The sequence below is a fragment of the Salvelinus namaycush genome, chromosome 25 (assembly GCF_016432855.1).
Source record: "Salvelinus namaycush isolate Seneca chromosome 25, SaNama_1.0, whole genome shotgun sequence".
NCBI lineage: Eukaryota > Metazoa > Chordata > Actinopteri > Salmoniformes > Salmonidae > Salvelinus > Salvelinus namaycush.
Genome location: NC_052331.1, coordinates 41,231,929 through 41,440,700, shown reverse-complemented (window position 1 = coordinate 41,440,700; position 208,772 = coordinate 41,231,929). Strand labels below are relative to the sequence as shown.

Genomic DNA, 208,772 nt, shown 5'->3' with positions numbered 1-208,772 from the left:
TGTTTGTTTTTTTTTTTGGTGTCAACAGTAGCATGTGGTGGTGGTGGTGGTGTTCAACAGTTGCATGTGGTGGTGGTGTCAACAGGTAGCATGTGGTGGTGGTGGTGTCAACAAGTAGCATGTGGTGGTGGTGGTGTCAACAGTGCATGTGGTGGTGGTGGGTGTCAACAGTAGCATGTGGTGGTGGTGTCAACAGTAGCATGTGGGGGTGGTGGTGTCAACAGTAGCATGTGGTTGGTGGTGGTGTCAACAGTAGCATGTGTGGTGGTGGTGTCAACAGTACTAGCATGTGGTGGTGGTGGTGTCAACAGTAGCATGTGGTGGTGGTGTAACAGTAGCATGTGGTGGTGGTGGTGTCAACAGTGCATGTGGTGGTGGTGGGTGCAACAGTAGCATGTGGTGTGGTGGTGTTGGTGTTCAACAGTAGCATGTGGTGGTGGTGGTGGTGTCAAAGTAGCATGTGGTGGTGGTTGGTGGTGTCAACAGTAGCATGTGGTGTGGTGGTGGTGTGTCAACAGTAGCATGTGGTGGTGGTGTGGTGTCAACAGTAGCATGTGTGGTGGTGGTGTCAACAGTAGCATGTGGTGGTGGTGGTGTCAACAGTAGATGTGGTGGTGGGGTCAACAGTAGCAGTGTGGTGGTGGTGTCAACAGTAGCAGTGGTGGTGGTGGTGTCAAACAGTAGCATGTGTGGTGGTGGTGTCAACAGTAGCATGTGGTGGTGGTGTCAACAGTAGCAGGTGTGGTGGTGTGTCAACAGTAGCAGTGGTGTGGTGGTGTCAACAGTAGCATGGGTGGTGGTGTCAACAGTAGCATGTGGTGGTGGTGGTGTCAACAGTAGCATGTGGTGGTGGTGTCAACAGTAGCATGTGGTGGTGGTGGTGTCAACAGTAGCATGTGGTGGTGGTGGTGTCAACAGTAGCATGTGGTGGTGGTGGTGTCAACAGTAGCATGTGGTGGTGGTGGTGTCAACAGTAGCATGTGGTGGTGGTGGTGTCAACAGTAGCATGTGGTGGTTTGGTGTCAACAGTAGCATGTGGGGTGGTGGTGTCAACAGTAGCATGTGTGGTGGTGGTGTCAACAGTAGCATGTGGTGGTGGTGGTGTCAACAGTAGCATGTGGTGGTGGTGGTGTCAACAGTAGCATGTGGTGGTGGTGGTGTCAACAGTAGCATGTGGTGGTGGTGTGTCAACAGTAGCATGTGGTGGTGGTGGTGTCAACAGTAGCATGTGGTGGTGGTGGTGTCAACAGTAGCATGTGGTGGTGGTGGTGTCAACAGTAGCATGTGGTGGTGGTGGTGTCAACAGTAGCATGGGGTGGTGGTTGGTGTCAACAGTAGCATGTGTGGGTTGGGTGTCAACAGTAGCATGTGGTGGTGGTGTCAACAGTAGCATGTGGTGGTGGTGTGTCAACAGTAGCATGTGGTGGTGGTGTGTCAACAGTAGCATGTGGTGGTGGTGGTGTCAACAGTAGCATGTGGTGGTGGTGTGTCAACAGTAGCATGGGTGTTGGTGGTGGTCAACAGTAGCATGTGGTGGGGTGGTGTCAACAGTAGCATGGGGTGGTGGTGGTGTCAACGTAGCATGTGGTGGTGGTGTCAACAGTAGCATGTGGTGGTGTGTCAACAGTAGCATGTGGTGGTGGTGTCAACAGTAGCATGTGGTGGTGGGTCAACAGTAGCATGTGGTGGTGGTGTCAACAGTAGCATGTGGTGGTGGTGTCAACAGTAGCATGTGGTGGTGGTGTCAACAGTAGCATGTGGTGGTGTGTCAACAGTAGCATGTGTGGTGGTGTCACAACAGTAGCATGTGGTGGTTGGTGTCAACAGTAGCATGTGGTGGTGGTTTGTCAACAGTAGCATGTGGTGGTGGTGTCAACAGTAGCATGTGGTGGTGGTGTCAACAGTAGCTGTGGTGGGTGTGTCAACAGTAGCATGTGGGTGGTGGTGTCAACAGTAGCATGTGGTGGTGGGTGTAACAGTAGCATGTGGTGGTGGTGTCAACAGTAGCATGTGGTGGTGGTGTCAACAGTAGCATGTGGTGGTGTGTCAACAGTAGCATGTGGTGGTGTGTCAACAGTAGCATGTGGTGGTGTGTCAACAGTAGCATGTGGTGGTGGTGTCAACAGTAGCATGTGGTGGTGGTGGTGTCAACAGTAGCATGTGGTGGTGGTGTCAACAGTAGCATGTGGTGGTGGTGTCAACAGTAGCATGTGGTGGTGGTGTCAACAGTAGCATGTGGTGGTGGTGTCAACAGTAGCATGTGGTGGTGGTGTCAACAGTAGCATGTGGTGGTGGTGTCAACAGTAGCATGGTGGTGGTGTGGTGTCAACAGTAGCTGTGGTGGTGGTTGTCACAGTAGCATGTGTGTTGGTGTCAACAGTAGCATGTGGTGGTGGTGTCAACAGTAGCATGTGGTGGTGGTGTCACAGTAGCATGTGGTGGTGGTGGTGTCAACAGTAGCATGTGTGGTGGTGGGTGTCAACAGTAGCATGTGTGGTGGTGGTGGTGTCAACAGTAGCATGTGGTGGTGGTGGTGTGTCAACAGTAGCATGTGGGTGGTGGGTGGGGTGTGTCAACAGTAGCATGTGGTGTGGTGGTGGTGTGTCAACAGTAGCATGTGGTGGTGGTGTGTCAACAGTAGCATGTGGTGGTGGTGTCAACAGTAGCATGTGGTGGTGGTGTGTCAACAGTAGCATGTGGTGGTGGTGTGTCAACAGTAGCATTGTGGTGGTGGTGGTGTCAACAGTAGCATGTGGTGGTGGTGGTGTCAACAGTAGCAGTGTGGGTGGTGTAACAGTAGATGTGGTGGTGGTGTCAACAGTAGCATGTGGTGGTGGTGTGTCAACAGTAGCATGTGGTGGTGGTGGTGTCAACAGTAGCATGTGGTGGTGGTGGTGTGTCAACAGTAGCATGTGGGTGGTGGTGGTGTCAACAGTAGCATGTGGTGGTGGTGTGTCAACAGTAGCATGTGGTGGTGGTGTGTCAACAGTAGCATGTGGTGGTGGTGGTGTCAACAGTAGCATGTGGTGGTGGTGTCAACAGTAGCATGTGGTGGTGGTGTCAACAGTAGCATTGTGTGTGTGTGTCAAGTAGCATGTGGTGGTGGTGCAACAGTAGCATGTGGTGGTGGTGGTGGTGTGTCAACAGTAGCATGTGGTGGTGGTGGGTGTCAACAGTAGCATGTGGTGGTGGTGTGTCAACAGTAGCATGTGGTGGTGGTGGTGTGTCAACAGTAGCATGTGGTGGTGGTGGTGTGTCAACAGTAGCACGTGGTGGTGGTGGTGTGTCAACAGTAGCACGTGGTGGTGGTGGTGTGTCAACAGTAGCATGTGGTGGTGGTGGTGGTGTCAACAGTAGCATGTGGTGGTGGTGTGTCAACAGTAGCATGTGGTGGTGGTGGTGGTGTCAACAGTAGCATGTGGTGGTGGTGGTGGTGTGTCAACAGTAGCATGTGGTGGTGGTGTCAACAGTAGCATGTGGTGGTGGTGGTGGTGGTGTGTCAACAGTAGCATGTGGTGGTGGTGGTGTGTCAACAGTAGCATGTGGTGGTGGTGGTGGTGTGTCAACAGTAGCATGTGGTGGTGGTGGTGGTGTCAACAGTAGCATGTGGTGGTGGTGGTGGTGTCAACAGTAGCATGTGGTGGTGGTGGTGGTGTCAACAGTAGCATGTGGTGGTGGTGGTGGTGTCAACAGTAGCATGTGGTGGTGGTGGTGGTGGTCAACAGTAGCATGTGGTGGTGGTGTGTCAACAGTAGCATGTGGTGGTGGTGTCAACAGTAGCATGTGGTGGTGGTGTCAACAGTAGCATGGGGTGGTGGTGTCAACAGTAGCATGGGGTGGTGGTGTCAACAGTAGCATGGGGTGGTGGTGTCAACAGTAGCATGTGGTGGTGGTGGTGTGTCAACAGTAGCATGTGGTGGTGGTGGTGTCAACAGTAGCATGTGGTGGTGGTGTCAACAGTAGCATGTGGTGGTGGTGTGTCAACAGTAGCATGTGGTGGTGGTGTGTCAACAGTAGCATGTGGTGGTGGTGTGTCAACAGTAGCATGTGGTGGTGGTGTGTCAACAGTAGCATGTGGTGGTGGTGGTGTGTCAACAGTAGCATGTGGTGGTGTGTCAACAGTAGACTGTGGTGGTGGTGGTACAAGCATGTGGTGTGTGGTGTCAACAGTAGCTGTGGTGGTGGTGTCGTCAACAGTAGCATGTGGTGGTGGTGGTGTGTCAACAGTAGCATGTGGTTGGTGGTGTGTCAACAGTAGCAGTGTGGTGGTGGTGGGTGGTGTGTCAACAGTAGCAGTGTGTGGTGGTGGTGTGTCAACAGTAGCATGTGGGGGTGGTGGTGGTGTGTCAACAGTAGCATGTGGTGGTGGTGGTGGTGTGTAACAGTAGCATGGTGGGTGTGGTGGTGTGGTCAACAGTAGCATGTGGTGGTGTGTCAACAGTAGCATGTGGTGGTGGTGGTGGTGTGTCAACAGTAGCATGTGGTGGTGGTGTGGTGTGTCAACGTAGCATGTGTGTGGTGTGGTGTGTCAACAGTAGCATGTGGTGGTGGTGGTGGTGTCAACAGTAGCATGTGGTGGTGGTGTCAACAGTAGCATGTGGTGGTGGTGGTGGTGTCAACAGTAGCATGTGGTGGTGGTGGTGGTGGTGGTGTGACAACAGTAGCATGTGGTGGTGGTGTCAACAGTAGCATGTGGTGGTGGTGTCAACAGTAGCATGTGGTGGTGGTGTCAACAGTAGCATGTGGTGGTGGTGTCAACAGTAGCATGTGGTGGTGGTGGTGTGTCAACAGTAGCATGTGGTGGTGGTGGTGTCAACAGTAGCATGTGGTGGTGGTGGTGGTGTCAACAGTAGCATGTGGTGGTGGTGGTGGTGTGTCAACAGTAGCATGTGGTGGTGGTGGTGGTGTCAACAGTAGCATGTGGTGGTGGTGGTGTGTCAACAGTAGCATGTGGTGGTGTGTCAACAGTAGCATGTGGTGGTGGTGGTGTGTCAACAGTAGCATGTGGTGGTGGTGGTGTGTCAACAGTAGCATGTGGTGGTGGTGGTGTGTCAACAGTAGCATGTGGTGGTGGTGGTGTGTCAACAGTAGCATGGGGTGGTGGTGTCAACAGTAGCATGTGGTGGTGGTGGTGTGTCAACAGTAGCATGGGGTGGTGGTGTCAACAGTAGCATGTGGTGGTGGTGTCAACAGTAGCATGTGGTGGTGGTGGTGGTGTCAACAGTAGCATGTGGTGGTGGTGGTGGTGTCAACAGTAGCATGTGGTGGTGGTGGTGGTGTGTCAACAGTAGCATGTGGTGGTGGTGGTGGTGTGTCAACAGTAGCATGTGGTGGTGGTGGTGGTGTCAACAGTAGCATGTGGTGGTGGTGGTGTCAACAGTAGCATGTGGTGGTGGTGGTGTCAACAGTAGCATGTGGTGGGTGGTGGTGGTGGTGTCAACAGTAGCATGTGGTGGTGGTGTCAACAGTAGCATGTGGTGGTGGTGGTGGTGTGTCAACAGTAGCATGTGGTGGTGTAACAGTAGCATGTGGTGGTGGTGGTGTCAACAGTAGCATGTGGTGGTGGTAACAGTAGCATGTGGTGGTGGTGTCAACAGTAGCATGTGGTGGTGGTGGTGTCAACAGTAGCATGTGGTGGTGGTGAGTCAACAGTAGCATGTGGTGGTGGTGGTGGTGTGTCAACAGTAGCATGTGGTGGTGGTGGTGGTGTGTCAACAGTAGCATGTGGTGGTGGTGTCAACAGTAGCATGTGGTGGTGGTGGTGTGTCAACAGTAGCATGTGGTGGTGGTGGTGGTGTCAACAGTAGCATGTGGTGGTGGTGTCAACAGTAGCATGTGGTGGTGGTTTTTACTCAAACTAAGGAAGGCAGTTGAGGTAGGGTAGATGAGGGGTAGGTGAGGTTACTTTAGGGTAGATGAGGGTAGGGCGACATACCCTGATCTGAGGTGGTGATGATGGGTAGGTGAGGTTACTTTAGGGTAGATGAGGGTAGGGCGACATACCCTGATCTGAGGTGGTGATGATGGGTAGGTGAGGTTACTTTAGGGTAGATGAGGGTAGGGCGACATACCCTGATCTGAGGGCGGTGATGATGCAGTCGGCACAGAAGCGGTGCAGACATTCCTTGGTTGTCATGGTGTTCTTCAGCATGTCCAGACAGATGGGACACATCAGCTCACTGTGGAGGCTCCTGGGAGACACAGCGATCTCCAGCCCATCTGTGATGGCCTCCTACAGGGGACAAACAGACGGGACACATCAGCTCACTGTGCAGGCTCCTGGGAGACACAGCGATCTCCAGCCCATCTGTGATGGCCTCCTACAGGGGACAAACAGACGGGACACATCAGCTCACTGTGCAGGCTCCTGGGAGACACAGCGATCTCCAGCCCATCTGTGATGGCCTCCTACAGGGGACAAACAGACGGGACACATCAGCTCACTGTGCAGGCTCCTGGGAGACACAGCTATCTCATCACCTACAGGGAACAAACAGACATCCAGCTACAGTATGGAGCATAAATACCTTGTGTTTCTGTCATAGTGGTGGTTAACCAGGCTACAGTACTGGAGCATAAATACCTTCTGTTTCTGTCATAGTGTGGTTTAACCAGGCTACAGTACTGGAGCATGAATACCTTGTGTTTCTGTCATAGTGGGGTTTAACCAGGCTACAGTACTGGAGCATGAATACCTTGTGTTTCTGTCATAGTGGCGTTTAACCAGGCTACAGTACTGGAGCATGAATACCTTGTGTTTCTGTCATAGTGGGGTTTAACCAGGCTACAGTACTGGAGCATGAATACCTTCTGTTTCTGTCATAGTGGGGTTTAACCAGGCTACAGTAATGGAGAATGAATACCTTGTGTTTCTGTCATAGTGGGGTTCAACCAGGCTACGGTACTGGAGCATGAATACCTTCTGTTTCTGTCATAGTGTGGTTTAACCAGGCTACAGTACTGGAGCATGAATACCTTGTGTTTCTGTCATAGTGGGGTTTAACCAGGCTACAGTACTGGAGCATGTATACCTTGTGTTTCTGTCATAGTGTGGTTTAACCAGGCTACAGTACTGGAGAATGAATACCTTGTGTTTCTGTCATAGTGTGGTTTAACCAGGCTACAGTACTGGAGAATGAATACCTTGTGTTTCTGTCATAGTGTGGTTTAACCAGGCTACAGTACTGGAGAATGAATACCTTGTGTTTCTGTCATAGTGTGGTTTAACCAGGCTACAGTACTGGAGAATGAATACCTTGTGTTTCTGTCATAGTGTGGTTTAACCAGGCTACAGTACTGGAGCATGAATACCTTGTGTTTCTGTCATAGTGGGGTTTAACCAGGCTACAGTACTGGAGCATGAATATCTTGTGTTTCTGTCATAGTGGGGTTTAACCAGGCTACAGTACTGGAGCATGAATACCTTGTGTTTCTGTCATAGTGGGGTTTAACCAGGCTACAGTACTGGAGCATAAATACCTTCTGTTTCTGTCATAGTGGGGTTTAACCAGGCTACAGTACTGGAGAATGAATACCTTGTGTTTCTGTCATAGTGTGGTTTAACCAGGCTACAGTACTGGAGAATGAATACCTTGTGTTTCTGTCATAGTGTGGTTTAACCAGGCTACAGTACTGGAGAATGAATACCTTGTGTTTCTGTCATAGTGGGGTTTAACCAGGCTACAGTACTGGAGAATGAATACCTTGTGTTTCTGTCATAGTGGGGTTTAACCAGGCTACAGTACTGGAGAATGAATACCTTCTGTTTCTGTCATAGTGTGGTTTAACCAGGCTACAGTACTGGAGCATGAATACCTTGTGTTTCTGTCATAGTGTGGTTTAACCAGGCTACAGTACTGGAGAATGAATACCTTGTGTTTCTGTCATAGTGTGGTTTAACCAGGCTACAGTACTGGAGCATGAATACCTTGTGTTTCTGTCATAGTGGGGTTTAACCAGGCTACAGTACTGGAGCATGAATACCTTGTGTTTCTGTCATAGTGGGGTTTAACCAGGCTACAGTACTGGAGCATGAATACCTTGTGTTTCTGTCATAGTGGCGTTTAACCAGGCTACAGTACTGGAGAATGAATACCTTGTGTTTCTGTCATAGTGGGGTTTAACCAGGCTACAGTACTGGAGAATGAATACCTTGTGTTTCTGTCATAGTGGGGTTTAACCAGGCTACAGTAATGGAGCATGAATACCTTGTGTTTCTGTCATAGTGGGGTTTAACCAGGCTACAGTACTGGAGCATGAATACCTTGTGTTTCTGTCATAGTGGGGTTTAACCAGGCTACAGTACTGGAGAATGAATACCTTCTGTTTCTGTCATAGTGTGGTTTAACCAGGCTACGGTACTGGAGCATGAATACCTCATGTTTCTGTCATAGTGTGGTTTAACCAGGCTACGGTACTGGAGCATGAATACCTCATGTTTCTGTCATAGTGTGGTTTAACCAGGCTACAGTACTGGAGCATGAATACCTCGTGTTTCTGTCATAGTGGGGTTTAACCAGGCTACAGTACTGGAGCATAAATACCTTCTGTTTCTGTCATAGTGTGGTTTAACCAGGCTACAGTACTGGAGCATGAATACCTCATGTTTCTGTCATAGTGTGGTTTAACCAGGCTACAGTACTGGAGCATGAATACCTTGTGTTTCTGTCATAGTGGGGTTTAACCAGGCTACAGTACTGGAGCATGAATACCTCATGTTTCTGTCATAGTGGGGTTTAACCAGGCTACAGTACTGGAGCATAAATACCTTCTGTTTCTGTCATAGTGTGGTTTAACCAGGCTACAGTACTGGAGCATAAATACCTTGTGTTTCTGTCATAGTGTGGTTTAACCAGGCTACAGTAATGGAGAATGAATACCTTGTGTTTCTGTCATAGTGGGGTTCAACCAGGCTACGGTACTGGAGCATGAATACCTTCTGTTTCTGTCATAGTGTGGTTTAACCAGGCTACAGTACTGGAGCATGAATACCTTGTGTTTCTGTCATAGTGGGGTTTAACCAGGCTACAGTACTGGAGCATGAATACCTTGTGTTTCTGTCATAGTGTGGTTTAACCAGGCTACAGTACTGGAGAATGAATACCTTGTGTTTCTGTCATAGTGTGGTTTAACCAGGCTACAGTACTGGAGAATGAATACCTTGTGTTTCTGTCATAGTGTGGTTTAACCAGGCTACAGTACTGGAGAATGAATACCTTGTGTTTCTGTCATAGTGTGGTTTAACCAGGCTACAGTACTGGAGAATGAATACCTTGTGTTTCTGTCATAGTGTGGTTTAACCAGGCTACAGTACTGGAGCATGAATACCTTGTGTTTCTGTCATAGTGGGGTTTAACCAGGCTACAGTACTGGAGCATGAATACCTTGTGTTTCTGTCATAGTGGGGTTTAACCAGGCTACAGTACTGGAGCATGAATACCTTGTGTTTCTGTCATAGTGGCGTTTAACCAGGCTACAGTACTGGAGAATGAATACCTTGTGTTTCTGTCATAGTGGGGTTTAACCAGGCTACAGTACTGGAGAATGAATACCTTCTGTTTCTGTCATAGTGGGGTTTAACCAGGCTACAGTACTGGAGCATGAATACCTCATGTTTCTGTCATAGTGTGGTTTAACCAGGCTACAGTACTGGAGAATGAATACCTCATGTTTCTGTCATAGTGTGGTTTAACCAGGCTACAGTACTGGAGAATGAATACCTTGTGTTTCTGTCATAGTGTGGTTTAACCAGGCTACAGTACTGGAGCATGAATACCTCATGTTTCTGTCATAGTGGGGTTTAACCAGGCTACAGTACTGGAGCATGAATACCTTCTGTTTCTGTCATAGTGGGGTTTAACCAGGCTACAGTACTGGAGAATGAATACCTTGTGTTTCTGTCATAGTGGGGTTTAACCAGGCTACAGTACTGGAGAATGAATACCTTGTGTTTCTGTCATAGTGGCGTTTAACCAGGCTACAGTACTGGAGAATGAATACCTTGTGTTTCTGTCATAGTGGGGTTTAACCAGGCTACAGTACTGGAGCATGAATACCTCATGTTTCTGTCATTGTGGGGTTTAACCAGGCTACAGTACTGGAGAATGAATACCTTGTGTTTCTGTCATAGTGGGGTTTAACCAGGCTACAGTACTGGAGAATGAATACCTTCTGTTTCTGTCATAGTGTGGTTTAACCAGGCTACAGTACTGGAGCATGAATACCTTGTGTTTCTGTCATAGTGTGGTTTAACCAGGCTACAGTACTGGAGAATGAATACCTTGTGTTTCTGTCATAGTGGGGTTTAACCAGGCTACAGTACTGGAGCATGAATACCTTGTGTTTCTGTCATAGTGGGGTTTAACCAGGCTACAGTACTGGAGCATGAATACCTTGTGTTTCTGTCATAGTGGGGTTTAACCAGGCTACAGTACTGGAGCATGAATACCTTGTGTTTCTGTCATAGTGGGGTTTAACCAGGCTACAGTACTGGAGCATGAATACCTTGTGTTTCTGTCATAGTGGCGTTTAACCAGGCTACAGTACTGGAGAATGAATACCTTGTGTTTCTGTCATAGTGGGGTTTAACCAGGCTACAGTACTGGAGAATGAATACCTTGTGTTTCTGTCATAGTGGGGTTTAACCAGGCTACAGTAATGGAGCATGAATACCTTGTGTTTCTGTCCTAGTGGGGTTTAACCAGGCTACAGTACTGGAGCATGAATACCTTGTGTTTCTGTCATAGTGGGGTTTAACCAGGCTACGGTACTGGAGAATGAATACCTTCTGTTTCTGTCATAGTGTGGTTTAACCAGGCTACGGTACTGGAGCATGAATACCTCATGTTTCTGTCATAGTGTGGTTTAACCAGGCTACGGTACTGGAGCATGAATACCTCATGTTTCTGTCATAGTGTGGTTTAACCAGGCTACAGTACTGGAGCATGAATACCTTGTGTTTCTGTCATAGTGGGGTTTAACCAGGCTACAGTACTGGAGCATAAATACCTTCTGTTTCTGTCATAGTGTGGTTTAACCAGGCTACAGTACTGGAGCATGAATACCTCATGTTTCTGTCATAGTGTGGTTTAACCAGGCTACAGTACTGGAGCATGAATACCTTGTGTTTCTGTCATAGTGGGGTTTAACCAGGCTACAGTACTGGAGCATGAATACCTCATGTTTCTGTCATAGTGGGGTTTAACCAGGCTACAGTACTGGAGCATAAATACCTTCTGTTTCTGTCATAGTGTGGTTTAACCAGGCTACAGTACTGGAGCATAAATACCTTGTGTTTCTGTCATAGTGTGGTTTAACCAGGCTACAGTACTGGAGCATAAATACCTTCTGTTTCTGTCATAGTGTGGTTTAACCAGGCTACAGTACTGGAGCATGAATACCTTGTGTTTCTGTCATAGTGGGGTTTAACCAGGCTACAGTACTGGAGCATGAATACCTTGTGTTTCTGTCATAGTGGCGTTTAACCAGGCTACAGTACTGGAGAATGAATACCTTGTGTTTCTGTCATAGTGGGGTTTAACCAGGCTACAGTACTGGAGCATGAATACCTTGTGTTTCTGTCATAGTGGGGTTTAACCAGGCTACAGTACTGGAGCATGAATACCTTGTGTTTCTGTCATAGTGGGGTTTAACCAGGCTACAGTACTGGAGCATGAATACCTTGTGTTTCTGTCATAGTGGCGTTTAACCAGGCTACAGTACTGGAGAATGAATACCTTGTGTTTCTGTCATAGTGGGGTTTAACCAGGCTACAGTACTGGAGAATGAATACCTTCTGTTTCTGTCATAGTGGGGTTTAACCAGGCTACAGTACTGGAGCATGAATACCTCATGTTTCTGTCATAGTGTGGTTTAACCAGGCTACAGTACTGGAGAATGAATACCTTGTGTTTCTGTCATAGTGTGGTTTAACCAGGCTACAGTACTGGAGCATGAATACCTCATGTTTCTGTCATAGTGGGGTTTAACCAGGCTACAGTACTGGAGCATGAATACCTTGTGTTTCTGTCATAGTGGGGTTCAACCAGGCTACAGTACTGGAGAATGAATACCTTGTGTTTCTGTCATAGTGGGGTTTAACCAGGCTACAGTACTGGAGAATGAATACCTTGTGTTTCTGTCATAGTGGCGTTTAACCAGGCTACAGTACTGGAGCATGAATACCTTGTGTTTCTGTCATAGTGGGGTTTAACCAGGCTACAGTACTGGAGAATGAATACCTTGTGTTTCTGTCATAGTGTGGTTTAACCAGGCTACAGTACTGGAGAATGAATACCTTGTGTTTCTGTCATAGTGGCGTTTAACCAGGCTACAGTACTGGAGAATGAATACCTTGTGTTTCTGTCATAGTGGGGTTTAACCAGGCTACAGTACTGGAGCATGAATACCTCATGTTTCTGTCATAGTGGGGTTTAACCAGGCTACAGTACTGGAGAATGAATACCTTGTGTTTCTGTCATAGTGTGGTTTAACCAGGCTACAGTACTGGAGAATGAATACCTTCTGTTTCTGTCATAGTGGGGTTTAACCAGGCTACAGTACTGGAGAATGAATACCTTCTGTTTCTGTCATAGTGGGGTTCAACCAGGCTACAGTACTGGAGCATGAATACCTCATGTTTCTGTCATAGTGTGGTTTAACCAGGCTACAGTACTGGAGAATGAATACCTCATGTTTCTGTCATAGTGTGGTTTAACCAGGCTACAGTACTGGAGAATGAATACCTTGTGTTTCTGTCATAGTGTGGTTTAACCAGGCTACAGTACTGGAGCATGAATACCTCATGTTTCTGTCATAGTGGGGTTTAACCAGGCTACAGTACTGGAGCATGAATACCTTCTGTTTCTGTCATAGTGGGGTTTAACCAGGCTACAGTACTGGAGAATGAATACCTTGTGTTTCTGTCATAGTGGGGTTTAACCAGGCTACAGTACTGGAGAATGAATACCTTGTGTTTCTGTCATAGTGGCGTTTAACCAGGCTACAGTACTGGAGAATGAATACCTTGTGTTTCTGTCATAGTGGGGTTTAACCAGGCTACAGTACTGGAGCATGAATACCTCATGTTTCTGTCATTGTGGGGTTTAACCAGGCTACAGTACTGGAGAATGAATACCTTGTGTTTCTGTCATAGTGGGGTTTAACCAGGCTACAGTACTGGAGAATGAATACCTTCTGTTTCTGTCATAGTGTGGTTTAACCAGGCTACAGTACTGGAGCATGAATACCTTGTGTTTCTGTCATAGTGTGGTTTAACCAGGCTACAGTACTGGAGAATGAATACCTTGTGTTTCTGTCATAGTGGGGTTTAACCAGGCTACAGTACTGGAGCATGAATACCTTGTGTTTCTGTCATAGTGGGGTTTAACCAGGCTACAGTACTGGAGCATGAATACCTTGTGTTTCTGTCATAGTGGGGTTTAACCAGGCTACAGTACTGGAGCATGAATACCTTGTGTTTCTGTCATAGTGGGGTTTAACCAGGCTACAGTACTGGAGCATGAATACCTTGTGTTTCTGTCATAGTGGCGTTTAACCAGGCTACAGTACTGGAGAATGAATACCTTGTGTTTCTGTCATAGTGGGGTTTAACCAGGCTACAGTACTGGAGAATGAATACCTTGTGTTTCTGTCATAGTGGGGTTTAACCAGGCTACAGTAATGGAGCATGAATACCTTGTGTTTCTGTCCTAGTGGGGTTTAACCAGGCTACAGTACTGGAGCATGAATACCTTGTGTTTCTGTCATAGTGGGGTTTAACCAGGCTACGGTACTGGAGAATGAATACCTTCTGTTTCTGTCATAGTGTGGTTTAACCAGGCTACGGTACTGGAGCATGAATACCTCATGTTTCTGTCATAGTGTGGTTTAACCAGGCTACGGTACTGGAGCATGAATACCTCATGTTTCTGTCATAGTGTGGTTTAACCAGGCTACGGTACTGGAGCATGAATACCTTCTGTTTCTGTCATAGTGTGGTTTAACCAGGCTACAGTACTGGAGCATGAATACCTTGTGTTTCTGTCATAGTGGGGTTTAACCAGGCTACAGTACTGGAGCATGAATACCTTGTGTTTCTGTCATAGTGGCGTTTAACCAGGCTACAGTACTGGAGAATGAATACCTTGTGTTTCTGTCATAGTGGGGTTTAACCAGGCTACAGTACTGGAGCATGAATACCTTGTGTTTCTGTCATAGTGGGGTTTAACCAGGCTACAGTACTGGAGCATGAATACCTTGTGTTTCTGTCATAGTGGGGTTTAACCAGGCTACAGTACTGGAGCATGAATACCTTGTGTTTCTGTCATAGTGGCGTTTAACCAGGCTACAGTACTGGAGAATGAATACCTTGTGTTTCTGTCATAGTGGGGTTTAACCAGGCTACAGTACTGGAGAATGAATACCTTCTGTTTCTGTCATAGTGGGGTTTAACCAGGCTACAGTACTGGAGCATGAATACCTCATGTTTCTGTCATAGTGTGGTTTAACCAGGCTACAGTACTGGAGAATGAATACCTTGTGTTTCTGTCATAGTGTGGTTTAACCAGGCTACAGTACTGGAGCATGAATACCTCATGTTTCTGTCATAGTGGGGTTTAACCAGGCTACAGTACTGGAGCATGAATACCTTCTGTTTCTGTCATAGTGGGGTTCAACCAGGCTACAGTACTGGAGAATGAATACCTTGTGTTTCTGTCATAGTGGGGTTTAACCAGGCTACAGTACTGGAGAATGAATACCTTGTGTTTCTGTCATAGTGGCGTTTAACCAGGCTACAGTACTGGAGCATGAATACCTTGTGTTTCTGTCATAGTGGGGTTTAACCAGGCTACAGTACTGGAGAATGAATACCTTGTGTTTCTGTCATAGTGTGGTTTAACCAGGCTACAGTACTGGAGAATGAATACCTTGTGTTTCTGTCATAGTGGCGTTTAACCAGGCTACAGTACTGGAGAATGAATACCTTGTGTTTCTGTCATAGTGGGGTTTAACCAGGCTACAGTACTGGAGCATGAATACCTCATGTTTCTGTCATAGTGGGGTTTAACCAGGCTACAGTACTGGAGAATGAATACCTTGTGTTTCTGTCATAGTGTGGTTTAACCAGGCTACAGTACTGGAGAATGAATACCTTCTGTTTCTGTCATAGTGGGGTTCAACCAGGCTACAGTACTGGAGAATGAATACCTTCTGTTTCTGTCATAGTGGGGTTCAACCAGGCTACAGTACTGGAGAATGAATACCTTCTGTTTCTGTCATAGTGGGGTTCAACCAGGCTACAGTACTGGAGCATGAATACCTCATGTTTCTGTCATAGTGTGGTTTAACCAGGCTACGGTACTGGAGCATAATATGAATACCTCATGTTTCTCTGTCCTCTCCTCTCCCTTGCTGCCTGGACTTTGTCCTCTCACACACAGAGCCTCAGTCTCCTCCATTTCCTCACAACGTCTCACCCTGTTCTTCCTTCCATCTCAGTCACTAACTCATGCCACTTTCCCCATCCAGCCCTCTCTCCATCACCGCACGTCTCTCTTCTCCCACCAATTATTTTGATGGCCGGACTAGGACCAAAAATCAGCACTGGGAATTTCTGGTTCACACATTGACATTTTAGTATTTTAGCAGAGCATGCAATTCATACTGGTCCCCCGTGGGAATCGAACCCACAACCCTGGCGTTTTTAAGCCACATGCTCTACCCACTGAGCCACAGGGGAAGACCATGGAGTCTTTCAGCGCAGAAATCATAATTACATGTCTTAACTGGCCCATGGGCCTCTCTATTTTAAACACACTACAAAATATTGTCCTATAAGACCAGCCTCTGTACTAAAGATGGATTTGCCCAAACTGCCTCCTGGCCAGTCAGTTTCAGCTCTGCATGCCGAGATACTTCTCCTCTCTTGGCCCTCCTCATCCCTCTGCCTGTCTCTCTCCCTCCAGGGGGGTCAAACAGCTCTGATGCTAGCAGTGAGACATGGCCGGGGCCTGATGGTGCGTCTGCTGCTGCGCTGCGGGGCCGACACCAACATCCAGGACTGCCAAGGGGCCACGGCCCTCGTGTGCGCCTGCGAGAGGGGCCACACACACATCGCCCGGCTGCTGTTGCAAGCGGCCGAGTGTGACACTAGCGTCACTGACAGGGTGAGTGCTGGATGGATACACTACAGAACACACACACACAATCCCTCACCCCCTGAAAGCCTCAGGTTTCACCACGAGACCAACGGTAACTTCAGGAGACGACAATATATCTAACAACCTGCTCCTACGCCACCTAGTGAACAAGACTACAAACTACACTCTTGGGGGGGAATTATCAACCATCTCAAGACAATTATATTGCCATTAGAAGACTCAATGTTAACAGGATGTCAGTCCTCTTTTCTCACTAGAATTAGCGACTTTACTGAAAGAGCAGCTTAGGCCATTGGAAGCATTCGAAAGCCCAAATACCTCAGGTTGAGTCCCAAATAGCACCCTATTCTATATGGTCCCTACTCAAAAGAAGTGGACTAAACGAGGAATAGGGTGCAGTTTAGGATGCGCACTTGACTCATTGAGCTGAGAGTGACAGCATGGCTGTTCTATAATAGAGCTAGCACTCAGCTCTCTGTGGATTAATGAAGCCTATTGTTGAGGCAAACCTCACCGGGCTTTGACAAGCTAATCACTAATCCGCTAAATCTGTAGGGAAAGAAGGCAAAAATAAAAGGGAAATCCTCCACGCTGTCCAATTCTCCCCATAGACTGGTAGAGAATAAGAGCGAAGCTCTCTCAGTTTAGGGCCTCCTGCTTTGAATTGACTCCAGCCTATCCTCAGTGTTCATTCAATCAATTCTTATTCACTTGGCGAATGTGCACTATACCGTTTTCTCTCACGTTTTTAAAAATATTACTATCGTTTAGCATGGTTGCATACTTAAGTATAGTGTGTGCCAAACCTCTCCTGCAGTACTCCCACCCATTTCAGTACCATGACACCTGATTCATCAAGCCCTTCAGTAGTTGAATCAGGTGTGCTAGTTCAGGAATATACCAATGTGGAATAGCTAGGGTTACTCAAGGAGAGGTTTAGGAAATACTGACTTAGCATACCCACAATGATTTATAGTGCATACCTCAAGTATTGATCTTCTCTTCTTTCTTTCTCGTCCCCCTCTTTTCGTCTCCACCTCCTCCAGCGTGGTCGCACGGCCCTGTCTGTAGCGCAGCAGGGGTCCCACGTTGACATCACAGCCCTTCTACAGGCCCACCAAACACACGCTGAGACGTCTGTCTGAGACCCCTTACCCTGTCCCCGTGGATGGACTCAAAGACATAGATGTCGCAGTACAAGGAATGTCCATGTCCAAATGGTACCCTGTTCCCTGCTGTATATAGAGCCCTTCTTCCTACTGTATATAGAGCCCTTCTTCCTACTGTATATAGAGCCCTTCTTTATACCACAGCTTAGGTCAATTATCTCCTTCTTTCACTGTTTCCTTCTGTCTCTATGTCTCTCTTTCTCCTTCTGTCTCTCTCTTCTCCTGTGTCTCTCTTCTTCTTCTGTCTCTCTCTCTTCTCCTTCCTCTCTTTCTCTGTCTGTCTCTTTCTCTTTTCCTTCTGTCTCTCTTTCTCATTCTTTGTGTCGGTCACCTATTGGCTCAGTATTGACTGAGCTCAGCTGGTCGCGTTAGTCGCTGACTACTAGGCTCTGGCCAAAAGTAGTGGACTATACAGTAGGGAATAGGGTTCTATTTCAGACAGGGAGGAAGATCTCTCACCTCCGCCTGTCTGATTCGGCCTCTTTTCCTCTCTCCCTCTTGGGCCTCTAAGGATCAGGTTGTGAGGTCAATGACATTGGACTGAGCTCTTCACTTCCTGTTCCTGGACAGGAAAAAAATGTTCTTTAAATACTGTGTGTGTCAGTGTTATTATGACAGCCGTGCAAAGCTGTCTACTTTACAAGTAGGTCGTCATTGTAAATAAGAATTTGTTCTTAACTGACTTGCCTAGTTAAATAAAGGTTAAATAAAAAAGAAATCAAATAAACATTTGGGGGAAGATGTTCTATCAGTGTGTTAAATGTTTTTTTTTTGTCTTCACATTGTAATGTGTGACTTTGATATCTGTTATTTTGACTCTGCTTTATACTAGCTGTACTATGTGCAGCGGGAAGGAGAGCTGGGTCATCAGACTCATTGAAATATCAAAGAAAAACAATGTAGTTGGTCTTGAGGTCGGCACCGCTACCCTCGGGGCATTTCAGCTAGAGAGAATCATTACAGTAAATATACAGTGCATTTACATTGAACTGTTTCCTACTATCAGCTATATGTTGCATGTTAATCTCAATACTGTATGAAGTAAAATAATGAGCTATACTGTTAAAAATGGATTTCATTATGATCAATATCCATTGTAGACGAACCCGACAGTTGATTTAACTACTTATTTCCATGCATTATTCTTAAAACAAAGCAAGACTGTTGACCTATAACTGTTTTAATAAACTGTTTTCCAATGATTTTGTATTGGATGTGTGGTAAACACATTACAACTCATTGTACTCTGTAATGACAGAAATGGACAGCAGATGGCGCTACTTTTCCATACTGTTATGAATGCACTACTGACTGAATGTCTTGAGATTTTATTCAGAGACGTACATACATTTGAAGTCGGAAGTTTACATACACCTTAACCAAATACATTTAAACTCAGTTTTTCACAATTTCTGACATTTAATCCTAGTAACAATTCCATGTCATACATACACTCAATTAGTATTTGGTAGCATTACCTTTAAATTGTTTAACTTGGGTCAAACATTTCAGGTAGCCTTCCACAAGCTTCCCACAATAAGTTGGTTGAATTTTGGCCCATTCCTCCTGACAGAGCTGGTGTAACTGAGTCATGTTTGTAGGCCTCCTTGCTCGCACACACCTTTTCAGTTCTGCCCACAAATTTTCTATAGGATTGAGGTCAGGGCTTTGTGATGGCCACTCCAATACCTTGACTTTGTTGTCCTTAAGCCATTTTGCCACAACTTTGGAAGTATGCTTGGGGTCATTGTTCATTTGGAAGACCCATTTGCGACCAAGCTTTAACTTCCTGACTTATGTCTTGAGATGTTGCTTCAATGTATCCACATAATTTTCCTACCTCATGATGCCATCTATTTTGTTTAGTGCACCAGTCCCTCCTGCAGCAAAGCACCCCCACAACATGATGCTGCCACGCCCGTGCTTCAAGGTTGGGATGGTGTTCTTTGGCTTGCAAGCCTCCCCCTTTTTCCTCCAAACATAACAATGGTCATTATGGCCAAACAGTTCTATTTTTGTTTCATCAGACCAGAGGACATTTCTTCAAAAAGTACGATTTTTGTCCCCATGTGCAGTTGCAAACCGTAGGTTTTGGAGGAGTGGCTTCTTCCTTGCTGAGCGGCCTTTCAGGTTATGTCGATATAGGACTCGTTTTACTGTGGATATAGATACTTTTGTACCTGTTTCCTCCAGCATCTTCACAAGGTCCTTTGCTGTTGTTCTGGGATTGATTTGCACTTTTCGCACCAAAGTACGTTCATCTCTAGGAGACAGAACGCGTCTCCTTCCTGAGCGGTATGACGGCTACGTGGTCCCATGGTGTTTATACTTGAGTACTATTGTTTGTACAGATGAACGCGGTATCTTCAGGCGTTTGGAAATTGCTCCCAAAGATGAACCAGACTTGTGGAGTTCTACAATTTTTTTCTGAGGTCTTGGCTGATTTCTTTTGAGTTTCCCATGATGTCAAGCAAAGAGGCAATGAGTTTGAAGGTAGGTCTTGAAATACATCCACAGGTACACCTCCAATTGACTCAAATTATGTAATTTGCCTGTCAGAAGCTTCTAAAGCCATGACATAATTTTCTGGAATTTTCCAAGCTGTTTAAAGGCACAGTGAACTTAGTGTATGTAAACTTCTGACTGGAATTGTGATACAGTGAATTATAAGTGAAATAATCTGTCTGTAAACAATTGTTGGAAAAATTACTTGTGTCATGCACAAAGTAGATGTCCTAACCAACTTGCCAAAACTATAGTTTGTTAACAAGACATTTGTGGAGTGGTTGAAAAACAAGTTTTAATGACTCCAACTTAAGTGAATGTAAACTTCCGACTTCAACTGTATGAATGGGATTAGCAATAAAATAATTTTGTAACGTGACACATCAATCCGAAATTTCTTATTTCTCCAGTGAGTGCTACTCATTGATGTTAGTAGAGGTAGTAGTAGCAGTAGCATCAGTAGTAGTAGTAGTAGTAGTAGCAGGAGTAGTAGTAGTAGTAGTAGTAACAGTAGTAGCAGTAGCAGTAGTAGTAACAGTAGCAGTAGTAGTAGTAACAGCAGTAGTAGCAGTAGTAGTAGTAGTAACAGTAGTAGCAGTAGTAGTAGTAGTAGTAGCAGTAGCAGCAGTAGTAGTAGCAGTAGTAACAGTAGTAGTAGTAGTAGTAGTAGCAGTAGTAGTAGTAACAATAGTAGTAGTAACATTAGTAGCAGTAGTAGTAGTAGTAGTAACAGTAGTAGTAACAGTAGTAGCAGTAGCAGTAGTAGTAGTAACAGTAGTAGTAGTAGTAGTAGTAACAGTAGTAGTAGTAGTAGTAGTAACAGTAGTAGTAGTAACAGTAGTAGTAGTAACAGTAGTAGTAGTAACAGTAGTAGCAGTAGTAGTAGTAGTAGTAGTAACAGTAGTAGTAGTAGTAGTAACAGTAGTAGTAGTAGTAGTAACAGTAGTAGCAGTAGTAGTGCATCTGGATAAGGTGAGTCCGCCCCCTTAAAATGCTAAATGCATTTAGAAGTTACAAAAGCTCCAATCCATTACTAGTGCTATAATAATCACAAAAGCATTCAAAGTAATCCACCTTGAGCTTACAAATCGAGATGCAATGGCCTGTCAGCCATAATAGATCACATTAATTATTACCGGACCAGTAGGACTTATTCTCTATCCTAGTGGGCGTATGTGAGGCTTGGCTGTATGGAGAGAAGGAGTGTGAGGCTTGGCTGTATGGAGAGAAGGAGTGTGTGAAGCTTGGCTGTATGGAGAGACGGCGTGTGAGGCTTGGCTGTATGGAGAGAAGGAGTGTGAGGCTTGGCTGTATGGAGAGACAGAGTGTGAGGCTTGGCTGTATGGAGAGAAGGAGTGTGAGGCTTGGCTGTATGGAGAGACAGAGTGTGAGGCTTGGCTGTATGGAGAGACGGCGTGTGAGGCTTGGCTGTATGGAGAGAAGGAGTGTGAGGCTTGGCTGTATGGAGAGATGGAGTGTGAGGCTTGGCTGTATGGAGAGATGGAGTGTGAGGCTTGGCTGTATGGAGAGATGGAGTGTGAGGCTTGGCTGTATGGAGAGGAGGAGTGTGAGGCTTGGCTGTATGGAGAGATGGAGTGTGAGGCATGGCTGTATGGAGAGAAGGAGTGTGTGAAGCTTGGCTGTATGGAGAGAGTGTGTGTGTGTGTGTGTGTGTGTGTGTGTGTGTGTGTGTGTGTGTGTGTGTGTGTGTGTGTGTGTGTGTGTGTGTGTGTGTGTGTGTGTGTGTGTGTGTGTGTGTGTGTGTGTGTCAAGGTTATTATAGTAAATGAAAACTGAAACTAAAATAAAAACTCAAATTGTTTGAAAATATAAAACTATACAGAAACTATTCTCTTTGACTGCAAAACAAAATAAAATAAAAAACATCAAATTGTTTTGTTTGAGATTTTTTCTTCTAAACTTCTAAAATCGAATGGGTTTTCAAGTTCATTATTTTTTTAATGGGGTTTTCGAGCTTCTGAATCTGGCGGGTAAATGTTGCCAGTAGATGGCAATGTTTCATAAAGGTCTAGCTTGTGCATTACTATCTCTAGCTAACAGGGAAGAAATCAGAGGGCCAGCACAGAGCGTGACTCGAACAGCTTGTGAAGTTGCTGGAGCCGTTCGCGATCCACACTGACCAACTTCAAACTGACTGCCAGTCGCGGTCTGATGTGGTGTTGTGCCTTCTCAATCTTGAGGCACACTTGCAGTCAACTACTGCTGCAAAACATTTGGCGCAGGTCCTCCTGAAGTCACTGTGTGAGCTCTTCTCATGCATACTGAATCCTCTGGCAGCCAACCCCTACAGCAGCTTGCCTGATGGACCCAAGTGTGTCTCTGCCACTTCGCTCAACAGAGATGGAGCCACTGATGAGGCAAGTAGAGTCTCTTGTACCTCAGCAAATCACAGCGTACAGCAGTAACACCCCAGGAAGATGCCAGCAGGATGAATCCAACAAACATCTCGACCACAGTGCTTCAGAAATATAGCTTCCTCGCATTGAAGATTGTGTCTGAGGTCACTGACCAGCAGGAAGGTCAACCTGACATTAAGTTCCATATTCACCGAGTCATCTCTCCAGGTCTGGCAGGCAAGGATGGCTGTTTATCTAAAGCTGCACCCTGTGGTACTGATCTGGTTTCTGCCTCCCAAGCGTATAAGAGAATATTCTGTCTGTGGACAGCTGCCATCAGGCTGAGAAACTGAACCTCCCTGGAACGTTGTCTTCTTGAAGACAAACCAGAAAACCGTATTTGGCTGAACAGAAACACACTGCTGGCTGTGAACTGATAGATTTGTTGTACTGCTTACGGTTCTGTATATATTTGTTTTTATTGTCCCTATTTGAACAGGTTAGTCAGTGATACGTGTTTAATATTACATTAACATAACATGTCAAATGTGCCATGACTTCAATTTTGTCATTTTTCCCCCCCTCTCTTTCTGTCAGATAAAGGTAGGTGACTCTTCTTACATCTACTACTAAATGTAAAAGAGCGTTGGTGTAAACATTGGCAAGAGATTCCTTTCATCAGACTAGGCACATCCTTTAAATCCAAGTCACATTTGGATTGATTATAATTTAAAGCTAACCAAATATATGTCCTGGCCATGGAGTTGTATAGAGTCCTCTAGTGGCCCAAAGCCTGTGTTAGCACGAGCAGCGCAATTGAGGCCTTTAGCCATTTTGATTCAGTCAACTTCATTGGCTGATCCCTCCTGATGACCCTGTTGGAGGGATCAGCCAAGGAATTTTCCTCGTGAAGAAGAAAATGGACTAATTCATGATGGAGATGGCCTCAGTGGTGCTGCCCATGCTCTCACAGATGCCATCATGACAGAGATACAGAGATGTTATGTCTATCCAAGTCTATGGTCCTGGCCCATCACATTATGTATTACTGCCCCACAGTGGCAAGCAGTGGTATTTGGTATTTTATTAGGATCCCCATTTGCTGTTGCAAAAGCAGCAGCTACTTATCCTGGGGTCCACACAAAACATGAAACATGACATAATACAGAACATTTATAGACAAGAACAGCTCAAGGAAAGAACTACATCACTTTCATTGTTATAAAGGCACACGTAGCCTACATATCAATACATACACACAAACTATCTAGGTCAAATAGTGGAGAGGTGTTGTGCCACGAGATGTTGTTTTATCTGTTTTTTGACTATGCAAACAATTTGGGATTTTCAACACATTCATGTTTCTTATAAAAAGAAGAAGTGATGCAGTCAGTCTCTCGTCAACTTTTAGACAAGAGAGACTTGCATGTATTTGTATCAGCCCTCTGATTACAAAGAAGAGCTAGACGTGCCGCTCTGTTCTGGGCCAGCTGCAGCTTAACTAGGTCTTTCCTTGCAGCACTCGACCACATGACTGGACAATAATCAAGATAAGACAAAACTAGAGCCTGCAGGACTAGCTTTGTGGAGTGTGGTGTCAAAAAAGCAGAGAATCTCCTTATTAGGGACATCACAAAAAAACGAGCTATATCCCATAAATGGCTCTTAGTCTCCCACGCATAGGCTACTTTCTGTCCCCAACACTACAACTGAATCATGTAAAAACGTCAAACTAAATATGTCTTTATCAAACTTAAACTAAATAAAAATGTATGAATCAAGTCTGAAAATGAACTGAAACTAAACTGAATTTCAAATCAAAATCCCCAAATGAATAGAAATAAAAAACAATATTAAAATACCAAAACTATAATAACCTTGGTGTGTGTATGTGAATCTGTGTGTAAATGTCTGTGTGTGTGTGTGTATGTGTGTGTGTTTGTGGATGGCTTTATCTCCACCACAGCAGAGTCCCACGCTTACCCAGGGGATCCCCAAGGACGCCTGCTGCTGTCTGTCACACTGACCCCTCGGCTGCTGTCACATCCCCATCACACTGACCCATCGCCTGCAGTCACATCCCCATCACACTGACCCCTCAGCTGCAGTCACATCCCCATCACACTGACCCCTCGGCTGCTGTCACATCCCCATCACACTGACCCCAAGCCTGCAGTCACATCCCCGTCACACTGACCCCTCGGCTGCAGTCACATCCCCGTCACACTGACCCCTCGGCTGCAGTCACATCCCCATCACACTGAAAATAATCACTGTGCAAATATTGTACAATCCAGGTGTGCAAAGCTCTTAGAGACTTAACCAGAAAGCTGTAATCGCTGCCAAAGATGATTCTAACATGTATTGACTCAGGGGTGTGAATACTTATGTCACTTATGTATTTCATTTTCAATACATTTGCAAACATTTCTAAAAACATGTTTTCACTTTGTCATTATGGGGTGGTTTAAAAAAAATCTATTTTAAATTCAGGCTGTAACACAACAAAATGTGGAATAAGTTCAATAATATTTTCTGTATAAAAAGGCATTGTATAGAATGATTCATTTATATTCACACAGTATATGGTCTATATGACACATCACTAACACACTATGATCAAATCCCTTCTGCTACTGTCTAGTAAACCCAGCTGTGTACTATACAGGGTGTCTGAACCCAAATGGCACTCTGTTCCCTATTTAGTGCACTACTTTTGACCAGAGAGCCCTATGGGTGCCAGTTGACTCCCCCTATCCTCCCTGTCCTGTTTCACGGGGCTCTGATTAAAGATGTCCATCTGGGCTCTAGTCTGGGGGAGCAACATCTGTGACACATTCCCATCTGCCCAAAGCTCAACTGGGCTTCCTATGCCTAGTGCATCATTTACTGTGGGAACAATACAGGAACTATGCAGACGAATGGCGATTTTACTTTCTGCAGTTAAAATGCTTTGCCTCATAAGTTAGCAACCTTGTGGAATGAGATACAGCGGATGAGGATTCTGTGACTTGGTTTCCTCACGACCATTTTACTTTGTGTGGTTAAAGGTGCCACACATAGAAGTTCTCTGAATTTCACCCCCTATATGTGGAAGCTAGGTGAACAACAGCACTAGGCTGCATTCAAAACAAATCTCCTCCCTCCCCCGCATCCCATTTCCCCTAACATGGTGGAGACTCGCGCTTGAGCCTTTTATTTTCACTTTTGGTCCACCAGCTTCAAACAGCTGAAAAATACATATTTTTTGGGCTGTTAAAAATATATTTCACACCGATTTAGATGGTACAATGATTCACTACGTTATTCAGTGTTTGTTTCCTCACATAAACTCGAATTAAACGAACAGTGTCGAATTTTTGCAACCAGGAAATGACAGCATGATGTTTACAGTGGCAGGTAACCTAGTGGTTAGAGTGTTGGACTAGTAACTGAAAAGTTGTAAGATCAAATCCCCGAGCTGACAAGGTAAAAATCTGGTGTTCTGCCCCTGAACAAGGTACCCACTGTTCCTAAGCTGTCATTGAAAATAAGAATTTGTTCTTAACTGACTTGCCTTGTTAAATAAAGGTAAAAATATATAAAAATAAACATTGGCTGCTTGACCTGATTTCCACTAGATCACAAAGTCAAAACAGCTGTGGAACAAATCAATAGGCAAATGTCACAGCCGTATAAGTAATTCTGTGAAATACTATCATTACTGAATATATTTTATGGACATTTTCTGAAATTACAACGCAAAAGTCCAATGTGTACTGTAGGTTTGGGTGGTTTCTCAGCTAGCATGACAGTCTGTTTGGCTAGTCTTCTTGAGCAGATGGTCAGGAGGCTGGAACATATTTACAAATAATTTGTAGACTGCAAATTGACCTCAAGAAGCCCAAACCGATATATTGTTTGACGAAACCATAATAATTTTAAACCTTGCTTACATTTGTATACAATCACGTGTCTCTCCATTATGGATGGGAAAACTTGGGGGGTCAAATAAAACCACCCACAAGCCGCCAGTTGGGGAAGCCTGGTCTAAGATTTGGCTGGTCTCTCAGCTAGCATGACAGTCTGTTTGGCTGGTCTCTCAGCTAGCATGACAGTCTGTTTGGCTGGTCTCTCAGCTAGCATGACAGTCTGTTTGGCTGGTCTCTCAGCTAGCATGACAGTCTGTTTGGCTGGTCTCTCAGCTAGCATGACAGTCTGTTTGGCTGGTCTCTCAGCTAGCATGATAGTCTGTTTGGCTGGTCTCTCAGCTAGCATGACAGTCTGTTTGGCTGGTCTCTCAGCTAGCATGACAGTCTGTTTGGCTGGTCTCTCAGCCAGCATGACAGTCTGTTTGGCTGGTCTCTCAGCCAGCATGACAGTCTGTTTGGCTGGTCTCTCAGCTAGCATGACAGTCTGTTTGGCTGGTCTCTCAGCTAGCATGACAGTCTGTTTGGCTGGTCTCTCAGCTAGCATGACAGTGTTTGGCTGGTCTCTCAGCTAGCATGACAGTCTGTTTGGCTGGTCTCTCAGCTAGCATGACAGTCTGTTTGGCTGGTCTCTCAGCCAGCATGACAGTCTGTTTGGCTGGTCTCTCAGCCAGCATGACAGTCTGTTTGGCTGGTCTCTCAGCTAGCATGACAGTCTGTTTGGCTGGTCTCTCAGCTAGCATGACAGTCTGTTTGGCTGGTCTCTCAGCTAGCATGACAGTCTGTTTGGCTGGTCTCTCAGCTAGCATGACAGTCTGTTTGGATGGTCTCTCAGCTAGCATGACAGTCTGTTTGGCTGGTCTCTCAGCTAGCATGACAGTCTGTTTGGCTGGTCTCTCAGCTAGCATGACAGTCTGTTTGGCTGTTCTCTCAGCTAGCATGACAGTCTGTTTGGCTGGTCTCTCAGCTAGCATGACAGTCTGTTTGGCTGGTCTCTCAGCTAGCATGACAGTCTGTTTGGCTGGTCTCTCAGCTAGCATGACAGTCTGTTTGGCTGGTCTCTCAGCTAGCATGACAGTCTGTTTGGCTGGTCTCTCAGCTAGCATGACAGTCTGTTTGGCTGGTCTCTCAGCCAGCATGACAGTCTGTTTGGCTAGTCTCTCAGCTAGCATGACAGTCTGTTTGGCTGGTCTCTCAGCTAGCATGACAGTCTGTTTGGCTGGTCTCTCAGCTAGCATGACAGTCTGTTTGGCTGGTCTCTCAGCTAGCATGACAGTCTGTTTGGCTGGTCTCTCAGCCAGCATGACAGTCTGTTTGGCTGGTCTCTCAGCCAGCATGACAGTCTGTTTGGCTGGTCTCTCAGCCAGCATGACAGTCTGTTTGGCTGGTCTCTCAGCTAGCATGACAGTCTGTTTGGCTGGTCTCTCAGCTAGCATGACAGTCTGTTTGGCTGGTCTCTCAGCTAGCATGACAGTCTGTTTGGCTGGTCTCTCAGCTAACATGACAGTCTGTTTGGCTGGTCTCTCAGCCAGCATGACAGTCTGTTTGGCTGGTCTCTCAGCCAGCATGACAGTCTGTTTGGCTGGTCTCTCAGCCAGCATGACAGTCTGTTTGGCTGGTCTCTCAGCTAGCATGACAGTCTGTTTGGCTGGTCTCTCAGCTAGCATGACAGTCTGTTTGGCTGGTCTCTCAGCTAGCATGACAGTCTGTTTGGCTGGTCTCTCAGCTAGCATGACAGTCTGTTTGGCTGGTCTCTCAGCTAGCATGACAGTCTGTTTGGCTGGTCTCTCAGCTAGCATGACAGTCTGTTTGGCTGGTCTCTCAGCTAGCATGACAGTCTGTTTGGCTGGTCTCTCAGCTAGCATGACAGTCTGTTTGGCTGGTCTCTCAGCCAGCATGACAGTCTGTTTGGCTGGTCTCTCAGCTAGCATGACAGTCTGTTTGGCTGGTCTCTCAGCTAGCATGACAGTCTGTTTGGCTGGTCTCTCAGCTAGTATGACAGTCTGTTTGGCTGGTCTCTCAGCTAGCATGACAGTCTGTTTGGCTGGTCTCTCAGCTAGCATGACGGTCTGTTTGGCTGGTCTCTCAGCTAGCATGACAGTCTGTTTGGCTGGTCTCTCAGCTAGCATGACAGTCTGTTTGGCTGGTCTCTCAGCTAGCATGACAGTCTGTTTGGCTGGTCTCTCAGCTAGCATGACAGTCTGTTTGGCTGGTCTCTCAGCTAGCATGACAGTCTGTTTGGCTGGTCTCTCAGCTAGCATGACAGTCTGTTTGGCTGAAAAAGAGGATTCAAATAATAAGAGAAACAGTCGGAAGAAAAGACACAAGGAAGAGATGTTCAATAAAATTGTATATATCAATATATAGAGATATTTAAGAACAACTTCAGAAAGTAATAAAAAGGTGACAGACCGTTTTGGCAATTTGAGTACAGCTGTTTTTTTCCGGTACATAAGAACCCATCTCCTCCCACAGCAAAACAGTTTTTCAAAAAAGACCTAAAGAAGAAAAAAGGCACTAGAAAACAATAATTCATTTTCTAAACACTGGGGATGAAAGACAATGAGATGATATGGAGAATATTGAGGAAGAACCACCTTGTATGACTTGAACTAATAAATCAAATAAAAAATTGGAAAAAGAAAAGGATATCAGATGAAGCAAGACCAAGCGACAACACAAAACACTTTGGTGGTTAATTCATATTTCGTACCATCAGGCAATACAGTGTTCTTTTATACAAATAAATTAATTTACCGTCATCAATTATTTTTTCTTATCTAAAATCTTATGTACATATTTTTCTTTTACACAATTGTATAATACTTTATCAAACTTTTTTTTGCAATATGAGAATGTATTTACAAATCATGATTTTCAAACCCCCCAGCTACTCCGGTCCCAAATACACAAACTCACGTGCACTCACTCTGACAAACGTGCACAACGCACGCACGCACACACACACACACCTTATGTTCTCCCCATGCAATACACACAACACATTCTGAGAGGGCTGGGCAACAGAGCCTACAAAACGTTTTCAATATGGCTGTGGGATGAACATAAACAAACACACACCCTCCATCTCGCTCTTTCCCATTCCATCCTGTCGGTCTCCGTGAACAAAAATACAACAATGGAAGGGACTCTGAAATGTCTATTTACCCCACACAGCGGAGCACTAGTGTGACAGACAGCACAAAAGGAGAGGGGGACAAAATGACAGGGGGACAAAAGGACAGGGGGACAAAAGAGAGGGGGACAAAAGAGAGGGGGACAAAAGGACAGGGGGACAAAAGGACAGGGGGACAAAAGGACAGGGGGACAAAAGGACAGGGGGACAAAAGAGAGGGGGACAAAAGAGAGGGGGACAAAAGAGAGGGGGACAAAAGAGAGGGGGACAAAAGGACAGGGGGACAAAAGAGAGGGGGACAAAAGGACAGGGGGACAAAAGGACAGGGGGACAAAAGAGAGGGGGACAAAGGGACAGGGGGACAAAAGAGAGGGGGACAAAAGAGAGGGGGACAAAAGGACAGGGGGACAAAAGAGAGGGGGACAAAAGGACAGGGGGACAAAAGAGAGGGGGACAAAAGAGAGGGGGACAAAAGGACAGGGGGACAAAAGAGAGGGGGACAAAAGGACAGGGGGACAAAAGAGAGGGGGACAAAAGAGAGGGGGACAAAAGAGAGGGGGACAAAAGAGAGGGGGACAAAAGGACAGGGGGACAAAAGAGAGGGGGACAAAAGGACAGGGGGATAAAAGAGAGGGGGACAAAAGGACAGGGGGATAAAGGAGGGCCGTGTTTACTGACAGGAGGATCCAACCTGACTGAACCACATTACTGTTGAAAATTGCATACCAAATGGCACCCTATTTCCTTTATAGTGCACTACTTTAGACCAGAGCCCTATGGGATCCCCTACGGACACTGGTCAAAAGTAGTGCACTATTAAGGGAATAGGGTGCCATTTGTGACGAAGTCTAAATCTGCCACGTGGCCTCGGCCACGTGGCCTCGGCCACCAAATCACCTGACAGGAGCCTTTTGTCAGCAATCAACCTACTACTGAGTTCCTCCTGCATGATAGACCTCCTGTATGATAGACCTCCTAATGAGATCCTCTTGTATGATATACCTCCTACTGAGTTCCTCCTGTATGACAGACCTCCTACTGAGTTCCTCCTGCATGATAGACCTCCTGTATGATAGACCTCCTAATGAGATCCTCTTGTATGATATACCTCCTACTGAGTTCCTCCTGTATGACAGACCTCCTACTGAGTTCCTCCTGTATGACAGACCTCCTACTAAGATCCTCCTGTATGATAGACCTCCTACTGAGATCCTCCTGTATGAAAGACCTTCTACTGAGGTCCTCCTGTATGAAAGCTCACAATGACATCTGCTCAAAGGACGAGGACAGAGGCATTGTGGAGTGCTTGTGAAGGGTGAGTGAATATGCATGCCTGTGTGTGATCTATCAAGGGTGAGTGACTGTGTGTGTGTGAGTTTACTGACAAAGAGAGCAGATGGGAGAATAAAATCATCAAAAACAGATGACACATTTACCAACCACATACCCTATGGCCATGGAAAACAGCTAAAAAGGAGAGAAGAATAATAGCTAACAATTAGCCTGGTAGCCACTAGCCATTTCTGGTTTAGCCTAGATACACATTAGCCTGCTACCCAGAAAGCTAGCTATTTCTGCTTTAGCCTTGCTAAACAGCCTGTTAGCCAGAAAGCTAGCTATTTCTACTTTAGCCTTGATAAACAGCCTGCTAGCCAGAACGCTAGCTATTTCTGCTTTAGCCTTGATAAACTGCCTGCTAGCCAGAACGCTAGCTATTTCTGCTTTAGCCTTGATAAACAGCCTGCTAGCCAGAAAGCTAGCTATTTCTGCTTTAGCCTTGATAACCAGCATGCTAGCCAGAAAGCTAGCTATTTCGGTTTTAGCCAACTCTGTTGTCATTATCATGCCTAACACAGATACCCTTGGCCATTAGCTGCTAGTTAGACGTATTTTCACTGGGCCTATAAATCCAGGCCACCCTTAATAATTACAAAGGCTTCTCTCGCTAAGCCTTCAGTTTTTCTTGGATCCCACTAAAATCTCTCCTTGACCCTCCTATGCCCTGCTTGCCTTCTGATAGCCTTTGTGGTTCAATAAAGAAAACATCAAAGAGGTTTCTGCCACGGGCTCAACTGTACTTCACAGGATATCAACAAGGATGCTTTGAAAAAAAAGTACACACAGAGGCTTACACACACGTAAATGCACACACAAATGCTGGGACAGACAAGCAAACTCACACTCACACACAAGCCCACACACAGCAACCTCTCTCTTAAACCTTTCAGTCCACTCCAAGACAAATGCCCTGACCAGAATAACTAAACCCTATGACATCTTTAGTAATAATGAGGTGAGCAATAAAACATGTTGAATTAATATCTTAAAACCGTACAGATTGTCCCATCTACTAAGGTGCTGCCGTGGTTTAAACCTCCTCCTAAAAAGTCTCTCCAGAAAATGAGGTTCCACCAGGGAAATAAAATGGAGAGCCTACATTTAAAACGTCAAGGACTAAAATAATATTTTGGAACTCCTCTCGCCCTTAAACGTGAGACATATAACACAGAACACTGCTTAGGTTGATCAAAAGTGGATGAATAACATACAGAATTGGAGTTGACTCCTTTTCAAGTCCCGTGAGGAAATGTATCTAAATTCAATTGATACGTAGAGAATTCATGAACTTGAATTCTTATCAATTTTCTAAATTGACAGGAATTCAAATGGAACCCACTCAAACTCTGACATCACATTTAAAAAACGTAGAAAGTGTAAAACTGTCGATCCTGTGTAATGAACTGGCACATCATGGACTTGAATGGCTGGATGTGATGATATCATAACATCATATGTCCATCCATTCAACAGTCAGTCAGCTTGAGTGACCCGTAACCTCAGTGCTGTGTGTGCGTGTGCCTGAGCGGCGGCCATCTTGAAAATTAACCTCCTGAGCGGCCATCTTGTCTTGTCTCCATACTCATTTCGCCGTAGTAGACAGCATAGGCTGCTCCGTGTACCAATGAGTTCCCGGATCGGGCATACTGCCACCCAGTGGCAGCGCAATGAACTGTGGGCATGTATTTCCGCCCCCGCCGACTACGCCACACCCCACTCCGGCCGGGTACGGGTGGTGCCCGTGGTGGCCGCCCATGATGCCATCCGTCCGGCCGATGTGAATCTCATCCTCCTCGCCCTCGCCCGTGGTCTTGCGGTAGACAGGGTTGTCGAAATTCATGCTCTTGGTGGCGTTCTGGCGATAGTTCCGCCAAACCAGGTAGACGCCGGTGCAGAGCAGGCCGAAGATCACTGTGGCAACAATAGGAACTGCATGCGTTTAACACACAGTGGCAGGGGAAGGATAGGGGGGACACAGGGAAGATGGGGGAGATGGGGGAGCATTAATGTCATCGGAGCATGAACATGGTGAGAGTTGAAAGGCACAGAGATGAAGTAGAGCAACTTAAGGCATGCGGGGGGACAGAGTGGAGAGGGGGACGCAGAAGGAACTGGCCTTATGTTGGAGATTTCTTTGCTAGGCTGGTGGATCAATTGCCATTAATATCATCAAGGTATAATCTCATTACTTTGAAAAACAATTATCTAGGCAACATTATGGTTGTCTTAGAACTTCTGGAGGCAACTAGGCTATGCGTAACCATGACACCAAGTCCTGCCAGATGGGTAATTTCTGAGAGATCTTCGCAAAAACTGGGCTTGAGTCAGTATTCATGAAAAACTGTGGCTATTATGGACTGGACTTTTGGTCAGTGAAGTAGAATTTGGCACAGAGGAACCTTAACTGTCCAGCAAGCTCATAAAATGGAGGGTTTACTAGAATCTTTAAGGGTTGTATCTTTAACTAATGCATTTAAAAGTACCGAGAGACAAGAGTGTCTAGAAGACATCCTATCTTACAAGTAGGTAGAAGCTAACATTACCTTCACTAGCTACTGCAACATTATATTTCAATTGAGTATTACTACAGGTTAGCTTTAACTGCAGATTCATTACACTTTAATATTAGCTGGATTCCAAAAGGACTTGCAGATTATCTTCAGAGTAAAAGGTGACACCATTTCATCATCTAAGCGTTCATTGTAATTGATTTACATTTTAGTACAGAGTGACTTACTGACTTTCCCTGAGTAAAAACTCATATCAACATCACAATACCATTACTTAGGCTTGAGGACATTATTACATGATATGGGTAAGTCCTGTCCTGTCTAAGTCACCTTATAAAGATTAGGGAGTGGGGCCAGGTGAAGGGGGTCAGCCCAAACATTGCTGGGTTCTTTCTGCTTATTGGCTAATTCTCTGCTAATCTAATTCACCTTGGTGAGTCTTCTGCTGTCCCTGTGACCACCAGTGACCACCAGTGTCCCTGTGACCATCTGTGACCACCAGTGTCCCTGTGACCACCAGTGTGTCCATTACTCTGTAATAAGAAGGGTAGGAGAGACTAGCATTGCCCATATGCCCTATGACCTCAGTACCCTACATGTAAAGCCTCGGCTTCACATGAATTATGATAAAATGCTCCAGAAAAGGACTTAATTACAGGGTCACGTTCATTAGGGCACGCAACGCAATCATTTGCAGCGTAAAACAAAAATAACATTTCTTATTGGACAAATCTAGTTAGCCCCCAGGTGTTTCAGTCAGTTTTCATCCATTTAGACTACCTCCATCTCTATGCGTTTTCTGACTACCTGCAATAATATATGCAACCAAACCCACGGCCACCTGAAGGTCTATGGTTGCTTTGATTGGAACGTACCCAACACAGACAATAAATGGATGGATATGCAGTGGCAGAATGTCAAGACACACACCATGGCTTCTCTGAGCAGCCATGGCTCTAGGCATGATCTCTCTGGTCCAAACTGAACTAGGATCAGTGGATAGGAGTGTAGGGCCATGTCTCTAGGCATGGTCCCTCTCGTCCAAACTGAACCAGGATCAGTAGATAGGAGATAAATATAGCAGGTGGGACAGGAGAAGCAGCCTCCGTGGAGTACAGAGAGAGGACATGTACTTACCTATGGGGATCACTACTCCCAGAACTGCCACTGTCAGGTTCTCACCCAGGAGGAAATGCTCACTTCCAGCTATAGAGGAGAGAAAGAGGGGGGAAGGAGGAAAGAGAGAGAGAGGAGAGAAACAGAGAGAGAGAGAAGGAGAGAGAGAGGAGGGTGAAAGAAAAGGAGAAAGAAAAGGAGAGAGAGAAAGACAGAGAGGGAGTGTCAGAGAAGTAAATAGAGAGGGGAATTAAAAGTGAGACAGAGAGAGAGTGATAGTGACAGAAAGAGAAAATCAAATATTACACAAGTGCCATTTCTCACTTCTCCCTTCATGACCCCTGGTAGGGCTGTATTAACTTTCATGAGCCCTGGGACAGGGCTGTATTACCCCTTAGGATCCCTGGGACAGGGCTGTATTACCCCTTAGGATCCCTGGGACAGGGCTGTATTACCCCTTAGGATCCCTGGGACAGGGCTGTATTACCCTTCATGACCCCTGGTACAGGGCTGTATGACCCTTCATGACCCCTGGTACAGTTCTGTATGACCCTTCATGACCCCTGGTACAGATCTGTATTACCCTTCATGACCCCTGGTAGGGCTGTATTACCCTTCATGACCCCTGGTAAAGTTCTGTATTACCCTTCATGACCCCTGGTAGGGCTGTATTACCCTTCATGACCCCTGGTACAGGGCTGTATTACCCTTCATGACCCCTGGTACAGTTCTGTATGACCCTTCATGACCCCTGGTACAGATCTGTATTACCCTTCATGACCCCTGGTACAGTTCTGTATGACCCTTCATGACCCCTGGTACAGATCTGTATTACCCTTCATGACCCCTGGTAGGGCTGTATTACCCTTCATGACCCCTGGTACAGATCTGTATTACCCTTCATGACCCCTGGTAGGGCTGTATTACCCTTCATGACCCCTGGTACAGATCTGTATTACCCTTCATGACCCCTGGTAGGGCTGTATTACCCTTCATGACCCCTGGTAAAGTTCTGTATTACCCTTCATGACCCCTGGGACAGGGCTGTATTACCCCTCATGACCCTGGTACAGGGCTGTATTAACCTTAATGACCCCTGGTACAGTTCTGTATGACCCTTCATGACCCCTGGTACAGATCTGTATTACCCTTCATGACCCCTGGGACAGGGCTGTATTACCCCTCATGACCCATGATACAGGGCTGTATTACCCCTCATGACCCCTGATACAAGGCATACAATGACATTGTAGACAATTCTGTGCTTCCAACTTGTGGGGAAGGCCCTTTCCTGTTTTGGCATGACAATGTCCCGGTGCACAAATCGAGGTCCATACAGAAATGGTTTGTAGAGATCGGTGTGGAAGAACTTGACTGGCCCGCACAGAGCCCTGACCCCATCGAACACCTTTGTGATGAATTGGAACGCTGACTGCGAGCCAGGCCTAATCGCCCAACATCAGTGCCCGAACCTCACTAATGAGCCTCTCGCAGCAATGTTCCAACATCTTGTGGAAAGCCTTAACAGAAAATTGGACACTGTTATAGCAGCAAAAGGGGAGGACCAACTCCATATTAATGCCCATGATTTTGGAATGAGATGTTCGACGAGCACATACCTTTGGTTGGACGTGTCCACATACTTTTGGTTGGACGTGTCCACATACTTTTGGTTGGACGTGTCCACATACTTTTGGTTGGACGTGTCCACATACTTTTGGTCATGTAGTCTATATACCCACTTCTAGCCTCACACACAATAATGACATTTTATATGATCATGCCTGCTTGGTGAAATGTTGTTTCTATTTCTCTAAATTATTGAAAATTACACATCCACGCTAATTGCTGAATAAGGGGAATACATGAATAATTGAAGCCTTTTTATGGTGTGCTGTTAAATCTATTTTACTATGTAGCTAACTGCCACTTATTTATGTCTGTTAAACAGAGTACAAACATACTGCACAGATACAAACACCCACACACTCACAGTGGTGGGAGAGGTTGCTGTCCTCCTTGACGACGAAGCCTACTGTGGTGGAGGTGACCATGATTTTGTTGGCAGCAGTGGGATCCAAACCCCGGCCTTCCTTCTCCTCCACCCCAGATTTTGAGCTAGGGGGAGGCTCTGGGGTGCTGGAGGGGGCTGGAATGAGGTGGGGCACCCCGGCGTCTGCCTGGGACGACCCAGAAGTGCGAGGGGAGTCCTTGTCGTTGGCGGTCGTGGTGATGGCCACAGGCGGTGATGTGGTAGTAGTCTCATTTGCTAGAGGAAGAAGGAAAGTCAATATTAGTTATAGTCTATACATTTATTTGGACAGTGAAGCTAAAACTTTTAATTTGGCTCAACACGGCAGCATTTTGGATTTGAGATCAAATGTTTCATATGATGCAACAACACAGAATGTCACCTTTCATTTGAGGGTATTTTCATACATATCTGTTTTACCGTTTACAAATGAAAGCACTTTATGTATCTAGTCCCCACATTTAAAGAAGTCATAAGTATTTGGACAAATTCACTTATAGAGTGAGCTCCAAAAGTATTGGGACAGTGACACATTTTATTGTTGTTTTGGCTCTGTCCTCCAGCACTTTGGATTTGAAATGATACAATGACTATGAGGTTAAAGTGTCAGCTTTAATTTGAGGGTATTTTCATCAACTGTCAGCACTTTATGTATTTAGTCCCCGCATCTGGAAGTGTCATAAGTATTTGGACAAATTCACTTATAGTGTATTAAAGTAGTCAAAAGTTTAGTATTTGGTCCCATATTCCTAGCACACAATGACTCTACAAACTTGTTAGATGCATTTGCAGTTTTGGTTGTGTTTCATATTATAGAAATGAATGGTAAATAATGTATTGTGTCATTTTGGAGTCACTTTTATTGTAAATAAGAATATAATATATTTCTAAACACTTTTTTACATTAATGTGGATGCTACCATGGTTACAGATAATCCTGAATGAATCGTGAATAATGATGAGTGAGAAAGTTACAGAGGGTCAAATATCATGCTAGCCTCTCACCGTTACCAATAACAGGGGGGTACGATATTTATGCCTCTGTAACTTTCTCACTTATCATTATTCACGATTAGACTAGAACACAATTAGACTAGACTAGAACACAATTTGACCAGAACAATATTAGACTAGAACAATATTAGACTAGACCAATATTAGACTAGACCAATATTACACTAGAACACAATTAGACTAGAACACAATTAGACTAGAACACAATTAGACTAGACTAGAACACAATTAGACTAGACTAGAACACAATTAGACTAGAACACAATTAGACTAGACTAGAACACAATTAGACGAGACTAGAACACAATTAGACTAGAACACGATTAGACAAGAACACAATTAGACAAGAACAAAATTAGACAAGAACACAATTAGACTAGAACACAATTAGACTAGAACACAATTAGACTAGAACACAATTAGACAAGAACACGATTAGACTAGAACACAATTAGACTAGAACACAATTAGACTAGAACACGATTAGACTAGAACACGATTAGACTAGAACACAATTAGACTAGAACACAATTAGACTAGACTAGAACACAATTAGACGAGACTAGAACACAATTAGACTAGAACACGATTAGACAAGAACACAATTAGACAAGAACACAATTAGACAAGAACACAGTTAGACAAGAACACAATTAGACAAGAACACAGTTAGACTAGAACACAATTAGACTAGAACACAATTGGACTAGAACACAATTGGACTAGAACACGATTAGACTAGAACACAATTGGACTAGAACACAATTGGACTTTAAGGTGATTATAATATAGTTTTACTATAGTTTTATCAAAACCTAAAATAAAGTCAAATCCCACACAGTAGTAGAGGCTGGGGTCACATTAAATCAGAGGATGGGCTTTATGGTAACGGATAGAATGGAATGAAGGGAACGATATCAGTTGAGCCCCACACACACCCACACACACTCTCTCACCTGGCATGCAGGCACGCATTTCGGGGCCCAGGTCCTGTCCTGTGGGGCAGGCGCAGGTGTATTTGGGGGAGTGCTCTGTGATCTGGGGGGCTTTGAGACACAGGTACTCACAGCCACCGTTGTCCTCACTGCCCAGGTTACAGCTGTCTGGGCCTTCGTGAGGGAGATAGAGACAGAGACACAGTCAGAGACACAGTCAGAGACAGAGAGACAGAGACACAGTCAGACACAATCAGAGACAGAGACACAGTCAGAGATAAAGACATAGACACAGTCAGAGACAGAGACACAGTCAGAGACAGAGGCACAGTCAGAGACAGAGGCACAGTCAGAGACAGAGACACAGTCAGAGACAGAGGCACAGTCAGAGACAGAGACAAGAGACACAGTCAGAGACAGACACAGTCAGAGACACAGAGACAGAGACACAGTCAGAGACAGAGACACAATCAGAGATAAGAGACACAGTCAGAGACAGAGACCAGAGACACAGTCAGAGACAGAGGCACAGTCAGAGACAGAGACACAGTCAGAGACAGAGACACAGTCAGAGACAGAGGCACAGTCAGAGACAGAGACACAGTCAGAGACAGAGAGACAGAGACACAGTCAGACACAATCAGAGACAGAGACACAGTCAGAGATAAAGACAGACACAGTCAGAGACAGAGACACAGTCAGAGACAGAGGCACAGTCAGAGACAGAGACACAGTCAGAGACAGAGGCACAGTCAGAGACAGAGACAAGAGACACAGTCAGAGACAGACACAGTCAGAGACACAGAGACAGAGACACAGTCAGAGACAGAGACACAATCAGAGACAAGAGGCACAGTCAGAGACAGAGACAAGAGACGCAGTCAGAGACAGAGACACAATCAGAGATAAGAGACACAGTCTGAGACAGAGACCAGAGACACAGTCAGAGACAGAGACACAATCAGCGACAAGAGGCACAGTTAGAGACAGAGACCAGAGACACAGTTTAGAGACAGAGGCAGAAACACAGTCAGAGACATAGTCAGAGACAGAGACAGACACAATCAGAGACACAGTCAGAGACAGACACAGTCAGAGACAGAGACACATTCAGACACACAGTCAGAGACATAGACACAGTCAGAGACAGAGACACAGTCAGAGACAGAGGCACAGTCAGAGACAAGAGACACAGTCAGAGACAGAGACCAGAGACACAGTTTAGAGACAGAGACATACACAGTCAGAGACACAGTCAGAGACAGACACAGTCAGAGACAGAGACACAGTCAGACACACAGTCAGAGACAGAGACACAGTCAGAGACAGACACAGTCAGAGACAGAGACACAGTCAGACACACAGTCAGAGACAGAGACACAGTCAGAGACAGAGACACAGTCAGAGACACAGTCAGAGACACAGTCAGAGACAGAGACACAGTCAGAGACAGAGACACAGTCAGAGACACCTGGTTGCTGGCGGAGCGGGTGGAAGACCACTATGTCGTGAGGGTCTTTGAGGTGCTCGGCCACTGTGCTGATGTCCTGGCCAGTTAGCCTGTTAGCGCTGTACACCGCCTCTCTCTCCCGGTCTGTCCAGTAGATACGGTCCTGACAGGAGGAAAGAGATGAGGGAGGGAGGGAGGGATGGGAGGAGAGAGAGAGAGAGAAGCAACGAATACACAATCACTTTGTACATCAATAACATTGTGTGTAATTATCCGTAAAATAATGTAGCAGACAGACGGCACGTTGATTTATAAAAGGCTGAGCTAGCTAGTGGCACTTTGATTTATAAAAGGCTGAGCTAGCTAGTGGCACTTTGATTTATAAAAGGCTGAGCTAGCTAGTGGCACTTTGATTTATAAAAGGCTGAGCTAGCTAGTGGCACTTTGGGGAAATGTTGTTGTAAAAGGGGTTGTAAAAATACATTTGACAGACAGACAGAGAGACAGACAGACAGGCAAACAGACAGACAGACTGCCAGTCTGACTTCTCAAGCAGCGTCATGTGAATAAGCTATACGTTTACAGATCAGAAATATCTAGGTACTGTATCTGTCATTGCTACTGTAAGGGTGAGCATTCCATTCCACTGAGGTAAACGAACTCTGACCTCGACTTCACCCTGTTGTTGTTGTTGTTAATTTTCTGTTTCCGGGAACGTTCCCCTAACATTATCAGCCTTCAAAAGACATTCTGCGGAGGGGAGCTGACATCATTCCCGCTGTGTGGAAACCATGAACTTAATGCCCATAAGAGTGCGGCGGCGAGATGCGACATCCTGCGGTACGGATGTGTGTGTGTGTGTGTGTGTGTGGGTGTCAGGGTGACCAGAATGGCGCCGGACAACGAGACCGGGAAGATTTAAATTTACCGGCCATTTGAGAAATTTACCGGACCCATATGCATTGGGTACATAAACCCATTAGGGCGTCCAACCACGGTGCTCAGAATGACAGAAATCACTTTTAGATTGTGGTGATGCGTCTGAACAGAACATGCAACTCATGTAATGAAGCAGCCAATAAACCAAAATGCAATTCACGGGAAAACACCATTCTAAACAGATCACCTGGGAAAACACCATTCTAAACAGATCACCTGGGTTAAACACCATTCTAAACAGATCACCTGGGAAACACCATTCTAAACAGATCACATGGGAAAACACCATTCTAAACAGATTACCTGGGAAAACACCATTCTAAACAGAGTACCTAGGAAAACACCATTCTAAACAGAGTACCTAGGAAAACACCATTCTAAACAGATCACCTGGGAAAACACCATTCTAAACAGATCACCTGGGAAAACACCATTCTAAACAGATCACCTGGGAAGACACCATTCTAAACAGAGCACCTGGGAAACACCACTCTAAACAGATCACCTGGGAAACACCATTCTAAACAGATCACCTGGGAAAACACCATTCTAAACAGATCACCTGGGAAAACACCATTCTAAACAAAGCACCTGGGAAACACCACTCTAAACAGATCACCTGGGAAACACCATTTTAAACAGATCACCTGGAAAACACCATTCTAAACAGAGCACCTGGGAAAACACCATTCTAAACAAAACACCTGGGAAAACACCATTCTAAACAGATCACCTGGGAAACTCCATTCTAAACAGATCACCTGGGAAAACACCATTCTAAACAGATCACCTGATAGCAGTTTCATATGTGACAGAGATGAAAATGGGGAATTTAAAGATGCAACAACTAGGATGGGTTGCTAATATGATTAGGATTGTGCCTTTGGCTTCTGGACAACGAAAGACAGTTGCTAATAAGTCATGCTTTCTGGTGAAGTATTTTGAAGTATTAGATTTATTTCTATATAGACAGGAGTAATTTTGGCAAATGTATTTCCATGTACTTATTGGACCCAACACTGTTCCGTTTCTCTCCTATTCTATTGGTTTTCATATCTCCTTTTTTAAATAGGTGTGGATTGTTTCAAATCACCTTACCATGAAATGTTTACTTACAAGCCCTTAACCAACAATGCAGTTTTAAGAAATTAGATTTAAGAAAATATTTACTAAATAAAGTAAATAATAACACAAAAACCCCGACAATAAAATAACAATAATGAGACTTTATACAGGGGGTACCGATACCGAGCTAATGTGTGGGGGTACAGGTTAGTTGAGGTAATTTGTACATGTAGGTAGGGGTAAAGTTTGTTTTATTTATTTATAGGGAACACTGCACATTAATCAACATCAATATTACAATAATGCAACATCCATGTAAATGTGCCGGGGGTTAGCCAAAAGATAATTTGCACCCATAGTCCCAGGGCAGCTAAGGACCATTACACAGTCACAAAACACATACTCACTAAAACAATACAACATACAAATACATTACATCCAATAATATATCATTCTAACAACAACACTATCATCAACTGTCATCTTACATATGAACCACAGATAAGTCATGTGTACAGGTTTGGATAGAAGACTTGAGAACATGTTTTCAATTCAAATGTAAAAGTACAATAATCAGTGCATCTTCTCAAGTCCGTGGGCGTTGCATTCCAGGATACTGTAGCTCTAACAGAGAAGGCCGATTGGCGATTATACTGTGTCGAAAAGGGACAACAATCCCCTCTAGTTACTGCCCTAGTTGTCCTGGAGGTGCTTTCCTTAAGCATGATATGCTTAAATTTAAAAGTACAATAATAAAAAGTACAATAATAAATAAAAGTACATAAGGGTGGAGGGGCAAGACCATGCAGGATCTTAAAGACAAGCCTTGCATCTACTTACTGCTTTAAGCTATCCAGACTAAATAAATGATGTTTGTAAATGATTTGACAATGGTGGTAACTGTTTGGTTTGTTATCAAAAAGCTGAAGTGTTTGTTTGTAGAGTGATTCAATTGGTTTCAGAATAGTAGCTCCTGCTTGTGACCAACATGTGAGGCAATATCTCAGATGTGAGAAGATCATAGCATGCATATATAGTTTGGCGGACTCCACAGGAAGGAAAGGTCTTATAAACTTAAAGTTGGATAATCCAAACTTAACCGTGTTAACCACCTTCTTCACATGTTTCTTAAATGTCAAGTTGGAGTCCAAAATGACACCAAGATACCTGAAGTTAGACACAACTTTCAGATTCTCCCCATGAACAAGAACAGCTCGTTGGGAAGAATCAATTGATTTCTTAGAGAAGTACAGAAAAACAGTCTTGTGTATATTTAAATGCAGGCAAGAATTAGTCATCCATTTAGAAACATGTACCATAGCTTCAGTTAACTTATTAATAACCAATTGTCTATTTTTTGAGGGGACATACAGCACTGTATCGTCTGAATACATCTGCATGTTAACTTGTGGGAGATCATTTATATAGATGGTAAACAGAAGGGGGCCTAATATTGACCCTGTGGGACCCCAATGTTATAGTAAAGAGTCCGACTGAGTGTCCCCCAAAACGAACCCTTTGACTTCTGTTTGTCAGATAGGAATACATCCAACTAATAACTTCCATGGACACATTAAGGGAGGATAGTTTAGATAGGAGGACCTCATGATTCACAGTATCAAAGGCCTTTTTAAGATCCAAAAAGACTGTGCCAACTTCACCACCTATGTCCAGTTTAGATTTAATGCACTCCAGAAAATAGCAATTGGCTGTTTCGGTAGAATGGTTAGTTCTGAATCCAAATGGCATTTGATGTATGGAGTTGCCCTGAATGAGGTGATCAGTCAGATGATCAGCCACCCATCTTTCAGCTACTTTTGATAACACTGGAAGAATGCTCATTGGTCGGTAATTTTCCACCAGTGTTGGGTCACCAGATTTTAAAACATCACTGCAGCAGACTTCCAAGCATTGGGGAAGAACCCAGATTTGATGGACAGATTAACTATATGGACAATAGGGGCAATCAGAGAATATTTGTGTCTCTTCAGGAATACAGTGTCTAAGCCAAAACACATTGTTTGTTCTAGAGCTCCTGAAGAAGCTAATAATACTGTCCACTGCTGACGCTGAGATTTCAGTAATTCTGAATATTGGTTTATTATTGTCTATGGGAGTGAGAACTGTGGTCTTGGTTGAACATCTTTGAGCCAGTTCCCTGACAGAGTCAACAAAAAAATTGTTAAAAGGTGGTGGATATGAAATTGGAGTCTTGAATTAGAATCCCATTAACCTTTAATTCAGGATGTTTTTTGGCCTTTTCAGCTCATCTCCCTGTTAGTTTGTTGAGATTTTCCCAAATCACTTTGCCATTTCCTTTCGCTTCAGTGATCACTCTAAGAAAGAACTCTGCTTTTGCTTTTTTTTTTTTATATTCCTAACCACCCTATTTCTCAGTGCTGTAAATATACATCTGTCCTCATTCTTACCAGACTTCAGCGTTTTTTTCCCAAGGAAAAATCCCGTTCTCTCATCTGCCTCCAGAGGTCCTCGTTGAGACATGCTAGAGAGGTTTTCCGTCTTGGCTTATGTTGAAACTTCCTAGTAAAAGAGGTATCTACTTTGTCAATAGCTGACAGAAATGTTCTGTATCCAGACTCTGGGTCTTCATTGCTTAACAGATCAGACCCAGTCAATTTGACTTATAGCTGCATCGTAGTTACTCTGCTCACTTTTCTGGATTTTATTTCTCGTACTGTTGCACGTTAATATGGTTCTTAAATCTCTTTTTAGTGATCTTTCTAACCACCAATGTAACATTGTGGTCAGATACGCCAGTTAGTAAGTTACTGGACTTAATTATTCAATCAGGTCTGTTAGTAAACACCAGATCAATTTGAGTCTGGGATGACTGTGTTACTCTGGTTGGACCTTGTATTATTTGAGTCAGGTTGAAATAATATGTGATCTGAGTTTTTTTCTGCAAGTTTTGTTTCCCCAGTTTATATTGAAATCGCCCATGAAGATAATCTCCTTCTTATGATCACATTCTTTAAGCATGGCATTTAGATGGTCATAAAATGAGATATCAGATGTTGGTGGTCGATATAATCCAATAATAGCGAGAGACATATGAGGGGAGAGGAACACATTCAGCCCCATATATTCAATGTCATTGACATGTTTCCATATGATACGATTGCATTTAAAGTTATCTTTCATGTATATAAGCAATCCACCCCCTCTGCCCTCTCCCCTGTCCCTCTTGAATATGGAATATCCAGGTGTCACGCCCTGACCATAGAAGCCCTTGTTTCTCTATGGTGTAGTAGGTGACTAGGGGGTATTCTAGTTTATAATTTCTATGTTGTGTTCTAGTTTATATTTTCTATGTTGGTGTTTTGTATGATTCCCAATTAGAGGCAGCTGGTAATCGTTGTCTCTAATTGGGGATCATATTTAAGTAGATATTTTTCCCACCTGTGTTTGTGGGATATTATTTTGTGTTTGTGCATGTGCATCACGTAGTCACGTTCCGTAGTTCGTTTATTTGATTTCTTGTTTTGGCTTATATTTCACTTTTGGAATAAATATGTGGAACTCAATATCCGCTGCGCCTTGGTCCCGTTCTTACGACAACTGTGACAGAATACCCCACCAACCAAGGACCAAGCAGCGTGCAACGATGGGAAAAATAAGTTGGACCTGGGAAGAAATCATGGAAGGACAGGAGACCCTTCCTTGGCAGGAGTCGCAGAGGACGCAAGAAGGACGGCGACGACGCCGGGGACCGCGGCCACAGAATCCCCAATATTTTTTTTGGGGGGGGGGGGGGGGGGGGGGGGGACATGGAGCTGGCCGCTGAGCAGAGGGAAGAGCCAGAGAACATCTGGGAGGAGATAGAGAGGTGGTCGGGCGACCCAAGGAGAGTACCAGAGCCCGCCTGGGAGTCGATGGAACAGTGTGAGGAGGGATACCGGAGAATGGAGTTGGCGAGGAGTATGCGGCAACGCAGGCGTTTGGAGGAGCGTGTCATCAGTCCGGTGAAACCTGGGCCGGCTCCACGTATCTGGCCTCCAGTGCGCTTCCCCAGTCCGGTATGTCCTGTGTCTCCTCCTCGCGCTCTCCCTGAAGTGCGTGTCCCCAACCCAGTACGTCCTGAGCCTGCTTCCTGCACTCACCCTGAAGTGCCAGAAACGGTCAGGGAGGCATTGGGGAAGTTAGGAGAGAGAGAGATGAGAGAAATGTTGTGCAAGTGTGTTCTGCTCAACATCCGACCAGGGGATCCGGTCTGGTGCAACTTGGGCTGGCTCCACCCTTCTGGTCTCCAGTGCGCCTCCCCAGTCCGGTACGTCATGTGTCTCCTCCTCGCACTCGCCCTGAAGTGCGTGTCCCCAGTCCGATACGTCCTGTGCCTGCTCCTCGCACTCTCCCTGAAGAGCGTGTCACCAGTCCGGTGCAACCTGTGCCGGCTCCACGCACTAGGCTTCCTGTGCGCCTTCCCAGTCCGGTACGTCCTGTGCCTGCTCCTCGCACTCGCCCTGAAGTGCGTGTCACCAGTCCGGTGACACCTGTACCGGCTCCACGCACTAGGCCTCCAGTGCGCATCCCCAGTCCAGAGCTTCCGGAGACGGTTCACAGTCCAGAGCTTCCGGAGACGGTTCAAACTTGAACTGAGTTCTGGTCAGCCATGCGTGACTTCAAACTGAACGGATTATTCTCTTTGAACACAACATGTTTTCCTCTGACTGTTATTCCTCTGATCAGAAGCTTTGCCCTTGCTTCCTTACTGAGAATATATATATATATATATATATATATATATATATATACACGCTAGAGTGCACGTACTCTCTGTTCTGGCCTCAAGTGGTTTGGATGAATTTCCTGTATGAGACTGTGTTAGAGCTCCTCCTCCTTAACGGGGTTGGCTATGACCTTTGTCAGGATTTCTCTCTCCATGATAAAAATAGGTCAAACAGTCTCCTTTGGGGCATTTCCACCCACAACCTTGCTCCAGGTCTCATTTTCCATTTTCCTTGACATCAGTTTTTGCATCGCTGGAAATAGCCACAACTACAGCAGCCATTTTAATTGTAGTGTTAATGATTAAAGTAATTTGTTTAACATTGAAATATATCAACAAAACTATTCAGCGTTATACAGTGAGGATACTTCTTACTTAAGAATTGATCAATGGTTGATCCTCAAATAGATATTTGCTGGATTCAGTGTTCTCCAGCAACTGAAGCTTCCCAGCCGGACCGAATACCCAAACAAAAGGAGATGTCAAAACACAACAAAACAAAATATGGATATATCATTCCTGACCTTACAGGCTGTCGGTCAATAAATCCAAAAACGAATCAAACAAGCAAACAAGCCATCTGGTGACTATGGATAGATAATAAACAGCGAGTAGCAACTGTGTAAAAACAAATGGGGGGGGGGGGGTCAATGCTAATAGTCCAGGTGGTCATTTGATGAATTGTTCAGCAGTCTTATGGCTTGCGGGTAGAAGCTGTTAAGGATCCTTTTGGACCTAGACTTGACGCTCCGGTACCGCTTTCCGTGCGGTAGCAGAGAGAACAGTCTATGACTAGGGTGACTGGAGTCTATGACAAATTTTTGGGCCTTCCTCTGACACCGCCTAGTATAGAGGTCATGGATGACAGGAAGCTTGGCCCCAGTGATGTACTGGGCAGTACACACTACCTTCTGTAGCGCCTAGAATGGGCTTATAAAAGCACATGTTTTACTCCAGCAACAACCAGCTCTCCAGCAACAACCAGTAAAAATCCCGTCTCTGTATGCTGCGTGTTGTGTCGGATAACTAAGGTTCCAGGTTAACTTATTTCCACAAATTATGCAAATTAACATATAGACCGATAGGCATGATGGTGAAATGTATTTACATTGACTGGTATTTCCATCAATGGATAAAAAACATTATTTTGCAATGGAATTTTTTGGGGCCGGCAACAGTAATTTATCGGCCCCCACAAAAAAGCCTACAAAACAAAGCAGGCTAATGGAAACCCTGGTGCATGTGTACGTGTGTACGTGTATGTGTGCTGCAATACACTAAATTAAACTGTAATAAAAGTGGATTGGTTTTACGAAAGGCTAACAAATGTTTTCTTCTCAGAAAATGGACAATAAATTATGTATTATTAAACCACCATCCTGCAGTAGCTGTCTAACATTTGTATCAGCTTTCAATAAGAACATATTTTTCCTTTTAGCTACTACAATGCATTAGGAATTTTCACATATTAACTTTTAATAGTAGAGCTCTACTGTAGATGCTATTGTGACAACTGCAGATGCAAAAAGGATTTCCATATTTTTTTACTGAAATTGTAAAAAGCTCCTTTCAAATTTACCAGCAGTTATAGGAGTGGATAGTTGGGAGTGGAGAGTATGGAGTGGAGAGTAGGGAGCGGAGAGTAGAGAGCGGAGGGGAGAGGAGAGTAGGGAGTGGAGAGTAGGGAGCGGAGAGTACGGAGCGGAGAGTACGGAGCGGAGAGTACGGAGCGGAGAGTAGAGAGCGGAGAGTAGAGAGAGTACAGAGGGGAGTGGAGAGAATGGAGGGGAGAGGAGAGTAGGGAGCGGAGAGTACGGAGCGGAAAGTACGGAGCGGAGAGTAGGGAGCGGAGAGTAGGGAGCGGAGACTAAGGAGCGGAGAGTAGGGAGCGGAGAGTAGGGAGCGGAGAGTAGGGAGCGGAGAGTACGGAGGGGAGAGTACGGAGCGGAGAGTAGGGAGCGGAGAGTAGGGAGCGGAGAGTAGGGAGCGGAGAGTAGGGAGCGGAGAGTACAGAGCTGGGAGCGTTAGGAGCTGGGAGCGTTAGGAGCGGAGCGTTAGGAGCGGAGCGTTAGGAGTAACTTTAGGAATTTGAACAGTGGACTAAAACAATGTCATTACCACAGTGGATTGACCATGCAGAGCCTTTAAGGCAGCAGGGTAAATACCACAGTGGATTGACCATGCAGAGCCTTTAAGGCAGCAGGGTAAATACCACAGTGGATTGACCATGCAGAGCCTTTAAGGCAGCAGGGTAAATACCACAGTGCCTAAACTGGCTGTGAAATGAAACTGACACACACTTACATGCTGGCTAGACCGGACAACCATGTGCGTCTGCATGTTGATTTTGTACATTTTGTACCAGATGCGATCCAGACACGCAGGTTAAAATATCAAAATGAAAAATTCATGGACATTTAGCTAGCTAGCTTGCTGTTGATGGCTAATTTGTCCTGGGATATAAACATTGGTTGTTATTTTACCTGAAATGCACAAGGTCCTTTTTTTCTGGATCTTGTGTTCTCTATTCCGACATTTAATCCACAGATAAAAAGTGGAAACTAATAGTTTCTAATAATCTCTCGGCCACTGGACTGGAGTGTGGACCTCAGTTCATCTTTCAATCACCCACATGGGTATATGCTCCTGAAAACCAATGAGGAGATGGGAGAGGCAGGACTTGCAGTGCGTCAAGCATCAAAAATAGAACCAAGTCCTACTTTAGCGCCTGCCTAGGCAGACGCTCGTTGCCACGCTCGAGTGGTTTAGATGAAATGATTGAATAAATTGTATGTGTACATTTATTTTACAACGTACAAACTCCTTCAAGACCATTTGAAAAGCATTTCAGGTGAAGCTGGTTGAGAGTGTGCCAAGAGTGTGCCAAGTTGTCATCAAGGCAAAGGGTGGCTACTTTGAATAATCTAAAATCTAAAATATATTTTGATTTGTTTAACACTTTTTTTGGTTACTACATGATTCCATATGTGTTATTTCATAGTTTTTATGTCTTCACTATTATTCTACAATGTAGAAAATAGTAAAACAATTTAGAAAAACCCTTGAATGAGTAGGTGTGTCCAAACTTTTGACTGTTAGTGTACGCTTGCGCGCACGCACGCACGCACGCACGCACGCACACACACGCACACGCACACGCACACACACACACACACAGACTTACACTTCCTTCTGGCCCACCCCTACCCAGCCTCCAGCCTGTCTGTGTGTGCCATGTGACTAGGGCCAGCAGTAAAATGTTGTTATGGGTGTGTGCCAGTGTGTCAAAGCTGTGCCTGCACATCCATATGTGCCAGTGTTGTGGTCCTGCCTGCAGTGTGTGTGTGGCACTAAGAACAACAGAGATCTGGCCAGAGCTCAGCTCCTCTCCTGTTTCCTCAGTTTATTCCAAACAGTCTGTTATCCCAGAGGGGAACACAGCACAGCAGAAACACATTATTTCATTTTTGTATTTTAGCAGACACTCTTAGAGTGACTTACTTACAGGAGGAATGAGGTCAAATCCCCAGATTTTTCATCTTGTCGGGTCGGGGATTCGAACGAGCGACCTTTCAGTTACTGGCCCAACCTAACTCTCTTAATCGCTAGGCTAGCTGCTGCCCACAGACTCTCACACACACACACACACACACACACACACACACACACACACACACACACACACACACACACACACACACACACACACACACACACACACACACACACACACACACACACACACACACACACACAGCAGTGGGAGGTTAAACACAGACATTAACTTTTTGTCAATAGGGGGTGCTGTTAGCATTTTTTTTTTTTGACGTTGCCAAATTAAACTGCCTAGTACTCAATTCTTGCTCGTACAATATGCATATTATTGTTATTATTGGATAGAAAACACTCTCTAGTTTCTATAGCCGTTTGAATTATGTCTCTGAGTGGAACAGAACTCATTCTACAGCACTTTTCCTGACAGGGAGTGAGATTTCAGAAATCTTGGCCTCTGGTCCCAGGTCAGTTTTAATGTCCCTGTAAATGCTATGAGGATACAAACACTGCCCACGCCTTCCTCTAGATGTCAGTAAGAGGTGACAATTTGAATGGAGTCGATTGCGCAATCAGGGCCTGTATAAAAGAGCACAAGGCGGAAGTAGCTTTCTTTTCTTCCTGCGCCTGACGCACGATGGACGTCGGGACTGGCCTCCTTCCAAGCTTTGGTTTAGCCACTTATATATCGCCGGTCATGTTTTTACTCGTTATAGGTGTTAAAAACATCATAAGGTAGTTAATTTAAACCGTTTTATAGCAATTTATATCCGTTTAGTGCGATTTTGAGGCATTTCTTTGTGATGCACTTTGAAGCGCTGGGCACGTTTCCAGTACCGGTCGAACGTTAGTGGCCATTTCGACGGGACAAGAGGACATCTTTCGACCAAAAGACGATTAGACCCGAGAAAGGATACATTGCCCAAGATTCTGATGGAAGATCAGCTCATAGTAAGAACTATTTATGATGATAAATCGTTGTTCTGTTGAAAAATGTTAAACGCATAAGCGGCCATTTTTTTGGGGTAGCTTCGCTTTGGCGAACCCTGTATTGCACAGTAAGGATAATTTTAGAAATGTAATTCAGCGATTGCATTAAGAACTAATTTGTCTTTCGATTGCTGTCCACCCTATATTTTTTAGTAAAGTTTATGATTAGTTATGCATTAGACTCGATCACTGTCAAAGATGGCGGCCGACGTTTTCGGCCCAGGTTGGCTACTATTCTCATTGTATAACCACGTTTTTTTTGTGGCTAAATATGCACATTTTCGAACAAACTCTATATGTATGTTGTAATATGATGTTACAGGAGTGTCATCGGAAGAATTCTGAGAAGGTTAGTGAAAAAATTAATATATTTTGGCGATGATAACGATATCGCTCTCTTTGGCTTGAATCAATGCTCGGGTAACGTTTGCATATGTGGTATGCTAATATAACGATTTATTGTGTTTTCGCTGTAAAACACTTAGAAAATCTGAAATATTGTCTGAATTCACAACATCTGTGTCTTTCCATTGCTATGCGCTGTGTATTTTTAAGAAATGTTTTATGATGAGTAAATTGGTAATACACGTTGCTCTCTGTAGTAATTCTAGTCGCTTTGGTGAGATTTGTGATGGTGGCTGCAATGGCAAACTATGATTTATACCTGAAATATGCACATTTTTCTAACAAAACCTATGCTATACAATAAATATGTTATCAGACTATCATCTGATGAAGTTTTTTCTTGGTTAGTGGCTATTTATATCTTTATTTGGTCGAATTGGTGATAGCACCTGATGGAGTAAGAAACTGATGGAGTTAGAAAAGTGGTGTCTTTTGCTAACGTGGTTAGCTAATAGATTTACATATTTTGTCTTCCCTGTAAAACATTTTAAAAATCTGAAATGGTGGCTTTATTCACAAGATCTGTATCTTTCATTTGGTGTCTTGGACTTGTGATTTAATGATATTTAGATGCTACTATTTAATTGTGATTTGTTGATTTGTCAGCATAGGCAACAAACTAAAAAAACATTCTTGGCTCCCTTGTACAGTTTCTCATCCATGTAGATTTTACGTCTCCAATAATCACACAGAATCAAAACAAAAGGTTACAAAATCACAGGTAAAATTACATTACAAATAAAAGAATCACAGGAATAAAAAAAACAAGTCCACCCCCCCTCCTCCCTACATCTTCCCCCTCCCCCCTACATCTTCCCCCTCCCCCCTACATCTTCCCCCTCCCCCCTATGTGTCTCTCTCTAGGAGACTAAGGCAAGCGAGGATGTGCAGAGGCAGGGCTGTTACTGGACGAATCAGAGTTTCACAGGCCAGCTTGAGTTCAAGGGTGAAAGGCTGAATGCCGTGACTGGGGTTGGGATGAGGAGGGAACGTGAGGAGGGGGTGGGTGAGTGACTAGGGTGTGTTTAATGCAAGTACGGCTTGTGTGTGAGAACTGTAAGTGGCTTTGGATAAGCGCGTCAGCGGAATGACCATACGATCATTACTAATGTGTGGCAGGTGTAGAGGTACCAAGCGTTTAATTGTTTTTATCTAGTGGAAACTCAAGTGTAGGCTACAGAGAAAAGCTGTTTGGTTCTCAGACGACTCTCGATTAGGAAGAACTTTGCAGCATGTGTTTCTGATTTAATAAATATTGCCAATTTTAGCGATCCACTGATTAGCGATGCTAATCAGTGGGGGGGGGGGGGGGGGGGGGGGGGGGGTGCTCCCGGATCCGGGTTTCTGAGTCGCTAGAAGTTATTAAGCTCTGCATAATACTCCAATACCCAGCTAATGATAGCTCCGTCATTTGGCGTTAAACCATTAAACCCATATACGGGACACTCGTACCCGTATACGGGTTGAAAATGACAGATTTGGGCACTAATAAACCCCTATAATAAACCCCTATAATAAAATCCTATAATAAACCCCTATAATAAACTCCTATAATAAAATCCCATAATAAACCCCTATAATAAAATCCCATAATAAACCCCTATAATAAAATCCTATAATAAACCCCTATAACAAACCCCTATAATAAACTCCTATAATAAAATCCCTATAATAAACCCCTATAATAAACTCCTATAATAAACCCCTATAATAAACCCCTATAATAAACCCCTAATAAATCATGCCATACACAGTGTCAACGTTTATGATCACTATGTTCGATGTACAATTCCAATACCCTGGGTTGTTCTGAACAGAATGAGCCTATGTTAGTCTATTACAGTGGCGTTGCGTGGGTAAAACCACTGGGGAAGCCGAGACAGAAAATAATAAAAGCCTTATTACAGCCTATGTGTTGTGATAACTGTGTTGTTTACTCTACAACCTGTTGGTTCATATGCCTTGACACCGGGATATATTTGACACCGTGATATATTTGACACCGTGATATATATGACACTGTGATATATTTGACACCGTGATATATTTGACACCGTGATATATTTGACACCGTGATATATATGACACTGTGATATATTTGACACCGTGATATATTTGACACCGGGATATATTTGACACCGGGATATATTTGACACCGTGATATATTTGACACCGTGATATATTTGACACCGTGATATATTTGACACCGTGATATATTTGACACCGTGATATATATGACACCGTGATATATTTGACACTGTGATATATTTGACACTGTGATATATATGCCTAACGCTGAGACAATAAGAAGACACAGTTTGTTTCATCACAAAACCGGAGAGCAACATCTGTCCGGTGAAGTCCACAAAGCATATTGCATGTAACAAACAGTTATATGACCTACAGCATGGTGAAGCAAGCTAAAGTTTCAGAAATTTTTTTGGACCACATAGAGTTACCGCAGGAGCTCCCCTATTCCAGCACCATTTCAACTTCAATATTTAGCTTACGTAAGCTAAATATGATATGGCTGTCCATGGTTCTGATTTCTGTGTGTGTGTGTGTGTTTGTGTGTGTTGTGCACGTTTGTCAGAGTGAGTGCACGTGAGTTTGTGTATTTGTGTATTGGACTACATTGTTTCTGTTATCTTTTAGTTGTCCCTGTATTAGACTAAGCAGAGGTGATTTGATGATGTTGAAATGTTGAAGTTGAAATGGTGCTGGAATAGGGGAGCTCCTGCGGTAACTCTATGTGATCCAAAAAAATTCTGAAACTTTAGCTTGCTTCGTCATGCTGTAGGTCATATAACTGTTTGTTACATGCAATATGCTTTGTGGACTTCACCGGACAGAGGTTGCTCTTATTGTCTCAGCTTTTAGTTAGCTTACGTAAGCTAAATATGATATGGCTGTCCATGGTTCTGATTTCTGTGTGTGTGTGTGTGTGTGTGTGTGTGTGTGTGTGTGTGTGTGTGTGTGTTGTGCACGTTTGTCAGAGTGAGTGCACGTGAGTTTGTGTATTTGGGACCGGAGTAGCTGGGGGGTAGAAAAAAAGTAGAAAAACCACTCACCCTACAGGTAGAGAAATGGTTACCTGGTTAAAATGTTAACTAACTAACTTCCTTTCATGGGCAATGATGAGCAAGTGAGTTAACAGCCTACTACATCTAGTTACATATTGAACTTTCATCCTCTTAGTCCAGGGCCACAATGTGTATTAATTAATGGTTGAATCAGAATAGCCTTTATAATCACTGGCCAGTACGGAGAAGGAAGTAAAAACCACAAGTCCAAATCTCCATCTCCATCAAAGGGAAGCCAAATGCTCACTGGCTTCCTTTGCATTTAATGCTACGGGTGGAAACAATGTCATACTCTTTATGACCAGACAGCATCAGACAGATGGCCTACACATACAGAGACAGAGGGGCGCTGTTTTGCTCTCTCTGATGTTTTCTCCAGTGAGATACATTCAGCCTCTAGAGAATTGAAGGAAAATTATGAAACAAAGAGAGACAAAAACGAAATTATGTTTATCTTTTTTTTCTTCTCAATTTCTTGGCATCCATGTATACGCGCCACTGCAAAATGATGATCAATTTCCCTGAATTGCATTGTGAAAGCCTAACACTGTAATATCCTATTTTATAACTTAGCTAGTCACGTTAGTAATAGTACAGGCTTTCAAATGATATCCACCTGACCCAGAGTGTGATTTATAATGGACCGTTTTTGGATTGAGTAAACAACAACAGTAATTGTGTGATGGCGGGGATGCAGGGTTGTGCATCTTGACTTGCTGCATCACCGCTTAGTATGGAAACTGCTTGGCATCCGACCGCAAGGCACCACAGAGAGTAGTGTGTACGGCCCAGTACATTACTAGAGCCGAGCTTCCTGCCATCCAGGACTTCTATACCAGGCAGTGTTAGAGGAAGGTGCTAAAAATGGCCAAAGACTCCAGTCACCCAAGTCATAGACTGCTCTCTCTGCTACCGCACGGCAAGAGGTACCGATGCACCAAATCTGGAACCAATAGGACCCTGAACAGCTTCTACCCCCAAGCCATAAGACTGATAAATAGTTAGTTAAAAACACTCCAGGCCGGGCCTCCTGAGAGTCTTTAAAGCGTGCCCACAGATACCTAGCTCATCCCTCTGCTCGCTCAACCCTTCACTCACAAGATGCTCCCCTTAGAGCAGCAGAGACCGGCAAAACCACACACACACCTCGAACACGGCCAGTGCGTAGGGGTGTCCCAGTCTCTCTGAGGAGGACAGGTGTGTCCTGCGATGAGCCCCGTTCAAGTCCACACTGGAGATCAGGTGCAGCTTGGAGTCTACCCAGTAAAGACGCCTGTTGGCTACGTCTGATACACACACACACACACACACACACACACACACACACACACACACACACACACACACACACACACACACACACACACACACACACACACACACACACACACACACACACACACACACACACACACACACACAGGCATTAGATGATCACTTGGGCAGACAGGCATACAGTAAATAATGTATCTACTCTGCTCTGAAAACACTGCTCACTGAAATATTTAGTCAAACAATCAATTGGGGTTATATCAAGAAGTTGAAGTTGCAAACTCCTGGAGATGAGTTCACTATGTAACAAATGTAACTATATTCCCTATGTAACTATATTCACTATGTAACAAATGTAACTATGTAACTATATTCCCTATGTAACAAATGTAACTATGTAACTATATTCCCTTTGTAACAAATGTAACTATATTCCCTATGTAACTATATTCCCTATGTAACAAATGTAACTATATTCCTTATGTAACAAATGTAACTATGTAACTAAACTAGTGAGAAGGAAACTGTGGAAAAGCACTTCACAAATGGAATGTATCATCATCATCATCATCATCATCCTCATCATTAAAAGGTTTACAAGGCGCTCAGCTATAGACGAACATATAGTTTCAAGTCTGCTTGAAGAACCAATCTGTTATTGTTAAAAACAAAGGATTGACCAGGGTATATGCAAGGCGCTCAACTATAACGGGCAATTCCTGTGTGTGTGTGTGTGTGTGTGTGTGTGTGTGTGTGTGTGTGTGTGTGTGTGTGTGTGTGTGTGTGTGTGTGTGTGTGTGTGTGTGTGTGTGTGTGTGTGTGTGTGTGTATGGTGTGTGTATGGTGTGTGTATGGTGTGTGTATTCTTACCCAGGGTGATGCCGTTGGGCCACTCGATGTTGTCTGACACCAGGACTTGTCGGTCCACCCCGTTCATCCCTGCCTTCTCTATCTTGGCCCGGGTGCCCCAGTCAGTCCAGTACATGAACCTGAGGAGGAGAAGAACAGTTGTCCTCCTCTCCTCTGTATTGCAGTTTGGTAGAGCATGGCACTTCTAACGCCAGGGTAGTGGGGTTCGATTCCCGGGACCACCCATTCGTAAAATATACTCACGCATGAATAAGTCGCTTTGGATAAAAGCGTCTGCTAAATGGTATATAGTATTCTATTCTATTAGAAGGAAGACAGGAAAACCAATATGATACTACTGTATATATGTTGACGTGGATGAACATACTAGATAATACCAAACATGTGTACACATTTACATATGTGTCCAACTCTCATTCATCACAACTGATGTTGCTGACGTAATATCAAAACATAACACAAGTACGGTGTCTGGTTGAGGTCAATCTGTACCTGAAACACTCTGTAGCACACTGAACATTATATATATTACTGGTGGAAGTGCACCCCGAGGAGGAGCACTTGGTTTTCGACTTGTGGCGTTGTCTTTTCATCGTTGGCCCTTTGATTTCCGAGGTGTTTTGCACCAACACAACCAAAAACCAACCCCCCTTCCCCCCCACCCACACTTACCCATGCTGTGGATCCAGCGCTATGGCTCTGGGCTCGCTGAGCTCCGTGTCCACCAGGACCCTCCTCTTGAGGCCGTCGTAGGCCGAGGCCACCGAGACGGTCTTGTGGCCCGAGTCGGTCCAGTAGAGGTTGTGTTGGACCCAGTCCAGGGCCAGGCCCTCGGGGGAGAGGAGAGAGCCAGAGTCCACCAGGGTCACCTGCTGGGACGGGTCGCCCGCCTCTGGGATCAGAGCACTGGAGAGGAACATGTGAGCATGGTAATAGATAGGGGTGTCAAAGACACACAACGTCTGGCGCTAGCTACCTGGAAGGTCAGGCCCAGGATTCAACGCAGATAGACAACCTGTGCAATGAGATATACTTTTAAAAGGTGATTTATGCTTGAGCTCATCTCCGTAGCTTTTAAGTAAACGTCTGGAAAATTGCTTTTAAAAGAGAGTCACTTCTGGCTGGACATGGCTTTATGCTAGCTGCTCCTGTAGACTTCCGTCATTGCAACGTTATGACTTCAGAAACTACATTCAACTTCCTTCAAACTGCACGCCGAGACATACAAATGGTATCCATGAGTTCATCTGACTCTGTGCAAGTACAAAAAATTGCTTAGTTGCCAAAATGTCAAACTATCCCTTTAACGGAGTTCATTTCACGGTCAGTGTCTGTAGGTGAAACACTCTGTCCAGAATAGCAGCTGTCCACATAGGGAGCTGTCTTCCATCTAATGACCAGGGCGGTGAGGAGTGGTAGAGGACAGGGTGTCACTCACACTTCTGAATAGGGTGTCCTGTGAGACCTGTTCTCTCTTTTATAATGAGGACACTGTTCCAATTAGAACAGCCCACCGGGGGGTAAGAGACGCCAGGTAGAGGTAAGAGAGGTCTGACAGAAACCCTGAAGAAGACAGCTTGCTGTCGAAAGGTTGGCTAATTATTATCAAATGTACTGCTGTGGCGGCTATCTTCTTTTTCTTACAAAGAGAAAAGAGGTACCAGTACTGAATCATGTGACTTTATTAAATATATCCAAAAGTAGTAATACATAATAGTTCAAGTCAGGGTCAAGTAGGGTTGCAAAATTCCGTAAACTTTCACAAAGTTCCCAGGTTTTTCAGAAATTCCAGTAGGAGGATTCCCGGAATCACAAGGGAAAAATAACGTTACCTGTAGATGTTACGGTGGAAGCGGTCACACCAGAACAGACGGTTATTAGCCACATCTACGTCCAGCGCCACAGCATTCTTCTGGGTGGCAAGCACCTGGCGGTAGTCCCTCTTCACCGGGTCTACACGACGGATCTCCTGGCGGTTGGTGAACAGCAGGTAGGGAGACTTCCCTGGAAAAGGAAAGAGGAAAGGTCGACTTATTTCACCCATAATGCACTAACTGTAAGTCGCTCTGGATAACAGCATCTGCTAAATGACTCAAATGGAAATGGAAAATGTTCATTCAGCGGACAAGTAAACAATCTGACAGTTGGGATTCAAACAAATATTTACAGGACTGATGTGGCCTTGCATCTAATAAACATGTCCACAACGCATACATCTTTTAGTACACACTGAAAGCAATTTCAAAAAGGTGAGTCATATAGTGGTTTACAGCTTCAACACACCATACCTGAGAGAAATTGCATTTCAGAAACTCCTGTCCGCTACCATTGAATTTCAGCCTATGATTCTACATGTCATAATATGCAACTAAACTTAGCTGAACACAGTTCTCCCCTAAAACCATGAGGAAGACAGACATGATCTCTCACTAAAACATTCCAAACTGCTGAATAGTGTCAGTATCGATCAGTCTGTCCACGGGTTATTAACCTTCCGCACCTCATTATCTAACACAAGATATAGATCAGTAACAACAGCATTACACACACACACACACACACACACACACACACACACACACACTGAGCAGTATCTCACACACCCACATCCACTTAGCCCACAGAGCTCATTGACTCATAACACGGTCATGACTCAATACAGAGACACAAAGACAAACCGATACGGTCGTTCCCGCCGAGGCTAAACAACCTTGAACGAAGTGAAGCCAGCCAGATCATTGACTTTGAACGGGGAAGCGTTCAGTCAGAAGCTGTATCCCGGTATCTGGTGGTTCCCAGGGAGCTATAAGGATATGGATCCGTTCAACTGCTATTTCAACTGGAGCTCTAGAGTAGGGTGAAGCTGCTTTAAGTGCTGATCTAAGGTCAGTTTGTGTTTTTACTCCTAATGATTAAGTGATTAAATTAGGAAAGGAGAATCTGATCCCAGATCAGGGAAACTGATGTCTTTGTTTCTGTCTATATCGCAACTGAACGTTTCAGCCACTACGGATTTTAGCTTTAAGGTAAGGGAAGCTGATCCTAGATCTGTGCCTACAGCTATAATCTATCTGGAGCCTAGATAGGTGTCCTTCTGGAAGGTTTTCCCATCTCCACAGAGGACCTCTGGAGCTCTGTTAGAGTGACCACCGGGTTTTTGGTCACCTCCTTGACCAAGGCCCTTCTCCCCCGATAGCTCATTTTGGCCGGGCAGTCAGTTCTAGGAAGAGTCTTGGTTGTGCCAAACTTCTTCCATTTAAGAATGATGGAGGCCACTGTGTTCTTTGGGACATAAAATGCTGGAGATATTTTTTGGTACCCTTCCCCAGATCTGTGCCTCGACACAATCTTGTCTCGGAGCTCTACGGTCAATTCCTTCGACCTCATGGCTTGGTTTTTGCTCTGACATGCACTGTCAACTGTGGGATCTTATATAGACAGCCGTGTGACTTTGCAAATCATTTCATTTACAACAGGTGGACTCCAATCAAGTTGTAGAAACATCTCAAGGATGCTCAATGGAGCTCAATTTCGAGTCTCATATCAAAGGGTCCGAAAACTTACTGTATGTAAATAAGGTATTTCTGTTTTTTATTTGTAATACTTTTGCAAACATTTCTAAAAACCTGTTTATGCTTCGTCATTATGGGGTATAGTGTGTAGATTGATGAGAAAAAATATGATTGAATCCATTTTAGAATAAGGCTGTAACGTAACAAAATGTGGAAAAAGTCAAGAGGTCTGAATACTTTCTGAATGAACTGATATGATATGCAGGCGCAGACACGCACGCACACACACACGGAAACATCCTCAAAAACCTCTAAAGGAGTAGATACAGATACTGGTACATTATTTTCCATTAGACCATTTTTCTAACTAGCTTTAGCGACAAACTGATTCAGACTGTGAACATGTCATTCTAATTATGCTTCATACCCTCCAGGCTCAAAAGGTGTGTCACATCAGCTTAGCTCATTACAACTAATTATTTCGAAAAGCGAGACGTGAGTCCCTCTTCAAATATTTCCAGAATTAAAAAAAATGTAAACACTGCCAAGAGGGACATTTCTCAAATTCCCCGTCTTCTCCGAAAAATACGCCCCAAAAACTTGAAGAGAGAGAGGATTTTTTTGTCGTTGTTTACACCCTTAAGCAGAATGGTCCAAATTGGCAGGAGAGTGATAGTCACACTTTAGAGGCTCATTGACTAAAGAAACAGTGGTGTTTGTGTGTGTTCGTTGTGTGTGTGTGTCTGTCTTTGTGTGTGTGTGTCTGTCTTTGTGGCTTGTGAGAGGAGCTATTTGAGGACGGGCTCATTGTAATTGCTGGAATAGAATAAATGTGGTTTCCATATGTTTGACGTGTTTGATACCGTTCCACTAATCCATTCCAGTCATTACAATGAATCTGTCCTCCTATAGCTCCTCCCACCAGCCTCCACTGGTGTGTGTGTGTCTGTGTGTGTGTGTGTGTGTGTGTGTGTGTGTCTGTGTCTGTGTCTGTGTCTGTGTGTGTGTGTCTGTGTCTGTGTCTGTGTCTGTGTCTGTGTGTGTGTGTGTGTGTGTGTGTGTGTGTGTGTGTGTGTGTGTGTGTGTGTGTGTGTGTTGAGGAGAGAATCAGTAGTCAGACTGTTAGGTGTGTTAGATGCAGTACCAACAAAGACACATAACCACAGTCTTGGAGGAGGAACACGGAAGTACTCCTTTGTTTCCCTTTCTCCTTCCAACCAACCAACCAACCAACCAACCAACCAACCAACCAACCAACCAACCAACCAACCAACCACTCCCTCGCTCCCTCCCTCCCTCCCTCCCTCACCTTCTGCTTTACAGGTCTTGGTGACGGGGTCCATCTCATAGCCTTGGTAACATTCACACTTGAAGTCTCCCTTGTAGTTGATGCAGATCTGGCTGCAGGCGTTGGGGTTCTCACACTCATCAATGTCTGAGGAGGAAGGGATGGGGGGGGGGGGTTATCAATCACACTGGACTAATACCTCAGTGGGGGGGGGGGGGTTATCAATCACACTGGACTAATACCTCAGTGTGTGGGGGGGGAGGGGTTATCAATCACACTGGACTAATACCTCGGTGGGGGGGGGGGGGGGGGGGTTATCAATCACACTGGACTAATACCTCAGTGGGGGGGGGGGGGGGGGGGTTGTCAATCACACTGGACTAATACCTCAGTGGGGGGGGGGGGGGGGTTATCAATCACACTGGACTAATACCTCAGTGGGGGGGTTATCAATCACACTGGACTAATACCTCAGTGGGGGGGGGGTTATCAATCACACTGGACTAATACCTCAGTGGGGGGGGGGGGGGGGGGGTTATCAATCACACTGGACTAATACCTCAGTGGGGGGGAGGGTTATCAATCACACTGGACTAATACCTCAGTGGGGGGGGGGGGGGGGGTTATCAATCACACTGGACTAATACCTCAGTGGGGGGAGGGGGGGGGTTATCAATCACACTGGACTAATACCTCAGTGGGGGGGGGGGGGGTTATCAATCACACTGGACTAATACCTCAGTGGGGGGGGGGGGGGTTATCAATCACACTGGACTAATACCTCAGTGGGGGGAGGGGGGGGTTATCAATCACACTGGACTAATACCTCAGTGGGGGGAGGGGGGGGTTATCAATCACACTGGACTAATACCTCAGTGGGGGGGGGGTTATCAATCACACTGGACTAATACCTCAGTGGGGGGGGGGGGGGGTTATCAATCACACTGGACTAATACCTCAGTGGGGGGAGGGGGGGGTTATCAATCACACTGGACTAATACCTCGGGGGGGGGGGGTTATCAATCACACTGGACTAATACCTCAGTGGGGGGGGGTTATCAATCACACTGGACCAATACCTCAATGGGGGGGGGGGGGGGTTATCAATCACACTGGACTAATACCTCAGTGGGGGGGGGTTATCAATCACACATGACTAATACCTCAGTGGGGGGGGGGGGGGGGTTATCAATCACACTGGACTAATACCTCAGTGGGGGGGGGTATCAATCACACTGGACGAATACCTCAGTGGGGGGGGGGGGGGTTATCAATCACACTGGACTAATACCTCAGTGGGGGGGAGGGTTATCAATCACACTGGACTAATACCTCAGTGGGGGGGGGGGGGGGGGGGTTATCAATCACACTGGACTAATACCTCAGTGGGGGGAGGGGGGGGTTATCAATCACACTGGACTAATACCTCAGTGGGGGGGGGTTATCAATCACACTGGACTAATACCTCAGTGGGGGGGGGGGGGGGGGGGGGGTTATCAATCACACTGGACTAATACCTCAGTGGGGGGAGGGGGGGGGTTATCAATCACACTGGACTAATACCTCGGGGGGGGGGGGGGGGTTATCAATCACACTGGACTAATACCTCAGTGGGGGGGGGTTATCAATCACACTGGACCAATACCTCAATGGGGGGGGGGGGGGTTATCAATCACACTGGACTAATACCTCAGTGGGGGGGGTATCAATCACACTGGACGAATACCTCAGTGGGGGGGGGGGGGGGGTAATTTAGCAGTTGTTCTTAACCTAAATGTAATGAACCATTGGCGTATGTAAATGTACATCTGTGTGTGTGTGTGTGTGTGTGTGTGTGTGTGTGTGTGTGTGTGTGTGTGTGTGTGTGTGTGTGTGTGTGTGTGTCTGTGTGTGTGAGAGAGAGTGTGTAGTTGTGCATTAAATGTGGGGATAAAGAGATTTGTCACCTTGTACCAAGCAGGTTTCTCTTGGTAAAATAAAATATGTGGCTTAAAAGCTGCAATTCAATATGCTGTATTGCAGAAAGAAGAACATATGAAAGGTTCTGTGAGTCTTCCCGTTTCTCCTCACAGATAGCAGTCTGTACTTTGAAGAGAAATGGTCATCATAAAAGAGACATAACCTCAAGGACGGTCAGTGTGTATACTATACTACTTACTTTGTGTCTGTGTGTATACTGTACGTGTATACTGTACTACTTACTGTATGTGTGTGTGTGTGTGTGTGTGTATACTGTACTATATGTGTGTATATTGTACAATTTACTATGTGTGTGAGTCTGTGTGTATACTGTACTATATGTGTGTATACTGTACTATTTACTATGTCTGTGTGTGTGTGTGTGTGTGTGTGTGTGTGTGTGTGTGTGTGTGTATATACTGTACTATTTACTATGTGTGTATACTGTACTATTTACTGTGTGTGTGTGTGTGTACTGTACTACTTAATGTGTGTGTGTGTGTGTATACTGTACGTGTATACTGTACTACTTACTGAATGTGTGTGTGTGTGTGTATACTGTACTACTTACTGTGTGTGTGTGTATACTGTACAATTTACTATGTGTGTGTGTCTGTGTGTATACTGTACTATATGTGTGTATACTGTACTATTTTCTATGTGTGTGTGTGTGTGTGTGTGTGTGTGTGTGTGTGTGTGTGTGTGTGTGTGTATACTGTACTACTTACTGTGTGTGTGTATACTGTACTACTTACTGTATGCGTGTGTGTGTGTGTGTGTGTGTGTGTGTGTGTGTGTGTGTGTGTGTGTGTGTGTGTGCATGTGTACTATTCTACTTACTGTGTGTGTGTGTGTGTGTGTGTGTGTGTGTGTGTGTGTGTGTGTGTGTGTGTGTGTGTGTGTGTGTGTGTGTGTGTGTGTGTGTGTGTGTGTGTGTATACTGTACTACTTACTGTGTGTGTATACTGTACTACTTACTGTGTGTGTATACTGTACTACTTACTGTGTGTGTATACTGTACTACTTACTGTGTGTGTGTATACTGTACTACTTACTGTGTGTGTGTGTGTGTGTGTGTGTGTGTGTGTGTGTGTGTGTGTGTGTATACTGTACTACTTACTGTGTGTGTGTATACTGTACTACTTACTGTATGCGTGTGTGTGTGTGCATGTGTACTATTCTACTTACTGTGTGTGTGTGTGTGTATACTGTACTACTTACTGTGTGTGTGTGTGTGTATACTGTACTACTTACTGTGTGTGTGTGTACTGTACTACTTACTGTATGTGTGTGTGTGTATACTGTACTACTTACTGTGTGTGTGTGTGTGTGTGTGTATACTGTACTATATGTGTGTATACTGTACTATTTACTATGTGTGTGTGTGTGTGTGTGTGTGTGTGTGTGTGTGTGTGTGTGTGTGTGTGTGTACTGTACTACTTACTGTGTGTGTGTGTACTGTACTACTTACTGTGTGTGTGTATACTGTACTACTTACTGTGTGTGTGTGTACTGTACTACTTACTGTGTGTGTGTATACTGTACTACTTACTGTATGTGTGTATACTGTACTACTTACTGTATGCGTGTGTGTGTGTGCATGTGTACTATTCTACTTACTGTGTGTGTGTGTGTGTATACTGTACTACTTACTGTATGTGTGTGTGTGTATACTGTACTACTTACTGTGTGTGTGTGTACTGTACTACTTACTGTGTGTGTGTGTATACTGTACTACTTACTGTATGCGTGTGTGTGTGTGCATGTGTACTATTCTACTTACTGTATGCGTGTGTGTGTGTGCATGTGTACTATTCTACTTACTGTGTGTGTGTGTGTGTATACTGTACTACTTACTGTATGTGTGTGTGTGTATACTGTACTACTTACTGTGTGTGTGTGTACTGTACTACTTACTGTGTGTGTGTGTATTCTTACCACACTCCTTCTTGGGCTCATCAGAGCGGTCCTTGCAGTGCTTGACATTGTGTGTGTGTGCGTGTATGTATGTATGTATGTATGTGTGAGAGAGAGAGTATAGTGTACTACTTCTGTGTGTGTCTACACTGTACTGTGTGTGTGTCTAGCCTGTGTGTGTGTGTGTCTACACTGTACTGTGTGTGTGTCTAGCCTGTGTGTGTGTGTGTGTCTACACTGTACTGTGTGTGTGTGTGTGTCTACACTGTACTGTGTGTGTGTGTGTCTACACTGTACTGTGTGTGTGTGTCTAGCCTGTGTGTGTGTGTGTCTAGCCTGTGTGTGTGTGTGTGTGTGTGTGTGTCTACACTGTACTGTGTGTGTGTCTAGCCTGTGTGTGTGTGTGTGTGTGTCTACACTGTACTGTGTGTGTGTCTACACTGTACTGTGTGTGTGTCTACACTGTACTGTGTGTGTCTACACTGTACTGTGTGTGTGTGTCTACACTGTACTGTGTGTGTGTCTAGCCTGTACTGTGTGTGTGTCTAGCCTGTACTGTGTGTGTGTGTCTAGCCTGTGTGTGTTCTCAATATTCACCTCCACACGTCCTCTTGTCCAGTAGCTTGTACCCGGTGGGACACTGGCACTCGTAGCCTATTGGTCGATCCTGGCAGATGTGAGAACAGCCGCCGTTGTTGAGTGAGCACTCATTGAGCCCTGGGAGACAGAGAGGTCAGAGGTCAGAGATAGTGACTAGGAGAGGTCTTTTAGCAGCTGGGTCGTGCTCATTCGGCACGAAATGGAAGAAAACGGACTGAAACAAGGAGGGACTACCTAGACTTGTCCAATAAGAAATTCCCATTTTCAATTCTCAGAAGCAAAATGTTTCAAAACGTTTTCCGTTGCGTGTCCAAATGAACACGACCATAATATTAACTGACAGAGGGGCCCAATTCCATTTCTAATTTTCTGTTCAGTCCATCACCCCACTTGCTCAGTTCCATTCCATGGAATCCCCATCCAGTCCTGAGTGAGTCAACATTCAGAGGCTTCTCACCAGCTCTGATTCTCCGCAATACTAGGCTTTCTCCTCTCCTCTTCGCTATCACCCTATCAAATAACTGTCACTCTATTCCGCTCACATGTTTGTCACCGTTTTGAAGTGGGACTGAGCTAGTGAAGGAAGCGAGTGAATGAAAAAGGAGAAAGTGAATTTAGATTGAACACACTGAAGATATATTCCCACTTCCTTGAAATAATCAACAAACAGAGAATCAATGGAGGTTGAAAAATGCTTTCCACCAATCACGATAGATCAGTGAATAACAGCCTACTGCAAGGGCTGAAAGAAGGATACATCACAATCAGAATCGATTAGAGTATTCCAGTAAGCCAGTATTCACCTACAGTAGTCTGTGTGAGCGTGTGGGTGATCATTTTCACAGGGGATTTGGGAGGTGACCTCTAAATGATGGCTCTCTATACATGAGAACTGGTTTGAAAAGCTGTTACACTCAAGTACCCTCAAGGGGCTTTCCTGACACACACACACACTTTCTTCCCCCTTTTTCCTCTCTCTATCCCTCTTTTGTCCATCCCTCTCTCCCTCCACGCCCCATCCCTCTCTCCCTCCACGCCCCCTCTCCCTCCACGCCCCATCCCTCTCTCCCTCCACGCCCCCTCTCCTTCCACGCCCTATCCCCCTCTCCCTCCACGCCCCCTCTCCCTCTCCCTCCACGCCCCCTCTCCCTCTCCCTCCACGCCCCCTCTCCCTCTCCCTCCACGCCCCCTCTCCCTCTCCCTCCACGCCCCCTCTCCCTCCGCCACCCCATCCCCCTCTCCCTCCACGCCCCCTCTCCCTCCACGCCCCATCCCTCTCTCCCTCCACGCCCCCTCTCCTTCCACGCCCTATCCCCCTCTCCCTCCACGCCCCATCCCCCTCTCCCTCCACGCCCCATCCCCCTCTCCCTCCACGCCCCCTCTCCCTCTCCCTCGACGCCCCCTCTCCCTCTCCCTCCACGCCCCCTCTCCCTCCACGCCCCATCCCTCTCTCCCTCCACGCCCCATCCCCCTCTCCCTCCACGCCCCATCCCCCTCTCCCTCCACGCCCCCTCCCCCTCTCCCTCCACGCCCCATCCCCCTCTCCCTCCACGCCCCCTCTCCCTCCACGCCCCATCCCTCTCTCCCTCCACGCCCCATCCCTCTCTCCCTCCACGCCCCCTCTCCCTCCACGCCCCATCCCTCTCTCCCTCCACGCCCCATCCCTCTCTCCCTCCACGCCCCATCCCTCTCTCCCTCCACGCCCCCTCTCCCTCCACGCCCCATCCCTCTCTCCCTCCACGCCCCCTCTCCCTCCACGCCCCATCCCTCTCTCCCTCCACGCCCCATCCCTCTCTCCCTCCACGCCCCATCCCTCTCTCCCTCCACGCCCCATCCCTCTCTCCCTCCACGCCCCATCCCTCTCTCCCTCCACGCCCCATCCCTCTCTCCCTCCACGCCCCATCCCTCTCTCCCTCCACGCCCCATCCCTCTCTCCCTCCACGCCCCCTCTCCCTCCACGCCCCATCCCTCTCTCCCTCCGCCACCCCATCCCTCTCTCCCTCCGCCACCCCATCCCTCTCTCCCTCCACGCCCCATCCCTCTCTCCCTCCACGCCCCATCCCTCTCTCCCTCCACGCCCCATCCCCCTCTCCCTCCACGGCCCCTCTCCCTCCACGGCCCCTCTCCCTCCACGGCCCCTCTCCCTCCACGGCCCCTCTCCCTCTGTCTTTTCAACCTCCAATGCCTCGTCGCTCCTCACAAGCTCGTCCAGGGGATAGAAGCAGCAGAGCATCTGTCTGTTCAGATGACAACGCTGGCTGAATAATGATACCAAATTCCATCAATACTGGTGGTAATAGGCCTTCCTTTCTAACGGGAAAATATCAAATACATGGAAACAGACGCCTGAGTGAACCGAGAAATACACTCTGTTATTATTGCAGCGTGAGGTTGAGGGGAGTACATTCGGGTCAATTTGGGCCCATCATCATGTCTCTCTCTCTGTGTGTGTGTGTGTGTGTGTAACAGATAGGATGTGTTTCTGTGGTTTACAGAATGGTGTGGTTAACAGCACGTGTGTGTCATTGTGTGTATGTGTGGTTATGTGGTTTACAGCGTGTGTGTGTATAAATGTGTGTGGTTTATCCAATGTGTGTGTCTCTGTATGTATGTGTGTTGTGCAGGTGTGTGTATGTGCACTGAGCGTATAAAGGTGTACACATATACTGATGTAGGATCTTAATTTGATCACTCTGTTGCTGAGAATTTTAGCAGACACTCTTATCCAGAGCGCCTTACAGGAGCCATTAGGGTTATGTGCCTTGCTCATGGGTACACTGACAGATTTTTCACCTAGTCAGTTCAGGGATTTGAACTAGAAATCGTTTGGTTCTTGGCCAAAAGCTCTTAACCGCTAGACTACCTGCTGCCACTTTCATGTATCCTCATTTTGACCAGCTTATAGTCTAACCACCTATCAAGCAACACTATAGACTAAAAGTTCAAAACCTGCAGGATTATTTTTGCTGTGACAATACATGTCAAATTAAGATCCTACACCTGTACGTGTGTGTGTTTGCCAGTCTCTGCTGTTCTAAGGGGAACATCTTGTGAGTGAAGGGTTGAGCGAGCAGAGGGATGAGCTAGGTATCAAGGCTGATGATGAGAGGACCGAAGTCAGAGAGACAGAGAGAGAAAGAGCGAGAGAGAGAGAGAGAGAGAGGGAGGACCAGAGTCAGAGAGAGAGGGGGAGAGAGAGAGAGGACCGAAGTCAGAGAGACAGAGAGAGAGAGGGAGGGAGGGAGAGAGAGAATGAAAGAGAGAAACAGAGAAAGCGACGGAGAGAAAGAAAGAGAGCGGGAGAGCGAGAGGTAAAAAAGGACAGAGAAAGAGAGACAGGGAGAAAAGGGCGGAGAGGAGCTCTCTTTGCCCTTGATGTCTCTTATGCTCTCTCCTCCCTCCTTCACTCTACCCCTTCTACCTTCCCTCCCATCACCTTCCTCTCTCAATCTTCCTGTCTTCTCGCAGCATCGCATCATGTATTTTGGCCCACTCCCCTGCTAGCCTGTCTACAGGGTTTTGGAGGTGTGTAGTCTCCTCCCAGGCTGTACAGCATGTGTTCATGCAAATCTGATTGTGTGTGTGTGTCTTTCACAATGTGTGTGCACCCGCGTGGGTGAGTTTTACAGTATATGTTTATGTGTGGGGTGGCAGGTAGCCTAGTGGTTAGAGCGTTGGACTAGTAACCGAAAGGTTGCAAAATCAAATCCGCCGTTCTGCTCCTGAACAAGGCAGTTAACCCACTGTTCCTAGGCCGTCATTGAAAATAAGAATTTGTTCTTAACTGACTTGCCTAGTTAAATAAAGGTAAAATCAAAATATATAAATAAATGTAGCTGTGTACATCTGTGTGTGTGTTATTGTGCTATTTTTGCTCTCTCATACACACTCAGTCAGTCAGTCACTCACTCACTCACTCACTCACATACAGTGCCTTCAGAAAGACAACCATTTTCAAGTCTTGCCATCGATTTTCAAACCAATTTAAGTCAAAATGGTAACTATGCCACTCAGAAACATTCAATGTCATCTTGGTAAGCAACTCTACTGTAGATTTGTCCTTGTGTTTTAGATTAGTGTTCTGCTGAAAGGTGAATTTGTTTCCCAGTGTCTGGTGGAAAGCAGACTGAACCAGGTTTTCCTCTAGGATTTTGCCTGTAATTAGCTGTATTCCGTTTATTTTTATACTAAAAACCTCCCTAGTCTTTGCCGATGACAAGCATACCCATAACATGAGGCAGTCACCACCATGCTTGCAAATATGGAGTGGTACTCAGTGATGTGTTGTTCTGGATTTGCCCCAACATAACACTTTGTATTCAGGACAAAAAGATAATTTCTTTGCCACATTTCTTGCAGTTTTACTTTAGTGCCTTATTGCCAACAGGATGCATGTTTTTGAATATTTGTATTCTGTACAGGCTACCTTCTTTTCACTCTGTGAATTAGGTTAGTAATATTTATTTTATTTATTCTACCAATCGATGCCCTTCTTTGCAAGGCATTGACAAACCTCCCTGATCTTTATTTTTTTTATTTAACTAACCACGTCAGTTAAGAACAAATTCTTACTTACAAATTTCTGACGGCCTACCCCCGGACGACGTTGGGCCAATTGTGCGCCGCCCTATGGGACTCCCAATTACGGCCGGTTGTGATACAGCCTGGAATCAAACCAGGGACTGTAGTGACGCCTCTAGCACTGAAATGCAGTGCCTTAGACCGCCGCGCCACTCGGGAGCCCTGTAAATCTTTGTGGTTGAATCTGTGCTTGAAATTCATTATTCGATTGAGGGACCTTACAGACAATTGTATGTGTGGGGTACAGATGGGGTAGTCATAAATAAATAATGTTAATCACTATTACTGAACACGGAATGAGTCCGTGCAACTTCCTATGTGATTTGTTAATAAGGATCAACCCCTTTTTTGACATTTTCGCCTAAAATGACATACCCAAATCTAACTGCCTGTAGCTCAGGACTTGAAGCAAGGATATGCATATTCTTGATACCATTTGAAGGGAAACACTTTGAAGTTTGTGGAAATGTGACATTCATGTTGGAGAATATAACACATCAGATCTGGTAAAAGATAATACAAAGAAAAAAACATCATCGTTGAAATGCAAGAGAAAGGCCATAATGTATTATTCCAGCCCAGGCACAATTGAGATTTTGTCCACTAGATGGCAGCAGTGTATGTGCAAAATGTTAGACTGATCCAATGAACCATTGCATTTCTGTTCAAAATGTTGTGTCAAGACTGCCCAAATGTGCCTAATTGGTTTATTAATACTTTTTCAAGTTCATAACTGTGCACTCTCCTCAAACAATAGCCTGGTATTATTTCACTGTAATAGCTACTGTAAATTGGACAGTGCAGTTAGATTAACAAGAATTTAAGCTTTCTGCCCATATCAGATATGTCTATGTCCTGGGAAATGTTCTTGTTACTTACAACCTCATGCTAATCGCATTAGCCTACGTTAGCTCAACCGTCCTGCGGGTGGAACACCGATCTGTAGAGATCCTTAAGAAGTTTTAATAAGCACATTGTTACTCCTGAACTTATTTAGGCGTATTCAACAAAGGGGTTGAATATTGACACAAGACATTTCAGCTTTACATTTGTTAATAATGTATATATTTTTTTTAATCCACTTTGACATTATGGGGTATTGTGTGTAGAATCAGTGACAACATCAAAATGTCATCCATTTTAAATTCAGGCTGTACCATGACAACAGACAGACAGACAGACAGACAGACAGACAGACAGACAGACAGACAGACAGACAGACAGACAGACAGACAGACAGACAGACAGACAGACGTTTGTTTCTCTCCCCTTTGATGAGCACACAGAGGCTATTCTTCTCTTGATACTAATTTGACTCGTGCCCCTCGACACTTTGAAATGCAATGGAGATACCCCCTTTGTTATGGTGAGCACACACACATCTGCATAAGTGCTAGCTTGCAGACACACACACATCTGCATAAGTGCTAGCTTGCAGACACACACACACACATCTCTGCACACAGTGCCTTCAGAAAGTATTCATACCCCTTGATTTATTCCACATGTTGTTGTGTTACAGCCTGAATTCAACATGGATTCAATAGATATTTTTTCTCACTCATTTACACACATTACCCCATAATGACAAAGTAAAAACATGTTTTTAGAATTTTTAGCAAATGTATTTGAAATGAAATACAGAAATATCTAATTTACATAAGTATTCACACCCCTGAGTCAATACATGTTAGAATCATCTTTGGCAGGGATTACAGCTGTGAGTCTTTCTGGGTAAATCTCTAAGAGCTTTCCACACCTGGATTGTACATTATTTTCCCATTATTCTTAAAAAAATTATTCAAGTTCTGTCAAATTGGTTGTAGATTGCTAGACAACCGTTTTCAGCTCTTAGAGACATACGCCTGTATCTTGGTAGTGACTGGGTGTATTGATACACCATCCAAAGTGGAATTCATAGCGCCACCATGTTCAATAGGATATTCAATGTCTGCTTTTATTGAAAAACCTCCCTGGTCTTTGTGGTTGAATCTGTGTTTGAAATGCACTGCTTGACTGAGGGATCTTACAGATAATTGTATGCGTGGGGTACAGAGATGAGGTAGTCATTAAAAAAATCATTTTAAACACTATTATTGCACACACAGAGTGAGTCCATGCAACTTATGTGACTTGTTAAGCTATTTTTTTTCTCCTGACCTTATTTAGACTTGCCATAACAAAGGGTTAAACACTTATTTACTCAAGACATTTCAATTTTACATTTTAGTTCATTTGTAAAAAATTCAATAAACATAATTCCACTTTCACATTATGGGGTATTGTGTGTAGGAATGTGACCAAAAATCTAAATTATATCTACTTTAAATTCAGTCTGTAACACATCAAAATGTGGAAAAAGTCAAAGGGTTTTGAATACTTTCTGAAGGCACTGTAAATGCTCACTGGCAGACACCAAAAAACATTTATTTAATTGTACATTCACGTTTTATATAGTCATGTAGCAGACACTCTTTTCCAGAGCATTACAATCAGTGCATTCAATTAAGATATGTAAAACAACCACGTCATTGTTTCAGAATTTGTGCTAAACTGAATATAGTATAGTCAGAATAGCTATATTCAGTTTGGTATTGGTATAGTCAGAATAGCTATATTATGTGTACTCCGGTACAGCTGCACGCACACACGCACGCACACACGCACACACACGCACACCAGTTTTTCAATTCTATAATTTGTGCAAAACTATTTTCCTTTTCATGTCCCTAAAATGATGAATTCTCAAATGGCTCCTTCTCAGGCAAATACGTACATCCGCTATAAACAGCTTTTCCGCCTCCATTTTGTAAAGAAAGAGAATAAAGATTGTGATCTAATCAATAGGTTGGTACTGGTGGCTCTGACGGAGCGCTGACACTGGAGGTCACAGGTCACTCTGGTTCTCTACTACACAGGGGTGAGACCATTAAGAACCATGGAAAGAGGACATAATCCATTTGAAGAGGACCCTCTCAGTGTGTGTGTATGTGTGGGTGTGTGTGTGTGTGTGTGCTCTTTAGAAAGTGAGTGTTATCATGCAAGTGTGTGTGTGTGTGTGTGTGTGTGTGTGTGTGTGTGTGTGTGTGTGTGTGTGTGTGTGTGTGTGTGTGTGTGTGTGTACTATACTACTTACTGTGTGTGTGTGTGTGTGTGTGTGTGTGTGTGTGTGTGTGTGTGTGTGTGTGTGTGTGTGTGTGTGTGTGTGTGTGTGTGTGTGTGTGTGTGTGTGTGTGTGTTCTTACCACACTCCTTCTTGGGCTCATCAGAACGGTCCTTGCAGTCCTTGACGTTGTCACACACCTTGGCGCTGTCGATACACTCTCCGTTCTTACACAGGAACTTCAAGGGACCCTCACACTTAGTGGCTGTGGCAGGAAGACATGGGGAAAGACTTTTACTACAGACAGTTAGCCAGGCAGACATACACAGAGAAGCAGACAGACAGGTACAGGAAGGTACAGACAGACAGACAACCAGTCAGCTAGACATATAGCGCCAACGAGCCAATCAGGAAGTTGGCCAACCAGCCAGACAGACACAAAGACTGCCAAGCCAGTAAAACGGCTATATAGAGTCAGCCAGTCAGACATATAGAGCCAGCCAGCAAGACATAGAGAGTCAGCCAGCCAGCCAGACATATCAAGCCAGCCAGCCAGACATATAGAGCCAGCCAGTCAGGCATATAGAGCCAGCCAGCCAGACATAGAGAGTCAGCCAGCCAGACATATCGAGCCAGCCAGCCAGCCAGCCAGACATATCAAGCCAGCCAGTCAGACATATAGAGCCAGCCAGCCAGACATAGAGAGTCAGCCAGCCAGACATATCGAGCCAGCCAGCCAGTCATAGAGAGTCAGCCAGCCAGCCAGACATATCAAGCCAGCCAGCCAGACATATAGAGCCAGCCAGCCAGCCAGACATATAGAGCCAGCCAGCCAGACATATAGAGCCAGCCAGTCAGATCGAGCCAGCCAGCCAGACATAGAGAGTCAGCCAGCCAGCCAGACATATCAAGCCAGCCAGTCAGACATAGAGAGTCAGCCAGCCAGCCAGACATATCAAGCCAGCCAGCCAGACATAGAGAGTCAGCCAGCCAGCCAGACATATCAAGCCAGCCAGCCAGACATATAGAGCCAGCCAGTCAGACATATAGAGCCAGCCAGTCAGACATATAGAGCCAACCAGTCAGACATATAGAGCCAGCCAGTCAGACATATAGAGCCAGCCAGTCAGACATAGAGAGCCGGCCAGCCAGTCAGACATAGAGAGCCAGCTAGCAAGCCAACCAGCCATGCAGACAGCCAGACGGAGTGTCTGACATACTGTTGACACAGCTAGTAAGCCAGGCACACACACACACACACACACACACACACACACACACACACACACACACACACACACACACACACACACACACACACACACACACACACAGGGGTCTCCACATACCGTTGACACAGCCACCCTCGTCACTCTGGTCAGGACAGTCGTGGACCTTGTTACACTGCTTGGTACCGTGGATACAGGAGCCGTCACCACACTGGAACTCATCTGGCCTGCACGTCAGTAGGGCTGTAATACACACACACACGGATACAAACAGACACAAACACGGATACACACAGATACACACAGACACACACATGGATACACACAGACGCAAACACGGATACACACAGACGCAAACACGGATACACACAGACACACACATGGATACACACAGACGCACACAAACACAAGAAGGGGAGAGAGTTGGAAAAAAATTTGACTACAGGAAGAAGAGACCGTTAAACACTAAATAACTGAGGACTCAACTGAGGACTCAACTGAGGACTCAACTGAGCACTGAACTGAGGACTCAACTGAGCACTGAACTGAGGACTCAAGAAGCACACACACACACAGAGAGACAGACACACAGACAGACAGACAACCCCTCTACACACACTCAATCCTGCTAAAGCGGAACATTAGCTGTACCTAGCAGGAGAAGCAGTTAACCCGTGGGCTCTGTGATATATGATCTTCAGTATCCTGCCCCAAGATGGAGGCCGCTGCAGAGCCGTATTCCACTCCTAGTCGCCATTAATTCCCATGCCCAGACATGAAACTCCCTTCTAGAGCCCACTAAAAAGCAATATTATATAAAGCATGGGGGGGAGGATTTAGTGTTATCAGGAGATAGAGAACAGTGTGTGTAGCTGAGCCAAAAGTCAGATAGTCTTTTTCTTTTCCCCAGTTAGTGTGTAATCTTAATCTTTTCCCCAGTTAGTGTGTGTGTGTGTGTGCGCAAAGCTAAACTAGCTCGTAACTAAACTTATTCAAAAGCATGGGTCACATACAGGTAACTGATAGAATAATGGAAACTAAATGAGTAAACGAGGGATACAAAGTATAATGAAAGCAGGTTCTTCCACACAGGTGTGGTTCCTGAGAAAATTAAGCAATTAACATCCCATCATGCTTAGGGTCATGTATAAAAATGCTGGGCTGGCCATTATTTTGGTTACCATGGCTATGCCCCCATAGGATGACAACACCCCCATCCACAGAGCACGAGTGGTCACTGAATGGTTTGATCCACCACCATTAAAAAACAAACACCAAATGACGTATTTCCTGGTGGGAGAATGGTGTCGCATCCCTCCAATAGAGTTCCAGACACCTGTAGAATCTATACCAATAGAGTTCCAGACACCTGTAGAATCTATACCAATAGAGTTCCAGACACCTGTAGAATCTATACTAATAGAGTTCCAGACACCTGTAGAATCTATACCAATAGCGTTCCAGACACCTGTAGAATCTATACCAATAGAGTTCCAGACACCTGTAGAATCTATGCCAATAGAGTTCGAGACATCTGTAGAATCTATACCAATAGAGTTCCAGACACCTGTAGAATCTATACCAATAGAGTTCCAGACACCTGTAGAATCTATACCAATAGAGTTCCAGACACCTGTAGAATCTATACCAATAGAGTTCCAGACACCTGTAGAATCTATACCAATAGAGTTCCAGACACCTGTAGAATCTATACCAATAGAGTTCCAGACACCTGTAGAATCTATACCAATAGAGTTAAAGACACCTGTAGAATCTATACCAATAGAGTTCCAGACACCTGTAGAATCTATGCCAATAGAGTTCCAGACACCTGTAGAATCTATGCCAATAGAGTTCCAGAGACCTGTAGAATCTATACCAATAGAGTTCCAGACACCTGTAGAATCTATGCCAATAGAGTTCCAGACACCTGTAGAATCTATGCCAATAGAGTTCCAGACACCTGTAGAATCTATACCAATAGAGTTCCAGACACCTGTAGAATCTATACCAATAGAGTTCCAGACACCTGTAGAATCTATACCAATAGAGTTCCAGACACCTGTAGAATCTATACCAATAGAGTTCCAGACACCTGTAGAATCTATACCAATAGAGTTCCAGACACCTGTAGAATCTATACCAATAGAGTTCCAGACACCTGTAGAATCTATACCAATAGAGTTCCAGACACCTGTAGAATCTATGCCAATAGAGTTCCAGACACCTGTAGAATCTATACCAATAGAGTTCCAGACACCTGTAGAATCTATACCAATAGAGTTCCAGACACCTGTAGAATCTATACCAATAGAGTTCCAGACACCTGTAGAATCTATACCAATAGAGTTCCAGACACCTGTAGAATCTATACCAATAGAGTTCCAGACACCTGTAGAATCTATACCAATAGAGTTCCAGACACCTGTAGAATCTATACCAATAGAGTTAAAGACACCTGTAGAATCTATACCAATAGAGTTCCAGACACCTGTAGAATCTATGCCAATAGAGTTCCAGACACCTGTAGAATCTATGCCAATAGAGTTCCAGACACCTGTAGAATCTATGCCAATAGAGTTCCAGACACCTGTAGAATCTATACCAATAGAGTTCCAGACACCTGTAGAATCTATACCAATAGAGTTCCAGACACCTGTAGAATCTATACCAATAGAGTTCCAGACACCTGTAGAATCTATACCAATAGAGTTCCAGACACCTGTAGAATCTATACCAATAGAGTTCCAGACACCTGTAGAATCTATACCAATAGAGTTCCAGACACCTGTAGAATCTATACCAATAGAGTTCCAGACACCTGTAGAATCTATACCAATAGAGTTCCAGACACCTGTAGAATCTATACCAATAGAGTTCCAGACACCTGTAGAATCTATGCCAATAGAGTTCCAGACACCTGTAGAATCTATACCAATAGAGTTCCAGACACCTGTAAAATCTATACCAATAGAGTTCCAGACACCTGTAGAATCTAAACCAATAGAGTTCCAGACACCTGTAGAATCTATACCAATAGAGTTCCAGACACCTGTAGAATCTATACCAATAGAGTTCCAGACACCTGTAGAATCTATACCAATAGAGTTCCAGACACCTGTAGAATCTATACCAATAGAGTTCCAGACACCTGTAGAATCTATACCAATAGAGTTCCAGACACCTGTAGAATCTATACCAATAGAGTTCCAGACACCTGAGAAATCTATACCAATAGAGTTCCAGACACCTGTAGAATCTATACCAATAGAGTTCCAGACACCTGTAGAATCTATACCAATAGAGTTCCAGACACCTGTAGAATCTATACCAATAGAGTTCCAGACACCTGTAGAATCTATACCAATAGAGTTCCAGACACCTGTAGAATCTATGCCAATAGAGTTCCAGACACCTGTAGAATCTATACCAATAGAGTTCCAGACACCTGTAAAATCTATACCAATAGAGTTCCAGACACCTGTAGAATCTATACCAGGGTGCATTGCTATTTTATTAAGATCCAATAATAAAAGCTGTTCTGGCCCAACACCCCATTAAGAAGCTTTATGTTGGGGTTTTCTTGATTTTGTCAGTTACCTGTAAATAAAATATGTGTATGCTACCAGTCACTTTGGATAAAGCATCATGACCACCATGTGAGTGATTATAGTGTTATAGCTCGCTGTGGCAAACCTGAGACCTTGCTATTATTCAAGGGCTTTCAAACACTACAGGACATTAATGGGTTGCCTAGCAACCTATGGACACTCGCTCTTACTCCTTTGTGTATGGCTTAACCTACTCCCTGCGCTGCCTTTCAATTGGCTGAATAACATCTATCAGTGTTAATTGGCGTTTATGACACATTGGAGGGAGAGAGAGGAGGAAGGAGAAGAGAGAGCATAAAGGTAGGGCTTGATGACACCGCAGAGAGAGAGAGAGAGAGAGAGAGAGAGAGAGAGAGAGAGAGAGAGAGAGAGAGAGAGAGAGAGAGAGAGAGAGAGAGAGAGAGAGAGAGAGAGAGAGAGAGAGAGAGAGAGAGAGAGAGAGAGGAGAGTTAGGGTGAGGAAGATGACAGACACACACAAAACATACAGACACACGCAAACACACAGGCATTATGACACAAACACACACACAGAGCCTGGGGATCCCTACATCAGCTAATGGGAAAACTTGTTTTATCACGACTGCCCCCCATCTTCACAGAGTGTTTATCAGAAAAAACTAACTTTCTCCCTCTCTCTCCATCTCTCTGTTTCCCTCTCTTCCTCTCTTTATTTCTTTCTCTCTCTCCCTCTCTCTCTCTATATCTCCCTTTCCCTCTCTAGCTTTCTTTCGCCACTCAAGACAAACTGAGTTGTGTGGAGCCTGGTGAAATGAAAATGTGCTCTGTGACAAAATGGTGTGGCAACACAGATGGAAGATAAATGAAAGATATGGTAGTCTGGATAGTTGTTGTCATTCTCCATGTACAGAGGTGGAGCAGAACACAACTAGACTGCTAGAGAATATGGTTGTAATTTAGCTCATCAAATTTCTGTCCTGCTAAAGCTGCCCCGGTCAACTGTACAGTATATATCAGTGGAGGATGCTAAGGGGAGAACGGCTCACAATAATGGCTGGAATAGAGCAAATGGAATGGCATCAAACATATAGAAAACTTGTGTTTGTTGTATTTGATACCATTCCTCCCATTCCGCTCCAACCATTACCACGAGCCTTTCCTCCAAGCTCCTGTGACATACAGAGCATTTGGAAAGTATTCAGACCCCTTCCTTTTTTCCACGTTACAGCCTTATTCTAAAATGGATTCATTTAATTTTATTTCATTGTTTTTGCTTTGTCGTTATGGGGTATTGTGTGTGTAGAATGATGGGGGAAAAATACAATTGAATCCATTTTAGAATAAGGCTGTAACGTAACAAAATGTGGAAAAAGTCAAGGGGTCTGAATACTTTCTGAAAGAACTGTATGTGTATGTTATGTTCATGTATCTAAGACAAAAAAAACGTAACACTTACGACATTCTGCCTCGTCTGACTTATCCTTGCAGTCCGGATCGCCGTCACATTTCCACGGCAGCCTCACACACTCCCCGTTGGCGCACCGGAACTCCTCCATCGTACAGTTCACCCTGCGTCGTGGATGTGAACCTTCACGGCCGCAACGCTCCGGCCACTCGTCAGAGCCGTCGGGGCAGTCGGGGTCGCCGTCACAGCTCCACATGACGGGCACGCACTCCGAGGTGTTGCAGCGGAACTCGTGCAGGCTGCAGGTGTTCGTTGGCGAGTGGCGGTCGGAGCATTTGAGTTCGTCAGAGCCGTCGCCGCAGTCGTCATCACCGTCGCACACGTAGACAGGTGCCAGGCACTTGCGGTTGGCACACTGGAACTGGCTTTTCGGGCAGGCTTTGTTGCCTGGAGGGGTCAGTTAGAGTTACAACATCAACACACATTCAGGATCCTGCCGGTATCAGACAAACCAGCAAACGTGAACTTGACTTAAAAAAAGAGAAGTGGCGATGATACTGGTATCACATTTCCAGGGAGACAGAGAGGGAGACACAGAGAGAGACAGAGAGAGACAGAGAGAGACAGAGAGAGAGAGAGAGAGAGAAAGAGAGAGAGAGAGAGAGAGAGAGAGAGAGAGAGAGAGAAAGGTTGGGTGGTATTCATATTTTCATACCGTTCCTGCATCATATTGGGATATACGGTATTACCACACTTTTTTTTACGCACAACACTATTTAAGGAACAGGGATCTTCTTAACAAACCAAATGCATAGCTGGAGTCCTGAGCTGCATATCATTTATTTGACACGTCTTACATTTTTTATAGTTATACTTAACTTGTAATTTAAGCAGTGGCGTAGCACGCACCCAGCAAGATGGGGGCGCCCCCAACCCCCCCAAAGAAGTACCTACAGTGCATTTGGAAAGTATTCAGACCCCTTGACTTTTTCCACATTTTGTTACTTTACAGCTCATTCCAAAATGGATTTTTTTAAATTGCATCAATCTACACACAACACCCCAAAATGACAAAGCGAAAAATGATTTTTTGAAATGTGTGCTAATTTATTACAAATAAAAAACAGAAATACCTTATGTAAATAAGTATTCAGACCCTTTGTTATGAGACTCGAAATTGATCTCAGGTGCATCCTGTTTCCATATATCATCTTTGACATGTTTCTACATCTTGGTTTGAGTCCATCTGTGGTAAATTCAATTGATTGGACATGACATTGAAAGGCACACACCTGTCTATATAAGGTCCAACAGTTGACAGTGCATGTCAGAGCAAAAACCAAGCCATGAGGTCGAAGGAATTGTCCGTAGAGCTCCGAGACAGGATTGTGTCGAGGCACAGATCTGGCGAAGGGTACACAAAAATCTCTGCAGCATTGAAGGTCCCCAAGAACACAGTGGCCTCCATCATTCTTAAATGGAAGAAGTTTGGAACCACCAAGACGCTTCCTAGAGCTGGCCGCCCAGCCAAACTGAGCAATGGGTGGAGAAGGGCCTTGGTCAGGGAGGTGAACTAGAACCCGATGGTCACTCTGAAAGTGTTCCACAGTTCCTCTGTGGAGACCTTCCAGAAGGACAACCATCTCTGCAGCACTCTACCAATCAGGTGTTTTTGGTAGAGTGGCCAGACGGAAGCCACACCTCAGTAAAAGACACATGACAGCCCGCTTGGAGTTTGCCAAAAGGCACCTAAAGACTCTCAGACCATAAGAAACAAGATTCTCTGGTCTGATGAAAACAAGATTAAACTCTTTGGCCTGAATGCCAAGCGTCACATCTGGAGGAAACCTGACACCATCCCCACGGTGAAGCATGGTGGTGGCAGCATCATGCTGTGGGGAAGTTTTTCAGTGGCAGGGACTGGGAGACTAGTCAGGATCAAGGGAAAGATGAGCAGAGCAAAGCACATCCTTGATGAAAACCTGCTCCAGAGGGCTCAGAATCCTCAGACTGGGGGTGAAGGTTCACCTTCCAACAAGACAATGACCCTAAGCACACAGCCAAGACAACACAGGAGTGGCTTTGGGACAAGTCTCTGAATGTCCTTGAGTGGCCCCGCCAGAGTCCGGACTTGAACCCAATCGAACATCTCTGGAGAGACCTGAAAATAGCTGTAAAGCAACACTCCCCATCCAACCTGACAGAGCTTGAGAGGATTTGCAGAGAAGAATGGGAGAAACTCCCCAAATACAGGTGTGCCAAGGTTGTAGCGTCAAACCCAAGAAGACTTGAGGCTGTAATCACTGCCAAAGGTGCTTCAACAAAGTACTGAGTAAAGTGTCTGAATACTTATGAAAATGTGACATTGCAGGTAATTTTTTTATACATTTGCAACGTAACAAAATGTGGAAAAAGTAAAAGGGGTCTGAATACTTCCCCAGTGCACCGTATGACGTTAAAGTGCAGACCGCCAGCTTTAATTTGAGGGTATTTTTATCCGTATCGGGTGAACCGTTTAGAAATTACAGCCCTTTACGTACAGAGTACCCCCCCCCAGGGGAGCGAAAGTATTAAGACAAATTCACTTATGTGTATTAAAGTAGTCAAAAGGTAAGTATTTGTTCCCATATTCATAGCTCGCAATGACTACATCAAGCTTGTGACTCTACACATTTGTTGGATCGATTTGCTCTTTATTTTGGTTATGTTTCAGATTATTTTGTGAAATGAATGGTAAATAATGTACTGTGTCATTTTGGAGTCACTTTAATTGTAAATAAGAACTGAATATGTTTCTAAACACTTCTACATTACTGTGAATGCTACCTTGATTACAGATAATACTGAATGAATGGTGAATAATGATGATTGAGAAACACAGAGACCGATCGAGAGGATTGGTGCTGGTATCACACACTTAATAGAAAAAATGGTTCTTTTTCTACAGGGTTCCATTCTACAGAGGGTTCTACATGGAACCCAAATGGGTTCTACCTGGAACCAAAAAGGGTTCTTCAAAGGGTTATCTTACGGGGACAGCTGAAGAACTCTTTAAGATTCTAGATAGCACTGTTTTTTCTAAGAGTGCAGAGATGGTGAGACACAAAAGGGACCAATAGAGATTGAGAGGGATGGTGCTGGTATCATAAACAGACAGAGAGCGGGAGAGAGATGGATGGTGTGAGTATCCCAGAGATAGTGAGAGGGGGCCTCTCATCACAGAGACAGTGAGAGGGGGCCTCTCATCACAGAGACAATGAGAGTGGGCCTCTCATCACAGGGAGAGAGAGAGCGATAAAAGACCTCTCACAGCAGGCTCTGTCCTCCACTCAGTGGTAGATCTCTATCTCTCCATTCTCTCTCACACAGTCAAGAGAAATACAGCCATCCCATCGCTCCTACGGTCTTTGCCAGTGTCCCAAATGACACCTTATCCCCTACGTAGCGCAGTACTTAGTGTCCTAAATAGGGAATAGGGGGCCACTTAGGACACACATTCTATCTCAGCAGAAAACTCACACGGAGAGTGGAAATTTGATATTCTACAGACAGCAAGGAGTTTCCCCCTGCTGCCTCTGTCGGGCTCGCACTTATAGGGGGGGTTTATGTCTGGGCTATGTTCATTAGGGCACACCGTAGCAAAACACTGTGCAATGAAAAATGAGTCTTTCCTATTGCACAAGATCAGAAAATACCTCCCCCTGTTTCACTCCGGTTGGAGAATTTTCTTCAGTTTCGTGTCTAATGAACACAACCCTGGTTTCCTGTCTCAAACATTTTGTTCTGTGTGACGAATGACAGGGTAAAAAAGCACCGTATAAATAAAATGTCATTTGATTCGAAGGGAGACATTTAATTTTAGAGGCTCCTTTCCGCCCACAGTGTCAAAACAGATGAATTCTTGGTAACCCCACTGGGCATACACTGGTTGAATTAACGTCATTTCCATTTCATTTCAATGAACGTTGAACTGTACCCAGTGGGTGTGGCTTTGAAACAGCAATGACGGTGGGGGCACGGGCAGATTTAGGACATTGAGTCACCGTTGTTTTTATGTTAGTTTAATGTAACGTTATTTCAATGTAACTGGTACGTTGTATCAATGTCGAAACCGAATTGAATATGCAGAAAGTCACCAACCGACAGCATTAGTCTTGCATTAAGAGCATGCTTCAATGTTTAGTTAATCCCACATGCCTTTTGTTTAGTTAATCCCACATGCGTTACGTTTCGTTAATCCCTCATGCTTTACATTTAGTTAATCCCGCATGCGTTACGTTTCATTAATCCCGCATGCGTTACGTTTCATTAATCCCACATTCGTTATGTTTAGTTAATCCCTCATTCATTATGTCTAGTTAATCCCTCATTCATTATGTTTAGTTAATCCCTCAATCATTATGTTTAGTTAATCCCACATTCATTATGTTTAGTTAATCCCTCAATCATTACGTTTAGTTAATCCCGCATGCGTTACGTTTCATTAATCCCACATTCATTATGTTTAGTTAATCCCTCAATCACTACGTTTAGTTAATCCCTCATTCATTATGTTTAGTTAATCCCTCAATCATTACGTTTAGTTAATCCCGCATGCGTTGCGTTTCATTAATCCCACATTCGTTATGTTTAGTTAATCCCTCATTCATTATGTCTAGTTAATCCCTCATTCATTATGTCTAGTTAATCCCTCATTCATTATGTTTAGTTAATCCCTCAATCATTATGTTTAGTTAATCCCACATTCATTATGTTTAGTTAATCCCTCAATCATTACTTTTAGTTAATCCCGCATGCGTTATGTTTCATTAATCCCACATTCATTATGTTTAGTTAATCCCTCAATCACTACATTTAGTTAATCCCTCATTCATTATGTTTAGTTAATCCCTCAATCATTACGTTTAGTTAATCCCGCATGCGTTACGTTTCATTAATCCCACATTCATTATGTTTAGTTAATCCCTCAATCACTACGTTTAGTTAATCCCTCATTCATTATGTTTAGTTAATCCCTCAATCATTACGTTTAGTTAATCCCGCATGCGTTACGTTTCATTAATCCCACATTCATTATGTTTAGTTAATCCCTCATTCATTAGTTTTAGTTAATCCCTCATTCATTATGTTTAGTTAATCCCTCATTCATTATGTTTAGTTAATCCCTCATTCATTATGTTTAGTTAATCCCTCATTCATTATGCATTTAAAGACAACCTAAGTGATACTGGAAAGAGCTGTGTTCATTCTTTAATTCTTCAAAGAGTTCACCAAATTATTCCCTAATTATACCGGTTGTTACACACCTGCAAGAAGCAGACTCAGACATGCGGCTGCTATTCTTACTTCACAGTTATAGACTGAAAATCTTTACATTACTTGCTTTTTCAGTGTAGAATGTAGCACGCCATACCAGATCAGACCATACTAGACCATACCATACTAGACCATAACAGACCAGGCCATACTAGACCATAACAGACCAGGCCATACTAGATCAGACCATACTAGACCATAACAGACCAGATCAGACCATACTAGACCATAACAGATCAGACCATACTAGACCATAACAGACAAGACCAGACCATACTAGACCATAACAGACCAGACCATACTAGACCATAACAGACCAGACCATACTAGACCATAACAGACCAGACCAGACCAGATCAGACCATACTAGACCATAACAGACCAGATCAGACCATACTAGACCATAACAGACCAGACCAGACCATACTAGACCATAACAGACCAGACCAGACCATACTAGACCATAACAGACCAGACCAGACCATACTAGACCATAACAGACCAGACCATACTAGACCATAACAGACCAGACCATACTAGACCATAACAGACCAGACCAGACCATACTAGACCATAACAGACCAGACCAGACCATACTAGACCATAACAGACCAGACCAGATCAGACCATACTAGACCATAACAGACCAGACCATACCAGATCAGACCATACTAGACCATAACAGACCAGACCATAACAGACCATACTAGACCATAACAGACCAGACCAGACCATACTAGACCATAACAGACCAGACCAGATCAGACCATACCAGACCAGACCATACTAGAACATAACAGACCAGACCAGATCAGACCATACTAGACCATAACAGACCATACTAGACCAGACCATACTAGAACATAACAGACCAGACCAGATCAGACCATACTAGACCAGACCATACTAGAACATAACAGACCAGACCAGATCAGACCATACTAGACCATAACAGACCAGACCATACCAGATCAGACCATACTAGACCATAACAGACCAGACCATAACAGACCATACTAGACCATAACAGACCAGACCATACTAGACCATACTAGACCAGACCAGATCAGACCATACTAGACCATAACAGACCAGACCATACCAGATCAGACCATACTAGACCAGACCAGACCAGATCAGACCATACTAGACCAGACCAGATCAGACCATACTAGACCATAACAGACCATACCAGATCAGACCATACTAGACCATAACAGACCAGACCATAACAGACCATACTAGACCATAACAGACCAGACCAGATCAGACCATACCATACTAGAACATAACAGACCAGACCAGATCAGACCATACTAGACCAGACCAGATCAGACCATACTAGACCATAACAGACCAGACCAGATCAGACCATACTAGACCATAACAGACCAGACCATACTAGACCACAACAGACCAGACCATAATAGACCATAACAGACCAGACCAGATCAGACCATACTAGACCATAACAGACCAGACCAGACCAGATCAGACCATACTAGACCAGACCAGACCATACTAGACCATAACAGACCAGACCATAACAGACCAGACCATACTAGACCATAACAGACCAGACCATACTAGACCATAACAGACCAGATCAGATCAGACCATACTAGACCATAACAGACCACACCAGATCAGACCATACTAGACCATAACAGACCAGACCAGATCAGACCATAATAGTCCATAACAGACTAGACCAGTGGCTAAAGCAGAAAAGAGCAGCACAGATACAGTACAAAGTGCCTTCAGAAAGTATTCATACCCCTTGACTTATTCCACATTTGTTTTGTTACAGCCTGAATCCAAATTGGGTTAAATAGATGTTTCTACTCATGACAAAGTGAAAAGATGTTTTTAGAAATGTTTTCAAATGTATTGAAAATGAAATACAGACATTTATCATTTACATAAGTATTCACACCCCCTGAGACAATACTTTGTAGAATCACCTTTGGCAGTGATTACAGCTGTGAGTCTTTCTGGGTAAATCTCTCAGAGCTTTCCACACCTGGATTGTGCAACATTTGCCTATTATATATTTTTTTAATTCTTCAAGCTGTCAAATTGGTTGTTGATCATTGCTAGACAATCATTTTCAGGTCTTTCCATAGACTTTCAAGTAGATTGAAGTCCACTCTTGAACAGTCACTGTCTTCTTGGTAAGCAACTCCAGTGTATATTTGACCTTGTGTTTTAGGTTATTGTCCTTACCAAAAGGTGAATTTGTCTCCCAGTGTCTGGTGGAAAGCAGACTGGACCAGGTTTTCCGCTAGGATTCTGCCTGTGCTGAGCTCTAATCGTCACGTATCATCAAGCTGATGGGTGTGAATTAGCCTCTGGCAGAACGTGGAAACAGAGTATCATGATCATCCTGTGTATCATACTACTACACCCATATGTTCAATTCACCATGTGTTCCATTACACACACACCACACACACACACACACACACACACACACACACACACACACACACACACACACACACACACAGCTTAATGTATTCATTTTACTAAGGCCAGTGATGAGGATTATCACTTACTGTACCAGGCCTTCTACTGATGGAACCATTTGAGATTCAGCTGAGCTGCAGGGATAGTCTTCATCAATATTAAACCACAGCGTCCCATTTGATTCTGCCGTGTCTTATCAGTATGAACACGCACGCACGCACGCACGCACGCACGCACGCACGCACGCACGCACGCACGCACGCACGCACGCACGCACGCACACACACACACACACAGACACACAGACACAGACACAGAGTGTACGTTTCAGTGCAAACACGCACAACACGGCACGTGCAACCTGCCCCCAATAATCTACACTTCAATTATTAAGGAAACTCCATAAACATGCATATCACACATGAGCAGGTCCATTAGTAAAATACATGAGCATTTCCAGCTACATGGGTAGAGACTTTCATGTCAGTTGGGGCCTGTAGTAAAAGGATTTTACTAAAAGGGTTCCGAGAATCTTTAATTCCTCTTCTGGAGTTTGGCGGATGATGATCCAAGGGGAATGTGACATCATTCCCAGCCAATCAGAAGGGCGTGCCCGTGGTGTGACCCAGTTCTCTCTCTCTCCGATTGGACGAGAAGCCGCGGTGATGGGGGGTTTCCGCCGGCAACAACTACTGCCCCGAAGGTAAAGAGAGAGGGAAGACTGGTCGGTCACTCTGCTGCTCACTGTAGGGCTTCCACACATATACATATGTTCATACTGTACCCACAGTCCTGTTCATACACACAGTCCTGTTCACCTGTATGTCCCATCTGCCTCTGAGCCCATGCATTCCCCCTCACATCAATAAGTGTCACCAGGTTAAGGGACATTTGACTCTCACAGATATTATTCATAGATATCCAACCTCCCTGTTCCCAAAGGGCCATACAGTACAGTGATATATAACCTCCCTGTTCCCAAAGGGCCATACAGTACAGTGATATACAACCTCCCTGTTCCCCAAGGGCCATACAGTACAGTGATATACAACCTCCCTGTTCCCCAAGGGCCATACAGTACAGTGATATACAACCTCCCCAAGGGCCATTGAGGCCTCCATAGACCTTTCACTAGTAGAAGGTCACATTGAAGGCAGTTTAAAGTTTAGACAGGCTGGCCTTCTCCACTGGAGAATGACTCAACAGATAACCTTTTCTACTAATGCCATAGACACATTTACAGAACAAAGAGAATACTGGCCGATAACGGGGAGCAGGAAGCAGCACACTCATCCACAGGGGAGAGATGACAACGGAGGGAGAGATGACAACGGAGGGAGAGATGATAGAGAGAGGGAGAGATGACAACGGAGGGAGAGATGATAGAGAGAGGGAGAGATGACAACGGAGGGAGAGATGATAGAGAGAGGGAGAGATGACAATGGAGGGAGAGATGATAGAGAGAGGGAGAGATGACAATGGAGGGAGAGATGATAGAGAGAGGGAGAGATGACAACGGAGGGAGAGATGACAACGGAGGGAGAGATGATAGAGAGAGGAAGAGAGGAACTTTTTCTTCCATAGTGATGTCAGTATTATGACCACACGTACAACTAGGACTATGAAGGACGAAGGGCGAGATAGAGGAGAGAGAAAAAGAGGAGAGTTATGGTTCATGGTGTAGCCAGACAGTTATGAAGACTACACTTATCTAGCCAGGATTATCGGGGAGAAGGGATGCTGAAGTATGAATCACGCTATCGTCTGATCCCAGACCTGTATTGTATGTGCACTAGTCTAGCAAGCAAACTCCTTGTGACTAACATTGTCATGCCATACACTAAATTATAGATTGATAAATGTTTTGTTAGGGCAAATCAAGCCTGAAATGTTAAAGTGGAAATGACAAACCTTAGAAGCCTTTTTAAACCTCAAATTCACTACAAGTTTGCTTTTAATCCTGCATCAATAGTGTGATCAAATTAAGATCCTACATCTGTACATACAGTACATTTAGGGTTGCAACAATTCTGGTAATATTCCCAAAATTCCCTGGTTTTCTAGAAATACTGGTTAAGAAATTCCTGGTAAATGGATGGAATAAGCAGGAAATCCGGGAATCCTCCAAACATGAGTTCTGGAAAACCTGGGAATTTTAGGAAAGTTTTGCAACTGTAGTCAGAAGGGTTAAACTAACTCCTACAGTACAGTCAGAAGTGGTAAACTAACTCCTACAGTACAGTCAGAAGGGTTGGCTAAACTAACTCCTACAGTGCATTCAGAAGGGTTGGCTAAACTAACACCTACAGTGCAGTCAGAAGGGTTGGCTAAACTAACTCCTACACTACATTCAGAAGGGTTGGCTAAACTAACTCCTACAGTACAGTCAGAAGGGTTGGCTAAACTAACTCCTACACTGCAGTCAGAAGGGTTGTCTAAACTAACTCCTACACTGCAGTCAGAAGGGTTGTCTAAACTAACTCCTGCACTACATTCAGAAGGGTTGGCTAAACTAACTCCTCCAGTGCATTCAGAAGGGTTGGCTAAACAAACTCCTAGAGTACAGTCAGAAGGGTTAAACTAACTCCTAGAGTACAGTCAGAAGGGTTAAACTAACTCCTACAGTACAGTCAGAAGGGTTAAACTAACTCCTACACTGCAGTCAGAAGGGTTGTCTAAACTAACTCCTGCAGTACAGTCAGAAGGGTTGGCTAAACTAACTCCTACAGTGCATTCAGAAGGGTTGGCTAAACTAACTCCTACACTACATTCAGAAGGGTTAAACTAACTCCTACAGTACAGTGAGAAGGGTTAAACTAACTCCTACAGTACAGTCAGAAGGGTTAAACTAACTCCTACAGTGCATTCAGAAGGGTTAAACTAACTCCTACAGTACAGTCAGAAGGGTTAAACTAACTCCTAGAGTACAGTCAGAAGGGTTGACTAAACTAACTCCTACAGTACAGTCAGAGGGGCTAAACTAACTCCTACAGTGCATTCAGAAGGGTTGGCTAAACTAACTCCTACAGTGCAGTCAGAAGGGTTGTCTAAACTAACTCCTACACTACATTCAGAAGGGTTGGCTAAACTAACTCCTACAGTACAGTCAGAAGGGTTGGCTAAACTAACTCCTACACTGCAGTCAGAAGGGTTGTCTAAACTAACTCCTACACTGCAGTCAGAAGGGTTGTCTAAACTAACTCCTACACTACATTCAGAAGGGTTGGCTAAACTACCTCCTACAGTGCATTCAGAAGGGTTGGCTAAACTAACTCCTACACTACATTCAGAAGGGTTGGCTAAACTAACTCCTCCAGTGCATTCAGAAGGGTTGGCTAAACAAACTCCTAAAGCGCATTCAGTATGGTTGGCTAAACTAACTCCTAGAGTACAGTCAGAAGGGTTAAACTAACTCCTAGAGTACAGTCAGAAGGGTTAAACTAACTCCTAGAGTACAGTCAGAAGGGTTAAACTAACTCCTACAGTACAGTCAGAAGGGTTAAACTAACTCCTACAGTACAGTCAGAAGGGTTCAACTAACTCCTGCAGTACAGTCAGAAGGGTTGGCAAACTACCTCCTACAGTGCATTCAGAAGGGTTGGCTAAACTAACTCCTACACTACATTCAGAAGGGTTAAACTAACTCCTACAGTACAGTGAGAAGGGTTAAACTAACTCCTACAGTACAGTCAGAAGGGTTAAACTAACTCCTACAGTGCATTCAGAAGGGTTAAACTAACTCCTACAGTGCAGTCAGAAGGGTTAAACTAACTCCTACAGTGCAGTCAGAAGGGTTAAACTAACTCCTACAGTACAGTCAGAAGGGTTAAACTAACTCCTACAGTGCATTCAGAAGGGTTAAACTAACTCCTACAGTACAGTCAGAAGGGTTAAACTAACTCCTACAGTACAGTCAGAAGGGTTGACTAAACTAACTCCTACAGTGCAGTCAGAAGGGTTAAACTAACTCCTACAGTACAGTCAGAAGGGTTGACTAAACTAACTCCTACAGTACAGTCAGAAGGGTTAAACTAACTCTTACAGTGCATTCAGAAGGGTTAAACGAACTCCTACAGTACAGTCAGAAGGGTTAAACTAACTCCTACAGTACAGTCAGAAGGGTTGGCTAAAATAACTCTTCTGACTTCTTCTGCATTTTATTAAGTAACAGCCATTTTCTAAAATTGATTAAATTATAATTTTTCCTCTAACTACTACACACAATAACCCATAATGACAAAGCGAAAACAGATTTTTAGAAATGTGTGGTAATTTATTAAAAAGAAAAACAGAAATACCTTATTTACATACACTACCATTCAAAAGTTTGGAGTCACATAGAAATGTCATTGTTTTTGAAAGAAAAGATAATTTTTTGTTCATTAAAATAACATCAAATCGATCAGAAATACAGTGGACATTGTTAATGTTGTAAATTACTTGTATTGTAGCTGGAAACGGCAGATGTTTTATGGAATATCTACATAGGCGTACAGAGGCCCATTATCAGCAACCATCACTCCTGTGTTCCAATGGCACGTTGTGTTAGCTAATCTAAGTTTATCATTTTAAAAGGCTAATTGATCATTAGAAAACCCTTTTGCAATTATGTTAGCACAGCTGAAAACTGTTGTTCTGATTAAAGAAGCAATAAAACTGGCCTTATTTAGACTAGTTGAGTATCTGGAGCATCAGCATTTGTGGGTTCAATTACAGGATCAAAATGACCAGAAACAAAGACCTTTCTTCTGAAACTCGTCAGTCTATTCTTGTTCTGAGAAATGAAGGCTATTCCATGTGAGAAATTGCCAAGAAACTGAAGATCTCGTACAACGCTGTGTACTACTCCCTTCACAGAACAGAGCAAACTGGCTCTAACCAAAATAGAAAGAGGAGTGGGAGGCCCCTGTGCACAACTGAGCAAGGGGACAAGTACATTAGAGTGTCTAGTTTGAGAAACAGACGCCTCACAAGTCCTCAACTGGCAGCTTCATTAAATAGTACCCGCAAAACACCAGTCTCAACGTCAACCTCTGTCCAGTGTCTGTGTTCTTTTGCCCATTTTTATTATTTTTAATGGCCAGACAGATATGGCTTTTTCCTTGCAACAGTGCATGTCTGAGCAAAAACTAAGAAAATAGGTCAAAGGAATTGTTCATAGAGCTCTGTGACGGGATTTTGTTGAGGCACAGATCTGGGGAAGGGTACCAAAATATTTCTGCAGCATTGAAGGTCCCCAAGAAGACAGTGGCCTCCATCATTCTTAAATGGAAGAAGTTTGGAACCACCAAGACACTTCCTAGAGCTGGCCGCCTGGCCAAACTGAGCAATCGGGGGAGAAGGGCCTTGGTCAGGGAGGTGACCAAGAACCCGATGGTCACTCTGACAGAGCTCTAGAGTTCCTCTGTGGAGATGGGAGAACCTTCCAGAAGGACAACCATTCCTGCATTCCTGCAGGACTTTATGGTAGAGTGGCCAGACGGAAGCCACTCCTCAGTAAAAGGCACATGACAGCCCAGCCAAAAGGCAGCTAAAGGACTCTCAGACTATGAGAAACAAAATTCTCTGATCTGATGAAAGCAAGATTGAACTCTTTGGCCTGAATGCCAAGCATCACATCTGAAGGAAACCTGGCACCATTCCTATGGTGAAGCATGATGGCGGCAGCATCATGCTGTGGGGGTGTTTTTCAGCAGCAGGGACTAGAAGACTAGTCAGGATCGAGGGAAAGATGAACGGAGCAAAGTACAGAGAGAACCTTGATGAAAACCTGCTCCAGAGCACTCAGGACCTCAAACTGGGGTGAAGGTTCACCTTCCAACAGGCAAACGACCCTAAGCACACAGCCAAGACAACACAGGTGTGGCTTTGGGAAAAATCTCTGAATGTCCTTGAGTGGTCCAGCCAGAGCCCGGACTTCAACCCGATCGAACATCTCTGGAGAGACCTGAAAATAGAATAGCTCCCCACCCAACCTGACAGAGCTTGAAAGGATTGGCAGAGAAGAATGGGAGAAACTCCCAAAATACAGGTGTGCCAAGCTTGTAGCGTCATACCCAAGAAGACTTGTGGCTGTAATCGCTGCCAAAGGTGCTTCAACAAAGTGCTGAGGAAAGGGTCTGAATACTTATGTAAATGATAAATGTCCGTTTTATATTTGTAATACATTTGCAACATTTCTAAAAACCTGTTTTTGCTTTGTCAATATGGGGTATTGTGTATAGATTGATGACGAAAAAAATACAATTTAATAAATTTTAGAATAAGGCTGTAACGTAACCAAAAATGGAAAAAAGTCAAGGGTTCTGAATGTTTTCCGAATGCACTGTACATACAGATGTGGGACAATGGTAGAAGTAAACAGGACAGTTGAGATTAAAGAAAGCATAGTACCTAAAAGACAACCCAGCCATCATTCTCATCATTATCAGAATAAAAAGGAAAAGGCTCTCCTATAGGATAACATTGTTTGTTCTTCTGTTCTATACCAGACATACTGGGATCTTTTTAAACTGAACTGATCTTTTGTTCTAGGGGCTTCACCAGCAGGACATGGGAGCCTGCCGGTTCAATTTCACCAGCGGGACATGGGAGACTGCCGGTTCAATTTCACCAGCGGGACATGGGAGACTGCCGGTTCAATTTCACCAGCAGGACATGGGAGACTGCCGGTTCAATTTCACCAGCGGGACATGGGAGACTGCCGGTTCAATTTCACCAGCAGGACATGGGAGACTGCCGGTTCAATTTCACCAGCGGGACATGGGAGACTGCCGGTTCAATTTCACCAGCGGGACATGGGAGACTGCCGGTTCAATTTCAACAGCGGGACATGGGAGACTGCCGGTTCAATTTCAACAGCGGGACATGGGAGACTGCCGGTTCAATTTCAACAGCGGGACATATTGGACTCGTAAGTGTGTCTGGACACATCGTAGCTGGTTAAAATTGTATAACCTGCAGTGAACACACAAACAGATACATACAGACAGACACATGCATATGTGCCAGTTAAATTTCAATAAGGGAGCACAGTGGAGTCATACAGCATTTGGAACGATCTAACTAACTTAAAAAGTGCATCAAGTGTGTACACAAATGCAAACGAATACACATAGACACAGACACATGCATATTTGCCAGTTTGAGTTTACCATAGGAAGGAAGCACATTGGAGTCATACTACATCTGGCACTTTCTAAGCAACTTTAAAATGCAGAAAGTACACACAAATACATACACACACACATGTGAACACACACGCTCGCACTCACAGAAAACACACACTTGTAGGGAGGAGAAGTCCTTAACATTATTTTGTCCAGTACCCAGAGATCCCATGAGACAGGCATGCTCCTTCCTGCTGAGAAGACCTCAGAGCCTGTGTGTGTTATTCACAGAGAGAGAGAGAGCTAGGGAGAGAGAGGGAGGCAGAGAGAGAGAGAGGGAGGCAGAGAGAGAGAGATAGAGGCAGAGAGAGATAGAGAGGGAGGCAGAGAGGGAGGCAGAGATAGATAGAGAGGGAGAGGGAGGCAGAGAGAGAGAGAGGGAGGCAGAGAGAGAGAGAGGGAGGCAGAGAGAGAGAGGGAGGCAGAGAGAGAGAGGGAGGCAGAGAGAGAGAGGGAGGCAGAGAGAGAGGGAGGCAGAGAGAGAGAGAGAGGGAGGCAGAGAGAGAGAGAGGGAGGCAGAGAGAGAGAGGGAGGCATAGTGGGGAGAGAGAGGCAGAGAGAGGGGGAGAGGGAGGGAGAGAAATAACAAGAGAAAAAGAGAACGAGAGAGAACGAGAGAGAGAGGGGGATGGAGGCAGAGAGAGAGAGGGAGGCATAGAGAGAGAGGAGGGGCAGAGACAGCAAGAGAGAGAGAGAGAGAGAGAGAGAGAGAGAGAGAGAGAGGGAGAAAGAGAGAGGTGGAGGGAGGCAGAGAGAGAGACAACGAGAGAGAGGAGGCAGAGCGAGAGAGAGAGGCAGAGCGAGAGAGAGAGGCAGAGCGAGAGAGAGAGGCAGAGCGAGAGAGAGAGAGGCAGAGCGAGAGAGAGAGGCAGAGCGAGAGAGAGAGGCAGAGCGAGAGAGAGAGGCAGAGCGAGAGAGAGAGGCAGAGCGAGAGAGAGAGGCAGAGCGAGAGATTGGAGGCAGAGAGAGAGTGAGAGGCAGAGAGAACGAGAGAGAGAGAGAGCGCGAGAGAGAGACAGCGAGAGACAGTGCGAGAGAGAGAGGAGGCAGAGAGAGGGAGAGGGAGGCAGAGAGAGAATGAGGGGGCAGAGACAGCGACAGAGGGAGGCAGAGAAAGGGAGAGGCAGAGCGAGAGAGAGGCAGAGCGAGAGAGAGGGGGGGGTGGAGGCAGAGCGAGGGAGAGGGAGGAAGAGAGAGGGAGAGGAGGGGCTGAGACAGCAAGAGAGAGAAAGGCAGAGAGGGAGGCAGAGAGAGGAGGGGAGAAAGAGGGAGGCAGAGAGAGAGGCAGAGAGAGAGGCAGAGAGAGAGAATGAGAGAGAGAATGAGAGAGAGGAGGCAGAGAAAGAGGCAGAGCGAGAGAGAGAACGAGAAAGAGAACGAGAGAGAGAGGATGCAGAGAGAGAGGCAGCAAGAGAGGGAGAGGGAAAGAGAGGATGCAGAGAGAGAGGCAGAGAGAGAGAGAGAGAGAGAGAGAGAGAAAGAGAGAGAGAGAGATGCATAGTGGGGAGAGAGAGAGAGAGGTGGCAGTGTGCGAGAGAGAGAGAGAGATTGAGAGACAGATAACGAAAGAGAGAGAACAAGACAGAGAGAGATGCATAGTGGGGAGAGAGAGGCCGAGAGTGGGGGAGAGAGAGGGAGAGAGGCAGAGCGAGAGAATGAGAAAGAGGCAGAGAGAAAGAGGGAGGAAGGGAGGCAGAGAGAGAGGGGGAGAAAGAGGGAGGCAGAGAGAGGGGGTCAGAGAGAGAGGCAGAGAGTGCGAGAGAGAGAGAGAGGGGGGCAGAGAGAGAGAGAGAGAGAGGGAGGCAAAGAGAGAGGAAGGCAGAGAAAGATAGAGAGAGAAAGAGAGAGAGAGAGGCCGAGAGGGAAGGAGAGAGAGACAGAGACAGAGAGAGATGTGGAGGGCAGGATTCAATTAAATGAGTCATTTTACTTGTGGATGGCTCAATTAGCAAAACGCCTCGCCGCAATTTACTTGCTTAAGCTGCCTGAATGGAGTGGAGAGAGTTATGTTAGATCAGGGACAGTTTCCAAGAGGGAGCACAACAGTCTCTAGGGTCCAGGTTTCCGTTAGCTGGTAATAGCTTTTGGCCTTAATTTTATATATAAAATTGACACCAGCCAATTGTCCGGGATAAAAAAACGAAACATTGCGAAATAATGCTTTTTAGCCTATTTACAAATGGAAATACCAGTTAATGTAAAAACATTTGACCGGTCATGCTTATCGGTCTATGGGTTAATTTGCATACTTTTTGGGAATCACATTTGGCGCGTGTGATAAATAAGATACATAATGAATATACACACGCCAAATGCAAACAAACAGCAAACAGATACAGAGCCTTTAAGCGGGAAATTTGTCAGACAGAGCTTTTATAAACCCAATCATTGCGCAACAATTCTAAATGCACGCCTGTGTTAAAAATACTTTTTGGGCCACGATTAAAAAGAGCTACTAAACTCAGCAAAAAAAGAAACGTCCCTTTTTCAAGACCCTGTCTTTCAAAGATAATTCATAAAACTCCAAATAACTTCACATATCTTCATTGTAAAGGGTTTAAACACTGTTTCCCATGCTTGTTCAATGAGCCATAAACAATTAATGAACATACACCTGTGGAACGGTCATTAAGACACTAACAGCTTACAGACGGTAGGCAATTAAGGTCACAGTTATGAAAACGTAGGACACTAAAGAGGCCTTTCTACTGACTCTGAAAAACACCAAAAGAAAGATGCCCAGGGTCACTGCTCATCTGCGTGAACGTGCCTTAGGCATGCTGCAAGGAGGCATGAGGATTGCAGATGTGGCCAGGGCAATAAATTGCCATGTCCATACTGTGAGATGCCTAAGACAGCGCTACAGGGAGACAGGATGGACAGCTGATCGTCCTCGCAGTGGCAGACCACGTGTAACAACACCTGCACAGGATCGGTACATCCGAATATCACACCTGCGGGACAGGTACAGGATGGCAACAACAACTGCCCGAGTTGCACCAGGAATGCACAATCCCTCCATCAGTGCTTAGACTGTCCGCAATAGGCTGAGAGAGGATGGACTGGGGGCTTGTAGGTCTGTTGTAAGGCAGGTCCCCACCAGACATCACCGGCAACAACGTCACCTATGGGCACAAACCCACCGTCGCTGGACCAGACAGGACTGGCAAAAAGTGCTCTTCACCGATGAGTCGCGTTTTTGTCTCACCGGGGGTGATGGTCGGATTTGCGTTTATCGTCGAAGGAATGAGCGTTACACTGAGGCCTGTACTCTGGAGCGGGGTTGATTTGGAGGTGGAGGGTCCGTCATGGTCTGGGGCGGTGTGTCACGGCATCATCGGACTGCGCTTGTTGTCATTGCAGGCAATCTCAACGCTGTGCGTTACAGGGAAGACATCCTCCTCCCTCATGTGGTGCCCTTCCTGCAGGCTCATCCAGACATGACCCTCCAGCATGACAATGCCACCAGCCATACTGCTCGTTGTGTGCGTGATTTCCTGCAAGACATGAATGTCAGTGTTCTGCCATGGCCAGCGAAGAGCCCAGGTCTCAATCCCATTGAGCACGTCTGGGACCTGTTGGATCGGAGGGTGAGGGCTATGGCCATTCCCCCCAGAAATGTCCGGGAACTTGCAGGTGCCTTGGTGGAAGAGTGGGGTAACATCTCACAGCAAGAACTGGCAAATCTGGTGTAGTCCATGAGGAGGAGATTCACTGCAGTACTTAATGCAGCTGGTGGCCACACCAGATACTGACTGTTACTTTTGATTTTTGACCCACCCGCTTTGTTCAGGGAAACATTATTCCATTTCTGTTAGTCACATGTCTGTGGAACTTGTTCAGTTTATGTCTCAGTTGTTGAATCTTGTTATGTTCATAAAAATATTTACACATGTTAAGTTTGCTGAAAATAAACGCAGTTGACAGTGAGAGGACGTTTCTATTGTTGCTGAGTTTCTTTTTATATCTCAACTAGTAATTGAAGCTTCTCATTCAAAGTCACCAGAAGACAGGCTTCATCAGCGCGTGACCACTTTGCAATGAGCTGGATGCGTTTCAAAAAACATTTAGCCTCTTAATTGTTTGAAACCTGAACATTTTACTACATATTATGATCGATGTTTCATCTTGCTTCAAAGTAGCCTATGCAAAATCCGACCCATATCTGTCGAGGCCATTATTTTATAAAGACTTCTATATGCCATTGAATTCAGTAGACCGTCATTGTAAATAAGAATGTGTTCTTAACTGACTTGCCTAGTTAAATAAAGGTAAATAAATAAATAAATAAACAGTAGCCTATTTCTCTCATGTTCTATTGGTTATCAACATTCTTTCCGTGTCCACCAAATGCACTAATAACGTTAAGAAATAGTGTATGAAGATTTTAAGCTAAACATTCGGATCTGTTGCATCAGATGAATTGCTTTTGAACCTTTTTTTAATGTAGCCGAGGCCTACTGGTTGTATGAATATGGGAACTATCGTCCCACAACTGTCCCAGAGCCTGTTTGGGCTATTTCTGTCTCTACAAACAGGAGCATCCATAAGGCTAGTGGAAGCTTAGCTCAGTAAATTGAATTAAATTGCCCTAATTGTATAGCCTAATTAGCCTACTCCTGTCTATACAGAAACACCTCAAATAATTCAAAAGAGGCTCCTATTCACACCATCACCATAGGGACAGCTTCAATTTTATTGATCTGTTTGTCAGTGTCACCCTGTCACTTGTCGGAGTAAATCAAGATTTGATGATATTGTGTGTAGAGGACATGAATACTGAGAATAAGAAGAACCAGATGGATGGATGTAACAGTGAACAGCCAGGAACCAGGAGGAAACATTGTGGTAAGTGTGTGTGTGTGTGTGTGTGTGTGTGTGTGTGTGTGTGTGTGTGTGTGTGTGTGTGTGTGTGTGTGTGTGTGTGTGTGTGTGTGTGTGTGTGTGTGTAAAAGACAGACATGTATTATTGTCGTATTGAATATATCACAGTTTAGATGGTTGCTTAGAGAGATGACATGTACTGTATTATTAGGTGCCAGTCATTGTCATTTTATCTTAATGCACCTCCTACCTGGTGAATACCAACACACAGACACTGTGTTACGGCTCCTTAGAAGTAAAGCCTGCTTCCACCTCTCTGAATGGTGAGTCAATCCAATTCAATCTAATTCAACTCAAAATGTATCGACAGTCAGACGGGCTGCATAACAGATGTGACCATAGAGAATGATAGAGGACTCTAGTACTCGAAAGCCTGTTTTAGCATGAACAGTGCCATTGAGGACTTTCACCATTTTGATGTAGTCAACTGGGTGGGACATCCTATTGGTTAAAGACAGGATCACATAATTCCATCCAGGTCATCAGGAGGGATCAGCCAGTGACTTATACTCGTGAGCAAACATACCATAACTGTAGGTGGCAGTAAATTGACAACTTTGACTTTATACCTGTTAAGACAACACACTCCAGGTGGCAGTATACACCCTTTCTGTGTGTTTGTTACCAACTCATGGAAACAGTAGAAAAAGAAAATGGATTAATTCAGAATGGAGATGGCCTCAATGGCGATGCCTGTGCACTCACAGACGCCATAATGGGACAGATACAAAGATAACTCCTCTATCATTCTCTATGATTGAAACCGAGTGGCATCGTCAGAGCTGCCGGTGGTAATTCCGTCCACCCAGCATCCCTCCAGGCACGCACACACACACACACACACACACACACACACACACACACACACACACACACACACACACACACACACACACACACACACACACACACACTTAGGAGAAATGAAAGATCGAAGGTCCCCAGGCCGTAAATAATTAGAGCTGCAGAACACCGCCGTGTCCACGACCGATTCCACCAGGAAATCAATTATCATCCACCGCCACTGTGGTGGTGGCATCCTCATCTCTACATCATCAGGCTTTATAAGCTACGGTACTGTAGTATTTAGAGACAACGTTTTCCTGAACATGTCGCCAGATCGACACTGGAAGTACACCAGCTTTTTATTGTCGGCTATACAAGCTCAGAGTTTTTCTTCAGATTGGTCAATTGTTCAGGAGAATTCAGGGTACTAAATCAAATCAAATGTATTTATATAGCCCTTCGTACATCAGCTAATATCTCAAAGTGCTGTACAGAAACCCAGCCTAAAACCCCAAACAGCAAGCAATGCAGGTGTAGAAGCACGGTGGCTAGGAAAAACTCCCTAGAAAGGCCAAAACCTAGGAAGAAACCTAGAGAGGAACCAGGCTATGAGGGGTGGCCAGTCCTCTTCTGGCTGTGCCGGGTGGAGATTATAACAGAACATGGCCAAGATGTTCAAAATGTTCATAAGTGACAAGCATGGTCAAATAATAATCAGGAATAAATGTCAGTTGGCTTTTCATAGCCGATCATTAAGAGTTGAAAACAGCAGGTCTGGGACAGGTAGGGGTTCCATAACCGCAATCCAAATATTACAGTATCCATATTCTGAAGTCACCTCACTCACTAAGTCCTCAGACAAAAATTTGACTGCAACGACAGAGGGACTTTTGTCTGAACTGCGGGAGTTTTGACAGAGGTTCATTTCCTAATATGGATGCCTTACTTTATACTCTACAAGCCCAGCAGTGTTTCAGCTCTAGGGGACTTCCTAATATGGATGCCTTACTTTATACTCTACAAGCCCAGCAGTGTTTCAGCTCTAGGGGACTTCCTACTATGGATGCCAGGGGCCCTGGCCTGAACTCACCAGGAGAGGCAGTCTGAAGGGGTCAATGGAGAAATCAGAATGAGAAAGGGATTAGTGCAGGACCTGGGCAGACAGGATAGAGAGGCTGTCTATGGACCCGGGCAGACAGGATAGAGAGGCTGTCTATGGACCCGGGCAGACAGGATAGAGAGGCTGTCTATGGACCCGGGCAGACAGGTTAGAGAGGCTGTCTATGGACCCGGGCAGACAGGATAGAGACTCTCTATGAACCTGGGCAGACAGGATAGAGAGGCTGTCTATGGACCCGGGCAGACAGGATAGAGAGGCTGTCTATGGACCCGGGCAGACAGGATAGAGACTCTCTATGGACCCGGGAAGACAGGATAGAGAGGCTGTCTATGGACGCGGGCAGACAGGATAGAGAGGCTGTCTATGGACCCGGGCAGACAGGATAGAGAGGCTGTCTATGGACCCGGGCAGACAGGATAGAGAGGCTCTCTATGGACCCGGGCAGACAGGATAGAGAGGCTGTCTATGGACCGGGGCAGACAGGATAGAGAGGCTGTCTATGGACCGGGGCAGACAGGATAGAGAGGCTGTCTATGGACCCGGGCAGACAGGATAGAGAGGCTGTCTATGGACCTGGGCAGACAGGATAGAGACTCTCTATGGACCCGGGCAGACAGGATAGAGAGGCTGTCTATGGACCCAGGCAGACAGGATAGAGAGGCTGTCTATGGACCCGGGCAGACAGGATAGAGAGGCTCTCTATGGACCCGGGCAGACAGGATAGAGAGGCTGTCTATGGACCCGGGCAGACAGGATAGAGGCTGTCTATGGACCCGGGCAGACACGATAGAGAGGCTGTCTATGGACCCGGGCAGACAGGATAGAGAGGCTGTCTATGGACCCGGGCAGACAGGATAGAGAGGCTGTCTATGGACCCGGGCAGTTTTGTCACACAACACAATGCCACAGATGTCTGAAGGTTTGCCAGAGCATTGAATGTTCATTTCTCTACAATAATCCACCTCCAATGTCATTTTAGAGCATTTGGCTGTACGTCCAACCGGCCTTACATCCGCAGAGCACATGTATGGCGTCGTGTGGGCGAGCGGTTTGCTGATGTCAACATTGTGAACAGAGTGGCGGTGGGTTTATGGTATGGGCTGGCATAAGCTACGGACAACGAACACAATTGCATTTTATCAATGGCTATTTGAATGCACAGAGGTACCATGACTAGATCCTGAGGTCTATTGTCGTGCCATTCATCCGTCGCCACCATCTCATGTTTCAGCATGATAATGCACGGCCCTACATGGCAAGGATTTGTACATGTCCCAGTTCTTCCATGGCCTGCATACTCAGACATGTCACCCATTCAGTATGTTTGGGATGCTCTGGATCGTTGTGTACGACAGCGTGTTTCAGATCCCGCCAATATCTAGCAACTTCGCACAGCCATTGAAGAGGAGCGGGACAACATTCCACAGGCCACAATCAACAGCCTGATCAACTCTATGTGAATGAGATGTGTCGCGCTGCATGAGGCAAATGGTGGTCACACCAGATACGGACTGTTTTCAAAGCTACGCCTCTACTTTTTTTTTTAAAGGTATCTGTGACCAACAGTCATGTGAAATCCATAGATTAGAGCCTCATTTATTTATTTAAATTGACTGATTTCATTATATGAACTGTAACTCAGTAAAATCTTAGAAATTGTTGCATGTTGCGTTTCTCTTTTTGTTCAGGACAAGAAGGTATTAGATCTTTGCCACTTTGACACAGACTTTAGACTTCAGCTCCTTTAACCATAGGAGTGTTACGGGCAGAGTGGCATAGATGTATTTTACACCTTGGTTCAAAAAACACTTTAATCATATACTATTTCAAATAATTAAAAAAATAAACTTATGCTGAGCATGATTGAGTTTGCCTGGCGCAATGAGACCACTAAGAATAGACGTTAGAAAAACCCAACCTTGCCCATCTGGGACTATAGGCAGGCTAAAGAAAACACTAAAAATAATGTAAAAATGGAAAGATTTCAAATAGTATTTGAACCCAGGCCTGGTTTTGTATTTTGTAATTGTCCCTTAGCTCTGCAGCGCTGTAGTAAACTCAGGCTCACAGACCATATCTGGGAGGAGCAGATAGCTGGATTTGAGTTCCAATACAGACGGTGGAAATAGGACTGTGGGCTTTCTGAGGAAATACAAATCAAGCGATTGCGGTGAAGAAGTGAAATGAAGCCACATTACACAGAAACAAACTCTGGGACCCAAATGATAGTAGGAAAACACACAACACCCTCTCTCTGCCCCCCCCCCCCCCCCCCATCTGAGGGAAATAATACAGGTTTCTCCCAGTGTAGCTTCCTGCGCACGTGCCACGGTGGAGCTCCAAACATCCAGTCTCCTGCGGTACTGTCGCTACAATCAATTTCTCCCGACGTGCGGGAGAGACGAGGGAGGGAGAGAGGAGGAGGGAGGGAGGGAGAGAAAATGTGAAGGTGAGTCTTCAAGCTGCCTTGTAAAGTAGGGCAGGAGTGTAGTCACGGCGGTGTGTGTGTGTGTGTGTGTGTGTGTGTGTGTGTGTGTGTGTGTGTGTGTGTGAGAGAGTGTACAGAGAGGCACCACAGTGACACGTGATTGGGTAGAGGGGAGGGTGATGCCATCATCCATGGTTGATGGATTGATGCTTGCATCATGCAAGGCTGGATTGGGTTGAGTTGGAGACTCTTGCTATCGCTATGGTTGCGATAAGTCATGGTAGACACCAAAGCTTCCGGCAAATTCTACACTGATTCATACATTTGATATTGAATTGCAACCTTTGATTTGGCATCAAAGCCAATGTATTTTCTCAGCAGAGCTGACTTATTCATTGGAGTCTCAAATGGCACCCTATTCCCTACATAGTGCACTACTTTTGACAGGCTCTGGCCAAAAGTAGTGCACTAGGCAACGGGGTGTAATTTGGGATTGCTGCACACTGAGCCGTCGTGTCCTCCGTCGTCAGAAGATAAATCATACAGAGAAAAGAAACCCCAAAATGCCCCAAAATGGAGGAAACGGGGAACTTTGATCCAAATAATCTGTTCTATTGGTTCCTTTGACTCCGCCCACTCATGGCATGTCACACAGTAGTGGGCTTATTCAAAGCTCCGTAAAATCCTAACCTGGGACGTGTGTTCAAACACAATGCTATGACTAGGGTAACAGCCGTTGCCATTCCAAAAGGGTGTGAATACAAAAGCTAGGGAGGCAAAAGACTGACACAAACAGTGGTACTACTACAGCTTAGTGGTTCAAGGGTTAAAGGTCACTGAGAAGAAACACACCCCTTCTTTTCTCACCATAGTGTCCAGTTAAAATCCAGTGCAGTCAGTGGGCGGGACTATTGCCCATCCACAAATTAAGGACACCTGTCTCAGCCAATGGGTGGTTTCTATGGCCTTTGATTGACAGCTGCCCATCACACTCACCGGCGGCGCAGTCCTCCTCGTCCGCCCCGTTCTCGCAGTCCCGCTCGCCATCGCATCGCCACGACAACGAGACACACTTGTTGGTGGAGCCGCCACAGCCAAACTTCTCCGGAGGACACGTCTGTTTGCCTGGAGAGGAAAGAGGGAGATGACTTTTTAGGATGTGTTCCATTCCAACACGTTGCACCCTTCCCTGCTGCCCTCACTCACTCCACTTGGCAGATCTGAGAGGCTTGGGTAGGTGAGGTGGGTTAGAGGTAGATGGGTTAGTGGTAGGTGAGGTGGGTTAGAGGTAGGTGGGTTAGGGGTATGTGGGTTAGGGGTAGGTGAGGTGGGTTAGAGGTAGGTGGGTTAGGGGTAGGTGAGGTAGGTGGGGTGGGGGTAGGTGGGTTAGGGGTAGGTGGGTTAGGGGTAGGTGTTTGTGTCTACAGAGTTTCTGCTACATTGCATATCACCACATTTATATATATATTTTTTATTTAATTTAACTAGGCAAGTCAGGTAAGATAAATTCTTATTTACAATGGCGGCCTACCGGGGAACAGTGGGTTAACTGCCTTGTTCAGGGGCAGAACAACATATTTTTACCTTGTCAGCTCGGGGATTCGATCCAGCAACTTTTCGGTTACTGGCCCAATGCTCTAACCACTAGGCTACCTGCCACCCCAGATGTATGCATCAAGAGAGTGAGCGAGCCCTAGTATCCTCACAGACACAGCGATGACGCTACTACCATGATGCTTATATCTATCCAGTCCTGGGTCTAGAGTGTAGAGGCTAGGTGTTGATATGGAATCCAGTCCTGGGTCTAGGGTGTAGAGGCTAGGTGTTGATATGGAATCCAGTCCTGGGTCTAGAGTGTAGAGGCTAGGTGTTGATATGGAATCCAGTCCTGGGTCTAGAGTGTAGAGGCTAGGTGTTGATATGGAATCCAGTCCTGGGTCTAGAGTGTAGAGGCTAGGTGTTGATATGGAATCCAGTCCTGGGTCGAGGGTTTAGAGGCTAGATGTTGATATGGAATCCAGTCCTGGGTCTAGGGTGTAGAGGCTAGGTGTTGATATGGAATCCAGTCCTGGGTCTAGGGTGTAGAGGCTAGATGTTGATATGGAATCCAGTCCTGGGTCTAGAGTGTAGAGGCTAGGTGTTGATATGGAATCCAGTCCTGGGTCTAGGGTGTAGAGGCTAGGTGTTGATATGGAATCCAGTCCTGGGTCTAGGGTGTAGAGGCTAGGTGTTGATATGGAATCCAGTCCTGGGTCTAGAGTGTAGAGGCTAGGTGTTGATATGGAATCCAGTCCTGGGTCGAGGGTGTAGAGGCTAGGTGTTGATATGGAATCCAGTCCTGGGTCTAGAGTGTAGAGGCTAGGTGTTGATATGGAATCCAGTCCTGGGTCTAGAGTGTAGAGGCTAGGTGTTGATATGGAATCCAGTCCTGGGTCTAGGGTGTAGAGGCTAGGTGTTGATATGGAATCCAGTCCTGGGTCTAGAGTGTAGAGGCTAGGTGTTGATATGGAATCCAGTCCTGGGTCTAGAGTGTAGAGGCTAGGTGTTGATATGGAATCCAGTCCTGGGTCTAGGGTGTAGAGGCTAGGTGTTGATATGGAATCCAGTCCTGGGTCTAGGTGTAGAGGCTAGGTGTTGATATGGAATCCAGTCCTGGGTCTAGAGTGTAGAGGCTAGGTGTTGATATGGAATCCAGTCCTGGGTCTAGAGTGTAGAGGCTAGGTGTTGATATGGAATCCAGTCCTGGGTCTAGAGTGTAGAGGCTAGGTGTTGATATGGAATCCAGTCCTGGGTCTAGAGTGTAGAGGCTAGGTGTTGATATGGAATCCAGTCCTGGGTCTAGAGTGTAGAGGCTAGGTGTTGATATGGAATCCAGTCCTGGGTCTAGAGTGTAGAGGCTAGGTGTTGATATGGAATCCAGTCCTGGTCTAGAGTGTAGAGGCTAGGTGTTGATATGGAATCCAGTCCTGGGTCTAGAGTGTAGAGGCTAGGTGTTGATATGGAATCCAGTCCTGGGTCTAGAGTGTAGAGGCTAGGTGTTGATATGGAATCCAGTCCTGGGTCTAGAGTGTAGAGGCTAGGTGTTGATATGGAATCCAGTCCTGGGTCTAGAGTGTAGAGGCTAGGTGTTGATATGGAATCCAGTCCTGGGTCTAGAGTGTAGAGGCTAGGTGTTGATATGGAATCCAGTCCTGGGTCTAGAGTGTAGAGGCTAGGTGTTGATATGGAATCCAGTCCTGGGTCTAGAGTGTAGAGGCTAGGTGTTGATATGGAATCCAGTCCTGGGTCGAGAGTGTAGAGGCTAGGTGTTGATATGGAATCCAGTCCTGGGTCTAGGGTGTAGAGGCTAGGTGTTGATATGGAATCCAGTCCTGGTCTAGAGTGTAGAGGCTAGGTGTTGATATGGAATCCAGTCCTGGGTCTAGAGTGTAGAGGCTAGGTGTTGATATGGAATCCAGTCCTGGGTCTAGAGTGTAGAGGCTAGGTGTTGATATGGAATCCAGTCCTGGTCTAGAGTGTAGAGGCTAGGTGTTGATATGGAATCCAGTCCTGGGTCTAGGGTGTAGAGGCTAGGTGTTGATATGGAATCCAGTCCTGGGTCTAGGGTGTAGAGGCTAGGTGTGATATGGAATCCAGTCCTGGGTCTAGAGTGTAGAGGCTAGGTGTTGATATGGAATCCAGTCCTGGGTCTAGGGTGTAGAGGCTAGGTGTTGATATGGAATCCAGTCCTGGGTCTAGAGTGTAGAGGCTAGGTGTTGATATGGAATCCAGTCCTGGGTCTAGGGTGTAGAGGCTAGGTGTTGATATGGAATCCAGTCCTGGGTCTAGGGTGTAGAGGATAGGTGTTGATATGGAATCCAGTCCTGGGTCTAGGGTGTAGAGGCTAGGTGTTGATATGGAATCCAGTCCTGGGTCTAGAGTGTAGAGGCTAGGTGTTGATATGGAATCCAGTCCTGGGTCTAGAGTGTAGAGGCTAGGTGTTGATATGGAATCCAGTCCTGGGTCTAGAGTGTAGAGGCTAGGTGTTGATATGGAATCCAGTCCTGGGTCTAGAGTGTAGAGGCTAGGTGTTGATATGGAATCCAGTCCTGGGTCTAGAGTGTAGAGGCTAGGTGTTGATATGGAATCCAGTCCTGGGTCTAGGGTGTAGAGGCTAGGTGTTGATATGGAATCCAGTCCTGGGTCTAGGGTGTAGAGGCTAGGTGTTGATATGGAATCCAGTCCTGGGTCTAGGGTGTAGAGGCTAGGTGTTGATATGGAATCCAGTCCTGGGTCTAGGGTGTAGAGGCTAGGTGTTGATATGGAATCCAGTCCTGGGTCTAGGGTGTAGAGGCTAGGTGTTGATATGGAATCCAGTCCTGGGTCTAGGGTGTAGAGGCTAGGTGTTGATATGGAATCCAGTCCTGGGTCTAGGGTGTAGAGGCTAGGTGTTGATATGGAATCCAGTCCTGGGTCTAGGAGTGTAGAGGCTAGGTGTTGATATGGAATCCAGTCCTGGGTCTAGGGTGTAGAGGCTAGGTGTTGATATGGAATCCAGTCCTGGGTCTAGGGTGTAGAGGCTAGGTGTTGATATGGAATCCAGTCCTGGGTCTAGGGTGTAGAGGCTAGGTGTTGATATGGAATCCAGTCCTGGGTCTAGAGTGTAGAGGCTAGGTGTTGATATGGAATCCAGTCCTGGGTCTAGAGTGTAGAGGCTAGGTGTTGATATGGAATCCAGTCCTGGGTCTAGGGTGTAGAGGCTAGGTGTTGATATGGAATCCAGTCCTGGGTCTAGAGTGTAGAGGCTAGGTGTTGATATGGAATCCAGTCCTGGGTCTAGGGTGTAGAGGCTAGGTGTTGATATGGAATCCAGTCCTGGGTCTAGAGTGTAGAGGCTAGGTGTTGATATGGAATCCAGTCCTGGTCTAGGGTGTAGAGGCTAGGTGTTGATATGGAATCCAGTCCTGGGTCTAGGGTGTAGAGGCTAGGTGTTGATATGGAATCCAGTCCTGGGTCTAGGGTGTAGAGGCTAGGTGTTGATATGGAATCCAGTCCTGGGTCTAGAGTGTAGAGGCTAGGTGTTGATATGGAATCCAGTCCTGGGTCTAGAGTGTAGAGGCTAGGTGTTGATATGGAATCCAGTCCTGGGTCTAGGGTGTAGAGGCTAGGTGTTGATATGGAATCCAGTCCTGGGTCTAGGGTGTAGAGGCTAGGTGTTGATATGGAATCCAGTCCTGGGTCTAGGGTGTAGAGGCTAGGTGTTGATATGGAATCCAGTCCTGGGTCTAGGGTGTAGAGGCTAGGTGTTGATATGGAATCCAGTCCTGGGTCTAGAGTGTAGAGGCTAGGTGTTGATATGGAATCCAGTCCTGGGTCTAGGGTGTAGAGGCTAGGTGTTGATATGGAATCCAGTCCTGGGTCTAGAGTGTAGAGGCTAGGTGTTGATATGGAATCCAGTCCTGGGTCTAGGGTGTAGAGGCTAGGTGTTGATATGGAATCCAGTCCTGGGTCTAGAGTGTAGAGGCTAGGTGTTGATATGGAATCCAGTCCTGGGTCTAGGGTGTAGAGGCTAGGTGTTGATATGGAATCCAGTCCTGGGTCTAGGGTGTAGAGGCTAGGTGTTGATATGGAATCCAGTCCTGGGTCTAGGGTGTAGAGGCTAGGTGTTGATATGGAATCCAGTCCTGGGTCTAGAGTGTAGAGGCTAGGTGTTGATATGGAATCCAGTCCTGGGTCTAGAGTGTAGAGGCTAGGTGTTGATATGGAATCCAGTCCTGGGTCTAGGGTGTAGAGGCTAGGTGTTGATATGGAATCCAGTCCTGGGTCTAGGGTGTAGAGGCTAGGTGTTGATATGGAATCCAGTCCTGGGTCTAGGGTGTAGAGGCTAGGTGTTGATATGGAATCCAGTCCTGGGTCTAGGGTGTAGAGGCTAGGTGTTGATATGGAATCCAGTCCTGGTCTAGGGTGTAGAGGCTAGGTGTTGATATGGAATCCAGTCCTGGGTCTAGAGTGTAGAGGCTAGGTGTTGATATGGAATCCAGTCCTGGGTCTAGAGTGTAGAGGCTAGGTGTTGATATGGAATCCAGTCCTGGGTCTAGAGTGTAGAGGCTAGGTGTTGATATGGAATCCAGTCCTGGGTCTAGAGTGTAGAGGCTAGGTGTTGATATGGAATCCAGTCCTGGGTCTAGAGTGTAGAGGCTAGGTGTTGATATGGAATCCAGTCCTGGGTCTAGAGTGTAGAGGCTAGGTGTTGATATGGAATCCAGTCCTGGGTCTAGAGTGTAGAGGCTAGGTGTTGATATGGAATCCAGTCCTGGGTCTAGAGTGTAGAGGCTAGGTGTTGATATGGAATCCAGTCCTGGGTCTAGGGTGTAGAGGCTAGGTGTTGATATGGAATCCAGTCCTGGGTCTAGGAGTGTAGAGGCTAGGTGTTGATATGGAATCCAGTCCTGGGTCTAGAGTGTAGAGGCTAGGTGTTGATATGGAATCCAGTCCTGGGTCTAGAGTGTAGAGGCTAGGTGTTGATATGGAATCCAGTCCTGGGTCTAGAGTGTAGAGGATAGGTGTTGATATGGAATCCAGTCCTGGGTCTAGGGTGTAGAGGCTAGGTGTTGATATGGAATCCAGTCCTGGGTCTAGAGTGTAGAGGATAGGTGTTGATATGGAATCCAGTGCTGAGTCTAGGGTGTAGAGGCTAGGTGTTGATATGGAATCCAGTCCTGGGTCTAGAGTGTAGAGGCTAGGTGTTGATATGGAATCCAGTCCTGGGTCTAGGGTGTAGAGGCTAGGTGTTGATATGGAATCCAGTCCTGGGTCTAGGGTGTAGAGGCTAGGTGTTGATATGGAATCCAGTCCTGGGTCTAGAGTGTAGAGGATAGGTGTTGATATGGAATCCAGTCCTGGGTCTAGGGTGTAGAGGCTAGGTGTTGATATGGAATCCAGTCCTGGGTCTAGGGTGTAGAGGCTAGGTGTTGATATGGAATCCAGTCCTGGGTCTAGGGTGTAGAGGCTAGGTGTTGATATGGAATCCAGTCCTGGGTCTAGAGTGTAGAGGCTAGGTGTTGATATGGAATCCAGTCCTGGGTCTAGGGTGTAGAGGCTAGGTGTTGATATGGAATCCAGTCCTGGGTCTAGGGTGTAGAGGCTAGGTGTTGATATGGAATCCAGTCCTGGGTCTAGAGTGTAGAGGCTAGGTGTTGATATGGAATCCAGTCCTGGGTCTAGGGTGTAGAGGCTAGGTGTTGATATGGAATCCAGTCCTGGGTCTAGAGTGTAGAGGCTAGGTGTTGATATGGAATCCAGTCCTGGGTCTAGGGTGTAGAGGCTAGGTGTTGATATGGAATCCAGTCCTGGGTCTAGAGTGTAGAGGCTAGGTGTTGATATGGAATCCAGTCCTGGGTCTAGAGTGTAGAGGCTAGGTGTTGATATGGAATCCAGTCCTGGTCTAGAGTGTAGAGGCTAGGTGTTGATATGGAATCCAGTCCTGGGTCTAGGGTGTAGAGGCTAGGTGTTGATATGGAATCCAGTCCTGGGTCTAGGGTGTAGAGGCTAGGTGTTGATATGGAATCCAGTCCTGGTCTAGAGTGTAGAGGCTAGGTGTTGATATGGAATCCAGTCCTGGTCTAGGGTGTAGAGGCTAGGTGTTGATATGGAATCCAGTCCTGGTCTAGAGTGTAGAGGCTAGGTGTTGATATGGAATCCAGTCCTGGGTTCCATAGAAGGGTTTAGTGTCTAACAGACTAGGGTGTATAGAAGGGTTTCTTGTTGATGTGTGTTTTAACCTATATATATATATTATTTTTAATCCCAGCCCCCGTCCCCGCAAGAGGCCTTTTGCCTTATCGAGGCACTCTAAATTCTAAATAAGAATTTGTTCTTAACTGACTTCTGTAGTTAAATAAAGATGTTGTTCTCTCAGCCCTGAACAGACAAGACAGGAACAACACAGCAGATGAACAACATCTTATTCTGAGAGAACCCAGTTCACTAACCACAGCAGTGGTGAAGAGAACCCAGCTCACTAACCACAGCAGTGGTGAAGAGAACCCAGCTCACTAACCACAGCAGTGGTGAAGAGAACCCAGCTCACTAACCACAACAGTGGTGAAGAGAACCCAGCTCACTAACCACAGCAGTGGTGAAGAGAACCCAGTTCACTAACCACAACAGTGGTGAAGAGAACCCAGTTCACTAACCACAGCAGTGGTGAAGAGAACCCAGTTCACTAACCACAACAGTGGTGAAGAGAACCCAGTTCACTAACCACAACAGTGGTGAAGAGAACCCAGCTCACTAACCACAGCAGTGGTGAAGAGAACCCAGTTCACTAACCACAACAGTGGTGAAGAGAACCCAGCTCACTAACCACAGCAGTGGTGAAGAGAACCCAGTTCACTAACCACAGCAGTGGTGAAGAGAACCCAGTTCACTAACCACAGCAGTGGTGAAGAGAACCCAGCTCACTAACCACAGCAGTGGTGAAGAGAACCCAGCTCACTAACCACAACAGTGGTGAAGAGAACCCAGCTCACTAACCACAGCAGTGGTGAAGAGAACCCAGCTCACTAACCACAGCAGTGGTGAAGAGAACCCAGTTCACTAACAACAGCAGTGGTGAAGAGAACCCAGTTCACTAACCACAGCAGTGGTGAAGAGAACCCAGTTCACTAACCACAACAGTGGTGAAGAGAACCCAGTTCACTAACAACAGCAGTGGTGAAGAGAACCCAGCTCACTAACCACAACAGTGGTGAAGAGAACCCAGTTCACTAACCACAACAGTGGTGAAGAGAACCCAGCTCACTAACCACAGCAGTGGTGAAGAGAACCCAGCTCACTAACAACAGCAGTGGTGAAGAGAACCCAGTTCACTAACCACAGCAGTGGTGAAGAGAACCCAGTTCACTAACCACAGCAGTGGTGAAGAGAACCCAGTTCACTAACAACAGCAGTGGTGAAGAGAACCCAGCTCACTAACCACAGCAGTGGTGAAGAGAACCCAGCTCACTAACCACAGCAGTGGTGAAGAGAACCCAGTTCACTAACCACAGCAGTGGTGAAGAGAACCCAGTTCACTAACCACAGCAGTGGTGAAGAGAACCCAGTTCACTAACCACAGCAGTGGTGAAGAGAACCCAGCCCACTAACCACAGCAGTGGTGAAGAGAACCCAGTTCACTAACCACAACAGTGGTGAAGAGAACCCAGCTCACTAACCACAACAGTGGTGAAGAGAACCCAGTTCACTAACCACAACAGTGGTGAAGAGAACCCAGCTCACTAACCACAGCAGTGGTGAAGAGAACCCAGCTCACTAACCACAACAGTGGTGAAGAGAACCCAGCTCACTAACCACAACAGTGGTGAAGAGAACCCAGCTCACTAACCACAGCAGTGGTGAAGAGAGAGAGAAAGAGGGAGAGAGAGAGAGAGAAAGAGAGAAAAGAGAGAGAGAGGGAGAGAGAAAGAGGGAGAGAAAGAGGGAGAGATAGAAAGAAAGAGAGAGCAAGCGAGGGAGGGAGGGAGAGAGTGGGAGAAAGAGTGAGGGAGAGAGAAAGATAAAGAAAGTGTGAAAATAGCTATCCTATCCTCTAACCGATGGCCCTTTGATTAACTACACACTTAATCCCCCTCTGTCGCTAACAAGGGAATCAAATACCAACCGTGTGCTCAAGTCGCTCGACACTAAGACAAGGTAGTGATTGATTCGATTATGCTAACTTGTGACTTCCACAAGCTGTCGCTATAGTTGTGGCTAATGTGTTTTGTTCGAGAAAGAGGCCCTAAAGGCCAAATAAAAGCCAATTAGTCAGAGGCAGAGGCAGAGTGACATTTGCGTCGCAGTTGTTTACCGGTGGAGTGACAAATGAAGACTCAACATCTTGACTTTTATGACACAGGAACTAATAGGGATTTTGACATTTGTAGTACAATAGTTGGCTCATTGACAATGAATTTTTATGATGTGAGTTTCTATGATGTGAGTTTCTATGATGTGAGTTTCTATGATGTGAGTTTCTATAATGTGAGTTTCTATGATGTGAGTTTCTATAATGTGAGTTTCTATAATGTGAGTTTCTATGATGTGAGTTTCTATGATGTGAGTTTCTATGATGTGAGTTTCTATGATGTGAAATACACCAACAAATACACCATGACAGCGCAATACACAAGGGGTGGAACAGTGGCAAAGGTACCCACAGGACAAACAGAATAATATTAGTCTGAGGAGAGATTAAATAGCATTAGTACAACAAAAATAATTCTAAACACACATACCAATAGAGTTCCAGACACCTGTAGAATCTATACCAATAGAGTTCCAGACACCTGTAGAATCTATACCAATAGAGTTCCAGACACCTGTAGAATCTATACCAATAGAGTTCCAGACACCTGTAGAATCTATACCAATGATGTGAGTTTCTATGATGTGAGTTTCTATGATGTGAGTTTCTATGATGTGAGTTTCTATGATGTGAGTTTCTATGATGTGAGTTTCTCGTTTTGATCTGTATGGCCTCATTTGTAAGTGCAGGTAACTGCCAAAAGAACGGAAACACTTGAATAAATGATCAATACAAACTTTATTGAAAGCAGGTGCATCTACACAGGTGTAGTGAGTTAATTAAGCAATTAACATCCCATCATGCTTAGGGTCATGTATAAAAATGCTGGGCTGGCCATTATTTTGGTGACCATGGCTATGCCCCCATAGGATGACAATGCTCCCATCCACAGGGCATGAGTGGTCACTGAATGGTTTGATGAGCATGACAACGATGTAAACCATATGCCATGGCCGTCTCAGTCACCAGATCTCAACCCAATTGAACACTTATGGGAGATTCTGGAGCGGCGTCTGAGACAGCGTTTTCCACCACCATCAATAAAGTACCAAATTATGTATTTCCTGGTGGGAGAATGGTGTCGCATCCCTCCAGTAGAGTTCCAGACACCTGTAGAATCTATACCAATAGAGTTCCAGACACCTGTAGAATCTATACCAATAGAGTTCCAGACACCTGTAGAATCTATACCAATAGAGTTCCAGACACCTGTAGAATCTATACCAATAGAGTTCCAGACACCTGTATAATCTATACCAATAGAGTTCCAGACACCTGTATAATCTATACCAATAGAGTTCCAGACACCTGTAGAATCTATGCCAATAGAGTTCCAGACACCTGTAGAATCTATGCCAATAGAGTTCCAGACACCTGTAGAATCTATGCCAATAGAGTTCCAGACACCTGTAGAATCTATGCCAATAGAGTTCCAGACACCTGTAGAATCTATACCAATAGAGTTCCAGACACCTGTAGAATCTATACCAATAGAGTTCCAGACACCTGTAGAATCTGTACCAATAGAGTTCCAGACACCTGTAGAATCTATACCAATAGAGTTCCAGACACCTGCAGAATCTATACCAATAGAGTTCCAGACACCTGTAGAATCTATGCCAATAGAGTTCCAGACACCTGTAGAATCTATGCCAATAGAGTTCCAGACACCTGTAGAATCTATGCCAATAGAGTTCCAGACACCTGTAGAATCTATACCAATAGAGTTCCAGACACCTGTAGAATCTATACCAATAGAGTTCCAGACACCTGTAGAATCTATACCAATAGAGTTCCAGACACCTGTAGAATCTATACCAATAGAGTTCCAGACACCTGTAGAATCTATACCAATAGAGTTCCAGACACCTGTAGAATCTATACCAATAGAGTTCCAGACACCTGTAGAATCTATACCAATAGAGTTCCAGACACCTGTAGAATCTATACCAATAGAGTTCCAGACACCTGTAGAATCTATGCCAATAGAGTTCCAGACACCTGCAGAATCTATACCATTAGAGTTCCAGACACCTGCAGAATCTATACCATTAGAGTTCCAGACACCTGCAGAATCTATACCATTAGAGTTCCAGACACCTGCAGAATCTATACCAATAGAGTTCCAGACACCTGCAGAATCTATACCAATAGAGTTCCAGACACCTGTAGAATCTATACCAATAGAGTTCCAGACACCTGTAGAATCTATGCCAATAGAGTTCCAGACACCTGTAGAATCTATGCCAATAGAGTTCCAGACACCTGTAGAATCTATACCAATAGAGTTCCAGACACCTGTAGAATCTATACCAATAGAGTTCCAGACACCTGTAGAATCTATGCCAATAGAGTTCCAGACACCTGTAGAATCTATGCCAATAGAGTTCCAGACACCTGTAGAATCTATGCCAATAGAGTTCCAGACACCTGTAGAATCTATACCAATAGAGTTCCAGACACCTGTAGAATCTATACCAATAGAGTTCCAGACACCTGTAGAATCTATACCAATAGAGTTCCAGACACCTGTAGAATCTATGCCAATAAAGTTCCAGACACCTGTAGAATCTATACCAATAGAGTTCCAGACACCTGTAGAATCTATACCAAATAGAGTCCAGACACCTGTAGAATCTATACCAATAGAGTTCCAGACACCTGTAGAATCTATACCAATAGAGTTCCAGACACCTGTAGAATCTATACCAATAGAGTTCCAGACACCTGTAGAATCTATACCAATAGAGTTCCAGACACCTGTAGAATTTATGCCAATAGAGTTCCAGACACCTGTAGAATCTATACCAATAGAGTTCCAGACACCTGTAGAATCTATACCAATAGAGTTCCAGACACCTGTAGAATCTATGCCAATAGAGTTCCAGGCACCTGTAGAATCTATGCCAATAGAGTTCCAGGCACCTGTAGAATCTATGCCAATAGAGTTCCAGGCACCTGTAGAATCTATGCCAATAGAGTTCCAGGCACCTGTAGAATCTATGCCAATAGAGTTCCAGACAACTGTAGAATCTATGCCAATAGAGTTCCAGACACCTGTAGAATCTATACCAATAGAGTTCCAGACACCTGTAGAATCTATACCAATAGCGTTCCATACACCTGTAGAATCTATACCAATAGAGTTCCAGACACCTGTAGAATCTATACCAATAGAGTTCCAGACACCTGTAGAATCTATACCAATAGAGTTCCAGACACCTGTAGAATCTATACCAATAGAGTTCCAGACACCTGTAGAATCTATACCAATAGAGTTCCAGACACCTGCAGAATCTATACCAATAGAGTTCCAGACACCTGCAGAATCTATACCAATAGAGTTCCAGACACCTGTAGAATCTATACCAATAGAGTTCCAGACACCTGTAGAATCTATACCAATAGAGTTCCAGACACCTGTAGAATCTATACCAATAGAGTTCCAGACACCTGCAGAATCTATACCAATAGAGTTCCAGACACCTGTAGAATCTATACCAATAGAGTTCCAGACACCTGCAGAATCTATACCAATAGAGTTCCAGACACCTGTAGAATCTATACCAATAGAGTTCCAGACACCTGTAGAATCTATACCAATAGAGTTCCAGACACCTGTAGAATCTATACCAATAGAGTTCCAGACAACTGTAGAATCTATGCCAATAGAGTTCCAGACACCTGTAGAATCTATGCCAATAGAGTTCCAGACACCTGCAGAATCTATACCATTAGAGTTCCAGACACCTGCAGAATCTATACCAATAGAGTTCCAGACACCTGTAGAATCTATACCAATAGAGTTCCAGACACCTGTAGAATCTATACCAATAGAGTTCCAGACACCTGTAGAATCTATACCAATAGAGTTCCAGACACCTGTAGAATCTATACCAATAGAGTTCCAGACACCTGTAGAATCTATGCCAATAGAGTTCCAGACACCTGTCGAATCTATACCAATAGAGTTCCAGACACCTGTAGAATCTATACCAATAGAGTTCCAGATACCTGTAGAATCTATACCAATAGTTCCAGACACCTGTAGAATCTATACCAATAGAGTTCCAGACACCTGTAGAATCTATACCAATAGAGTTCCAGACACCTGTAGAATCTATACCAATAGAGTTCCAGACACCTGTAGAATCTATGCCAATAGAGTTCCAGACACCTGTAGAATCTATGCCAATAGAGTTCCAGACACCTGCAGAATCTATACCATTAGAGTTCCAGACACCTGCAGAATCTATACCAATAGAGTTCCAGACACCTGTAGAATCTATACCAATAGAGTTCCAGACACCTGTAGAATCTATACCAATAGAGTTCCAGACACCTGTAGAATCTATACCAATAGAGTTCCAGACACCTGTAGAATCTATACCAATAGAGTTCCAGACACCTGTCGAATCTATGCCAATAGAGTTCCAGACACCTGTCGAATCTATACCAATAGAGTTCCAGACACCTGTAGAATCTATACCAATAGAGTTCCAGATACCTGTAGAATCTATACCAATAGTTCCAGACACCTGTAGAATCTATACCAATAGAGTTCCAGACACCTGTAGAATCTATACCAATAGAGTTCCAGACACCTGTAGAATCTATACCAGTAGAGTTCCAGACACCTGTAGAATCTATACCAATAGAGTTCCAGACACCTGTAGAATCTATACCAATAGAGTTCCAGACACCTGTAGAATCTATACCAATAGAGTTCCAGACACCTGTAGAATCTATACCAATAGAGTTCCAGACACCTGTAGAATCTATACCAATAGAGTTCCAGACACCTGTAGAATCTATACCAATAGAGTTCCAGACACCTGTAGAATCTATACCAATAGAGTTCCAGACACCTGTAGAATCTATTCCAAGAGTTCCAGACACCTGTAGAATCTATACTAATAGAGTTCCAGATACCTGTAGAATCTATACCAATAGAGTTCCAGACACCTGTAGAATCTATGCCAATAGAGTTCCAGACACCTGTAGAATCTATACCAATAGAGTTCCAGACACCTGTAGAATCTATACCAATAGAGTTCCAGACACCTGTAGAATCTATACCAATAGAGTTCCAGACACCTGTAGAATCTATACCAATAGAGTTCCAGACACCTGTAGAATCTATTCCAATAGAGTTCCAGACACCTGTAGAATCTATACTAATAGAGTTCCAGATACCTGTAGAATCTATACCAATAGAGTTCCAGACACCTGTAGAATCTATGCCAATAGAGTTCCAGACACCTGTAGAATCTATACCAATAGAGTTCCAGACACCTGTAGAATCTATACCAATAGAGTTCCAGACACCTGTAGAATCTATACCAATAGAGTTCCAGACACCTGTAGAATCTATTCCAATAGAGTTCCAGACACCTGTAGAATCTATACTAATAGAGTTCCAGATACCTGTAGAATCTATACCAATAGAGTTCCAGACACCTGTAGAATCTATACCAATAGAGTTCCAGACACCTGTAGAATCTATACCAATAGAGTTCCAGACACCTGTAGAATCTATACCAATAGAGTTCCAGACACCTGTAGAATCTATACCAATAGAGTTCCAGACACCTGTAGAATCTATGCCAATAGAGTTCCAGACACCTGTAGAATCTATACCAATAGAGTTCCAGACACCTGTAGAATCTATACCAATAGAGTTCCAGACACCTGTAGAATCTATACCAGGGTGCATTGAAGCTGTTCTGGTGGCTCCTGCTGGCCCAACACCTTAAGACTCTATGTTGTTGTTTCCTTTATTTAGTCAGTTGCCTGTACAGTATGGTGTGTATGTTAAAGCAGTTTGACCCATAGATATCTCTCCCTTCACGGTCTTATGTGAAACATCACTGCTGACGTATGTGATTGTGCGGTCCTCGGTGACCCCAAGGGGTGCAACGTTTTGTTTATTACCCCTGACACTACACAGCTGATTCAAATAATCAAAGCTTGATGATTAGTTGATTATTTGAATCAGCTGTGTAGTGCTAGAGACAAAAAAACAAAACGTGCAACCCTTGGGGCCACCGAGGACCGAGTTTGGGAAACGCTGGTGTAGATAGATTATATGTTTTACCTTTTTCTTGTTACTAATTGCGTGTTACCGTTTTGTCCAGCATGTCTCACCCATAAAAAAGGAGATTGTAACCAGAGCTGGGTTCAAAATAGTATTAGTATTTTTCCTTAAACACTTTCGCTGTGCTTGATTGAGTTTGCCTGGCGCAATGGAGCTAATAGAATAGTTCCAAAAGTGCAAACCCTGCCCATTTGGCGCTCAGGCAGGCTTAATCAAGCACTTAAAGTATTGGGGGGAAACAAATACTATTTGAACCCAGGTCTACACTACAGCCCTACAAGGCAGCCAGAGAGTCAGCCAATGGGTCGTACTGCCTGGTGGTAGGGAGGTTGAGAGAGTAACTTGGTCCAGGCAGCTGAGCAGAAGAAATGGCACCAAACGCTCAGACGACACTAAGTCACGGGCAGATTTACTGCCTCATTAAGCAGGGCTAGCATAGCCACACCCTCTCTGTGAATTATGGCTCAGGTACAAGAACGCTAGCTCGCTTGCTAAGCTACAGTGAGCATATCAGCCAGGGTTAGCTACCATGGCTAGCATTCTACTGTATCTACTGTAGCTTAATTAAGCAGGGCTAGCGTAGCCACGTCCCTCTCTGTGAATTATGGCTCAGGTACAAGAACGCTAGCTCGCTTGCTAAGCTACATTGAGCATATCAGCCAGGGTTAGCTACCATGGCTAGCATTCTACTGTATCTACTGTAGCTTCATTAAGCAGGGCTAGCATAGCCACGTCCCTCTCTGTGAATTATGGTTTAGGTACAGGAACGCTAGCTAAGCTACAGTGTCAGCCTGCAACATTACCTAACATTAGCATAACTAGCATTAGCATACTACTGTATTCATGGCTCATGCAGCTTACTCACACTGAATAAGGCATTGTTGTTTACCACAATATGTGTATCGTCTGGGTTCAAATGCAGGTCGTCATGGGGGATGTGGCATGAATCAGTACACGTGAAGACCGTACACGTGAAGACATGTTATTATACATTGGCCCTGATATGTACAGTACACATGAGCGGTGAACTGTGAAAACATGTTACTTACAGCTAATGTGAAGTAAGCAATAAAAATAAAGAAATGCTCACGCACGCACGCACGCACGCACGCACGCACGCACGCACGCACGCACACACACACACACACACACACATCTTTGCATAACTAAAATCCTCTCCGTTATTCAGTCAGTCGACTCAGTCTCATTACTCATTACCTCTAACAATGAAACATCTCGATAGGGTTGAAGCTCAATATCTACAAAGAGACGACTGTCTGAGGCTGTTATCATTATCCCTCCTCCTCATAGAACCATAATCCTCTGTGCTTATGTCATTCAACATCTAAAATGGACCCAAATGGTTTTATTGAATCAGATGTCTATCAATAGAGAGTATGTGTATCTTCAGGTATCAAAGGCTTCTTTCGGGAAAAGCTGCACAGAAGCTCGCTATCTTTCCTGCAGCTGTACAGAGCTGTCACTCTAAAATGTCTGCTGCGTGTGTCATATCATATGGAAATACGAATTTGTTCTTAACTGACTTGCCTAGTTAAACAAAGGTTAAATAAAAGTTTAAATAATAATGAATAAAATCAAGCAATGGTGGATATTACCAACAGTCAGTGCTTGAAGTAGAATTTAAAAAGGCACTGGCACTAATTTGTGCCGGGACTCAAATGTTACAGTACCAGTGTTGATATTTGAGAATTAATATTCTGTAAGAGGTGCAAGTACTCCAGTAGAAAATTTGAGGTGCCGGTACTCTGTGTACTCTGTGTACTCGGCCCTGTCTAAAAGCCTCACCCTCTTTTTCAGGCCCAATTCAAGAACTGTCAACAGTCATCTTGAACCGAGCTCGAAGGGGAATAGAGAAAAAATATACAAGTTACACCTTTTAGCCAATGGTGATTCATCCTTAAGGGCAGAAGGAGTCCTGGGACTAAGGAAAAAACTTAAGAGTGAGTGAGTGAGTGAGTGAGTGAGTGAGTGAGTGAGTGAGTGAGTGAGTGAGTGAGTGAGTGAGTGAGTGAGTGAGTGAGTGAGTGAGTGAGTGAGTGATTTTTGGATAACCAGGTCGGCTTAAGGGCCATTCACTTGGGGACAAATCCTCAAAATGTTTACTAAGGTCTAGATTCAGTCTGTAAAACAGAAACGTACAGATTCCGTGATAAAAATGTAAAGGTCATTTCTGATTGAGCCGACATAAACAGAGTTCACCGTGAATGCAGTCTCCGCTAAAGCGGGAACATTGCCTTTAAATTTCAAATCAGGCTGTAAAACTGAAGTTCCTGAATGTGGATTGAATAGACCTCTAACTCCTGAAGACATGGGAGACCTTTCTGCTGTTCTGACATGGGAGACCTTTCTACTGTTCTGACATGGGAGACCTTTCTGCTGTTCTGACATGGGAGACCTTTCTACTGTTCTGACATGGGAGACCTTTCTGCTGTTCTGACATGGGAGACCTTTCTACTGTTCTGACATGGGAGACCTTTCTGCTGTTCTGACATGGGAGTCCTTTCTGCTGTTCTGACATGGGAGTCCTTTCTACTGTTCTGATATGGGAGTCCTTTCTGCTGTTCTGACATGGGAGACCTTTCTACTGTTCTGACATGGGAGTCCTTTCTGCTGTTCTGACATGGGAGTCCTTTCTGCTGTTCTGACATGGGAGTCCTTTCTGCTGTTCTGACATGGGAGTCCTTTCTGCTGTTCTGACATGGGAGACCTTTCTGCTGTTCTGACATGGGAGACCTTTCTGCTGTTCTGACATGGGAGACCTTTCTACTGTTCTGACATGGGAGACCTTTCTGCTGTTCTGATATGGGAGTCCTTTCTGCTGTTCTGACATGGGAGACCTTTCTGCTGTTCTGACATGGGAGACCTTTCTGCTGTTCTGACATGGGAGACCTTTCTACTGTTCTGACATGGGAGACCTTTCTACTGTTCTGACATGGGAGTCCTTTCTGCTGTTCTGACATGGGAGTCCTTTCTGCTGTTCTGACATGGGAGTCCTTTCTGCTGTTCTGACATGGGAGACCTTTCTGCTGTTCTGACATGGGAGTCCTTTCTGCTGTTCTGACATGAGAGTCCTTTCTGCTGTTCTGACATGGGAGACCTTTCTGCTGTTCTGACATGGGAGACCTTTCTGCTGTTCTGACATGGGAGACCTTTCTGCTGTTCTGACATGGGAGACCTTTCTGCTGTTCTGACATGGGAGACCTTTCTGCTGTTCTGACATGGGAGACCTTTCTGCTGTTCTGACATGGGAGACCTTTCTGCTGTTCTGACATGGGAGACCTTTCTGCTGTTCTGACATGGGAGTCCTTTCTGCTGTTCTGACATGGGAGTCCTTTCTGCTGTTCTGACATGGGAGACCTTTCTGCTGTTCTGGAACAGTGAACACGAGAACAGATCAGTATTTCTACAGTAATAAATACACGGGGAGTATACGGTATCTGTTGATCCTCTGTAATTCCACTTTACATCGCTAGGAAAACTATTTAAAGTGAATCTCCACAGAGAGCCATTTATTTTTCAGTACTTTTTGAGTAACTAACCCGCTCAGCCAAAGCCCCAGCCTTAATCTTTCATGTGTCAGTGTAACGCTACTCCAGTGTATAATTATGAGACAACTCACTGCACTACAATGATTTAGGCTGGCACAGATCTAGGGCTTTTCTGTCTGTGTACACAGATATAGAGGAACAGAGAATGAGAGAGAGAGAGAGAGACAGAGAGACAGAGAGATTTTATTTTTATTTTTCATTTTTATATTGTAAATAAGCTTTGGCAATATGTACACTGTTACGTCATGCCAATAAAGCAAATTGAATTGAATTGAAACAGAGACAGAGACAGAGACAGAGACAGAGACAGAGACAGAGAGAGACAGAGAGAGACAGAGAGAGAGAGAGAGAGAGAGAGAGAGAGAGAGAGAGAGAGAGAGAGAGAGAGAGAGAGAGAGAGAGAGAGAGAGAGGGAGAGAGGGAGAGAGGGGGAGAGGGGGAGAGGGGGAGAGGGGGAGACAGAGACAGAGACAGAGAGAGACACAGAGAGACACAGGGAGAGAGAGACAGAGAAAGAGAGCCAGAGACAGAGACAGGGAGAGCGAGAAAGGGAGAGAGAGACAGGGAGAGAGAGACAGGGAGAGAGAGACAGGGAGAGAGAGACAGGGAGAGAGAGACAGGGAGAGCGAGACAGGGAGAGAGAGACAGGGAGAGCGAGAAAGGGAGAGAGAGACAGAGAGCGAGAGACAGAGTCAGGGAGACAGAGACAGACAGAGAGACAAAAATAACACAGCATGCCTCATACCTCATCAAGCTTCAGTGTAATTGGAGCGTGGTGGAAGGTGTGCCTGCTGTATGTTAATTAGCATTAACATATGTAAAACAGGGGATCCACTATCACTGACTGCAAACATACAGTAGGTCTCTGCCTGGCACCGACAGAAGAGAAATACAAACTTCAAACAAACACCGTCCCTGGGCTAAATATGTTGTAAATTACAGCAGGAGGCGCCACTTTTTGGCATCTGGGCTACTGCTCGAAGTGTGAAGTTGTCATGGCAACACTTTATAGTTTAAGGAATGAGCGTCACACAGGGCTAGCCTTATTTGCAGCGCTAATTTGTCGTTTTTTGTTATTGTCGAGCCTTCTGACACTTCTTTCACGCTATATTTTTCAATATGTAGTATATCAGAAGTTCAATGTTTCTTGTTAAAATGACATTCTGAATTCATTCTCATAGTTCTACTGAAAGTCCATCAAAATCAGAGCGTTCGCTAATAATGTGCTTCCAACAGGTTGACGAGTTCAACGAGGAGATGAGAGAAACATGTTATTTTGATGAAGAGACGTTCACCGTGGCGTAATGAACAGGTTTCCTGTCTCTCACGGTGCCTTTTAGTACAATACACAGAAACACAGATGGCTCTCCAGTCGCTCGCTTCCCCATCCATTTTAATGCGACTGTGACCATGGGAGCCGCACTCTGAGGGCCAGCTGTGTATGACCTGCTACCTTTTCAGGAAAAAGCCATTCAGGACGTCCTAATGTGGACAGCATCATGTGGACTACGAGTTAGAAATAGAGCATTTGTTCCCTTCTCAACCTTGAGAGGAATGACATGTATGTCTCCATTTTGAAAGTGGAGTGTAAATGACTGAACATGGCTGGTTCATGTACAGCTGTCTAACCAAGAGTAACAAGTCAACAGTAAACATGTCATCCCCCCACGAATGATGCAGCGCCCCAACTTGGGACAATTAGTGACAATTATTCAAACTTGTTCAAACTGATGTTGGGTGGATTAATGAGATACAGGAAAACGGTGAAGTTTTACTAATGGTCCACTGTATCTGAATGGATTTACAGAGAGTCCACACAGCGTTTCAAAATGTTCACCGTGATATGAATGGGAGGAGCTTATGGATCCTTATGGAGATGCATATATGTACAAAAATGTCATGACCGTAGCTCAAACGAGACAGGAAATATTCTTATTCAAAGTTTGGAATATCAGTTGATTACTATAGCGCCCCCTTTGGGCCAATCAGTGTAACTTTGTAAATCCCCGGATCTCTATGGCTAGATGCATCATTCACCCAAGTTTGGGTCAAAATCGGGGCCAGAGTTGTCTGAGATATTACGTGTGACTAACATAAGATCAAGACATATCTCCTCCTTCATCATTGTGGGGGACAATCATTTGCTGTACAGTAGCCATGGAAACCAAGTGTGATGGTTTAACCCTGCTGCCAATACAACATGAATCCATAAGTGATGCATGTTCATTGAATGGAGAGTTATAGTATTTGAACATGAGTTGTAGGCTGGCCCTCCTCTTGTACTACATGAGCATACAGACAAGATTGAATCAACTGTATTGGTTTATTATGCAGCTCTCTTTGTCAAGAGCAGAAATAATAAATGTAATGACTTTGATAAAGAACAGGCCCACAGACTGAATTTTGGTGCCCAAATCTTTGGGCCTCAATCTCAAAGATTTTACCATCGACTGCAACATTACATGAATAAAATACATTTAAGGATTTACATTTAAATAGGCTTTACTGTGATCGCTATCTCCGTTCTAGTCTACGCAAAGACAACATCTCTCCTTTATTCATATCTAATTGGATTTCCAATGCAAACACGTTATCCTTTGGAGGTTCCTGTCTCTTTCTCTAACTCACCCTCACACAAACTTTTTGAGGGTGACATTAACATTAGCGACTTGTCGGCTGTTCTGTGCTTCATACATTATTCATGAGATAACGGCCCACACACACACCCACAACTTGATAAAGCAGTACAAAATTAGGAAAATATTTTTCTAAGATTACATTTGCTTTTTCCAATTCCCTTTCTGCTGTGGTAAATGCATGCAAATTCCTTTGAAATAGCGAGCTCAATGACAAACTTTGTAGGCCTGTGCGATCAACCAATCCCAAGATTAAAACGTGAATGGGTACCAGTGTTGTAGTATTCAGATTGCACTGGTCTCAGTCCTGCCTGGGACTCGATCCCCCCTTGGTCTCAGTCCTGCCTGGGACTCGATCCCCCCTTGGTCTCAGTCCTGACTCGGACTCGATCCCCCCTTGGTCTCAGTCCTGACTCGGACTCGATCCCCCCTTGGTCTCAGTCCTGCCTGGGACTCAATCCCCCCTTGGTCTCAGTCCTGCCTGGGACTCGATCCCCCCTTGGTCTCAGTCCTGCCTGGGACTCGATCCCCCCTTGGTCTCAGTCCTGACTCGGACTCGATCCCCCCTTGGTCTCAGTCCTGACTCGGACTCGATCCCCCCTTTGTCTCAGTCCTGACTCGGACTCGAACCCCCCTTGGTCTCAGTCCTGACTCGGACCCCCCTTGGTCTCAGTCCTGACTCGATCCCCCTTGGTCTCAGTCCTGACTCGATCCCCCTTGGTCTCAGTCCTGACTCGGACTCAAACTCCCCTTGGTCTCAGTCCTGACTCGGACTCAAACTCCCCTTGGTCTCAGTCCTGACTCGGACTCAAACCCCCTTGGTCTCAGTCCTGACTCAGATTCGAACCCCCTTGGTCTCAGTCCTGACTCGGACTCGAACCCCCTTGGTCTCAGTCCTGACTCGGACTCGAACCCCCCTTGGTCTCAGTCCTGACTCGGACTCGAACCCCCCTTGATCTGTCCTGACTCAGACTCGAACCCCCCTTGGTCTTGACTTGTCTGGAATAGCTGTGGTCTCGGTCTTGACTCAGACAAAAACACAGTGCATTCGGAAACAATTCAGACCCCTTGACTTTTTCCACATTTTGTTACGTTGCAGCCTTATTCTAAAATTTATTAAATCGTTTTTTCTCTCTCATCAATCTACAAAGAGTTCTATCTTGGTTTCATTAGACCAGAGAATCTTGTTTCTCATGGTCTGAAAGTCTTTAGGTGCCTTATGGCAAACTCCAAGCAGGCTGTCATGTGCCTTTTACTGAGGAGTGGCTTCCGTTTGGCCACTCAACCATAAAGGCCTGATTGGTGGAGTGCTGCAGAGATGGTTGTCCTTCTGGAAGGTTTTCCCATCTCCACAGAGGAACTCTGGAACTCTGTCAGAGTGACCATCGGGTTCTTGGTCACCTCCCTGACCAAGGCCCTTCTCCCCCAATTGCTCAGTTTGGCTGGGCGGCCAGCTCTAGGAAGAGTCTTGGTGGTTCAAAACTTCTTCCATTTAAGAATGATGAAGGCAACTGTGTTCTTGGGGACCTTCAATGCTGCATAAATGTTTTGGTACCCTTCCCCAGATCTGTGCCTCGACATAATCCTGTCTCGGAGCTCTACGCATAATTCCTCTGACTTCATTGCTTGGTTTTTGGTCTGACATGCACTGTCAACTGTGGGACCTTATATAGACAGTTGTGCCTTTCCAAATCATGCCCAATCAATTGAATTTACCACAGATGGACTCCAAACAAGTTGTAAAAACATCTCAAGGATGATCAATGGAAACAGGATGCGCCTGAGCTCAATTTCGAGTCTCATAGCAAAGGGTCTGAATACTTATGTAAATAAGGTATTTCTGTATTTTTTATTGTCTAAAAACCTGTTTTCAGTTTGTCATTATGAGGTATTGTGTGTAGAATGATGAGGACAATGTTTTATTTAATCCATTTTAGAATAAGGCTGTAATGTAACAAAATGTGGAAAAAGTCAAGGGGTCTGAATACTTTCCGAATGCACTGTAGCTCCGGTATTGGTTTTGACCCAGACTCGAATAGCTCCGGTCTGTCGAATCGGGTCTCGTCTACAACTCTGGCTGGGACAACAGAAACAAGTGCTGACTGTAAATGTCAATCAGATACATTTAGCATAACATCTTAATGCACTACTTCCTAATGATCTGCTTGAAAAGACCCTGAGCTTGTCTCCAGTCCACACTACTTCCTAATGATCTGCTTGAAAAGACACTGAGCTTGTCTCCAGTCCACACTACTTCCTAATGATCTGCTTGAAAAGACCCTGAGCTTGTCTCCAGTCCACACTACTTCCTAATGATCTGCTTGAAAAGACACTGAGCTTGTCTCCAGTCCACACTACTTCCTAATGATCTGCTTGAAAAGACCCTGAGCTTGTCTCCAGTCCACACTACTTCCTAATGATCTGCTTGAAAAGACCCTGAGCTTGTCTCCAGTCCACACTACTTCCTAATGATCTGCTTGAAAAGACACTGAGCTTGTCTCCAGTCCACACTACTTCTAAATGATCTGCTTGAAAAGACACTGAGCGTGTCTCCAGTCCACACTACTTCTAAATGATCTGCTTGAAAAGACACTGAGCGTGTCTCCAGTCCACACTACTTCTAAATGATCTGCTTGAAAAGACACTGAGCGTGTCTCCAGTCCACACTACTACGTCCCATGACTCACGTGAAATGGAATAATTCAGAACCCCTTTGATCTCCCCAAACCTGTGGCCCAGCTCAGTCCAGACAAGCCGCAAAAACGTCTCCCCTCGCACTTCCCCTCCTACCTGATGAGCACGAGTGGATTGGGAGAGGAGGGAAATCGGTCTCAGTCAGTCTGACATTGCCTAAATGAAAGTATGAAAGCGCTCCCCCTTCTCCTCTAAGAGCTTGGCAGTGATCCGGCTACACCTCTAAGAGCTTGGCAGTGATCAGGCTACACCTCTAAGAGCTTGGCAGTGATCAGGCTACACCTCTAAGAGCTTGGCAGTGATCAGGCTACACCTCTAAGAGCTTGGCAGTGATCAGGCTACACCTCTAAGAGCTTGGCAGTGATCAGGCTACACCTCTAAGAGCTGGGCAGTGATCAGGCTACACCGCTAAGAGCTTGGCAGTGATCAGGCTACACCGCTAAGAGCTGGGCAGTGATCAGGCTACACCTCTAAGAGCTGGGCAGTGATCAGGCTACACCTCTAAGAGCTTGGCAGTGATCAGGCTACACCTCTAAGAGCTTGGCAGTGATCAGGCTACACCTCTAAGAGCTTGGCAGTGATCAGGCTACACCTCTAAGAGCTTGGCAGTGATCAGGCTACACCTCTAAGAGCTTGGCAGTGATCAGGCTACACCTCTAAGAGCTGGGCAGTGATCAGGCTACACCTCTAAGAGCTGGGCAGTGATCAGGCTACACCGCTAAGAGCTTGGCAGTGATCAGGCTACACCGCTAAGAGCTGGGCAGTGATCAGGCTACACCTCTAAGAGCTTGGCAGTGATCAGGCTACACCGCTAAGAGCTGGGCAGTGATCAGGCTACACCTCTAAGAGCTTGGCAGTGATCAGGCTACACCTCTAAGAGCTGGGCAGTGATCAGGCTACACCTCTAAGAGCTTGGCAGTGATCAGGCTACACCGCTAAGAGCTTGGCAGTGATCAGGCTACACCTCTAAGAGCTTGGCAGTGATCAGGCTACACCTCTAAGAGCTTGGCAGTGATCAGGCTACACCTCTAAGAGCTGGGCAGTGATCAGGCTACACCGCTAAGAGCTGGGCAGTGATCAGGCTACACCGCTAAGAGCTGGGCAGTGATCCGGCTACACCTCTAAGAGCTTGGCAGTGATCAGGCTACACCTCTAAGAGCTTGGCAGTGATCCGGCTACACCGCTAAGAGCTGGGCAGTGATCAGGCTACACCTCTAAGAGCTTGGCAGTGATCCGGCTACACCTCTAAGAGCTGGGCAGTGGTCCGGCTACACCTCTAAGAGCTTGGCAGTGATCAGGCTACACCGCTAAGAGCTTGGCAGTGATCAGACTACACCTCCTGCCTCTCTTAAAACATCAGACGCTGGTCTAGTGGGGAAGTGTGTGGGCGAGGCGAAGCGAGCTGAGGCGAGGGCCCTTGCTGGTGGCGTGAGTGAGAGGCGGCTGAACCGGTGCCCAAGTGGAGTAGCAGGGAAAATTACAAACACCGAGCCAAATTAGATGCTGTCTGGCTGGCGCATCGGAGCGGAGCTACATAATATTCAGATAGGGTGTGAGTGTGAAGAATCGAGCTGTAATTATTCAGCCTTTTAGCCTTTCTAGTGCAGAGGTCTGATGATCTGGACAGTAGCTGGTTAGGACCTTAACATGCTCTCTGGACCTATTGATGCTAGGACTCATAAGAGATACACCTCTAAGAGCTTGAACACCATCCCAACCGTGAAGGACGGGAGTGGCAGCATCATGTTGTGGTGGTGCTTTGCTGCAGGAGGGACTGGTGCACTTCACAAAATAGATGGCAATATGAGGCAGGAAAAGTATGTGGATATATTGAAGCAACATCTCAAGACATCAGTCAGGAAGTTAAAGCTTGGTCGCAAATGGGTCTTCCAAATGGACAATGACCCCATGCATACTTCCAAAGTTGTGGCAAAATGGCTTAAGGACAACAAAGTCAAGGTATTGGAGTGGACGCCACAAAGCCCTGACCTCAATCCTATAGACAATTTGTGGGCAGAACTGAAAAAGTGTGTGTGAGTAAGGAGGCCTACAAACCTGACTCAGTTACACCAGCTTTATCAGGAGGAATGGGCCGAAATTCACCCTACTTGTTGCAGGAAGTTTGTGGAAGGCTACCTGAAACGTTTGACCCAAGTTCAACAATTTAAAGGCAATTCTACCAAATACTAATTGAGTGTATGTAAACTTCTGACCCACTGGGAATGTGATGAAAGAAATAAAATCTGAAATAAATCATTCTCTCTGCTATTATTCTGACATTTCACATTCTTAAAATAAAGTGGTGATCCTGACTGACCTAAAACAGGGAATTTTTACAAGGATTAATTGTCAGGAATTGTGAAAAACTGAGTTTAAATGCATTTGGCTAAAGTGTATGGAAACTTCCCACTTCAACTGTACATAGATGGTCAGGTGACCATGTAAGGGCGGTTGGTTGAGTGAGTGAGCGACCATGGACGGCTGTGTGCTCGTGGAGTGGTTGACAGAATGGGGAAGTGTTGGTGAGTGAGCGACCATGGACGGCTGTGTGCTCGTGGAGTGGTTGACAGAATGGGGAAGTGTTGGTGAGTGAGCGACCATGGACGGCTGTGTGCTCGTGGAGTGGTTGACAGAATGGGGAAGCGTTGGTGAGTGAGCGACCATGGACGGCTGTGTGCTCGTGGAGTGGTTGACAGAATGGGGAAGTGTTGGTGAGTGAGCGACCATGGACGGCTGTGTGCTCGTGGAGTGGTTGACAGAATGGGGAAGTGTTGGTGAGTGAGCGACCATGGACGGCTGTGTGCTCGTGGAGTGGTTGACAGAATGGGGAAGTGTTGGTGAGTGAGCGACCATGGACGGCTGTGTGCTCGTGGAGTGGTTGACAGAATGGGGAAGTGTTGGTGAGTGAGAGACCAGGGACGGCTGTGTGCTCGTGGAGTGGTTGACAGAATGGGGAAGCGTTGGTGAGTGAGCGACCATGGACGGCTGTGTGCTCGTGGAGTGGTTGACAGAATGGGGAAGCGTTGGTGAGTGAGAGACCAGGGACGGCTGTGTGCTCGTGGAGTGGTTGACAGAATGGGGAAGTGTTGGTGAGTGTGGTTAGGGGACTATGAATGGGGAATCCACTGGAGCTCTGACTTACTGCATGTGGCGTCTGCCTCATCCGAGCCGTCGGGACACTCTGGTTCCCCATCACAGCGCCAGCGGCCTGGTACACACTGGCCGTTGGCACAGGCAAACTCTGCCGGGGCACACGTCTTCCTGGCTGCTTAGCGGGAGAGATGGATGGTGATAAGGACAGAGAGAGATGGTGAGAAGGAGAGAGAGAGAGAGAGAGAGAGAGAGAGAAAAGGAGACAGATGGTGAGAAGGAGACAGAGGATGAGAGAAAGAGAGAAAGAGAGAGAGAGAGAGAGAGAGAGAGAGAGAGAGAAAAGGAGACAGATGGTGAGAAGGAGACAGATGATGAGAGAGAGAGAGAGAGAGAGAGAGAGAGAGAGAGAGAGAGAGAGAGAGAGAGAGAGAGAGAGAGAGAGAGAGAGAGAGAGAAAAGGAGACAGATGGTGAGAAGGAGACAGATGATGAGAGAGAGAGAGATGGTGAGAAGGAGAGAGAGAGAGAGAGAGAGAGAGAGATGGTGAGAAGGAGAGAGAGAGAGAGAGAGATGGTGAGAAGGAGAGAGAGAGAGAGAGAGATGGTGAGAAGGAAAGAGAGAGAGAGAGAGAGATGGTGAGAAGGAGAGAGAGAGAGAGAGAGAAAGAAAGAGTTAAAGAGCTAGAAAAAAAACAAGAGAGCTTGAGAAAGAGATAACAACAGGAGTTTCATCTCCAATTCACCTGAATAATGAGTCACATGCTGCAGTAACCAAAGCTAGGGCTGGTAAAATGACCATATAACCATGTGAGCGACAGTTATGGATAAAGACTTTTTATTGTGTGAAACGAACTGAAGATGGGACAGCCGGGCATTCGTGCGATTCAAATCAAAGCGTCAAATGCGCCGAATACAACCTTAGTGAAATGCTTACTTACAAGCCCTTAACCAACAACGCCGTTTTAAGAAAATACCTAAAAAAAAAAAAAGTAAGAGATAAGAATAACAAATAATTAAAGAGCAGCAGTAAATAACAATAGTGAGACTACCGGTACAGAGTCAATGTGTCAATGTGCAGGGCACCGATGTCGAGGTAATTGAGATAATATGTACATGTAGGTAGAGTTATTAAAGTGACTATGCATAGATAATAACAGAGTAGCAGCAGAGATCCAGAGGGGGGAGGGGGGGGGGGCAATGTAAATAGTCTGGGTAGCTATTTGATTAGCTGTTAAGGAGTCTTATGGCTTGGGGGTAGAAGCTGTTTAGGAACTTGAAGCTCTCAACCTGCTCCACTACAGCCCAATCGATCAGAATGGGGACGTGCATCGGTCCTCCTTTTCCTGTCGTCCACAATTATCTCCTTTGTCTTGATCACGTTGAGGGAGAGGTTGTTGTCCTTGCATCACACGGTCAGGTCTCTGACCTCCCTATAGTCTGTCTCATCGTTGTTGGTGATCAGGCCTACCACTGTTGTGTCGTCGGCAAACTTAATGATGGTGTTGGAGTCGTGCCTGGCCGTGCTGTCATGAGTGAACAGGGAGTACAGGAGGGGGCTGAGCACGCACCCGTGAGGGGCCCCTGTGTTGAGGATCAGCACGGCGGATGTGTTGTTACCTACCCTTACCACCTGGGGGCGGCCCGTCAGGAAGTCCAGGATCCAGTTGCAGAGGGAGGTGTTTATTCCCAGGGTCGGTGTTGAACGCTGCGCTGTAATCAATGAATAGCATTCTCACATAGGTGTTCCTTTTGTCATGGTGTGAGAGGGCAGTGTGGAGTGCAATAGAGATTGCGTCATCTGTGGATCTGTTGGTGCGGTATGCAAATTGGAGTGGGTCTAGGGTTTCTGGGATAATGGTGTTGATGTGAGCCATGACCAGTCTTTCAAAGTATTTCATGGCTACAGACGTGAGGGCTACGGGTCAGTAGTCATTTAGGCAGGTTACCTTAGTGTTCTTGGGCACAGGGACTATGGTGGTCTGCTTGAAACATGTTGGTATTACAGACTCGGACAGGGAGAGGTTGAAAATGTCAGTGAAGACACTTGCCAGTTGGTCAGCGCATGCTCGGAGTAGACATCCTGGTAATCCGTCTGGCCCTGCGGCCTTGTGAATGTTGTCCTGTTTAAAGGTCTTACTCACATCGACTGCAGAGAACGTGATCACACAGTCGTCTGGAACAGCTGATGCTCTCATGCATGTTTCAGTGTTACTTGCCTTGAAGCGAGCATAGAAGTTATTTAGCTCGTCTGGTAGGCTGGTGTCACTGGGCAGCTCTCGGCTGTGCTTCCCTTTGTAGTCTGTAATAGTTTGCAAGCCCTGCCACATCCAAAGAGTGTCGGAGCCTGTGTAGTACAATTCGATCTTAATCCTGTATTGACGCTTTGCCTGTTTGATGGTTCGTTGGAGGGCATAGCGGGATTTCTTATAAGCCGCTCCTTAAAAGCGGCAGCTCTAGCCTTTAGCTCAGTGCGAATGTTAAATAATGTATTATGTCATTATGGAGTAACTTTTATTGTAAATAAGAATATATTTCTAAACACTTCTACATTAATGTGGATGCTACCATGATTACGGATAATCCTGAATGAATCGTGAATAATGATGAATGAGAAAGTTACAGAGGCATAAATATCATACCCCCCTAAAATGTTTATTGTAATGATGTCTTGGGAAAGGAAAGGGGGATGCCTAGTCATTTGTACAACTGAAATGTGTCTTCTGCATTTAACCCAACCCCCTCTGAATCAGAGAGGTGCGGGCGGCTGCCTTAATCGACATCCACATCTTTGGCACCCGGGGAACAGTGGGTTAACTGAATTGCTCAGGGACAGAACAACAGATTTTGACCTTGTCAGCACGGGGCTTTGATATTTGTGCGTCTGTAACCTTCTCACTCATCATTATTTACGATTCATTCAGGACTATCCTGAGGACGGCTCATAATAATAATGAATGGAATGAACAGAATGTTATGAAATACATGGAAACCAGGTGTTTGATTTTGAGACCATTCCGTTAATTCCGTTCCGGCAATTACTATGAGCCTGTCCCTCCCATTTAAAGTGCCACCAGCCACCACTGGTGTAAGTATTTGAAAGGATTTCAAGTAGTATTTGAACCCAGGTCTGGAGCTGACCCAGTTTTCCCCTTGGCACACACATTAAAAACACAAACACAGCCAACACAGAGGACAGAGCCGGTCCAGTTCCCTGAGCCATTACCCCAACACAGAGGACAGAGCCAATCCATTTCCCTGGGTCATTACCCCAACACAGCGCCATTCCATTTCCCTAGGTCATTACCCCAACACAGAGCCATTCCATTTCCCTGGGCCATTACCCCAACACAGAGGACAGAGCCAATCCAGTTCCCTGGGTCATTACCCCAACACAGAGGACAGAGCCAATCCATTTCCCTGGGCCATTACCCCAACACAGAGGACAGAGCCAATCCATTTCCCTGGGCCATTACCCCAACACAGAGGACAGAGCCAATCCATTTCCCTGGGCCATTACCCCAACACAGAGAATAGAGCCATTCCAGTTCCTTGGGCCATTACCCCAACACAGAGGACAGAGCCAATCCATTTCCCTGGGCCATTACCCCAACACAGCGCCATTCCATTTCCCTGGGTCATTACCCCAATACAGAGGACAGAGTCATTCCAGTTCCCTGGGTCATTACCCCAACACAGAGGACAGAACCATTCCATTTCCCTGGGCCATTACCCCAACACAGAGGACAGAGACATTCCATTTCCCTGGGCCATTACCCCAACACAGAGGACAGAGCCAATCCATTTCCCTGGGCCATTACCCCAACACAGAGGACAGAGCCAATCCATTTCCCTGGGCCATTACCCCAACGCAGAGGACAGAGCCATTCCATTTCCCTGGGCCATTACCCCAACACAGAGGACAGAGCCAATCCATTTCCCTGGGCCATTACCCCAACACAGAGGACAGAGCCAATCCATTTCCCTGGGCCATTACCCCAACACAGAGGACAGAGCCATTCCAGATCCCTGGGTCATTACCCCAACACAGAGCCATTCCATTTCCCTAGGTCATTACCCCAACACAGAGCCATTCCATTTCCCTGGGCCATTACCTCAACACAGAGGACAGAGCCATTCCATTTCCCTGGGTCATTACCCCAACACAGAAAACAGAGACAATCAATTTCCCTACGTCATTATCCCAACACAGAGCCATTCCATTTCCCTAGGTCATTATCCCAACACAGAGAACAGAGCCAATCCATTTCCCTGGGTCATTACCCCAACACAGAGGACAGAGCCAATCCATTTCCCTGGTCCATTACCCCAACACAGAGAACAGAGCCAATCCATTTCCCTAGGTCATTACCCCAACACAGAGGACAGAGCCAATCCATTTCCCTGGGTCATTACCCCAACACATAGAACAGAGCCAATCCATTTCCCTGGGTCATTACCCCAACACAGAGGACAGAGCCAATCCATTTCACTGGGTCATTACCCCAATACAGAGGACAGAGCCAATCCATTTCCCTGGGTCATTAGGGTCATTACCCCAACACAGAGGACAGAGCCAATCCATTTCCCTGGGTCATTACCCCAACACATAGAACAGAGCCAATCCATTTCCCTAGATCATTACCCCAACACAGAGCCATTCCATTTCCCTGGGTCATTACCCCAACACAGAGCCATTCCATTTCCATGGGTCATTACCCCAACACATAGAACAGAGCCAATCCATTTCCCTAGGTCATTACCCCAACACAGAGCCATTCCATTTCCCTGGGTCATTACCCCAACACAGAGCCAATCCATGGCCCTGGGTCATTAGGGTCATTACCCCAACACAGAGGACAGAGCCAATCCATTTCCCTGGGTCATTAGGGTCATTACCCCAACACAGAGGACAGAGCCAATCCATGTCCCTGGGTCATTACCCCAACACAGAGGACAGAGCCAATCCATTTCCCTGGGTCATTACCTCAACACAGAGGACAGAGCCAATCCATTTCCCTGGGTCATTACCCCAACACAGAGAACAGAGCCAATCAATTTCCCTGGGTCATTATCCCAACACAGAGAACAGAGCCAATCAATTTCCCTAGGTCATTACCCCAACACAGAGCCATTCCATTTCCCTGGGTCATTACCCCAACACAGAGGACAGAGCCAATCCATTTCCCTGGGTCATTACCCCAACACAGAGCCAATCCATTTCCCTGGGTCATTACCCCAACACAGAGCCAATCCATTTCCATGGGTCATTACCCCAACATGGGACTGGCAGTGCAGTTAGTCTAATACAATCAACCACTCAGAGGCTTTCAGTTTGTCTTTCTGGTTACAACGGATGATGAGGTGGCTGTTTTTTCTCTCCAAAAGGTGTAACGTTGGAGCTGAGAGGCCCTGGTGTGTACAGAGACAGGTGACTTTCGCTCTCTCGCTCTCTCGCTCTCCGTCTCTGTCTGATAGTACAGCCCAATGCAGGTGCTTAAGATGTTCAAAATGGCAGAGACACAACAATACGAACAAGGCGCTCAGGGGGGCCTTCTCGCTTCAGCACACAATACAAACAAGGCCCTGTTATCTTCCTATCCGTGTAAAACAGAGAGGGGTGGATGTAAAAGGTGGATGGCCTGCTGTATGTATTTATGGCTGGTGGTAAATGGAGGTAGTTGAGTAACCTGAGACCTGAATACGGGTCATCTCCACCGGAGCTAATGCGTAGCTTTTAGCTCAACAGGGTAACACAATCGAGTGGTACACAGGAAACCTGAGTTTGAATCCAAGTCGGTCACACAGTGTTTGAACAACAAAGACGTGGAACATCGACTGAAACACTGACAGCATAGACCTCTAGCAGTTGTACATGTTTCCATGGAGAGGGTCATCATTTAACCATCACAACAGCACGGTCAGGAGGAGACGCATCGTTTCCAAAAGTTCCAAGCGGTCGTCACGTTTTTTTAAAGACAGGGATGTAATCACAGCTGTGTTGTGTTCATCAGGTATGTTGAAGCTCATTTTCAAAGACGCCTTACAAGCACAAACCATTTAACAACCAAAAAAATGACAATTATGACAATAACAGTGGTTATTTGCATGACAATGAATCGTCACAGCCCTAGTGTTAGGACCACTAGGTTCTCTCTCTGTTAGTTGCAAGGCCTTTGCCCAGAAGTGTTGCCACCAGGGCCATAAATATTGTCATTATTATTCTTGTTCAGTATAGAAAATGTGGGTTTTCCTGAACAATCTCTTTAACTTCCATTAAGAACATATTGGTTTTCCAGAACATTCCATTATATTCTCATTAGGAGCCACAGGAAGCAGTGTTTGGTTGGGTTGAGGACAGATGATCGCGTGTGATTTATTTTAATTAACACCTCCTTAAAAGCCTTGTCAACTCATTAGTGTTCACAGCCGACACCGCTAGAGTATTCTCAAAAGATACACATTTACAAAAACACTTAGGGATGATTCATATTAGAAAGTGAGGGGAAGAGAGAGAGAAGACGGAGAAAGAACAGCGAGAAGAGATCGGTAGAGAGAGAGAGAGAGAGAGAGAGAGAGAGAGAGAGAGAGAGAGAGAGAGAGAGAGAGAGAGAGAGAGAGAGACAGAGAGACAGAGAGACAGAGAAGACACACTACTACAGTAAATTTAATTTAATTCAACTTAACTTATATATTGCCCCTTCAAGGACAATAATGGCTTGTTGAGTCTCGGTTCAATGAGGGTCTTCCCCAGTCAAATTCTGTGAGGGTCTTCCCCAGTCAAGTTCAATGGGGGTCTTCCCCCAGTCAAATTCTGTGGAGGTCTTCCCCAATCAAATTCTGTGGGGGTCTTTCCCCAGTCAAATTCTGTGAGGGTATTCCCCAGTCAAATTCTGTGAGGGTATTCCCCAGTCAAATTCTGTGAGGGTATTCCCCAGTAAAATTCTGTGGGAGTCTTCCCCAGTCAAATTCTGTGGGAGTCTTCCCCAGTCAAATTCTACTGGGGTCTTTCCCAGTCAAGTTCTGTGGGGGTCTTCCCCAGTCAAGTTCTATGGGGACCATGGTGGTTCACTCTGCGATAATTACCAACGGCAGCTTGTGACATCTGTTTGGGAGGGATGGATGTGTAGAGAGAGAAAGAGAGAGAGATTTTGATAGACAAAACAGAGATATAGACAGACAGTTACTCTACTATTCAACACAGAGCTGGGGAAGGACAGACAGAGAGACAGAGTTACTCTACTATTCAACACAGAGCTGGGGAACGACAGACAGAGAGACAGAGTTACTCTACTATTCAACACAGAGCTGGGGAACGACAGACAGAGAGACAGAGTTACTCTACTATTCAACACAGAGCTGGGGAAGGACAATATGACATGTATGACCTGACTAAGATGGAAACGTTGTGTTTATTAATAAAGGTACGTGGTGGTTATGAGTGTGGGGGCTCAATCTCTTTGACGACATTTCTCTGCCCTGCCCCCCACCAAATGATGTGTGTTTGATCCCCCTGGATTGAAAGACAGACGGAGAGAGAGAGAGAGCGATCTCTTTCATAGCGACCTTTCTCTGCCCTGCACCCCACCAAATAATGTGCGCTTCATCACCCTGGACCGAAGGACAGTAATGACATCAGAAGAGATAGCCTATCGCTTTATGCAAATTATAAAAACGTGATGTTGGAAAAAAATAAGTGATCATCCAAACTGTAGATGTTGAGGATTACAATGACCTCCCTTTTACTAGCCACGAATATATTATATACACACATTCCACCATCATCCAAACCTTTACAGGCTGTCTAAGGTTCCAATACACTTCAGTTGACAAGAGAACTGAAATTGGACAGTGACGACAACGTGTCGTGAGACAAACCCACCCAAGAGTAGACGAAAGAGCCACACATCAAGGTGATTTCTGTCAGTTAGCGAGGGCTAAAATAATCACAAATGGGAAATGACAGCTCCAAAATGAGCATCCCGTCAGAGCCCACCCACCCATGTTAAGACTCCTGGAGGAGGGGCACACTACCCATGTTAAGACTCCTGGAGGAGGGGCACACTACCCATGTTAAGACTCCTAGAGGAGGGGCACACTATGCATGAGAAGACTCCTGGAGGAGGGGCACACTACGCATGAGAAGACTCCTGGAGGAGGGGCACACTACGCATGAGAAGACTCCTGGAGGAGGGGCACACTACGCATGAGAAGACTCCTGGAGGAGGGGCACACTACGCATGAGAAGACTCCTGGAGGAGGGGCACACTACGCATGAGAAGACTCCTTGAGGAGGGGCACACTACGCATGAGAAGACTCCTGGAGGAGGGGCACACTACGCATGAGAAGACTCCTGGAGGAGGGGCACACTACGCATGAGAAGACTCCTGGAGGAGGGGCACACTACGCATGAGAAGACTCCTGGAGGAGGGGCACACTACGCATGAGAAGACTCCTGGAGGAGGGGCACACTACGCATGAGAAGACTCCTGGAGGAGGGGCACACTACGCATGAGAAGACTCCTGGAGGAGGGGCACACTACGCATGAGAAGCTCCAGGTGGATATAACTCTCTATTGTGTCTGGGGGAGGTTGTCAACATCGTTCCACTGTGTTGAACCTATATCACCCATTCCTTCTGTAAAGGAGTGTGTGGTACTATGTGGTAGTGTGGTGTAGTAGTGTGTGGTAGTGTGGTGTAGTAGTGAGTGGTAGTGTGTGGTACTGTGTGTAGTAGTGTGTGGTAGTGTGTGGTAGTGGGGTGTAGTAGTGTGTGGTCGTGTGTGGTAGTGTGTGGTACTGTGTGTGGTAGTGTGCGGTAGTGTGTGGTAGTGTGCGGTAGTGTGTGGTAGTGTGTGTAGTAGTGTGTGGTACTGTGTGTAGTAGTGTGTGGTAGTGTGTGGTACTGTGTGGTAGTAGTGTGTAGTGTGTGTGGTAGTGTGTGTAGTAGTGTGTGGTAATGTGGTGTAGTAGTGTGTGGTAGTGTGGTGTAGTAGTGTGTGTGGTAGTAGTGTTTGGTAGTAGTGTGTGGTAGTGTGTAATAGTGTGTAGTAGTGTGTAGTAGTGTGTGTGGTAGTAGTGTTTGGTAGTAGCGTGTAGTAGTGTGTGTGTTAGTATGTAGTAGTAGGGTGTGGTAGTGTGGTGTAGTGGTGTGTGTGGTAGTAGTGTTTGGTAGTGTGGTGTAGTGTGTTGTAGTGTCTACTAGTGTGGTAAGTGTCTAGTAGTGTGTTGTAGTGTCTAGTAGTGTGGTGTAGTGTCTAGTAGTGTGTTGTAGTGTCTAGTAGTGTGGTAAGTGTCTAGTAGTGTGGTGTAGTGTCTAGTAGTGTGTTGTAGTGTGTTGTAGTGTGTGGTAGTGTCTAGGAGTGTCTAGTAGTGTGTGGTGGTGTCTAGTAGTGTGTTGTAGTGTCTAGTAGTGTGTTGTAGTGTCTAGTAGTGTGTTGTAGTGTCTAGTAGTGTGTTGTAGTGTCTAGTAGTGTGTTGTAGTGTCTAGTAGTGTGTTGTAGTGTGTTGTAGTGTCTAGTAATGTGTTGTAGTGTCTAGTAGTGTGTTGTAGTGTCTAGTAGTGTGTTGTAGTGTCTAGTAGTGTGTTGTAGTGTCTAGTAGTGTGTGGTAGTGTCTAGTAGTGTGTTGTAGTGTCTAATAGTGTGTTGTAGTGTCTAGTAGTGTGTTGTAGTGTCTAATAGTGTGTTGTAGTGTCTAGTAGTGTGGTAAGTGTCTAGTAGTGTGTGGTAGTGTCTAGTAGTGTGTTGTAGTGTCTAGTAGTGTGGTAAGTGTCTAGTAGTGTGCTGTAGTGTCTAGTAGTGTGTTGTAGTGTCTAGTAGTGTGTTGTAGTGTGTGGTAGTGTGTGGTAGTGTGTGGTAGTGTGTGGTAGTGTCTAGTAGTTTGTTGTAGTGTCTAGTAGTGTGTTGTAGTGTCTAGTAGTGTGTTGTAGTGTCTAGGAGTGTCTAGTAGTGTCTAGGAGTGTCTAGTAGTGTCTAGTAGTGTGGTGTAGTGTCTAGTAGTGTGTTGTAGTGTCTAGTAGTGTGTGGTAGTGTCTAGGAGTGTGTGGTAGTGTGTAGGAGTGTCTAGTAGTGTGTTGTAGTGTCTAGTAGTGTGTTGTAGTGTCTAGTAGTGTGTTGTAGTGTCTAGTAGTGTCTAGTAGTGTGTGGTAGTGTCTAGTAGTGTGTTGTAGTGTCTAGTAGTGTGTTGTAGTGTCTAGTAGTGTCTAGTAGTGTGTTGTAGTGTCTAGTAGTGTGGTGTAGTGTCTAGTAGTGTGTTGTAGTGTCTAGTAGTGTGTGGTAGTGTCTAGGAGTGTGTGGTAGTGTCTAGGAGTGTGTGGTAGTGTCTAGGAGTGTGTGGTAGTGTCTAGGAGTGTCTAGTAGTGTGTTGTAGTGTCTAGTAGTGTGGTGTAGTGTCTAGGAGTGTCTAGTAGTGTGTTGTAGTGTCTAGTAGTGTGTTGTAGTGTCTAGTAGTGTGTGGTAGTGTCTAGGAGTGTCTAGTAGTGTGTTGTAGTGTCTAGTAGTGTGTTGTAGTGTCTAGAGTGTGTTGTAGTGTCTAGTAGTGTGTTGTAGTGTGTTGTAGTGTCTAGTAGTGTGTTGTAGTGTCTAGTAGTGTGTTGTAGTGTCTAGTAGTGTGGTGTAGTGTCTAGTAGTGTGGTGTAGTGTCTAGTAGTGTGTTGTAGTGTCTAGTAGTGTGTTGTAGTGTCTAGTAGTGTGTTGTAGTGTGTTGTAGTGTGTTGTAGTGTCTAGTAGTGTGTTGTAGTGTCTAGTAGTGTGTGGTAGTGTCTAATAGTGTGTTGTAGTGTCTAGTAGTGTCTAGTAGTGTGTTGTAGTGTCTAGTAGTGTGTTGTAGTGTGTTGTAGTGTGTTTTAGTGTCTAGTAGTGTCTAGTAGTGTCTAGTAGTGTGTTGTAGTGTGTTGTAGTGTCTAGTAGTGTGTTGTAGTGTGTTGTAGTGTGTTGTAGTGTGTTGTAGTGTGTTGTAGTGTCTAGTAGTGTGTGGTAGTGTCTAGTAGTGTGTTGTAGTGTCTAGTAGTGTCTAGTAGTGTGTTGTAGTGTCTAGTAGTGTGTTGTAGTGTCTAGTAGTGTGTTGTAGTGTCTAGTAGTGTGTTGTAGTGTCTAGTAGTGTGGTGTAGTGTCTAGTAGTGTGTGGTAGTGTCTAGGAGTGTCTAGTAGTGTGTTGTAGTGTCTAGTAGTGTGTGGTAGTGTCTAGTAGTGTGTTGTAGTGTCTAGTAGTGTGTGGTAGTGTCTAGTAGTGTGTGGTAGTGTCTAGTAGTGTGGTGTAGTGTCTAGTAGTGTGTTGTAGTGTCTAGTAGTGTGTGGTAGTGTCTAGTTGTAGTGTCTAGTAGTGTGTTGTAGTGTCTAGTAGTGTGTGGTAGTGTCTAGTAGTGTGTGGTAGTGTCTAGGAGTGTCTAGTAGTGTGTTGTAGTGTCTAGTAGTGTGTTGTAGTGTCTAGGAGTGTGTGGTAGTGTCTAGGAGTGTCTAGTAGTGTGTGGTAGTGTCTAGTAGTGTGTTGTAGTGTCTAGTAGTGTGTGGTAGTGTCTAGGAGTGTCTAGTAGTGTGTTGTAGTGTCTAGTAGTGTGTTGTAGTGTCTAGGAGTGTGTGGTAGTGTCTAGTAGTGTGTGGTAGTGTCTAGTAGTGTGTGGTAGTGTCTAGTAGTGTGTGGTAGTGTCTAGTAGTGTGTTGTAGTGTCTAGTAGTGTGTGGTAGTGTCTAGTAGTGTGTTGTAGTGTCTAGTAGTGTGTTGTAGTGTCTAGTAGTGTGTTGTAGTGTCTAGTAGTGTGTTGTAGTGTCTAGTAGTGTGTTGTAGTGTCTAGTAGTGTGGTGTAGTGTGTTGTAGTGTCTAGTAGTGTGTGGTAGTGTCTAGTAGTGTGTTGTAGTGTCTAGTAGTGTGTGGTAGTGTCTAGGAGTATGTGGTAGTGTGTGGTAGTGTATAGTAGTGTGTTGTAGTGTCTAGTAGTGTGTGGTAGTGTCTACTAGTGTGTTGTAGTGTCTAGTAGTGTGTGGTAGTGTATAGTAGTGTGTGGTAGTGTCTACTAGTGTGTTGTCGTGTCTAGTCGCGTGTGGCAGTGTGTAGTAGTAGTGTGTGTGTGGTAGTGTGTGTGTGTGGTAGTGTGTGGTAGTGCGTGTGGTAGTGTGTGTTTGGTAGTGTGTGTGTGGTAGTGTCAGGGCCGGCCTAGGCAGCCGCCTGGGGCGGTAGATTGACGAAGTCGGAATTTTCTCAGCTAAATTGATCAAGACGCACATCCAACAACACAGAACACCTCACAAAAATAATGACAATTTCTCTCACCTTGTGGCATATGGGCTTCTAAGGTTAGCGCTGAGGCCGCCCTATGATATGCACTGCCCACTTTGTCAAAGGCAGGGACGCAAAATATGTATCTTGTCCGTTGTCCAGGGTGCTGTTGGAGAGACGCATCGCTGCAGCGCCCCACCAACATTCTGTCAAGAGCAGACGGTTGCATTCATCACAGAGAGGAACACGCACACACACACACACACATCTCCCCACACACACACACACACACACCACACATCTCCCCCCCCCCCACACACACACACACACACACACACACACACACATCTCCCCACACACCAAACCGAGCCAAGGATTTAAAAGAAAACGTTGTTGCCTTGAAGAATATTAATGACAACGTCTTCTATTGGAGGCCACGGGGAACCGAACAGGTAATGCAGTGAGAAGCACATTCTCTTAGTCATCAGAAGACAAATGGCCTCATTAGCCCAGAGTGAAGTGGGGAAGTGTTGTCCGGGCAGGAAACATAACATCTCCTGTTGGGTTACATAGGGACTGGAAATGACTTGATGGGTACAGTGGTACTGGAACAGTTGAATGAATAACTTGCAAATTAGGAATGTATTCTTTAGTGCATACCGTACTAAAACATTGCAAAACCTTTTGTAACTTTAAAACTAAAACTAGTGTTTATTATTGGACAAGTTCTGGCAGTCCCTTCCTGTTCCGGTCCGTTTTATATTTGGTGTCTAGTGAATAAGTGTCACGAATCCCGCTTCCTGAGTCTGTTTTTGCCTGTGTTCTGTCCTGGAGTGTTTCTTCCGGTGTCCTGGAACGCACCCTGTCTGGTTGCCGGGCGACGTAGCTAGTTGGAGGATCTCTGAGTACCCGCACCTGTATCCCATCAGCTATCTGCACACCTGGTCCTGATCATCACCCCTCCACTTCATAAGCGCTGACCTGACATCCATTCCCTGCCGGATCGTTAGCCATGAACAGTATGTTGTGCCAGCGTATCAGCCTCCAGTTTGATAGAGTTTGTTTTGTTGTTTTGTACGTCTTGCTTGCCTTGAACTCACCTCCGTTTTTTCTGTCTACAGTCATTCACCCGGAACACTCATCCCATCCCTACCTGGTCGTCGGTGACTTCAGTTACTTCTTTGGATCTGCCTATTCAATCCCATCAACTCACCTCCGCTGCCCGCTCCGCCACTTGGATTTTTCTATCACTACATTTAAACTTGTAAATAAATACTCACCTTCGTCTTACTCTCCTTGTCCTGGTCTGCTTCTGGGTTCTACGTTAGAAAACCGTGACAATAAGACCCTTATCAAGGCGAGAATGCAATTTTCGTGGCATTGTACATGAAACATAGACATCTTCCGGACATTGTTATTGGATATTGAGGCGAAGCTCCTCCACTTCTTGAAATATTTTCGGTTTGAATCACAATTGTTGTAAAGTAGTTAGCGGACATTGATTGATAGTTTACTTTATGGGGCACCTTGTGACAACCTCTGATTTAAAGGCTTGATAAATACATGTGATTGATTTGACAGAATGACCCAATAGGCGATTCCAATTGAACAGCAATGGAAAACAGTACAGTCATTATTCAGCTAATTGAACAGACTATGACAAAATGTCCACAGGGGTTCCATGTTGATCAGTCCTTATTGTACTGGTTTTATTCATTCCCTTAGGGAAGAAAATGGCCCAAGTAGACCTGCAGACAGACAGACAGGGACAGAGAGACAGACAGAGACAGGGACAGAGAGACAGACAGACAGAGACAGGGACAGAGAGACAGAGAGACAGACAGACAGGAGATAGACAGACAAACAGAGGCTGAGACAGAGGCCCGACACAGAGACAGAGACAGAGGCCCGACACAGAGACAGAGACAGAGGCCCGACACAGAGACAGAGACAGAGGCCCGACACAGAGACAGAGACAGAGGCCCGACACAGAGACAGAGGCCCGACACAGAGACAGAGACAGAGGCCCGACACAGAGACAGAGACAGACTGGTGGTTGATGGTTTACTGATCAGAACACCGGCATGAAGAGACACAGTGATTCGATCTTTTCTGCTACTGCTGTTCATTTTAACATTTGTTAGCTGGAGTTCCGGACTCCATGACATGGCATTGTAGCATGCATACCAGGGGTGTATTCACTAAGAAGAAAAAACAGAACCAGACGGAATGAAACAGGAGGGACCCACCTTCATTTGTCTAATAGAAACCCTCGCTTTCATTGCAAAACGTTTTGCTACGGTCTTCGTCTAATGAATACACCCCAGTCTACACCAAGATTGAATAGGATGCTCACAATGATAACACAACATAGGCCTACTCAGGAAGTCACTATCCATCATAACAAATCACAACACAGGCCTACTCAGGAAGTCACTATCCGTCATAACAAATCACAACACAGGCCTACTCAGGAAGTCACTATCCGTCATAACAAATCACAACACAGGCCTAATCAGGAAGTCACTATCCGTCATAACAAATCAAAACATAGGCCTACTCAGGGGCCTACTCAGGAAGTCACTATCCGTCATAACAAATCACAACATAGGCCTACTCAGGAAGTCACTATCCGTCATAACAAATCACAACACAGGCCTACTCAGGAAGTCACTATCCGTCATAACAAATCACAACACAGGCCTACTCAGGAAGTCACTATCCATCATAACAAATCACAACACAGGCCTACTCAGGAAGTCACTATCCGTCATAACAAATCACAACACAGGCCTACTCAGGAAGTCACTATCCGTCATAACAAATCACAACACAGGCTACTCAGGAAGTCACTATCCGTCATAACAAATCACAACACAGGCTACTCAGGAAGTCACTATCCGTCATAACAAATCACAACAGGCTACTCAGGAAGTCACTATCCGTCATAACAAATCACAACACAGGCCTACTCAGGAAGTCACTATCCGTCATAACAAATCACAACACAGGCCTACTCAGGAAGTCACTATCAGTCATAACAAATCACAACACAGGCCTACTCAGGAAGTCACTATCCGTCATAACAAAATCACAACACAGGCCTACTCAGGAAGTCACTATCCGTCATAACAAATCCTAACATAGGCCTACTCAGGAAGTCACTATCCGTCATAACAAATCCTAACATAGGCCTACTCAGGAAGTCAGTCATAACAAATCCTACCATTAGCTGAACAGGGGTTTCAGCACTTGTTTCCTGATCTGTCTCTCTGGTAAACAAGGCCAAGCCATGCTAGGGCCAGTTCTTACAGACCACGTGGCCTGACGAAGCAGAACTCTGAACCCAGCTATGAGGTCAAATCCTGGTCAAATCCTGGTCATATTCCCGGCCCTAGGTATGTACCATCAATAGCCTATAACCCTTATGAATCTAGCAGCCGAACCTGATGTACGACCTCTAACCCCTGTAGAGAATGGCCTACACTACAGAGATCAGGGATGCTTCCCAAATGGAACACTAGTCCCTATATAGTGCACTACTTTTGACCAGTGTGCTGCACTAAATAGGGAGCCATCTGTGCGGCAGGCCGGACCAGATTGTGGTCGTAGCTCCCTGGACTGATGTGATTAGAGGATATGTGAGTGGGCAGAAAGCACACCACTCCCTCAGAGCTACGCTGGCATTCAGAAATACCTTTTCATTTATCCAGCTCCTTTCAGGTTTCACTGCGCATTTTCTATTAATGCTCAACTTAGGTTACCTCCTCCACAGACTCAGAAAAAACAAATGCAAAGCGCGCACAAACACACACACACACACACACACACACACACACACACACACACACACACACACACACACACACACACACACACTACAGTTCAGGTAGTTTCACATCCCTCCCTCTTAGCCCAGATCACCCACTCATATGGCTTCCCTTAACTTCTGCTTCTATACTGCTACCTTACTGTGTGTACTGTTTATTGTACTGTCTAACTCATCCTCTATAAGACACCAAAGTAAGAGTATGTACCGTGAACAAAAAAAGATGTGGACGGATTGAATGATTGACTTAGCTGAGCAACGTAGAGTAGCCTGGAGTCTGGTAAGATACAGCAGGTTCATCATCATGAACAGGAGACAGAAAGAGAGGAGAGGAGACAGAAAGAGAGGAGAAAGAGGAGAGGAGACAGAAAGAGAGGAGACAGAAAGAGAGGAGACAGAAAGAGAGGAGACAGAAAGAGAGGAGGAGATGGAGAGTAGGAGACAGAAAGAGAGGAGGAGACAGAAAGAGAAGAGGAGAAAGAGAGGATGAGACAGAAAGAGAGGATGAGACAGAAAGAGAAGAGGAGAAAGAGAGGAGGAGACAGAAAGAGAGGAGACAGAAAGGGGAGAGGAGAAAGAGGAGACAGAAAGAGAGGAAACAGAAAGAGAAGAGGAGAAAGAGAGGAGGAGACAGAAAGAGAGGAGAAAGAGGAGAGGAGACAGAAAGAGAAGAGGAGAAAGAGAGGCGGAGACAGAAAGAGAAGAGGAGACAGAAAGAGGAGAGGAGACAGAAAGAGAGGAGAAAGAGGAGACAGAAAGAGAAGATGAGAAAGAGAGGAGGAGACAAAAAGAGGAGAGGAGACAGAAAGAGGAGAGGAGACAGAAAAGGTATGTGTGTCAACATCTTCAATCCACCACCACCACCACCCTCTTCAACCCACCACCACCCTCTTCAACACCCCACCACCACCCTCTTCAATCCACCACCACCCTCTTCAATCCACCACCACCCTCTTCAATCCACCACCACCACCCTCTTCAACCCCCCACCACCACCCTCTTCAACCCCCCACCACCACCCTCTTCAATCCATCACCCTCTTCAACCCCCCACCACCCTCTTCAATCCATCACCCTCTTCAACCCACCACCACCCTCTTCAATCCACCACCACCACCCTCTTCAACCCACCACCACCACCCTCTTCAACCCACCACCAGTACCCTCTTCAATCCACCACCACCACCCTCTTCAACCCCCCACCACCACCACCCTCTTCAATCCACCACCACCCTCTTCAATCCACCACCACCACCCTCTTCAATCCACCACCACCACCCTCTTCAATCCACCACCACCACTCTCAATCCACCACCACCACCCTCTTCAACCCCCCACCACCACCACCACCCTCTTCAATCCACCACCACCACCACCCTCTTCAATCCACCACCACCACCACCCTCTTCAACCCACCACCACCACCTTCTTCAACCCACCACCACCCTCTTCAATCCACCACCACCACCCTCTTCAACCCACCACCAACACCCTCTTCAACCCACCACCACCACCCTCTTCAACCCACCACCACCACCCTCTTCAACCCACCACCACCACCCTCTTCAACCCACCACCACCACCCTCTTCAACCGGGTTTGGCAATTTCACACAAAACAAGTATTGTTTTTTGGAACTCAGTCGGGGTCTTACTGTTGAGAGTTGAAATAATAGAATACACAAGGTGCATGGATGATGGTACCCAGGAGCCACTGCGGTCCCTCACGATGAGTTCCCACCCCCATCAACGTTGCCCATCCCTGCTCTTCAACCCCAAAACGGCAACATTACAACTGATGACAAATGAACGCAACACTGATGAAACGAATCCAGTTAAAATACAACTGTCTAATTAAAACGGCCTTAGATTCTCCTTAAAGAACCTATTCTTTAAATACAGCAAAGGCGCAGCTGAGGAAAAGAGCATCACGTGATCCTTGCTAGGGATTTCCAAACAGCAGTGAGAGAAGGATTGACTGCTAACTCCCCGCTGCCTAAGACCAGACTCTCCACAGCTCTCCCTCCATCATAAGATCTCACTGCCAAAATACTCTATTTAATTTCAAGTATGCAGCCTTCTTCTCAATGATATTCTAAGCTCCTATGGGTGCTCCTTTCCTCAGCCGCGCCTAAATCCCACTTTCATTAAAGAGTGAGAAGGACAAATAAATTCAACACGTCTGTTGGGCGGCGTGATGTTTCTGTGGTTTGGAAATGTGTTAAAGGATTTAGTTCTCCGTAATATATGTGTGAAATTCACACAGAAACAGATGCACTAGCCCTCTAGTCATTTCTTCATAACGAATCAATATATCTTTTCATGTTAAAGGGATAGTCCACCCAAATTGCAACATTAGATGGTTGTTTACCAAACTTAAGATGGTTCCTTACTCTGAGAGCAGTCTTTAGCCAGTAGGATACGGGTCAGCTACAATAGTCCACAGGTGTCAAACTCATTCCACAGAGGGCCGAGTGTCTGAGGGCTTTCGCTCCTCCCTTGTACTTGATTGATTAATTAAAGTCACTGATTAGTAAGTAACTCCCCTCACCTGGTTGTCTAGGTCTCAGTAAGGAACTCCCCTCACCTGGTTGTCTAGGTCTCAGTAAGGAACTCCCCTCACCTGGTTGTCTAGGTCTCAGTAAGGAACTCTCCTCACCTGGTTGTCTAGGTCTCAGTAAGGAACTACCCTCACCTGGTTGTCTAGGGCTCAGTAAGGAACTCCCCTCACCTGGTTGTCTAGGTCTTAGTAAGGAACTCCCCTCACCTGGTTGTCTAGGTCTCAGTAAGGAACTCCCCTCACCTGGTTGTCTAGGGCTCAGTAAGGAACTCCTCACCTGGTTGTCTAGGTCTCAGTAAGGAACTCCCCTCACCTGGTTGTCTAGGTCTCAGTAAGGAACTCCTCACCTGGTTGTCTAGGTCTCAGTAAGGAACTCCTCACCTGGTTGTCTAGGTCTCAGTAAGGAACTCCTCGCCTGGTTGTCTAGGTCTCAGTAAGGAACTACCCTCACCTGGTTGTCTAGGGCTCAGTAAGGAACTCCTCACCTGGTTGTCTAGGTCTCAGTAAGGAACTCCCCTCACCTGGTTGTCTCGGTCTCAGTAAGGAACTCCCCTCGCCTGGTTGTCTAGGTCTCAGTAAGGAACTCCCATCGCCTGGTTGTCTCGGTCTCAGTAAGGAACTCCCCTCACCTGGTTGTCTAGGTCTCAGTAAGGAACTCCCCTCACCTGGTTGTCTAAGTCTCAGTAAGGAACTCCCCTCACCTGGTTGTCTAGGTCTCAGTAAGGAACTCCCCTCACCTGGTTGTCTGGGTCTCAGTAAGGAACTCCCCTCACCTGGTTGTCTAGGTCTCAGTAAGGAACTCCCCTCACCTGGTTGTCTGGGTCTCAGTAAGGAACTCCCCTCACATGGTTGTCTAGGTCTCAGTAAGGAACTCTCCTCACCTGGTTGTCTAGGTCTCAGTAAGGAACTCCCCTCACCTGGTTGTCTCGGTCTCAGTAAGGAACTCCCCTCACCTGGTTGTCTAGGTCTCAGTAAGGAACTCCCCTCACCTGGTTGTCTCGGTCTCAGTAAGGAACTCCCCTCACCTGGTTGTCTCGGTCTCAGTAAGGAACTCCCCTCACCTGGTTGTCTCGGTCTCAGTAAGGAACTCCCCTCACCTGGTTGTCTAGGTCTCAGTAAGGAACTCCCCTCACCTGGTTGTCTCGGTCTCAGTAAGGAACTCCCCTCACCTGGTTGTCTCGGTCTCAGTAAGGAACTCCCCTCACCTGGTTGTCTCGGTCTCAGTAAGGAACTCCCCTCACCTGGTTGTCTCGGTCTCAGTAAGGAACTCCCCTCACCTGGTTGTCTCGGTCTCAGTAAGGAACTCCCCTCACCTGGTTGTCTCGGTCTCAGTAAGGAACTCCCCTCACCTGGTTGTCTCGGTCTCAGTAAGGAACTCCCCTCACCTGGTTGTCTAGGTCTCAGTAAGGAACTCCCCTCACCTGGTTGTCTAGGTCTCAGTAAGGAACTCTCCTCACCTGGTTGTCTAGGTCTCAGTAAGGAACTCTCCTCACTTGGTTGTCTCGGTCTCAGTAAGGAACTCCCCTCACCTGGTTGTCTAGGTCTCAGTAAGGAACTCCCCTCACCTGGTTGTCTCGGTCTCAGTAAGGAACTCCCCTCACCTGGTTGTCTAGGTCTCAGTAAGGAACTCCCCTCACCTGGTTGTCTAGGTCTCAGTAAGGAACTCTCCTCACCTGGTTGTCTAGGTCTCAGTAAGGAACTCCCCTCACTTGGTTGTCTCAGTCTCAGTAAGGAACTCCCCTCACCTGGTTGTCTAGGTCTCAGTAAGGAACTCCCCTCACCTGGTTGTCTAGGTCTCAGTAAGGAACTCCCCTCACCTGGTTGTCTCGGTCTCAGTAAGGAACTCCCCTCACCTGGTTGTCTCGGTCTCAGTAAGGAACTCCCCTCACCTGGTTGTCTAGGTCTCAGTAAGGAACTCCCCTCACCTGGTTGTCTAGGTCTCAGTAAGGAACTCCCCTCACCTGGTTGTCTAGGTCTCAGTAAGGAACTCCCCTCACCTGGTTGTCTAGGTCTCAGTAAGGAACTCTCCTCACCTGGTTGTCTAGGTCTCAAGTAAGGAACTCTCCTCACTTGGTTGTCTTGGTCTCAGTAAGGAACTCCCCTCACCTGGTTGTCTAGGTCTCAGTAAGGAACTCCCCTCACCTGGTTGTCTAGGTCTCAGTAAGGAACTCCCCTCACCTGGTTGTCTAGGTCTCAGTAAGGAACTCCCCTCACCTGGTTGTCTGGGTCTCAGTAAGGAACTCCCCTCACCTGGTTGTCTCGGTCTCAGTAAGGAACTCCCCTCACCTGGTTGTCTAGGTCTCAGTAAGGAACTCCCCTCACCTGGTTGTCTCGGTCTCAGTAAGGAACTCCCCTCACCTGGTTGTCTCGGTCTCAGTAAGGAACTCCCCTCACCTGGTTGTCTCGGTCTCAGTAAGGAACTCCCCTCACCTGGTTGTCTCGGTCTCAGTAAGGAACTCCCCTCACCTGGTTGTCTCGGTCTCAGTAAGGAACTCCCCTCACCTGGTTGTCTAGGTCTCAGTAAGGAACTCCCCTCACCTGGTTGTCTAGGTCTCAGTAAGGAACTCCCCTCACCTGGTTGTCTAGGTCTCAGTAAGGAACTCTCCTCACCTGGTTGTCTAGGTCTCAGTAAGGAACTCTCCTCACTTGGTTGTCTCGGCCTCAGTAAGGAACTCCCCTCACCTGGTTGTCTAGGTCTCAGTAAGGAACTCCCCTCACCTGGTTGTCTGGGTCTCAGTAAGGAACTCCCCTCACCTGGTTGTCTGGGTCTCAGTAAGGAACTCCCCTCACCTGGTTGTCTAGGTCTCAGTAAGGAACTCCCCTCACCTGGTTGTCTAGGTCTCAGTAAGGAACTCCCCTCACCTGGTTGTCTCGGTCTCAGTAAGGAACTCCCCTCACCTGGTTGTCTCGGTCTCAGTAAGGAACTCCCCTCACCTGGTTGTCTCGGTCTCAGTAAGGAACTCCCCTCACCTGGTTGTCTAGGTCTCAGTAAGGAACTCCCCTCACCTGGTTGTCTATGTCTCAGTAAGGAACTCCCCTCATCTGGTTGTCTAGGTCTCAGTAAGGAACTCCCCTCACCTGGTTGTCTAGGTCTCAGTAAGGAACTCCCCTCACCTGGTTGTCTAGGTCTCAGTAAGGAACTCCCCTCACCTGGTTGTCTAGGTCTCAGTAAGGAACTCCCCTCACCTGGTTGTCTAGGTCTCAGTAAGGAACTCCCCTCACCTGGTTGTCTAGGTCTCAGTAAGGAACTCCCCTCACCTGGTTGTCTAGGTCTCAGTAAGGAACTCCCCTCACCTGGTTGTCTCGGTCTCAGTAAGGAACTCCCCTCACCTGGTTGTCTCGGTCTCAGTAAGGAACTCCCCTCACCTGGTTGTCTAGGTCTCAGTAAGGAACTCCCCTCACGTGGTTGTCTAGGTCTCAGTAAGGAACTCCCCTTACGTGGTTGTCTAGGTCTCAGTAAGGAACTCCCCTCACCTGGTTGTCTAGGTCTCAGTAAGGAACTCCCCTCACCTGGTTGTCTAGGTCTCAGTAAGGAACTCCCCTCACCTGGTTGTCTCGGTCTCAGTAAGGAACTACTCTCACCTGGTTGTCTCGGTCTCAGTAAGGGACTCCCCTCACCTGGTTGTCTAGGTCTCAGTAAGGAACTCCCCTCATCTGGTTGTCTAGGTCTCAGTAAGGAACTCCCCTCACCTGGTTGTCTAGGTCTCAGTAAGGAACTCCCCTCACCTGGTTGTCTAGGTCTCAGTAAGGAACTCCCCTCACCTGGTTGTCTAGGTCTCAGTAAGGAACTCCCCTTACGTGGTTGTCTAGGTCTCAGTAAGGAACTCCCCTCACCTGGTTGTCTAGGTCTCAGTAAGGAACTCCCCTCACCTGGTTGTCTAGGTCTCAGTAAGGAACTCCCCTCACCTGGTTGTCTAGGTCTCAGTAAGGAACTACTCTCACCTGGTTGTCTCGGTCTCAGTAAGGGACTCCCCTCACCTGGTTGTCTAGGTCTCAGTAAGGAACTCCCCTCATCTGGTTGTCTAGGTCTCAGTAAGGAACTCTCCTCACCTGGTTGTCTAGGTCTCAGTAAGGAACTCCCCTCACCTGGTTGTCTAGGTCTCAGTAAGGAACTCCCCTCACCTGGTTGTCTAGGTCTCAGTAAGGAACTCCCCTCACCTGGTTGTCTAGGTCTCAGTAAGGAACTACTCTCACCTGGTTGTCTCGGTCTCAGTAAGGGACTCCCCTCACCTGGTTGTCTAGGTCTCAGTAAGGAACTCCCCTCATCTGGTTGTCTAGGTCTCAGTAAGGAACTCCCCTCACCTGGTTGTCTAGGTCTCAGTAAGGAACTCCCCTCACGTGGTTGTCTAGGTCTCAGTAAGGAACTCCCCTCACGTGGTTGTCTAGGTCTCAGTAAGGAACTCCCCTTACGTGGTTGTCTAGGTCTCAGTAAGGAACTCCCCTCACCTGGTTGTCTAGGTCTCAGTAAGGAACTCCCCTCACCTGGTTGTCTAGGTCTCAGTAAGGAACTCCCCTCACCTGGTTGTCTAGGTCTCAGTAAGGAACTACTCTCACCTGGTTGTCTCGGTCTCAGTAAGGGACTCCCCTCACCTGGTTGTCTAGGTCTCAGTAAGGAACTCCCCTCATCTGGTTGTCTAGGTCTCAGTAAGGAACTCTCCTCACCTGGTTGTCTAGGTCTCAGTAAGGAACTCCCCTCACCTGGTTGTCTAGGTCTCAGTAAGGAACTCCCCTCACCTGGTTGTCTAGGTCTCAGTAAGGAACTCCCCTCACCTGGTTGTCTAGGTCTCAGTAAGGAACTCCCCTCACCTGGTTGTCTAGGTCTCAGTAAGGGACTACCCTCACCTGGTTGTCTAGGTCTCAGTAAGGGACTACCCTCACCTGGTTGTCTAGGTCTCAGTAAGGAACTCCCCTCACCTGGTTGTCTAGGTCTCAGTAAGGAACTCCTCTCACCTGGTTGTCTAGTTCTCAGTAAGGAACTCCCCTCACCTGGTTGTCTCGGTCTCAGTAAGGAACTCCCCTCACCTGGTTGTCTAGGTCTCAGTAAGGAACTCCCCTCACCTGGTTGTCTAGGTCTCAGTAAGGAACTCCCCTCACCTGGTTGTCTAGGTCTCAGTAAGGGACTACCCTCACCTGGTTGTCTAGGTGTCAGTAAGGAACTCCCCTCACCTGGTTGTCTAGGTCTCAGTAAGGAACTCCCCTCACCTGGTTGTCTAGGTCTCAGTAAGGAACTCCCCTCACCTGGTTGTCTAGGTCTCAGTAAGGAACTCCCCTCACCTGGTTGTCTAGGTCTCAGTAAGGAACTCTCCTCACCTGGTTGTCTAGGTCTCAGTAAGGAATTCTCCTCACCTGGTTGTCTAGGTCTCAGTAAGGAACTCTCCTCACCTGGTTGTCTAGGTCTCAGTAAGAAACTCCCCTCACCTGGTTGTCTAGGTCTCAGTAAGAAACTCCCCTCACCTGGTTGTCTAGGTCTCAGTAAGGAACTCCCCTCACCTGGTTGTCTCGGTCTCAGTAAGGAACTCCCCTCACCTGGTTGTCTAGGTCTCAGTAAGGAACTCCCCTCACCTGGTTGTCTATGTCTCAGTAAGGAACTCCCCTCATCTGGTTGTCTAGGTCTCAGTAAGGAACTCCCCTCACCTGGTTGTCTAGGTCTCAGTAAGGAACTCCCCTCACCTGGTTGTCTAGGTCTCAGTAAGGAACTCCCCTCACCTGGTTGTCTAGGTCTCAGTAAGGAACTCCCCTCACCTGGTTGTCTAGGTCTCAGTAAGGAACTCCCCTCACCTGGTTGTCTAGGTCTCAGTAAGGAACTCCCCTCACCTGGTTGTCTAGGTCTCAGTAAGGAACTCCCCTCACCTGGTTGTCTCGGTCTCAGTAAGGAACTCCCCTCACCTGGTTGTCTCGGTCTCAGTAAGGAACTCCCCTCACCTGGTTGTCTAGGTCTCAGTAAGGAACTCCCCTCACGTGGTTGTCTAGGTCTCAGTAAGGAACTCCCCTTACGTGGTTGTCTAGGTCTCAGTAAGGAACTCCCCTCACCTGGTTGTCTAGGTCTCAGTAAGGAACTCCCCTCACCTGGTTGTCTAGGTCTCAGTAAGGAACTCCCCTCACCTGGTTGTCTCGGTCTCAGTAAGGAACTACTCTCACCTGGTTGTCTCGGTCTCAGTAAGGGACTCCCCTCACCTGGTTGTCTAGGTCTCAGTAAGGAACTCCCCTCATCTGGTTGTCTAGGTCTCAGTAAGGAACTCCCCTCACCTGGTTGTCTAGGTCTCAGTAAGGAACTCCCCTCACCTGGTTGTCTAGGTCTCAGTAAGGAACTCCTCTCACCTGGTTGTCTAGTTCTCAGTAAGGAACTCCCCTCACCTGGTTGTCTCGGTCTCAGTAAGGAACTCCCCTCACCTGGTTGTCTAGGTCTCAGTAAGGAACTCCCCTCACCTGGTTGTCTAGGTCTCAGTAAGGAACTCCCCTCACCTGGTTGTCTAGGTCTCAGTAAGGGACTACCCTCACCTGGTTGTCTAGGTCTCAGTAAGGGACTACCCTCACCTGGTTGTCTAGGTGTCAGTAAGGAACTCCCCTCACCTGGTTGTCTAGGTCTCAGTAAGGAACTCCCCTCACCTGGTTGTCTAGGTCTCAGTAAGGAACTCCCCTCACCTGGTTGTCTAGGTCTCAGTAAGGAACTCCCCTCACCTGGTTGTCTAGGTCTCAGTAAGGAACTCTCCTCACCTGGTTGTCTAGGTCTCAGTAAGGAATTCTCCTCACCTGGTTGTCTAGGTCTCAGTAAGGAACTCTCCTCACCTGGTTGTCTAGGTCTCAGTAAGAAACTCCCCTCACCTGGTTGTCTAGGTCTCAGTAAGAAACTCCCCTCACCTGGTTGTCTAGGTCTCAGTAAGAAACTCCCCTCACCTGGTTGTCTAGGTCTCAGTAAGAAACTCCCCTCACCTGGTTGTCTAGGTCTCAGTAAGGAACTCCTCTCACCTGGTTATCTAGGTCTTAATTGAAAGGAAAAAACAAAAACCATGAGACACTAGGCCCTCTATGGAATGAATTTGACACCCCTGCACTAGACACTGGTTCGAATCCCAGAGCCGGCAAGGTGGAAAAAAATCCCTTGAGCAAGGCAGTTAACCCACAACAACAACAACAACCTGTTCCCAGGGCAACGAGGACATGGACACCCCCCCCCCCCCCCCCTCACCTCTCTGATTCAGAGGGGTTGGGTTCAATGCAGAAAACACATTCAGTTATACAACTGACTAGGTATCCCCTTTTCCCTGTCCCCAGTCTGGGTAAACATTTAGGGGAGATAGGCTGAATATGGCCGCTCTCCCGAACAGCTGACCCGTTATCTGGTCTGGTCAGCATCCCATTCCACTGAACTGTGTTCTAATCTCCACACTATACAAATACACACATGTTCAGCTGCTGCCATACCTCAAACTACCGTAATCATAGCCCAATGGACTAAAAACAGAACTACAGTAATCACAGCCCAATGGACTAAAAACAGAACTACAGTAATCATAGCCCAATGGACTAAAAACAGAACTACAGTAAGCATAGCCCAATGGACTAAAAACAGAACTACAGTAATCATAGCCCAATGGACTAAAAACAGAACTACAGTAAGCATAGCCCAATGGACTAAAAACAGAACTACAGTAATCATAGCCCAATGGACTAAAAACAGAACTACAGTAATCATAGCCCAATGGACTAAAAACAGAACTACAGTAATCATAGCCCAATGGACTAAAAACAGAACTACAGTAATCATAGCCCAATGGACTAAAAACAGAACTACAGTAATCATAGCCCAATGGACTAAAAACAGAACTACAGTAATCATAGCCCAATGGACTAAAAACAGAACTACAGTAATCATAGCCCAATGGACTAAAAACAGAACTACAGTAATCATAGCCCAATGGACTAAAAACAGAACTACAGTAAGCATAGCCCAATGGACTAAAAACAGAACTACCAGCCCAACAAGTCACCATTGAAAAAGCAGTGAGTTCCCTACCCACAGTATTTTAATGAGCTCTTAAATCAACCCCGATTTCATCCATCCATAACTGTCCTGCCTTGTTGTAAATCGTGACACTCTCTATTTCACTGAGGCTATTGACGGTTTTGTTAAAGAATAATCCATTTATTTCATACAAGCAGCAGTTTGTGTCGTGGGCGTGTATTAGTCAGAGCACAGAGGCGTTGGATTGTGATCAGGTCTGAACTACATGCCTTAAATGGATTATTTTGCAACAAAACGGTCAATGGTGTTGGTTTCCTGAAAAATACCCATAGGCTATCTTTACACTTTCTATAGTGAGTGAAAAAAAGAATGCTGACCATTGTGCACTTCAATCCAACCAGGATGTAGTCCCTCAGGTTTATAAGAAGCTGCACAGTAGGACGTTATCTTTAATCATCAACTACCCAGATAAAGAAGATGATGAGAGAACTAATTATAATGTGAGTTCACAGGCCACGGAGCAGAGCACACAGAGAGAGAGAGACGCCACGGAGCAGAGCACAGAGAGAGAGAGAGACGCCACGGAGCAGAGCACCGAGAGAGAGAGAGAGACGCCACGGAGCAGAGCACACAGAGAGAGAGAGAGAGAGAGACGCCACGGAGCAGAGCACACAGAGAGAGAGAGAGACGCCACGGAGCAGAGCACACAGAGAGAGAGAGACGCCACGGAGCAGAGCACACAGAGAGAGAGAGAGACACAACGGAGCAGAGCACACAGAGAGAGAGAGAGACACAACGGAGCAGAGCACACAGAGAGAGAGAGAGAGAGACACAACGGAGCAGAGCACACAAAGAGAGAGAGACACCACGGAGCAGAGCACACAGAGAGAGAGAGACGCCACGGAGCAGAGCACACAGAGAGAGAGAGACGCAACAAAGCAGAGCACACAGAGAGATAGAGACACAATGGAGCAGAGCACAGAGAGAGAGAGAGGCCACGGAGCAGAGCACAGAGAGAGAGAAGCGCCACGGAGCAGAGCACACAGACAGAGAGACACGCCACGGAGCAGAGCACACAGAGAGAGAGAGACACGCCACGGAGCAGAGCACACAGAGAGAGAGAGGCCACGGAGCAGAGTACACAGAGAGAGAGAGGCCACGGAGCAGAGTACACAGAGAGAGAGAGGCCACGGAGCAGAGTACACAGAGAGAGAGAGATGCCACGGAGCAGAGCACACAGAGAGAGAGAGACGCCACGGAGCAGAGCACAGAGAGAGAGAGAAAGAGGCCATGGAGCAGAGCACACAGAGAGAGAGAGACGCCACGGAGCAGAGCACACAGAGAGAGAGAGACGCCACGGAGCAGAGCACACAGAGAGAGACGCCACGGAGCAGAGCACAGAGAGAGAGAAAGAGGCCATGGAGCAGAGCAGAGAGAGAGACAGGCTATGGGGGTAGAGCACAGAGAGAGACAGGCCATGGGGGTAGAGCACAGAGAGAGACAGGCCATGGGGGTAGAGCACAGAGAGAGACAGGCCATGGGGGTAGAGCACAGAGAGTGAGAAGACAAAAATAATGGTGTTCCAAAAAAGGTCCAATTACCAGGATACGAATACAGATTCCATCTGGACACCGTTGCCCTCGAGCAGACAAACACGATACATAGCTCGACCTAAACATCAGCACCACTGGTAACTTCCACAAAGCTGTGAACGAGCTGAGAGACAAGGCAATAAGGGCCTTCTATGCCAACAAAAGGAACATCAAATTCAACATACCAATTAGGATCTGGCTAAAATACTTGAATCAGTTATAGAACCCATTGCCCTTTATGGTTGTGAGGTCTGGGGTAAATTCACCAACCAAGAATTCACAAAATGGGACAAACACCAAATTCAGACTCTGCATACAGAATTCTGCAAAAATATCCTCCGTGTACAACGTAAAACACCAAATAATGCATGCAGAGCAGAATTAGTCCGATACCTGCTAATTATCAAAATCTAGAAAAGAGCCGTTAAAATTCTACAACCACCGGGGGATTGGAGGGACGCCATGTGCGACTGACGTGTTTTCCGTTTGCTCCCGTGGTATTTTTAAAGTTTATGTGAATTTTGCAGCAGAACCGTATTTATTTTCATATATTATTTTGGTGATCCCTTCCCGTAAAAACCAAGACTACTTTACTTCCAAATATCAGCATGTCGACGAAACATAAGGCCAAAAGCATGACTTTGAGAAAACCCGGCCTACAAGACACACTCTCATCACCGCCCTCCCCTGAGCCTGACGGCCCGGGGACTGATACTTTACCCGGGGGGGCGGCTTGGCCTGGCGGCGCTGAAGTGAACATTCTCGAGGCCATCAAACTACTACGCTCTGAGATAGTTGAAATGAAAACGGAGGTGGTTGCTACGATTGAGGCCCGAATAAAGGAGGTTTCTGATACTTTAAAAGCAGATCTAACCATCCTGCGGAACGAGACGGTGCCGGCAATCGCATCACTCAAAACAACAATGGAGTCGCACACTACAACGATTGCAGCACTGGAGACCTTCGCTACAAATGTCTCCGACTTAACTACATCCCTGGAGGCTGACGTGAAACGCCTAGCTGCGGATTTGAAAAAGGTGAAGGAGAGCTGTGTAAGTTTGGAGGGATTCTCTCGCCGCAATAACCTGAGACTTGTATCAGTCCCAGAGTCAGCGGAAATGCCTCGCGCCACGGATTTCGTTTCTGGGCTGCTGAAGGATGTTCTTGCCTTAGATGAAAAGCCCCTGAATGATCGTGCCCACCGGTCGCTGCGCCCAAAGCCCCGGGATGGGGAGAGGCCCCGTGACATAATTCTTCGAGTGCACTTTTTCCATGAGAAGATGGAGATTCTCCGACGAGCCCGCAATACCACTCTGAGCTTTCAAGGACAGAGCTTCTCCATCTACCAGGACTACTCCCCCACTGTTTCCAGGCAGCGCGCAGCTTTCGGACAGGCCAAACGACTACTTCGGGACCATCCAGGTGTGAAGTACGGACTGCGATTCCCGGCCCGTTTATGGCTATCTCATGATGGTAAAGACTACACATTTGAATCTCCGGATGAGGCTCTCTCTCACATTCAACGTCACATCAAGAAGTCTTGAACTTGCTCATAGTTCAGCAACTGTTGCTTGCGAACTGTGGATAGTAAGTAACCCACCTGTGGTACAATTATGTTTAGCTACAACATGCTAATTTTGTATAGTTGGGGAGTTGGCGTACCCATTCAGGCTTATTTGATGTGATCTAATGTTTTGATCATCTAGTGTGCTTGCCTTACAAGCATTCAGTCATTTTAATTTCATTGTATTGCGGTTTTACTATACTCCTGTGTTTTCTAGGCTGTCTTGCTCACCTATTCAGTTTGTTTACATAGTGTCTCAGTGACTCAAAATATTCTTGGTTATTTGCTTACTGCATCCGTTTGCATTGACCCAGTAAACAGTAAATGCTTCCCGAGGCGACACGTTTTTTGGGGTCTTCACTTAAATTTTAAAAGTTCTGAGCGTCATTTATGCCCAGCAAGCGTTCAACGTTGCGCACACGTAGTTTTTTGGTCTTGGTTGTAAGCTGTCTCAGCATTCAACTAGACAACTATTATAATAATAATAATTATTATTATTTTTGATTGTCTTACTACGATTTCCTTACTTCAAATTAGGTTTTCGGCTGAGAGCCTTTATACATTCTATTTATTTTCTTTATTTTCTCTCTCAAATGCCTGTTATAAGACTGGGAATATAATTATATACATCTACAAGTGGTGCTTTTGTAATTTCGTCTGCACAAGGGATTCACTTTAATTTTTTTTATTTAAAAAATGATTATCTCTTTTTGCTGTTGGATCCACTAACAAAACACGACTTTAAAGAGCGGGACTGTGGGTTTAGGTTTAAGACCGCACTCTCACAGACATACTGTGCGAAGAGAACATGTTCTATTTAGGCTTGTACCTCGTTTGGGGAGGTACTGTCTGGGATGGGGGGAGGGGGTGGGGGGAGGGGTTGAATTGTTCAGTTCTAATGTTGTCATTCTGTCTTTTTTGGTTTTTTTTCTGTACTTTTTCCAAACATCTACCACCGTACATTATTACTCTGAGACAAGTTATTCTGGGGTTTTTGGGCGCTCATTGCTTTTCCATTCTATGCTCTAATGACAGGGTTGTATAACGGGAATGCCCAGAGGGGCCGAAACAATGCGATCAAGTACATTTCGTGGAACACCAAAGGGGTTAATAACCCAGTGAAGCGTAAGAGGGTGTTGACACACTTAAAGGGTTTGAATGCAAATGTTGCATTTCTACAAGAGACTCACTTGAGGACTGGTGAGCACTTTAGGATGCGTAGGGACTGGGTTGGTCAAGTGTTCCACTCTAACTTTCATAGTAAATCAAGAGGGGCTGCCATTTTGGTTGATAAAGCCACTCCCTTTGTAGCTTCTGAGGTTATCGCTGATCCTAAGGGACGATACGTCATAGTAACCGGTAAACTGTTTTCTACCCCTCTTGTTTTGGCTAGTGTTTATGCTCCCAATTGGGATGACACAAGTTTCATTTCTTCCTTTTTGTCTGCTATACCCAATTTAGATTCTCATTTGTTGATTTTAGGGGGGGATTTCAACTGCAAAATGTCCCCAGTTCTTGACAAGTCCTCACGAACAACTACAGGCCCATCTAAATGTGCCCTACTTATTCAAGCCTTTCTTCAGAAATATGCCATGTTTGAGGCCTGGCGTTTCCTACATCCTACAGATAGACAGTATTCCTTTTATTCTCATGTTCATCAAACATACTCCCGGATTGATTACTTCTTTTTGGACAAAAAACTTCTGCCTAACCTTCGGCAGTGTACTTACAAGAGTATTGTTATTTCTGACCATTCACCATTAGTGCTTGAACTAGAGTTTCCCCAGCGACCTCCTATGTGTTATCAATGGCGTCTTAACCCCATTTTACTCTCAGATAAGGAGTGTCAATTTCATTTCTTCTGAAATCACCTTATTCCTAGAAACTAATTCAACACCAGGTATGTCCTGCTCTACCATATGGGAGTCTCTCAAAGCATACCTACGTGGCCAAATTATTTCTTATACAGCCAACCAAAACAGAGTTCGCTCTCAGCGACTTCGGGACCTGAGCGAATCCATAGCCACATTGGATGAGAAGTATGCCACGGTTCCTTCCTCTGATCTGCATAAAGAGCGCCAACTACTCCAATCTGAATTTGATGAGCTTTCTACCAGGCAAGCTGAACAGTTACTCTTGCGAGCTCGGTACAGAGTGTATGAACAAGGCGACAAGGCCAGTAAACTCCTTGCACATCAGATCCGTAAATCTGAGGCCTCACGTTTAATCCCACAAATAAGGACCCCGTCTGGTGCCACCACAGTTATACATAAAGAGATCAATGATCAATTCAAACAATTTTATTCTGCGCTATACACCTCTGAATCCCCTCAAGACCCTTTGCTGATTGATTCCTTCTTTAATGGCCTGAATATGCCTTCAATTGATACAGACACCCATGACTGTCTAGAAGAAGAATTTACACCTGAGGAGATTGCAACAGCAGTGTCCGCAATGAAAAGTGGTAAATCACCGGGTCCGGATGGTTTTCCAACCGAATTTTACAGGACGTTTTCTGGTCTGCTTTGCCCATTCTTGTCTCGACTATTTGCAGAGTGCCTTAATACCTCAAAGCTACCGCCTAGTCTTTATCAGGCTTCAATTTCATTACTATTAAAGAAAAACAAAGACCCCCTGGAATGTGGATCCTATCGCCCAATCTCGCTTTTAAACTGTGATTACAAAATCCTAGCCAAGCTTTTAGCCATCCGTATGGAAGGCTCGCTGCATCAAGTAATACACTCTGACCAGACTGGCTTTGTGAGAAATAGGCATTTGTTTTTCAATATTAGGCGCCTTATGAATATACTGTACTCCCCTGCGTCGGAGGACCCAGAGGTGGTGGTCTCACTTGATGCAGAAAAAGCGTTTGACCGCGTTGAGTGGGATTACCTAACAGCTACCCTTTATAGATTTGGCTTTGGCCCCAAATTCATTGCGTGGATAAAGATTCTTTATTTTTCCCCCATGGCTTCGGTACGGACTAACAACTTGTCCTCTGACTATTTTCCCTTGCACCGCGGATCCAGACAGGGCTGTCCACTCTCCCCCTTGTTGTTTGCTTTGGCAATCGAACCTCTCGCCATTGCACTACGCTCTAATGATGCCATTCAAGGAATAATCCGGACGGGCTCAGAGCAGAAAGTCTCGCTATATGCGGATGACCTCCTTTTGTTTATCTCTAACCCTGATACCTCATTGCCACGCGCCTTATCTGTTCTTAAAAGGTTTGGATCAATCTCAGGGTACAAGCTGAATCTAGGCAAGAGTGAGCTTTTTCCTGTAAACAAGGCTGCTTTAAAGTGCTCTTTTACAAGTTCTCAGTTTAGGATTGTCCGGGATCAATTCACCTACTTGGGAGTTAAAGTGACAAGGAAATATTCAAATCTGTTTCAGGAAAACTTGGTTGCTCTAGCAGACAGTTTGAAACAATCTTTTACTTTTTGGAATGCGCTACCTCTTTCTCTTATCGGAAGGATTAATGTCATTAAAATGAGTGTGTTGCCCAAATTTCTATATTTATTTCAATGTTTACCCATTTTTATTCCAAAATCTTTTTTTATTTCACTGGATCAAACATTCATGCATTTTATTTGGGATGGCAAGGTACCACGGATTGGTAGAAAACATTTACAGAAGCCTAAGTCATTGGGGGGTTTAGCTCTACCAAATTTTCAGACATACTATTGGGCTGCAAATTTCAGAGCCCTTCTGTACTGGCTGCAGACTGATCCTACTGGCCCTAGACCAATCTGGGTCCAGATGGAGTCTGAATCGTGTAAACCTGCTGCACTTTCTTCTGTGTTGTGCTCGTCTCTCCCAGTGTCCCTAGGCAAAAGGTGTGTCAACCCAATTGTAAAGCAGTCTCTTAAAATTTGGAATCAGTTCCGTTTAGCCTTTGGCCTCCGAGGCTTTTCTCTATCAGGCCCAATCAATCAGAACATTTTATTTCCTCCATCTTTGAATGATGGGGCTTTTGGCATCTGGCACTCACTAGGCCTCTCCTCACTAGCCCAATTATTCTTTGATGATACATTTGCCTCTTTTGCTCAGCTACAGGAAAGGTTCAACCTCCCCCAATCCCACTTTTTCCGCTATCTCCAGACTAGGAACTTTGTCAGAGCTAACACACCTGAATTTCCCCATAGGCCTGTGAATACAGCTATAGAGAGCATCCTGGAGCTGAACAAGCTTCCTAGGGGCGCAATTTCAGATGTATATGCAATCATTCATGACTTACAGAACCCTTCTTTGGTGCCTTTAAAGACTCGATGGGAAAAGGATTTGGGGGAGGAACTTGGGGAAGACACCTGGGAATCTGTGCTGCGCAGGGTGCATTCGTCCTCTTTTAGCACTAGACACAGCCTCATTCAATTCAAGGTGGTTCACCGTATCCACTGGTCTGGGGCCAGACTTGGAAGAATATTCTCTGATTTTGATCCTACCTGTGTCAGATGTAAAATTGAACCAGCCACACTGTTGCATATGTTCTGGGGCTGTCATAAACTGTCAGGTTTCTGGGAATTAATATTTAAATGTTTCTCTGATATATATAACACTGTTATAGATCCCTCTCCCCTTACAGCCCTTTTTGGAGTACTGCCCATAGGCACCCCCCTGTCAAGAATCCAGTCGGACACTGTTGCTTATACAACTCTTTTAGCTAGACGGCTAATACTACAGAACTGGAAGATGGCAGCTCCCCCATCTTATAAATATTGGGTGAGAGATGTGTTGTGCTCTCTGAAACTAGAAAAAATTAAATTAAATTCACGTGGGAACCCCAAACTGTTTAATGAGGCTTGGGCTCCATTCCGGTCTTACTTTAAACAGTCCATCCTCTGATGGCATTCCTATTAAAACCAAAATAAGTCTGTATTTGACCCCCCTGTGACTTAGAGGTTGGATGAGCATTTCTCTGTGTTTTTTTCTGGGGTGGGGGTGGGGGGCATTAAGGTTGATGTGCTTATTGATTGTGACCTGCGGATGCCTTGTTCATCTTGCCCGGGCAGAGACTAAGGTGTGAGCTTGTTTTTCCCAGTTATTTTTATTTTTTAATTCTGTTCACGCCTACATAAAATTATTATTATTCATTTTTTATTTTAAAGCATTGTAAACTTTTTATTTTTGGTCCAGTGGATGGTTGGTCTGTGGCCTTGACTGTCTGTGAGTGGTTGCATTTCTCCACCCCATCCCTTGACTGTTTACAGGAACAATGGTGAGGTGTTTGCTCTGTCCCTATACTATAGATTGCCCTTTAACCTTTTGTAGCCTTCTGCCTGGTGTGTTTAACTTGTCTAAAGTATGGTATCTTTAAAGTTATTTTTTTTATATGTATTATTTGTATTTTTTTCTAGTTGAGTATATTATTTATATTGCTTTGTCTTGTCTGTGTGTGTGTAAAACTTAATAAACAGAGTTTTCAAAAAAAATAAAAAAAATTCTACAACCACCTAAAAGGAAGTGATTCCCAAACCATAACAAAGCCATCACCTACAGAGAGATGAACCTGGAGAAGAGTTCCCTAAGCAAGCTGGTCCTGGGGCTCTGTTCACTAACACAAACACACCCCACAGAGCCCCAGGACAGCAACACAATTAGACCCAACCAAATCATGAGAAAACAAAAAGATAATTACTTGACACATTGGAAAGAATTCACACAAAAAACATACCAAACTAGAATGCTATTTGGCCCTAAACAGAGAGTACACAGTGGCAGAATACCTGACCACTGTGACTGACCCAAACTTAAGGAAAGCTTTGACTATGTACAGACTCAGTGAGCATAGCCTTGCTTTAGAGAAAGGCCGCCGTAGGCAGACCTGGCTCTCAAGAGAAGACAGGCTATGTGCACACTGCCCCCAAAATGAGGTGGAAACTGAGCTGCACTTCCTAATCTCCTGTCAAATGTATGACCATATTAGAGACACATATTTTCCTCAGATTACACAGACCCACAAAGAATTTGAAAACAAATCCAATTTTGATAAACTCCCATATCTACTGGGTGAAATACCACAGTGTGCCATCACAGCAGCAAGATTTGTGACCTGTTGCCACAAGAAAAGGTCAACCAGTGAAGAACAAAGACCATTGTAAATACAACCCATATTTATGTTTATTATTTTCCCTTTTGTACTTTAACCATTGCACATCGTTACAACACTGTATATAGACATAATATGACATTTGTAATGTCTTTATTAATTTGGTACTTCTGTGAGTGTATTGTTTACTGTTAATTTTTATTGTTTATTTCACTTTTGTATATTATCTACTTCACTTGCTTTGGCAATGATAACATATGTTTCCATGCCAATAAAGCCCCTAAAGAGAATTAGAGTTACAGTAACACAAAACTAGCAGGCCAATGAATTAAACACACACCATTATCTAACCCGTGTTATGTGTAAGATAACAACAACAGCAACTTAGAGACTTAAGAGAATCAAAACCACACATCGTAAACGCTTTCTCCTCTTCACACACACACACACACACACACACACACACACACACACACACACACACACACACACACACACACACACACACACACACAGCCCAGCTCCAACTGCTTTTCAAAGGGAGAAAACTGAAAATAACAAGTATGACTCAGACAGTCTGCTTCCCAAATGGCACCCTATTCCCTAAACTGTGGACTACTTTCGACTCGGACCCATAGGGCTCTGGTCAAAAGCTCTGCACTATGTAGGGAATAGGGTGCCATTTAGGATGTGTCTCTAGTCTTTCAGTATGACATTAACGAGGACAAATTGCCCCAGCTCTCATCACACTGTTGACTAGCTGTCTCGGTTGGCTTCACCAGCCAGCCAGCCAGCCAGCCAGCCAGCCAGCCAGCCAGCCAGCCAGCCAGCCAGCCAGCCAGTCAGCCAGCCAGTCAGCCAGCCAGTCAGCCAGTCAGCCAGTCAGCCAGTCAGCCAGTCAACACAGGGGCTTTGTTATACTGCTGATCATGATCTACCTGTCAATCATTCCAGCACTGTGGATGTTCTTCATGTTGTGTGCCTCATCTCACCCACCTGCAGGCATTTCTCTCACAGCAGTAATCCATCATAAGTACTCTAGAGACCTACCTCCAATCCATAATCATTCCAACAATGATCGGCTATGGATACTGTATTGAGACACTTCGTCATCGAAACCCATGATGGCAAGAGGCTATCAAATGAACTGGCCATGAAGACACAAAGAGTCTGGGCTGTGATTGGTAGCTGCATCACATCTAGAGGTCGACCGATTACACCGATAACAATTCGACCGATAACAATAGGTAATCGGCATTTTTAGACACCGATCATGGCCGATTACATTGCACTCCACGAGGAGACTGCGTGGCAGACTGACTACCTGTTATGCGAGTGCAGCAAGGAGCCAAGGTAAGGTGCTAGCTAGCATTAAACTTATCTTATAAAAAACAATCAATCTTAACATAATCACTAGTTAACTACACATGGTTGATGGTATTACTAGTTTATCTAGCTTGTCCTGCGTTGCATATAATCAATGCGGTGCCTGTTAATTCATCATTGAATCACAGCCTACTTCGCCAAACGGGTGATTTAACAAGAGCATTCGCGAAAAAACCACTGTCGTTGCACCAATGTGTACCTAACCATAAACATCAACGCCTTTCTTAAAATCAATACACAAGTATATATTTTTTAAACCTGCATATTTAGTTAATATTGCCTGCTAACATGAATTTCTTTTAACTAGTGAAATTGTGTCACTTCTCTTGCGTTCTGTGTAACAGAGTCGGGGTATATGCAGCAGTTCGGGCCGCCTGGCTCGTTGCGAACTGTGTGAAGACTATTTCTTCCTAACAAAGACAGCCAACTCTGCCAAACAGGGGAGGATTTAACAAAAGCGCCTTTGCGAAAAAAAGCACAATCGTTGCACGAATGTACCAAACCATAAACATCAATGCCTTTCTTAAAATCAATACACAGAAGTATATATTTTTAAACCTGCATATTTAGTTAAAATAAATTCATGTTAGCAGGTAATATTAAACTAGGGAAATTGTGTCACTTCTCTTCCGTTCATTGCACGCAGAGTCAGGGTATATGCAACAGTTTGGGCCGCCTGGCTCGTTGCAAACTAATTTGCCAGAATTTTACATAATTATGACATTGAAGGTTGTGCAATGTAACATCAATATTTAGACTTAGGGATGCCACCCGTTAGATAAAGTACGGAATGGTTCCGTATTTCACTGAAAGAATAAACATTTTGTTTTCGAAATTATAGTTTCCGGATTTGACCATATTAATGACCTAAGGCTCATATTTCTGTATGTTATTATACTATAATTAAGTCTATGATTTGATAGAGCAGTCTGACTGAGCGGTGGTAGGCAGCAGCAGGCTCGTAAGCATTCATTCAAACAGCACTTTACTGCGATAGCCAGCAGATCTTCGCAATGCTTAAAGCATTGCGCTGTTTATGACTTCAAGCCTATCAACTCCTGAGATAAGGCTGGCAATACTAAAGTACCTATTATAACATCCAGTAGTCAAAGGTATATGAAATACAAATGGTAGAGAGAGAAATAGTCCTACAATAACTACAACCTAAAACTTCTTAAATGGGATTATTGAAGACTCATGTTAAAAGGAACCACCAGCTTTCATATGTTCTGAGCAAGGAACTTAAACGTTAGCTTTTTTACATGGCACATATTACACTTTTACTTTCTTCTCCAACACTTAGTTTTTGCATTATTTAAACCAAATTGAACATGTTTCATTATTTATTTGAGACTAAATTGATTTTATTGATGTATTATATTAAGTTAAAATAAAAGTGTTCATTGTTCATTCAGTATTGTTGCAATTGTCATTATTACAAATATATATATAAAAATCGTCCGATTAATCGGTATCGGTTTTTTTTGGTTCTCCAATAATCGGTATCGGCATTGAAAAATCGTAATCGGTTGACCTCTAATCACATCTACTGATACAGAAGAGCTATGGTGAATCAGACAGCAGAGTCTGACAGAGGAGTCATGGTGAATCAGACAGCAGTCTGACAGAAGAGTCATGGTGAATCAGACAGCAGTCTGACAGAAGAGTCATGGTGAATCAGACAGCAGTCTGACAGAGGAGTCATGGTGAATCAGACAGCAGAGTCTGACAGAGGAGTCATGGTGAATCAGACAGCAGAGTCTGACAGAGGAGTCATGGTGAATCAGACAGCAGTCTGACAGAGGAGTCATGGTGAATCAAACAGCAGTCTGACAGAAGAGTCATGGTGAATCAGACAGCAGTCTGACAGAAGAGTCATGGTGAATCAGACAGCAGTCTGACAGAGGAGTCATGGTGAATCAAACAGCAGTCTGACAGAAGAGTCATGGTGAATCAGACAGTGGACTACGGCCATTTTAGGAGGACTTTTCTAGTTTAGTTGTAACTCCAGATCTGGTTTCCACTGTGTGTGTGTGTGTGTGTGTGTGTGTGTGTGTGTGTGTGTGTGTGTGTGTGTGTGTGTGTGTGTAGAGTTCATGCAAGTGGTTGAAGTCAAATCCACTCTATTGTACCTACAGTAGGACAAAAACAACAGCTGATGCATTATGTACTAATACAGCCAAATATGGACATCACTATGGATTACCACCACTGTGCTCTCAGAGAGATCATCCACTGTGCTCTCAGAGAGAGAGATCATCCACTGTGCTCTCAGAGAGAGAGATCATCCACTGTGCTCTCAGAGAGAGAGATCATCCACTGTGCTCTCAGAGAGAGAGATCATCCACTGTGCTCTCAGAGAGAGAGATCATCCACTGTGCTCTCAGAGAGAGAGATCATCCACTGTGCTCTCAGAGAGAGAGATCATCCATTGTGTTCTCAGAGAGAGAGATCGTCCACTGTGCTCTCAGAGAGATCATCCACTGTGTTCTCAGAGAGAGAGACCGTCCACTGTGCTGTCAGAGAGAGAGAGATCATCCACTGTGCTCTGAGAGAGATCACCCACTGTGTTCTCAGAGAGATCATCCACTGTTCTCAGAGAGAGAGAGATCATCCACTGTGTTCTCAGAGAGAGAGATCACCCACTGTGCTCTCAGAGAGAGAGATCACCCACTGTGCTCTCAGAGAGAGAGATGATCCACTGTGCTCTCAGAGAGAGAGATGATCCACTGTGCTCTCAGAGAGTGACTGCAATAATGTAGACACACACAAACATGCACACACACACACAAAGAGACACACAGAAATAGACACACACACAGTTCGACAGAGACACATTGTTACACACACTCCAAACTAGGGCTGACCCCATTTGGTCGACTGGTCGATTGTTTGGTCAAGAGGCTGTTGGTCGACTGAGATTTTTTTTTGTAGAGCAGTCGCAAATATATACAGTACCAGTCAAACGTTTGGACACACCTACTCATATAAAGGTATTTCTTTATTTTTACTATTTTCTACATTGTAGAATAATAGTGAAGACATCAACACTATGAAATAACACATATGGAATCATGTAATAACCAACAAAATGTTAAACTAAAAGTGTTTCAGATTCTTCTAAGTAGCCGCCCTTTGCCTTGATGACAGATTTGCATACTCTTGACATTGGAAAAATACATGTTTTAAAATTTAGACCAATCGATTAGTCGAAAGAACAGACAACTTTCGGTCAACCAAGATCATTTGTTAGTCAGGGGACAGCCCTAATCCAAACAGTCAGTGGCTGAATCACCAATCTACAGAAGGGACCCTGAAGACCGAACAAAAGCCAGATCACAGTAAACATTCACTGTTCCAGTTGATGCCTTTCCCTCATTCCCTACTCCAGATGTGAATTACCCTAACACTGATACTGCCCACGGTAAAATTATCCATTTCAGTGCAAATCTGCCCCTAGCAACCGTGCAGCAGCTTAATTAAGACCCTCACTTTAGAAGCCAGCTGCCGTTTCCTTTGAACTTAAGCTAGCTACTCATAGGCACATGACCGGCAAACATACGACCGTAAACACACGCACACCAACAGTGGCAAACGAATTCACACACATTCAAAACACACACGCTTGTGTGAAAACTATTGCATTGAGTGCACACGCATGCCACATATTGACCCCCCCCCCCCCCCCCCCCCCGAGCAAGCAATGCAGACACCCAAAACACCCCTGAGACATTGATAAAACCCATCTCTCAGTGATGATGGACTCTCTGTCTGAATAGAGCCCTTGGTTTGAATACATCAGAGACCTGCAATGAAAAGATCACGGCTGGCCTGTCAGTGTGTTTCCCACTCGCAGAGAGACAGAGATTACTTAAGTCTACTCGGTAAATATTTTTCTTCTTCTTGTACTGCACTGTTGGTTAAGGGCTTGTAATTAAGCATTTCACGGTAAAGTCTACACTTGCTGTATCTGGAGCATGTGACAAATAACATTTGATTTGATTTGATTAACAGTGAACATAGTGAACAGGACACAATGCCTTCCTCCAGTCATCGCTGTCTGAAGAGATTCTGTCTAGGGCCATGGAAATGATGCAGGAAGATCAACAGTCCTGTACAGATGGAGACAGACATGTTGTTATTTCAGTTCATCTGTTTATGGGAATGAAGGGGAGAATGGCTATGGATCTAAGAGAGTATATGAGGGTGTTCTAGGGCAAGGGTTCTCAAACTTTTTGTGTCCGGGGACCCCCTTTTGTGCTAGTAAATTCACCAGGGACGCCCTCATAATCAGAACACAACTCTTTTGTGCTAGTAAATTCATCAGGGGCCCCCTCATAATCAGAACACAACTCTTTGTGCTAGTAAATTCATCAGGGGCCCCCTCATAATCAGAACACAACTCTCTGTGCTAGTAAATTCATCAGGGACCCCCTCATAATCAGAACACAACTCTTTTGTGCTCGCAAATTCACCAGGAACCGCCTCATAATCAGAACACAACTCGAGCGAGATAAAAAAAAATTGCCTACAAGGAGTTTTACTGTGATGTCTGCAGTACATGTCCGGATGAACCAAGTCTCTGGCACTCTTGGCATTGGAGAACATTTAGCCGTTTTCAAGATCATTTCCTGTAATTCTACACATTTTGCCATGAGGCAGAGAGAAAACTTTGCTGTTTAAAAGCATAAATTACAGTGCATTTATGTTTGAAAAAATTGGGGGGAATAGTATTGAGTTAAAAAATGTATAATTGGCAGAGTACTGTGGATACCAATATCCCTGTGAGCATCCCAGGCCCACGTTGTCCAGGGTTAAGAACAGACATTATAGATTCATAGTATTTCAACTTCCACATTTATTACCCGGATCCCTTAGCCAAGTCATTTCATCGGTTGTTGGTAACATTCGTTAGTTATTTTTAATAATTCAGTGGAGGCTGCTGAGGGGAGGACAGCAAATAATAATGGCTAGAATGGAGAATAATGGAATGTTATCAAACATATGAAAACCATGTGTGTGATACCATTCCTTCATGTGTATGATACCATTCCTTCATGTGTATGATACCATTCCTTCATGTGTATGATACCATTCCTTCATGTGTATGATACCATTCCTTCATGTGTATGATACCATTCCTTCATGTGTGTGATACCATTCCTTCATGTGTATGATACCATTCCTCCATGTGTATGATACCATTCCTTCATGTGTGTGATACCATTCCTTTATGTGTATGATACCATTCCTTCATGTGTATGATACCATTCCTCCATGTGTATGATACCATTCCTTCATGTGTGTGATACCATTCCTCCATGTGTATGATACCATTCCTTCATGTGTGTGATACCATTCCTCCATGTGTATGATACCATTCCTCCATGTGTATGATACCATTCCTTCATGTGTGTGATACCATTCCTTTATGTGTATGATACCATTCCTTCATGTGTGTGATACCATTCCTCCATGTGTAAGATACCATTCCTCCATGTGTATGATACCATTCCTTCATGTGTATGATACCATTCCTTTATGTGTATGATACCATTCCTTCATGTGTATGATACCATTCCTTCATGTGTAAGATACCATTCCTTCATGTGTATGATACCATTCCTTCATGTGTATGATACCATTCCTTCATGTGTATGATACCATTCCTTCATGTGTGTGATACCATTCCTTCATGTGTATGATACCATTCCTGTATGTGTATGATACCATTCCTTCATGTGTAAGATACCATTCCTTCATGTGTGTGATACCATTCACTCCACCAGGCCCTCACTTTGAGAAGCCCTGGTCTAGGGTGGTCTATGGTGCCTATACTGTACAGTTTGGGGGTTTATTGTTGTTATTGTCATTATTATTGTTGTTGTTATTATTGTTGTTGTGCAGCTAGAGAGAAGCTGACTGGTTACTAGGCTACTCCATCTCAGTGATCAGTGATGAAACTGTACACGCCTTTTCACAACTCTGTCACTGCAAAAACGTCATACTCCAACATTGTACAGTACACCACTCTGTAGGTGTGTGTGTGTGTGTGTGTGTGTGTGTGTGTGTGTGTGTGTGTGTGTGTATGCGTGCTTGCGTGCTTGCGTGCGTGTGTAAATGTACAGGATGCAAATGTGTATGTTTCGGTGTTATAATTCTGAGCCAATATGCTGCATATGATGCTCTTTGGTCACAGCTTCGGTGGTTTCCTGAAGCGTATCTATGATTGTATTTATACAGAGGTGGTTCATTAAAATCCAAGCACATTAGTAACACATCAAAGCGTTGGGACACCGGTTAATAAACTGTTCCATAAGCACTAAACAGTCACACAGTCAGTCCTTCATGAGGCAGCATCTGAAGAGCTGATTCTCAGTCAGTCCTTCATGAGGCAGCATCTAGAGAGCTGATTCTCAGTCAGTCCTTCATGAGGCAGCATCTAGAGAGCTGATTCTCAGTCAGTCCTTCATGAGGCAGCATCTGGAGAGCTGATTCTCAGTCAGTCCTTCATGAGGCAGCATCTAGAGAGCTGATTCTCAGTCAGTCCTTCATGAGGCAGCATCTAGAGAGCTGATTCTCAGTCAGTCCTTCATGAGGCAGCATCTAGAGAGCTGATTCTCAGTCAGTCCTTCATGAGGCAGCATCTAGAGAGCTGATTCTCAGTCAGTCCTTCATAAGGCAGCATCTAGAGAGCTGATTCTCAGTCAGTCCTTCATGAGGCAGCATCTAGAGAGCTGATTCTCAGTCAGTCCTTCATGAGGCAGCATCTAGAGAGCTGATTCTCAGTCAGTCCTTCATGAGGCAGCATCTAGAAAGCTGATTCTCAGTCAGTCCTTCATGAGGCAGCATCTAGAGAGCTGATTCTCAGTCAGTCCTTCATGAGGCAGCATCTAGAGAGCTGATTCTCAGTCAGTCCTTCATGAGGCAGCATCTAGAGAGCTGATTCTCAGTCAGTCCTTCATGAGGCAGCATCTAGAGAGCTGATTCTCAGTCAGTCCTTCATGAGGCAGCAATAGAAGGTAGGCCTATATTGGCCATAAACTCACCTGGGTTCAATAGTATTTATTTTCTTTCAAATACTTTAGCTGCGCTTGAATGGTTACAAAGTGACAAATGGAATAGTCCTAAAGGTGCAAAACTTGACCATCTGGCACTCCCGTCAGGCTCAGTCAAATGTTCAAATGATTTGAAAGAAAACCCATTCTATTTGAACCCTGGTCTGATAGCCAGAGATATTTACTGGCCAGGTAAACAGTATCTGAATGGATGTCTAAATGTATAGGTCTAGGTATGTATTTGGTATGTGGCAGTTGATACAAAGTTTCAAGTCAAAGTTTCAAGCGCTTTAAAACTCGGCTCACTACACTTTACAGGATTAAACAAATAGGAACAAAACAACACTTTTCTGATATCTGGAGAGATAATTCTCATGGTTGACTAGTATCCATCTACTTTCTGGGTGGAATGCATCTGCCAATAAAAATGGGGTAATCTGCCAAACCCAACCCCCAAGCATCCTGTATGCCCTCTGGAAGGGCCGTCAGCACATGTGAACATTGGACTAAGACCAGCATCAGGCATCGAGCCTACATTATGTTTTGGCATCTACAACGGTAAGCCAGCAAGGAGGTTGACTTGGCAATGACATCGCTCTCCGTCGACAGGAGAGACGCCAAAACGTGACCGACAGACAGACACTTCAAATAGCCTGGATTAGAGCAGTAGACTAGAGGTACATCATTTGTCCCAGATGTTCCTCAGCAGTAGGTAGCCTAGACATGAAGGTAGAAAACACCTGTTCCCCTCTAAAGATGCTCTGCTATCTGTTCCCACTGTATCAGACCATCCCCTAAAGATGCCTTGCTATCTGATCCCACTGTATCAGACCATCCCCTAAAGATGCTCTGCTATCTGATCCCATTGCATCAGACCATCCCCTAAAGATGCCTTGCTATCTGATCCCACTGCATCAGACCACCCCCTAAAGATGCCTTGCTATCTGATCCCACTGCATCCGACCACCCCCTAAAGATGCCTTGCTATCTGATCCCACTGTATCAGACCATCCCCTAAAGATGCCCTGCTATCTGATCCCACTGTATCAGACCATCCCCTAAAGATGCCCTGCTATCTGTTCCCACTGTATCAGACCATCCCCTAAAGATGCCCTGCTATCTGTTCCCACTGTATCAGACCATCCCCTAAAGATGCCCTGCTATCTGATCCCACTGTATCAGACCATCCCCTAAAGATGCCCTGCTATCTGATCCCACTGTATCAGACCATCCCCTAAAGATGCCCTGCTATCTGATCCCACTGTATCAGACCATCCCCTAAAGATGCCCTGCTATCTGATCCCACTGTATCAGACCATCCCCTAAAGATGCCCTGCTATCTGATCCCACTGTATCAGACCATCCCCTAAAGATGCCCTGCTATCTGATCCCACTGTATCAGACCATCCCCTAAAGATGCCCTGCTATCTGATCCCACTGTATCAGACCATCCCCTAAAGATGCCCTGCTATCTGATCCCACTGTATCAGACCATCCCCTAAAGATGCCCTGCTATCTGATCCCACTGTATCAGACCATCCCCTAAAGATGCCCTGCTATCTGATCCCACTGTATCAGACCATCCCCTAAAGATGCCCTGCTATCTGTTCCCATTGCATCAGACCATCCCCTAAAGATGCCCTGCTATCTGATCCCACTGTATCAGACCATCCCCTAAAGATGCCCTGCTATCTGATCCCACTGTATCAGACCATCCCCTAAAGATGCCCTGCTATCTGATCCCACTGTATCAGACCATCCCCTAAAGATGCCCTGCTATCTGATCCCACTGTATCAGACCATCCCCTAAAGATGCCCTGCTATCTGATCCCACTGTATCAGACCATCCCCTAAAGATGCCCTGCTATCTGATCCCACTGTATCAGACCATCCCCTAAAGATGCCCTGCTATCTGATCCCACTGTATCAGACCATCCCCTAAAGATGCCCTGCTATCTGTTCCCACTGTATCAGACCATCCCCTAAAGATGCCCTGCTATCTGTTCCCACTGTATCAGACCATCCCCTAAAGATGCCCTGCTATCTGATCCCACTGTATCAGACCATCCCCTAAAGATGCTCTGCTATCTGATCCCACTGTATCAGACCATCCCCTAAAGATGCCCTGCTATCTGTTCCCACTGTATCAGACCATCCCCTAAAGATGCCCTGCTATCTGATCCCACTGTATCAGACCATCCCCTAAAGATGCCCTGCTATCTGATCCCACTGTATCAGACCATCCCCTAAAGATGCCCTGCTATCTGTTCCCACTGCATCAGACCATCCCCTAAAGATGCCCTGCTATCTGATCCCACTGTATCAGACCATCCCCTAAAGATGCCCTGCTATCTGATCCCACTGTATCAGACCATCCCCTAAAGATGCCCTGCTATCTGATCCCACTGTATCAGACCATCCCCTAAAGATGCCCTGCTATCTGATCCCACTGTATCAGACCATCCCCTAAAGATGCCCTGCTATCTGATCCCACTGTATCAGACCATCCCCTAAAGATGACCTGCTATCTGTTCCCACTGCATCAGACCATCCCCTAAAGATGCTTGGCTCGCCGTAAATTTTTTATTTTGTATTTTTATGGCACATGAAATACTGTTCTTATTCGCGCCCATCTCAGTGAACTAAGCCATTGCAGAGGCCGCGGGGATGTCCAAGAAGGGGAGTGTGGCTAAGATGCACAATGCACGTCTCTCTCCAGAGTGAGCTCTCTCCCGCCAATTTGTGCACATTCATTGTTTCATAATTTCATTGTGTGAATTGTTTGACGTTTTATTGTTACTGTCTATATTCCCCATTACATTTTTCACCTGTAGTACATTTACCGCTAATTGCTATAATTCCTCATCTACAATGTTTGTTTGGTTACGATCATTTCTGTTAACACATTCAATACATTATTATTCCAGTCTTCCCGTTCTCGTTGTTGGAACGGACACGTTGTTGGAACGGACACGTTGTTGAAACGGACACGTTGTTGGGACGGACACGTTGTTGGGACGGACACGTTGTTGGGACGGACACGTTGTTGGAACGGACACGTTGTTGGGACGGACACGTTGTTGGGACGGACACGTTGTCGGAACGGACACGTTGTCGGGACGGACACGTTGTCGGAACGGACACGTTGTCGGGACGGACACGTTGTCGGGACGGACACGTTGTCGGGACGGACACGTTGTCGGAACGGACACGTTGTCGGGACGGACACGTTGTCGGGACGGACACGTTGTCGGGACGGACACGTTGTCGGAACGGACACGTTGTCGGAACGGACACGTTGTCGGAACGGACACGTTGTCGGAACGGACACGTTGTCGGAACGGACACGTTGTTGGCACAGTTTTATTTTATTTCATTCCATTTACGAGTTTTGTCAATTTAGTCATTGTTTTTTGTTTGGAGTGCTTCTGTCAATGTTGAGTAAGGATGCACACACATAGAAGTAGGCCTATTGGCTAGCTGGCCTGCTCTGCACACATAGAAGTAGGCCTATTGGCTAGCTGGCCTGCTCTGCACACATAGAAGTAGGCCTATTGGCTAGCTGGCCTGCTCTGCACACATAGAAGTAGGCCTATTGGCTAGCTGGCCTGCTCTGCACCCATAGAAGTAGGCCTATAGGCTAGCTGGCCTGCTCTGCACCCATAGAAGTAGGCCAATAGGAACGGGAGGAGGATAGTCGGGACAGGTTACGTTTTTTCTTCTTCTGGTTCTTGATCGCTGACTCCCTCGAGTCATTTGTGTCATATTTCATCTAACAGTGTGCTTAAAGCATCAGACAAGCTCAATGCATATATATATTTGATTTTATTAAACACATAGGGTGTGTCTATATATAATAAAATACACATTTAAACATTTCGGCCAATCAATTGTCAAAAGAACAGACGACTTTTATTCGACCAAGATTTTTATTTAGTCAGGGACAGCCTTAGATTGGATCACTTCCAACCAATCAGAAGACAGACTACTTCAAAACGCAGAGATTGACCACATGGGTTTTGATGCTAAACCCATCCTTTGTTTCTGAGAGGACACTGATTGGATAGTTTTTTTCTCCCCATGTAGCTTCAATTGGCTCCAGTTTACATTTTTGATTCAATTGGAGCTGAATGTTGATTTGGGGGCCTTAGGCACCCCACCTGGAAAATAATCTAGGTAGCAGAAACACTGCAGCCCCACTTCCATAGTTCTTTATGCTCACCATCGATGATGACGGTGTTAGGATCATCAATGACGACGGTGTTAAGACCATAATGCACAGTCAAGGGTTTTGTACTATAGAGGTGGTGATAAAATAGGCCAACATCCAGCTTTGCGGTGTGTACCGAGGTGTGTGTAACAAGGTGTGTGTACCGAGGTGTGTGTACCGAGGTGTGTGTACCGAGGTGTGTGTACCGAGGTGTGTGTACCGAGGTGTGTGTAACAAGGTGTGTGTAACAAGGTGTGTGTACCGAGGTGTGTGTACCGAGGTGTGTGTAACAAGGTGTGTGTAACAAGGTGTGTGTACCGAGGTGTGTGTACCGAGGTGTGTGTACCGAGGTGTGTGTACCGAGGTGTGTGTACCGAGGTGTGTGTAACAAGGTGTGTGTAACAAGGTGTGTGTAGCGAGGTGTGTGTAGCGAGGTGTGTGTAACAAGGTGTGTGTAACAAGGTGTGTGTAACAAGGTGTGTGTAGCGAGGTGTGTGTAGCGAGGTGTGTGTAGCGAGGTGTGTGTAACAAGGTGTGTGTAGCGAGGTGTGTGTAGCGAGGTGTGTGTAGCGAGGTGTGTGTAACAAGGTGTGTGTAGCGAGGTGTGTGTACCGAGGTGTGTGTAACAAGGTGTGTGTAACGAGGTGTGTGTAGCGAGGTGTGTGTAGCGAGGTGTGTGTAGCGAGGTGTGTGTAACAAGGTGTGTGTAGCGAGGTGTGTGTAGCGAGGTGTGTGTAACAAGGTGTGTGTAGCGAGGTGTGTGTAGCGAGGTGTGTGTAGCGAGGTGTGTGTAACAAGGTGTGTGTAGCGAGGTGTGTGTACCGAGGTGTGTGTAACAAGGTGTGTGTAACGAGGTGTGTGTAGCGAGGTGTGTGTAGCGAGGTGTGTGTAGCGAGGTGTGTGTACCGAGGTGTGTGTAACAAGGTGTGTGTAACGAGGTGTGTGTAGCGAGGTGTGTGTAGCGAGGTGTGTGTAGCGAGGTGTGTGTAGCGAGGTGTGTGTAGCGAGGTGTGTGTAACAAGGTGTGTGTAGCGAGGTGTGTGTAGCGAGGTGTGTGTAGCGAGTCTCAGATATAAAATCCTGTTTAGTTTTTTCCCCAAGAGAGATCTGTTCAAGATGGCAGCCGTCTGCAACCTACATCTTCAATACAGCATAGCCTTAACTGAACCTGCGCTTCCTTGGGAACGTGCCAATCTTGTCCATTCAACCATATCTGCATCCACGTCAAAAACACAGTTAACATTCCCTCTAAAATCAATGACACTGCAGCAGTCCTGTGCTCTGCTGCCCACCCCCACCCAGCTATAGTTCTCATCCCCCCTCTTGGCTCCTTTCTCCTCTGTCCATCTCCTCCTCCTCCTCTGTTTCCTCCACCACCTCTTCCACCTCCTTGTCTTTTCTTCTTCCCTCTTTCTGTTGTGATCAGCATCAGATTGAAGGCGGGGCCCGAACATGTCCGAACCTATTCTGTAGGAAGGGTACTGGAGGTGCAGGCAGCGAACAAGAGAACGAGCCCACACCTTGTGTGTGTGTGTGTGTGTGTGTGTGTGTGTGTGTGTGTGTGTGTGTGTGTGTGTGTGTGTGTGTGACCGCTTCCGTTTGGGTGCCTGCCTGCCAGTGTACAGTGGCTCTGGGTTTGTCTCAGCTGAGCTTTGATCACAAACCCCCTAAAGGCATTGGAGGTCAGATACAACACATCAGGAGAGAGACCTAAGATCTGACACTACTCTGTCTATTGTTATTAGACTACTACTAAAGTAAAGCTAAAGCTACTGCTACTGATGCTTACACTAAAACTCTATGTGTATCATTATTTGTACTACCACTACTATACTGCTGCTAGCCTGCTGCTAGGCTACTACGACGACGACTACTACTACCACCATCACCACTACTATACTGCTGCCAACCTGTTGCTAGGTTACCACGATGACAACTACTAGCCTGTTGCTATGTTACTACAACGACAACTACTACCACCACTACAATACTGCTGTTAGCCTGTTGCTAGGTTATGACTAAAACTACTACTACTATTATACTGCTGCTAGCCTGTTGCTATGTTACTATTACAACAACTACTATTACTACTATACTGCTGCTGGGTTACTATGACGATGATGACGACAACTACTACCACCACTACTATACTGCTGCTAGCCTGTTGCAAGGATACGATGAAGACTACTAATACACTGTTGCTAACCTGTTGCTATGTTACGACGTCAACTACTGCTACTACTATACTGCTGCTAGCTAGTTGTTAGGTTACTACTACGATGACTACTACTACTACCACCATCACCACTACTACTATACTGCTGCTAGCTAGTTGTTAGGTTACTACTACGACGACTACTACTAATACTACCACCACCACCACCGCCACTACTACTATACTGCTGCTAGCTAGTTGTTAGGTTACTACTACGATGACTACTACTACTACCACCACCACCACCACTACTACTATACTGCTGCTAGCTAGTTGTTAGGTTACTACTACGATGACTACTACTACTACCACCACCACCACCACTACTACTATACTGCTGCTAGCTAGTTGTTAGGTTACTACTACGATGATGACTACTACTACTACCACCACCACCACTACTACTATACTGCTGCTAGCTAGTTGTTAGGTTACTACTACGATGATGACTACTACTACTACCACCACCACCACTACTACTATACTGCTGCTAGCTAGTTGTTAGGTTACTACTACGATGACTACTACTACTACCACCATCACCACTACTACTATACTGCTGCTAGCTAGTTGTTAGGTTACTACTACGACGACTACTACTACTAATACTACCACCACCACCACTACTACTATACTGCTGTTAGCTAGTTGTTAGGTTACTACTACGACGACTACTACTAATACTACCACCACCACCACTACTATACTGCTGCTAGCTAGTTGTTAGGTTACTACTACGACGACTACTACTAATACTACCACCACCACTACTATACTGCTGCTAGCCTGTTGCCATGTTACTACTACTAGCCTGCTGCTACTACTACCACCACCACTCTACCACCACCAACACTAATACCACTATAAAACTGCTGCTACTACTATTTTTGCTTCAATAGCCACTAGTAATAGGCTATTAACTCCCCAAACTACTGTAATAAGGGTTGTGGTTGTTATTAAACATTGTCACAACTAACTCTGAAGAAAAGGCCTATGTTAATCACTACTTAGCCATAGACATTATCTCCATCTTGACAGTGTAGCCCGTGAGAATACCATTATGCATTAATATATTCACAGCTAGCCAACGTTGGGGCCCCTTATCCCTTTTCCTCTGTCGAGGCCCCCGTCGCCCTTTTGAGGAATGCTTTAGCGTTTAAGTCCGGGGCCAGGCAAGGCGAGACGCCTCCGTGCCGTGGTTGGTGGTGGGGCGAGGAGACGTGTGGGCGTGTGATTTCAGGCCCCGACTGATTGCCATCCCAGCAGAGTGATAAAGCTGAGTAACAGTTCCATACAGCCTTTTACCATTCTAATCCAGCCCTCTGTGGGAGTCGGTGCAACTTAGTCTGCGTTCCAAATGGCACACTAGTCCCTACATAGTGCACTGCTTTTGACCAAGGCCAATAGGGCTCTGTAGGGAATAGGTTGCCATTTGGGCCATAGCCTTATAGAAATGTAATTACTAGATTGGGGAAAGTCCTTCAGACCATGGCACTTTGAAAGATCAACTGAGGTCCACACTCCAATCACCCACGTGGGTATATGCTCCTAAAGACCAATGAGGAGACGGGAGAGGCGGGACTTGCAGCGCTTCAAGCGTCACAAATAGAACCAAGTTCTATTTTAGCACCTGGCTACGCAGACGCTCGTTGACGCGTGTGAGCCGTGTGGGTGAAATGATTGAATAACATGCATGTGTAAATGTATTTTGCAACGCTCGCTCATACGACGCGAGCTGTGTGGTCAGCATATGAGTTATCCATAAAAAAACGAGTCGATGAATGAAGTCTTACACCAACGCAGGGAGGCTTTCGTAGCTATAAGGGAGTGCTTCTGATTCCAAAAGCAGTTATATTTGTAGAAGACAGTAAAAAAACAAATCAACCAATCGCAAAACGAAATCAACCAATCGAAAAATAAAGACCGAACAGTGCAGCCAGTCAAAACATCCATCCCTGAGGTTGTTGCTGTGGATTAACACGAACGTCAGTTGTGTCAAAAGAAACTGTCATTTCCTCCGCAGTGGAGCATCAACGTGAGTCACTAGCAGTGAGCTCTGAGTGAGGAACGACAAGCAGAGTATTTGGTATGTGTGCAAACATCCCCCTTGTGTAGGCCCAATCTGACATCCATTCTGGCTGACAGGAGCAGTCTGCCTGTATCCCTGTGGTTCAGACTCGGGAGTCCAACAGGCAGTCGCTCTCTACAGCGACTCACCCAGATCCGTCTGTCTTATCGATCCCAGTCTACAGCCTTAACCTTGCTGCTCACCCAGCAGAATTCTTCACCCAGTTATCGTTGGAAAAACCTTGAGATATCACATACAACATTGGAAAACCAATAGAAATAAAAAAGACTGTCTACGGTATCTCTATGGGGAAAATTAACCGGATTTTGATTTCCAGTCCAGCACTGTACGATATAGTCTAGAGGCACACAACAGGTACGTTGGGAAAACATCTCGTTATCGACATTCGGATGGTGTAAACCAGAGTGTAATGGAGTTGACTTGTCTTCTGGGTCTTTTCCCCAGACTTTGTTCCCAAATATTTATATAGTTCTGTCCCGTGTGGCTCAGTTGGTACAGCATTAGACTTGCAATGCCAGGGTTGTGGGTTTGATCCCCACAGTGGACCGTTACAACAACAAAATATGAACATATATGCACCCACCACTGTAAGTCGCTCTGGATAAGAGCGTCTGCTAAATGACTTAAATGTAAAACTATTCTCTCTCGCCTTGTCGTTTGGTAAATTGTTTCTACTTTCTAGCTGTGCCTCCGAGGGGGATAAATGCCAGCAGCACTTATGGGAATAGGAATCACCAAGGTACATCTGCTACTGTTTCCCCATTGACTGGATAGTGGAATAATATCATTTCCACAACCTTCTGTCAACGCCGAGCTGACGTGACATGTAAACCGTGTGTTGATGTTTTGACAAATAGTTTCGCGCTGCAATATGAACTCAATAACACAAGGCTTTAGGAGGGCCCTACCAACTCATAGAAAGTTAGTTGCGGTCTGATACAAACCAAAAAACAGCCTCTGTCAGCTACGAAACCTTCAACTGACCGTGTCACCGTCGATTCTCAGGCGAAGGTGAAAAAAGCCTAATAGACATCACAATTTAAAAAAGGCAAATGACGCAAAAAAACTCCCATTCCTACCAACAATCTCTTATTTTTAAGTTTATTTGTATTTGTGTACTTTTTTTTACTGCATTGTTAGCTAGTAATACAAACAGTTGGCTGCTATAACATCTGCTAAATTGTGTTTAAATAAAGTTGGATTAGATTTTTTAAAAGTGAGTGAACAATGAAAAGGGCATCGAGAAAGCCACACTGTGCTAGTGTGTGTGTGTGTTGTTGTTGTGAGGGATGCCTGCCCCCAACACCCCTATTAATCCCTTCCCTCCTCTCTCTGAGCATTCACTAATCTGCCTTCAGTGTCACACCGGCTAATCTGACATAAAAACTGGGTTTGAGCTGTGGACTCCTTAATGATCCCGTTAGGGGACTAACTGACTCTTAGTGGGAGGACACAGTGGACTCCTTAATGATCCCGTTAGGGGACTGACTGACTCTTAGTGGGAGGACACAGTGGACTCCTTAATGATCCCGTTAGGGGACTGACTGACTCTTAGTGGGAGGACACAGTGGACTCCTTAATGATCCCGTTAGGGGACTGACTGACTCTCTCGGACTGGAAGGACAGACGGACACAGTGCTGTGGGTGGCCAGGAGTGAAAACACATACACACTCATGTATGCACGCACAAACACGAAACACATATACACGAGAATGTAGCCTACAAACTAGGGTTGGGCGATGTCAACCGTTGTCGTATTGTGATTATGTACTCATAAAACATTGTCATATACCATGGTACCGCCCCCTATTGGCCAACCTAAAATACACACACACACACACACACACAGGTTCAAAAGTTTGGGGTCACTTAGAAATGGCCTTGTTTTTGAAAGAAAAGGAAATTTGTCCATTAAAATAACATCAAATTGATCAGAAATACAGTGTAGATGTAACGGCTTTCTTCCTGGGGTGAAGGAGAGGACCAAAATGCAGCGCGGCTAGTGTTCAACATGATTTAATAAAGAAGAGACAATAACGTGAACACTATACAAAATACAAAATAACAAATGTGAAAACCGAGACAGTCCTATCTGGTGCAGAACACAAAGACAGAAGACAACCACCCACAACTCCCAACACAAAACAAGCCACCTATATATGATTCTCAATCAGGGACAACGATTGACAGCTGCCTCTGATTGAGAACCATATTAGGCTGAACACAGAAACAGACAAACTAGACACACAACATAGAATGCCCACCCAGCTCACGTCCTGACCAACACTAAACAAGCAAAACACACAAGAACTCTGGTCAGGACGTGACAGTAGACATTGTTAATGTTGTAAATGACTATTGTAGCTGGAAACGGCAGATCTTTAATGAAATATCTACATAGGCGTACAGAGGCCCATTATTAGCAACCATCACTCCTGTCTTCCAATGGCACGTTGTGTTAGCTAATCCAAGTTTATCATTTTAAAAGGCTAATTGATCATTAGATAACCCTTTTGCAATGATGTTAGCACAGCTGAAAACTGTTGTGCTGATTAAAGAAGCAATAAAACTGAACCTTCTTTAGACTAGTTGAGTATCTGGAGCATCAGCATTTGTGGGTTCGATTACATGCTCAAAAAGGCCAGAAACAAATTACTTTCTTTTGAAACTCATCAGTCTATTCTTGTTCTGAGAAATTTCATGCAAGAAATTGCCAAAAAAACTGAAGATCTCGTACAATGATGTGTCCTACTATCATCACAGAACAGAGGAAACTGCCTCTAACCAGAATAGAAAGAGGAGTCGAAGGCCCCGGGTAATTTACAACATTAACAATGTCTACACTGTATTTCTGATCAATTTGATGTTATTTTCATCAAAATTTCCTTGTTTTTGAAATAATAATTGTTTTTTTTGTCTAAGTGACCCCAAACTTTTGAACGATAGTGTAAATGTGGCTAATAATACTAATTTGGCCAATATCCCTGTGTCACGATCTTCTTTGGGAGAAAGAGAGGAGGACCAAAACGCAGCGTGATGTGAATCCATTCTTCTATTTATTAAACGAAGAACACTTAAACAAACTATACAAACTAAACAAAATAACAAACGTGACGCTAATGAAACCGAGTGCAGACATGCAACATCAACTAACATAGACAATCACCCACAACCCACAATGACAAACCTAAATATGGTTCCCAATCAGAGACAATGACTACCACCTGCCTCTGATTGAGAACCATATCAGGCCAAATGACAAACCCAACATAGAAACACAAAACATAGAATACCCACCCAACTCACACCCTGACCATACTAAAACAAAGAAAATACAAAAGAACTATGGTCAGAACGTGACACCCTGGTTTATTGATGGCGCTGGCTGTGTGGGTTGGTGGCCTTATGGGTTATCCACCCAACGCATATGGAAGACCGGTACACTTCTTAAAATGTCCGATACATTTAAACCTTCCCGGTCACTTGTCCAGTACCAAATGTTCCTAACGGAAACCGTGCTTCACACACACACACACACACACACAGCCCATTGTACCAGACCACAGAGAGAAGAATACTCTATAACTGCAAGGCTACCTGAAGTGGAACAAACATGACTCAGCAACTCTGTCGCCTGACAAAGATACCACAGGGATCGAACATGTTGTCTGATATGTGTCTAAACAAGTCACTGGGGAGCATAACACAGTTGAATTTTAGCGGTATATTGTTGTTTTTCTATAGCGCCAGATAATTGGATACGCCACAAGATCCCCTGAAGCATTTAACCAACCCACATCAACACCTGTCGCCCATTATGACTCTGGTAGGGATATGGGGAAAGAGGGAGAAAAGAGCTTTACATTTCCGCTTTCAGAAGACAACACTCCCAATGTGGGTTAACCTGAACCATTGAACCGAACACATTAATATCTGTTGACTGTATCATGACTCAGGAGAACCAATAGGTAGAGGAGGAAATGCCTTCTTGGAAGCTTTACATGTTCACTGTCAGAACCAACGTGGAACCTATCACATCAATGTCTGTTGTAGTCGATCATGACCACAGGGGGTTGGTGGCACCTTAATTGGGGAGGATGGGCTTGTGGTAATGGCTGGAGTGGGAACAAGTGGAACAGTATCAAATACATCAAACACATGGTTTCCATGGTTTCCAGGTGTTTGTTGCCATTCCATTTGCTCCGTTCCAGACATTATTATGAGCCGTCCTCCCCTCAGCAGCCTCCACTGATCATGACAGAACAGAAGGCAATACAGTGCTGCAGTGCTATCGTGGATAAATAAATACATTCTTTCTCTTCGACCCCAGAACACAACGGGGAGCGAGCGCTGCACTGGGACACAGCAACACTGCTGCGCCAAAGTCATGACTAACCTCTGACGCCAATCAAACTGGTTCCCCTACCCAAAATAACATTCTGATATATAAGCGGACTGTGTTGGGGATTGGAGGAAGTGTTTTGACACAGAAGAAGAAGACACCACATCCAATCAGAGATTTCGTCCCAAGTGGCACCCTAGCAGTGCACCCTAGGTAGGAAATAAAGTGTAATTTGGAATGCATGTATGAAGGAATAAACAAAATAAAAAATTAAATATTTAACTAGGCAAGTCAGTTAATTAAGAACATATTCTTATTTACAATGACGGCCTACACCGGCTAAACCCTCCCCCTCACAACGCTATTGTGCACAGCGCTACGGGACTCCCGATCACAGCCGGGTTGTGATCCATCCCGGGATCGAACCAGGGTCTGTAGTTACACCTCTAGCACTGAGATGCAGTGCCTTAGACCGCTGCGCCACTCAGGAGCTATGGGGGGGTAAGTGGAAAGAGAGAGAGAGGGTTTTAAGCCCACGTCGTCTCCAAAAGACAAGTCTGGATTCATCTTAGCTACAATATAGAAATAGAGAAAATGGACTAGAATGTACTGTTGGGTTCTGAGAATAATGAAATATACATATTCATGTCACTGAGGGAGAGAGGGTAATGTATAACGTTTACATTATGTCAGGATATGTTATTGTTAGCCATCAGGGATCCTCTGGGAAGGATCCTCTGGGAGGAGAAGAGACACAGTCTGGTACCAGGCACCATGACAGCCGTGAGTTGGGGAGGAGTGAGCACTTTGAGGTGAGAGGTCAGGTCAGATGAAGTGAGGAAGAACAGATATCACTAAGGTTCTGAGTAGCAACAGAGATGCATTGGCTGTTCAGGTGTGTAGGAGGAGAGTCGGCCGAGGAGGAAGTGTTAAATATCAGTGCTTGTGTGAAATGTCGTTGTCTAATGCAGCTGTATCGACCCTCTGGGAAGAATAAAATTGGTTTAAGCTTTCATAGTGTCCTTGAGTTTTTACTCTGAAAATTAAAACCTAACAGAACATTAGACAAACTGCTGTTCTTGTCCGTCTTTCATTCGCACTTGTATTTTGTTATTTATGCTAACACTGACTTCTGCAGATAGAAGCCATTTTTTAAAAACTTTTATTGTGATAGTTGTGTTGTGGTTGATAGCATAGATGAATGTACTGAGTTGTAAGTCACTCTTGATAAGACCGTCGGCTAAAGAACTCAAATGTAAAATGTCTGTTCAGAGACAAACAGAACTCTTTGAACCTGACATGGACAGTCGTTCTCTCCTGGTATAGCTATCAAAACACATGTTTATTTTAAAGGAGTAGACTATCGTTGAAGGAATATTAATAATAGATTTCATTTAGCAGACGCTTTTAACCAAAGAGAGAGAGTCATGCATGCATTCATGTTTATGTACGGGTGGTCCCGGGAATCGAACCCACTACACTGAAGCTGCAAGAATAGGCCTAGATCTATAAAATAAGATATCTGAATGACAACCAAATAAAAGAAGGAACGGCCAGTGAGATTTTAAAGGGGACGCTCCAAAAGATGAAATGGAGAGATACACTCAGCATACCTAATGGCACCCTATTCCCTTTATAGTGGGCCCTGGGCAAACGTAGTACACTATATAAAGGGAACCAAGTATCATTTGGGACACAGAGGGTATCATTTGTGAGATATTGCTATTAGAGGATATTAGAGGATTATGCCGAGGCACACTGTCAGGGATGGTACCAATCTGACTCCGGAACACTAGGGAGGATTCCTGTGTGGGATCCACAGTGTGGTCAACTTGTAGACAAGAGAAGAAGAGTGTCTCTGCATTCTAAAATGGAATAACTAAGCTACGTAACAACAAGGACAGTGTCACAATGGTGTTATGGTATTCTGTGTTGCATAGGAACTCAATTGATAAATGTTTTCATATTTAATACAATACATTATATACATAATTCATAAGCAGAAAAATAAACTGAGTGTAAAATATGCCGATGTGTGTGTGTGTGTGTGTGTGTGTGTGTGTGTGTGTGTGTGTGTGTGTGTGTGTGTACATATGCCTGAATGTGTTAGATTATGCATGCGTGTCTGTGTGCTAGCGTCTTCGTCCGTGTGTGAAGGTGTGTGAGGGGGTCGGTCAATGGGGACTACAGGGCTGGGATGGTTGGGGGGATGGGGTGCGTAGGGAGGGCGGAGGGGAGGGGGATGGAGACCTACTGTAGAACAGCCACAGACCAGCATCAGTACCAGCATCAGTACCACTATCAACTGGTTGTTTTGGTTTGAGAGTGACCTCCTGGGATGGAGACATACTGTAGAACAGCCACAGACCAGCATCAGTACCAGCATCAGTACCACTATCAACTGGTTCTGTTGGTTTGAGAGTGACCTCCTGGGATGGAGACCTACTGTAGAACAGCCACAGACCAGCATCAGTACCAGCATCAGTACCACTATCAACTGGTTGTTTTGGTTTGAGAGTGACCTCCTGGGATGGAGACATACTGTAGAACAGCCACAGACCAGCATCAGTACCAGCATCAGTACCACTATCAACTGGTTGTTTTGGTTTGAGAGTGACCTCCTGGGATGGAGACCTACTGTAGAACAGCCACAGACCAGCATCAGTACCAGCATCAGTACCACTATCAACTGGTTGTGTTGGTTTTTTATTTAACTAGGCAAGTCAGTTAAGAACTAATTCGTATTTACAATGACGGCCTACCAAAAGGCAAAGGCCTCCTGCGGAGACGGGGGCTGGGATTAAAAATAAAAAATATATATAAATATAGGAGAAAACACACAACACCACACTACATAAAGAGAGACCTAAGATAACAACATAGCATGGCAGCAACACATGACAACACAGCATGATAGCAAATTAGCAACATAACATGACAACAACACAACATGGTAGCAGCACAAAACAGGGTACAAACATTATTGGGCACAGACAACAGCACAAAGGTCAAGAAGGTAGAGACAACAATACATCATACAAAGCAGCCACAACTGTCAGTAAGAGTGTCCGTGATTGAGTCTTTGAATGAAGAGATTGAGATAAAACTGTCCAGTTTGAGTGTTTGTTGCAGCTCGTTCCAGTCGCTAGCTGCAGCGAACTGAAAAGACGAGCGACACAGGGATGTGTGTGCTTTGAATACCTTTAACAGAATGTGACTGGCAGAACGGGTGTTGTATGTGGAGGATGTACTGAGGGAGATGTGCTGTGTGACAGTGAAGATGTACTGAGGGAGATGTGCTGTGTGACAGTGGAGGTGTACTGAGGGAGATGTGCTGTGTGACAGTGAAGATGGACTAAGGGAGATGTGCTGTGTGACAGTGAAGACGGACTAAGGGAGATGTGCTGTGTGACAGTGGAGACGTACTGAGGGAGATGTGCTGTGTGACAGTGGAGGTGTACTGAGGGAGATGTGCTGTGTGACAGTGAAGATGGACTGAGGGAGATGTGCTGTGTGACAGTGAAGATGGACTGAGGGAGATGTGCTGTGTGACAGTGGAGATGGACTGAGGGAGATGTGCTGTGTGACAGTGGAGATGGACTGAGGGAGATGTGCTGTGTGACAGTGGAGATGGACTGAGGGAGATGTGCTGTGTGACAGTGAAGATGTACTGAGGGAGATGTGCTGTGTGACAGTGGAGATGTACTGAGGGAGATGTGCTGTGTGACAGTGGAGATGGACTGAGGGAGATGTGCTGTGTGACAGTGGAGATGGACTGAGGGAGATGTGCTGTGTGACAGTGGAGATGGACTGAGGGAGATGTGCTGTGTGACAGTGGAGATGTACTGAGGGAGATGTGCTGTGTGACAGTGGAGATGTACTGAGGGAGATGTGCTGTGTGACAGTGGAGGTGTACTGAGGGAGATGTGCTGTGTGACAGTGGAGATGGACTGAGGGAGATGTGCTGTGTGACAGTGGAGGTGTACTGAGGGAGATGTGCTGTGTGACAGTGGAGATGTACTGAGGGAGATGTGCTGTGTGACAGTGGAGATGTACTGAGGGAGATGTGCTGTGTGACAGTGAAGATGTACTGAGGGAGATGTGCTGTGTGACAGTGGAGATGTACTGAGGGAGATGTGCTGTGTGACAGTGGTTTAAGATGGTCTATCTACACAAGAGAATGGTCATATTATTCAGACAATCAATGCCATATTCAAGCCAGAGGAACACAGAATAGATTCCTTCAAAGGCTTCATACCATTTGACTCAATCTACGAACACACACACAGCACTTTATACAGTATAAATGCACTTTATACAGTATAAATGCACTTTATACAGTATACATGAACTTTATACAGTATACATGAACTTTACACAGTATAAATACAAATTTTTCGACCATTATTCTACACGGTATTGTGAAGTGTGTACTGACCAGGACAGTGGGAAACCCAATACAGTAATTGTTTAACTAGAGAAACAACAGTAACAATCTCTGCAGACCCGTCAGACCAAATCACTGGGCTGTACTAGCTCTCTGAACCACCTAGATCCTCCCCACTCTCCTCCTGCACAACATCTGTTGGACACGTTCACACTCCACTGTCACACAGTACATCTCCCTCTGTCTTGTCCTTCTCCATCACACTCCACTGTCACACAGTACATCTCCCTCTCTCTTGTCCTTCTCCATCACATTCCACTGTCACACAGTACATCTCCCTCTGTCTTGTCCTTCTTCATCACACAGTACATCTCCCTCTGTCGTGTCCTTCTCCATCACACTCCACTGTCACACAGTACATCTCCCTCTGTCTTGTCCTTCTCCATCACACTCCACTGTCACACAGTACATCTCCCTCTGTCGTGTCCTTCTCCATCACACTCCACTGTCACACAGTACATCTCCCTCTGTCTTGTCCTTCTCCATCACACTCCACTGTCACACAGTACATCTCCCTCTGTCTTGTCCTTCTCCATCACACTCCACTGTCACACAGTACATCTCCTTCTGTCGTGTCCTTCTCCATCACACTCCACTGTCACACAGTACATCTCTCTCTGCCTTGTCCATCACACAGTACATCTCCCTCTGCCTTGTCCTTCTCCATCACACAGTACATCTCCCTCTGCCTTGTCCTTCTCCATCACACAGTACATCTCCCTCTGCCTTGTCCTTCTCCATCACACAGTACATCTCCCTCTGCCTTGTCCTTCTCCATCACACGGTACATCTCCCTCTGCCTTGTCCTTCTCCATCACACAGTACATCTCCCTCTGCCTTGTCCTTCTCCATCACACAGTACATCTCCCTCTGCCTTGTCCTTCTCCATCACACGGTACATCTCCCTCTGCCTTGTCCTTCTCCATCACACAGTACATCTCCCTCGGTCTTGTCCTTCTCCATCACACAGTACATCTCCATCACACAGTACATCTCCCTCTGCCTTGTCCTTCTCCATCACACAGTACATCTCCCTCTGCCTTGTCCTTCTCCATCACACAGTACATCTCCCTCTGTCTATTCCTTCTCCATCACACAGTACATCTCCCTCTGCCTTGTCCTTCTCCATCACACAGTACATCTCCCTCGGTCTTGTCCTTCATCACATGATACAATAAACTCTGCTTATGTTCAGCCTTAAAAACACGTTCTACATACTAATCTTTAATATAGAAAAACAAACTGTGCACTATCTAACCAGTATAGTCCTTTGCCATCTGTTCTTGCCTTCTCCGTCACACGATTGGAATACAATGGATACAATAGCCTCGAAAAGTGGACAAATTCTCATTTCTCTTTGACATACAGTACTACTAGTGCAAGAACTAATGTATTTGTATCCAACTGTATTAAAACCTAGCCTATATGAAAATGGGGGGGATTTCTCCAATATGGCAAGGGTCTTGGCCCATTGACAGCAGGTCACCTGTGTGAGGAGAGGAGGATGCTGGCTAGCGACAATCTGGTTCAGAATAAGGCAATGCACCCGTAGTGTTGCACCCCTACCCTCATCCTGACATATAAATAGTTGTTTGATCATGTGCAGAGTGTTCTTGCAGCTGAGGCGCCCAGTGGGTTGAATAAACTTGGTTTGAGTTTTTTCTAGTCGTCCGTTTGTTCAGAACCTAACAATGGCACGTTGAAATAGTGTAATCATCAAATAGGAGTTGGCTCCTGCTAAAAATCATTTTTAGCAGCGTAACTGTTTAGCTTGCTGATATTTTTGTCCTTTCCAAAAGCATTTCTACAGATGACATTTCCAACATGCAACCCACTCACTGGAAACGTAACATTCGGTTGGACAGCAGGGTTGCTTGGAGTCAATTCCATTTTTATTCAGTCAATCCAGAAAGTAAACAAAAATTTCAATTCTCCACATTTCTTCTCTGTGAGAAAAATATGGTTTACTTCCTGGATTGAAATGTAATTGGACACACCAACCCTGTTGGACATTAATAACGAGCAAACGGGTCCAGCAGACCAATACCTTAAATCTACAACATAACAAATGTCCCAGACAGTATCCTGGGGTGTGGAACAGTGACACATTAATCTTTAGGGAGTCTGAGATCGATGCTCCAAATGACGTGCTGTCACAGTGAGGCCTGACGACTCATCCTGCTGGTGTCACTGTCAGAGACAAGGGGTCTAGGATGGCAAGTGGTCTAGGATGGCAAGTGGGCTAGGATGCCAAGTGGGCTAGGATGCCAAGTGGGCTAGGATGCCAAGTGGGCTAGGATGCCAAGGGGGCTAGGATGTCAAGGGGGCTAGGATGTCAAGGGGGCTAGGATGTCAAGGGGGCTAGGATGCCAAGGGGGCTAGGATGCCAAGGGGGCTAGGATGCCAAGGGGGCTAGGATGACAAGGGGGCTAGGATGACAAGGGGGCTAGGATGACACGGGACTCAGGCTTTATCGCCATAATACATCTAAATGCTGTACGAAGTCGGTGTGTGTGTGTGTGTGTGTGTGTGTGTGTGTGTGTGTGTGTGTGTGTGTGTGTGTGTGTGTGTGTGTGTGTGTGTGTGTGTGTGTGTGTGTGTGTGTGTGTGTGTGTGTGTGTGTGAGAGAGAGAGAGAGAGAGAGAAAAATTGAGATTACGAGAGAGAAAGAGATTGAGATCTATCTGCATTGTCCATTGTGTCCCGCCACCCGCCACCCACCAACCCCTCTTTTATGCTACCGCTACTCTCTGTTCACATATATGCATAGTCACTTTAACCATATCTACATGTACATACTACCTCAATCAGCCTGACTAACCAGTGTCTGTATGTAGCCTCACTACTGATATTTACTGTCTTTTTACTGTTGTTTAAATATCTTTACTTACCTATTGTTCACCTAATAGCTTTTTTGCACTATTGGTTAGAGCCTGTAAGTAAGCATTTCACTGTAAGGTCTACCTGTTGTATTCATTCGGTGGACGTGACAAATAAACTTTGATTTGATTTGATTTGAGAGAGAGAGAGAAAGAGTGTGTGTGTGGGGGTGTGTGTGTGTGTGTGGGTGTGTGTGTGTGTGTGTGGGGGGGTGTGTGTGTGTGTGTGTGTACAGAGGGAGTTGCAGGAATTCCTCTTGAGCCACAATAAACCCAAAGAGACAAAAGAGCAACGGTTTTCACTTCTGGCTCCACTTTAACAATGTCTTTGTTTGTGCTGCTCCTGAAAACATAGGACACAGGCTGGGCCGCTCCACTGAAAACATAGGACACGGGCTGGGCCGCTCCACTGAAAACATAGGACACGGGCTGGGCCGCTCCACTGAAAACATAGGACACGGGCTGGGCCGCTCCACTGAAAACATAGGACACGGGCTGGGCTCACACAGAGCAAGGAGATTGGAATTCTATAATGTTTTATGAGTCTGGCAGCATTCTGGCTACCTATCAAAACTCTATGCATAGGCTTCTATATTCTATACTAGCTGTCAGCCGATTGCACTATGTGGGTGGGAAGAAATGGGAAAGATGTGCTGTCCAATCATCTTTCACGCCTCCACCACAAATTGCACCAGAGGCCTGAGACCCCAAAATAGCCTGGAACTCTCGAGTTAAATCACCTGCTACACCATCGGGCCCTAGAGCAGGGATGGCCCCGACCCCAGTTAAAAGTTGCCCATCCCTGCCCTAGAGCTTCCCAACTCATGTGTGAGGTTACACCCGTCCTTTCTGTTATTTCCCCTAACTCTATCCTCCTGGTGCCTATCCTCCTGGTGCCTCTTGGTCTTTCAATCACTAGTGGGAAAGCTCACCCGGTTCAAAATAGCTACCAAGAGATTCTGCCAGTCAAATAAAAGTTACTCGCTTTTAACATTATTTGACAAACATTTTTGTGATGCAAAGACAGCAAACCACCATAATCTACCAAATATGCCAAAGAGTCACTATTACACAAGTCATGGTCTGTTTCTCCAGTGTCAGGTGTGTTTTGTAGGCTAAAAGCAATTGAAACGGGAGAAAAACTTTAAAAGATAACTTAACATTTTTGTTTTTCCACTTACCACAGTTTTCCTCGTCGCTGTTGTCTGAGCAGTCGTCATCGTCATCGCACCTCCATATGGTCGGTATACACCTTCTGTTATTGCACTGAAACTGGCCTTCCTCACACTCTTCTGCCTCTGTTCCTGCAATGTGTGTGTGTGTGTGGGGGGGGGGGGGGGCACACATTATTATGCGTCCACAAAAGGCACGCACTCAAACTGTCATTTGCAAATGAATGCCTACTTGATATTCAGCATATTCATCCAGTCAGTAAGTATTGACTGAGGATTCCGTTTATGAGCGTCACTTAGAGCCTGTTTGGTTACAGGCAACTGGAGACACAATTGTAACGGACCGATTCTGTAGACCTAATTGATCATTATAGGCTACAATTTAATAAACCACATCGTTACAATGAGACAAGGATTAATGTAGCCAGCCTACTGCCCCACATCCTATGTTACAATTGTATGGATGCTGCCTCACATCCAAGGAGGAACACATGCCAAGTAGACGAACAAATTGTCCATAAATGTTCTCATTTATTTTACATCGAAAATACAGTTTAAACGCCCCCAATTTGTATTGTGTGCTATTTTCATTGAGCTTTCAGAAACAATGAGGGGTTCTCCCACATTGCTGTAGCGCTTGGAATCATTCGCTATCATCCGGAGGTGACCGCATATGGACCCCTCTCTGTTTAGCGTATTACGGGTATAATTTTACCCGATTACCATAATTTTAGTGATCAAAGAAAATAGGACCAACCTTTTGAGCAGTGTTTTAGGACTAACAAATGAAAGAGCAGTAGTTTCCTTATATCCGTCCACATTTCTGGAGGAGGTGGTGAAGCTTATACACAAACAAAGCCTGTCCGAAAATCCGTTCTTCTAGCGATGCGACGGTGTTAGCCTACTTTACCGGCCGAAACCCCCCTTGCCTTGCCTCAGCCTCACTGGCAATTTGAATCGGTGACGACGGCGTGTATGGGCGGGGATTGTGCCAAGAAAATAAAGCATTCTGTTTTTTTTAATGCGCCCCATTCTTTGCTGCCGATAACGTGAATATGTGTAGTCTACTGTAGCCTATAATTGTTTACAATGTTCTACAGAAGGCCAAAACACTGTCGGGAATTCCCAAAACTAAGAATTAACTTTTGTTCTTCACGCGTGATGGATAGGCAGAAATGCATGAGGATGCATAGACCAACAACGCATATAATAACTTATTACAGTATCCGATTCTACAGATGAAAACAATACATAACAAAGGTTTAAAATAACAACTCTACAGTGGACCTTCGGGACAAAGCTCTTACCAGAACAGATTTAATTGTATTCGTTTCATAATGTTCCCCACTAATTAGGGTCCTATGGAAACAAGGACCAAAACGAAGGTTTTTCCTACCACAATAATACACAATAAACCATGTTTTTATTAATTTAATATCTAATTGAAAATTTTCTGCAAAATAATTGTATGTATCACATAAATATTGAAGAGAGAGCGACACACACAAACACAAACACACACACACACACACACACACACACACACACACACACACACACACACACACACACACACACACACACACACACACACACACACACACACACACAGAGCAAGAGAGAGATACACGATCAATCAATCAAATGTATTTACAAATCCCTTTTTACAGGGCTGTACAGTGCTGTACAGAAACCCAGCCTAAAACCAGAAACAGCAAGCAATGCAGATGTAGAAGCACGGTGGCTAGGAAAAACTCCCTAGAAAGGCAGGGAACCTAGGAAGAAACCTAAAGAGGAACCAGGCTCTCAGTGGTGGCCAGTCCTCTTCTGGCTGTGCTGGGTGGAGATTATAACAGTACATGGCAAAGAAGTTCAAATGTTCATAGGTGACCAGCAGGGTCAAATAATAATAATCACAGTTGTTGTAGAGGGTGCAAAAGGTCAGCACCTCAGGAGTAAATGTCAGTTGGCTTTTCATAGCCAATCATTCAGAGTTAGAGACAACAGGTGCGGTAGAGAGAGAAAGTGGAAAACAGCAGGTCCGGGACAAGGTAGAATGTCCGGTGAACAGGTCATGGTTCCCTAGCCGCAGGCAGCACGACCAGGTGGACTGGGGACAGCAAGGAGTCATCAGGCCAGGTAGTCCTGAGGCATGGTCCTAGGGCTCAGGTCCTCCGAGAGAAAAGAGAGAAAAGAGAGAGAGAGAGAGAGAGAGAGAGAGAGAGAGAGAGAGAGAGAGAGAGAGAGAGAGAGAGAGAGAGAGAGAGAGAGAGAGAGAGAGAGAGAGAGAGAGAGAGAGAGAGAGAGAGAGAGAGAGAGAGAGAGAGAGAGAGAGAGAGAGAGAGAGAGAGAGAGAGAGAGAGAGAGAGAGAGAGAGAGAGAGAGAGAGAGAGAGCATACTTAAATTCACACAGGACACCGGATAAGACAGGAGAAATACTCCAGATATAACAGACTGACCATAGCCCCCAGACACATAAACTATTTCAGCATAATTACTAGAGGCTGAGACAGGAACTTACCATCCTGAGACAAGGCCGAGTATAGCCCACAAAGACCTCCCCCACGGCACGAACCCGAGGGGGGCGCCAACCTGGACAGGAAGATCACGTCAGAGACTCAACCCACTCAAGAGACACACCCCTCCTACGGACGGCATGGAAGAGCACCAGTAAACCAGTGACTCAGCCCCCCGTTATAGGGTTAGAGGCAGAGAATCCCAGTGGAGAGAGGGGAACCTGGCCGGAACACTTCTACCCAGCTGGCTGTACAATCAGACTAGCAGACAGAGACAGACAGACAGACAGACAGACAGACAGACAGACAGACAGACAGACAGACAGACAGACAGACAGACAGACAGACAGACAGACAGACAGACAGACAGACAGACAGACAGACAGACAGACAGACAGTAAGGTGGAGTGGGGAACTAGGCAGAGGAAAATATAAATGGGGTTACGGAGGTCAAACGATTCTGCACCTGCAGGTGTTTAAAACACGTCTGGACTTGTTTGCCAGCAGATGCTCAATGTGCGCATCTTTTAAAAAAGGGTCTGAGAGTCCCTCTGTGGCTTTTCTCTATCTGCACCAGCGTGCAAAGTTACAGCAGGAGCTCCCCCCTTGACACTGCCATATATTTTTAACAACCCTAATCTTAATAGACAACACACCAAACAATTATGAAGACAAAAACACCTCTCGTCTAATATGCAAATGGTAAGGTGAGCAGGAGTCTCCGGCTAGCTTCCCTGTGGTGGCAGCACAACATTACAACTTCCCCTCATTACCCACCGTACAACTGGTTTTGCTTAACACAGTGAGGTTTCTGCACTGTGGTGAGGGAGAGGGGAAAAAGCACAACAATGGGTAGTTACAGTGTCGATGATCGCCTCGCCAAAACAAACGATGGAGTCAGTCAAATCTAGGCCACGACCATTGCTGACAGCAAAGAAAATCTGTCATATTAATGGAGATAAGCTGAAGTGGAACTTAATCCCACCACTACCCCCCCCTTCCAACACACACATGACAATAATATCCTTAGCCAATCAGAGCGTTGAACCAAAGAGGGAAACATGTTGTCATGCCTGTTATCATGGATGCATTGATGAGTGAAAAATACATTTTGGAGGCCATTGTTGTGCTCTGACGTGATCAAATACATTTCAGGCATTACTGTCTAAGAGTCAATGCCTTGAGCGTGTGGGGTTTTTATAAGGTTTTTTGACATGCTTAACTAACTATAAGCTAGTAGGGCTTCTTATGCATTAAAGTTTGAATTGCTGACTCTTGTGAACCTGCATTTTCCATTAGTCTCTACTCTTACCAGTGCTCTGTCTAACCATGAATATCAGCCTGAAATGTGTGTGTGTTAGAGAGAGCGCTGTACTGCATGAAATATGTGTGTGTATGCAACAAAGTATCAGTAGTGTGGGCGCTGTACTGTGTGGCCGAGACTGTGCTAATCTTAGAGAGACACAGGAGGGGGGTGAATCAGGAGACTGCTGACCAGACAATAACAGATAAACTATACACACGAAAAACATGTGAGGTTCTGAGTCATGCACTATAACCCAATACTATAACAAACGTGATCAGCAACTATATTATATGTGATTGAATACTATAACAAACGTGATTTGATATTGACAACCTGTTTGGGCGCCTGGATGTCTGTGTGTGTGTGCTGGAAGTAACAGTTAGCTCAGATAAGAAGCTGGGAAGCTGTAGTTAGCCTTGAGCGAGAACAGTGGACAATGTATACAGGTGCAGATATCTCAGACAATGTTATAAAACTGTCTGACCCCAGTCTTTGGGGTGAAGGAGCGTAATCTACACAGCAACAGCGTCGGGACATCACATGCGCTAAGGGGCCAGGACTGGCTTAAGGCGCCAACATCAACGATAGGCTGGGTGAGTCTAAACCACGCCCAGTCTCTACTCTGACAGGCCGGCTCGGAAGCGGGAACTATCTCTGTCACGAGTATAAAATACTATCTTTGTCAGAAACAAATCAGTTCCTTGTCCCACCCTGCGGGGTGGTGCAGTGAGCCCGTACATACGAAAAATGTATTTGCCATTTATTAACTTTTGAATTAAACAATTATTTTAACCAAGTTCAGGTGTACTATTGTTCCTATCTCAGTTGAACTTTCGCAACCCTAACAAATGGTGACCACGACCGTGAACTGAGGGAACTTCGCTGGACATTGAGGCATCCAACCTTTGGCCTAGACTGTCGCCAGATGGGGTCCTCTCACAAAAAGACCGGTCTACTAAAGCAGGTAAGCAGAGCCTATTGTTTCAAAACTGAAATTCTGCATATTGGATTTAACCAAATTTATTTTGTGAGAAAACCTAACTGGTGTAAGTTGCTAAATTTTCGAACCATATGTTCATTACAGTAAAGTAAGGATAAAACGAACTACGTATTATTTCATTACGTACTACTGGATGGCGAATGCATTTTCAGTTGGCCAACAGAATGACAATGGAATGACTGTATGTGTATGACGTGATATTAAAAGCCTGTTTGTGTGTGTGTATGTATCTAAGCTAGGGTTGTTTTATTAAAAGTCTATAAGACTTTAGGGAAGTGATTGAGGACAATGGCCACATAACCACCGTGAATGGCGGAATATTGGAAATAAGACAAGTTCTAATAATTGAACGGCAATATACCGACTTCACGGATTTTTATGTATTTACATGGTATGTGGGATATAAGATAAATTGTCGATTAATAAGTCTAGGTGTGTTGGACCCTCGACTAAAAGTGGACGGCAACATAGTCCAGGGGAAGGCAGAAGAATTGGATATAAGATAAGTCTAGGTCGACCCTCGACGGCAATTCACTGTATAAGACATGTCCCCTGTTACAAGTAAACGGCAAAGCATTGATGAAGAGAGGTTACGTTATATGCGCAAATAATTTAACGGCAATGTTTTGGAGATAAGATAAGTTTACTGATTGAATAAGACGTGTTGGAAATAAGATAAGTCACACTGTATGTCTGTTGCTTTATGATTGTATCCCTCTGTATGTACTGTATCAGGCTTTTATGTGAAGGGGAGTAAGTTTGAACCACTGAGGAGTCAGGATTCTGTTTTTAAACATTGGCTATGAAGGTTTTGAATTGGCTATTATTGATTTGGTATTACAACAGAAAAAATCCCATTTGTCATCGATAATAAATATGGGATGATATGGTGCATTGAGGTTTGAACAGGGGATATTTTAAGCCAATAGGGCAGGAAAGTATATAAACATTTAAATTATTAATGTAAAGAAATAGGTTTCAGTTCTCAGAGGAGTGATCCTGGAGGGAAAGAGAGCTTATTAGTAAAGACAGGATTTTATATGATTAGCATTTGTTTTGGCCATTAGAAGATTTGACTATTATGAGAAAAAGGCAGACAGATGGGTCTACCCCGCACTGTTGAGACCTTGAAGGTTTGAGAGCAGAGTGGGGAGGGGGGACCAGGAAATGAGCAAGGTAGGCTGTGGAATAAGATAGGAGAGAAGGGGTTTAACATATATAAGCAGCACAGATACATTTTAAAGTAGATAAGTCACTTGACAGAGAATTGGTGGAGAGTAGGTAAGGTTGTTACCTGGCCAGAGCCAGGTATCAAACGGGGGAGGGGTACATTGTGGTCTAGGATAGGATGGGGCCTATTGGATAATAAACTAATTAAAAATTTAAAAAATTCTAGCTAACAAATCAGAACAAATGAGAAACTGTTTGTTAACCAAACCTGTATGTCCAAGATTTTATGTATTACAGGTGAATTAAAGGAGAAGGTGATTCACTCGACCTGGGGGCATATCGCATTTGGAGGGTGAGACACACTGACACTGTCGAATGATCACAGAGTTAAGGAGAAGAACCGTTACTAATAGAGTTCGGGGATCAACTCCTTAATGAAGAATTCCCTGCCCCCGACCTTTCCTCACTGTGTACGTTCATAGAAGTGAAAGTGTTGCTTGGTCTCTGGCTGATGATGTGTTCTCTGGGAGAGGGTGGGGCTTTACAGGATTGCTTGTAGTCCTGAGCTGTCTGATTAGGATACGATGGGGATGTTACCATCACAGTACTGCCAGAACCACCACCAGTTCCAACAGACCAGGTTCAGCCGGCCTCCTCCACCACTTCAAGACCAAGTCCCACACCATCACCTAAGCTCTCCAATCTGGTACAGGTAATAAATGTGAAAGACATCTCAGATAGTGACCAATTGGGGACTGAAACTGGTTATGAGGGTGGGGAGAACATGTGGTTGGCCTATATGAGATACACTGCCAAAACACTTAATAGAAAGGACTGTGTCGTATGTGGACATGCCAGACTTGTTCTGGCTGCTCACCCATTTGCCCTAAGCAATGGAAAAGGTTGGATGTGCATATTGGAAAGTTTATATTATAATAAGCCAAATTCAACCCTGTGTAAAACTCTGAGTCTTGTGTTCCCAGAAGTCCCTTCCCAGAAGACACCATGGGGGGTTAAGGCATATGGGGAAATTACAGCTGTAACACTGGTACAGGTAGGGGTATAGACTATGGGAGGCTCCCTACTACTGACTGCATCACTAATGTCACTATTAACTAGAGGTGTTGCTGATGTATGGTGGATGTGTGGACCTGCCAGGCGGTTGACCCCATTTTGAAAGGAGATTGTCAGGGAACATGTGTTTTGGCCAGTCTGATAAACACCATTGCCTATTATTGAGGTTACAGCTAACCAACTTTTGGGAGCTGCACATGACAGAGGCTCGGGACCAACCCAGGAGACGGCAGAAACGTGACGCTCCTTGGTCCGAGGGTACAGATAACATCCACACCAACCTGTTGGGGTCCCAATAGGGGTCCCCCACGAATTCCACACATTAAACAGGAATGATGGCCTGTGGCATTTATTGCCCATTATTGGCCCAGCTATTGTTGATGCTAAGCAAACTGCCTGGATCAATTATATCTACTATAATCAACAATGATTTGTTAACTACACCCACACTGCACTTACAGGGATAGCTGAACAATTGGATGCCACCTATCGAACCAGTAGACAAAATAGACTAGCACTAGACATGATTCTGGCCAACCAGGGGGGTGTTTGTAAAATGTTTGGAGAACAATGTTGCACGTTTATCCCTAACAATACCAGTCTGGATGGGAGCATTTCAAAAGATCTGAGCAGGTTGGAAAAGTTATCTGTGGAGATGAAGGGTCTTGCAGGTGTGGAGGAGAGTGGACTGTTCTCCTGGCTGGGTGGTTGGTTTGGTGAGTACACTGAATTGATGGTTACTGGATTTCTGACCCTAATAATTGTATTTTGCTATGTTAATGTGTTGCGCTGCTTGCATTTTACCTTGTGCCAAGAAATCTATTGCAGACGCTGCCAAAGCTTCTGGCATGATGCCCCTGCTTGCAGTTAGTGGGGAGGATGCAGAGACCAATGAACAGAGGGGTTTGACTGAGGATGACCCATGGTTTGCTGTAAAAGAGGTTTATGAATAACACTGTTCTCCCTAAGAAGGTTTTAAGTTCCTGGGTGGTAACGAGCCCACCTAGTATATGGAAAAGGGATGGAATTTTTATTGGTTGTGACACCTTACAGGTGTCAAACGGGGGAATCAAAAATAAAAATGTCAATCAAAAATGTTTATGTAATAAAAACAAATGTCTATGTTAATCAAAAATGTTTATGTTGACACCTTTAGGTGTCAAACGGGGGATTGTGGGGTTTTTATAAGGTTTTTTGACATGCTTAACTAACTATAAGCTAGTAGGGCTTCTTATGCATTAAAGTTTGAATTGCTGACTCTTGTGAACCTGCATTTTCCATTAGTCTCTACTCTTACCAGTGCTCTGTCTAACCATGAATATCAGCCTGAAATGTGTGTGTGTTAGAGAGAGCGCTGTACTGCATGAAATATGTGTGTGTATGCAACAAAGTATCAGTAGTGTGGGCGCTGTACTGTGTGGCCGAGACTGTGCTAATCTTAGAGAGACACAGGAGGGGGGTGAATCAGGAGACTGCTGACCAGACAATAACAGATAAACTATACACACGAAAAACATGTGAGGTTCTGAGTCATGCACTATAACCCAATACTATAACAAACGTGATCAGCAACTATATTATATGTGATTGAATACTATAACAAACGTGATTTGATATTGACAACCTGTTTGGGCGCCTGGATGTCTGTGTGTGTGTGCTGGAAGTAACAGTTAGCTCAGATAAGAAGCTGGGAAGCTGTAGTTAGCCTTGAGCGAGAACAGTGGACAATGTATACAGGTGCAGATATCTCAGACAATGTTATAAAACTGTCTGACCCCAGTCTTTGGGGTGAAGGAGCGTAATCTACACAGCAACAGCGTCGGGACATCACATGCGCTAAGGGGCCAGGACTGGCTTAAGGCGCCAACATCAACGATAGGCTGGGTGAGTCTAAACCACGCCCAGTCTCTACTCTGACAGGCCGGCTCGGAAGCGGGAACTATCTCTGTCACGAGTATAAAATACTATCTTTGTCAGAAACAAATCAGTTCCTTGTCCCACCCTGCGGGGTGGTGCAGTGAGCCCGTACATACGAAAAATGTATTTGCCATTTATTAACTTTTGAATTAAACAATTATTTTAACCAAGTTCAGGTGTACTATTGTTCCTATCTCAGTTGAACTTTCGCAACCCTAACAAGCGCTGTGCAAAGAAAAATACAATAACTGACTTTCAGCCCACTGTGGAAACCTCCTCTTGCCCCAGTGAGCAGCAGCAGAAATTGGGGGCCTGAATGTCACTGATTATGGGTGTCTCATTCTCCACAGGGATAGGGGGCAAGAGGCATCTGTTCCCTTGCCAGATGAGAAATACTGAAGAACTGAACTAGACACCTCTTGAAAGATACATGATCTTCAATATAAGGATAAGTGAAAGGATATAATCACTCTCAGACAAAGATGATGTTACACTTGTTGTAACCGTCTCTCTGTTCTCATTTTGCTTGCAAATTCCCAGGATTACAACAAGTGGCTGCCTCAGACGAGAGGCCCTGTCAGCGGCAGATCTACCCGATCCAGTCACAAACTGATCCTTCCCCTACTACCCGATCCAGTCACAAACTGATCCTTCCCCCTACTACCCGATCCAGTCACAAACTGATCCTTCCCCCTACTACCCGATCCAGTCACAAACTGATCCTTCCCCCTACTACCCGATCCAGTCACAAACTGATCCTTCCCCCTACTACCCGATCCAGTCACAAACTGATCCTTCCCCCTACTACCCGATCCAGTCACAAACTGATCCTTCCCCCTACTACCCGATCCAGTCACAAACTGATCCTTCCCCCTACTACCCGATCCAGTCACAAACTGATCCTTCCCCTACTACCCGATCCAGTCACAAACTGATCCTTCCCCTACTACCCGATCCAGTCACAAACTGATCCTTCCCCCTACTACCCGATCCAGTCACAAACTGATCCTTCTCCTACTACCCGATCCAGTCACAAACTGATCCTTCCCCCTACTACCCGATCCAGTCACAAACTGATCCTTCCCCCTACTACCTGATCCAGTCACAAACTGATCCTTCCCCTACTACCTGATCCAGTCACAAACTGATCCTTACCCCTACTACCCGATCCAGTCACAAACTGATCCTTCCCCTACTACCCGATCCAGTCACAAACTGATCCTTCCCCTACTACCCGATCCAGTCACAAACTGATCCTTCCCCCTACTACCGATCCAGTCACAAACTGATCCTTCCCCTACTACCCGATCCAGTCACAAACTGATCCTTCCCCCTACTACCTGATCCAGTCACAAACTGATCCTTCCCCCTACTACCTGATCCAGTCACAAACTGATCCTTCCCCCTACTACCTGATCCAGTCACAAACTGATCCTTCCCCCTACTACCTGATCCAGTCACAAACTGATCCTTCCCCTACTACCCGATCCAGTCACAAACTGATCCTTCCCCTACTACCCGATCCAGTCACAAACTGATCCTTCCCCTACTATCCGATCCAGTCACAAACTGATCCTTCCCCCTACTCGGACTGACAGGTACAACAACAGTCCTATGCCTTACTCTTGTGAGACTGCTTAATGCTGCTTAACTGTAATATTGTATACTACAGCCTATATGTACTGTATATATGTTGTATTTACTTACATAGGCCTATGTATGCTGCAATTCAGCTTCTAGATGCAAATGTGTACAATTCAAAATAAACCTTAAATAAATAAATATAATTGAAAATCCATAAATAAAGTACAAATAAAGAACAACAAAAAATCTCTCAGATATAGGTATCATTTGAATGCCTATGTAATAAGCATATGGGGACACCACAGACAATGTGAAAATATGCAGATATGTATACTAAAATATACATGTCATAATTCAGACTAGACCCAAGCCCAGTAAGCCCACAGCACAACCGAGAATGATAGCACAATGTTCTGAAATCACCTGGAATCTTTAAGTGGCAGAAATGAACTGGATCAAATTGGAATCTCACCTGTTGATGATAACGCAGAAGGAATTTAGTTTTCAGCCAGTTTGCTGCCAGAGAGTGAATGAGGACTGAAGGAAAATGCATTTGGCACACTGAGGATTAAGAGGCAAACTACAGTACATCTGTAACGTCTGCTTCCAGCTCACACCCTCAAACACCTAGATCCCCTGAACGCAGCTCACTCTCCAGATCCCAATCACCTGAATTCTGATCACCTGTTCACACACCTGTATGTCATTATCACACACTATTTAGTTCAGTTCTTTGCACCCCATCACTGTGAGGTATTGTTTGTTTTGTGACACACGTCTTTCAGAGCGCTGGTTTTCCAGTGATTTACTCCTCCTGTGTAGGATAGTTTTTGCCTG

The 208,772-nt window shown here is 45.4% G+C and overlaps 1 protein-coding gene across 1 annotated transcript; it reads right to left on the bottom strand.

Moving 5' to 3' along the window:
* Positions 1 to 32,155: 32,155 nt before the first annotated feature.
* On the bottom strand, positions 32,156 to 197,542 carry LOC120019956 (low-density lipoprotein receptor-related protein 8-like). Its single transcript, XM_038963366.1, has 17 exons — positions 197,373 to 197,542; positions 131,855 to 131,973; positions 104,887 to 105,015; positions 79,770 to 80,165; positions 74,863 to 74,985; positions 73,656 to 73,778; positions 65,827 to 65,946; positions 61,375 to 61,500; positions 58,386 to 58,557; positions 57,226 to 57,459; positions 56,554 to 56,672; positions 55,558 to 55,697; positions 39,652 to 39,793; positions 38,202 to 38,354; positions 36,193 to 36,468; positions 34,221 to 34,289; positions 32,156 to 32,502 (listed from the first exon to the last, which is right to left on the bottom strand). Exons 1-17 carry the CDS (start codon positions 197,540 to 197,542, stop codon positions 32,156 to 32,158), a joined length of 2,958 nt encoding a protein of 985 aa, XP_038819294.1.
* Positions 197,543 to 208,772: the final 11,230 nt, after the last annotated feature.

Excerpts from the sequence above, each read along its gene's own strand:
- LOC120019956 (XM_038963366.1), bottom strand. The coding sequence starts at position 197,542 with ATGTGTGCCCCCCCCCCCCCCCACACACACACACACATTGCAGGAACA. Across the intron at positions 56,673-57,225 it reads GCGCTGGATCCACAGCATGG|GTTCATGTACTGGACTGACT; the intron begins GTAAGTGTGGGT and ends TCTCCTCCTCAG. Across the intron at positions 34,290-36,192 it reads CAGCAACCTCTCCCACCACT|CTGGAAGTGAGCATTTCCTC; the intron begins GTGAGTGTGTGG and ends TCTCCTCTATAG.